The sequence below is a fragment of the Polistes fuscatus genome, unplaced genomic scaffold (genome assembly GCF_010416935.1).
Source record: "Polistes fuscatus isolate 324 unplaced genomic scaffold, CU_Pfus_HIC Scaffold25, whole genome shotgun sequence".
In the NCBI taxonomy this organism is placed as follows: Eukaryota; Metazoa; Arthropoda; class Insecta; order Hymenoptera; family Vespidae; genus Polistes; species Polistes fuscatus.
The window spans coordinates 2,004,370-2,292,727 of record NW_025113102.1 but is presented as its reverse complement, the minus strand read 5'-3'; the positions used below and the strand labels follow the sequence as shown (position 1 = coordinate 2,292,727).

The 288,358-nt window shown below is 34.6% G+C and overlaps 11 protein-coding genes and 3 long non-coding RNA genes across 24 annotated transcripts; 5 read left to right on the top strand and 9 right to left on the bottom strand.

Moving 5' to 3' along the window:
• Window positions 1–2,794: 2,794 nt before the first annotated feature.
• Window positions 2,795–54,535, bottom strand: LOC122518568 (gastrula zinc finger protein XlCGF46.1-like). Its single transcript, XM_043637574.1, has 11 exons — window positions 54,413–54,535; window positions 12,681–12,960; window positions 11,629–11,798; window positions 11,060–11,273; window positions 5,607–5,805; window positions 5,244–5,521; window positions 4,227–4,330; window positions 3,896–4,137; window positions 3,698–3,770; window positions 3,268–3,628; window positions 2,795–3,177 (listed from the first exon to the last, which is right to left on the bottom strand). Exons 6-11 carry the CDS (start codon window positions 5,338–5,340, stop codon window positions 2,855–2,857), a joined length of 1,200 nt encoding a protein of 399 aa, XP_043493509.1. The 5' UTR covers window positions 5,341–5,521; window positions 5,607–5,805; window positions 11,060–11,273; window positions 11,629–11,798; window positions 12,681–12,960; window positions 54,413–54,535; the 3' UTR covers window positions 2,795–2,854.
• On the top strand, window positions 44,292–45,164 carry LOC122518639 (mitochondrial pyruvate carrier 1-like). The gene is made up of 3 exons (XM_043637686.1): window positions 44,292–44,350; window positions 44,701–44,801; window positions 45,001–45,164. The coding sequence occupies exons 1-3, from the start codon at window positions 44,292–44,294 to the stop codon at window positions 45,162–45,164; spliced, it is 324 nt and encodes a 107-aa protein (XP_043493621.1).
• Window positions 54,536–67,751: 13,216 nt separating the features above from the next.
• LOC122518470 (KRR1 small subunit processome component homolog) lies at window positions 67,752–69,211 on the top strand. Its single transcript, XM_043637410.1, has one exon. The coding sequence runs from the start codon at window positions 68,070–68,072 to the stop codon at window positions 69,090–69,092; it is 1,023 nt and encodes a 340-aa protein (XP_043493345.1). The 5' UTR covers window positions 67,752–68,069; the 3' UTR covers window positions 69,093–69,211.
• A 2,866-nt stretch (window positions 69,212–72,077) lies between these two features.
• Window positions 72,078–193,706, bottom strand: LOC122518465 (polypeptide N-acetylgalactosaminyltransferase 2). 3 transcript variants are annotated; one of them, XM_043637407.1, is made up of 10 exons: window positions 193,248–193,706; window positions 99,743–99,912; window positions 99,113–99,232; window positions 74,946–75,044; window positions 74,314–74,381; window positions 73,973–74,224; window positions 73,451–73,666; window positions 73,150–73,369; window positions 72,841–73,051; window positions 72,078–72,510 (listed from the first exon to the last, which is right to left on the bottom strand). In XM_043637407.1, exons 1-10 carry the CDS (start codon window positions 193,335–193,337, stop codon window positions 72,241–72,243), a joined length of 1,716 nt encoding a protein of 571 aa, XP_043493342.1. In that variant the 5' UTR covers window positions 193,338–193,706; the 3' UTR covers window positions 72,078–72,240. The 3 variants fall into 3 exon arrangements, with proteins under 3 accessions (XP_043493342.1, XP_043493344.1, XP_043493343.1); XM_043637409.1 differs by lacking the exon at window positions 193,248–193,706 and adding an exon at window positions 171,787–171,858; XM_043637408.1 differs by lacking the exon at window positions 193,248–193,706 and adding an exon at window positions 109,849–109,945.
• Window positions 98,167–99,101, bottom strand: LOC122518468. Its single transcript, XR_006304081.1, has 2 exons — window positions 98,589–99,101; window positions 98,167–98,357 (listed from the first exon to the last, which is right to left on the bottom strand). It is a non-coding gene; the product is annotated as an uncharacterized LOC122518468 (long non-coding RNA).
• On the bottom strand, window positions 113,149–113,817 carry LOC122518466. The gene is made up of 3 exons (XR_006304080.1): window positions 113,607–113,817; window positions 113,332–113,503; window positions 113,149–113,226 (listed from the first exon to the last, which is right to left on the bottom strand). It is a non-coding gene; the product is annotated as an uncharacterized LOC122518466 (long non-coding RNA).
• Window positions 114,250–114,507, bottom strand: LOC122518469. Its single transcript, XR_006304082.1, has 2 exons — window positions 114,430–114,507; window positions 114,250–114,328 (listed from the first exon to the last, which is right to left on the bottom strand). It is a non-coding gene; the product is annotated as an uncharacterized LOC122518469 (long non-coding RNA).
• A 716-nt stretch (window positions 193,707–194,422) lies between the features above and the next one.
• Window positions 194,423–211,722, top strand: LOC122518478 (cubilin-like). Its single transcript, XM_043637430.1, has 53 exons — window positions 194,423–194,534; window positions 194,613–194,742; window positions 194,820–194,993; window positions 195,075–195,119; window positions 195,204–195,344; window positions 195,424–195,527; window positions 195,589–195,736; window positions 195,805–196,047; window positions 196,266–196,578; window positions 196,729–197,051; window positions 197,137–197,493; window positions 197,560–197,713; window positions 197,809–197,999; window positions 198,074–198,584; window positions 198,670–198,895; window positions 198,988–199,305; window positions 199,403–199,563; window positions 199,660–199,992; window positions 200,526–201,016; window positions 201,087–201,479; window positions 201,556–201,823; window positions 201,906–202,178; window positions 202,257–202,768; window positions 202,837–203,038; window positions 203,103–203,474; window positions 203,569–203,765; window positions 203,822–203,979; window positions 204,058–204,246; window positions 204,322–204,503; window positions 204,592–204,814; window positions 204,899–205,038; window positions 205,108–205,183; window positions 205,260–205,365; window positions 205,466–205,625; window positions 205,728–205,931; window positions 205,997–206,070; window positions 206,158–206,402; window positions 206,477–206,680; window positions 206,767–206,902; window positions 207,024–207,357; window positions 207,509–207,706; window positions 207,800–207,956; window positions 208,050–208,227; window positions 208,669–208,905; window positions 208,978–209,140; window positions 209,212–209,429; window positions 209,532–209,612; window positions 209,850–209,914; window positions 210,046–210,289; window positions 210,367–210,529; window positions 210,726–210,970; window positions 211,082–211,193; window positions 211,567–211,722. Exons 1-53 carry the CDS (start codon window positions 194,464–194,466, stop codon window positions 211,593–211,595), a joined length of 11,172 nt encoding a protein of 3,723 aa, XP_043493365.1. The 5' UTR covers window positions 194,423–194,463; the 3' UTR covers window positions 211,596–211,722.
• On the bottom strand, window positions 211,031–214,105 carry LOC122518479 (uncharacterized protein DDB_G0283697-like). Its single transcript, XM_043637432.1, has 3 exons — window positions 213,072–214,105; window positions 212,798–212,947; window positions 211,031–212,713 (listed from the first exon to the last, which is right to left on the bottom strand). The coding sequence occupies exons 1-3, from the start codon at window positions 213,074–213,076 to the stop codon at window positions 211,855–211,857; spliced, it is 1,014 nt and encodes a 337-aa protein (XP_043493367.1). The 5' UTR covers window positions 213,077–214,105; the 3' UTR covers window positions 211,031–211,854.
• A 2,024-nt stretch (window positions 214,106–216,129) lies between these two features.
• On the bottom strand, window positions 216,130–230,152 carry LOC122518476 (vesicular glutamate transporter 2). 5 transcript variants are annotated; one of them, XM_043637426.1, is made up of 13 exons: window positions 229,323–230,152; window positions 223,655–224,001; window positions 222,191–222,277; window positions 221,983–222,041; window positions 221,094–221,323; window positions 220,322–220,558; window positions 219,732–219,816; window positions 218,154–218,377; window positions 217,929–218,078; window positions 217,712–217,844; window positions 217,447–217,602; window positions 217,284–217,369; window positions 216,130–217,179 (listed from the first exon to the last, which is right to left on the bottom strand). In XM_043637426.1, exons 3-13 carry the CDS (start codon window positions 222,205–222,207, stop codon window positions 216,955–216,957), a joined length of 1,602 nt encoding a protein of 533 aa, XP_043493361.1. In that variant the 5' UTR covers window positions 222,208–222,277; window positions 223,655–224,001; window positions 229,323–230,152; the 3' UTR covers window positions 216,130–216,954. The 5 variants fall into 5 exon arrangements, with proteins under 5 accessions (XP_043493361.1, XP_043493359.1, XP_043493362.1 ...); XM_043637424.1 differs by having other exon boundaries at window positions 229,327–230,152; XM_043637427.1 differs by lacking the exon at window positions 223,655–224,001.
• A 1,076-nt stretch (window positions 230,153–231,228) lies between these two features.
• Window positions 231,229–234,759, top strand: LOC122518477. Its single transcript, XM_043637429.1, has 13 exons — window positions 231,229–231,364; window positions 231,442–231,547; window positions 231,676–231,812; window positions 231,897–232,034; window positions 232,416–232,492; window positions 232,570–232,690; window positions 232,902–233,069; window positions 233,153–233,361; window positions 233,432–233,585; window positions 233,670–233,815; window positions 233,889–234,093; window positions 234,204–234,397; window positions 234,503–234,759. Exons 3-13 carry the CDS (start codon window positions 231,693–231,695, stop codon window positions 234,594–234,596), a joined length of 1,626 nt encoding a protein of 541 aa, XP_043493364.1. The 5' UTR covers window positions 231,229–231,364; window positions 231,442–231,547; window positions 231,676–231,692; the 3' UTR covers window positions 234,597–234,759.
• An 11,840-nt stretch (window positions 234,760–246,599) lies between these two features.
• LOC122518545 (ATPase WRNIP1-like) lies at window positions 246,600–248,618 on the bottom strand. 2 transcript variants are annotated; one of them, XM_043637535.1, is made up of 4 exons: window positions 248,227–248,618; window positions 247,355–248,138; window positions 246,860–247,087; window positions 246,600–246,772 (listed from the first exon to the last, which is right to left on the bottom strand). In XM_043637535.1, the coding sequence occupies exons 1-4, from the start codon at window positions 248,449–248,451 to the stop codon at window positions 246,672–246,674; spliced, it is 1,338 nt and encodes a 445-aa protein (XP_043493470.1). In that variant the 5' UTR covers window positions 248,452–248,618; the 3' UTR covers window positions 246,600–246,671. The 2 variants fall into 2 exon arrangements, with proteins under 2 accessions (XP_043493470.1, XP_043493471.1); XM_043637536.1 differs by having other exon boundaries at window positions 247,391–248,138.
• Window positions 248,619–248,653: 35 nt separating this feature from the next.
• Window positions 248,654–251,046, top strand: LOC122518544 (uncharacterized protein At4g17910). Its single transcript, XM_043637534.1, has 2 exons — window positions 248,654–248,920; window positions 248,982–251,046. The coding sequence occupies exon 2, from the start codon at window positions 249,018–249,020 to the stop codon at window positions 250,644–250,646; it is 1,629 nt and encodes a 542-aa protein (XP_043493469.1). The 5' UTR covers window positions 248,654–248,920; window positions 248,982–249,017; the 3' UTR covers window positions 250,647–251,046.
• LOC122518543 (EGF domain-specific O-linked N-acetylglucosamine transferase) lies at window positions 250,585–254,900 on the bottom strand. Of its 4 annotated transcripts, none has more exons than XM_043637531.1 (11): window positions 254,264–254,900; window positions 253,716–253,920; window positions 253,344–253,550; window positions 253,115–253,263; window positions 252,857–253,020; window positions 252,671–252,791; window positions 252,426–252,579; window positions 252,124–252,324; window positions 251,891–252,024; window positions 251,705–251,807; window positions 250,585–251,352 (listed from the first exon to the last, which is right to left on the bottom strand). In XM_043637531.1, exons 1-11 carry the CDS (start codon window positions 254,266–254,268, stop codon window positions 251,080–251,082), a joined length of 1,716 nt encoding a protein of 571 aa, XP_043493466.1. In that variant the 5' UTR covers window positions 254,269–254,900; the 3' UTR covers window positions 250,585–251,079. The 4 variants fall into 4 exon arrangements, with proteins under 4 accessions (XP_043493466.1, XP_043493464.1, XP_043493465.1 ...); XM_043637529.1 differs by having other exon boundaries at window positions 254,288–254,900; XM_043637530.1 differs by having other exon boundaries at window positions 252,671–252,788; window positions 254,288–254,900.
• Window positions 254,901–288,358: the final 33,458 nt, after the last annotated feature.

The following is a 288,358-nucleotide window of genomic DNA, read 5'->3' as shown; positions in this document are numbered from 1 at the left end:
TAATTTTTAATTTTAAAGTTTATTTGATTTTGATCTTAAATTTCATATTGTGTTATTATTCAATTAAATTGAACTCAAAATAATTTTTAATTTTAAGGTTTAACTGATTTTGATTTTAAATTTCATATTGTGTTATTATTCTATTAAATTGAACTCAAAATAATTTTTAATTTTAAGGTTTATTTGATTTTGATTTTAAATTTCATATTGTGTAATTATTCAATTAAATTAAACTCAAAATAATTTTTAATTTTAAGGTTTAATTGATTTTGATTTTAAATTGTATATTGTGTAATTATTCAATTAAATTAAACTCAAAATAATTTTTAATTTTAAGGTTTATTTGATTTTGATTTTAAATTGTATATTGTGTAATTATTCAATTAAATTAAACTCAAAATAATTTTTAATTTTAAGGTTTATTTGATTTTGATTTTAAATTGTGACTATCTGCTTGAATTTTGTTTTTTCTTTTTCTTTCTATTTCTCCTTCTCCCTTACTCGATGATACTCTCGTGATCATTTAGCGAAGTGACGAAAAAATGCGTCAACGCAGGAAGGAAGGAAGAATACATCGATAGGTTTAATAGTTACGTCATAAGAGCCGAACGCATCGGGAAGAGCATTATGCATCCAACGTAATTTCGAAAGTCGTGTCTTACGAGGAATCGCGTAATTGTGAATTGTAATTAGTAACCGGTACTACGAATGGCATCGCCGCTAGAATCTGTTCGAATCCATGTTAAAAAGGCATACCGAGCGTACTTACATATATATGTATGCCGTATATACGTAGGTGTGCTTAGCATGCCGGCGAATAGAGCAACGATACGGGCAAAATAATTAAATCGCTATGATTCTTATCTAAATAATTAGGACTTGTGGCGTGACTCTGCATACGGCGTTGCGAGGCCGTGTACGCGAGCTGTCAGATTGTAGATTCCACGGGCCGTAGGCATAATTAGGAGAGAAACGGAGAGAGAGAGAGAGAAAGAAAAAGATAAATATATATACATATATATTATAACGCGAAAGTTGTCTATTTAAATTGTAGTCTCAGGAAGCGATGTGTCAAAAGAAGCTCGAGCGAGAAGCGTACGACTTCCCTTCGTCTCCGTAGACGTCTCCGATCGATGGTTACATTAGATAGCACCGTTAACGAGCTTATATTTTATTCAAATTCACGCGACCGACGGATGTACTTGTTTCTTAGAAGAACCATACGTATATACGCGATTGACTCGATCAACCAACGGATAATTTATCGCGTAAAACAGGAAGCTTGAAAAAAAAGCGTTTATCAACTAATGTAATTCGTAGTTACGTGATTAATGTACAGAACGATTATTCATCCCGCTTTCCAACCTTTGCATACACCATTTCCGAATGATTTTGAAACGAAGATGCACCGCGCGTACGTACGTTTTTGCGCGTGGTTATGCAAGGTGAAAAAAAAACGTTTGTCGAAGAGCGCGCACGCAAAACTAATCCGAGTCGAGCGAATATGCGAATCATTCTCGCGAGAGTTAGATCGGATAAAATGCAAAAAAAGAAACAAACAAACAAACAAACAAACGGAAGGCAACCTATGGCGTTACATAAAATATTACCGGTCGCGAAATGTTCGCAAGTATTTACGCATCGCGAGATTGGAGATAAGGGGGAGGGGGGAGGGGGCACTCGAGCCGGCTCGCGCGCTACCGACCGAACTCCCCCCCTCCAACCCCCTCCCGCCCTCTCGACAATCATTTCTCTCGTTTCTTTCCGAAATCAAGATTGAAGTATCGCATAAAGACGACCGCCGCCGCCGGGCGCATTGCGTTTCTTCGCGAATTCGCGAAACTGCGATGGAATGGAAAAACGGGGCCAGAAGGCACATACGCGTCGGCATTGTCAAAGGGCCCGGACGACGGGAGGCACACGAATCAGAGATCTGATAAGAAAGAAGCTTCTCTACCTTCTCAGATTACTTTATACGAGAGCCCCTGCTGAGTCCACGCACCTTAAAGCGCAGTTCTCACGTCCGGCGACATAAGGAGGATCCACGTGCTCGAGATACAGCGACTACGGCCGCTGAAGAAGCACTTTGTCGATTGTCAAGGACGATTTACTCGAAATTTCGTTAAAATCATTCGTTCGTGCACTTGCAAAAAGAGACATCGATATCAGGTCTTTCAGCGAGCTTCAAAGTGCTCGAGCGAGTTTCAAAAATGTTTAATTAGACGAGCCTACATTCATTCCACGATTATTAACGATAAGAGGAATAGCTTCGTTACACCGCGGGCTTTCGGTCCTCGCTAGAAGTCACGTTCGTCCGATGCCAAATAAATACTATGATTATACGATACTTGGACGTTGATGACGAAGTCGAGCCCGACCTAGACCGTAACCTCTCGACTGCGGAGGCAGCAGTTCCAAGCCTGAAACCAATTCGAATCGAGACCGAGTGCACGGCCACCACACTCTGGTATTAATCGGACTTTTGTTCAGCGGCAGAGTGCTTATTAAGGCTCTGCCTTATTAAAGTCCACGGACATGCAAACTCCAACGAGATCATTCGTGTGGATTGATTCAACAGTCAGGATACAGAAGAGAGAGAGAGAGAGACAGCGGTATTCTGCCGTCTCTGATTAATGGGAACCTTATTAAAAACTAACAGCTAAGGAATACGAGTAACCGTTCTTTTTTCCTTTTTTTTTTTATCCGTTCCGAGAATTATTAATCTTGGAAGGATGGAAACACGGGAGTGGACGTTTCTTTGTCGCAAATACATCAACTTCATTAAAACTAACAATGTCAGGCCAAGCTTTTTTACTCCTTAATCAGGGTAGATACCTAAATAATAATGTAATTGTTATAAAACAAGCAAGATCTTCCCATTAGATCGATCAGGTGCATTGAGTTTACATCTCGAAAAAGTATCCAAGTTCATGGGACATTTATGACTCTTAAGAAGATATTTTTCATCGTATTGACGTGCGCAAAGCTCGCACTTGTACGGTTTTTCTCCCGTATGTTGATAGATGTGCTTCGCCAGTTTCGTCTTGATACTGAAACGATCCTTGCAGAGATCGCACTCGAACCGCTTCACTCCTGTGTGTCGATACATGTGAACCTTTAGGCCCCAGGATCTTCTATAACGTTTGCCACAATCTTTACACTTGTATGGTCTTACGCCTGTAACTTGAAATCAATTGTTCGTTAAAAAAGAAACAAAGTTTTGTGAGATTATTTCGTAAATAAGATTGTCATCAAAACAACTCTCACCGTAATGCGCGAGTATGTGATGTTTTAATGCACCTTTCAAATGAAAACGGTGCTTACAAATATCGCACTCGAATCTTCTGATGTCCGTATGCGTTAATTTGTGCGTCTTTAAAACGGAAGATCTTTTAAATTTAGCCGGACAGAGATCACACTTGTATGGAGAATCAGCGGTATGGACGATCGAGTGAGCTCGAAGACCGCTGCGTCTCAAGAAGTTCTTCTTGCAAATCGAGCACTCGAACGACTTTTTCTTCGCGTAACTCGCTTTGCGATCGCGCGAACATTTCTTTTGATAGATTCCGCATTCGAAGCACCGTTCTTCCTTCGGTAATCTTCCACGAATTCGTACGGTACTTTCGTCCTAAAAAAGTCAAACAAACACGTACATGGTAATATAATACACGTTAAAGTTCGTTTCAAATGTATATACCTGAAATTTGATTGGCTGATAATTGCGATCAATGTCAACGCAAGCTCGCGAACGATTTCCCAAATTGGGTGATCTGAAAGAAAAAATATGCGGAAGAGGATAAATCGTTCGATTCGATGCCATATGCCGAAATCGAAATCGAAATCGAAAATACGTAAATATAATTTATCGTAATAAAATAAGAGATGAAAATCTAACCTTGGTAATAGCTGAGAAGATATGGTGCATCGGTAAAGTTCACAGCGAGTGTGTAGGATCATGTGGCTTCTGAATTTATCTTCATTTGGAAAATCGATTCTGCAAATGGTACATGCGAGGTCTTTTCTGGTCGTAAGACCGATTATGCGCTTCTCAAAAGGATTCTCGTCTTCAACGACGACGAGTTCGTCGTTTGCTGAGAAATCTTCGATCTCGTCCAATATCTCTGTCTTGATCTTTATCTACGTTTACAAAGAAGTAAGAAAACGAATTGGCTTTCTAGATAGAAAGTTTTGATATAACCTTAAAGATAGATTTCGTTCTTACTTACGTCTTCGCATATTTTCCAAACTCGATTAGTTTCTATTATTTTCACATCATCCTCGTCGGATATTTTCAAATGTTCTCGATCGTTGTTGCCATTGAATACGCTTTCTACCATGATGATACCTATGTTAGATTTTTCAATAAATCATTAATCGGCGAATAGAGAAAAACATTTCAACGATAACTGTGTCTCCTCGATGCAAAACGAGACAATCGCGTATCGCATATTTATAAACTTATAAGAACATCGACGATATATCTCGTACATTTATATAATTTAACAAGATAAATATTTCTAAACACGTATTCCCGGATCATCCGATGTCTCGGATCAACGGATTCTTACTTGTATAATTTAATTAATCGCATGGATTCAAAAAACTGCATCCCGATAGCTTTCCCAAGGCGTAAGGGCAAAAAAGTTGAGAGGGAAGAAAGCGTAATGCGACGGGTTTCCTTTCCTTGCAGATTAAATTAAAAGTGAATTGTACGTACGACTACGGATAGAGAATAATCATAAAATCGGTACTTTGCCCGTCTAATCGAATACGGTAATCACGCGTGAAAAATATACTTCTTTTTTAACAAAGACGAAATAATGCGCTGGAGTCATGAAAATTAAACAGCTCGATAGGAAAAAGGAAAAATTCTAAGTCAAATCGTTGGAATAGTTAATTTCTAGTTTCTTGCATGAGATTCGGTTGTGGGTTTTATCTATCGAAAGTGAACGAGAAATTCAGTGGAAACTCCTCGGAGACGGTCAACGCGTGGTTCACACGCTCATTGAAAGGAACAAGCATTTTGCTCGGTAAACGCGATTTGACGACGTAACGAAGCAAAAATTCCTTTAGAAGAACACACGCGTTCGTAATCAATTCTGCATGTTTCTCGTTTTATTAAATACTCACGTGTTGGATTTAAACGACGGAGTTTGCCATGTCAAATGATGCATAATGTATAAAGAATATGAATTTATTAGGAACGTATGCATACATATATATATATATAGATTTCTACTTACTTCCTATGTGTAATAACTTTTGAGTATAAGAAAATAATTCGTTGTTCGATAGGAATAGATTTTTTCGAGATTTCCCACGACAAGGTTTCGCCACCATGGCGAACTTTGGTTTGCATCTTTCGCGATCGACAAAAAATAGAATCCATTCTCGGCTCCTCGTTCGATCGACGTGCAAATAAATCGGCGGCTCGGTGCGTCCTTCTTTTCTCTTTCCTCTCGACTACTATGTTTCTCCTTCTCTCTCCGTCTCTCTCGCCGTGATGCATGATTTCATGGAACTGTAAGGCCGCGACCGTAGTAGCTCTCCGCGAGCAGCGTGTGGGAAACTCGCCGGATGCATTATGTATTTATTGCTTTACTTACTTAGTTGGGAATTACTTTGCTACTGTAATGACTTTCAGGTAGAGCACTATCTTAGGAATGCCATAGCCCTGATTTATCGTTAGTTTGCCGTTTTTCTCTCCCTAGTTTGTAGTTATCCTTTATACTTGTGTCTTACGTCCTGAGCACCGAGCAGCACCGCCGCCATGGCGTCGTCCTGCCTGCCATCCTCCTCGTTGACCTGAAAAAATATCCAGCGTAGTATTCAAGTGTAATCCCGCATTAGTATATATTTAAGGACGAGACGGCAAATTTATACCACGAGGGCCGTATTTCATAACCAACTTTAGACTTTGTATATTAAATCGTATATCATTGCGATCGTCGATAAGTAACGCCAAGAATATAATCGAGAAATCTGAATACAAGAAGAAGCCGTTTAGCATTAATGAAGTAATTATCGTGGCTCCGTGCTCGTAGCGAGACGACGCGCGAGACGAACCTTAGTATACTCGGTAACGCGTTTAAGACATAGCATTTCGCTAATTGCCGAGCCGGCGAGCATGAGAAGGAGCAATAAATATTCCTGATTAATTGCTTGCTAGGATATATGCAAACTTCGTATAAGAACCTACGCATAAATGAAATAATGCGTTCGGGTTGCGATCCTTTTAATTGGATGAGTCACCTCGAATAAAACCTGATACAAGAATAGTTTTGTTTGGTACTAAGTTGCGTTTGTCTCCTTTACATTTTCAATTTACGATAATTGTAGTTTCTTCTAACGGTGCACTCTGTTGTCGTCAAATTTAATTACCGAGAAAACTTTATTTAAACTTTTTCTACGATAGGTAAGTACAATGTTCTCTCGATTGTTTTTCGATCGAAAGATTTAGTATTAAATACGTTGTTGTTGTAAAGAGAATAAAAGTAAAAAAGATAGACTAAGAGATGAATTTTCCTCTCTAGATCTTTTCCAAGCAGCGAGATCGCCGGATGTGTCGCGCGTGCTCGTCTTTTGCGATCAAAAGAAATGTTCGTCGTCGTCGTCGTTCTCCTCCTCCTCTTCCTCTTCTTGTTTCTGATCAATATTCAACGTGCATATTAAGGAACATTTAATACTCGCGCCGCTGGACGTTCAGGCTCGACCGGCTCTGATATATCCTCGCGCATTCGCGGCATGCCGATGAGATCTCTGTTTTTCAAAGGGTTTTGTAATATCTCCCTTCCGGCGCGCCGTCGTTGAGGGACGAACAAACGAACAGCTCATTCTTATGCAGAGTACGTCGTCGCAATGGAGCTTATATGTAACACAGTAATGACATACCCTGTGTCATGCTACCAAACGCTTTTCTCGGTTCACTCATTGTCCTTTAAACGATCGACAAAGCTGATTCTGATTTATCGTCGACAGCAACTGAATTCCATTTCGATAGGTTTTAAACTTTGGACTTTGCTATATTTCTAATATTTATTTTCCACTCATACGAGTGAACGAAAGAAACTAACATTGGTGCAATTTTGATTCCCAAGCTAGAAACGCGTCTCGCGAAGAATTTCACATGAAATTAAATAGATTGATGGAATTAGATTTCTTTCTTTTTTTTTCTTTTTTTTCCTTGTATCTCTCTCAGACCCAATACCTATTTATAGTAGCTGAGAAAAATGAAATGAAAAAGAAAATAATACAATTATATAAAATCTTCTATTTATCCAATCCTCTAATCGGAATGGAATTATTACGAAATAAAATTATTCTCCTTCACATATAGTTATACGATTGACATTTTTCTCTTGTATTATCTATCTTTATCGAATATCAGTAATTGCGATTCGCCGAAGTGTAAACAAGGATAAAGAAGAGAAGAGATTTGTACCTTGAAACTTTCTTATTCATTTCAAACGAACGTTACCGATAAGCTCGTAGATAAGCCATTCGCGTTTTCCCTTTTTTTATTTTATCTCTCGCCTTTTTCGATATCACACCTGCACAAGAAGTGCGATAATCAAACCAAGAGTCGAGAAGGAGTTTCCGGGAATATAGAATACTTTTTACTACATTAACGTCTGCGACTACGTCGTTTATCTAACAAGTACTGCGGTATTAATAATCCAATTAACTCGATCGTAGAAGATAGATAAGAAAAGTTATTACTCCATTTTCGCTTATAGCTACAAGTCGATCGTATAATATTATCGGTTAAGATTTTTCCGCACGGTTTGTTTCATAATTTAATTACCTTTTTGCCTTCCTCGTTAATTAGTTTAAATGAGACCCAGTCAATGCGTTGTTATATGCAAATCATTATTTCTATATATATATATATATATGTGTATATATATCTATTTCTATTAAAAAACAAACGTAATAGTCTCTACTCAATTAGCCGTTGTTCGTCATAAAACGAGAAATTAATTAAAAATAGAGATAAACTATAATAAAATCGATTACACGGAGAATTTCGATGATATACTTACGTACTTTAGAATTCAATTAACGTTCATAAATAAGATTGCCTCGATCGGACTTGATTTTTTAATTCCTTTTGTAAAAAAAAAAAATGTGGATAAATTGAGAGAAAAAACAGTTTTCACATAAGAGGATGTCGAAGAAGCAGAGCGTGAATTTCCTTAATTCGTCGTCGTACTTTGCGAGTAATACGAGAGAAAGAAAGCCTGCATATGCAAGGAGGAAACAATGGTGCGCTCGCGTACAAGTGGAAATGAAATAAGGAAGAGAAGAAGACTACTGACAATGAGAAAAGGAATGAATGAAAGAAAGAGAGAGAGAGAGAACGCGAAACCAATCCGAGCTCACCGCCTTACGCACTCTCTTGACGATGAAAAAATGCCATGGAGCTGATCATAAATCCAACTCTCTCGGCTGCATTCACAGGCGTGAAATTAAAAAACCGATTGCGATGCCGAGAGATGAAGTTGAAGCACGAGTATTCGAACCGTGCACCACCGCAGTTCCTTCGCATAAACGTTTCGTATTCTCATATTTTTCCCCCTTTTTATTTACCTAATTACGAGAGAATGAATTAGTCATTGTAAAACTATGAAATCCGATCTCGTGTTGCGAACGGATCGAGAAATATTAATAATTATGAAAATGAAATTTAATCTAAGATAACGAGCCCTACGCATATCATTCAGAATTTAAATAAGAAAAATATGATTTCTTTAAAAATTAGGGGGTTATTGATTTTCCTCGCAAAGTAAATAAGATTGAGAATCGACTAGCGATCGTCTTCGATTGCACCGTTACGTCGTTATCTTCGCGTTACCACGACGAACGAACGAGAAGAATAGTCCGAGAAGAAAGCGATGAAGGGTTTATCTTAATCCACGGTTCACCGAGCAGACGAGGTGGTCGGCAATTCTGCCGACCACCCCGTCGACCATCCCATCGTTTCTGTGCCCACCTACGTCCGTAGAACTTGCTATAACCGATCACATTTGCTTTCATCGATTTATTCTACTCTTTTCCTCGTAAAAATCACCTAAACTATCTTACACCTATATATGTACCTGTATATGCGAGTAAATGTGTATTACACGCGTATCGATCGATTCAAATTGGAAATATTTTCAAGAAGTAGCTTTCGATTTTAACGCGAAACTTTGGATACGTCGACGAGCATTATTTCCAAGTAAAAAAACAGGTTTCTCTTTGGTCTACACTTTGTTCTGGGGAATGCATGGGAGAAGAATTTTGAAATAAAACGGAAAGAAGGAAGAAAAACAACACGTTGATTTATCGATTTCTTAACTGACAAGATATAAGCACGGATATAAACGGAGATATAAACGGCACACGGAATCTTGGGGATGGGCAAACACCTGTAATGTCGTGTTCAAGGCGTCACGTGCCCGGGCGTGGCCGTGACGGAAGTCTTTCAGCAACAAAAAGCCGATCAGTCCGTGCGCCTCAAAAACCTGCCGTGTATCCCTCTCGCTCTCTTGGATTCTCAGATTCATTAAACCACAAATTCGCCGTTTCGATTCGCAATCGATATAATCCGTCGTCAAAATCATGCGAAACTAATCGAAAGAGATAGAATATCGACGAGCTAGCTAGTTCTAACAATTCATTTTCTATTTAATTTGACGATAAGTTTTCTTGTCATTTAAAACAAAATACAAAATTAGGAATGACGAAATACTTTGTAGCAACTCGTATGAGCATTTTTTGAAATGACTTACAACACCTCTACTGTTGGCGTGCGACGAGCTAGCTAGTTCTAACAATTCATTTTCTATTTAATTTGACGATAAGTTTTTGTCATTTAAAACAAAATACAAAATTAGGAATGACGAAATACTTTGTAGCAACTCGTATGAGCATTTTTTGAAATGACTTACAACACTTCTACTGTTGGCGTGCGACGAGCTAGCTAGTTCTAACAATTCATTTTTTATTTAATTTAACGATAAGTTTTGTTGTCATTTAAAACAAAATACAAAATTAGGAATGACGAAATACTTTGTAGCAACTCGTATGAGCATTTTTTGAAATGACTTACAACACCTCTACTGTTGGCGTGCGAAGAGCTAACTAGTTCTAACAATTCATTTTCTATTTAATTTGACGATAAGTTTTTGCCATTTAAAACAAAATACAAAATTAGGAATGACGAAATACTTTGTAGCAATTCGTATGAGCATTTTTTGAAATGACTTACAACACCTCTACTGTTGGCGTGCGACGAGCTAGCTAGTTCTAACAATTCATTTTCTATTTAATTTGACGATAAGTTTTTTTGTCATTTAAAACAAAATACAAAATCAGGAATGACGAAATACTTTGTAGCAACTCGTATGAGCATTTTTTGAAATGACTTACAACACCTCTACTGTTGGCGTGCGAAGAGCTAGCTAGTTCTAACAATTCATTTTCTATTTAATTTGACGATAAGTTTTTTTGTCATTTAAAACAAAATACAAAATTAGGAATGACGAAATACTTTGTAGCAACTCGTATGAGCATTTTTTGAAATGACTTACAACACCTCTACTGTTGGCGTGCGACGAGCTAACTAGTTCTAACAATTCATTTTCTATTTAATTTGACGATAAGTTTTTGTCATTTAAAACAAAATACAAAATTAGGAATGACGAAATACTTTGTAGCAACTCGTATGAGCATTTTTTGAAATGACTTACAACACCTCTACTGTTGGCGTGCGACGAGCAAACTAGTTCTAACAATTCATTTTCTATTTAATTTGACGATAAGTTTTTTTGTCATTTAAAACAAAATACAAAATTAGGAATGACGAAATACTTTGTAGCAACTCGTATGAGCATTTTTTGAAATGACTTACAACACCTCTACTGTTGGCGTGCGACGAGCTAGCTTGTTCTAACAATTCATTTTCTATTTAATTTGACGATAAGTTTTTGTCATTTAAAACAAAATACATAATTAGGAATGACGAAATACTTTGTAACAGCAGCTGTATGTTTGAGCATTTTTTGAAATGACTTACAACACCTCTACTGTTGTTGGCGTGTTAAAGCGAACAAGAAGCCGGAAAACCACGAAGGTTGGTGGTTGTCATTGATCTCCTTTTAGAATCGAATCACTTGGATGTAACAAGATAAATAGTCAGCGGGATGTCGTTGATGGTGAAGGGTAAAGATTGCCAGTCATGCTGACTATCTGTCCAATTCGAAGCACGATATTTATTCGTGTACGTATTCCTATATAACCAAGAAGTTATTTAGTTATTCTTAGGTTCACACTTGCGACTCTTTCTTTGAATTAAAATCACGATCAGGAGAGAAAGAGAGAGGAACAGGAGTTGATCAAAAATTGTTCCAATTTGAAATCACTCGTTGATCGAAGTCGTGAACAAGGATATTCGATTAATCGATAACCGACAAAGAATCGGTCATACGCGATGACTCGAATAATATCATAGGGCAATGAATCGATAATACAGGAAGGAGGAATGGCTATATAACGTGCAAGTAGATAGTTAAAAAGAACGAGGAGTCATGTATTATCTAATAATTGCGTTCGATAGTCAAGCCACAAATATTTATTGCTACTTACGTCGACTGCAAACATTTCGAGCGCTTCCTCTAATGGAGGATACCTAATTTCGTTTTATATATTTGTTCACAATGTTTTCTCTCTCTATCTTTCTCTCTTTCTCTCTCTTTTCATCCGTCCCTCGCGTTATTAATTTCTTCATTAGCGTGCCCCTCGAAATGCGTGACTGTCTGTAACACGAAACAAGTAAATTATAGTTTGAACGTCGGTAAATTATCGTCATTTGGAGATTATTGTTTTCTAATATATTACAAGGCACGAGAGATCGACGCAATGTTTATCCGTTTTATTAAATGCCAAGGAAAATAGACAAGATAGAATCTTAGCTGACATCTCCGTGATCGGAGGATATATTTGTCGATGTAGTTACTCTATATCCTTGCGCCGTTAATTAAGCCAATGCCAAAGAAAAGCGTATAACGTGTGCGTTAGTAGAATACGAGCCAATTCTGAAAGAAAATGCGAGGGTCAAGCAATAACGGCAGCCGGAACGCGACGTCAACTCGTCAGGATCGCCGAAACGACGTGAGATGTTTGATCAGTTCGCTAATGTAATATTGTTTGTTCGGCTAGTATCGTGTGTATTATCTTTATACACAAACAGAATGCTTAAAAAGCCTCGACTTTTAGAAATTCACGTGTCACCGGCATACATACCCTTATAACGTATACGAAATATCCGAAAATATATTATGAAAAAAAATAATAAAAAGTGAATAGACACGAAAGAAAATATCGTAAGGGGAAAAAAAATGACGAAATTTGTTTCCTCTGGCATGACCAACCAACGCTGCAACCATCTCCGCCCACGCTATTACTTACTCGTGGTCAGCAAGCGTTTAATTTTCACGGATGCGATATGTTCCGATTAATAACAGGCTGCTAGTTCTATCGGTGTTAATTAACTTATCTTTCGCGCCTGCAGGAGAAATCCTACTACGCTTACGAACCAGTCCTTTCGTCTATGTCACCATTTTTTTATTAACTTTGAACAACAGTGTTTTCCAAATGTTCAATAATTTCATTTATCTAATGAAATGAAATTTCTTTACCTTTTAGTTAGAACAGGAAAACATAGAGTCGATTCTTGTCCCTTATCGAGTACGAGTCTCTTCCCTTTTCTCCCCACAGCTTCTTCTTCTTCTTCTTCTTCTTTTTCTTTTTCCATCGGGTAGATCGCTAACGGGCATCGTTTTTCTATGGGAATACGTCGATGCTTTCCGCGGAACGTTTAGTCGCGCTGTAACTCGTGCCGATCCGCATCCCATTTGCGTGACCGTAGCATAAAACGCGTGACACAATGGAAGCCTCTAAGATTTTCTCTTTTGATCCCTGCGAACAAGAAACTTGTCATTTCAACCTGTATACCTTTAAGCTAATTAAGAAAAAAAAATGCTAAATAAAATAAATCATTTGAATTCTTTACAAATGTATATTCTCGTAAACCAAAAAAAAATAAAAAACGTTAGACGTTTCATTTAATTAATAAAATAAAAATCTCTCGTTAAATATATCGAGTGAAAATAAATATAACACTTAACTATAATACTTTTGTTCTCTCGTGTAAAAATGGACTAAGAAAAATTGGCGAAACGATCTCGACGGCTTAATCGCGTACCACGATTATAGTGATTTTACGAAGAAAAAGACGACGAGCTATTTGCTCGGTTATTTAGGCTCGGTAGGCTCGGCGAAGCGTGAAAAAAAAAAAAAGGAGCTTACCTCCCACCGGAGTCGTTGACCGTTAAAAATTGAATTACGACGTATTTTAATCTCGTCCGTCAATCGATTGGTCACGAGCATAGATCAATGGCCGCCCACGCGGAGCCGAGTAGACTATAAATACAATTCGTACGTCTATTCTCGATTGGTGCGTGTCTGTTAACTTCGCGATCGCTATAATTCATGTTCTTGACATGACTTAGATGCCGAGAATCTTCTCGATTATAATGTAGTCGTTTGTCGCATATAAAGAAAAAACTGGTGTCTGTACTTATGTACGCACGTAAGAAGTTATACTTCTTTACTGTACCGAAACGAATATAACCTCAATAACCTCAAAAATAACTTCAAAAAAAAACTTCGAAGAAAACAAATAACTTAAAAAAAAAACAAATCTGGTTTGAATAACCTATAAAAAATTAGTGTGTGTACTTATGTACGCACGTAAGAAGTTATACTTCTTTGGCGTACCAAAACGAATATAACCTCAATAACCTTAAAAATAACTTAAAAAATAATAATAATAATATTATATTAAATATATAATATATATATATATAATAAAGAATAAAAAAATATCAAAATATGGATATTAGTGCACCCTAAATATAAGAGAGATATATCGAATTATTTTATGCGTCAACGGCCATGGCGCTGTGGTAGCATTAGTTCCCGCTCGATCATTTAAGTAAAGCAGCGCTGAATACGATAAGTACTTGGATGGGTGACCCGCTTGAGAAAAAAAGGGGAAGAAGACGCGCCAAATATAACTTCAAAAGGAAGGAACTCTCATGGGACAACCCAATAACGTGGTTCATTATTAATGATACTTCAAATTACACTTACGAATTTGGGCATGTTTTTTCGGTAGGTTCGAGGCAAATTCAAAAATAAAAACAAGAAAAAAAGGAAGATAAATTAATAGATTTTTCATATTCTCAGCTTCTTATTCTTAACTTGAAATTAGAAAAGAAACATAATTAACGTGAGAATGTCTTATCGAGCGATTATCTATCGGTCTTGCAACTATCTTACATGACTCGTATGTTTCATCGTGTTTAATACATTTCAATATTACCTGAAGAGAGAAAAAAAAATTTTGTTTTTAATTGTTCGTTCGCATGACTGCGCGAATAATTATTTCCTCGATGTAGGCAAGCAGCTCGTTGCAACTTTCTATCAACGAGGTTACTCCAGCCGAAAGAACGAACGAAAGAACGAACGAACGAACGAACGAACGCGAGGGTGATCTTAATCGGTGTAACACAATAGAAAGTTCTGTTTATTTAGCATCGTCGTGAGGCGACGTAAAGTCGACTTCGTCGTTAACGAAGCCACGTATCTTCCCGAACATGATTTCTCTTAGCAATTATTCAGATGACTGCGTAAATAATCGCCATTCGGTCGCTTCACCCCGATAAATGAATCGGACGATCGTTATCTTAATTGGACGTAGCTTTGATTAACCACTGACTATTCAATTAACCAAAGAATATTTTCTTACGGTTGACCGATCTTTCAAAACGCGTACCGATCGATCTAATCTCAATTGCACCGTTCGTCTATTATCGATAACGAATAATAAAAGAGTCTATACCTCGTTATAATAATTTGAAGATTTTGACCACGTCATTCGAGAGAGAACTCATTTACTACGTTTTAATCTCTCATCGTGTTAATTATTCTATCTGAAAGATCTGTTACATAAATTAGCTTGAAAATGAAAGGCGTGCAAACAATAGAACTTTATTGTTCTTAGATAAAATCATAAATATCAAGAAGAAGAACGTCTCGAAAGATTTTTTCAAAGCAGTCTGACGAAACGAAAGATATTTTCTATTTAACGTTATCGTCGATTTTCTCGAGGAAGGACACGGAGTTCCACGTCGTTAAATTCGAAGGAGATCCCATGGTGGTCCTCCAGAAACACAGGTGGGTAGAGTTACCCTACCATCGATGGTAGCTAATTAAATCATGAAAAAGTCGGCAAAGGTGCGTCCCACGGTTTTTACGATAAAGCGATAAATTGAAATCGTCAGTGGTTCTCCTGATGATATTACGTGAAAATAGTGCAACCAATCGAACGAAACATTTAGTCATTTAATCGGAATTACAAACTATTCGAGAAGTCTGTCGTCCGAATGAAAAAGTTATGGAAAAATAATGGCAAAAAGCCGTATAGTAAAAAAGCAATGATCGATGTTCGATCTTGAAGAAATGTTCGACGGGAGGGGAGGATAGATAGGAGTTTATTCGGGTTGCATCCCTGTGGTGGTAGTCGAACCAACGCGAGTTCCATCATCACACCAAGAAGCAAGCAGCACGGTCGAGGTCCTCCCCAGGTCGAACGCGAGATGGGAATAAAATGTGAAACTGTAAATTGTGCGTGGGAAGAATCGGTCCCTGGGTGGTCGTGTAGCAGTTTTCTCAGCTGTCCTTCTCCGCCAAGAGGAGGGTTGAAAGCGAGAAAAAGATCAAAAAGAGAGAAAAGGTAAAGGATATTGGTTATAAGAAGGAAGAGGAAGAGGAGGAGGAGGAGGAGGAGGAGGAGATTCGAAGCCTCGAGGATTTAAATGTGCGCTCGAACGAACAAAAAGGAGGAGGAGGAGGAGGGAGAAACGTGGTGCCCTTCGCGTGGTTGCCCTTCGAGGAGCTTGGAAATTTGTTACGTTATGTCGGACTATCGCTCCCCAGTGTATATGAAGAAAGAATTTTTCGCGGTTTTACCGCGCGCGAGGTTGGTTGGCTGCGTAAAGGGGAAGGTGAAAAAGGAGAGGGAGGGAGCTTCGAAGTTCTTTCGGACCCTCGGAGAAGAGCATGTTTGGTAGAAAGAAAAAAAATATGAAGGAGGGAAGGTAGAGCTTTTGCGAAGGATGTTCGTAAAGCGAGGCGCCGACGTCCAAGAAGAAAGAGGGGGATGGAACACGGTGGTGCCAGGAATATAAAGCGAGGGATAAAAGAGACGGCGGCGGTCACATATGCGACTCGTAAAAGCTCTTGTGAAAAGCTGCATCCGTCCTGCCACCAGCATCACCAGAGTGACTACTACCACCACCACCACCACCACCAGTAAACGCCCCACCACCTGCTACGTGCACCAAACTAACTTCCTACATTTCAATGACGACGTCTCTGCTTTGCCCTCTAGTTTTTTGCAACGATGCCATAGGAAAGCAGTGCTTTTAACGTTGCCGAAGGTGCCAACTCGTTCAACGAATCCGTGTTTCGAGCTTATCGTTTCAGATCACGCTTCAAATCTTGCTATAAACTACGAACTGTAACAATCTTTGCGATCGTTTCTACCTTCGTTTTTATCGTAAACTCGCGTTTACTCGGCGAGGAAACTTCATGGATTCTTCAAATTCATTTCTCGACGATTCCTAGCTATTCGAAAATCCGGAGACCATCGTATTATGTTCTAAAGAATATTGGCAGAGAACACGCGTTATCGCGGCTCCTCGATGGACGAGTATACTTCTATGGTGACATTGGTTTCTATGGTAACGTAAGAAAAGCACGTCGAAAGAGGGACCTCTCGATATCGGCGAATATTAAGAAATAGCTTTCGGCGAGGCATTTTCGTACATTTGCGGTCGGAAAATGAGCCATTCGTCTGTTGGGTACAACGAACCACTGTCTATGCATGGCACGATCGTACCAACGTCCGAGTATTCCCATAAATAATATTACTCTCCCTTCCTATACTTTTGTCGCCCTTTCCGTCGCCCTTCCTCGTTCCGTCGTTCATTCTCATTCTTTAGAAAGAATTCCATGTTTTACGAATATTCTTGACTACAATAAGTACTTCATCTGGTATATCGAATATAGTTTGGTGTATTAGAAAAAAAGAGGAATAAACGCGTTAAAGCATTTTCTAAGACATAAGGGGAACGGAGGGAGGAACGTCGTCCATTCTTTCGATTCCTCGCGGGATCGTCCAACGCTTAATCGTCCGTTTCCACTTGTCACTCGTTGTCGATGGACGAACAAAGACGCATCGTAGGAGACGAAAGAAGAATCTTGAGCCATTCGGGGTCGCTAACGTGTGGGACGAGGGTAAAGAATCGAACAGAAGCTCGACGAGAAGACAAAAAAAAACTTGCTCGATGTTCCAACAGGATTATGAAGAAGCCCGGTGCTTCGCTAAATAAAAATCATTTCCGTGTTGAGAAAGAAACGGAAAAAAACACCTAGACGACTGCTTTGCCAACAATAAACGTGCTCGTCTTAGCGTGTATCTTTCAGAGAAAAAAAAAAGTATGTCGGCTAAACCCTACGTTACAACTATGTTTTTTTTATGCTTCCTTAAACCCATTCTCTTTAACTGTTTTCTTTCTTTTCTTCCATATTTAAAATCACATTTTATCTAGTTGATTTTAATCTTTTACAACGGCCGTAATCTTTCCAACACGCAAACATACAAATCTGTATTTATTCATCGATCGAAGAAGGTTTTTTCCCTATCCATGGTAAATGTCGACATCGTTTGAACTGTTCCTCCCATTCCCATTCCCTCATCCCTTCGCGCAATACCCGTTAGCTCCTTGCGATTCCCCAAAACTCCCCCGAACTCGGTCTCGGTCTCTTCCACGCCACGTCTTAGGATAGAAAATCCCTCGCGGCGTTCACTCAATCACACGTTATTTGTGCCGGAGTCCCCTGACACGCGCACGCATACACGCACACGCGTCCACGCATCAAAGTACGACAGACAGCACGACAATGGAAATGGAGAGAAAAAATGACGGTATTTCATTCGGATATAACATACTAGCTATTCCTTTTTACAAATAATTACATTTTTTTTGTTAGAATTCACGATTGGATGGTTAAATAGTCCATAATAGTAATTCAATTATTTTCCCTAGGAGCGGATGACGTGTCTAAGACGTCAAACCAAAAATTCAACTTTTAGGTAGATTTGACATCTTTGACACCATTTCGTATGGCAGAGAAAAATTAGGCACACTTTCCCGAGAACATTCCGCCAACTAAGTCCAAGCAACACCCTGGAAAAAGGTGCCGTGTTTGTTGTAAGCATAATATTAGGAAAGAGACTACGTGACAGTGCAAACGATGCAAAGTAGCATTGCATTTACCTACTTGTTTTGAAAAATACCACACTCTGCTTAATTATTAGTAATTGGTTTTTGTTTTATAGCTTCAATTTGTTTCATTTAGTTTTATTCTGTTGTTATTAATTTATTTTTGTTTTGCAATTCTAATTACTCGAAGACATCTGGTGATATATGTAGTATGTCAGCAATATTTTAGAAATAAATACATTCTTACCCAAAATCTACTGCCTTTACATACTACTCCAAGCAACCAAAAATGATTTTCGTTCCGCATGCAAATATTTTCTCAAATAAATCCGTACCCAAGGGGTTAATTCGAAAAAGAATTGAAATAATAAATGGAAAGAGAGAAAAACTGACGGTATTTCATTCGGATATAACATACTAGCTATTCCTTTTTACAAATAATTACATTTTTTTGTTAGAATTCACGATTGGATGGTTAAATAGTCCATAATAGTAATTCACTTTTTTCCCCTAGGAGCGGATGACGTGTCTAAGACGTCAAACCAAAAATTCAACTTTTAGGTACATTTGACATCTTTGACACCATTTCGTATGGCAGAGAAAAATTAGGCACACTTTCCCGAGAACATTCCGTCAATTAAGTCCAAGCATCACCCTGGTAAAAGGTGCCATGTTTGTTATAAGCATAATATTAGGGAAGAGACTACGTGGCAGTGCAAAACAATGCAAAGTACCATTGCATTTACCTACTTGTTTTGAAAAATATCACACTCTGCATAATTATTAGTAATTGGTTTTTATTTTATAGCTTGAATTTGTTTTATTCTGTTGTTATTAATTTATTTTTGTTTTGCAATTCTAATTACTCGAAGACATCTGGTGACATATGTAGTATGTCAACAATATTTTAGAAATAAATACATTCTTACCCAAAATGTACTGCCTTTACATACTACTCCAAGCAACCAAAAATTATTTTCGTTCCGCATGCAAATATTTTCTCAAATAAATCCGTACCCAAGGGGTTAATTCGAAAAAGAATTGAAATAATAAATGGAAAGAGAGAAAAAGTGACGGTATTTCATTCGTATATGAGATACTAGCTATTCCTTTTTACAAATAATTACATTTTTTTTTGTTAGAATTCACGATTGGATGGTTAAATAGTCCATAATAATAATTCACTATTTTTCCCTAGGAGCGGATGACGTGTCTAAGACGTCAAACCAAAAATTCAACTTTTAGATACATTTGACATCTTTGACACCATTTCGTATGGCAGAGAAAAATTAGGCACACTTCCCCGAGAACATTCCGTCAACTAAGTCCAAGCAACATCCTGAAAAAAGATGCCGTGTTTGTTATAAGCATAATATTAGGAAAGAGACTACGTGGCAGTGCAAACAATGCAAAGTAGCATTGCATTTACCTACTTGTTTTGAAAAATATCACACTTTGCATAATTATTAGTAATTGGTTTTTGTTTTATAGCTTCAATTTGTTTCATTTAGTTTTATTCTGTTGTTATTAATTTATTTTTGTTTTGCAATTCTAATTACTCGAAGACATCTGGTGACATATGTAGTATGTCAGCAATATTTTAGAAATAAATACATTCTTACCCAAAATGTATTGCCTTTACATACTACTCCAAACAACCAAAAATTATTTTCGTTCCGCATGCAAATATTTTCTCAAATAAATCCGTACCCAAGGGGTTAATTCGAAAAAGAATTGAAATAATAAATGGAAAGAGAGAAAAACTGACGGTATTTCATTCGGATATAACATACTAGCTATTCCTTTTTTACAAATAATTACATTTTTTTTGTTAGAATTCACGATTGGATGGTTAAATAGTCCATAATAGTAATTCACTTTTTTTCCCCTAGGAGCGGATGACGTGTCTAAGACGTCAAACCAAAAATTCAACTTTTAGGTAGATTTGACATCTTTGACACCATTTCGTATGGCAGAGAAAAATTAGGCACACTTTCCCGAGAACATTCCGCCAACTAAGTCCAAGCAACATCCTGAAAAAAGGTGCCGTGTTTGTTGTAAGCATAATATTAGGAAAGAGACTACGTGACAGTGCAAACAATGCAAAGTAGCATTGCATTTACCTACTTGTTTTGAAAAATACCACACTCTGCTTAATTATTAGTAATTGGTTTTTGTTTTATAGCTTCAATTTGTTTCATTTAGTTTTATTCTGTTGTTATTAATTTATTTTTGTTTTGCAATTCTAATTACTCGAAGACATCTGGTGATATATGTAGTATGTCAGCAATATTTTAGAAATAAATACATTCTTACCCAAAATCTACTGCCTTTACATACTACTCCAAGCAACCAAAAATGATTTTCGTTCCGCATGCAAATATTTTCTCAAATAAATCCGTACCCAAGGGGTTAATTCGAAAAAGAATTGAAATAATAAATGGAAAGAGAGAAAAACTGACGGTATTTCATTCGGATATAACATACTAGCTATTCCTTTTTACAAATAATTACATTTTTTTGTTAGAATTCACGATTGGATGGTTAAATAGTCCATAATAGTAATTCACTTTTTTCCCCTAGGAGCGGATGACGTGTCTAAGACGTCAAACCAAAAATTCAACTTTTAGGTACATTTGACATCTTTGACACCATTTCGTATGGCAGAGAAAAATTAGGCACACTTTCCCGAGAACATTCCGTCAATTAAGTCCAAGCATCACCCTGGTAAAAGGTGCCATGTTTGTTATAAGCATAATATTAGGGAAGAGACTACGTGGCAGTGCAAAACAATGCAAAGTACCATTGCATTTACCTACTTGTTTTGAAAAATATCACACTCTGCATAATTATTAGTAATTGGTTTTTATTTTATAGCTTGAATTTGTTTTATTCTGTTGTTATTAATTTATTTTTGTTTTGCAATTCTAATTACTCGAAGACATCTGGTGACATATGTAGTATGTCAACAATATTTTAGAAATAAATACATTCTTACCCAAAATGTACTGCCTTTACATACTACTCCAAGCAACCAAAAATTATTTTCGTTCCGCATGCAAATATTTTCTCAAATAAATCCGTACCCAAGGGGTTAATTCGAAAAAGAATTGAAATAATAAATGGAAAGAGAGAAAAAGTGACGGTATTTCATTCGTATATGAGATACTAGCTATTCCTTTTTACAAATAATTACATTTTTTTTTGTTAGAATTCACGATTGGATGGTTAAATAGTCCATAATAATAATTCACTATTTTTCCCTAGGAGCGGATGACGTGTCTAAGACGTCAAACCAAAAATTCAACTTTTAGATACATTTGACATCTTTGACACCATTTCGTATGGCAGAGAAAAATTAGGCACACTTCCCCGAGAACATTCCGTCAACTAAGTCCAAGCAACATCCTGAAAAAAGATGCCGTGTTTGTTATAAGCATAATATTAGGAAAGAGACTACGTGACAGTGCAAACAATGCAAAGTACCATTGCATTTACCTACTTGTTTTGAAAAATATCACACTTTGCATAATTATTAGTAATTGGTTTTTGTTTTATAGCTTCAATTTGTTTCATTTAGTTTTATTCTGTTGTTATTAATTTATTTTTGTTTTGCAATTCTAATTACTCGAAGACATCTGGTGACATATGTAGTATGTCAGCAATATTTTAGAAATAAATACATTCTTACCCAAAATGTATTGCCTTTACATACTACTCCAAACAACCAAAAATTATTTTCGTTCCGCATGCAAATATTTTCTCAAATAAATCCGTACCCAAGGGGTTAATTCGAAAAAGAATTGAAATAATAAATGGAAAGAGAGAAAAACTGACGGTATTTCATTCGTATATAACATACTAGCTATTCCTTTTTACAAATAATTACATTTTTTTGTTAGAATTCACGATTGGATGGTTAAATAGTCCATAATAGTAATTCACTTTTTTTCCCCTAGGAGCGGATGACGTGTCTAAGACGTCAAACCAAAAATTCAACTTTTAGGTAGATTTGACATCTTTGACACCATTTCGTATGGCAGAGAAAAATTAGGCACACTTTCCCGAGAACATTCCGTCAATTAAGTCCAAGCATCACCCTGGTAAAAGGTGCCATGTTTGTTATAAGCATAATATTAGGGAAGAGACTACGTGGCAGTGCAAAACAATGCAAAGTACCATTGCATTTACCTACTTGTTTTGAAAAATATCACACTCTGCATAATTATTAGTAATTGGTTTTTGTTTTATAGCTTCAATTTATTTCATTTAGTTTTATTCTGTTGTTATTAATTTATTTTTGTTTTGCAATTCTAATTACTCGAAGACATTTGGTGACATGTGTAGTATGTCAACAATATTTTAGAAATAAATACATTCTTACCCAAAATATACTGCCTTTACATACTACTCCAAACAACCAAAAATTATTTTCGTTTCACATGCAAATATTTTCTCAAGTAAATCCGTACCTAAGGGGTTAATTCGAAAAAGAATTGAAATAATAAATGGAAAGAGAGAAAAACTGACGGTATTTCATTCGTATATAACATACTAGCTATTCCTTTTTACAAATAATTACATTTTTTTGTTAGAATTCACGATTGGATGGTTAAATAGTCCATAATAGTAATTCACTATTTTTCCCTAGGAGCGGATGACGTGTCTAAGATGTCAAACCAAAAATTCAACTTTTAGATACATTTGAAGTCTTTGACACCATTTCGTATGGCAGAGAAAAATTAGGCACACTTTCCCGAGAACATTCCGTCAATTAAGTCCAAGCAACACCCTGGAAAAAGGTGCCGTGTTTGTTATAAGCATAATATTAGGAAAGAGACTACGTGGCAGTGCAAACAATGCAAAGTACCATTGCATTTACCTACTTGTTTTGAGAAATATCACACTCTGCATAATTATTAGTAATTGGTTTTGTTTTATAACTTCAATTTGTTTCATTTAGTTATATTCTGTTGTTATTAATTTATTTTTGTTTTGCAATTCTAATTACTCGAAGACATCTGGTGACATATGTAGTATGTCAGCAATATTTTAGAAATAAATACATTCTTACCCAAAATGTATTGCCTTTACATACTACTCCAAACAACCAAAAATTATTTTCGTTCCGCATGCAAATATTTTCTCAAATAAATCCGTACCCAAGGGGTTAATTCGAAAAAGAATTGAAATAATAAATGGAAAGAGAGAAAAACTGACGGTATTTCATTCGGATATAACATACTAGCTATTCCTTTTTACAAATAATTACATTTTTTTTGTTAGAATTCACGATTGGATGGTTAAATAGTCCATAATAGTAATTCACTTTTTTTCCCCTAGGAGCGGATGACGTGTCTAAGACGTCAAACCAAAAATTCAACTTTTAGGTAGATTTGACATCTTTGACACCATTTCGTATGGCAGAGAAAAATTAGGCACACTTCCCCGAGAACATTCCGTCAACTAAGTTCAAGCAACACCCTGGAAAAAGGTGCCGTGTTTGTTGTAAGCATAACATTAGGAAAGAGACTACGTGACAGTGCAAACAATGCAAAGTAGCATTGCATTTACCTACTTGTTTTGAAAAATATCACACTCTCCATAATTATTAGTAATTGGTTTTTTTTTATTGCTTCAATTTATTTCATTTAGTTTTATTCCGTTGTTATTAATTTATTTTTGTTTTGCAATTCTAATTACTCGAAGACATCTGGTGACATATGTAGTATGTCAGCAATATTTTAGAAATAAATACATTCTTACCCAAAATCTACTGCCTTTAGATGCTACTCCAAACAACCAAAAATTACTTTCGTTTCACATGCAAATATTTTCTCAAATAAATCCGTACCCAAGGGGTTAATTCGAAAAAGAATTGAAATAAAAAAAAACTTATATATAATGGAGAAAATATCGAAATAGCTGCCTCGGCGAGATACGTATCCGATCGAATTTACCATCTAAGTAAACACGCACAAAACGAGAAAATGACGTTTCATCCATATTTTATCTGCTTCGACCCAGAATCCTTCGAGCGACGTTTTTCTCTTTCTCTCTTTTTCTCTCTTTTTCTCTCCGTCCTCTTTCGATCGAGGTAAACGAAATCATCGATAGTCCGAGGGGGTCGATCAACTATACGTAACCCCTGAACCAACTCTCCTTCACTTTCTCTCTTTCTTTCTCTCTCTTATTTTGCTTCGTTCTTTCGATCCGTTTGCCTATCTTTCTCCGACTCGTAGGAAAGGATAGAGTGGGGTGGTGGTCCAAGAGGGAAGTCAGTTTATCCGACTGGCGTTTCCGCCATCGTATCGCGGTTCTATCGTACCGATATGACGGCCGTGAGGGTCGCCCGAAGTAAAATCATTAGTAATGCGATTGTGCCGTCTCTTTCGTCTCTCCTCCCTCCCTACCTCTTACTTCTTTCCTACGGGACAACGCATACTACCCTGGATGCGTTTTGTGGCTTTCATAAAAACCAAAAGGAGGGGATTCGATAAATAAAAACTTTCCTTTCTCCTTCTTCTTCTTCTTCTTCTTTTTCTCGTCGTAATATTTTTCTAAAATCTAAATATTAAAACTGACGGTGCAATAAGAGATTGTAAAAAACTGGTGTGTGTACTTATATACGCACGTAAGAAGTTATACTTCTTTGCCGTACCAAAACGAACATAACCTCAATAATCTCAAAAATAACTTAATCCAAAAAAAATTTATTATTATTATTATTATTATTTAAAAAAAAAAGGAAGGAAACATATTTTCAATCGATCGATATATTATATATATTAGAAAGAATAATAAAATATCATAATATAAATATCAGTCCATAATGTAAGAGAGATATATCGAATTACTTTATTCGTCAACGGCTATGGCGCTGTGATAGCATTGGTTCCCGCTCGATCATTTAAGTAAAGCAGCGCTGAGTACGATTAGTACTTGGATGGGTGACCCACTTGAGAAAAAAAAAAGAGGAAGAAGAAGAGAAAAGACAACTTCACGCCGTAAATTTGAAATACCGACAAACTTCGTGGTGTCGTTCGGAAAAAAATCACACTCCCATCAAATTTTTCCAAACGCGCCAAAAGAAGTGTATAACTCTTCAAAAATGCCATTCCAAAGTTCATGGGAAGGAATAAGAAAAAAGAGAGAATGGGAGAGAGAAAAATAAATGATAAATAAGCGTGAGATAGACTGGTTGGTTTTTGAAAAGGTATAACAGACGTAGATACAGTTGTATATATATATATATATATAGAAGAAGCAGGGTAGAAATATATCTAAAACGTTTCGAACGGAAAGTTTTCACTTTGATTTCAGTATTTATCGTCGCTCGTTACGATCACTGTAATCGACATGCAATTAGCTCGGCCAAATTAATACCACTCGAACGCTGGTAATAGGTACGTTGCCGATGTGGAGGACGAAGAATGGAAGAATGTTTCTACGCACACGAAAGCAACGCAGCTGCCCGTTATGATCGAACTCATAACATCTTAGCGGGGGAAGATAAAGAGGAGAAGTAAAAGCGAGATTCGATGATCGTTCGCTTCGCCGAGAGGATTCGCTCTGCTCTTTTCTCTTAAGTCCAATCACCATTTCAGGATGCGCCTTCTTCGACTCTGGACTGTTGTTTCTCAATGAATCTTTACGTCTTGGGTATTTTCTTAAAAACAAGTTATAGGGGGTACTTTCTCTTTACGCAACTATTGTTTCATGAATCCGTGAAATAGTTTCATAACTACTACTAAATATTATTATATTTGTAAATGGAAATGTATCTTATAAAAATATTAAATATTCTCATTTATATTATAAAGAATACGGGTCGATGTTAAATATCGTAATCTGGCGAATAAATTAGAAAAAATAAATTAGAAAATAAAATGTATCGAGATCGGAGCGGAAAATAAACAATTGGAACTCTTTTGCAGGAGGAAGCTACGTCTCTTTCTCCCTCTTACGAAATGGACTTCTGGTCAAGGCCCAGTTACCTTTGACGCGATTAAATACCAAGCTGGAAAAGTACATATCTTTGGGCTCAACGGAGCAAAAAAAGTTTCCACTAACCGCGGAAACGTGCTCGATAAATATTTAACGAGTAATTTGTTACCTTCGAATACGTATATATTCGACTAAGCAAGTAAGACAATGTAAAGAAGTTTCACGAGTTCTTTTTTATACTCATTGTTAGAAACTTAAATGGTACATAAAGTGTGTATCGCGTATAGTATATTTATTTCAATATGTGTTCCCGCAAATTGCCGAGAAAAAAAGTACAAACATTTATTTATAAAAGGGGGGCACAATGACCGAGAACGAGTCGTTGTCGTCGTCGATCGTGGAAGGAAGCCAGAACGATTATCTTTTAGCATTGAGCAATTAAATCAATTTCATTCGGCTCAAATCCGTAACAAAAAGCAATCGCAGAACGGCGGCCATCATCGCGATAATTGAGGAACGAGAACGAAGGGAAGCGAAAAGGAAGGAAGAGGCAGGGGAAGGGTGGGAGGGAGGGAGGGGGGCGGTCTGTAAAGAAGAAAAGGAATCGTTCGTGAGATCGATCGAAACCGGCCTTAACGGGAGTAGCGAGTGTATCGTTCGTTAACCATCGATGCTAATCCTAAAATAAAGAATCGTTGAAGATTTTCTAAATTTGTAAAAGTTATCAAATAAAATAATAGCAGGGACTAGGGGAGCTTAGTTATATGATAGATTTTCGTAGGGTCAAAGTAGAAAAAGATAAACTGGAATAAAAGAAAAATGAAGAAAAGTAAAGGATAGGACGAGCATTCCCCGATATTTCGCGGGATGTACCTACCTAATATAGATAGATAGATGTACGTGGTGGTTCTGTATATGAGAGATACATCGATAGGACGAATCGATGCGATGGAGACGAGTTTTGCGGAGTAAAGAAAAGAGGATAGAGATAGAAAGGGAGAGAGGGAGAGAAAGACAAGAATATGATGCAGTCTATCCAGATACGTGAACGACGAGGATACCAACATACAGGTAGTATCTGGTAGGTAGCTCTGTAGGTAGGACAGCACCGGGATTCTGTCATGGACGTCTCCCTTACGATAAGATACGCCGTCGACTGCTCAGAATCTCCCCGGTTTTGCGGAAAATTCGCGGACCTTCCTTTATCGACTTTCCCGATAATGTTCCCTCCCCCTCTCTCTTTTCCCTTTCCTCCTATCTTCTCGCAAAAAAAGAAGGAAATTAAAGTCCCATCTAAAGGTGGATATCGATGTTCGTTCTCGCATAAGCCAACAACGCACGGGAACAGGAGGAGGAGGGGAGAGGGATGTGTCTTCGCACGAACTTAGAGATAAAAAGTGGACAAATTTGAGAAACTTTTGTCTTTCTTTGAAAGGTAAAAATCTTTGGAGGACTTTTAGTCTCCGATGGAGGACACTCGATTCGTAAGGTGCGCAGTAACGGTGAACAAAACGGCAATCGATAAGGACGGGGTTAGAAGCCGTACGCTGGATTCCTTCAATCAAATTAGGGACATCAAAGTACCCAGTGAAGGCGAAGGAAAGAAAAAGAAAGGAAGAAAGAGAGACGATAGTGGCAGGACTCGACATTCCTCGAGGGGTAGAAACTGGGAATTAGCCTCTATCTGTAGAATCCGAGCCCTCGAGACAAAGAAATACCCCTCCCGATTCTCCTCTCCGTCATTTTCCGAGACTTCGAGTATCAAGTCGTTTCTTTTCGGCCTTCCCAATGCGAACGCGGTTAAAGAATCGTCCTGGGCGTGGCCTCGATTGTCGTCCAATCCCTGCTACCAGAATACTAAACTGTCTTTGCAAAAAAAAAAAAATAGAGAGATAAAGAAAACATTTAACTAACCAACTTATTTTAGCATTGCAGTTTTTAATCGTAAATAGAGCGCTCGCAATTAAATACAGAAAGATAGATAAATTATAGAACGATCGGCATGACGTATTCGAGTTCAATGGGATGCATTTTTTTATTATTTGTAATACATATGTAGGTAGGTAGAAGCAAAATACAATGCACTCGCGTAGGCATACCATTCCATAGTTTACGAGCGTCCGTATTATACTGCACTTAAATCGAGAAGATGCATATCTTTATTATACAATGGAAAGGTTGTTCCGAATCTTTTCTTCCGTATACTTACACCGTGCTTACCCGATATAAGGTGGGGGCGGTTTCTCGTTCTCACCTTACTCGTTAACGGTAACATCTAAATGAGACAAAGATAATGACGTTTCTTTGAAATTTAGTGAAATCTCAATTACTAACTGAAATAATATTCAAACCAAATAGTTTGCGCGCATAATTTTTATTCGTTGAAAAGTTTCAATTATTTTTCTTCCTAAAGGTTTATTTAATATATTGTATTTTACAATAATAATTGTACGAGAAAACTAGTTGCTCGAGTGATTTAAAAACAGACAATAAAAAACTTCAGACAAAATGAAGTGCTAATCAAATCAAATTACTCTCTTAGCACACGCGCGTACGCTCGATGATGCCATAAATATAAAAATGTCTTTAATTCGGCGCGAACGCGAAAAGTTCATGCTGAACGATAAACAGCATTGCGTGCGATATATCTGATAACGTGTATCAAGATTAATTATTGAAATATTTATAGCGATTTTAAGTCGCTATTTCACAGACACCGAGCTCGTATCGTCGAATCTCGTCTACTATCCTTTGAAAATATTTCTCATTTTCGTTTGTATCGTGAAATATTCTATTTGGTAAAAATGTAGAAACGAAAGAAATCGCGTTAATGTTTTGGAGCATTATCAGGCTCGTTCTCGGTTAAGCAGGAAGAGTTTCTCCGCGAGGAGGGGTTGAGATTTGACGCGTAGACAATGGCCGTTGCATCTCGAGCTCGAAGCCGTTGGGAACACGGTGCTCTCGAGGGGAGGAAGGAGAAGGAAAAAGTTCGATGAAGGCGCAAGCGCCAGCAGGAAAGTGGCGGCATAAGCGTTCGTGCCGGGAGAAGAAACTCTACCCTCGATGGAAACGAAGAGGGAGGAACAGAGAGAGAGAAATCGCGTGGGAGGGAGCACGCTGCTATCTAAGGGAGAGGAGCGAGGGCCAGAGGGGGATGTAAATGCCCCCGTGATGTATCGGATCGATGCGGCAGCATCCAGACACCCCCCTTCCTTCCCGCTTCTTACTACGCAACCTAAAAACGTTCTCCGTTGCAGTGCTCTCTGAATTACGATCGTCCTTTTCCTTTCGTTTTCCAATTTTTGAATTTCCATCGAACGATCTACGACGCTTTCTTCTATGGGATCGATGAATTTCGAGTAAAAGCCCAATCGGGAACGTCCTAGTACACACTCGTTTCGAAGTATCATGAAATCTAACGAATTCTTAAGAGATATCTTCTATCGTTTGTATACAAAAATAATTAAAAAAGTATCATTCAGGTATCCCAAGTATTAAGTTTACCTAATACTTTTCTTATACTTTAGAGATATTTTCTTGTAGGAGAGACAACACTTTAGCGAGAAGAAGTAACGCTTACGAAAAAGATAGATCTTCCTTGTGCCAAAAACGAAGTACAACGAAAGACGGCAGCAAAGTTACTCGGAATTGTGGGAAGAACGCGACGCGGTTGTGTCCGTGTGCTCTTACTTTGCCGGTAACTTTTCTAAAACCGAAAAGAGAGACGATTGCCACGTTTCCTGCGAAGAAAAGCACCATGTTCTATTAATGTACACGTGCGAGCTCCCATCTTGCACTTTCTCTTTCTCACATCTCTCCTCCTCGCAACACCATCTCTCTATCCGCCCCCCCGCACACATCCTTTCTTCTCGCGGTCGTGCTATTTTTCTTGCCGATTTTCTATCTCGAATCTCGCTTTGTCTCCTCGGAAATTGTGGACTTTTTCGTCTTACGTTGCTAAGCGATTCTTTCCTAAAACGATACAGCAGCGGCTCGCGATGCTTTCAAAGAAAAATATCAAAAATATGATGTTTTTTCGTGTCATGTTTCCCGGCACAAAAATAAGAATAATTCCGTAAGTAAGTATTATTAAAACTATCGATGCGTCGCGTGAAGTATCACTGGCTAAATATTTTCCTTTCTCCTAAGTCAAACGATTTCGCGATTATCGATAAGAAATTGACGATAAGCGTAATAAAACAGGCAGTAATTACCGGTGCAAACTCGTGTTTACATCCACTCATTAGTACTACCGACGCGGCGCCTCCTAATTAGCAAAACCGAAGAGTAGAGAAGAGTATAGTAATAGACTACCCTATGTCGGCGCACGTTCCGTAGAAAAAATTAGTATGAATGCTTTCGAGCGGTTGCTAATGTTTGATTATAACTTTGTATGCGCATTTTTTATATATTCGCCGGCTGTGACGCGGCGCAAACCACGGGAGTCTACTCCGGCAACTCGGAAATAAAGAATAATTCGATAGCGGCGAGGCTCGAATGAGACGGAGTCGAGAAAAAAAAAAGAAAAAAAAGAAAAAAAAGAAAAAAAAAGGAAAAAAAAAAACGCGAGCTCATCCATTCCGTTCATGTTTATTAATGGGACACTACCGGAAAATAAGCCGTCATGATTTTTATCTGATCTCACTTTAGTTTTATCGTTTTATTCACGCGAGCTCTAATCGAGATACGTTTCCTTTCTTAAATCGATAGTCAATTGTTCATTAAAATAGAAAATAATACGAAATTGTACGAATACAACATCACAGAGTTGCATGTTGGTCCCCGATGATCAGATATACCCTCGAAAGATCTTATTTATGCAGCAGCACGATCTCGGCTAGCCCTTGACGATGAGAAGAAGCCTCCTGTGCGTACGCACGCGATATTTCGCTTACCAACGGCACCCCTGGTGTTCTTCGAAATCGACGAACCACCCCGTGGAAGCACGCGAAGCTTGCTATTGCTTGGTCGATTTGTTCGCACGATAAACGTAAACGAAAAGATCCATTTTTAACATCCTAAGGGTACAAAGAGAGAAAAAGAGAATGAAAGGCGGTACGCTTTTAAGATCATAACCTTGTTTCCGCACTACCACCGTAACGCGCAATACAAAGTTCAATGTAAACGTTTTTCCAACAAAGAGACATCCCATTTTCTCGTCGATGCAAACCATCTAACGAACCGTCTCTCCTTCGCTTTCTCACTCCCATAGCAGCATTCATCGTAAACGGATTTGGCTTCATTAACCACCCCTACGGTTTACTCCCCAGTACGATCCTCGCGATACTCTCCTGCACATAGTACTACTCGTCGTTCCCTCACGGTAACTATAGCAACAGTGGCAAAGGCAATCAGGAACAGCGTGGAATTAACTGTTCGACCATGCGAAATCGTCGTGTCAAAAAATTCACGTTGTTGTTAGAAGAACGTGCTAAGATTTATGTTTCTAACATTTCAAATAATTTCATTAGATATTTCATTGCGAGTGTATTGACACGTTACCACGAAACAATGATGTTTTAAATTTGAAGATGAAAAGGTCGGAGGCAGTCCTTAAAAAGGGTTGTCCGTACACATGCGCGATAAAACGTAGGGTTGCGCGTCGACCAATAGCGCGTTGAAAATTGTTTTATCATCCCAGCCCTCGTCAAAGACTCCTCCGTTCGTCATGCTTCCCTAATGTTAATATAAATTAATATTTGCAATAGGTCGATAAAAGTTATATCCTATAGAATAATTATAACGCTAGAAATAATGAAGTACGATATATACGGATTTGTAAATCTTTTTGCGAATGGATAATTGGGAGCATAAATTCATAGAGAAACAGTCGAGATAAACGCGAGTCCATCGTAGAAACGCGATTGGTTACCATAGAATTATATTAGTACAGCCCTTCATATTTACATCCCCACAGGGGGAAGGACTACCTATCGTAAAAGGGTAGAAGAGAAGGGCTAAAAAATAGTCGAAGCCTTATAAAAGGGCTCGCACATGCGCGCCTCTTATGCAAAACGCGTAACCCAACCCGCCGACCAATGTCGAGGCTTTAAAATCGATTCAAAGTCCCTCCCTCGGATCGGTAAGGGCGAACGATTTTTTTACGAGACGAAAGAGGGTGAGGGCGTCCCCTTATCGAGAGGGTGCAGGCAACGGGACTTAAAAAATGATCCATTGCTACCACCAATCACACCGTAGGTGGTAGACGGTCCTACTCTGATTGAGACGAGCTTCCAGCGTGTCTCGAAAATGATACGGCCGTGGATTCGCAAGGAGAAAAGTGTTAGCCATAAAGCTCGATGCGATATATCATGAAACAAAACGAGAACCCGGCTACAATTTCATCTCTACTCTCTTCCTAATCGAACTTTCCCAGCTACCAACTTTAACCGTCAAACTCGTCCTTCTTTCCTTTTCGTTTTTCTTCGTCCTTATCATTTTTCCTCGTAGTCAATGAGCGATTAGATTCGAATTTTGAAAAGAAGAAAAACACTTATTTTACATTTTGTTCGTACAAATTACAATCGGCATCTATAAAAGAAGAAATTTATCGCGAGAAGGGAGAACGCGCGTTACAAGACAAACAATGCGGTTTCGACAAGAGGTTTTACCATCGAAGCTGCCGATAAACCAATACTTTGCGGCTACACGAGGTCCGACATAAAAACCAAAGGTGGTTTCTACATGATATATACCATCGAAGAACGATCGGTTCTTCGATGAAACACACATAACACTATCGCGTCGCGATAAATACTTATAAAACCGAACAAGTTGACAGTTTTCTAAAGAACTATAAAACCTAGGACAACAAACCAATAGCCGAAATGATTTTATTATCGAAGATATGAAATCATTCTAATTATTGTACGACTTTATCTCTAATCTTTTGTTTTTCTTCTTACAAATATTCTTAATTTCGGATTACGTAGAACATGTATTTTCGAGCATTAAGACGATATTGTTCGCGTCGATCAAAAGCGGAAGGTTAAGCAAGCGATAAAATAAAAGAAAAGCTTGAACGGCGTTATAGACATTCCGAAGGTTCCACTACGGGCGTCAGGAGGGAAAGAAAGAGAGAAAAAGAGAGTTGGAAGCGTGCTCGGTACGAGCTAGTCGCCGATCGTTTCTTCTTTCTTTTAATCTTACTTCTCCCGCAAACGGGCAGCCAGGCGTTAATTCAACGGCATTGATTGCCGCACGAAAGCCCCACCAGTTCGTTCGGGGAAAGGAAACCACCACCTCCGTCGTCCCTTCGCCCACCCTCCGCCCACCCTCCGTCTCCACTCATCCCGTTGGCTACCCAACCACCACCTCGTGTCTCGCAGATGGCGAGCTTCTGGATCCGTCGACGTTTTCCCCTATCATCGATCGCGTCTTCGACCCTATATCCTACCTCGCCTTTCTTTCTTTCTTTCTTTCTTCGGATACATTTTCTCACTCTTTCGACCTTACTTTTCCTGCCTTTAACCTCATGCCAAGAATACTTATTTTTCTCGAGGAATACACATAAAGTAAGCAGCTCTGAATGATAAGAAAGACAGAAAATGGTTCGATTGTTCATGGCCGAGTTTCTCGTTCGATGCAAACGATCGAGATAAATGGTCCAAGGGGTGTGGTGTCGAGATGACCGAGTATCCACCGTGTGAGCACACCGAAAAGCAAAGAGGGTGATCAACTTTCGGAGAGAAATTTTCGGGGGGTCAATCTATAATAAAGCTCCCGTTATCTCGAGCGGCTAGCGCGATGAAGAACGTTGGGATCTCGTAAAATAAAAGAAAATTGTACGATTAACGTTTGTCCCTGTATACTTTCTTCAATTATTTTTTGTCATTTCAAACTAAAATTATCATTGCTATATATATTGTTAAAGGTATTGTTCACGAGAATGTTTAAGGTAATGTTCTGGGTATTGTTCAGGGTAATTATGAGGGTAATGTTCAGAGTATTGTTCAAAGTAATGTTCAAGGTATTGTTCAGGGTTATTATCAGAGTATTGTTCAGGGTAATGTTCAGGGTAATGCTAATATTCATATATATTGTACAGGGTAATTATAATAGTAATTGTCAGAGTAATGTTCAGTGTATTGATCAAGGTAATATCTTTTCTTCATAGGCAAACGCAGAAAGGAATTAATAAACGATGAGGACAAAATAATCTCGCTAAAAATCGCTCTTTTTTTTTGTTCCCACGCGACATAGGAAAAAATAGTCATCAGGAGTGATTCGTAGACGTAGAGCTTCTTTCGGCGAAGTCAAGGCGGTCATCGTTATTCCAAACGATTGAACGCAGTTGTTAGCAATCGGTGATTCGATCGTCGGAAGTCGTGAACAGCGAGGGAGGAAAAATCGTATGCGGTGGACGAAAGATATAATAATAATTCGTGTTCGTGAAAAATGTGTAAGAGACGAATGGTGATGGATGATTCTTCTTCTTCTTCTTCTTCTAGAGTTTATCACGTACAGTAGCTTTTGCAACGAATTACAATGGATAGACGGAAACGTAGTCGAGTTGCCGATGTCGAGTATACCTTTATTAATATGTAGTTACGAAATGGAAATTATACATTCGTTCTTCACCAACCCTTTGAATGTTGAAGGAAAGGGAAACTCTTAGGCTCTCAGCTAGACCATTATTACGTTACACGGTAGAATCACCTGTTCGTCTACCTGTTACACGCGCGTTGAGGCTCATAAAGCATGTTGTAGCACGCACGAAGTAATCCATTCTAACCCCTTTATGCTAATCGAGCAAGGGCGTAGGTACGTCACGCTAGGCTGATTTTTATCGTGAGCAACGTTTTAAAAGCCGCTCGTTTAATGGCCTGCGAAAGGGATCATTTTGTAATGTACCTGTAAACGTTCGATGAGTTTGCAGGAATCAAGAGATCAATTAAACAAAAATTAAATATAATTTAGCGTTCATCGAGAATTATATGTGAAACTTTTCTTGCCAGTATAACTTCCCGTATATAAATACGTAGGTACGTGTACTTCGTCAAACGATATCCGCCAGCCAGTGTTTCTTCCGGAATTCGTAATGGCTATTGGCTAGCGCAAACAATAGAAAAATTATGTTTACGAGACTATCCTATCGCGAGTTTCGCAATCTTTCCTCGTAGTTTGATCGTGCCACAGCCCAAGAGTTCGCGTCGTTTATTCAGAACACATGACGAGCATTCGGGAAAGTATATGTAGGTTAATACGTACACGAATTCGAGCACTAGTAGTAAGAAAAGAAGACGCATACACCACGGGCCACGAAAGTATAGGGAGAAAAGTTATGCGCCGGCAAAGTTTCTCGATTTAAGGATGATTTGCGGGGTCTACACGAACCTATTTCTTTTCACGAGAAATCTTACCTGTTTTATTTCTCTATTTCTATGTTTTACAACGATACTTGGATATTTTTAGTTCGTAATCCGAAAAGGTAATTCGAGAACAAAAATGAAATGAGACAAAATTCCTAAAGAAAATAGAAAAAGAAGGGAAAAGAAAAGGGAAGAAAAAAAAAGGAAAAAAAGAAGAAAAGTTCATATTACTTAATAATACCGAGTGTTCTTAGGCCTATCTAGCGAGCGCAGATGGATAGAAAGAACAGGCTAGGGGTAGTCTCGTCATAAAAGACGACTGTAACTCGAACATAAAGCGAATTCGAGCTTTCTCGCTCCGTCAAACGGGAGGTTTCTTTTAATTAAACTGCCCCTACCAGTGACTCTCTTTCTCTTTCTCTCCAATCCCGAAAGCGAGACTTTCGAGACATAACAAGCGCGTTATCAGCGTTCTCCAGCATTCCGACCCTCGACCTCTGCCATCTTCCAGCCCTCCGCTTTGCTTTTAGCACCGTTCCGAGCCACCCTTCTTTGCTCCTAGCCCAGCTTTTTCCTAAACTTATCGATACTTTGCGAGGATAAGAAGTCACGCGTTACGCCTCGTACGCTTTTCATGATCGGCAGAAAAATCCTCAAATAAATTATCATTGAGATAATGCCGAAAAAAAAAACAGACAAGTGGAGAATTTTCATTTTAGTTTACATTACAACACGCATGTTATTTTCTCTACTTTCTACAAAAAAAAAAAAAAAAAATGACTTTTAATATCCGTCCGAAGAGGTCAGTAGATAGCGGCGTTACAATCAACCTGCAATCCCTCGGAGAAAATGCCCTTTTTATTATCTATCAGAAGCAATCTACCGAACACTTTCCCTTATTTCTCCTCTTCTTTCTCATCTCGTTCTTATCTCGATATTTTCCCCTGTCAGAATTCTCTGTCAAATCGTACAGGCGTATTGAAAGGTCAAGTAATCGAAGTTAATTCTTATTAAAATTCGTTCCTTGCACGACACGTTCCTAGAATCCTCAAGAAGCGGATAAAGAAAAGAAGAAAGTTCTGTAGGTTCGAGTTGACTTCTTTTCAAACTCGCTAGGTATGCGTCGAACGTCTCGTGGCGTACAAACTGGTCGGCTAATTTAGACTGACTGTTCTGTAAAATTACGGGGCCCTGCAAGTAATGAGAGGGTGAATACGAGGGTTATCCGTCCCTTCGAACAGTACCCATCTAATCACGGCTGCTCGTTAGCGAATTCAATGCTTCTCTGATCGAATCGAAAACGCGTAAAGAAGCTTTTAATCAATTGAAGGTAAATACAAAGAAAAAAAAAAGGCATTAGTATCTTTTATTTGACGCTTAATTTAAATGATAAGTAGATGAGCGAAATGTTAAGCACGTCTTCGACGAGAACTCATTGGCCCCTTTTATTTAATTCTCTTCGTGGAATTATCATCGCTACGATACAATATAGTTTTTAGTGCATGCACGATCTCTCAACTCGACTACGCTCGTTAAAAAGGGATGCGTTTAGAATGCTTGTGCATTTCTTCTCGTACGAGCAACGGAATCTCAGGCGTAACTTCGTCCTACGTAATAAAAAAATAAATCGATTATAACATTTAAATTCTACGAGAAAGCAAATCGCTATACCTAATTGCATCGACGAACAAATACGTGGTTGGATTAGCGATAGAGCTCGATGACTCGATGTAGCAAGAAATAGTAATCGTTGGATCGTTCTTGGAACGAGTTCCTCGTCAACTCGAATGTATATACCATCTAGTCTTTGTCAGTAGTATGTCGTGTAAATGAGGGTTGCTTAGAAAAATCTTGATACTCGCTGAATTATTTATTCGCCTAGCTCGATCGACAAATTTTTCATTTTTTCACGTTCCGAGATGATCGGTTCTCGCAATAGTTCTGCTAATAAAATTGTATGTCCTTTCGTTCCGAGACTCTCTCTCTCTCTCTCTCTCTCCCTTGCATTCTTCGCGACGTATGCACGGGATGCCGATGGTGCTTCTTCGAGAAGAAATCAAAAGTCGCGAGAGTTTTTCTCGACAGATTCCAGAGTCGAGCTCGAGAGAACGGTCGTTCTCGTTCTCATCGGCTCTTTCTTTCTCTCTTTCTCAAACCATCCTATGAATATTCATCTTCGCGAGACTTATGCAGAACGTTTCCGACCGAAGCAGAGAGGATCTACGAGAGAGGGAGAAGGAAGGGAGGAGCGAGGAAGAAGGAAAAGGGTTGATGATTTCGATCGGCACGTTTTCTACGGGCTCGAAACAATCTCGATCGTCTTTTTCCCAATCACTGGACTTTCTTGTTCAAGGATCGATTCTCGGTATACTCTTTTCGCTCGTTCGCTCGAAGGTGTATAACTTCCTACGGATCTCCTTTAATTAACGAGGAATCAATCAATGGCGGGTACTTCGTGGAATTCCGAAGAAAAGCGACGATGGTGAAGAATAGAAGCAGTGAAATAGAGAGAAAGCTTCCAGCGAAAATCGACTCTTCTTACGTCTTTCTGATCCTCTCTCTCTCTCTCCCTCTCTCTCTTCCTCTCTTTCTTTCTGATTTTACAAAATGACTTATCGCTTCGACGTGGTACATTCGACGTAAAGAAAAACTATTTTTTTTTCCGTTGTCATCATGAAAAGCATCCTTATCTCGTCGTCTCGTTTGCTATCTTCCTTCCAATATCTCCCCCCTCAAAGAGAAAAAGAGAGAGAACGACTTTGATCCTCCAGAAAGGTCAATTTAAAGAATTAAACAATTTTCGAAGAAGGACGCAGAAGCAGAGAAAAAAGAGGGGAGGAGAGAAAAGAAAGAAAGAAAGAAAGAAAGAAAGAAGGAAGAGGAAAGAGTCATTTCCTAACTCGATCTCATCACGACGCAATCCAGACTTGATACAAAAGAGAGTTTCCATTCGAACCCCGGTTCTAGGAAGGTCAAACAGTAACGTTTAAAACGACGGATTCACTCCTCCCTCCTCCCACTTTTTCCTTCCGAAGGGTCACCGAAGACCTCGCCAAATATTTGCTTAGTCTTTGATGGGCTTCGAAAAGAGACAAGGAAGAGGCAACAACGGATGGAAAGGTAGGAGAAATCGAACGGGATCGAAAAGGAAAGAACTGGAGGAGGAGGAGGAGGAGGAGGAAGAGGAAAATAAGGAAGAGAAGAATGATGCGAAGGTGTGCAAGAGGAAAAGAGGACGCGTGCTGAGCTCTGTGAGCCTTCCGTGAGCCTCCCGTGAGCCGTTAGAAGCGGAGAATGTCGGGCATTTTTATTGGTTCCAGCTTTGCTTCTCTCCTTCTGTCTTCTCGAAAGTCGGCAAGCCGATCAGCCAGACAGGAGGATCGACGAATCTTTCCTCCTCTGTTACCTAACACATAGGTATTCCTTCTGATCGTTCGACCGTACCTAACTGAGGACCTTCTTCCTTCCTTCTTTCCTTTCTTTCCTTCCTTTCTTTCTTTTTTTTACTCCTACATGTTGTTACTTTTCTCCTTTCTACTTGCCAAAAGATATTTCAATGCCGATTATTAGTATCCTCTAGCAAGAACAGATCATATTCATTCTTTTAAACGATCTAAATGTTTTCTACCAGTTTCAGTAGCAAGAATTTTGACGTAATTGCGAAAAGACGACCCCTTGTGTCTCGTTTTACCGAACAAATTGCTTCGAGCAGAATCACCAAAATACCGGAGTCAAATTACTCGACTTTTTCGACCGATAGAACTTCCTTAATCTCAAGATATTGGATTCCTAAACGTCAACGTTTAAAAGTTCCGAGTATAATGGTAAAACTTGAACAACAAATTTCTGGTTAGTCTACTTTAATAATTTGCATGAAATTCTAACAATTGACTCGATCATTTCAACAAAGTATTATAATCAAACGTTAATCTATAAAAATATAATGTTTTATCTTATGGATAATATAACGTAGCCCTTCCCTGTATTTCCCTTGCTTCGTATTCGTGCTGATCCCCACCACCGTACAATAACATTCCTCTCCTTCCGCTTTTGTATTTTGTAAGTCAATTTGAAACATGAATCGTATAATAATTCAGCGAAGCTAAGGAAAATACGACGGATATTATTCGTCCCACCTAAACAGACTTACCCAGGAGCTTTCGTCCGCGCTCCATATTTATGCGAAAAGAAAGAGAAAAAGAGAAAATGAGAGAGAGAGAGAGATAGGTAGAAAGAGATTTCGAATTTTCCTACTTTTCTTTTACCCTTACGAACACAATTTTTTTTCAAACAAATCATTATTTATCTTTTCGTAAAATGATTGTTGCTCTCTCTTCCATATCTTTACATTATTGCGGGGGTGTAAATAAAAAGAAAACTCCGAGTAAAGTTAAGCTTTTGCGTAAAATTATACCGTCGGTGGGCGTGGAATAATGTATGTAGCTCGCCCTGAAATCGGGACTAGTTGCAATTCCAATGAGAGAACTGAGTGCTAGGTGAGCTTCGTATCTCGACGGATTTCTGTCTTCTGCCTTTCTCATACATATTGTGATTACATTCGAGAAAGTTAGGAGGATGGGGGAGTGAAAAGAAAAAGAGGAAAATGCAGCACGCGAGAAAAAACCTTTCGAGAGCTTATAAATATTAGAAACAAACAATAAAGATATTTTACTTTTCCGATGTATTTTAATATCCTATTTAAAATGTAGTATTGTGTGTGTGTGTATTGGCAAGGTGCGCGATGACAATGACATCTGATGGCCGCATTAAATCATGCTCGAAAGCCGTGGGAGAGGTGTAATATTATTAATAAAAATTTTTTATTTTTAGTAAATAAATATATATTAACCTGGTCAGCATTGTAAAAGTGAAATGCAATATAAATTAGTGAATAAATAATTTGAAAGCAAAGAAAGTAAGTATAAAAAGTGTCAGTAAGTAGTAATGTTTATTACTGAGGAATGAGGTTATCTGGTATAACCAATACAAATGACAGTTGGAATAACATTGCAACTATCATAATAAAAATAAAAAAAATAAATATATATAAAAAAAATTAAATACAAAAAAAAACAAAACAAAAAAAAAACAAAAATTACAAAATTATTTTCATTCATACACGTGAATTGGAGTAAACATATTATTAAGTTAGGTTATACACTACTTACTTTATTCTCTTAACTGCATTAATCCATTTTCTCCTTTGTTCTAACTTCCAAGTAGCACTTGGAAATGTATAAAATTTGCAGTTACTATTTCTGCCAGTATTCTTACATTCAACTACACAGCAACTATTATGGACCATTTTTAATTATATTATCTAATTGTTTACATTTAAATCAAGCATGATTTAACGAAAATTTGACCACCGCGATCGCTGCAATCGATTCAACTGTCCCCACCATACACTCCGCACCTTGCCAATATGTGTGTGTTTATACAATGGCATTTAATATTGATTCGTGTAATCGTTTGTAAATATATTTTGATAGGATTTACGGTTACTTTTCTTAACGTATTTCCCCTTTTTATTCTCTATCGATCGAAGCAAAAGAAGAATTTCAGCAGTAGTTGGATATCTTGACCAATGCTAAATAGTAGAAATATAATTCTGTGCGCACGCGTGGAAATCGCTTTATGGCGCGGAATAATGGCTCGCATTCACGGGTAGCCCTCATAACTCTCTCTTCCTTATATTGCGCTTTTCGGAGATTGCACGTGGCACTTCGTTCGTCGATACGCCCACGTTTCTGCTTCGACATACTTAACGCAATGCAACGCAAAACTGGAGTTTTCGTGTTAACGGAAAAAACGTCGTTAAAGAAAAAGAATTAAAAAAAAAACATATACTTAAAGAAACTACAAAATTCTCTCGAAAGAAATTCTCTCGGATTTTATCATACGGAGGATCTTTTAGCGAAGAGAAAATGTTTTACAACAAAATAAATGAATCTTTTAAAATATGACGTTGACTTATGAAAGTACAAATTAGCTCATAGTCGAATTGCTATGTTTCCTATCTTTACACCGAATAATTTATAATTTGTAAATCAAATTAACGAAGAAGAACAACATCCATGATACCTGCTTGCCGGCTGTCGTACTTTAGACTCAACTTCGGATAATTAAAAACATTATCCGAATACAGTAGGAAAGTTACATAGCAACGAAGCAAACAGAGAGGATGGTGTTCCGGTTATTTCTCTTTCTCTCTCTTGCCCATTGTTCGAGTCGAAATTCGATTAGCAATTATCCACACATTAAATTCGCTCATTAAGTCCGTCTCGCTACTAAGTACGAGAGTAATTAAGAACGCCTGCATAAACGCATAGGATACTGATAAGTGCGTGTAAATGGAAATTTGATTTTAATCTCGTTCAATGATACATCTAGTCAATTAAGTATGTTAACGGTACTCTCACTGCTCCTAATAAAATATTTGTTTTTTTTTTTTTTTTTCATATGAACACATACTTGTAAATAATTCTTCAAACGAGAAGACTTCGATCGTTAATTTGAACTAGTAATTAGAATCTTTGGTACGAAAAAGAAAGAAAGAAAGTGAACATGTTGATGGAAAGGGATTCGTGATTAGGCGACTTCGGTGAGGACATTGCGTTAGTTGGCGGCGGTACACATCAAGGGAGACTTCTTCTTTCGGGAAAGAAAGTCCCTTCGATGGAACAATTACTCCGAAGGCGAGTGCATAAATAACGAGAGAAAGGATGCCGCACAATGAGCCTGATTTACATTATCGCTGTGTGTAAGCTAAACGAAAATAAATAAAATTGCCGGCGCCAACGAGGATACGACAAGTTTTTCTACGAATCCCAGACAAATATTTCGGATGAAAATTTTCACGCAAAAATAATTCGTTGGATAATTTTAAATTTGTAAATAGACGTTTGTTCGCATAAAAAAATATGTTTGGCAAAGAAGAAAAAGTAGCGACATTCATAGTAGAAAAGAAAATAGTAGCAATACCGTTGAGTGGCTGGTATGGTGGCCGGTATGGTGGCCTAGGGGACCTCTGAATAAAGTTTTTCTTTTGGTGGGAGAAATCCTTGTGCTGATGGTACATGCGTGAATGCATATGCAGGGGAAGTAGAAGACGCAGGTGCGGCCACTTAAGACGCTTACCAACTTCTCCTTCCATTATTCTATCAGGAGGAGCTCTTACGCTTTCGTTGATCGTGTGAAAGCAAGAGAAAAATATATTCTAAGATAAGATAATATAACTACATTGAATTCCGAGCTTTGTTGGCATGCACTTTCCAACATATTGTTGCGAGAAAATGAAGAAGGAAAATATCATTTCTAGAAATAGAAATAAAATATACTTAAACAGTATTAAATAACTAATAATAAATATTAACAAATCTATACTTTATTATGTATAAAAAATGCTAATTTTGATTAATATAAAAAACATAATAGTTTTAATAATGACTTTAGGAAATAATGATGATTTGTTAGGCGCGAAGAGTAGTGGAATATTTGAATCGTCTATCGTACTCTAAAAATCATAGTACGGGGGTGCCAGGACCACCGGGTGGACACGTCGTTGAAGTTCGGAGGGTTCCGTAGACCGCCCCTTTCCAGATCAATAATACTGCATTGGCGCATGCGTTTTCGTACCAGTATCTCATCTTCTTCCCTCCAAGGTTCTAGCTGGTTTCCACCCCCTGCGAGCTATGCTCAGGACGACACGTACCCCTCCATGCAACATTCATAACGCCATCAATATTATACGCGCGAAATAATAACCTGTGCATTTATTATAAGGGAATAGGGGAAAGAAGTTTGCGTGAATCCAACGAACTAAGAGAAACGCATGCCGATAAAAAAGGAAAAAAATGAAAAGAAAAAAAAGAAGATAAATAAAAGCTGAGCGATCAATTGAACGATAAATTATGCGTGAAAAGAGGATTCACAAATCCGTCATGATGCTAGCAAAGGTCATTCAGCAAAATTTACCCTACATAATGTATTATATATTAGAAGAGGAATTTTTATAGTATATATATAATTATATGCTTGGAATATTTATTATTTAAGGTATAGCAATTAATAAACAACTCAGATCGAGATGTTTGTTAATATATAAAAAATAATAAAGAAATAAATTCGTTCTTTCTTTTTAACTTAATAACATACAAACGGTTAACAAACATACCAGCTTGGCAAAAAAATGTATTTCAACGCGTTATCTCTCTTTGAGCTTCATATCTTTCGTTATCTCTTTGACATTTCATTGTCAATGAAAGATCTCGAACTCGAGTTTTCTGGCAATATTGAGCCAGTAGCGTTTCAAACATCCTTTCGTTTCCTATGTTTCATTGTCAGTCATAAAAAAAAAGTGCGTTCGCTTTTCTTTGATATACTTATCGCTTTAATATCGTGCAATTGTTATCGTAATCAAGGCTATCATTTCTTTTTTCTTCCTTCGTGAAGCAGCACTCGAAGATAAGCTTCGACGAGTTTTCGTATGTTTCGATAAATCATCATTAGTTTCTCGAAGTAATTATATCGAAGTTTTGTATCGTCCTACTTCGCTTTTATGCTTTTTCATACTTTAATTTAGATTGTTGTATAAAAAGTACATCTTTGTATAGTAAATTCCTATATTCCGTTCATCATGGTCAGCAAAAGAAACAAATCATTGTTCAGCAAAGAGAACAGAGATTATTTAATGAGGTGGGTATATACTTTTTGAGACTTTAATTATTATAACCTTAAATAATTAAACGATTAAAGAGGAATACCAGATGTATATATATTTATCATATTGTGTTTGCGTAGTCAGTTAAAGAAGGATTTAATTCACGTGACCATGAACACGAATTAAATGCATTCTTGTGGAAAGTTTTCATTATGTCAGATCGCATGCTCGATCACCAACAGAAAATAATAACTTTGGTGTGCGTGTTTTCGTGCTAAAAATCAAAGTATAGATTTTGTAAAAACGAGAACGAACTCGTTCGTGCTAGTTTAGCCACGTTGCATTTATCGTTTCCTCGATCTTTATTATTGAACTACTCTTTAAGTACACACTTCTGGGGACCGGTATTCAACTGGATGATACCTATAGCAACTATAGCAGACACGCAAAAGCATCCAAGGATCATTAGCGGCAAGATGACTTTGGGTAAGTTCGAACACTAGCTCCTTATTTCGAAGAATTCTCTCGACTCTCGTAATAATCGCGACGAAGAAGTTTCGGATAACGACCGCGTTTCTAAAAATGACGAAGAAGAAGAAGAAAAAAAGAAATAAGAGAATGAGAAGGAAAAAGAATACGACCCTCTTTAATTTACCAGAAATACTTTTCTCTTATATTTTTTCAGCCCTTACGCTATACTCGATGATGTTCATGAGATTCGCCGTAATGGTAAAACCAAGGAACATGTTACTTTTCGCATGCCATGGCACTAATGTAGCGGCACAATTAATACAAGGATATCGATATCTTGATTATCACTACGGTTCGAAGCCACTGGAGGAAGAATAATATCGTTCGATTCGTAAATGTAAGATGGAAATACAATAAATATGTCTACAATTAGAAATAAAGTTAATAAATTCGCTTACTGTCGGAAAAAATAAATTCATAGAATGGACGAGAGGGTAGAGAAAATCTAAACATATCGACAAAGATGAACACACTAGCGAACGGTTCATAAAAAAGAAGAGCAAAAAAAGTAGCACTCTGGTTGGTCGAGTATAGAACATGGAACATCTAAAGAAAAAGAGAGCGAAAGCAAGCTTGGAGTACGTTCGAATGTGTTTTCTTTTTTTTGTAGCTCGTACACCCTGGTCGTTCGGTGTCTCCTTTTTCCAATCGAATCGAAAAGGGCACGAGTTTATTCGCCGGTGGCCCCAATTCCGCTACGCTATGTAGGAATATCTAAGGAGAGCAATAATTTTGCTAGGGTAGTCTCTCGTGCGATACTGCTGTTTCGAGGAGGGCTACTCGATCGTATGGATCGTGCTCAGGGTCATTTTATGGGATCTGGCACGGATCAGACGCACGAATCTATCCCTGTTTTTTCCAAATGCTAAGCCAACCAACGGCTCTCCTTCTCGCTCATCTGGTTGCTAGAGAAAAAAGGGAAAAGAACATAAAATCCACCCCCGCCTTTCCGAATAAATATATATGTCCTTATTAGCCCTTCTTGGACTCCGATCATGCGTTGCTCCCTCTCTAATTTCTCGCCTTCGTAATACTTCTTTGCATTCGTCAAAGTAAAATAATCCACGCGACACATTCATCCATTCCCGTTGTTTAAATCGAATTTTTAGAATAAAGCTCTGATCTTCGGGGATCTCAAAAGTGTCAGGTCTGGCGAAGGCGGAGGAGGAGAAGAACGAGAACGCTGAAAGAGGGAGGATTCCTTCGGGACTGATTTCACAAACAAATGCCGACGATTGAATCCTGGCATGTTGCAAGATGGATCGCTCTCTTTGAATCACAGATTACCCACTGCCTCTTCTCCTTCGCGCTCTCCAACTTTCTATCTCCCTCTCTCTCTCTTTCGTTGTCCTCCTCCTCCTCCTCCTCCTCCTACTCCTCCTCTTCCTCTCGTCCTCTATCTCCTTTCTCCTGCGAGTCCCCTCTAGAACGAAGAACGTTCAGCAATTTGCCACATGCCCGGAGAAGCCAGGATTCTCTTCTTCTTTTCCCCACTGCAGAGGCCGATTTCTCGTCGTAAGAGATCGAGCCAAATCGGCCAGAATTGAAAGGGCAAAGCAACGCGACTGAAGGATCCATCGATCGGCCACGATCTCAAACGCGATCTCCACCTTCCTGCTTCCTTCCACCTCGAAGAACAGGCCCGTCTAAAAAAGGGACGGATCTTTCCTTCGCGTTAAACTGACAAAGTGTAATCCACCTTTGCTTATCGATACGTCCATCGAGAATCGATACCGATTCGATCCCTCTTTTCTTTTCGGAAACACACATATTTTCTTTTACTTTAACTCGATAGAAAGGGAAAACGTTTTTAAAAAGCGAGGACACGCTAACTCCCTTCCCCCCCCACCCGTCTTCCTCCTCCCTTTCCTGAGTTGTCGAGCGAATAACTCAATCGAATGAAAACCACGCGAAAAGCCGCGAGTCACGTCGAGCGTGAAAAAGACGCGACCCTCCGATTGTAAAGTCCACCCTCGCTTATTCGATACATATACGAGTATATATGTATACTTATATGAAGTCGGTCCATAAAAAAAACGAGGACAAGAACATAAGGGAGTGATAGAAAAGAAAAAAAAAAGAAGAAAAAAGAAAAAACGAAAATGGACCTTCCTCCCTTTTTTTCATCGGAGACTTTTCGTCGTTCGACGATCTTTAAATGAAGTGCGTTAGCTTATAACGGCCATGTAAAGTCTTCCAGGGTGGATTCGCGCAACTACGAGCAAAATGCGTTTGACTTGAAAAAAATCATCCCCGGTGATACGCGTGGCGAATCCACCCTGCTGTAAGAGGTGGGCACCCTCAGGGGTGAAATGAATCAAACGCAACCCTCGCTCTATAAGAGACATACATTAAACCGAGACAGTTCTCGAGAGCATCCTGAGATATCGGAATATTCGACGAATTTCTTACGTACCTACTACGAAACTAAAAGCCCAAATTTCATTACTCCAATTCTTATTAAAAATATAATTAAAAACCTACTCGTAAAAATGTAATAGGTATATAGGTAAAAATTTCTTCTCGTTGTCAAAATGAAAGAGGAGGAAGGCAAGCCGTTTATTTTTCCATTCGACGACTCGATCGTGGATGAGATAAAACATTTTGCGAAAATTCTATCTTGCGTAGAAAACACATTTTCCAAGAGAATTCGATCACGAGGCAAAGTATTACAACGCCGGGATAACAACATAAGGTACATACTCGAGAGTCGAACGCTATGGGAAACATAGTTATTTCTGGTGGATTCATAAAAAAAAAAAAATGTTCTCGAATCAGCCCTCTAAAATAACATGGCACCCGAGACGAGTGGTGGTACGCCATAAGTCCGTGAAAACGGTTCACGGTTAAAAAATCATAAGGGTTGCAATGTTGCGTGTCATCCCCCTAAATACTTGCCAACATTGTGTATTTTTGTCAATTAAAAACCAAAAAGCAACTCCTCTGTTTGTTGGATATTGGAAAAAATGTATGGAAAAAAAATGATGTAGTAACTAAGAATAAAACGATTGAATTTTGGGATTGGAGATTCTATTACTTTGGAAGTGGACAAGAAAGAAGTAAACAAGTGTTATCGAAACGAATCGGAACCCCAGAGCGAGTAAGAAGGCAAAAGAAGACGCCGCGCGCTGAAAATAAGCGCGTGTTTCTTAGATGAGCGCAAGCGCGAGCTAGAAACCGATTTCAGAAAGCGAGGATGGTTTATGACCCGTAACGCTTCGAGCAAGACCCTTCCTGCGAAGCATCCATCCACCTTCTCTCTCTCTCTCTTTTGGCGCAACGTGACTCCATCCCTCCGTAAACTCGATCCAATATATTAGGGTTAGCTTCCAGGAAAGGAAGCTATCGATGGCACTGGTCGAAATCGATGTTTTCTCGACTTTTCGATTCGAAAACGCCGAATCGCCTTTTAATTTGAATTTTTGGTCTATAGAATTTCTTGAATATGGCGCCTATTTCATGTAAATGTCCAAAAAAGAGAGACCTTTTCGATTTCCCAATTCCTTAGAACTTGAAACTACCTTTCCACGATTGCTCGAGATAAGGGGTGGGTCTCGTCCGTTTGAAGATTGGGGTTGGCAACTTTGAAGGATATTTTTTATTCATGTGACGTATTCGAGGGCGCGGAAAAAAAAACACATTCTCCCGATCGGAGTGAAGATGGAGACCGACGTAAGAACTTTGATCCTTACATTCTGCAGGATGTTCAATTTTAAATTTTCTTCGACCAATGCCTATGTTTGTTCCCTGTCGCGAACGTACACGTTCACTCATGAATTTTCAATTTTCTTATATGGAATTATCGAATTGTTTGAAGTAAAACTTATTTCGGATGTAAAAATGATATGTCTGTACTACGCGAACACACTGAATTTATCTACACACGCGCACGCGCGCACACATATACCAATATATATATATATAAGTATATATATATATATGTATATAAATATGTTTTGCAAGCTATCTCGGGCAATATATTTTATTAAATTATCGGCAACGCTATAACATTAAATATAGTACTAGGAGAGCAAGAGGTCGAAAGAGCAGCAAACGTTTCGGTATCGCCTCTGGCCATTAAAGGTTTTATCGATTATTTATATGCAGCAACGTTACACAAACGAGGTGCGCGCGTAATTTCTCTGACACGATAGCACGTACGCTTTTTTGTTAATATCGCAAACGGCAAGTATGAAAAGCAAGGTGAGCTTGTTACATAAGTAATCGTAACGCGCCTATCTTACGACAAATAGTAAAGTGAAAAAAAAAGCTCTTTTACTAATTGCTCGTTCTAAATCGAAAAGGGTCAATGGGAAAAATTGTGGAAAAGTCTGTATTCCCATGGGATATCAACCAAATCCTGCAGATCGAAGCTTTTTCAAATATTTAACAGCAATATCCAATTTCGTCTTATGTATCCGTGTGCCTCCTCTTCATAGCTGATTCGACGAAATCGTCATTCGACTAAAAGCTATTCTTTCTATTACGATTCCACCTATTATATTCCACAAATCGATCTTACCCACGCTTATATTGAAGTCAAACTTCTTTCGGGAGGGTACCGAAAATTTTCAAGCGAAACGAAAAGTGAAAGGTTTTTAGAGGAACACTGAGTGGTAGGGAAGAAACGGGAAAATATCGATCGAGAAGAATTTGCGGAAGGCGGCAGTGGAAACACGAGACAACCACATAACGAATGCAAACAATTTCAAGCGCGAAACACAAAAAGTGCAACAGTCATTGATAAGAATGATTGAAAAAAAATGTTTTACTCGCGTGTAGGTTCCACGCGCTTTTTTCGTGTTGTTCTTTTTTTTTATTAGAATATCGATTGCACAGTATCGATTTCATAAATTGATCTCATTGTTCGAACTTTGACGTATCGAGAACGATAGAAAATGTTTTACTTGAAACGCAAGAAAACGATTTCCTTGACGTTGCCTTCGGCTTTATCGACGTTCATCGAAACCCTTTTCGTTCGTTAGCTTCGAACTTAGAGAGAGAGAGAGAGAGAGAGAGAGAAGTAGTAGAAGTAGTAAAGGCTATCAATGACACGACGATGTGGCTCGTCGGTTTTAATAGCGACAGCCCGGTCGGCTAGCTGAAAGCAGCAAAATGGAACTTCTAAATGGATAAGATATAAGAGTTACACTTGAACGAAAGGAAGAATTAGGTGTCCTGATGTATGAGACGCCGTCGCCTCTGCTCCGGCTTCCGGAGAAACATGCGCCGCGTAAACGAACGAGAAAATAGGATGGATCTCGAGAAAGGATGATCTTCCATTATTTTATGAAAAATACCTCTCGTATATAATTGATTATTAAATTATATGTAAGAGGAACCTTGAAAGAAAATCACCTCGTTAAAATGAATATTATATAGGAAAACATTATGGTCTCAATCTTGAAGATGCGATCTCACGAGAGAGAAAAAGGACCGGGGATGAAAGTCGTCGGTAGGACACTGGGTGATGCATGTGCCTTGTACGAAAGGAGTCGAGCTTGCTCGGAGGCGAACTTCGAGGCCGAGGAAACGAGAAGGTTGGGCTGAAAACGTGATCCTGTGACTGATCCGTGAAAGCGTGAAAGGGTTTCCACTCCTTTTTCCACCCCTTTATCCACTCTAGAAGTAAGACGGGGGTGTCGCGAGGCAACGATCAATCACTCCGTGTCACGAGCCCTGTGCTCGCCCTCCTCTTCTTTTCTTTCTCTCTCTCACCCTCCCTCCCTCTTTTTCTCCATCTCCTCGCATCTCGCAGTATTCACATAAAGGGTTTTCTACTGATATAGCCAAACGAAGGAAGTTTCTACGATAAATGACGTAAATGCGAGTATACTCTACCTCCAACACCCCCACTCCTCGTTGCTCTTTAACCCCGTTCCTCCTTTCCCGCGATCTATCAGTATCTACGTCTACCATCGTCAACGAGATCAAATTTAAAAGCGATATTATTGTTCAAGGTAGCAAGACTAATGGGGTTTATAGCGTTCGAAGTCGAGGCTATCGGGCGTCCTTCGATCTCTCGGCTGACGCTGCGAGATTACTGAAAAGCTTTCCATTCTCCTTCCCCAAAGCAAGCGGCTAGATGTTAGCATCGCGAGATCGGAGAATTATCGAACGAAGAAGAGGATATCGATCGTGAGAATGAGAAAGAAAAGAGAGGAAGGAAAGAGAGACAAAGAGAGAAGGAAGGTGGGAGAAAGGAACGGGGGGGATGAGAAGAGAGGAACATAAGTAAGACGGGAAGGGTCGAGATATCCAATGCCTCTTTTACGGTCCTCGTCCGTGTCGAGAGATAATAAAACTAATGTATTCATGAGATAATTATTTCTTGCATTCATTACGAAGTTGTAAAGTTTTTATTGGCCGGGTCTGGTCTCTGCGCAAAAGAGCCCACCCCGTACAAAGAGAGAAAACTCAAGGAATCTTTTAGCGACAAAGCAAGCCGAATGGTTCTCTCCTTTAGATACGCGTTACTCTAGAAAGAGTAAAAGGGATCGAATTGGATCATCCATCCTTTCCTACCATTAAATTCACGAATCGCGATTCTTGTGAAAACTCTTTTAGAATTTCTCTCTAGTCGAAGGAATGATTTTTTTCTTCGAAAAAAGTATTGATGGAGGACGACGATCTTGGAGGACATATGCAAGGGTGGAAAGGAAGGAAAAGCAAGAAAGAGAAATCGAGGGTGGCAAGGATGGAACGTCCCGAAAGGACGAAGGCGCCGCCGGAATATCAAGAAGCATGGACAGCACCCTGGACAAAGGCTTCTATTCCAACCGAGAACCAGATCCCAGAGAGGGAAAGATACATCAACTCCTGTGTCATATAAAAATGTGTTTATGCGCTGCACACGAGGAATGAAAAATATCGAACGAGAAGCATCTTCTGTATCCTAGAGCAAAAAAAAAGAGAGAGAGAGAGAGAAAGAGGTCAACTCTTCGGTCATTCCTTGTCGCTCATAAAACATTTTTCTTTCTTTTTTCTTTAGGAAAAATTCTCTGTTCCTGGTTACCCGCACAGAATCGACAGTATTTCTTGTCCTTACTCCACTGTTACTTATATTTTCGAATTGAACAAATTTCAACCGTCGAAATTCTGAATTTTTTATGAATCAACAAAATTTCTAAAAAATTTATTTTAATACTCCTCTTAATACTCAGATACATTGAGAACGTGAGCTTCGCCTAACTAGAATTTCTGAGCTTTTCGTTCACGTCTAGGACGTAAAAGAGGCAAGACATACGGAGCCAGACCGCGGAAGAATGGAGTTGACGGGGCAGAAATTGTGAAGACCGGAGACGGAAACGAAGCTCATCGTTATACCACCTAGCAACGTTACACACGAAGAAATCTCAATGAGAATTCGAATTTCTTTTTATATTCGTTCCTCGAACATATTCTCTTAATAATAATAATAATAATAATGGCAATAAGATAAGAATAATAATATGAAAATAATCGAATCGTCCGAACTGTGAATCTTAAACTGAATAAAATATAAGGCTGAGAATCTACCCCGAAAAATGACTACAATATTTTTCCCACTTACCGGTCCATGGTTCCTTAGCATCACAGAACAAGTTGAGATAAGCAAAGAAAGCGGTTGAAAAAGGATCGATGCAATGGGACTCTCAAAGATGTAGGGAGTTCTTGGGATAGTCACGCATGTTGCGGCTCCTGTCTACGCGATTCTTCTAATCCCAGGGTGAATTCACCCTCGCTTTCTCTCTCTTTTTCGTATTTTTGGCTCTATCTCTCTTTGAACCATGTCTGTCACTCGAGATTTCTTTTTCCCTATAGAAGGAAACGGAATTGAAATCGGCTTTTCGGAATTGCGCGCCAGAGACGATCTCCCTAAGGGAGAGAAATGCAAACACGCCTTTGGTTAGCGCGCAAACTTTATCGAAAACGACTCCAAGTTCTGAAACAGCGAACAAAGGTAAGCGGGCTTTTGGCGAAACGATTCCAGGGGTAGACAGAAAAATAGATTTATTCGCGTTTATCTCTACTGTCAGGATTTCAACCCTCTAAAACTATATCGAAAACATTTTCGCCTTTGATTTCGCCGAAAATTTTGTTTACGATAAGATATCTATTAAATTATTATTCTTTATAATTAATTTCTTAACAATACATGAATCTTTGAATTTGTACTTTTATTTGTTAAATTAATACTATAATTATTTTACTGTGTGTAAGTATTTACATACTTATATGCATCGCCAAAAAGGAATAAAATAAATAATATTTGTCATATTATTTATTAAGGCTTAAGATTTTCAAAGTATATTCTCAAAAAGTGATAATATTAAAAGCTAAGAAAAATTGATTTTTTTCAAAATTCTGACCAAGCATGACCCCGTAAAATATTAAATATTTTCTACCGCGACATCTTGCAGTATTTTTAGGAATTATCACGATACTGTGAGAAGTCAATAAGGAAGATCAACGATGCTCGCAATAATGTTATCATATGAGATTTTGAAAACATATGAAATTTTAAATTTCAATCATAATTACATATTTTATTATTTTTAATAAATTTATATTGAAAAATCATTAATCGTCATTTAAACGCAAACCCTCAAATATCTCAAAATACGAATAAATGGCTTTATCATTATTTACAAAAAAGAATAAAGACTTATATAACTTATAAAAGACAGCTTATATCTTTCATTTTACACATATCACAGTTTGTAATACTAAATATAACACAATCTCACTTTCACTTCAGCACATATATTCCTATCTATCTTTTTTAATACTTTGTACCTACATAAAAAGTATATTTGAAAGCTTACAAAAGTATTTATTTCATATACTATTAGATAATAGATGTGGTTTAAATGAGAATAACGATGCTGCCATTCAAGCAAAGTACCCTCTTTCAACTTCTACATAAGACTGCCTACCCTTTAGTTTCTTTTCATATCTGATGCAAAGTGGAAGGGAAAGTAAGCTCCACCCTTTATTATGTCTCTAGCATCAAATGAGAATAAAGCTCAATTTAATTCATGCTTTTTAACTCTAGCACATAGCCTTTTAAAGCAGAAGAATTTATTCATTCTCCATAATACAGATGTTTATAAAGAAAAATGATAATATTTTTGGGTCCAAATAAAACAGGTAAAATCTCTGGTGTTTCAAAAAGTAGTCTCCAAAAGTAGAAAAAAGATACCCTCAAAAAGGGATATCTTAAAAAAGGGGTGCCTAAAAAAGGGTTTACCTACAAAAAGGGTACCCAACAGAATTTTATATCAAAGGGGTGGAGAATTATTCTTCTGTAATGGATAGTAACATTCTTAATCTCATACTATATGTTAGAACTATGTTTATAAATGTTTATAGAAACTTTCATTGAAACGCGTAGTAATAATTAAACAGATAAAAATTAAAAATTAAAAATGTAAATATATATAGAAGTAATATTAGGAAAAAAAGTGAATAAAATAGATATACTATAAGAGATAAAATAAAAATTATTTGTTTAAATATATACTTTAGATAATAATAAAAATAATTTTATATGAAAACCATTAAACACCGATATAAATACTTACAAATCTTAAATCCATTAAAATTTGTATTATCTATAAGCACTTCAACAATACGTGCTCACTGATTGATGAAAAGATATACTACGATCTAAAGGCAACGACAGCCAACGGAGAACTGAGCAACCCCTTTTAAACAGCAGCGTAGCTGTTGGTAGACTACGTTACCCTGACCAATCATGGGAACCTATCTCCCTATCCCTGGGAGTAGATCCTCCGTCAAGAGTATAAGAGAGAGACGGTATCCTCTGCGGAAAGATCTGTATTGGCTATGAGACGGAGCATGCCCTGAACGAATATTCCAAATCCCACCGCTAAAGGGGTGTGGCTCGCTGAATTTTTACTACACGTAAGAAAAAATATTGCCCCGCAGTATTATCTAGAATAAATAATGTATTAAGAGTCTTATCTTAATAAACATATTTTTCAATTACAGCGAAACATAAAATGCAATAAAAAATAGACTATTACATCAGATACTTAATTATATATAATATAACAAAATATTTAGATATAATACATCTAGATAGATAGGCCTATACTTTTCCAGCTGCAACACCCTTTTTTAACAGCTACCCCTTTTTTATGTGTAAAGGGGTGATGCCCTTTACCCCTTTCAAAGGGGTTAAAATATAAAGGGGGACTAATAGTACATAAAAAAACATGTGTGACACTATACACTACAATCTGTGCAGTTCAAATACATTCAAAGAAAAAAAAAATGCATAAAGCCAAACATTTGTCGAGTATTCAATAAAAATACAACTAAACATAATATATTAAGGAGTACAATTGAGATTCTGTTGGAGAGAAAAGTTTTCCTGTAATAAAAGTAGAGTACATTAGTGCAATAAAATAATTGTTCATTACTCGAAAAGAATAAATATCCAAAACTGTCGATAAAACAGAGCTCGACTAATAAAAAATATCTGTATTCTTTAATTGTAAATAATAGTATATGATATATATTCATTGATAGTATATATTATAGTATAGTTAAACTGTAATATATTTTTAAATATTTATATTTAATTTTTAGTGTATAAACATGTGTGTGCCTTCAGAAATGCAATTATATAAATATTTTAAAATGAAGCAATTTAAGAGACAATCAAATAAAAAAGAATCCAGAAGGTTTGACGATAAATCCCACGATGGTCACCTGTAACAAGAAGAAAACTATATTAATCATACAATCAAGTGATACAATAGCCTGACATATAAGTGGTCCAATTCACAGATGCATTTTTCATTTGAATTCCCTATTTATTGTTATTCAATCTCTATTTACCGTTTGTAAAATAAAATAAAATTTAAACGCGTGATTTTACATTACAAAATATAATTAATTAAGAAACAGGAAAAGTACAAATATTATGATAAATTACTAATAAAAATAATATCCTATTAATTATTATAAAATACTTTTAAACAACGTTATATACAAAAGAAAAATTGCAAATTTAATAAAATACAATCAGAGTAAAAAGTCTTAAAAACGAAATAAGAGAAAAGAAATGACTGTAATATTTATTGAACGTTATTCAAACTTCAAAATTAAATAACACGAGAATTGTAATTTTTTTGAGTCTAACTAACTAAAAACTTGTGCACCTTTTAGACGATTTAGATACAGATTTGGTGTGCCAAGGAGATGGAATGGTCCTTCATCTCCAATTACAACTACAAATTATTGACGAGCAAGCAAGAAATATAATAAAATATAAAATATGACGAAAGAACTATTCTCGATAGGTTCGAACTTGCTGTTGAACCTTTGAAAATAGCTCAATAGTCTATGTAGTTGCCCTCTTCAGCCACAGTTAAGTGGGGGCCTCTTCGGCATTCGCCTCTTCGGCATTTAGCCTCTTCTTTCTTCATCCCTGAAAACTGCATTGGACATTTTCTACGTGAGAGAAGATAACTCGTATTATGTTACTATTCTAATTCTCAATTATTAAAAAATTAATATACATTCTCTGTTTATTAGTAAAGCTCGTGAACTATCAATGAACTTATAGTTGATTGATATATACACGAGCACAATTAAACGAATGTCCAAGCAGTCAATAATCGATGACCTAATAACACATCGCACTTTCAATGTCAAAAAATAAAATAGAATTGAAATATATAATGCAATAAATGTTATGCATTTTCTTGCAATATTTTTATTTCACATTCATTCGTTATATTGATTAATATTAAATATTTCTAATTGAGAAAATCGCGATTGTGCGAAGTGCTAATATTATAATACTTAAAACAAAGTATCAAATGGATCAAAGTATTTGCTTGTTTGTTCAACTCTATCTCCTTCGAGATAGAATCGAAATAGAAATAAATCTTTCAAATCGTTGCAAATTCCTTTGAATCTCATGATACGTAATAAAAACTACAGAAGAGTTACAAAATAAATTTACAAAGGAAACATAAGAGAATGAATAAAAAAAAAAAATTTTGGTAACAATTCTGTATAAACCAGGAGGCGAAATTTCCACTCCGGAGTGGAAACAAACCTCGTGCCTTTCCTGGATCCTATCTACTTAAAATTAAAGTTTTCACATTCGCTCAAAGAAGTATGCTACCTGCCATATTTAAAAAAAGCAAATACACATACGTACCCACCCACTCACTCCACGATTCTCTCACATACCACCAGGGTGCAAAAGCCTAAGCTAGAGAGCATGCCCCGGGGCACCTCCGACACCCTAGTTCAAACGCGTGTTTTCTAAACTTATAGGAGTACGTACCAATTGCTGTAATCGACTGCCAAGGCTAATGATTATTGCAAATATGACTAAATAAAAAATACTAGTACATACTAGTATATATGCATACTAGTATTATACGAGTATATCAAAGTTTCCACAAATACATGCGGTAACTCTACTATTCAAAACGATTTTATTACGAAAAAGAAAATTAGAAAAATTTAATATATTTAAATAGAAAAATACAACCATGTGTGTATTTTTTATATCACACCTAACTCTAGGTGTGCTATACTAAGTAGTACTCTAAGTATTAAATAATGCATTAATTAAAAACTAACACGAAACGATGTACAGTACACACTACCTAAACGCACATACAGGTGTAAAGTACATCGTGCAATCACTAGCACAATGACAGCCGCCAATAGGGGAAAAACTTAAAACTAAACCTATACTAACAGTTTCTCACCCATACGAGTAGCACCTGGGCACACGTATAGATGAGAACGCAAAAAGTATAGGGGGGAGAAACGGGAGATTAGTATATTAGAAACTGAAAATCCTGATCTAAAAAATATGATTAAATACACATAAATATATAACACATAAATACATTTCAATAAAAATTCATCTAAGCGACTAAGGACTCTACAATTTATTTGATAAATAATAAATTTAAAAATCTTTTAATATCTTTTAAAATATTTCAGAACCTAGGACGACTCCTTTCATTAAGTTGGCTGTTCTAATAAAAGAACTGGGCTTTGAGCCACCACTTAATTGCTGGAATCTATCCGTCGCGAATGGGTTTGTCTTCTTGCTCATTTATTTATAATATCGAAATATCGATACATCAAAATTAATCGCGATTAGATAAACTAAATACGAAGCAATGCATGTAAGACATTTATTTCATGCTTTTCTGGAGTACTTTAGACTCCAGTACTTTTTTAGAAAAAGAGTAAATTAATCCTCGATTTCGCCACTACTAGCCACGAACAAAACACGTAATAAAAAAAGAAGTGCATTAGTTAATTGTAATATTAATTAAGTGAATTTAACCGATGGGGCAAGAAAACCTATCCTGAACTAATATAAAATATACAATATAATACAATACAATATACAATTTTCATGAGTAATTCCAAAAGAAAAATTACTCATGTGCTCGTCAATAATTTATTGGAATAATTACAACCGGTAACTCGTGCCGATTAGTACCTTTCATCCTCGGCATGATTGAGCACCGGAGGGACTTTAAATTTTTTGACTTACTGCGTATGAAGTTCTACGATGGCTCCAAAACACTCCTACTTCGCAGCAAGTGTTGTAGTCCGACGATGGTAGAGTTCCTCGATTTGGTATTGAAGGCGATCCAACGAAGTTCCACCGAAGATCTACCGAAGATCCATCGAAGTACCATCGAAGATCCATCGAAGATCCATCGAAGTTCCATCGAAGAATCCATCGAAGAATCAACTCCATATTATTGAAAAGGAAAAAAATCCATCGTTTTATCTGTAACATAAAATAGAACATAACGATAAGTTATCTGCAATACAATCCAAAATCGTATAAAAAATAAATCAAGTAAAATGTAAATTAAAATGAATACTTACAATGCAATCCAATGAGATGAAATTCAATTGCACCATGGCGATGCACCTCGCGTGAATCTAAGAACGCGGTATAGACGAGAATAAGAAAATATAGATGAGTTTCTTATCGCGAAACCGAAATTTTATTATACGGCGAACAACACTGATTCTAATTCGCGTTTGATTTTAATATGTTTTACGCCCGATCACTGATTCTACAACTGCTTCCAAAGACTGCTTTGCACTCAGTCAATGCAAGTAAAGAAATCTTCATTGATGCACTGATTCTAATACGCGAACAGTCTGTGCGACTGATTAAAGATAAAAATACAACTTTTGTCGAACAAAATCTAATGCAATTACTGCTTTGGTCGCAGTTAATTTAATATGAAAAATTTCTAATACAATCGCGTAACACGAGCGAATTGAAATGAGCGAACGAACGTGCTTCTAATCCGTGATTTTAATTATATTTAATCGATTGCAACACTCCCGTATATTGCTTCGCGCACGATTGCAATCTGAAACAGAAATAAAAAAAAACACTATTAATATCATTACTATTACTGAAAACAATTAAAATGTTTGTGGAATTATGAGATACAAAAAAAAACTTACTTCGAATCTTCAACGATGAATGCACGATGGGTCTCCTACCCTTAGGATGACGATGACAATGCACTAACACTGATTCTAAAACTGCATTACATGCAGTTAATTCAATTAACACTAGATTAATGAACTAACAGTAAACCAATTTGACTCATATCAAATTTTCTTGCTACATATGCTACATATACATAAAATTTTAATATTATTTTTTCAAAATATACGTTGATTTTTAATACTATAATGAAATATATGTAAATATTAATTCCTCCTCTCTACCCATTTCTTCATACAAACAATTTTTGTAAGTTATTAAAAAATAGTAAATGAAACAATAATGAAAAAATCTAGTGTTAAACGAATTTCCAAATGAATTTAATTAATAAATTGTGACACTATTCCAACGATGATCTGAAACAAAAATAAAAACAAGATTATATAGACCATTGATATAAAAACATTATTATAATTATTGAGAAAATGTTTTATATAAAAATTGACTTACATTTATTCTTCAGTGATGAATGCACGATGGGTATCCTACCCTTAGGATGACGATGAGCACACGTTTAAACCGAATAAAAAAAACTTACGGAGTTTCTTAACCGAGCAAACGAAACTTTTACATAGGGCGTACAACACTGACTTTACTTTCCGATTCTTTTATATTTTATTTTATCGATGCAACACACGAGTACCTCATTGCCTACGCGCTCGATTGCAATGATGTTCTGAAACAGAAAAAGAAAAAGAACAATTAATATCATCGTTATAATAAAAATCCATTAAAGTTATCATAGAAGTGTTTGATAGAAAAATATACTTACTTTTAGTCTTCATTGATGACTGCAGGATGGGTATCCTACCTTTAGGATGACGATGAATAAAATAAAATTAAATAAAACTCTGAAAATCTGAAACATACTAAAAATTATATTACATACAATTAAATATTACAATATTTCCTGAAATCATTCCTGAAGGCATGGCACACTTTCAAAGATATTTTATCATAAAGAATCAATATAAATTCAAGCAATATTAATTGCCTTAATCTCATTACTTGTATAATATTACATACAAAGTATGTAATGTTATTTAAAATATTAATTGAAAATTTTTTAAGTTATAATTTATAACTCAATAAAGAGTAATCTAAAAAATAAAACTTTTTTATACTATTCTATCTAATGAGAAGCTTATTAAAGTATTTAATGTTAGAACGTTGAAGATTTTTATGTTAGATAACGTTAGAAATAAAATTGTTAAATAGTTTAATACAACACATTCGTTAGATCTTAACTCTTGAAAGGACGGAAGGGGAATGAAGATCTCTCTGCGTATATCTCGTAGAAGTGTCAAATGCTCAGTGCTCGACTGTTTACGTTTCGTTTCGACGGTTATTCTTCTGTTTTCACCTCGATAAATTCATACAAATATACATACACATTCATAGTTGCTTGTAGGTGAATGATTTGGTTTCTTTCTATCTCTCTCTCTCCTACTCTCGTTCTCACTCTTTCTATACATATCTTTATGTTACATAGCTTAAAAAAAGAAGAAAGCGTACCTCGATGAATATGAAAATAAAAAGGAGTAAACACAACTGTTAGACTGAGTATATGTATTCCTTTTGGACTCTTCCAATGTTCGGAAATCTAAAAAAGGAAAAAAAGATTACATTAGTATAATATAAAGAAAATGAAATATATGAGTGTATGTGTGTGTATGTGATAAAAATCCAATTTAACACGATATACGATCTTTGAATACGTAATTCTGAAAAATAATTAATTAAAGCATCATTAGAGATTGTAGTAAGTATCGATATTGTGAAAAAAGCTAGAAATTAAAAGAAATATTGTTAAGTAACATTGGTGAGATGTGGCTCGAAACCGACATACATCGATTAATATATTTTCACAGATATCATCCGAACTTTTTAATATTTCATTTTGAAAACACTCACGTATGAAAATCTTGTGTGTAGCTATCGTTTGATATATAATAGGAAGGTGTAAAATACTTTTCAATTACCTGGATTAAACGAAATTACGCAGTACGCTGGAACATGTACACTTTTCTCAGACTTCCAATATGGTGGCAGTGATGTATCACGAAGGGGTCAACCCGCAAGGAAACGTAGAAATCTGATGGCATCATCGCTGCTTGATATTTTTGCATTTTTTCCATCTATTATAGAAAAATATAGAATGGTTAAAAATAGGATATAGGAACATAACAATTATCGAAATATATACTTTATTAAGCGAAACACTAAAAATCGATCATTATAAGTCGATATCTATAGAAATGATGCCGTAAAACAAGACATGTATATATATATAATTACCTAGAAAAATGCATAGCAATGTACTTGGAATTTTTTCTACGCAAATACTTTTTATCCGCGACATTATCGTAATCTTTCGATTATATCATTTGGAAGTCATTTGCTAGAAGAATCTGTTAGTATATAGGAAAATTATTTACAACAAAATTATTTACACACAAGCTTGCCCCGTCACACGTACGTAACTCGGCTTTCTTCATGACCACGTTAGTCAAGCTAGATATGATAATTTATTTATTAAATAAATAAAAAATTTATTCTATTTTACTATATTTAATGTACACGTATCTTATTAATATTTAAAAAATAACGAAAAGGATAAAAATAATATGCACTATAAACGTTATCACACCGCACAGAAAAATGTACATAATTTATTTATTACATAAATTAAATATCAATTTTATTAATTATTATAATTATCTAATTATTAATCCAATTAATAATTATTATTATCTAATTTTTTTTCCTATTAGGTGTATACGTTCCTTGTTAATATTTAAAAAATAACGAGTAAAATAAAGACAATATAGACTAAAAACTTAATCACATTGCAACGTTCTGATTTAAACATTCCTTCCATTTTTATGTAATTGTTTAAACTAATATACATTTTTTTAACGTCCCTGTGCAATGATGACTTTGGATATAAAATAACATTATCATCTAGAAAAATAGTACATTAAAATTATTTTTTATTCCAAGTATGTTAATAAGTATGTAATGTTTGAACCAGTACATATGTGTTTAAACAATCTGAAATATAAGTAGAGTGCATTAGAATATTAAAATAATTGTTAATTAATCGATAGAAATGTCTATTGTTGTCTAAAAGCTAGGAATATATGACGTATGTACCGCCCCCTTCGAAATCCACCGTTGAAATGAGACGTTGTCCTCTATGAAAGTACTTTTATTAAATGTTGTTTATATGACTTTCCCAACGTTGGGCATGTGTATAAAGTGAATAATCCACCTAATCGATAAATTTAAGATTATAACGTCGAGCACTGAGCATTTGACACTTCTACGAGATATACGCAGAGAGATCTTCATTCCCCTTCAGTCCTTTCAAGAGTTAAAATCTAACGAATGTGTTGTATTAAACTATTTAATAATGTTATTTCTAACGTTATCTAACATAAAAATCTTCAATGTTCTAACATTAAATACTTTAATAAGTTTTTCATTAGATATAGAATAATATAAAAAGGTTTTATTTTTCACGTTATTCTTTATTGAGTTATATATTATCACTTTAAAAATTTTCAATTATTATTTTTACTAACATTATACATACTTTGTATATAATTTTATATATACAAGTAGTGAGGTTAAGACAATTAATATTGCTTGAATTTATATTGATTGTTTTTGATAAGATATCTTTAAAAGTGTGCAATGCCTTCAGGAATGATTCACAGAAGATATTATAATATAATTTTTAGTATGTTTCAGCTTTTCAGAGTTTTATTTAATTTTATTTTATTCATCGTCATCCTAAGGGTAGGATACCCATCCTGCAGTCATCAATGAAGACTAAAAGTAAGTATATTTTTCTATCAAACACTTCTATGATAATTTTAATGGATTTTTATTATAACAATGATATTGATTGTTCTTTTTCTTTTTCTGTTTCAGAACATCATTGCAATCGAGCGCGTAGGCAATGAAGTACTCGTGTGTTGCATCGTAAAAATAAAATACAAAAAATTGGAAAGTAAAGTCAGTGTTGATCGTCGTATGTTAAAATTTCGTTTGCTCGGTTAAGAAACTCGCAAGTGTAAAAGTTAAAAAGTTTAAAAAGTTTTATTCGTCGTCATCCTAAGGGTAGGAGACCCATCTTGCATTCATCGATGAATATTCGAAGTGAGTATATTTTTGTATTCAATAATTCTACAAACATTTTAATTGTTTCCAGTAATAGTAATGATATTAATAGTATTGTTTTTTATTTCTGTTTCAGATTGCAATCGTGCGCGAAGCAATATACGGGAGTGTTGCAATCGATTAAATATAATTAAAATCACGGATTAGAAGCACGTTCGTTCGCTCATTTCAATTCGCTCGTGTTACGCGATTGTATTAGAAATTTTTCATATTAAATTAACTGCGACCAAAGCAGTAATTGCATTAGATTGTGTTCGACAAAAGTTGTATTTTTATCTTTAATCAGTCGCACAGACTGTTCGCGTATTAGAATCAGTGCATCAATGAAGATATTTTTACTTGCATTGACTGTGTGCAAAGCAGTCTTTGGAAGCAGTTGTAGAATCAGTGATCGGGCGTAAAACATATTAAAATCAAACGCGAATTAGAATCAGTGTTGTTCGCCGTATAATAAAATTTCGGTTTCGCGATAAGAAACTCATCTATAGTTTCTTATTTTCGTTAACAACGCGTTATTAGATTCACGCGAGGTGCATCGCCATGGTGCAATTGAGCTTCATCTCATAGGAATGCATTGTAAGTATCCAGTTTTATTAACATTTTATTCGTTTTTGTTTGCTATGATTTTTGATCATATTATATATAACTTACCGTTTTGTTGTATTTTATTTTACAGATATGACGACAAACTTCCTACCTTATCAAAGATGTAGGATGAATTCTTCGATGGATCATCGATAGATATTCGGTGGATCTTCGATTGATCTTCGGTGGATTTTCTTCAATACCAAATCGAGGAACTCTTCGATCAGCAGACTACAAATACTTGCTGCAAAGTAGAAGTGTTTTGGAGCCATCGTAGAACTTCTTACGCAGTGAGTCAAAATATTTAAAGTCCCTCCGGTGCTCAATCATGTCGAGGATGAAAGGTCCTAATCGGCACGAGTTACTGGTTGTAATTATTTCAATAAATTATTGACGAGCACATGAGTAATTCTTCTTTTGGAATTACTCATGAAAATTGTATATTGTATTGTACTATATTGTATATTTTATATTAGTTTAGGATAGGTTTTCTTGCCTCATCGGTTAAATTCACTTAATTAATATTACAATTAACTAATGCACTTTCTTTTTTATTACGTGTTTTGTTCGTGGTTAGTAGTGGCGAAATCGAGCATTAATTTACTCGTTTTCGTTCATAAAAGCATGTAATAAATGTCTTACATGCATTGTTTCGTATTTAGTTTATCTAATCGCGATTAATTTTGATGTATCGATATTTCGATATTATAAATAAATGAGCAAGAAGACAAACCCATTCGCGACGGATAGATTCTAGCAATTAAGTGGTGGCTCAAAGCCCAGTTCTTTTATTAGAACAGCCAACTTAATGAAAGGAGTCGTCCGAGGTTCTGAAATATTTTAAAAGATATTAAAAGATTTTTAAAGTTATTATTTATCAAATAAATTGTAGAGTCCTTAGTCGCTTAGATGAATTTTTATTGAAATGTATTTATGTGTTATATATTTATGTGTATTTAATCATATTTTTTAGGTCAGGATTTTCAGCTTCTAATATACTAATCTCCCGTTTCTCCCACCTATACTTTCTGCGTTCTCATCTATACGTGTGACCAGGTGCTACTCGTATGGGTGAGAAACTGTTAGTATAGGTTTAGTTTTAAGTTTTTCCCCTATTGGCGGCTGTCATTGTGCTAGTGATTGCACGATGTACTTTACACCTGTATGTGCGTTTAGGTAGTGTGTACTGTACATCGTTTCGTGATAATTTCTAATTAATGCATTATTTACCACTTAGAATACTACTTAGTATAGCACACCTAGAGCTAGGTGTGATATAAAAAATACACATAGTTGTATTTTTCTATTTAAATATATTAAATTTTTCTAATTTTCTTTTTCGTAATAAAATCGTTTTGAATAGTAGAGTTACCGCATTTATTTGTGGAAACTTTGATATACTTGTATATTACTAGTATGCATATATACTAGTATGTACCAGTATTTTGTTTTAGTCTTTTATGCAATAATCATTAGCCTTGGCAGTCGATTACAGCATTGGTACGTACTCCCATAATTTTAGAAAACACGTGGTTGAACTAGGGTGTCGGAGGTGCCCCGGGGCATGCTCTCTAGTATAGGCTTTTGCACCCTGGTGGTATGTGAGAGAATCGTGGAGTGAGTGGGTGGGTACGTATGTGTATTTGCTCTTTTTAAATATGGGTAATTAGCAGGCAGGTAGCATACTTCTTTGAGCGAATGTGAAAACTTTAATTTTAAGTAGATAGGATCCATGAAAGGCACGAGGTTTGTGTCCACTCCGGAGTGGAAATTTCGCCTCCTGGTTTATACAGAATTGTTACCAAAATTTTTTTTTTTTATTAATTCTATTATGCTTCCTTTGTAAATTTATTTTGTAATTCTTTTGTAATTTTTATTATGTATCATGAGATTCAAAGGAATTTGCAACGATTTGAAAGACTTATTTCTATTTCGATTCTATCTCGAAGGAGATAGAGTCGAACAAACAAGCAAATACTTTGATCCATTTGATACTTAGTTTTAAGTATTATAATATTAGCACTTCGCACAATCGCGATTTTCTCAATCAGAAATATTTAATATTAATCAATATAACGAATGAATGTGAAATAAAAATATTGCAAAAAAATGCATAACATTTATTGCATTATTTATTTCAATTCTATTTTATTTTTTGACATTGAAAGTGCGATGTGTTATTAGGTCATCGATTATTGACTGCTTGTACATTCGTTTAATTGTGCTCGTGTATATATCAATCAACTATAATTTCATTGATAGTTCACGAGTTTTTCTAATAAACAGAGAATGTAAATTAATTTTTTAATAATTGAGAATTAGAATAGTAACATAATACGAGTTATCTTGTCGCACGTAGAAAATGTCCAATGCAGTTTTCAGGGATGAAGAAAGAAGAGGCTAAATGCCGAAGAGGCCCCCACTTAATTGTGGCTGAAGAGGGCAACTACATAGACTATTGAGCTATATTCAAAGGTTCAACAACAAGTTCGAACCTATTGAGAATAGTTCTCTAGTCATATTTTATATTTTGTTATATTACTTGCTTGCTCGTCAATAATTTGTAGTTGTAATTGGAGATGAAGGACCATTCCATCTCCTTGGCACACCAAATCTGTGTCAAAATCGTCCTAATGGTGCACAAGTTTTTAGTTAGTTAGACTCAAAAAAATTACAATTCTCGTGTTATTTAATTTTGAAGTTTGAATAACGTTCAATAAATATTACAGTCATTTCTTTTCTCTTATTTCGTCTTTATGAGATTTTTTACTCTGATTGTATTTTATTAAATTTACAATTTTTCTTTTGTATATAACGTTGTTTAAAAGTATTTTATAATAATTAATAGGATAATATTTGTATTAGTAACTTATTATAATATTTGTAGTTTTCCTGTTTCTTAATTAATTATATTTTTAATGTAAAATTATGCGTTTAAATTTAATTTTATTTTACAAACGGTAAATAGAGATTGAATAACAATAAATAGGGAATTCAAATGAAAAATGCATCTTTGAATTGGACCACTTATATGTCAGGCTATTGTATCACTTGATTGTATGATTAATATAGTTTTCTTCTTGTTACAGGTGACCATCGTGGGATTTATCGTTAAACCTTCTGGATTCTTTTTTATTTGATTGTCTCTTAAATTGCTTTATTTTAAAATATTCATATAATTGCATTTCTGAAGGCACACACATGTTTATACACTAAAAATTAAATATAATTATTTAAAAATATATTATAGTTTAACTATATATATATATACTATAATATTTACTATCAATGAATATATATCATATACTATTATTTACAATTAAAGAATACAGATATTTTTTATTAGTCGAGCTCTGTCTTATCGACAGTTTTGGTTATTTATTTTTTCTACTCATATGATAATTTATATTACATAAATTACAATAATATAATATATATTTAATATAAAGTAATCATGAATTTTTATTATATATTTACATGTATTAAATTTGACTATTTCTAAAAGTATAAAAATAGGTACATAAAATGTATGTTTTGTTTATGTATTATATTATGAATGATTTAATTCATATCGATAGTACGTAGTAGTAGGTAGTATTTCGTAGTAGTACGTCTATATCTCATGTGGACAGATAGCGCTCTTGAATTATCCATGCTTGTAAACGGGTGTGAATGTTCTCATGGCGTATTTTTGTGAAAACACGTGTTTAAAGCATTTTAATGAAAAAATATAAAACAATACAAAATAAAACATTATTTCATTGATAGTTTTGTTTACAATAGAAGCTTAGTGTATGCATAATTGAATATCAAAAAATATCAAGTATAACCTATAAAAATCTTGTTTGATTTCGATTAAAAGTAAAATATTTGGTGTAATATTGTAGTTATTATAAATTTTGTTATAAAAAATGAGTGATCAAGATTCAGAAGAAGCTCCGAAAGTCAGTGGTCCTGTGGATAATGCTTGGTCCTTAAAAATTCCAGCATTTAAGCCTAAAGATAATCCACATCGTCTTTTAGAGGAAAGTTCTTTTGCTACTTTGTTTCCAAAATACAGAGAACAGTATTTAAAAGGACATTGGCCTCTTATACAAAAAGCATTAGATGAATATGCAATCAAAGCAGAGTTAGATCTAGTGGAAGGTAGCATGACGGTTAAAACGACACGAAAGACTTGGGATCCTTATATTATTGTAAAAGCACGAGACATGATAAAGCTCATGTCTAGATCTGTACCCTTTGAACAGGCAGCGAGAGTATTACAAGACGATATTGGTTCTGATATTATAAAAATATCTTCGCTTGTAAGAAATAAGGAAAAATTTGTTAAGAGACGACAAAGATTGATCGGACCAAATGGATGTACATTAAAATCTATTGAATTGTTAACAGATTGCTACGTATTAGTTCAAGGACAAACGGTCTCTGCGTTAGGGCCTTATAAAGGTTTACAACAAGTTAGACGTATCGTTGAAGATACTATGAAAAATATTCATCCTATTTATAATATAAAAGCATTAATGATTAAAAAAGAATTAGCAAAAGATCCCAAATTGAAGAATGAAAACTGGGAAAGATTTTTACCTAAGTTTAATAGTAAAAATGTAAGTAAGAGGAAACAACCAAGAAAGAAGAGAGAGAAGAAACCGTATACTCCATTCCCACCGCCGCAACAAGAAAGCAAACTTGATAAACAGCTTGCATCTGGGGAATATTTCTTAAAGGAAGAACAAAAGAGAGCAAAGAAAATGAAAGAGCAAGAAGCTAAACACGAAGAGGCTAAAAAGAGAAGGATTGAACGTAGAGAGCAAGCATTCATTCCACCGGAGGAAAAACTTGCGGAGAAAAATGTAAAAAATACAGAAGTAAATATTGATGAATTAAAGAAAAAGATTAAAAAAGTAATGCAAAAAAGTAATGCAAAAAAGTAATGCAAAATCGTAGAAAAGAAGATGTATGACAAATGGGATTGAGGTTTTGTGCATATGCAAAATATGAACAAATTGTAAACTAAATCAATTTTAGAATAAATAAATATTTTTCAGCAGAAGTGTCCTATAATTTTATTAGAAAAACTTTGTCTAGAATTACTGTAATATTGTAATCTTATCTTATATTTATATGTATGTATACATTTATGCATATGTAATAATTATTATACATTTGCGAAATATAGGATGGAGGAGAATATAGATATTTATGCTTTGAAATAAAATCAATTTATATAAGACGAAAAGATGATATTAAAAAAAACAATTTCGCAATGTTAATTTAAACGGAATTATTCTTTTAACATATGTGACGTAAAATTATAAAATCAGTGTGATTTTATTTTACAATCCTAATCATCCTTAATATATTTTTGATTTATTTGAAATATATTCAATCACAATCACATTCTCTTAGCAAAATTGATTTTCCTAACGATTCAGAAGAAATGACAAATAAAAATACGTAAGGAATAGTTCGCTAATTAGCCTTCGTATTTTATTTGCGTTTCCTCGTCAATTACAAAGATATTTTATAGGATAAGAATGTTAACATTGACTGATTACTTACTATCTTAATTAAATCTCGAATTCTCTGTGTTATCATACAGTTTATAGATTTGGAAAGTACAATTTTCCATTCTTTCATCGATTTATATTTATATTTTCACTGTGGTAGGGTTTATTTACAAGTATCAGCATAATTAAGATAGAGAAACTTTGTAGTTTCAACTTTTTTATCATGCACGGAAGCAAAGAGAAAAAGTATCCATATTTATTATAGCAGTGAAGTAGTATTTCGAGAATTTAGGACGGGAGGAAGATAATAGAATATGTAAAATTATTTACAAGATTTTGTTCGTATAATTTTGTAAGGGAGTGAATACCTCCATTTTTAATAAAGTAGGAATTCGTGAGAAAGTTGTCTGGAAAGTGAAAGAATTTCGATGCAGAACACCGAAAGACCCAACTTTTATCACAAATCCTACATTTCTTGCACCTGGATGCGCGTCTACCACATTTTGACTTTGCGAGCTTATCTTAAATATGAAACAGACGTATAGAATTCGTCAACATTTATGTATGCATATAACAACCAACTTAGACGTAACATTACGATTCATTAATATTTCAATAATAATTTTATATAAAACAGGTATGTGTCCGATAAACGTGAATTTTATCGAATACAAATTTCAAAATAAGATCTATATCGATTCGGTTAATCTTGAAATTTGAATGATAATGTTACGAATACGCAGGCGTGTGTAACGCATTCACATTAATATCGTATTTTGTCATTCTCTAATTAATGTACAATATATTCGTTATTCAACGAATGTTCGTTTATAATATCTACACTAAGAAACATTATTGCCTATTTAAAGTATCAATATGTAAAAAAACAATCTCCCAACAAACATTTTTTCGACTACGGTTATCAACATTGACGACGACATTCGGATGGGCGCAATATCATACAAAAGCTCAATGCCAAGCGCGCGCAATATCGTACAATATTTCAAATTTCAATCTCCAGTAGATGCGAATCCTGGCGCAAAAACGGCGGCAGTTATAATCTTTATCGGCGGAAAGTCGAGGCATAAAAAAAGCCATCTCACATGCCGATCAGCCTAAATTTAAAGATCCACGTCATATATTGCTATGTAAGTCACCGTGTAATATATATTTATGTACTTTCGCCTTTTAGTTTAACGCGTTGCGGACGAGCTTATAATAATTAATTATACTAATCGTTTCTACGCTTCATCGAAGTGAGAGATCCGAACATAATTATATATATAATTATACTTAATCGATCGATCGGTCCGCAATGCGTTAAATAATTACACGATAAATCGTATCGCGATTCCCATCCGTTCGCACAACCAAGTAAATATATAATTTCTTACAAAAATAAATCTCTTTATCGAGAATCATAGAACGTGGAGTCGAAATAAGAGAAACGACTCGCTTCGTCTCATAATTCCACTCTTTTGGATCGGAGATAAAAAATCTCGATGTGACCGAAAACCCTAAAAAAAATCTATTAAAATTTGCTATACAAAAACAGAAGAAGAAAAAGAAAGAAAAGGAATAGACGTTGCGTAGATGAATTTTTCAGACTCGTATAGACGCGACTAAAAAAGCTTTTCTAATCGATCTTCGAGCTATCGTTGACCATCGATAATCGTCAAGTCGTAACAAATAATCTCTTTTCGTTCCTCTACACATACATCTTTTATAGATAACAATAAAAAATAAACACACTTGTGGAGAGTAGACATAACATCGTGAATGACTAGTAAAGAGTATATAAAAAAAAATACAAATAATCGAACCTAGGTTTATTTCGCATCAATACGTACACATTGTTCTATCGATTCTTTCTTCTCTATAAGGTATGTAGTACTTGTAAGATTATAATCTCAAATTAGTATTCACAAGCAAAATGCAAAATCTCTTGTCGAGTATCATCTAATATATTAAAAAATATCACTATAGCGAAAGTAATTTCGCCAAAAATCCGACTTAAAAAAAAGAAAAGAAAAAGTGAAGTACCTTGAATATAATGTAAATGTACAAGAAAAAAAAAAAACTAACCGCACGAACGATTGTATTCTGAGATCATTAGGTAAATGTTTTAAATATTCAAGTAAATCAAATCGCAATGGGAACATACGAAATCCTTATTCTTTTCTTTTTTTGTTTTTTTTTTTTTTTTTTTTTTCTGCACCCGTACGTAGTACATTTTATAATATAAAAAGAATTCTGAGTCATCGTATGATTGGTTAAAAATAACAAAACCGTAGTATGTATATGATTCGCGATAAGTTTCAAAAAGGATGATTTGTTCTAGGCCCAAACAAAGTGTGATGGATAAAGAAAGATAAGAAGAAAAAGATGGAGAAGGAAAAATCTTTCTTATTTTCTGCAATAAAGAATTCGTTTCGCACGTTCGGTTTTTCGAAACGATCGAAAGAACAAAAGAATCGATCCTTTAGAAAATTCGGCGAACTCTAGAGACGAAAGATGTATTATTACGCGGTCGAGTAAAGTGATCGTTCTTTTATCGAGAGGACGATGGAAGCTAGTGAGTGTGATTGTAGAGATGCCACCTCTGCGTTTCCGCGTTAGAGTCGCATTTCTCCGCGGTTATTCCACGTTGAGCGTGATATCTGGAATCCACGCAGACAGGAATCCTGGAGTGCCTTATGAGACCACCTTCCAAGTGTCGCCACTTCTGATTTTCGCTGCCATCGCAAATTTGCATGAGGAGCGTCGTGCCTTTCGCGTAAAGTGGTAACGTCAGGCAAAGATCGTGATGCTTTATCAGACCATCTTTGGTGAGGCCCCATTCCTGAAATCGTCAAATCGTCCATAATTTAGCTCTAAATTTATATCTCACCATTTTCCTCTCTTTTTATCTTCGTTCAAGACTTACTACTATTCATCGAATCTTTCTTTGCAGATTGTTCGAATTAGTTTAAAAAACAACCTAGTCTATTATAAATCTTAAGACCAAATCTAGTATCTCATTAAGAAGTATTTTTTTATGGTTGACAAATCTAACGAATAGAAAGAAGAGTAATTTATCAGCTGTTCAAACGTTTGGACAACGTGCGTTTTCCGAGAAAGTAATTGAAGAAAATGCTTCGTTACGTTCACTAAATGCATCACTGGTACGTACTTGATTGCCACCGGTATCGTGGCAAGGATATAAACCAACGTTTCCATCTAGCAAATGGCCCATGCTATCCAGACAAGCCGTGCCTTGTTTTAGAGATCCTCCTGGACCACCCTCACTTGTAGGGATCACCAATTCGGGGTAGACGTGTTTCAAATACCAACTAAAAGGCTTGCAGTGCAGTTTTCGTTTCAGTTCCATTCTGTCTTGAATACTATCGAAAAATAGGGAAAGGATTAGAAAAAATATCGGTGTAATATATAGATGAGTTTGAATCTTTTAATTAGATTAGTATAATAATAATAAACTTACTTTCCATAAGGAATGTTCCGTGCAAGAGGCACAGCATTATAATAAAATTGTTTATAATCATCCATCCATACTTCAGCAGCACGTCTCGTGTTCCGTGCAAAAACGTTCCCACTACCTCCAGGAAAAGAATAAGGATGACGTTTTCTAAAGACATGACCCACTCGAGAACACGGAATGATTTCCAAACTGCCACCACATTGCCATACTCGAAATGATATTTCTGAATAAATATATAATCGCCAAGTTCACAAATAGATATTTCTAAATGAAATGAACGTTGAGAATCGTTCAATTGTCTTACCAAGATTTTCACCACCCCAGACATCCATTTGAGTGTCGTATTTTCCAAGTTTCTCGAAATAAGCTTTATTGATGACAAACAATCCGCCAGCTATCATTGGCGTTCTGATTGCTTGCGTTGGATCCTTTTGTCGTGCTTGTCTTTCAGCTTGGCTTAAATACTCCCATTTAAAAACCAAACTCCAATCGAACCCTCCTCTCAAATCTGCCGATGCACCTGATATAGAAAATGGTATTGATCAAATTTTTTCGCTATAGATATAGGATTTGAAAATTTCTCGGACGATCGTTTTTCACGTTGCACGTACGTTTATTTAACAGGGTTTATTTAAAATTTAACGTTATTTAACATTTATATTAATGCTTTATAGATTTGTATTTAATTTACCATCGAACTCACACACACACAATTTAAAACTATAGTTTGATAATTTGTATTTTTGAATGAACGATACGTGTAGTCAATCCACTCGAACTTGAAGCGAGAGTAATTTTTCAATGACAATAGAGGAAAGCAAATTACCGATATATTGGAACGTATCCATGCTGATAACGTCGATTACAGGACAAACAACTCTCGTCGGATCTTCTGCTACTCTCTCTAAAAGGGGTTCCAACCAATCGGCGTTACACTCGCAGTGAGAGTCCAAAAACGTTAAAACGCTAGCAGTGGCTGCATCGGCTCCTCGAACTCTTGATCTCATTAAACCTTCTCTTTTTTCGTTTCTAATAACTCGTACTTTGTGAATCCTCGACAGTTCTTCGCCATCTTCAGCTAGAACGACGAATGACGATTTCGTTTGTAGAAAAAAATGTCTAATTCTAGTAGATCTACGTTAAATTGTTATTAAATATAATACTCACGATGATCGCTAAAATCGTCGACCAATATGATCTCCTTTATCAGATGCTCGGGACTTCTATTAAGTACGCTAGAAAAAAAGAAAATAGAAGAAGAAAAAGTAATTAAGAATTCTCGTTAAATTTGAACGATCAATTATATGGTCGCCTTAAATAAATTTAAGGCTCCGTTACGCCTCTTGCCTTAGCCTCCGCGAAAACTTGCCGACTCTTGACTACCGAAACTCTCCTTCATCTTTTTTTCCTTCCGGTCTCATAGATGGAAAAATGTTTTAATTAATACGAGACCGAGTTATGAGAAAAATCTCTGATTTATGCTCGATGCCAGAAACTCGTGAAACGAAAAGAAAGAAGGGGAGAAGAAAAGAGAGAAAGAGAGCTTGGTGTCTCGCCTACTTTGAACGCGTACTATACGCGTGACACGCGATAGCACGATGGAACGATGGAACGACGATTAGAAAATTCCATCGGTCGGCATTCTGAATTTCTTCACTTTTGTAGAACTCGTATATATATATATTGTAGTCACAACTTTCTTTTTCTTCCTCGTTTACTTTTGAAACCGATTATTAAATCTAAACGTTCGTTCGATATTATTTACATTGAAAAGTATAAACGATTAAGGTAAAACTTACCTTACTACGGTTCTTAACAACGTCGATCTGGCCTCGTTATGAAAGGTAATTATGACGGAAGTAGGTGGTAGATCTCTTCGCCATTGTTTCATACGACACCTGGAACAATAGGACGAAAGGGAATATTTGGTGAAGGATGCGAACGACTTATAAATAACTAGATTATAAAAGCAGAGGGTCGTACTTTCGAGGGTAGCACGATATCGTAATCGAATAATATTAAGTCAAGTAAAGTGGTTTTCTTGAAAGCAGTCGCATTATAATTCAGAGAAGAGACGGTAGAATAGGAAAGAGAAGAGTTGGACTTTCGTTTCGCTGAAGTAAGTCGACGCAGAGGGTACATAAACGTGGTTAGGTGACTAGCACGATCCCAATATGTCGGACCCCTCCTTCGTGAGATAAACTCATGGGACGTGTGTGGAATGTATTTATTTTCTACGCGCGCTCACAAGATGCATTTCCGATGGGAAAAAATTTCTCTCTCTCTCTCTCTCTTTCGTTTTTCTTTCTTTCTCTTTTGAAAAACTCGAGCAGACATTACGTCGCTATGCCATCAAGAATTATCAGCAGACTTCTGCAAGCTAATACGATTGTGGAGATATTTTCATGACATCGGGAAAGGTTCGATAAACGCTACTTCTCGATGAGAATTGAAGAAAGGGATGTTTCGAGTTATCTCAAAGGACCTCTAGACTAATTAAAATTCTGCATAACGTTCCTTAAGTGTATATTTCAAATTTTAGATCGATGAGAGTAATTTCGCAAGTGTTGGTATTTTTAGAAGATATTCCTTTTGTAGGATGAGGACCAAGGACTGTGGCAGATTAGTCCAAAGGATTTATACATTCACTCTAACCCCGTACGAGCCGGACGTGAACATATTTGCTAGCTACTAAAATTGCAAACGAGCTTCAGAGAAAGAGAGAGAAAGAGAAATAGCAAAGCCGCGTCCACGAGACGAGATGGATCATCCGGACGGTTTAATTCGAAACTTCAATTTGGTGTTGTGCTGTCCTAGCGCTTAAGTGGATAACGCGACTGGACTACCGATTTTATCGACTGTTCGAAATTCGCGTACGCATCGGACGAGCAATGTATGCGTAGGACATACATACGTATTTTAACACTGCTACAAATCGGATCGATCGTGCGAAAGCGAACGCACGACAACGCAAATTCGTTTGGGTATTTCACAAATTTTCATAAACACTCTTCTCTCTCTCTCTCTCTTTCCATATTATCATATTTGAAATGAATAATGATTAAACAATAATGTAATGAAGAATGCAACACCATTAATCGATTCACATATTAATAATGAAAATAAATTCTACCGGCAAAATCAGGAATATATTTCAAATGGAATTTAATAATAACAATTTTGTATTTCTAGATTCAACAAATTGTGTAGATTCTTTAAGATCGATGCATCGGGAAGAGTTTTCGATCAAACGAATTTGGAATAATCCTTTCTCGCATGGTCTTTCGATAATCAAATTAAGAATAAGGGAACTTTCGAGCTTAATTCTGGGGGAAAGCATCGGGCAAAGCTCAGATTGAAATGTACTCGTATATTCTGCGAGCTACTTTTGCGAAGAGGACGCTAGTAATACTCGTCGGGAAAAATAAGGGTAGTGTAGGAATAAAAAAGGATTCGGCCGAGTTGGACGCGAGATAAAATTAGGACGAGCGTTCAGTGCCACTTGGAAAATAAAGTTTTTCGCTTGTATGATTCCGAGCAATCTAGTCTTCGGACATCGCCAATGAAAGGGTTGGTAGTTGCTCTGCTGAATATTGAATTTTTAATTTAACTTCACTCTTGTCGCATCTCTCTACCATGGAAAATCAGAATTATAGAACAAAGTAGGTATAATATGTAAATTGGGCTCTAGGCTATGTTCACTTTTACTTTTCTTCCAATGTTCTTCTTTTTCTCTCAATATTTTGAGATCTTACGACGATCATATAGATGGGTAAATAAATAAGTAGATAGATAAATAGAGAGAGATATATATATATAGATAGATAGATAATTTATAAATAGTTACTTAGCTAAGAATAAATTTCGTTTGCGCAAACGTGAGCGTATTTCGAAACATTCGGAATTTCCATTAATATTTAAATACGCAGGATATTTGGATAATGACGATCGACATATGTAAATGAAATCTCGTCTATGCTTGTTGGTTGTGTGAGTTATGAATACAGAGGACAATATATATTCTTGATAATGTTCCAAACAGATTAGTACCGTAACACTGATTTTTATAGCTTATATATATATTTTGCTTACGAAACGTTTATTTTAGGGTTCCGGATGTTTCATAGTTTTGGACAATTCCAAATCGGAATCGTTAATCTTTGAAATATTGTATAATATAACCAAATAATATCGTTGACTTATAAATTTATTGATTTATAGAATGGAGTATTATTAATAAATGACAAATTGAATCTTTAATTCTCAATATCGTATTATTCATCAAATTACTTCGTTTCACGAGTAAAGTAACCTTTTACTCGTTTCTTAGTTCTGGGAAGCGAAAAAGCTTTTCCGTGCTTGTTCGTGCTACGATCCTATACAGAATCGCTAGAGTGAATCGCGAAATTGAGGAGAGAACGAAAGTAAAAACTGCGTGTTACTTCAACGAAATTTGTTGCATAAAAAAGAGTACTTCAAGTTCCGCAGATCCGTAGATCTTAAAACGGTGCGGTTTCCGGCGACGCTTCGAGTTCCTTTCGGCTATATATTTCTCAAACTTTGAAACGAAGACGATTTATTTTTACGACTGGTTACCTTTAATTCCAACAAACTAAATAACTTATTTTTACCTCTTTTACGAAGTTGTAATTATTTCATTTTTTAGATAAGACAAACTTACTTTTTGAATTTTGAATTCTATCAAACGACATTTGATGAAAAACAATGATGCAACCCTTTCGTTATCCCTAGAATACCAATGATTAATGAGACGCTTTCGTTCGCCATTACGAGAATCCTCGTATATTGCTTGAACGGTTCAAAACGACCTTGTAGACAAATATTATTTTAACGTAGTTACGAGAAGGAGCAAACCCGAACATCGGTGATTGGTTCGTGCAGAAACTTCTATCGATTTTCTCATTTGAACTTGACTGACCGACAAAATTGAGACTAGATTTTTTTCCCATCCAATCATTTCTCTCCAATAAGTTATCAATTTTATAAATTATTCATTTGATTTTTATCGAATCACGAGGTCATACATATATACATAACTTTACATATTTAATTAATTTATTATAATGTAATAATATTCTTGACTATTTAGAGAATACTGGCAATACATTGATCCATTTAACGAAACATTGTTAGCGTTTTCGCGTCAATGCAAACGCGAGAGATGAATTTTAGACGTTTCATCGATCGATTAAACTCACGCCCACATACCATTTTGCAATGCGCGCACGATATCATGAAAGTGCATACAGTTGTCGACGAATAATAACTGTTTAATTAATTACCTCGACGAACCGTACGTACGTGCAAGCTCTCGATGTCGTTTTAAGAAGATCGATCGTATTCATCATAAATTTGGTGTACTCGTCGGGAATGCGAATCACGTGTCAGCGAAATTTATAGATTTTTGTATGATTAATAGCTTGTTTTTTTTTTATTCGTAAAAGCACTAATCGTAAAAAAAGATGAAAAGTGGAAAGGATGACACGTATTTTGATAGGTCAGTCAAAAACAACGTTTAATCGTAGCCTTTTTTCGGAGATTCTTTGTTTCTCGTTTGTCAAAAGTTTGCAGTCATATGAAACAACACTGGTTGAGAATCGTAGCGAATCGTAAATTTGGAGTACCGATGAATAGGAAAAAGTGAGAAAAAAGATCATAAAATCTCATCGAAGCTAGAACCCTGTTCGTTTTTATGGGACGTATAAATACGTGTACCTATATCTTCAAATCTGACGTGAAGGATCTCACGGAAGTACATATATCGTGTTCGAGAGTCGCTGGCATCGTGAATAAAAGATGCGCGAGTACCGGCATGCATCGTGAGCGTTTCTTAGTGTCTTACGTTATTTGAGATTCAAACCTGACCCCGAAGATTCAAAGTTCTTCGATTTTTTTACTCTTTATATTTAATAGAATCCGAAGAAATAACACCTAACGTTATTTACTGCACTGAACTAACTTCACTGTTTTATTTCATTATTAAGCTTTCCCAATTGGAATTAGCATCGTCGATTTGTGTGGAGTTCGCAATCGATTTCCCGAAAGCGTTCGGGCTGTAACACGCGACAATTTCAATTTACATCGATCGCTGCTAATTATTTCGTTAAAGTGCCGGACAAAACGTTGGGCGGATCCCAAATGCGAGCATAATTACGTTCGAAATTTCACAATCTATTGAAAGTTTTGATCGTTTGGGAAATGATCTTGAAAAAAATTTAATTACTATACTTAGATACTCGGGAAAGAAATTAAGTTTCCACGCCAATCTCGTCCATTCTAAAAATATATTTTTTTTCTTCTAGAGATTCGTTCTCTCGAAGAGTGGCAAGAGAAAAACGAATATAGAACTTGACTTGATGATAATAACATATTCAAACGAACGGAACGGTTCGTCAAGTTTCCAACGAGCAATTCGATATGGCTGAGTGGATATTTCGATGCCTTACTGGTAGCTTCATTAACCAATTTCTTCCAGTTCGAAATTGGTTCGTTAATTAGCCTGATTTGTGCCAATCTTGATGACGAGTATGTTTGTTTAAGTGCTAATTTTTGTTTCTCTCTCTCTTTTTTCTTCCTTCCTTTTGATCCAAATATATCGAATTATACGTAAAGTTATTAAGAATTTTCAATCGTACAAAATGATAGTGTATATGTAATCATACATTTGAACGTAATAAAAAAATAAATAATGGTCGTGACGGAGCACGTTTCCTCGGCTCCATGAGTTATCGTCGGTCGAATAAGAATTACGAGAATACGGAAGAACGCGCAACGATAAGTCCGACTGTCGATTTCTAGTCGTTATGATTTACGAGAACATTTTACGAGAAGTCAGAGGATGCTTTCGGCACTGTTCTCGCGAAAGAAAAAAGACAAATCGTTGGAACCGCCAATCGAACCACCAACCGTCACTTTTAAATTTGTCGCTTTCCTTTTGACTTTTTATCGAAATAATCGCGTTTATAAAATTGTTTACTTTCGTTCTTCAATAATATAAGTGAGTCGTTTATTTTGAAAGTGGCCTAACTCCATTTTTCAATTATTTTCGGTTACCCATGATTACATGTACAACTTCAAATTATCTATCAATAAAGCATTTAAGGTTACTTATATTCCGAGTAAATACGATAATTTTGGACACATAAGTTTTCAGAGTTAGATGAATAACTGAGCCGTTTATTTTGAAAGTGGCCTAAGTCCATTTACATTTAAATTAAGATATTTATCATTGATTTTTAATATCATGAGATTCGTTTTTACCAAATGATAGAGATTTTGGTGTGGTAGAAATGGCATTAAAAAAAAATAATTTACCGTTTGTCCCCCGAGATTATTACAATATTATCAAAAAGTATCGGAAAGATAATAACTTTTTTGTACATGAAATGAGACAAGAAGATTTTGTATGAACAAAATTATTAGAAGACGCAATTTTTAAAAGGGTAAAGGATTCTAATGGAGAACCAATAAACTGGTTAAAAATATGTTGGATGGGTTTTGTCAAAAATGAACCGTATCAAATTTTCTATAAGACATCAATGAATGAGAACGAAAATTTGAAAGTCCTGAATTTATTAGCACGTCGGGGTAGACCAAGAAAGTTCGAAAATATTGTATTGACACCACTGTATAAAAATATAAGACAAATTACAACTGCAAAATTTAAGGACATAATTGACTTATTACGAAATACATTACCGGAACATCATGATTTCTTTAAATCCCTTTCACATACACAAAATGTAGATGAGTAGAAAATTGTTTTGTAATTTATGTTTGTAGAAAATATTTTCAATCGCATAATTGATGTTTTTAAAGTGTTATAAAGGTATGTAAAATAAAACGAGTATTGTTTTTTCTCAATTTGAAGCATCTTAAATTATGTCGAATGGACTTCGGTTCCTTCAAATTTTATAACAAATCTGGTTGTTTATTTTGAAAGTGGCCTAAGTCCATTTACACTTAAATTAAGATATTTATCATTGATTTTTAATATCAGGACATTCGTTTTTACCAAATGATAGAGATTTTAGTGTGGTAGAAATGGCATTAAAAAAAAATAATTTACCGTTTGTCCCCCGAGATTATTACAATATTATCAAAAAGTATCGGAAAGATAATAACTTTTTTGTACATGAAATGAGACAAGAAGATTTTGTATGAACAAAATTATTAGAAGACGCAATTTTTAAAAGGGTAAAGGATTCTAATGGAGAACCAATAAACTGGTTAAAAATATGTTGGATGGGTTTTGTCAAAAATGAACCGTATCAAATTTTCTATAAGACATCAATGAATGAGAACGAAAATTTGAAAGTCCTGAATTTATTACCACGTCGGGGTAGACCAAGAAACTTCGAAAATATTGTATTGACACCACTGTATAAAAATATAAGACAAATTACAACCGCAAAATTTAAGGACATAATTGACTTATTACGATATATACCACCAGATCATCGTGATTTCTTTAAATCCCTTTCACATACACAAAATGTAGATGAGTATAAAATTGTTTTGTAATTTATGTTTGTAAAAAATATTTTCAATCGCATAATTGATGTTTTTAAAGTGTTATAAAGGTATGTAAAATAAAACGAGTACTGTTTCTTCTCAATTTGAAGCATCTTAAATTATGTTGAATGGACTTCGGTTCCTTCAAATTTTATAACAAATCTGGTTGTTAATTTTGAAAGTGGCCAAACTCTATTCTTGGTAAGAAAACGCATATTATTTACTTAATAATTGTCATTATTTTAATAGGAATTGTAAATTGAACACCTTTAGATACACTTAAGCAGCATAACTCATTGGTATTCTGTACGTATATTTTTAATTAGATTGAAACGCAAAGCCTTAAATATCTCCATTTAAGTGTAAATGGACTTAGGCCACTTTCAAAATAAACGGCTCAAATCAATGTTAAATGAAAGAGATTTTTATAGAAAGTACAAGTATAAATTTTGTATTAGCATAACTGCGAACGTATGATATATAAATATAAGACAAATTACAACTGCAAAATTTAAGGACATAATTGACTTATTACGATATATACCACCGGAACATCGTGATTTCTTTAAATCTCTTTCACATACACAAAATGTAGATGAGTAGAAAATTGTTTTATAATTTATGTTTGTAAAAAATATCTTCAATCGCATAATTGATGTTTTTAAAGTGTTATAAAGGTATGTAAAATAAAACGAGTATTATTTCTTCTCAATTTGAAACATCTTAAATTATGTTGAATGGACTTCGGTTCCTTCAAATTTTATAACAAATCTGGTTGTTAATTTTGAAAGTGGCCTAACTCCATTCTTGCTAAGAAGACGCATATTATTCATTTAATAATTGCCATTATTTTAATAAGAATTGTAAATTGAACACCTTTAGATACACTTAAGCAGCATAACTCATTGGTATTCTGTACGTATATTTTTAATTGCATTGAAACGCAAACCCTTAAATATCTCCATTTAAGTATAAATGGACTTAGGCCACTTTCAAAATAAACGGCTCAAGTATACTCTTTTTCTACAAATAAATAATCAGGAAAAAACGTTAGGAGAGAAAAAACATTGGGAAGATGAAAAATTTTGTATTTGTTTTATCCGATCCTTTTGTTTGCTTTGTTATTTACGTATAGATTTTCTTGAAATGTCGAATCGACGATAGAGAAAGATGCAACGTAAGCCTGTCGGTAAGCGGATCAGCTCTTCGTGCGCTTGTCGATCGTCGGTCGTCGACTTTGACGTTAGCTTCCAGCCTTACGACATTTCGACTTTCGATCGTTCTTGCAAAGTACTCGACACTTTGCAATCGTAGCTCTTGCGGCTTTTCTCAACGCGAAAATGCCTAGGAAACTTTTCCCTTCGTACCTTTTCTCACTCTTTCTCTTTCTCTCTCTCTCTCTCTCTTTTTCGTTTGCTGCACCAACAGCTGCAATCCACAGTCGCAAATGCACGGAACAGACAGAAAAACTTTTCTCTTAGCGGAATATACGTGCTCGACATGTGTATGCAGCATCCAACCAAAGCTTTTCCTTGAAAACGGACGCATACGTCGTCGTTTTCGTTGTCGTTCGTAACGTTAGAAAAAAAAGGAGGATGCCTCGAACAAATATCCGAGGACGAGTATTACTTTCTATAAATTCAATTAAAACTCGTATCTAACAATAAGAGCAGGTATTCAATTAGAATGAAAGTAATTCTTAATAAACTGTCTGATAAGTTTAGAACTCACTCTTGGAATTCTTACCTTTGTATTTAACGAATTATCCATTAATTTATTTCCAAAATGAGAGAATAATAATAATATATAGTACGTACTACGTTAATACGTAAATATATCGAGTTAGATAGAATTTGATCAGTCTATCTGTCAATGATAAGCAGATTGTTCCCGCTAGTGAAGTTATTAAGGATTATCCTCTATATTATGTATTTGCGACGTTATGCAAATTACTGAAGGCCCTCGGCAAACTCTAGTGCACGAACTTGGAGCTCTTCTGTCTTTCCTTCGCATGCATGCCTATATGATTCAACTCCTATACCGACTCGACTTTACTTAGTTAGTTTAACGTTCGTAACGTAAGTGCTAGAACGAGTAAAGTTGAGAAGTAAGATCTCGAATGCACTTTGTTAGCAGTATCATTGTTTTGATTCTACTTGCTCGAAAGAGCATAAGAGTCACGCTTGTTCTTACAAAATTGACTGTTCTTTTCATAACGATTTTAATGCAAGTATACTCATCAGCAATACACACGCATATTATTTATATAGTAACAAAACGCGCACAAAATATTCCCATGAACTATTAACTGAGATTAGAAAATATAGAAGTTATTTCACGTGGAGACATAACGCAAGGAAATAGATAATCCGAAGCCCAAATTATTGTGTTTTCGCGATAAAAATAAAATCTTTCTGATAATCCAAAAACCATAAACTTACCGAAAAATCCTAAAAACCAATAAAAAAAGAAACAAACAACCGGACTGAGCCATGCCGATACGATTTTCTGTACTAGGAATTATGCTTTTATCGCATCTATCCGCACATTCGAACGTGTTGCAAATATCTTTCTGTATTCTTTTGTATTCTTCTGTATTCGTTCGCACGTTCATCCACTCGTATACACACACTCACACACGCATGTACACTGATGTAGTTCTCGACATGTTCCACAATACCATCTACATAAATCCTCACCGAAAAACATCGGCTCTTTTCTATAAGAAACTATGGGGGTGACTTATCAGGTATTTTGATGGTCCTAAACTCCCACCTTCGTTAACCTCAGAGAAGGGATTATCTTTCGGAATGTCTCGCGTTTAAAATTCGCTTGAAGCTTTATTGATAAAATTTGTATGTTAAGAAATCTTTTAAGATTGGAATTTTAATCGATAGGAGACATACGAAGAGAAACAGAGTTCTCTCTTTTATGGACTTTGATCGCGGATATAATTTTTAGAAAGCTTCAACGTGTCTTCCTATAATAACGTTAAAATATTATCATCATTTTGCAGAGAGAGAGAGAGAAGAAAAAAAAACTAAGACGAATTACAAATTCCGAATAACACTTCGAAAAGACTATATTTCTCATTTGGATTAACAGCGAAGAGTCCTATTTAAATTTAAAACTGAATTTATGATGAACGACCTTGTTAGGAATGTCGTCGGACGACTCTGTCAAATTGTATTGGACGCGTTAAACGAACGGCCAACTGACCAGCGCAATTCGAAAATGCAAATTGATCATGGGAAGTTTCATTAAAAAGTCCTACATCCTTTGAAATTCCTTTTAACGCGTAATTTAATCAGAAATATTTCTCCAAAAACTATTACATATTATAATATCAATAGTTTCTAATATAGGATATATCTCACATACGAGATTTAAAAGTATACTTGTAAAATAATATGAAGTAGCAATGATTAAGGGGTTATACGCAGTTGCGTGGCTCAAAAAAGACGTCTTTTTATGAATTTTTTATAGAAAAAGTTTTAATTTATCAATTATAAGTGATGGTAATTCAAATAGAGCCAACTTTTGAGAATACGATAGCGCGTCGATTATGTAAAAATATTAATGTGCATCACTCCTGTAGATGATTTCCTGAACGTCCTCTAAAAATAGACGTTTGGCGGTGATCACCATTTTGCCGGTTTGAATTATTTGAAATTAAAAAATATGGTGGATTCTTTTAAAGGATAGATTAATGCAGGTATTAAATGGGAGGAATATTAAAAATTTTGACTTTTGACAAAATGGCGTCTATTTGAAAAAATGTTTCGTTTTTGACTGAAATTTTCGCACTAAATTGTTAAAAAAAAAATAGTAATAAATTTTTTAAAAATTATTCCTCCACTCAATACCTGAGGAATATATCTAAGAATATTGTGTAAAATATAAGACATATCGGTTGAAAATACCGTTTTGAGAAAAACGCGTTTAAAAGTTTCAAAGAGACGTTTACACATAGTTCAAAATTGTTGTTTGCAGCTTACACGAAGTGAAGAATATTTGCCGGATCAATTTGAAAATTTCAGAGAATATACCTAAATATATGTAAATTCCGAAAATGCAAAAAAAAAATCGATTTTTTGAAAATTCTAACTGCGTATAACCCCTTAACATACCACTGGAGACTTTGACCGTATATAACTGTATTAGTTTTTATATAGATTCCACTATTCATCTGACATTCTATCTGCTTTTGATACGTTTTATCGTTTTACTCTCTTACCATATTGTTCTTGTGGAATAACGCGAGACGTTCGCGTCAGCTTAATTATTCTCCACCTTTATTTGCATTATTCGAATAAAGCTCTATTCTTCTTCGCACGCGAGATTATATCGAACGTAGCTCGTAACGCGTGACTTATAACCCTATTCAGCCGACTGGGGCTTGCAATAAAAATACGAAGGCAGTACGCATAAATCTGTCTGAATTCAGCTATACTCGTACACCTATATACATATATATATATACATATATATATATACTACACGAATGTACCCTATCTCTCGGTACAATTTTCAGATTTTTACATTTATTTAGGTATGCTGGAATTGGCCAACCGGTAAACTCTGTGCGACCATTCTATGAAATAATTGAATTCGTCATAGTTTCATCATTTTTATATACGGGAGACGGGACAGATCCTGGCCGTTTCTCTCAATTTTAGCAAAATTATTATTTTTCTCGTATCTTGTTCCATTTTTAAGCTGCGTTCCATCCGAATCACCGTATTTTCTATTCTCATCAAGAAACAGATCGCATTGTTGAATCGATGAGCGTCGCACAATAGTCCCAACTCTCGATTGTCATTTAAAGATTTCGTATTTGTATGTTGAAATCAAAAAAATGTATGCGTATTTAAAGAGAACATCATTTTCGGGAGTGCAACGAGTCACAAATGCAATGCGTTTCAACTGATAATATACAGATGTGCATAAACATTTGTTTATAACAAATAGTTGATAAAGATTTTATTCCACGGGTTAAAAGTCCCAAAAAGAAGTTCTTTTTATCTCTCTCGCGGTTTCGGGATTTGGGACAAGTGTGCGACGAAAGTGCTGGATCCTTTGGCTTGTGTCGCTCGTTTACAAATTAATCTATCCTAGGACGGTCGTAGCAAAGCGAAGATGGTTCCTTAGGATGGCATTCAGCCGAAATGGTAAATGTTTGACTTGGCACGACTAACGTGCTAAGATGCTTGAATTTTTGTTTATACGGGACGATCCACTTGGCCTATTTTACTCTAAGGTAACTTGATGTTTATGTTTTACGTCTCTCCTTACGTATTTTCCATTATTCATTTAACCAGACTCAAAGAATATATACTTACCTACAACAGGTAAGATAATTGCATGAAAAGTAAGTTCTTTAAAATGAAATTTGATTCGTGTAAAATAATAGGATAAACTCTGTTACCTCTTGATCATTCAACTTTATGCCCTCATTCTAGAAATATTGGATTTGGTCGAAATCATAGTATGCAAATTTGTCCCCTGCTATTTCCCTCTTCCTATTTTGGTTTTTCTCTCATCCGCTCGTTGTCGGTACCGCGTGTGAATAGACACGACGATAGCGTGCACGACGATATTGAAATTCGGATCGCGATATCGATATTCTCGCGGAAGTCCGTTCATTTCGACGCGACCTTCGTAAAAAGGAAACATCGTGGAATTTCAATGAAATTATCTCCCAGCGCGAGAATCGTACCATCATCGATGTTACTTACACGAATTTCTATCTGTTTTCCTTGGTTTCGCGCAATCGCGTGAAAATAATGTTGTCTTGGTTTCATGGTTTTCAAGTACTTTATCGTTCCAACGTGCTCGATTAATTATGTAAATCAGATGGTAAACGACAGTAAGTCGTAAACCGGACGACAACACATTTACTTGTCTGTCTATTGATCGGCAGTTGATCGTCAGCTATTCACAAAAGCCTCTTATCCAACATTCAAAGAGAGGAGAAAGATAGAAAGAGAGAGAGAGAGAGAGGGAGAGTAATGGTCGGTACACTTCAGCGAGTTGAAAATGGAAAATTCATTTTTATTTCTTTTTTTGAGAATTCACCGGTCGTTCGGCTCGTCAACGTAAACCAATGGTGATTTTGTTCGAAATGGTAATCTCGTTAAGCCGGACTCGCGAATCGCAACGACGTAATTTTGGGAAATTGCACACGCCTTTCGAATTTGTTGCTTTTCCGAAAAAATAATGCAGCGAAGAGACGAAAAAAAAGAGAGAGAGAGAGGGTGAGCAAAATTTACGACAGTTTCTATCATACAACGACTAGACAAATTTCATTTGGGTTGTTCTCGAGATAAAACGAAGGTTGTTTTCATAAAACCGTTTGGCGTGATCACTCGTTCGAAGTTATGTCACGTTTACACGGAGCTATCAAAGCCAATATGCCTTTGGATCCCTCTGTCGAGACTGTTCAACGTATTACATTATACATGGATAGGATCGATTAATTCTACTCGTTGGAACGTCGAAGCTTCGATCGTAGAAGACATTAATATTAACGATATTCAACGCGTCTCCGAAAGTATGTACAGAGTAAGTAGGTCCCTTAATATCCAAAAACATAGCAAAACGTCACGATTTTTCTTCAGAGCTCGTATCTATCTTACGTATGTATATATGTGTATTAACATATATGTACGAAATGTATGTTCATTTATATGTACATACATACATACACATTATAAAACGACTTCGTCGCTCGTAAAGCTCGCGTTAGCGTTTCTCATTATTTTTACGCTCAAAGACGAAAATGCATCGTCGTCTTGAGGGAAACGAAGGTACGGAATCTCTCGAAAGATTTTTCTCTCTACATTTTCCTCCTTACACAAATAGAAAACCCTTCTTTCTTTCTTTCTTTCTTTCTGTTTGTCCTCCGCGTTACGTTGCAGTAACTTTCGAAAGAAAGAATCGTGACTACTTGCGTACACCCTGGCGTTTCTATTTTCTTGCAATTTAAAGGTCGCTTTGGAGAAGAGAATAAGGTAGAAAAGGGCAGAATTTAAAATCTAATTTCGTATAAGTTTTGAGAATGGCGTCGTTGCTTCGTCCCTATCATGCTTCTACCCATTTTCCCCTTCTCTTCCTCCCCTTCTTCCTCTCGAGTCTGTTCCTTTCTCTCTTCATTCAGATATTCCGTCGTTTCTCGTAATTTCTCCGAAGGTGGTGCAATAATGTTCTCCGACCTCTCTTGCAACTTCTCTCAGTCTTTCTCTTTCTTACCTCTCGTTCTCGCCCTTTCTCCATACCATTTTACATTTGCACTTTTGCGAGAGAGTAAAGCGACGTTTACCTGAACGCGACACAATCGCGAGTCGCGAAAGTAACGTTCCTTCGTGACTTTACTTTTCTATTCTTTCTATTCGAGAATGATGCTTCACATTTGTAAAATACGAAATGCAAAATGCGACGAAATAATCGTCGAATAATGTCGACTTATTCATCGACGAGAGAAAATGAGAAAATTAATGGGGAAAAATATAACTGGGAAACGTGCTGACGAGTAAAATATATTACATATTACCGGGTCTTACGTAACACAGACATCAAACCGCAACGTGTCAGGAAAAACGTTAGATAGAAAATATTATTCAATATCCAGGAAAATAAATTATTCTAATTTGAACGATACGAATAGCTCGGGAAACGTCGTTCATTTACTACTTCGATCGATTGCCTTCCCATCATCGTGCATAAAACGTCAGCTGTGCACTGCCGTCCTTCATCATCCTATTACCTGGAAGTTCGCTTTTTCCTGAATAAAACATAAAGGGGCTTTTTAAAATCAAAAACTTTCGGACCACCTTGTTACCCTTTTTTCGGCGTGAATACTTAAACGATAGCTCGTACCTAGGCGCAACTAACGTAACGATAACCTTTTTGGTAACTCCCAAGCCGAGTTCTCTCTCTCTCTCTCTCTCTCTCTCTCGTTTATACTTTTCTCTTACTTTTTTTCTTCATCCTTCTTTATTTTTCTTTTACATTTTTATCTACTTTTTCTCTTTTCTCGGAGACTAAACTAATTTCCCTAGCGTTTACGGCGGTAGCCGAGCACCTGACGCACGATATCGATGCCGAACGAAAAGAAAAAGGAAAAGAGAAAAGAAAAGAAAAGGAAAAAAAAAAGAGGTAGAAAGAGGATATCGCTGGCCAATTATTTTCTCCTTTGGATTTACGTCCCAGCTCGTAATCCTTGTATCCCTGGCCACCGACTATTATCGCTTTCCCGAACTCGAAGAAGAGTAGTACTTCATTTCTCGTTAAAGAATCCTCGACTGCTTCGTCTTTTCCGCGACTTTCTTGAATAAATTACAAGAAAATGGATCGTAAATTCGTTCGAAGTAAAAAAGAAAAAAAGATTCTTCTTTAATTTGACATTGCCGTTTATAGTTCTATTTCCACTTGTGGATACCAGTTATACAGGATAATGCACTTTTAAATGCGCGGAAATGAATTTTAAGAAGAGGAAAAGAAACAAGAAATAAAGGCAAATCAAAAATTTGTAGACGCGAGTAAAGTCTGGCCAATAAATATCTTGGAGGATAGGAAGAAGAAAGTTCTCCGGAAGAGATCGAGCAAAGTTGTTGTTTTTTACTCGAACGAGGAAGAGGAAAGGTCGTGATATTTGTAGCGATAATAACGTTGGCTCGGTTGGGTTTAGCAGGAGCACGTAAGTAAGTATATACTTAGGTATCTCTTCTCGATCAAGTCGAAACGATTTATATTCCTGAGAAAGTAGTCGGCCGTGCTCTTAATCCATGCTCGTCAGCATCCACGAAAGGCATTCCTTCTCGACTTCGTGGGATCGTCTACGCGTACGTGCGCCTACCGATCTTCTCTTTTGCCGGAATCGTTTCTCGTCTTTCAAGATAGGTACACGATCGAGAGTACTTTCGCCGAGACGAATCACTTCTTTCTCTCACCAATGAGTTCTCTTTCTCTTTCCCTCTGTTCGCTGGATTAATCGTGAGACCATTTTGCTACGTAATAATAATCGAACATTGTTAAAGTTCAAACAAAAGATTATATATATATATATTTTTTTTTAATTTGTACAAAGTGAAAGTGTTGTAAAAGTGTAGAAGATAATAAAAAAAAGATTTTTCTATTATATATTAAATTATATATAATATTATATAAATAAATATATATATATATATATTTTTATATAATATTATAATATTAAAATATAATATAATATTAAAATAAAATTTATATATATAATATATAAATTTATATATTAAATTAAAATTAATATTATAATATTAAATATAATATAGATATAATATTAAAATAAAATTTATATATATAATATATAAATTTTAATAATTTTTTTAAAAATATATATATATATAATATTATATAAATAATATATATATATTTATATAATATTATAATATTAAAATATAATATAATATTAAAATAAAATTTATATATATAATATATAAATTTATATATTAAATTAAGATTAATATTATAATATTAAATATAATATATATATAATATTAAAATAAAATTAAAATAATAGATATAATATTAAAATAAAATCAAGATATAGTTAAAAACTAGATTTATACTATGCCAGGTATAAGGAATAAGAGAAGCGTGAAACGTCTCCGTTGGTACTGATGCAAATAGAGGCGCAAACAACTTAAATGGAAAACAAACATAATTATTCGGTAGGGATGGCGAGGACGGAATGATGGAAGGAGGTTTAGTTTTCCAGGTGCAAACCATTGCATTTGCATACGCATCGTGTAGGATCCATCGAGCGTCCGCTTTTTGCATCATTTTTTATTTTCTACGTATAGATGAAAAGCATGGGGACATATCGTCGAAAAAGACTCTGGAAGTGCCTCTCTGTCTTTCTTTTTTTTTTTTCTCGTCTCTTTCCCTCTCGCGTTAAATAAAAAATACAGAGTATATTTTTCCCTCTGGCGAAAGGTTGAAAGATTTTTTGTTTGTAAATGCTCCTCCATTCGACGAAATGGCCGAATACGCTGTATTTCTTTTCCATTTTTTGTTTGCATTCATCCATTGAAGATACTCGACTTGTAGCATTTTTTAATCTCCCTCGAGCACATCTAAACAGAGACTCGATCCTTCTAGTATCTGAGAAAGGTGTGCCAGAGAGAAAAGAGAGTAAAGAAAAAGAAGAAAGAAAGGGGTCTACTCGTCAGGATCGTCTTTTCGTTTATCTTATCTCTCGACCGAGCTTTGTCCAAAGGAGGAAAGTTGTCGAGTGAACTTTCTATGTGAGTACTTCTCACGTTCCAAATGAACGCTACGGATCTTCTCTTCGATCTTACAAACATTACCGAACTCTCTCGCATTTATTTTTTTTCTTTCAATCGGAACTTTCGAAGGGAATTATTCACGGCAAGTTCCTAATTACTTATCATTTTCAATTAAAATCCTTTGAAACTGTATCCTTTAGTCTTTTGTACGCTCGGATTAGTTATTCGGCTTTCCCTCGCGGGATAATTCATTCGAATGGAATCCGTTGAACAATGAATACATATATTAAACATATAAATGTAGGATTCGTGAAAAAATTGGGCCGTTGGACCGGACTGGACCGGGACTCGAACACGGATCTTCCGCTTTCCGGGCGACTGCTCTTAACCATTGAGCTATCCAGCGGCCCACCGTCCAGTCTCCTCACGAACGCCTATTTAGGTTTGGCTTGGAGGTGCTCGCATCCCACATTCTACCCCCCCGCAACTACATTCGACCCCGAATGTCCGTCATTAGAAAACCTCTTCCTTGAACCATCTATCCTTCTTCGTACACGTCTTACGTCTTTAAATCCTGAACGCATTGGCTAGGTGTCTAAAGACCGTCTGCCTAGTTCCCCAGCCAACCGTTCACGTCGCCACTATACGTCTTACGTCGGCCTAACCTCTCTTTGATAGATGTTCAATTAATTATTTTTTCCCTAATTGTTGCCCGGTCGTAGAAGTGTGACACGAAGCAAGCCTCCATCCCGGACGAGCCCCCAAAATGTAGGATTCGTGAAAAAATTAGACCGTTGGACCGGGACTCGAACCCGGGTCTTCCGCTTTCCGGGCGACTGCTCTTAACCATTGAGCTATCCAGGGCTCACCGTCCAATCTCCTCACGAACGCCTATTTAAGTTTGGCTTGGAGGTGCTCGCATCCCACATAAATGAATGAAAGTATATATCGTAGATAGTTCGTCGATATAAATGAATATGATTCGTAAATTACGAATCGAACGAATGTAAAATTAAATTAAAGAGACTCTGGGAAAGGAGAAGCGAAACGTTTGTTTATTGTCAAAATGAGTAAAATTTGTAAAGCGATCTTAAAGAAAGAAGGATTTTAAGAAAAGTATTTCTAAGGTAAAGATAAAAAGAGCAAAATAGAAGAGAAAGAAATAACTGGCGGTAGTCTCTGAGTAAAAAAACTTGAGTTCGCGTCAGCAGGTTGAACGATAAAAAAAAGCCATAGAAACGAAGCAAAGCGAAGGACGGTCCGGAGCATAAAGAAGGAATTGTCCTTAACGGTAATAAACTTTATCTTCTTCGCCTCGAGGATCCATTATTCGTTGTCTCATTCGGAAGAAATCGCGGTTTTCTTTCGATTATTTTTATTAAAGTGCCTTCACGAAGAGAGGAATATCGATGGCGAGTTTCCGAGGACGAAAACTAATTGTAAGTCGACGGAAGGAACGGCTGCTACCTACATTAGATCAAATAAGTTTTTCCGTAGAGAGAATTCACTTTAAATAATTTATTATACACGAACTCTCGAAATGTGACAGAAATAAATAATTTGTTCTTTTAGATCTCGATGTATGAAAAAACTTATTTACGGTCCAGTGTACGCGTAAATATGCCGCGATTCGAGGAATCTTCGAGTTTAAAACGTTTGTTTCATTGGTAGAATTTATCGAAAGTTCGGTAAACTAAGAACGACGATCGATCGCTTGCTTGCTTGCTTGCTTACTCGGCTAATGAAGCGTTGCCCTATTTGAATTCGTTATAAAAGGAGCTACGAGAGCTTACGCTACGCTCAACTTAATTCAATTCGAAGTTACGTATTTAGCGAGGACGGCATAAAGGTTTGCATTCATCGGAATAAACCGAGAGAGAGAGAGAGAGAGTCAATGAAGAGGCACTTTTCGTCGTCTTTTCTAAGCTGTTCGTTTCGATATTTAGCTCTAGAATCGTCTTTCGTTATCCAACTTCCTTTCATTGTCCAACCAACCCATCAAAACCCCTCGTACCACTCGCATCCCCCCATCTCCGTTCTACTCGACAAAAGTTCGAATCTTCAGGAGCGAACTTGTTCATCGATTCTTTTTAAATTTCTCCATGGAAAGAGCAATATTAACCGATAAGGGCTAGACGAGCACCGTCCAATTATAGGGGGATATACAGTCTGAATGTGACAGAAACTGTGGAGGACAGTTTTCCGGTCGTCCCTTCGAGTTCGGCCATTGGAGATCGGTGATATTGTGAAGGCGGATCAACAGCGAACTAGAAAAGAGAAAAACTTGTTCTTCGCACAAAAAGAATTTACCGTTATACATCGATTCGATGCACTTTCGAAATGCTCTCTTGGAAAAATCCATAAAACTATTTCCCTGAACGAAAAAAAAGGCAGAGGAAAAGTGAGAAAAATGAATTCGATTAAAAGCTAAAACATCATCAAAAATACTCGTTAACAAAATATCGATAATAACATTGAGGGTTGTGTAATTTTTGTCCAGAATTCTCATCGTAACTCGTTAACGAAAAACAAAAGATTACGTATATTTATCTTCGAGTTAAAACCAGCGGCATTCGAGAGGAAAAGTGAGAAAAATGAATTCGATTAGAAGCTAAAACATTATCAAAAATACTCGTCAACAAAATATCGATAATAACATTGAGGGTTGTGTAATTTTTTGTCCAGAATTCTCATCGTAACTCGTTAACGAAAAACAAAAGATTACGTATATTTATCTTCGAGTTAAAACCAGCGGCATTCGAGAGGAAAAGTGAGAAAAATGAATTCGATTAGAAGCTAAAACATGATCAAAAATACTCGTCCACAAAATATTGATAATAACATTGAGGGTTGTGTAATTTTTTGTCCAGAATTCTCATCGTAACTCGTTAACGAAAAACCAAAGATTACGTATATTTATCTTCGAGTTAAAACCTGACGGCATTCGAGAGGAAAAGTGAGAAAAATGAATTCGATTAGAAGCTAAAACATCATAAAAAATACTCGTCATCAAAATATCGATAATAACATTGAGGGTTGTGTAATTTTTTGTCCAGAATTCTCATCGTAACTCGTTAACGAAAAACCAAAGATTACGTATATTTATCTTCGAGTTAAAACCTGACGGCATTCGAGAGGAAAAGTGAGAAAAATGAATTCGATTAGAAGCTAAAACATCATCAAAAATACTCGTCAACAAAATATCGATAATAACATTGAGGGTTGTGCAATTTTTGTCCAGAATTCTCATCGTAACTCGTTAACGAAAAACCAAAGATTACGTATATTTATCTTCGAGTTAAAACCTGACGGCATTCGAGAGGAAAAGTGAGAAAAATGAATTCGATTAGAAGCTAAAACATCATCAAAAATACTCGTTAACAAATATCGATAATAACATTGAGGGTTGTGCAATTTTTGTCCAGAATTCTCATCGTAACTCGTTAACGAAAAACCAAAGATTACGTATATTTATCTTCGAGTTAAAACCTGACGGCATTCGAGAGGAAAAGTGAGAAAAATGAATTCGATTAGAAGCTAAAACATCATCAAAAATACTCGTCAACAAAATATCGATAATAACATTGAGGGTTGTGCAATTTTTGTCCAGAATTCTCATCGTAACTCGTTAACGAAAAACCAAAGATTACGTATATTTATCTTCGAGTTAAAACCTGACGGCATTCGAGAGGAAAAGTGAGAAAAATGAATTCGATTAGAAGCTAAAACATCATCAAAAATACTCGTCAACAAAATATCGATAATAACATTGAGGGTTGTGTAATTTTTTGTCCAGAATTCTCATCGTAACTCGTTAACGAAAAACCAAAGATTACGTATATTTATCTTCGAGTTAAAACCTGACGGCATTCGAGAGGAAAAGTGAGAAAAATGAATTCGATTAGAAGCTAAAACATCATCAAAAATACTCGTCAACAAAATATCGATAATAACATTGAGGGTTGTGTAATTTTTGTCCAGAATTCTCATCGTAACTCGTTAACGAAAAACCAAAGATTACGTATATTTATCTTCGAGTTAAAACCTGACGGCATTCGAGAGGAAAAGTGAGAAAAATGAATTCGATTAGAAGCTAAAACATGATCAAAAATACTCGTCAACAAAATATCGATAATAACATTGAGGGTTGTGCAATTTTTGTCCAGAATTCTCATCGTAACTCGTTAATGAAAAACTGAAGATTACGTATATTTATCTTCAAGTTAAAACCTGACGGCATTCGAGAGGAAAAGTGAGAAAAATGAATTCGATTAGAAGCTAAAACATCATCAAAAATACTCGTCAACAAAATATCGATAATAACATTGGAGGTTGTGTAATTTTTGTTCAGAATTCTCATCGTAACTCGTTAACGAAAAACCAAAGATTACGTATATTTATCTTCGAGTTAAAACCTGACGGCATTCGAGAGGAAGTTTCATCTTAATGCAGTTCCACCCGATAATGCTACCTCGAAGTTTTAAAAGTACCTTCACAAATTTACGTTGGGGATTTTCGTCTCGGACTTATCTCTGGTAGCTCGAAACTTTGCTACAAAGCCGCCTCCTCGCCGATCTCCGCGAACACGTCATAAAAATATTGTTGTCACGAGTTGCCGAGTTAGAAAGAACCTCTTGACGTTTTGTCGTGGAAGAATAAGAATAGAAGGGAAAAGACGAAAAACTAGACGAAGAAGATAAGAAAGAAAAGAAAAGAAAAGAAATGAAAAAGAAAAAGAAAAGAAAACGGGGGAAGAGAAAAACGAGAAGAGAGAGATAAATAAAGAATAGAAAAAAAAAATACGTCCACTAAATGATCGAGATAAAGAATCGTTGGTCGTACGAGCCGGATACTGCTCTCTACCGAGTTTTATCTTGACAAGCTCGATATAGAAATAATGATGATAACACAAAGTTCTATCTCTCGACTCATATACGATATAGATTCTCGTGGTTCGACTTATGCTCAATTCCCTTGATATTTATTAACGTGTGTATAGGTGCACGCAATTCGCTTGCAACTCAATGCAAGTAGTACAGCTCGAGCTTTCATTGAACAACGACGATGTCGGAAGGTCCTATTGTATCGGTCCAAGTGTATTGCAGAAGATGTCACCTTTTGTCGCGGCCTCTAAAGACACCTACCAACCTCCTGACACGATTTTCGAATTTCTTTTATCGTAGGAAAGACGCTTGCATATGATGATTATACCGTTCGAAATGAGAATCGACATTTACGTTTCTAACTCGTTAAATCAATTATAGCGCGTTTCTAGTGATTTTCATAATACATTATTTCACTCAACTTCCTATAACATTTTGCAAATAATTATAAAAAGAGGAACTAAGTGTGGCATATTAAAAATCATCGTGATAGCTTTTATCATAAGTTTAAGAACGAAAGCAGAGAGTCTTTACTTGTTGATTGCCACAGCTTACGAGAAATAGTTTCGTTGAGAGAACGTGACAAGCGTGTAGGGCGACATCGGAAATTAGATCATGCTGGAGAAGACTGAAGAACCCTTATACACTTCGGTAGAGAAAGTCGAAGAAAATCGAGGACAAGGATTCCATTTGAATTCTCAAATACAAAGCGGAGTTGAAAATGACAAGGTAGTATCGATCGAAAGTCTCTTGGAAAGAATCAAAAAAACCTACGAAACGTTCCTACTTACATAATATATATATGTATACGCGTAAGTAATATGAGTTGAGCAAGTATTCCAAATTTTTTGCGTTATTTTAACTGCATTTTACACTTATGTGCATACACGCATACATATTTTTGCAGTAGTGTCATATACGAAAAGATTTTTACTGTACACTGCAATTTTGTTAACTAGAAATATTTTATAAAACGTGCACGTGTAACAAGATGCATATTGCTTTGTCGATTTTCAAATTTATTCCATGATTTCTCTCATTCTCTCTCCTTCCCTGTCTCTTTTACATAGTTTCAGCTTTCCGTAAATTTGTTTCCATAATTCGTCCAGACAAACAGAGGCAATAGTTTATTCAGAGCGTAGCATGTTCTCCTATATGACGTTGCACTTGTTGAATAATTGACTTATATGACTTTACCGCAAGTCTCGGGGGTTCGTTTATAATGAATGACATTATTCCACTTCTCCGGTAGTAAAATACAAAGGAAAACAGAAACATTGGGAAAAATCTATAAATTGAAGTGTATCCTTTCCGTTGATAACAAATTCAAGAGGAGATTATTCTTTCATTGTTTTATTAACTCGACGACATTTAATCACGAGATATTACACTGGATAAAATTTCATACAATAAGTTATTTTAGGACGTTTCGATTAAGAAAGGTATACAAAAGATATAAATAGTCTTCTTCAACGATCGGATCGATTTAGTTCTTTGATTCCATATCCGCAATAGCCTCAGGTATTTCCTATAGTTAATGGTTTAAATTCATAAATATTAAATTACGTGCAATCACAATCAGCAGACACAAACGCGCAACGAGTGAGTTAAAGTTAAATCGAAAGTAAATGATTTTATCCGCGTAAAGTATAAAATATAAAAAAGTTGAAATATAAAAGTAACTTATTTGAAAAATTATCGAGACAAATAAGACTAGTCAATCAATTTGATCAAAGTTCAATCATCCGAGAAAGCGTACTTTCTATCGGTTTCTTGAAGTATTACTGGGTCGGAGGTCGTTCGAAGCTATTTCTTACGAGCCATTGACGCTCTTCTTCGACGAAGCCATTGCTTTCTGGCGGCTTCGATGTACTGCTGTTTGGCACGGGGTTCCATGAATTTCCAACGATATGCCGCGATCTTGGCGATCACGGAAGAGGAATGCTGTTTTCCGCAGGATTCGCGAAGACTTTGATAATAGTGTATAAAAGGATTGATAGATCGACATTTAACGATTGATTTTCCCTTAGAACTTTTATCCTTCATTATCAACGTCCCCTTTTTTTTCTTGTTCGTTGAATCCTGTTGTTGATTAGCGATAGATTTCTCGTTACCTTCGATCAATTGCATTATTATTCACGATATAATTTGATACTTTTGTTGGATATTTTAATGTGACAGATTTTCAATCAAACTGAACTTGACCTCGATTAATCGATCGTCAAATAAATGACGTAAGGATTTCGATAAACTCGATTTAATTTACGAGTTAGTATTACTCACATTGCACTACGAGTATCAGGAATATCTCGATTGCTTGGAAGACCATCCGAGGCTTCTTGATTGAATTTATTTCTTGCGTATGGATCCTCGCCAGCTCGCAAACCACCCCTCGAAACGTACCTGCAATAAAAACCCAATATTATAATTTATCCTCGCGAAACGCGTATCAGATATACATATGTGTATTTACATAAGTATGTATTGCGAGACCAGAGATATAATTCATAGTTACGATTGTGGATTAAACTTGCCGTTAAATGTTCTTTTTTGTAAACGTTGTATTAAATACCGCGCGCAAAAGCCGTACGCGTTTGTAGTATACAGTAACGTGGTCGATGAATTTAGTTGCGAAAATAATTTCGAGAGTTGCGACAGGTTTTGTTTATGCTAGTATTTTACCCCGAATGTTATCTAGGTTAAATTTATTTCATTTGGAGAACGAGAGAGAGATATATAGATTTTATATTTTATATTATATTAATTATTTAACTTATCCATTTAATCGTTGACCATATGATTTACTCACTCGAATTTGTACATTTAGTTTGAATTTTCTGATCACGAAAATACTGTAATTCTTTCCTCGTAAACATAGGTTTGACATATATCAGAGGAAAACTGAAATCTTACCCTTGCTCGTCGAAATAATTCCACGTAACTCTTGGATCGGGTGTAGGAGCAGGTAGTAGTTCGGACGACATCACAATGGCGGTACCATCTGGGTCCATGTAACCACCGGAATTTCCGGCGGAGAGGGCCAAGGATGCGGGTTCCTTCAGTCGCAATGCTCTGTTTTCGTTCTATAATAAAATAAAATGGTACGTCAGAACGTATCGAACTAATGCGATAGTAGCTCGCGTTTTCGATAATACGATAGATGATGAAAAGCTAAAGCAAACTCGCGGCAACTCTTCAGACTCGAGGGTGACGTTAGTGTATCGATATCTATGATCGGTAGCTGCTAAGTCAATACGGGAGAGCGAACATTCCATAGCGGAGAATAGCATTGTGCGGAAAATGGATGTTAGAGTATATATAGGTCATTGAATTTCGTATATCGGGATTCCCTTGAGACGTGTTCTCTGTTTGTCTTCGAGAACACCTACGATATCTATAGTTATACATATATATATATAAGGGTACGTACATATACTATATTTGTAGTATGTCTGATACAAAATGAATCTACGTCTTGACTTATTCTCGTTGGATAATTCATTTGACAAGAAAATTCCTCTCTCAAAAATTTCCTCTTAACGTTTCGTATGGAAATGTTAACAAAATTATCAATACGATTACGAATTCTTTTCTTCGATTTCACCTTCTTTCGAGATCATCCAAAATGTGAATAAAAAGAGAGATATGCACACACATATATATATGTATATTGAGATAAAGAGGACGAACGAAGTGTGAAATAACTTGGCAAGAGAGTGATGAAATATTTATTCACGGCCCAGGAATCGTATTAAATCGGAAACGCAGCCGGTTCGACCGTGCGCAGCAAGCTGTTGCATCCGGTTCCACGTGACGTTCGGAATCAGAGTGCGCTCCGTTGGATAAAACTGGATAAACTTCGAGACCCAACGAAACTTCGAACGAGCCGATGATTCTTCTTCGTCTCGCTCGTCGAATAAAAACTCTGAATCATATGGCTTCTTAAAAGCTTTTCCGTTAGAACGAGAAAATTATACAAGCTCTGGATCGTAAAACTTTCCATCTTGTCGACGATAATCATCCCTACCGATGATAAAGAGACACAAAAGATTTTCCGTTACTTATCTCGATTAACATTATACAGAAAAATTGTAATGGTAAGAAAAAACGTAAAGGTAGTTTTAACGATTAAGGGGTTATACGCAGTTGCGTGGCTCAAAAAAGACGTCTTTTTATGAATTTTTTATAGAAAATGTTTTAACTTGTCAATAATAAGTGATAATAATTCAAATAGAGCCAACTTTTGAGAATACAATAGCACGTCGATTATGTAAAAATATTAATCTGAACCGCTCCTGTAGATGATTTCCTGAACGTCCTTTAAAAAAAGACGTTTGGCGGTGATCTCCAGTTCGGCCGTTTTGATTAACCGAAATAAAAAGAAATAGTGGATTCTTTTAAAGGATAGATTAATGCAGGTATTAAACGGAAGGAATATTAAAAATTTTGATTTTTGACAAAATGGCGTCTATCTGAAAAAAGTTTTTGTTTTTGACTAAAATTTTCGCTCTAAATTGTAAAAAAAAATTGTAATAAATTTTTTAAAAATTAATCCTTCTACTTAATACCTGAGGAATATATCTAAGAATATTGTGTAAAAATATAAGACAAATCGGTTGAAAATACCGTTTTGAGAAAAACGCGTTTAAAGTTTCAAAGAAACGTTTACACATAGTTAAAAGTTTTTGTTTGCAGCTTACATGAAGTGAAGAATATTTGCCGAATCGATTTGAAATTTTCAGAGAATATACTTAAATATATGTACATTCCGAAAATGCAAAAAAAAATAGATTTTTTTAAAATTCTAACTGCGTATAACCCCTTAAACGATTAACGTTTCTAGAGTTTTGGTTCATTAATGTTTCTAAAGATCATGTTGAAAGTAGTAATATTTATTAGTGAAGGCATAATGAAGCACACCCTCGTGCTTGCTAACGGAAAATAGTGTGTACGCTCGATTAAGTACACCGCGGTCTTGAACGTGCATTAATTCGTCATTGTCGCGCGACGACGCTTTCGTGTTTGCGCCTCGTTACAGCAGAGTGCAATTTGGTGCAGCTGGCTGTTGTCGGATTCGTCGGTTCGCGTCGGTCGGCTAACGACGTTAATTGAGATAATTCGACAACGTATCCGAGTGCTACGCGCATCGCCTTCCACGGTTATCGCTTATCGATCGACTAAACTTCGGCCTAGAACTTTCAGTAGCTTGATACACCGTCAGCCTGGTTACTTATCCCTTACGCGCTAATGATCATACGTTCGCAGTTATGCTAATACAAAATTTACACTTATACTTTCTATAAAAATCTCTTTCATTTAACTTTGATTTGAGCCGTTTATTTTGAAAGTGGCCTAAGACCATTTATACTTAAATTGAGATATTTAAGGGTTTGCGTTTCAATGCAATTAAAAATATACGTACAGAATACCAATGAGTTATGCTGCTTAAGTGTATCTAAAGGTGTTCAATTTACAATTCCTATTAAAATAATGGCAATTATTAAGTAAATAATATGTGTTTTCTTAGCAAGAATGGAGTTAGGCCACTTTCAAAATTAACAACCAGATTTGTTATAAAATTTGAAAGAACCGAAGTCCATTCAACATAATTTAAGATGCTTCAAATTGAGAAGAAACAATACTCGTTTTATTTTACATACCTTTGTAACACTTTAAAAACATAAATTATGCGATTGAAAATATTTTTTACAAAAATAAATTACAAAACAATTTTCTACTCATCTACATTTTGTGTATGTGAAAGAGATTTAAAGAAATCATGATGATCCGGTGGTATATCGTAATAAGTCAATTATGTCCTTGAATTTTGCGGTTGTAATTTGTCTTATATTTTTATACAATGGTGTCAATACAATATTTTCGAACTTTCTTGGTCTACCCCGACGTGGTAATAAATCCAGGACTTTCAAATTTTCGTTCTCATTCATTGATATCTTATAGAAAATTTGATACGGTTCATTTTTGACAAAACCCATCCAACATATTTTTAACCAGTTTATTGGTTCTCCATTAGAATCCTTTACCCTTTTAAAAATTGCGTCTTCTAATAATTTTGTTCATACAAAATCTTCTTATCTCATTTCACGTACAAAAAAGTTATTATCTTTCCGATACTTTTTGATAATATTGTAATAATCTCGGGGTACAAACGGTAAATTATTTTTTTTTAATGTCATTTCTACCACACCAAAATCTCTATCATTTGGTAAAAACGAATGTCCTGATATTAAAAATCAATGATAAATATCTTAATTTAAGTGTAAATGGACTTAGGCCACTTTCAAAATAAACAACCAGATTTGTTATAAAATTTGAAAGAACCGAAGTCCATTCAACATAATTTAAGATGCTTCAAATTGAGGAAAAACAATACTCATTTTATTTTACATACCTTTATAACACTTTAAAAACATCAATTATGCGATTGAAAATATTTTTTACAAACATAAATTACAAAACAATTTTCTACTCATCTACATTTTGTGTATGTGAAAGGGATTTAAAGAAATCACGATGTTCCGGTGGTATATATCGTAATAAGTCAATTATGTCCTTGAATTTTGCAGTTGTAATTTGTCTTATATTTTTATACAGTGGTGTCAATACAATATTTTCGAAGTTTCTTGGTCTACCCCGACGTAGTAATAAATTCAGGGCTTTCAAATTTTCGTTATCATTCATTGATGTCTTATAGAAAATTTGATACGGTTCATTTTTGACAAAACCCATCCAAAATATTTTTAACCAGTTTATTGGTCCTCCATTAGAATCCTTTACCCTTTTAAAAATTGCGTCTTCTAATAATTTTGTTGATACAAAATCTTCTTGTCTCATTTCACGTACAAAAAAGTTATTATCTTTCCGATACTTTTTGATAATATTGTAATAATCTCGGGGGACAAACGGTAAATTATTTTTTTTTAATGCCATTTTTACCACACCAAAATCTCTATCATTTGGTAAAAACGAATTTCCTGATATTAAAAATCAATGATAAATATCTTAACTTAAGTGTAAATGGACTTAGGCCACTTTCAAAATAAACGGCTCAGTTATTCAACTAACTCTGAAAACTTATGTGTCCGGAATGACCGTATTTACTCGGAATATAAGTAACCTTAAATGCTTTATTGATAGATAATTTAAAGTTGTACATGTAATCATGGGTAACCGGAAATAATTTTCAAATGGAGTTAGGCCACTTTCAAAATAAACGGCTCATTTATATCTCAATAATGTTCTAGTCACTAAGTGTTCATTATTTCTGATTTATTTCTACTTGATTTTTCTGTTATTATTGAAATTATACAAACGACAAGAATAATTAGTTAATTTGTCAATTATTTGGATTCCTTTTCGTTTATTCGACTGGTCCAAGAGAGCAGAGTGCCCTTTCTAGATCCCCTTTATCATTCGGTTGATCAATGTCCCCATTATCTTGGTTTGAACGAATGAACGTTGACGAAGATAATGGGTGAAAGGGTTCGATTGTGAAACTAAATCGCTCGCTCATGCGAAAGCAATTAGCTAAAGGACCCTAACTCTAGCTCCAGAGTGACCAGTCAATCCCTGTATACAGAGGATTCTTGCGGTTAACGGGCAGCTTGTCCTCCGTCACTCTCTTTACGGTTTGCCGCAATTACATACCAGGAGCATCAGAATGCTTCGTTACTGATTTAATATTTATCTTCAATTTGTTTTAGCTTTATTTAAACTATTAGATAAAAAAGATACGTCAAATTATCGATACTTATGTTAGATAAAAACACAGAGTGAACCTTCCTTCCATCGAGATTAGTTGAACAAAGAATAAATGGAGAAAGAGAAACATAGGGTAAATAGATAAAATAAAGGAAGTCGGTATTAGAGTAGAGAAGAAAGAAGTTTGGAGTAGGGATTATAAGAAGAGGTAGCTCCTTAATCTTTCAGCAATTCCCTTAATTAACCGACAACAATAGCGAAGTGCTCGTTCGATCCTGCAGAGAATCCGCAATGCCAACGATGCCGAGCTTCGCATTTACTTCCATTGCCAGAGAGATTCTACACCGCTCAAATCTATCCTTAGAGATCGTTTGCTTTTGAATGATGTCTTGAATTTCTACCTATCTATCGAACGTTCAATAATATTTTATGATCAATTTTTTCTTCAAAGAATTTCTATTCCAAAGATATATTTTTCAGAGTTCTACAGAGTTTTGTATTTTCTTCATAATTCAAGTTGAAAGATCTAATACGTGTTGCTTTTTGAATCTTTTTATTTATAGACTATTGTCTAAGCATTGTCTATTGTTTTAAACATTTCCGCGTGAGAATATTATTTCCATAAAATTTCTTGTTAATCTAGGAGTGTAGGTATCAATCCATAATTATAAATTAAATTGCAATTATTAATATTAATTAATATTTTTAAATTAATAAATTATTATTAATAAATTATATATTAATATTTATTAATAATAATTATTATTATTATTATATTATATATTATATTTATTATTATTATATGATTTATATTATATTATTATATATTATATTATTATAATAATTAATAAATTACATATTAATATTTATTAATAATAATAATAAATTAATTAATAAATATATATTGCATATATTGTATACATGTATATATATATAAGGCTCTTTGCCAGGCTCTTCCTGCATAACTTGAGTTCTTCTTCCGAATCGAGAAACGTAGTCTATTTGATATCGGGGACATCGATGTCTGATAAGGCATCTTGGACGGGATCGTAGCTATTTCTTCTTTGAAAAAGCCAAGTTGAATCATTCGCTCCGTATTCTTCTGCCAACGTCAATCGCGATTCTGGCTGGCATCGACCTGGCCGATAAAATAGGAATTTCGTCGAGTGGATCGGTTCGAATCGTTTCTTGTTAGGAGAAGTCTATTTTCTTTTCATTTGCAGGAGATAAAGTTTCGAACGATATTTACTTGAATAATGTTAAAGAAACAAATTCAATGGGGGTAGGATAAAAAGGTTGAAACTAAGTGATCTTTTTCGTGTTTCCTTCGTGGTTCAAACTAATGTAAATTTAGCACCGAAACACCGTTCTCTTTCCAATGTTTCTTCTTTCTTTACGCTTGCGATGTATCGAACTTTTCTTCGAACGTAGTAATAATACTTTTTTTCTTACTTACATTTGTCAGGAAACGTGAGGAAAGTTTATACTAGGGGACCGTTTTCCCCTAGTTTTTACTAGGGGACCGTGGAATCCTCTATTCCGATTGTTCCTACTCTCGTCAAAAGACGATACTCTTTCTAAACTCGTGTCTTCGTTCGTTACTCGGATCACAAGTAAGTCTAACAAATCTCTTTCACTCGATCGAATTGAGCGGGCTCGAGCTAAATGTTCCTCTAGACGAAAAAGAAAAGGATCTCTCCTACTTCGGGAAGATAATTTCTAAGTTGCGTCTGCTGTGGACGTCTTCGTCAAGTTGGATCCGAACGAAAGGTTACTCTCTCTCTCTCCCTCTTTTCGATAGAAGATTCATCAGAAAGGATTATCGAGGATCCTTCTGGGAGAATAGCGAAGCATCAACTCGGAATCCTCTTGGAAACGATCTCGTTGCACTCGGAGCTTTGAGGTAACGTTAATGACGAAGCTTTTCTTGAAAATAAATGGGATGAACGATAGCGTTACTCTTAGAATCAGTTGCCGGAAGAACATTTCTTTCCTTCCTTCTTTCTTTATTTTTCTTTCTTTCTTTCTTTCCTTCCTTCCTTCCTTCCTTCCTTCCTTCGAGTCATCGAAGGATCGAATGGCATCTCTTATCGAGCCAGAGTATTCGTTCTTAAGTGCGCTCGAAGGATAGATTGATTTTGATGGATGGAGATTACTCCCAAAGACTAAGCCCGAGAGGGACGATTTTAATCTTTAAGAGATGAGAAATTGTTGCATTTTTCTCTCTTTTTCTTTTTTCCAAAAGACTAAATGAATGATTTCCTACGAATATAATACTAGCTCGTATATTTAACGCGCTATTAACATTTTTACGCGAAGTATTATTTATTTTATTTTATTTATTTTATTTATTTTAATTATTTATTTATTTTTTTATTTATATTATATTTATTTATTATATATTTTTTATTTATATTTTATTATAATATTTTATTGACCCTAGAGCCTAGGCTCCCTAAAGGCCATTAATTACAGTGTAGTACAATGTAATGTATAGATAAAACAAAACGGAAATGAAAATTATGTAATTATTATTAAACTTATCATTATATTAGTAGTAACGCACAGTAAGTAGATAAATGTAAAAAGAAAATAGTAAATAATAAATAAAAGTATAATGGTTCTATAATAGTAGTATAGTAGTATTGGTTCAAAGCAATAAACATATGGTTAAAAAAAAACAAAACAAAAATTAAATTCAATTCAATCGTAAGTCACAAAACACGCTGAATATCTCTATCAATAAAGTAGGTATAACATCTTAACCTGAATTCTTTATAGTCACTTAGAGCTACGATATATTCCGGTAGTTGATTCCAAGTACGAACAGCCGTAACCAAAAATGATCTGTCATAAGTCCTGGTTCTTGCATAAGGTAAACATAATACATCCAACTGTCTGACAGCACGACCACGAACAGAAGTAAGAATACTAAAGTTCGTTCTTAATATTTTGTCGTGCTGAAGACGCAACATTTTGTATATTATGCAAGCCATTAAGAAATCACGTCGATCTTGTAAAGTCAACCATCCTAAAACTCTTCTAAACGGAGTAGTATGCTGATATCGTTGCAAACGAAAGATAAAGCGAATACAAGCGTTAAACTTTCTTTGTAATTTAGTTTGTAATGTTCCTGAGATGTTTGTATAAGCTGCTGAACAATAATCAAAGATTGGTAATATTAAGGTGGCAACTAATCTTTTACGCATAGTCGTATTAAACAAATGATTGTTCATTTTCAATCGGGACAAGCAACTCATTGCTTGATTACTAATCAACATGACTTGTTGATGCCAAGACAAAGTATCATCCAAAATAAATCCTAAGTATTTAATTGATCGGACGTAATCAATAACTACTTGATCTACATTGATTTTCTGAGCATTAATAAATACAGAGTTGTTAACATGTTGAAGACTTCCAAAAATTATAGTCTTTGTTTTATAAGCATTTAGTTTAAGGGAATTCCTCGTAATTATGACAGTGAATTATGTCAACGAATTAAACAACACATTATTTTATATCTTTTTTAATTGCTATTACATTATTATATGTTACTACTATATCAAGAATTTTTCAGCTTTTTTTAAAACGTAAACGATCGGCTTGTGAATTGTGAATTGTCCGGGTTGAGATGATATCTGCTAGAATATTCCTCACAAATATAAGCATGGAAAACCTAGAACGACCACCATTGAGACGAGATAATAAAAAAAGACAAAAGGAGAGGAAGAAAGAAAGAAAGGAAGGAAGGAAAGAAGGAAGGAAGGAAGGGAAGAAGGGAAGATGAATATCGCACGTATCGAAAATCGAAGACTCGTTTCGGTTTTAGATCTTCCCGTACGATCCTTCTTGCACTAGCAATGCTTTCAATCAGGAATTTCGACAGTTTTGGCGATGAAACTGAATAGTAAAGCGTCTTCGTCGTGTCAGACAATATCACGGTTCGTTCCTTTTCTATGGGAAAACGAAATTGTTCTCATAAACATTATAGAAATTTTTTTACCATAGTACTTCATGATTGTTTATTTACTTAAATAATCTTCTTACACTCTGTTACAAGGCAATTCTTTCCAATTGACAATTTCATCCCCTTTTTTCGTCGTAGGATGACATAAAAGGGAAAGTTTGAAAAAAATTTCGCGTAGAAAAAAGTCGGCGTTTAAAGTACAGGGAAATTCGCTTTCCCATTCGCAAATAGGAGGAACAAAAATGTTCTTCGCGAATCGAGAGAACGCCCGAAGCGATGCTTCTTTTCCGCGAGAACCGTAGAAACGTTTTCGAGTAGGTAACTACTGAAACGCGAACGTTTCTCTCCTCTTTTCTGAAAAGTCTATAACGCGGAAAAAAGCTTCCCGCCACGTTCCGCTCAATTCTGTACTGCAAAATGGACTTAAACCTTTCAATTTTGTTTTATTCTTCTTCTTCTTCTACTTTTCTTTTATTTTTCCCGAAATTCGCATTACTCGGAGAAAAATATACTTAAATAAGTAAACAGACCGTCCTAGGGAATTCTTGCAATTGCAACAGTCGTGTTTGAGTTGATTGAAAGTATGTTGGGCAGAATGCCAGATTCTTTTGATATCCTAGAAATGTTTCATCCGTTTTTCGCATCGAGAAATTTCCAGCTCGTGTACTCGGATAGAGAAAGGGGGAGGAGATTTGGTAGAATCGGTGCTCCTCCAATCATAACCAACGATAACGAACCACGGAGAACATTAGACGATAACTCTACGTTCATTAGAGATCCTTGCGAAATACGTGGCCCGATAGGAATAGGTACATAGGTACAAGGGTCTATAGATTTGCGTTGCGCAAACAGTACTCGGTTGTCTATCGAAGGTGCAGAGACTACGTAGAAAGCTTCTCTTCGAATGTCCCAGGTGCAGTCGAACGTGTATCGTCGAATCGATCATATGCAGTGTCTATACCACCTCCTTCTCTATCTTGCCCTTCGATTTGATTTGCATTCGACCCCTTCAAATGCATTCTATACAATCTATTATTTCCTCTTTCTCTCGCTAATGTTTCATTTTAGTTAAGAGAAAAGTTAAATACTAAGTCGTACATTAATTAGAAAATAATTAACCTCGGCAATTTCCCGCGTCCTTAATTAGTGAAAGAAGCAATTAAAGAATGAATTAGAGAAGAAGTAGTAGTAGTAGTAGAAGAACGAGAAGAAAACGGAGCTTTCGTTATCGAACTTTATATCAGGTGTAAATTTGGACGAGAAGGAAACACACACACACACATAGAGAGAGAGAGAGAGGGGGGGTATACTTGGCCGGTATACTTGCAGTAGTTATGCGGACTCGAGCTAGAGCCCGGATCCGGTAACTTTCCATCTGATATCAAGTCAACTGGCGCTTCCTCGGACGTCCTTGATTCTGGTATGATTATCACACTCTCCCTGTTCTTATGCACCGCCCAACATTCTCGTTAATGGCATTTGCCTAGGCAAGAGAAAGACAGAGATAGATAAATAAAGAAGAGGAGAATTCGCAATGCTCGATAATCGGCTCGTTTATCGGATACTTTTTTAATGACTCGAACCGATAACGAGAAATACATAATTCCAGTGGGTTTCGCACAGTTTTGTTGATCTTTCTCAATCGATCGAGTGTAAAGTAAAATAAACATTGTTAATGGGATTCAAAAGTATAACAGAATCGAAGGTACAACGTTCGAGCTTATTTCGAGCTTTTGGTGTATTGCTATACCATGGATATGATTTAAATGTTGGTAATAAGATCAAATTACACTTTGGTAAACTGAAGGCAATATTCAGTTGAATCAAATCTTTTCTATCTGGCATGAAAGACACATGCATGCATTTGTTATATACGAGATACTTTTGAATATTTTGCAAGATGAATTTAATCGAAGTTTTCTAGCGTTAAATCGTTGGAGAATTTTTGCGGAAAACGCAAACTAGTAACAGTTCAAAACACGAAGGAGATACTTTTCTTTCGTTGCAACAACAAAGTTAAATTTTATATTTGTTTTGTCTTTTTTAAGAGTACCCCATACTCCGTAAAAAATAAAAGCGTATAATACTTTTGTAAAAACTCTTCAGTAAAATCCCCTTTGTAAATTGTACATGGCTGGTAGCACGGAATGCAAACGATGAAAAATGTAAGTAACTCTTCTCAACGTGGTACTTAATAATTCTACCTTGAATTTCTTAATTGTACAACGGGTTTGCTTTAATATCAACGAGAAACGAGGATATCATCGAGGGATATTTTGGTTTGTTTATAAATTCGCGTCTGAAACACGAAGTTTCTCTCCTTTGAAGGATTCACTTGTGTTAGTTAGAAATAAACTCAACTCATCCATAATGTATCGCGTACTTTCTCTATCCGTGCTGCTATGCGCAGTAACGCATTTCATGCATTTTCTTCATAATTTTCTAGCTGTGAATTAAACCTGTAAAATGTCTCCGGCGTATTTGTAACTGCAAACTCGAAAAAAAAAACAGAAAAAATATACTTGAAGTTTCCAGGTTGTAACGAACCCTTCCTTCCACCAAGAGAAAGAAGAAAACTTTGCGACTTATTTTTCTTTTTTTCGTCAACTCGTAGAAGATGATACGAGGGGAAGTTCCAAGGAGAACTTCAAAATCGTCCAAGTGCAAAACTATCCTCTCTCGAACTCCTATAAAATGTTATTTCTCTCCTCTACGAGCTATGGAAGCTATTGACGTTATTTTTATGATAATTGTTCCCACATCCTACATCTCTATTTCATTATCGTCGTTATACCGTGTCGCGAGTACTTACGCACACTCACACACGCACACATACAACATAATTCGTATTCGCGTATAGGACTTTTGTGCTCATTAATTGCAAAAGTTAAGAAAGTTTAGAACCTTTTGGCTTTCGTATATACCCTATAGAATATATTCGCGAACGAATAAATGATCATACTTTAAACGTTTGCGAGTTTCTCGACAAAAAAGAGAAACAAAAAAAAATACATTGTTTATTAACAACGAAACTCCAGTTTTCAACACATTTAAAAGGACATTCGTTTCGTTCGAATACGAAAAGAAAAAAAAAAGGCATTCGGCATCTCTTTTATCGGATGAATAAACCGCTGCCCTTCTCGAGTACGTCACTAGAGAATGAATGGTCGTTTGGGAACGAGTAAGCGCCTAACCGAGGGAGTATATCGTTGGAAAAGGCTGAAAACTTGATTGAGAATTATTATCAGAGAAGCATCGAATCTCTCTTGCACCGTTAATATCAGTTACCCTAAAGAATACTGTAAAATAAACTTTATTGATATCAGTTGTTTTTCATTATATTCAATTTTCTTGAAATATAATACTAATTCAATTGATTTTTTCATTACTGACAAATTTCTGTCGCAGATCTTTCTTTTATATATATGTAATGAAATAAATTTCATTAATTCAAATTTGGTATAAATTGTCTGTAACGCATAGGGGGGATTCACGCGTGATTGAATAGCGGATTGTTGTATTTTATTGTGATAAAAACTAAATAAAAAGATAGTAAGGAATATAATTGAGGAAGCGATATTAATAAACCTTAAATGTCGTTTCTTTGTATTTGCAGGTGGGATATTAATTGTAATCGTTTTATTATTAGGTATCATAGATATAATTGTAAATAATACTTCAAATAAAATAAACTTAGTATTTGCAGAGAAACAATTTGCGGTTTACCTTAAAACTCCTCAATAATATATATAAAACGACATTTAAGGTTTATTAATATCGCTTCCTAATAAGATAATTGAATTATAAAATAAAATGTGTGATTAGGTTAGTAGTAACTCGTCGTATAATATTTTTCTATCGAATATCGAGATCTAAGAAGATTCTTTATAGAAAATCGATCGGTTGCAACGTCGATTTCGAAGTGCAACGCGATCTGTAATGCTCGTCACGTATATCCTAGGTATTGATAGCACCGACACGAATTTACTCTCGTACAACGATACGTAGCACACTTCCTGTATCGCAGGATGCTATCAAATATTCAACGACCAACGTAGGTCAGCCACGAGGTCTCCTCGGCTTTTCGATGGATTTTAAGCGTATCCATTCGACCGCTGAAGCGAGAATACAAATTTCAGAACATTTCACGCTTGGACAAACACCGAAATGCATTTGAGCGTACCACTAATTGTAAGCTAATTATGTTGGTAATGAGGAGAATAAATTCTACCCTCAATATGCTTCGTTAACCTGGATCCATCTTTAAGACGAATAGCAGCATACGCCTGGGATCGTTTTCTTTTACACGGTACGTTCATTAATTTTCCAGTTTTAATCGTTTTGCTCTAGAGCTCGACGGTTAATCGTGTCACCGACACTCGATTTTTTATTTACGTTTCGTCAAGAGTCTTATTTTCGGCTTTTAGTATCTCTGGAATAAGAAAGAAGTGTAAAATATATATACCTAACGTCAAATTTAAAGTACAAATTTTCTTTTTATCCTTTAATTGAAAATATAATAGAAAATAAAATACTTCTTCCATTGACGTATACAGTTGAACAAGTTGATAATAAATTATCGCAATATAACGCATTATTAAGCAACTCGTCCTATCTTTTTATTAAACTTTGCAAAAACTTGCTCAAAAATAAGTTCCATTTAGGATTCTTTAGAGTCAAGAGTATTTTTCGGCTTTTAGTATCTCTGGAATAAGAAAGAAGTGTAAAATATATATATACCTAACATCAAATTTAAAGTACAGATTTTCTTTTTATCCATTAATTGAAAATATAATTGAAAATAAAATACTTCTTCCATTGACGTATCCAGTTGAACAAGTTGATAATAAATTATCGCAATATAACGCATTATTAAGCAACTCGTCCTATCTTTTTATTAAACTTTGCAAAAACTTGCTCAAAAATAAGTTCCATTTAGGATTCTTTAGAGTCAAGAGTCTTTTTTTCGGCTTTTAGTATCTCTGGAATAAGAAAGAAGTGTAAAATATATATACCTAACATCAAATTTAAAGTACAGATTTTTTTTTTATCCATTAATTGAAAATATAATTGAAAATAAAATACTTCTTCCATTGACGTATCCAGTTGAACAAGTTGATAATAAATTATCGCAATATAACGCATTATTAAGCAACTCGTCCTATCTTTTTATTAAACTTTGCAAAAACTTGCTCAAAAATAAGTTCCATTTAGGATTCTTTAGAGTCAAGAGTATTTTTTTCGGCTTTTAGTATCTCTGGAATAAGAAAGAAGTGTAAAATATATATACCTAACATCAAATTTAAAGTACAGATTTTTTTTTTATCCTTTAATTGAAAATATAATAGAAAATAAAATACTTCTTCCATTGACGTATCCAGTTGAACAAGTTGATAATAAATTATCGCGAAATAACGCATTATTAAGCAACTCGTCCCATCTTTTTATTAAACTTTGCAAAAACTTGCTCAAAAATAAGTTCCATTTAGGATTCTTTAGAGTCAAGAGTCTTTTTTCGGCTTTTAGTATCTCTGGAATAAGAAAGAAGTGTAAAATATATATATACCTAACATCAAATTTAAAGTACAAATTTTTTTTTATCCTTTAATTGAAAATATAATAGAAAATAAAATACTTCTTCCATTGACGTATCCAGTTGAACAAGTTGATAATAAATTATCGCAATATAACGCATTATTAAGCAACTCATTCCATCTTTTTATTAAACTTTGCAAAAACTTGCTCAAAAATAAGTTCCATTTAGGATTCTTTAGAGTCAAGAGTCTTTTTTTCGGCTTTTAGTATCTCTGGAATAAGAAAGAAGTGTAAAATATATACCTAACATCAAATTTAAAGTACAGATTTTCTTTTTATCCATTAATTGAAAATATAATTGAAAATAAAATACTTCTTCCATTGACGTATCCAGTTGAACAAGTTGATAATAAATTATCGCAATATAACGCATTATTAAGCAACTCGTCCTATCATTTTATTAAACTTTGCAAAAACTTGCTCAAAAATAAGTTCCATTTAGGATTCTTTAGAGTCAAAAGTATTTTTTGGCTTTTAGTATCTCTGGAATAAGAAATAAGTGTAAAATATATATATACCTAACATCAAATTTAAAGTACAGATTTTTTTTTTATCCATTAATTGAAAATATAATTGAAAATAAAATACTTCTTCCATTGACGTATCCAGTTGAACAAGTTGATAATAAATTATCGCAATATAACGCATTATTACGCAACTCGTCCTATCTTTTTATTAAATTTTGCAAAAACTAGCTCAAAAATAAGTTCCATTTAGGATTTTTTAGAGTCAAGAGAATTTTTTTCGGCTTTTAGTATCTCTGGAATAAGAAAGAAGTGTAAAATATATACCTAACATCAAATTTAAAGTACAAATTTTTTTTTATCCTTTAATTGAAAATATAATAGAAAATAAAATACTCCTTCCATTGACGTATCCAGTTGAACAAGTTGATAATAAATTATCGCAATATAACTCATTATTAAGCAACTCGTCCCATCTTTTTATTAAACTTTGCAAAAACTTGCTCAAAAATAAGTTCCATTTAGGATTCTTTAGATACTTCGTGCTCGACGATGAGACGATATTTCATCGCTTTCTCTGGTCGATGTAATATTGTTGTCCTTCGAGGTACTAAAGGGTATGCTTTTATATATATATATAATCTATGCTCGAAATTTTCATCACTTCGTTTTAGACTTGTCGGATTGTTGAGTTTATATTAACTTCACTGACAGCGCATTAAAGTGAATTTTTCTTTCGTTGAGAATATTTCTTGCCTTTTTTTTTCCTTTCCACATTTTCTTTCTCTCCCGAGTTGATGTCACGATACCTTTTCTAATTTCCTCGGGGAAGATAAATTTAGTTTATTCGTAAAATGAAACTCGTATTGCGTATGTACTTATATAACGAATACATTCCAGCAAGTATTATCTTTTCTATTCATTTTCATATTTCGGATAAGTCATTTTTTTATATTAACGAAAAGTATTACTGTAAGGATTTTATTGAGCAAGCTCTTTAAAACGATATTTCTTCTATCATTGTATGATTTTCCGTTTTTCAGATACACGTTTTTAAGATACACGTTTTTAAGATACACGTTTTTAAGATACACGTCCGTGCTTTCCGAGCTCCTGTCAAGATCTCTCGATCAACAATTCGTTGCCTGGAAACGGCCTCACGTCCTTTTTCCAGGGACGGCTCAAAACAGGGTCGTAACAATATATTTGCAATTGACAATTAATAATTTTCAAAAAACACGTGTTATTTACAACAATTTCCGTACGCAAGTGGCCATATGAAGTATAATATAATATAAATAAGTGTCCTCGAGATCTAAGAATTTATGTAGGTCACTGTGTCAATATCCTTGTCTCAAAGAAATTATATGGGTCAGTGGATCAATGTAAACAACTATTATTTATATAGGAGTATCTGCGAAACTAAAAATCGCATAGAAGTTTCCAATAATATTTATTTTCAAGAGAATATTTTTGTTCTATTTTTATAATGCATTAATAACAATTAATGAACATCTAATCAATGTAAACAACCATTATTTATATAGGAGTATCTGCGAAACTAAAAATCGCATAGAAGTTTCCAATAATATTTATTTTCAAGAGAATATTTTTGTTCTATTTTAATAATGCATTAATAACAATTAATGAGCATGTAAATGTATGGATGTAGATGAAGGTACGTAGCTACCTTGGAATAATATCATGGAGTGAGTATAACTAAAGAAAATATTATTTTCCGTAGATCATTTGAAAAAAGTCATAAACCTTTTAATAAATTGTAGGATCTCGTTTGTGATTTACGTTAGAAATAAAAGTAGAAACGTGAAATAGGAAAAATAAAGCAAGGAAGGAAGAAAGAAAGAAATAGAAATTCATTCGTCTCCCTTTCGTTTTTCCACTTGTTTTCTACTTTTCGAGGATCTTTCTATGGGAGCTCTGGCGCACACAGAATCCAAGGTAGTCGAGTAAAGGAGGAGGAGAAGGAGGAGGAGGAGGAGGAGGAAGATCGTTTTCGATTCATGGTCCGCACACTCTGGTATTTTCTTAATACACAACCGACACCTGAAGTATTGCAGGGGTGGAAATAATTGAAACTGTGGGTAGATGGAGTAGAGGAGTCGCCGGGTAAAAGAATATACTTTTCAAGAGAATATATTGGATTTCACAGGAGTCGCAACGCGAGAGGCACGTTACACGGAATAAATTACCGACATGCGATTTTATTTCCTTTTTTTCTTTTTTTTTTTTGTTCTTTTTTTTTTTTCTTTCCCAGTAGTAGTCATGCTTTTATCTCAACGTCGAGGTTCTCCCGTTTCTCGGAATATCGGCAATGTAAATGCAAAATATACAGTTTCGAAATAACAGCTGCTCTAGCGTAATAAAATCGAACGCTTCCATTTCTAAATCTTTTTCGAAACGAGAAGAAATAAGGAAGAGTTTCTATATCCCATCGCATTGCTTTGCGAGGTAGTCATTAGAAATCACTTTAAAGGTCAAAGGAATGGACGTTGTCGAAAAGCAAGAAGCATCGAAGAGAGAGGGGCTTTTAGGCGACAGGAGGACACTTAAAAGCTTCGTCGAGAAATGATCTATAGACTTATCGAGGATCGATGGGCTATGATCCAGAATAGACGAGAAGCTTTTAGATCCAAAAACGAGAGATCTTCGTGTTCGACTGGGTAGAGTAAAGTGCTCTTTAAAATCTAGCCATTTATTTTAGCGAAGATACTTAAAGATAATTAAAACGAATGATCGATCAAGAACATTGAAGGGAACAAAGTTGGAAAGACTGATAGGGTAAGGCAAAGGACAGCAGTAACAAAGGGTAAGAACAAGACTAACATAAACGCCTTTACTTCTATGATTCGTATCCCTTGTATAGGCACGGGGTGACTATGTACTTCGTATTCTCCGTTCTACTATGAACGATCGTGAAATACCCTCCTTCCATTCTCAGAATCCTAGTACGGAGAGCTTCTGGACTGTCTGGAGAGTATAATGGAACTTCCTGACATTTCGAAAGCACGGTGTGTTCGGCCTTTGTTCCAGACGTAAGAGAATGTCATCCCTTATTGCGACTACCCTTCGGCATCGGCCATTTCCTCTCGCGAGAGAACATCGAGCAAATCTCTCTCTCTCTCTCTCTCTCTCCCTCTCTCTTCGATCGAATGCGACTTTGGCATGAGAAAGAGGGGAGGATTCCATCCCGAACGTTATCGGAATGCAAGAATTTATTCCCGAACATTTCATCGAGTGGTAGCCGGACATTTTCTCTCTTTAACCGAAATAGTCGGTCGCTTCTTAACGCTGACGACGCGACATGACGTCGTCTAATTTCTATTCCTCCTTCTCCTCGGATTGTCATTGTCATTGTCCCTCGTTGAGACGTTTAATCGAATTTAAGCTGTCAAGATTGTAGACACCTTCGAAAACGTATTTTTCACGAATTTCTACATTTTCCTCTTTAAAACGTATACGAGCGTCTGTTTTTCTTAATTAACAATATCGAATTCCATAGGATATTTGAGCCGTTTATTTTGAAAGTGGCCTAACTCCATTTTTCAATTATTTCCGGTTACCCATGATTACATGTAAAATTTCAAATTATCTATCAATAAAGCATTTAAAGTTACTTATATTCCGAGTAAATACGGTCATTCTGGACACATAAGTTTTCAGAGTTAGTTGAATAACTGAGCCGTTTATTTTGAAAGCGGCCTAACTCCATTTACACTTAAATTAAGATATTTATCATTGATTTTTAATATCAGGACATTCGTTTTTACCAAATGATAGAGATTTTGGTGTGGTAGAAATGGCATTAAAAAAAAATAATTTACCGTTTGTCCCCCGAGATTATTACAATATTATCAAAAAGTATCGGAAAGATAATAACTTTTTTGTACGTGAAATGAGACAAGAAGATTTTGTATTAACAAAATTATTAGAAGACGCAATTTTTAAAAGGGTAAAGGATTCTAATGGAGAACCAATAAACTGGTTAAAAATATGTTGGATGGGTTTTGTCAAAAATGAACCGTATCAAATTTTCTATAAGACATCAATGAATGAGAACGAAAATTTGAAAGTCCTGAATTTATTAGCACGTCGGGGTAGACCAAGAAAGTTCGAAAATATTGTATTGACACCACTGTATAAAAATATAAGACAAATTACAACCGCAAAATTTAAGGACATAATTGACTTATTACGATATATACCACCGGAACATCGTGATTTCTTTAAATCCCTTTCACATACACAAAATGTAGATGAGTAGAAAATTGTTTTGTAATTTATGTTTGTAAAAAATATTTTCAATCGCATAATTGATGTTTTTAAAGTGTTATAAAGGTATGTAAAATAAAACGAGTATTGTTTTTTCTCAATTTGAAGCATCTTAAATTATGTTGAATGGACTTCGGTTCCTTCAAATTTTATAACAAATCTGGTTGTTAATTTAGAAAATGACCTAACTTCATTCTTGGTAAGAAAACGCATATTATTTACTTAATAATTGCCATTATTTTAATAGGAATTGTAAATTGAACACCTTTAGATACACTTAAGCAGCATAACTCATTGGTATTCTGTACGTATATGTTTAATTGCATTGAAACGCAAACCCTTAAATATCTCAATTTAAGTATAAATGGTTTTAGGCCACTTTCAAAATAAACGGCTCAAATCAAAGTTAAATTAAAGAAATTTTTATAGAAAGTACAAGTATAAATTTTGTATTAGCATAACTGCGAACGTATGATATATAAATATAAGACAAATTACAACTGCAAAATTTAAGGACATAATTGACTTATTACGATATATACCACCGGAACATCATGATTTCTTTAAATCCCTTTCACATACACAAAATGTAGATGAGTAGAAAATTGTTTTGTAATTTATGTTTGTAAAAAATATTTTCAATCGCATAATTGATGTTTTTAAAGTGTTATAAAGGTATGTAAAATAAAACGAGTACTGTTTCTTCTCAATTTGAAGCATCTTAAATTATGTTGAATGGACTTCGGTTCCTTCAAATTTTATAACAAATCTGGTTGTTAATTTTGAAAGTGGCCTAACTCCATTCTTGGTAAGAAAACGCATATTATTTACTTAATAATTGCCATTATTTTAATAGGAATTGTAAATTGAACACCTTTAGATACACTTAAGCAGCATAACTCATTGGTATTCTGTACGTATATTTTGAATTGCATTGAAACGCAAACCCTTAAATATCTCAATTTAAGTATAAATGGTTTTAGGCCACTTTCAAAATAAACGGCTCAAATCAAAGTTAAATTAAAGAAATTTTTATAGATAGTACAAGTATAAATTTTGTATTAGCATAACTGCGAACGTATGATATATAAATATAAGACAAATTACAACTGCAAAATTTAAGGACATAATTGACTTATTACGATATATACCACCGGAACATCATGATTTCTTTAAGTCCCTTTCACATACACAAAATGTAGATGAGTAGAAAATTGTTTTGTAATTTACGTTTGTAAAAAATATTTTCAGTCGCATAATTTATGTTTTTAAAGTGTTATAAAGGTATGTAAAATAAAATGAGTATTGTTTTTTCTCAATTTGAAGCATCTTAAATTATGTTGAATGGACTTCGGTTCCTTCAAATTTTATAACAAATCTGGTTGTTAATTTTGAAAGTGGCCTAACTCCATTCTTGGTAAGAAAACGCATATTATTTACTTAATAATTGCCATTATTTTAATAGGAATTGTAAATTGAACACCTTTAGATACACTTAAGCAGCATAACTCATTGGTATTCTGTACGTATATGTTTAATTGCATTGAAACGCAAACCCTTAGATATCTCAATTTAAGTATAAATGATCTTAGGCCACTTTCAAAATAAACGGCTCATTTAATGAATGAAAGGAAATTAAAAAGAAAAAAGAGAAAGATGAATAAATCCTACTTATGGATTAGTAATTTGACGCTGCGAAGAGACTTATGCATTATCCAAACGCATTACAGTAATATAATCAAATCTAATCCTTTTTCCACATCTTTAACCATCTTATGGCATTTAAATAGATTTAAAGATTAATGTTACATGTTATTGAGTTCAAGGCTAACATCCACTTTATTCGCTACGAAATTTGCTCGTTAGTTTAAGCAACTTAGATTTAGAATATTTTCGAAACTATTAAATAACTATTATGCACAAGTGAAAATGTTACTTTAAGAATAAGTTTTGGAAAGATCTTTGAAACGTCGTTCCACTTTTCTCAACGTCAGGCTAGGTAATCAAAATCTAAAGGAGGAAGAGAAGATTCGGGGATGGAAAAGCTATCTCGCGAAATGACGATTCCAAGTGGCACGCGACTACGCGTCTGTACACATTGATATCCTCCAGGGATTAATTAAGCCGCGGTTGCTTCTCGCGAGGCACTCTTGCGAAATAATTCCTTCGGATGTATTAAAAAGCTTCTCTTGAGCCTGACGCGTCTTTGTCACGTCGTGAAATACTAATTCATTTGTACAAATTAATTGTACAGTCGGATGTGTGTCGGGTCTTTATCAATCTGTTGATTAATCGTTGAACAAATCACGTTTTATTAGATAAAAATAGAAGGAGGCTTTCTCGATAAGCACGTAGCATTAGGAAAAGAAATCCCACCCTTTTCTCTTCTGAGAACTTTCTACTTTCTTGCATGGAAATCGATAAAACGGCTACCAAAGAATGCGACTTCTTTTACACTCGGCTTAAGCCCTTCGACTTTTCTTCTTCTTTCTTTCTTTCTTTCTTCCTCTTTCTCTTACCCCCTTCTTATTTTTCATTGTCTCCTTTGTAAGAGAAAAAAGAAGCTAGAGAGAGATTCAAGACGCGCGACTTCTATGAATCCAAACGACGAAACTCGCGTTGCATACTCGTTTTATATTCTGCGATTCGAGTCTAACCTTCGATTCTTTTCAATCCTTTGTCCCTTCTCCTTGCAACCCTTCTTCTCGATCTAATATTGTTCGGAATGGTTGATTTAAAAAAGAACAAAAAATACGAACAAATATGTAGATGCAAAGAAAAAGTAAAAGGAAAGAAAGCGTAGTGGAAAGTGTTAAGATCAAAATCATAAACGAATCGTAAATAATGTAACATAGTAGAGTCGATGGTACGTTGTGATGGTTTTTCGCTTTTAATGGGATTTCGGGAATACCGATCGACGATCCTGTCCGCAATGTCGTTAAGCGGGTAGCGCGCTACTGCATCCGCGGTTGCTGATGCAAGGGGGTTGATAGGGGTCGATAGGGGTGAAACGATAGTGGGGGTCGTTCTCCGCTGGATGGCTGGAGAAACCTCGGCAGGGGTTGCGCCATTGTTCCGAAATAATCGGAGACAACGAGGTGAACTAGGAAGACTATGTGATTCTGAGTTCGAATGAAATGAAGCGAGTCACGAAAACGATATGTTGCTGTGAAAGAAAAGCAGATCTTTCACTAATTTATTTCTCGTCCCGGGGTATACAAAGCTCGCACGATTATCTTTCAATTGCAGTGATTAATCTTACTCTCTGTCTCTAAAATGCAGTGAAACGTAAAAAGTTCAACACGCATGATAATTATAATTAATGAAATTATGATATAAATTAACGATAACGTATAACTATAAACGCGACAAACGAGAAAAGAGCAACGAATGTGCAACCGTCGAATGGATTTGATTCGAAAAGCGATAGGAAAATAAAAAAGGGTAGATATTTTGTTGTATTCGCAGGAGGAGACGAGGTGCGCACGTGCACGAGCACGTTCGATTGTTTCGAAATAATCGGAGACAACGAAGCAACCGTTCGAAATGGAGCGCGTTCTGAAACGTACGGGGGCTACGATAACAACGTGTGCCTTTTATCCCATCGGAGCTGTTCGCGCAAAAGCTACGATATCCGGATAATCCGTTCGATGCATGCACGTTAGCCTCCCCCGGCTTCGGGGAGGGCTGCTGAATGGGAGAAAAAAAAAGATTCACATGAGAAACCGGTTGAAAATTTTCGCCTGGCTATGCGTGTTTCTCGCGAATAGAGCTACGTATCCGGTGAATAAGCACGAAAAGCGAATTGGTCTATCTTTCTATCTCGTTTCCGATGGAACACTGACTTTTGTCTTTTCTCGCCTCTCTTTCTCTTCTATTTTTGTATTATTTTGGCCAATCAACTTTTCATCCAGATTCGACGCTTTTCTCGATGTATATTTTAATTACGATACACGACGTAGTTTGTCCATTTATTCTGAATATTTATTCAAGGTAGATGCATCCAGATTTTTGTTATCGTTGACAAATAGAAAGTAAACAACAAACGTATCCTATATCTTTAGAGAATAAAATTGCAGATTTAGTAGAATTTTCTGTGTATCTGGGAGATGTTGTTCCGTTTTGAGCAAAGTTTAGATTCTCACCAATAGCACCTATATTGTACGAACCGTGCTGCAAATTTCTCTCAGTTCAGCCGATCGATCAAAATGATCTGTTTCGCTTCATCAAACTGTCGCTACGCATACAAGCTCGCGGCTTAATCTCTATGTGTATATCAAGCAACGTCAGACCTATTTGCCGATGTCAATGGCTTACAATCGGTTTTGCGTTCGCCGACATCGACGTAGCGAGAGGATTAAGAAGCTTTTCCAGATTAAATCGAATCGTTCCTTTATAATAATTCTTATTTCAATCCAATATATCCGTCGAATTTCATATCGCAATCCTCAATTGTAAACTGATCAAATTTAAATCTGGCAAATAATTTCTAAGTCCGGACGAACTTGAAATATTATTTGCGAATGGAAAAAAAAAAAAGAAGGAAAAAAAGAATCATCGTATCAAAAGTAGAAAAATTTCGCTATACATTTTTGTTACCGTATCTGTAACAATGGATAAAAAATAAATGGTGATCGATGTTTGACGGAGAAAAAATGACAGAATTAAAAAATATTCGAAGCAATCAAGTGTAAGCCATGAACGAGAATTGCATAACTTCGGCAGAATAAATCGTTTCAGTTCGAAAAGATCAAAGTACGATCCTTTTGAAAGGCAGCAAAACTTGTTTTTATTCGACTCTCTCTCTCTCTCTCTCTCTCTCTGATTTTTTTTTTTTTTTTTTTAATTGCAGTCGCATCGATTCGTTCGTTAAAAAATAGTCCGCGCAATTTTACAATAGCTGAATGTAGGATCGCGAGCAATTTAACGGACGGCAGGATATTCGTTCGCTTTTTTCACCTTGTGCATGTTCTTTTTCTCCCTCGAGGAAAATCGGCGGTTAGCTTAAGCCGTAACAGAGCCGCGTGAATGCGGCCATTGTCTATCGTTGAGCGTGAAGAGGAAAAACGAGACCGAGAACGAAAACCGGAGAGAAAGAGCCAAAGAAAGAGAAAGAGAGAGAGAGAGAAATGGATTGAAGATCTGTGTTACAAAACCAAGGACGTGTTACTTGAACCGTGCTTTCATGAAATAACTTCGTTAAAATAGTTTTCGATCTTCCTCGCTTCCGTTAACAACGTCGATGATTCCGAATGGCGAACAAACCGTGAAAATTCGAAACGAATGAACGAACGAACGAACAGACGGAATAAAATCGATCGATTGTCGGATATATTTGACATTTGATTTGTACCTAACTGATTTTTTTTTGTTTTTTTCCATTAATTTATCTTCCTTTTCTAACCAGGGGATATATAATTGCGTTATAAAGCTTAACGAAAAAAAAAAGAAATTGCAAACAATCATTTCCAACACAATCGTTGCATTGTTTTCCATAAATGCTTGTGCCAATTTGCGATTAGTAGCGGGATGCACCGGAGAGTATAAGCAAGAGTATGCGCGGAGCAATTTAGCTGAATGTACCGTTGAATGTTGTTCCAACTTGTGTTACATACCGCAGAATCGTGCACGTCGATCAATGTCTCTAACAATGAACGAACTAAAACCATCGATGCGCTGCAAATGGTTTGTATCGTTTAACAAAAAAAAACCTACAAGAAAATAGCAAGGAAAAATTAATTGTTCGGATAAATGCGCACTTTCAAGATATAATATTTTGCAACATTTATATTCTTGAGCAAGCAACGCGATTAAAAACACCAAACGATATCGCTTTAAAAACGAGGAAAATTCATGAAATGCAACTTGGCGCGGCGAGTCGATGAAAAACACGTGTTTTTAATAGATGCATCATGTAAGAGTAGGTGTATTCGTTGGCCTATATAAATTCTTTGAATTCTTCTCGACGTTCAACGCACTTTCGTATACATTCTTCATTTGTTAAAGTTGATGTAACAAAATAAAAATTCCATGAAAAATCACTGACATATAAGGTAAAAGCCCCCTCGGTTGGCCAGGCCCCCTCTATTGGCCACTTTATGCCACAACAGTGATTATAAATTATATGCTGATGTGCACATGGTGACAGTTTTTTAAAAAAAAATTCTAATTTTAAAATATCATTGAAAGTAATTCGGATTATTTTAAAAATATATTTAAAAACGAAAAAAAATAAAGTTGTGCAAGATTTCTGTTTTTGGATGGTTTCTTGTTAAGTAAGATAAGGATACTGTGATTTTTATTAACCTATATATTTCATTTTTGACAATAGCAACCAAAATATTTTTTTTTCTGCAATTAACATAGCTTAAAATTATTATAGAAATTGAAAATTAAGTGATTTTTAATTATTCTCCATTAAAAATATGGTGGCCAAGCATGGAGACAGTATTATTGCCTCTGTTTTTATCATTAGCCAACTTATGGCTATTCGCTTTGAGGTTATATATTTGTACATAAAGTATTCAACTAGTTTTTTTAATACTAATGAGTAATTAATTTCTTTGTACACGAGTTTTGAATTATTCAATTTTGATTTATTTAATAAATTAGTTATTAATTAATTATTTATTTTAAATAGGAAACATGGCCAAATGAGGGGACATGCGTGGCCAAAAGAGGGAGAAAGTTGGCTAAAAATAGGGACATTGCAAATCTATGTTTTTTTTTTAATTTATTATTAAAATATTTATGAATAATTTGTCTTTTCTTTATTTTTATTCAAAGCTGAAAGCTCAAGCTTACAGGTTAAACCATTAGTTTAGATGTAAGTTATTTTATTGAATGAATATAATTTTTCTAAAAAAGAAAACGGCTTAACTGGCCAACCGAGGGGGCTTTTACCTTATTTCTTTTCTAATTTATACAATCTTATAGCTGTTATACTTATTGGATGTATAAGTAAATAAGAAAATTATTTAAAAGATAAAAAATTCGATCGAGTATAACGTTGAAAAGAAAAATTTGGTATTATCGAGACGATTAGAGAGAGTTATTCGCGTATTTGCATCTCGAAAGGTACGTGTCAGTACTCGAGAGGAATTCTGTTAATTGAACGAACGGTCAAGCGGCTGCATCTATCGGACATTCGGATAATTCAGGATCCAATTTTAATCAAATTACAAGCTTGTGACTGGTCGTTTTAGTCCTGTGCAAGATCTCTCCTTTCGATCGCAAATGCCGAAAGTCGATCGATCGAGGTTTCTCAAAAGACTAGTTAACTTTTACGAGTCGATGACGGAGAAGAGAAAATGGGGGAAAAAGCGAAGGGGGAAACTCGTGGACTAATTAAAAATTCAAGCGTAACGAAGGGAAGGCAACTTACGAACGGAAGAAAATAAAAAGAAGAAGAAGAAAAAAATAAAAAAGGGCGCTTGAAAAGTATCGATTTTTAATTAGCGACTAATCGGCACGCCTTTCATCTTGCGAATAAACATATTGCGCTGGTCGCGCCTTCTACTTCAACGATTCCCTACCTTTTATGATCCTTTTTCGATGAATCAACATTTCCTAACGATACTTTGCGTTGCATTTATTACGATCCGAGTAAGTCAATTAATAAATTAATTAAATATCTCTGGAAATGTGCGCGAATCTTCGTCGGAAAATGTTTGTTCTTTTTTTTTTTTAAATGTACTCCTTCTTTAAATGCTACCTCGAAATGCTTGCGATTCAAGCGGCAAACTTAAAAAAAGTAACCGACGAAAAAGATAACACCGTGAAGCAACTTTAGAGACGTGCTCGAATTTACAAAATGTTCGAGTGGCGATCGTAAAAGAAGACGTAAAAAGACGACGAAAATAAAATGAACAAAAAAAATATATATATATATATATATATATATATATATATAAATTTTGTATTATTTTCTTTTTGCCATTTCAAGGCAAAGAAAACACTGCAAAGTAAAACGAAAAGGGGAGAAAAATAAAAGTAATTAGGTGAGGGGCTACCTTTCGCCAAACTACTTTTTTTTTTTCTTTTTTTTTTTTAACCAAGAAAACGAGAAAATTAAAATTACAAAGGGTTAAAGTTTTGTAGGAGCTATTATGTCGTAATTTATAGTACGTTTAGGAGGAAAAAATTTTAATAAAATAGAGTAAATCCATCAACTGCTTCGAATTTTAAATTTCGTACTAATCTCTCTTTAAATTTATTGCTTTAGTCGGTGAAAAATGTATACCCAAAAAACTAACCTAACGTAGAAATTTTGTCAAGATTATCGCGTAAATATTATTTGATCAGATACAAAATCTCCTCTTTGCAGGGATAGGATCGTTAAAGAAACTCTTTCGGTCCTTAATTAAAAAACTTTCAAAAAAATAAAGCAAGAAAAATAAGGTAGAAAAATGAGAATAAAAAAAGGAAGAAAAAAATATAGTTACGTCAAATGTTACTTTGATGGCGTTTGGCATTGAACGAGTAATCGTTCAAATAGTTATAAGACGTTCATAAAAGTTGACGTGCATCGAGGACTCGATGAATAATTCTCAAAGTGATGCTTATCGAAATCTCCCCCTTCTCTTTTTCCCTAAAAAAGAGAACAATTAATAATTCTTTCTTGACGCGATCAAAGTTACGATCTAAAATTACAACAAAGTAAGTAAGCATTCACAACACGAAAGGTAGATTAGCTCATTGTCGAGATTCATCGTTCAAAGAAAATGGAAAGTCACGGAAGATCATTAGGGTAAGATTACATGCAAGATAGCGAGTTTCTTTCGGTGCCTTATAAATAAGTGTCGAGCGTAACTTTCTATAAAATCCCGTGAATTCATAGTCGAAGAAGAACGAGAGTAGAATGTTTAGAAGAGAAGAAGACATTTTATATTAAATTATCTTTCTTAGCGTTCACGGACGAGCGCAATAAAGCTTTGCTTTCTACGAAAGAATGCGAGCCATTGGAATCCTTGTATGTAAGGTAGGAACGTAATTATCTTCTTCCACGTGCGTTTATGTTAAACAGAAGTAAGTATAAGAAACGTCGTGCATACTAATCTCGACTATCGGATCGTTTTCGTTCGAATATGTCGAATTAGAATGTTCCCCTATGGTGAAACATAAAGTAGATATGGTAAAAATAGCGAACCCGCCTCGACGACCACTATTATCGTACGTCTTTCCACGTATTCCCGCCCCCCCCCTCGTTTCTCGTCTCGCATAAATTACTGTCAATAGAGAGTCGATTTCAGCTAGTTTCTGATGAATCTTTTTCAAATTGCTCGATGGAATCCTTCGAAGCAATTTACGAACAAATTAAGCAAATGAAGTTACGCGTGTTACGTAGGAAAACGTAATGAATAATAATGAGAACAAAAAAGAAAAAAAAAACATAGATACGGATAGATAGAGTGAAATAGAACGAGAGAAAGCAACAACGGGTTAATGAAATTTTCGATATCGATTCGTATCTTTTAAAAGTGGAAAACAGAGTGTGGAAAATGGAAAAATAAAAAAGAAGAAGGAAAGATAGTCACGTAATGTTTCTTATCGAAATGAAATGAAATTTTTGACTGTCTCTCCCCCCAAATTTCCTCTTCGAATTTTTCGTGGACGAGATGGACATTTTGAAAAATTCCACGTGACAATTCTAAACGATAACCGACGATGACGACGATACCAGCAAGTTCTTTTCTCAAAAACTCCTCTGAACTCTCCACCGAGGCCATGATTTATGTGTTCCGGCACGTTCACCAACGAACGAGGGACTCTTCGCGTAATTTAGAATTCCCGTTCCTCTTCTCGAAGTAGTACCTACCTCCTCCTTACCCTCCTCCTCCTCCTCCTTACCCTCCTCCGCGAAATCGATCGCGAACCAGCTTCATCCCTTCCACCAATATGCCAAACTTCCCCTTCGTTATTTCGGCTAAGTAATTGCGACGCTGTTACGAGCATTACCGAGGTAAATAACGAGACCGTAGAATCGCAAGGCATTTGCGATTTATCATATTCCATGGGACACCCTTCTTCTCTTCTTCACTTTCCTCGACGTTAATTACCCTTCTCATAATCAAATATATGTGTACGTATATTTTTTTACCCTATACTTCATGAGAAATGATTGCTAAGCGTGAAATTATCTTTCAAGTTATTAAAAATCATTGAAAAAAAAAATAGATTTTATAATTTATTTTAATATATACAATTAAAATCCATTGTCATATATCGGCACCATCATGTCATTTATTTCAATTTGATTTATCTATTTAAGGTATAATTAATTATTACCTCATTTAATTAATGTTTACAAATAAAAATGAATGAGCTTGTCAAAGGGTTAATAGGAAAGATCATTTTTCAGATGAATATTTAAAGTACTGTCAAGGGAGAGATCGTTGCGAAATTACTAATCGAGACGAGTTGTTTTGGTGATCTATAGCATCCTTTCACTGCCTATTAACCTCGTCTGACATAAGCGAACAAGTATGCGTTTATATCGAAACGGTCCAGTTCTCATTGTTGGATTAAAAGGATTCCGTCGCGTACTCTTTCGTTCCTTTCACTACGTTTATAGATCGAACGATGGATTATCGTTCCACTTTTCCATTGCTCGATCCATCCTGGATCTCAACGAGAAACGAGATCGTTCCTTGGAATTATATCTGTCTGCTCTTTTTTTTTCTTCTTTTTTTTCCTTTTTTTCTTTTTTTTTTTTAATCTTTCAAATACACATTCTACTTTCCTACGTCATATTTTACGTTGCTTTATTATCATCCGCGTATATATACGTACGCGTATTATATTATATACATATTCGTAGATCGTAAAAAAATTCACTCATCTACCGAGGCTACATTTTTTCGAAATCGACACAACGACAACGTTGCAAAATATTGCGAATCTCGTGTACGTCACTTTAATTACCCCATTTTTACGTATTAGTATTATATATTTTATTGCGCGACGTTATAACATTCTGTATGTAGTTTGAAAGAAAATGGGTTAAAATTATTTTACGAAAACAAAATTCTTTTCATTTTACGAAATATTGTACACGCGATCAAATGAAAAAGGTTACATTTCATATCGTTGGAATTAAAATTGTTTGGGGAACAAAAAATAATAATAAATTCGAATAATATTCGACGCGATATGAATGTTCTTTTTTTTTTTCTAGTTTTTTTTTGTTTCTTTCTTTCTAGTACTCACGTATTTATTCGATTTTATTTCTATCGCGAGAAGATAAATTGTCGTAAAATAAATTTTCAACGTAACGTTTCCTCATCGGACCGTTTAAACGGCTTATCTTCCGTACATTTTCAGTAAGCGAAGCACGTTTTGTTCCTCTTTCTTTTTTACAATTTAGTAAGGAAAATTTGATGATGTCACTAAAATTTCGTCTAACGAGGAACATTTCTCACGGTCTATTATGTATCATGAAAATTCTGTCCGAATATAAAACGGCGATTCAAGCAACGATAAGATTTCCAGTCCCTCTTCCTGCTCGTTGTTTTTTCTTTTTCGTCCGCTTTTTCATTTTTTTTAAAACTATAGAACTACCGAAGAATCACCATGGTATTCGGGAGATCAAACTTCGTCATCTTCCCACGAACGATCGAAATTAGAACACATTTAAAAAGAAATGATATATTCGTTAATAAAAATAATTAACATACATTCAAAGTAATCCCACACGTACATAGTAAACCTCCTACGTTCTAAATAAAGATTACGTTACAAGACGTTCTCTCTGGAAGCTTATAAATACTTTCAACAGATATAAGCGCAGGTGTAAAAGATAGAAGAACGAAGGTCGAAATTTAATTAGTCGACTAGCTATGCTTATGAAATATAAAACCTAATGTGATTGAATGTTCAAAAAAACCAAGAAATAATAGAGAGGGAATAAAAAGTGATGATAAAAATGTAAATTAAAAGAAAAAAAAACCGAAATACTGTGACTCACACATTTTATACGTTTATCTCCTTATGGAATAAGGCTTGAACGTATGTAAATATGTAAAATAACATATAAAAAAAATTGGTGTGTGTACTTATCTACGCACGTAAGACACAAAACGAATATAACCTCAATAATCTCAAAAATAACCTCAAAAAAAACTTGAAAGAAAAAAAATAACTTAAAAAAAAAACTGGTGTGTGTACTTATGTACACAGGTAAGAAGTTATACTTCTTTTGCGTACCAAAACGAATATAACCTCAATAACCTCAAAAATAACTTCAAAGAAAAAAACTAACCTAAAAAAAAATTTATTATTATTATTATTATTATTATTATTATTATTATTATTATTATTATTATAAATTTTCTTTTTACATAGAATATAGTTGATAAAGAAACCTCTTCCCCCCTCCTTGCTTGATGATCGATAATATTCACTAATGTAAGCCGATTATTTTTCTTTTATTATTATATTTTTATTCATTTATTTATTTATTTAATTTATAAATATATATATATAGCGTGACCAAGTAAAAAGTGGAAGGATTGGAAGTATGAGAAGATAAGCTACTAATTATTATTATTTATTTATTTAATAAAAAAAGAAAGGAAACATATTTTCAATCAATCGATATATTACATATATAAGAAAGAATACAAAACAAAAAAAAACAAAAATATCAAAATATAGATATCAGTCCACACTAAATATAAGAGAGATATATCGAATTACTTCCCGCGTCAATAGTCATGGCGCGGTTACAGCATTAGTTCTCGTTCGATCATTTAAGTAAAGCAGCGCTGCGTACGATTAGTACTTGGATGGGTGACCCGCTCGAGAAAAAAAGGGGAAGAAGAAGAGAAGACAACTTCATGCCGTATACTTGAAATCGCTTTGCCGCGCGTAGTAAATACTGACAAACTTCATGGTGTCGTTTTTCCAGACGCTCGGAATAAAATCACTCCCCATTAAATTTTCCCCAACGCGCCAAAAGAAGTATAACTTCAATAATTGTCGTTTAACTTACGTAATATTCTATTGATAAGTTTCTATATAGTTCGGATATGATAACAATAGATATTTCTAAAGTAGGGTGCGAGAATGAAATTTGATTAGCGAGTGAACGTAAATATGGAGCAGCGTAGCCTTTACAGAAGGTACAGATATCGCAAAGCAAAGGAAATAGGCGAAGGAACGTAGAAGGAGGATACGAGTAAGCTTAGGACGTGCAGTTATTAACACCGTGCCACGAGCGTTTATGGGAACGTAATGCCGTGCAGTTTCTATTAGTCCCGAGAGCCTCGTCTTCGGCAAGATACCGTGGACGCGTAAGGTAACCTTGCACCATTTCCACCGGCCGCTTCTCGTCTTCCTACAAGAGGAGATTAAATTTTAATTGCCAGCAGAATTAAAGCCGTACTAGAACTGTGAGCGTAACTCACCGATGATACTAACAAAAGACATAACGGGACAATAGGCTAACGAATTTAAACTAGAGATTTTGACGAACGAAAACCCGAATTAAACTCGTTACGTATAAAGATTTTTCATTTATTTTTAATGAATACAATTAAATATAATATTGATTTCGTAGACCACCATTACTTTCGAATATTACGATCGAACTTTATTATTAATCCGAAAGATACATTTAATACGTTTCATTTAGCATTATATCGAGTAACTTTCTAATTCTCGAGTAGGATTCTTGGATTGCAATAAACTCCTCATACATGGGTAATTGCATCCCCTCGAGGCATTGTAACTTCGTGAAAGGAGCCCCGGATGACACGCGTCGTTCTCTTTTCGAATTGCTTAACGATATGGAACTTGTTTCGATATGTTCTACACGCTCTCTAGTCTTTATAGAAATAGATCCATTTGTGCTGGGAGATCCTTTCTATCGATTTTTTTGAAATAACATCAAAAGAAATAAAAGGAAAAAAAAAACGATATTACGCGGAGATTGAGAGATAGTGATATTAAGCAAGAAGAAGCTCAAGAATGAGAAAGATATAACTTCTATATTCATGAGTATTTCTTATTCCGTGCCAAGAAGCTTTCGCGCGAGGAAACTTTAACGAACGAACTCTAGTTTCAGAAACTTTCATTAAGATAAATATTTCAAAACACAATGATCAAGAATGAGAATGAGCGTGTATTTAAATACGAAATTCATATAAGTTTAAGATAATATTAAATCTATAAGATTTTTGAAGTTATACTTCTTTTGGCGCGTTGGGGAAAATCTAATGGGAGTGATTTTGTTCCGAGCGTCTTGAAAAACGACACCATGAAGTTTGTCGGTATTTACGACGCGCGGCAAAGCGATTTCAAGTATACGGCATGAAGTTGTCTTCTTTTCTTCTTCCCCCCTTTTTTTCGCAAGCGGGTCACCCATCCAAATACTAATCGTACTCAGCGCTGCTTTACTTAAATGATCGAGCGGGAACTAATACTATACTGATATCTATATTATGATATTTTATTATTCTTTCTAATATATATAATATATCGATCGATTGAAAATATGTTTCTTTCCTTTCTTTTTTTAAATAATAATAATAATAATAATAATAATAATAAATTTTTTTGTTTGTTAAGTTATTTTTTGAAGTTATTTTTGAGGTTATTGAGGTTATGTTTGTTTTGGTACGGCAAAGAAGTATAACTTCTTACGTGCGTACATAAGTACACACACCATTTTTTCTCTCTCTCTCTCTCTTCCTTTCTCAATGAGATTTTTCAATTGATTATTTTTATAATTTCTATTACTCTTTTTAATGGCTATGTTATTCAACCTTGTAATTGACAATCTTCCTTCATCGAGTGTAACGTAACGCTCGATGAAAACAGCAGTAAAAGAAATTCGATGTAACTCAGATATGTTTGTACCTTCACCGTGTTCGGTGAGAACGAAGATTGGTGAAAGGACCATATTGAAAATGTAAGTTACGCGATCGATCGAAAGCTTCGTTTCTATGGAGCTTAAACGATTCAGGTGAAAGGTAATCTGATGTAACACTGTGGTTCTTCTCACACTACACTTTACCACTCTCTTTTCAACATTCGATTTATTTTATCTTGACTCATGATGGTATCGATAATGTTCTTGCACTGAATACCAACTAAATTCAAAGATGATAGAACATTTTATTTATTTGAACAATCACGAATCTATCGAATAACAAATTTTCTACATTTATCTAGATAAATTCGTTAATGAAACTAAAGGTATAGGTACGTGATTTTTGCTGCAATATAATATGAATATATATAATACGAATAATTGTAATATAAAATAATTCATAATATATTAACTTTTGCAATTTATCGATAATGTTCTTGCACTGAATACCAACTAAATTCAAAGATGATAGAACATTTTATTTATTTGAACAATCACGAATCTATCGAATAACAAATTTTCTACATTTATCTAGATAAATTCGTTAATGAAACTAAAGGTATAGGTACATGATTTTTGCTGCAATATAATATGAATATATATAATACTAATAATTGTAATATAAAATAATTCATAATATATTAACTTTTGCAATTTATCGATAATGTTCTTGCACTGAATACCAACTAAATTCAAAGATGATAGAACATTTTATTTATTTGAACAATCACGAATCTATCGAATAACAAATTTTCTACATTTATCTAGATAAATTTGTTAATGAAACTAAAGGTATAAGTACGTGATTTTTGCTGCAATATAATATGAATATATATAATACTAATAATTGTAATATAAAATAATTCATAATATATTAAATTTTGCAATTTGTTGACTTATTGTTAGTCCACTATTGTTTCAGAGGGGGACTTGGTATTATATATACACATACTCGTACAAAATATATATATATATATATATATCGAAGCAGCGCACATGGCGTACGCGAAATTGATTTTTAAACGAGAGACTCTAACCGATGGCTCCGAACGAAGGACATAAATTGCATAGAAAACTGTACTTAAAGCTGTGGCGGAACGTCGATTAACTTCCACACCGATATTTATTACCGCGTGTCGTTTCGGCTCCGTTGCTTCAACGATAGAGACTTACGAGCTGGCATGTCCCACGATTTTCGTTTTGAAAGCACCAAATAGATTAGGTCTTGCACATTTTATCTCTAGATTCTCTTCTTCTTCTTATTCAAGATTATCTTTCTAAAGATATTCGTTCGTAAGTTTGAACAACAAGTTTTCTTCCATGAGAAATGTTACCTAAGTTTGTAAATAGAAAATAGAAAGAAGAAAAAAAATTGATACATATTATACAAGAAAAAGTAGAAAATAGAACAATTTCTTACGTAAAATTAGAATTATTATCCTCGTTATAGCATTATTGAAACATTATTTGATCTGCAATCTACGTAACGCTTTCACCATTATTCATTATAGATCGAAAGCTTTACAAATTGCCATGATTAGAAGGAGTTTAATTGGCAATTATTATTTTGCGTAATAAACGAGGATAGAGAAACACGAAAGCGAATTATTAACTTTGTAGTTGGCGCATGCATCACGGCAAAATGCATAGTCAACGCGCGTTGATTATTATTGAAAATGATGAAGGAATAAACAATGAGTTCTTTTTCGATAGACATTTCCGTTTGTCCGAAGTAATTAACTAATAAATCTGAATTGACATTCCGTTGTATGAAATCCAAAGATGAATCGTGCGGAATGAGACGTTCACTAACGATAAGACGGTGAAAGGATGCTCTTTGTAGGAAGTGGAAAGGTACTCTGCCTTTTAATCGTATGCTGGACGATGGAATTAAAGTCGTTTTATTTTCGAACAACATAGAAGCGAAAGGGATGATGCTTTTGCGTGGGAAGATGAACAATACCGATAATGATATAATATTCTTCAAAGGATGAATTATCGACAAATCGGAATCAAATACAATTACATAAAGTAAAAACCTCGTAGCGAGGTTGTAGTACAAGTATTAGTTCGTAAGTGCATTCAATTTTGATTATCCCTTAAAATGATATTCAAACATCTAGATAATTAGACGCGAAAAATATTTCGATTGGACTAGGTTTAAATTGTTTTGTTTCTTTTTCTTTTTCTTTTTCGTAGACACACTCGTAAGATATTTCTCGTTCTCTTTAAAAGAATTTTCTTGAAATAGAGAAGAGTCCGTGGACAATTTTCTTTGCTTGGGTGGACAAAAATCGACTCGTTATATCGATAAGGAAGCTTGCTAGCTATTCTTTTCAGACAATATTGTTTCGATATCGATAATATCCTAGAAAAGCAATCGATTGTTAAAGTCACGTTTGAAGTAAGTACTTTGAAACGCGTACGGTTTAAAATAGAAAAGAAAAAAAAAAGGAATAAAAATATCTGTGTTCGTGGATAGGTTGAAAAGTAGATCTAAGAAAAATACGTATTTCGTAGAGAGTGAGAATAACGAAGAGTAAGGCTAGCTTAGGGGATCGAGGAAAGAATTAGAACGATTAGGAGATTTAATGTGTCCGAGAAAATTGCTCGATTCATGCAAATAACTATAGTGTGCGCAATCGCGTGACACGCATACTTGGCATGGTCGCGCGCGTGTCACGCACGCACGATTGAAATTTAATTAAAGCCCATCTCGGGAGCAGCGTTGGTGTACCTTCTCCTATCCATTGCTAGGATCTCTCTCCACACCTTTCGCTTCAGCCACTGGCAGTCCTGCAATTTTCCTCCACGTTAATTGAAATCACGCTTGATTAATCCGAATGAAATCTGGCCGGAATCTAATCGAGTCGATCTCCAATTCCAAGTGTACGACCTCTCCAGTCAGTCGACGGATCGCTCGAAGAAGAAACTCTTTTCTTCTTTTCCGATCGAATCTCTTTTTCCCTTTTCTTTTTTCTTTATCAGCCTTTATTTTTGAAGTTATACTTCTTTTGGCTGGGTTTGGGAAAATGTGATGGGAGTGTGTGATTTTTTCCGATCGACACCACGAAGTTTGTCGGTATTTGCGATTTCAAATTTACGGCATGAAGTTGTCTTTCTTCTTCCCCTTTTTTTTTCAAGCGGGTCACCCATCCAAGTACTAATCGTACTCAGCGCTGCTTGACTTAAATGATTGAGCGGGAACCAGTGCTACCACAGCGCCATGATTGTTAACGCATAAAGTAATTCGATATATTTCTGATATATTTAGGGTGGACTGATATCCATATTTTTATATTTTTTTATTCTTATATATATATAAGATATGTCGATATATTATATATTTAATATAATATTATTATTATTTTTTTTGAAGTTATTTTTGAGGTTATTGAAGTTATATTCGTTTTGGTACGCCAAAGAAGTACAACTTCTTATGTGCGTACATAAGTACACACACTAATTTTTTATAGGTTATTTAAACCAGATTTGTTTTCTTTTTTAGGTTATTTTTTGAAGTTATTTTTGAGGTTATTGAGGTTATATTCGTTTTGGTACGCCAAAGAAGTATAACTTCTTATGTGCGTACATAAGTACACACACTAATTTTTTATAGGTTATTCAAACCAGATTTGTTTTTTTTTTTAAGTTTTCTTTTTTCTTTGAAGTTATTTTTTGAAGTTATTTTTGAGGTTATTGAGGTTATATTCGTTTTGGTACGCCAAAGAAGTATAACTTTTTACGTACGTACATAAGTACACACACCAGTTTTTTCTCTCTCTCTCTCTTTACTTTCTTCTCTTATCGAAAAGTGTTTTTTTATCGAGAACCAATGAGTCCGCGACGACAAAAGAGATCTTACCTGGTAGTTCGTTTAAAAAAAAGAAGAAAGTTGGCGGCAAGATTAACGAAAAGAAGTCAGAAAAGGAGTCAGTAAAAATAGGTAAAAATAGTTAAAGAAATGCGAGCGGCTCGTTAACGAAGCCCATGAATCAGAGAATATATTATACTTACCGGTCGCAGTTGTTGCGACCGTAAATTACTAATTTCGTAGCCATTCCATAATTTATAGCTCGGCCGGCCACGAATTTCAATCGTAATGCACATCTACGGGTGGAAAGTTGCCGGTTGTACGCGCGTGCGTGGCCGAGTTTTGAGAATGTAAGAAAAAGAGAGGAAACGGAGAAAAGACCCGAAACTCTCGTAACTGAAGAAGAAGAAGAAGAAGAAGAAAAAAGTAAAAAAAAAAAGAAACGAAGAATACGTGGCGCGAGTAAAAGGATCGTTACGCGGGGAAAAAAATGCGGGCGCCTTCGAAAGCGGTCCCAACTCGATCCGCATCGTAAGTTATTTTCAACGAGAAAGTTAAGTGCCGCGCGGCCTTAATTCGCGCAATAAGTTCGTGCAGAAGGTTCGAACGAAAGTACACAAGTCGCTTATTTTTATCGACGTGAGTCAAAGTACGTTTAACGTAGCAAATGTGTTAAAAGGAATTCCAAACTTAATATTTACTTATTTTACGACTAAAAATGAAAAGCTAGAAAAATAATAATAAAAATAAATAAATATATATTATTATTATTATTATTTGTTGTACTCGTTTAATCTAATTTATTCTCCATAATTGTATAGAGAATTAAACAAAGTTTAGAACATTAATAATTTGATGAAGTATATTTACGAGGGTAAACGTTATTATATAACTTTACACCTATCCGTCAAATGAACTGTAAACCTTTTAGGGCTAAAGTTACTCTTCTTGTTTCCTCCGAGGATGGAAACATTTTTTAAACAGTTTTCTACAATTTTTAAAACGTTTCATATATTTTATTTCTTTTTCTTTCTCTATTTCCTGCATGCACACCTTTGCTCGGCTCGCATGTAGTTACGATAAGCAATATAATTTACGTACATGCGTGCTTTTCTAGAGTTTTAAGGAAGGAGCGAACGAGCAAAACGCTGCATTGCGGCTTTATTCAAATATTCCATCTCTTAGTTGAGCAATAAATCTAGATTTATATTTGTAAAAAGGTGATTCGGATCGGGTTTTTAACTTGGTAAAAAAAGTTAATGGTGTACGCAATTAGGAATTTTTTCGTGTACCTTTTTCCATGGACACGATTTTCCATCAATGAAAAGCGTATTATCGAAAGGATATTTGTTGTGTAGCAACGATCGAAAATGCAGAAAATGATTTGCTTTCGTTAAACCATCTGGGAAATTCGCAAGCATGTTTTTCTATGAACAACCGTACAACAAGCGAGCCTTCCAAAAAGGATTTCCTATACGTGATTACACGATTTCCATAATTTTACCCCGTGGAGTAATTTCGAGGGAACGCAACGATAATTTCGTTAACCGCAAAAGTTGAACGATTTACGAGTAGTTTATTCCGGAATATAAAATATATTTTTTGCTTGGAGAAAAATGACCTTTAAATCCGATTGCTTTTCGCGTAAATCCATTGTTCCGATTCATACGAATCGAAAAGGAACGTTGTAAATATTTCTATCGAAACGTATAACGCATAGTCAACGTTAATAATTATTAGAAGTATTGCTATGCTTATCCGCACTCGGGAAAGCATAACTTCCGGCTATGCGGAGAAATAGGAAGGGTGGCACGATGCTTTTACGGATACGTCACCGCAATACGAAATATTGGAATTATACACGCTATCCCGAATCGGTCACCGTGCGTATTCCAATTAATTTCCGGTTCTGTTGTAATCGCAGGACGTTGTTAAATTTAACGAGCAACGTATTCGAAAGAGACATTCGTAACGCGCCATGAGATCAAAAGGAAATTAAATGACCAAAAATCAACTTTCTTCCTTCCTTCGCACCTTTTACGTTTGTTTACAAATCTTCTGATGATTTTCGAAAAGAAAATAAATAAATAAATCACTTTGATTTGAATGGAGGCAAACAAACGGCTGCTAGGCGGCAGCTAGATTGAGTAGCCTAAATGCGAACATTTTCCAACGAAAGATTCATTTTTATTTCTCTCAGTTGCAAATTAATGAATTTTCACAAGCGAGTTCGCGTTAATGCACGTCCACTCCTGCCGTGAGAAATTTACCAGGCTCCGATGAAACCAGACGAAAGGTCCGAGAGTTCAACTCTAATTAGCAGCATGGAAATGCACGTATGGAGTTTATGAAAGCGAGGGTACACGATGGTTACTTACTCGTCGACGTGCCTCCTCTTTTAATTCTCCTTTACCGAATACCCTTTTTTCCCCCTATTTATTCGTCGTTCGAGTATATAACTATATGATATATAAAAATATATAAGCGTACATGAAAGTTGGTTATAAGATATCCTTATAATAATTTAATGGGGATTCGAATGTCCGATTTTAATGACGATTCGTAGCCAATCGAATGCGAAGTAAAACAACGTAACTGAGACTTTCTTTATCAGTTTCTCCCTTCCCAGAGGGAAGAGAGATCGTTCCCTTCTTTCTCTTTTTCTACGAGAAGATCAGAGTTACGTGCAAAAGCCATAACAGTCGTTTGGTAAGAAGTATCGTATCTCGTTAGCAATTAAACGTATACTTCCGAAAAGGCACGAGAAGCTACTGCACTTTCACCCATTATTGCGATTGGCAACCTTTTAAAAGTCTTGCGAATGCTTGCCAAATCTATTGCAATTATTGTCATAGAAATGATAATTACTTTCAAGTGTTTTTATTTATTTTGGTTGTTTTCTTCTTACGTTAAGAGTTGAAAGTTGAGCGTTTAAACTGTTATGAGCAATGGGATAATACTGTTATTCCATTAATGCGTTTAATTAATTCATTTCAAGAGCAATGTTCCCTTGCGAACTTTACATTCGTGGCAGGAAATAGTCAGAGTACATTCGCCTGAGTAATTTACAAACACGAAGATTCTACATATATATATATATGGAAGCTTCTCGATGTAGAATTTAACATCAACGTTAATCGCGGAGGAACGATTGATAATACCACTTAGATGCTACGCTTACGTGCTTGTACAACGTGTTCTCGAGAATTGCCTTTTGTTGAAGGAATTGCTGAAAATGAAGTTAACGCGGTAGGTGCACTCGACGAAGCCAGCTTCCACGAAGCAATACCAAGGAAGATAATCGCAAGAGAGACACCATAATGGCTTGTGCGTCAGTCTAATCACCATTGTACGTGTACCATAAACGTAAACAAACACGCACAAATTGTCCGTTCGCTCGCACCGTTATTATCGAGAAGCGCACTCTTGGAAAATTGTGAACGATCGATATTTCTTAATTCATTTAATATAATTAGATAGTCGATAATAGTACGGACGAACGCGTACTAATTGAAACGTATTCCATTGAACTTTAAATTAAAACGAATGTCGTTAATGTATGATATAAAATAAAACGTTTAATGTTCTCAAAAGAGAATCTAGATAGAGGTTCTATCAAACTCGTAATTCCCATAGAAAAGATTGTTAATGTAATTTTACCACGGGTTTTTAATTTTACCTCGTATATATTAATGCTCTTTCGAACAAAGCTTTTAATAATCTCGTAACATTAATTCGACACGCGACTTGTCAATAATTTTAATCGTTCGACGATTCGTAATAATACGACAAAGGTAAAAGCTTACTTTATGGAATAGGAAGATCTATTAAAAGATAGAAAGAGAGAACTTCACGACATTAGACAGAGTCGTTGACGAAGATAATGAGCTCGCGCTGAAAGTGGTTATATAAATGAATTAATTGCGAAGTCAACGATGCAGCTCGTTCAATTCTACGCAACGCGAAGAGATATTTGTCGAACAACGTTGTATGGATTTATTAATTACGATAAAGATCTTTAAAAAATAAATAAATGGTGTGTGTACTTATGTACGCACGTAAGAGTTTATACTTCTTTTGCGTACCAAAACGAATATAACCTCAATAATCTCAAAAATAACTTCAAAAAATAACTTCAAAGAAAAAAAATAACCTAAAAAAAGAAAACAAATCTGGTTTGAATAACCTATAAAAAATTAGTGTGTGTACTTATGTACGCACATAAGAAGTTATACTTCTTTGGCGTACCAAAACGAATATAACTGAGGTTATATGAGGTTATTGAGATAACCTCAAAAATAACTTGAAAAAAAATAATAATAATATTATATCTATATATATAATATATCGATATATCTATATATATATATAATAAAGAATAAAAAAATATCAAAATATGGATATCATTCCACACTAAATATAAGAGAGATATATTGAATTACTTCACGCGTCAACAGCTATGGCGCTGCGATAGCATTGGTTCCCGCTTCGATCATTTAAGTAAATCAGCGCTGAGTACAATTAGTACTTGGATGGGTGACCCGCTTAAGAAAAAAGGGGGGAAGAAGAAAAGAAGACAATTTCATGCCGTATACTTGAAATCGTTTTGCCGCGCGTCATAAATACCGACAAACTTCATGGTGTGGTTCGAAAAAAATTCACACTCCGATCACATTTTCCCAAACGCGCCGAAAGAAGTATAACTTCAAAGAAAAAAAAAAACGATTGCACGATCTAATAGTCAATAGGAAATAATTCTTGTTTTTTCCGTTCTTATTTTTATATAATTTCTTTCCTAGATTTCCGAAAGAATGTCGTTGAGTATTCACAACAGTCGTCTACCGCAAAGATTGCTCAAGATTTGACGGATACGTGCAACGCGAAAGACTAGAAAGATGAAAGTTTCGGTCGTCAAAATCGTCTCACGAATTTCAGACTCTTGTAAGACGGAAAGACAGAGAGACAGAGAGAGAGAGAGAGAGAGAGAGAGAATTGAGGTAAGACGAGAGATCATAATGAAGCGCTAATTGCACTGCAATTATTCTGAGCACGATAATTTATATTTTACCACAAGGAAAAGGAGAATTGAAAGCGAAAGAGGACGATTACGTCGACTACTAACGTGTAACAAACTGTAAGGAAAAATTTCATACACGTAGCGCAATCAAAAATGAAATGCAATATTAATAATACAACGCGCAAGATATTGTTTCCCCCTTTTTCTTCTGTCTTATTCTTTTTTTTTTTTGTATACAATGGAAGAATCTTGAAAAATGTTTGAAAACTTTTTAATAAAAAACTTTGGGCGAACTTTGCAGACTTAACGCGACGCTTGAAATTCATCGTTTCGCGAGGATAAACACTCGTGGATGTTAAGGCGACAAACCGTACGGATATCTTTGAAGATAAAAATGATGCGGGGAGGAGTTGGAAGGAGAGAAAGAAGCAATAAATATGAAATCGCTCGAAGGCTTTTCGTTTTCCATTAACTCACTCTCTCACTTCCTCTCTCTCTCTCTCTCTCTCTCTCTTTCTTTGCCCCCCTCTCTTTCCCTTATTTATCTTCCCATTCTCTTTTCCTTCTTCTTATCTCTGCTCTCATCTCCGTCCCTTTTCGTTCCCTGTTCTTCCCTTCGAGCGGTCGAAACTCGTTTTATTTCAAGTTGTAAGCCATAACTACCGGTGGATAGGAAAAGAAATCCTAGCAAGGATTTTCGCGGGATTATTGTTTCAGGAGGTCGCCGTATTACCAGTGGCTCAACTACACCCACACTAGTTCTTTCGTTTTCATGTTTGAAGAAGAGGAAAACTTAATCCGTAGAGGTTGCATCGCGTATCTTCCTTGACGGACACCAATTTCATCTTTTTTCTCATTCGAATTACTTTTATACAGGATCGTACAAAATAATCATTTCTACGTTTCATTCATTTTTTCGTAATAGAGCATTTTCGTGCCCAGAAGCATTTTCGTGCCCGGAAGCATTTTCGTGTCTAATTAATAAAATAAAAGTTGAAACTGTTTATAGATCTCATTACCGTTATCATTATCCAGTTAATTTAATGAACATTTTCCAATTCGTTTATGAAACATACATCAACGGAGAATAAGAGAAAATTATTCTTGGTATTGATAATTCTCGACAGTTTGCAGATATTTCAAATAATTTGTCGCTCAATCATTTTACGTTATCCTTTGTGTATAAATAATGACAACTGCAATTTTTATAATTGTTTGAATTCAATCTTCGCTATATTCCACAATAATTTGCAATCATTCAAATTGAATAACAGAAATCGTTATTTCATATCGTATTATTTTGAATCCTATATTCTATTACGAAAAAATATTGAATTTCATGCTCTGATTGATCGCACATCTGAAAATTAGAAATAATTATGCTGAACCATCATCGTGTATATCGAAGAAACGTAATTTTGATTATGAAAAAGACTAATGTAAGAAAGCGAAATACGGAAATCAAACGTATCCACGATGGTAGTAGGTAACTAAATAATTCAACTTACGTAAACGATTAAAATTACGGTCGATCCCTTTCACATATATTAACAAAACGAACAGCCTTTCCCAACATTGCTTTTTCAACATTTACTTTCGTAAGATGTAATCGTGAAAGCAAATTCTCAAATGTGAACACGATCATTTTATAGAATTTCACGAAATCATTTATAGAATTTTACAATTAGACTTATTGCTAAATTTGAAGTTATAAAGCCTTCTATATTACGATAGACTATTAATATTCTGATCTTTGAGAATATATTCTCCCTCTCTCTCTTTTTCAGTCTCGCATCTTTCTTTGTTGTTAGAGAAAGAGATAGGCGAGGTGAAAAATAGTGAATGGACGAAAGGAGGAGAAAAATGGAGAGCGTAATTGCCTGCACGGAACAAAAGCCGGAAGCCCCGGACGAAAAAGCCACGCGGAATGGAAAAACTGGCACGTCTCCAATTCGCTAGCGCCGATACACACCACCCTTTCTATCCCCGAGCAGCCTTTCCTCCATCCTCTTCCTTTTCCTAGTCAACTCGTCGTCCTTGTTGGCTCGCAACGAGCCACGGACGGCTTTGTGCGGCCACACGCCGGAAAATTGACATTTTCGGCTGCAATGATCGTGCTCGAAGCTTCCAATTCGTTCCTTCCTGAGTTTGCCTCATTTTTCTCTTTCGCGTCAGAAGCTCACGTTTCATCTGATTTTTCCTGATCACAAAGAAACCTTTCGATACGAGCTACCTCGAAGAGCAAACACGTTTCTTCTTTTTTTATTTCGGGCGCAGAGCTTTTACTTAACGTGCGATATACTCGTAACGAGGAATCATTTTACTTTTATAAATAAGTATACGCACATTTGACGTATATCTTTTTGAAGTTATACACTTCTTTTGGCGCGTTTGGGAAAATGTGATGGGAGTGATTTTTTTCCGATCGAAACCACGAAGTTTTTCGGTATTTACGATGCGCGACAAAGCGATTTCAAATTTACGGCATGAAGTTGTACTTTCTTCTTCTTCCTCTTTTTTTTTTTTTTTCTTAAGCGGGTCACCCATCCAAGTACTAATCGTACTCAGCGCTGCTTGACTTAAATAATCGAGCGGGAACCAATGCTATCGCAGCGCCATGGCCGTTGACGCATAAATTAATTCGATATATCTCCCTTATATTTAGGGTGGACTGATATCCATATTTTGATATTGTTTTTTCTTTTTCTTTTTTTTTATTCTTCCTTATATATATAAAATTAATATATTAAATTGATATATAAAAATTAAATTTTAATTAAATAAATTTAAAAAAATTAAAAAGAAAAATTATTAATGATAATAATAAAAATTATTATTATTTTTTTTTTTAAGTTATTTTTGAGGTAATTGAGGTTATATTCGTTTTGGTACGCCAAAAAAGTATAATTTCTTACGTGCGTACATAAGTACACACACCAGTTTTTTTTATTATTAGTGGTGGTTGTTAAATAATATTTAATTTTTTTATCTTTTTTTATCATTTAACTTATTCTTATAAGACATTTGTTAAATTTGTCAGAAGAAAAAAAAACTAATACCTATCCGTATTCCTAATAAATATGTTCCGAGCCATTAAACAAATAAATATATAAATAAATAATATAGGGGGAGACCCGATTAAGTGAGTAATTCGAAAGGAAAAGGCGTTAAACGCATCGATGCGCGTAAAGAGCCACGTAATAGGAAAATACGCGGGCCTTCGTCGTGTTCGTCGTAGGAGACGAATCGCGTTCGATCGAGCGAGGAAATTCCATAGACCGTCCTGGTAGGATGGGTAAGGAAGTACTCCCCTTACCAAGTCGAGATAGGGAAAGGACGTAGATCCTCCTTGACGGCCTCACCGATCGAGACGTCTCGTTTCTCCCTGAATCCATCGATAAACCGACTCTAATCCACTCATCTCGAGCAACCTGCACAGGGCGTTGTCCTTTCTACGAACGAACCCTTCTTTTCTTCCTTCCTTCCTTCGACACCTACGTTTTCCATTTCATTTCTTTGCCTATGCTGGATGACATTTCACGTAATGTCATTACTTTAATGGAACTCCTCTACCCCACGATGCGCAAATACGAATAAATGCATCTCTGCCAATGTTCGATTAAAATAAACTAAATGAAAGAACGATAGCAGAGATTAGAAATTCTATTTGCAGAATTACAATTAGTATACCTATAGATACTTTGTTAAATTATCTCACGTGTAATGTCACGCTTGAGATACATCATCAATTAGGCTCGTATATCTTAAGGCTTCGATCTCTCGATACATCATACGATACAAGTTGACGAAATCAAAAATAGTTTGATTCTCGAAGAGCCCCATAAGATGACTCAGTAAGGGCCAAGGAAGGAAATAGAGGGGTTTCTTACACGTAATTTCCTTCGGAAATTCTTCTCTAGGCTTCGATGATGAGGTAAGACCGAACACGACGAGGCTTAAAATCTGAAAGTCCAAAGGGGGTTGATTAAAGTGCCCCGTCAAAACGGTGAAGATCGTGGGGGAGAGAATGGGTGGTGGTGGTGGGTGATATTCGATGCCAGTCTGGCGAGTACATTCATGCCACGTCAAAGACATATTAAGTGGCTGTAGCAAAGTGCCGCGACTGAAACTAATTTCGTGGACTGCGTTTCGAATTCTGAACGAGTCAAGTAGACCTGGTATATACCTAACTACGTCACAGGGATTTTCGGCTCAAAGAGAAATTACTTCGCCATTATTTCGCGTTGCCAACTTCAAAGGAGTACCCAACCACGTGTCCTTTTCAAAGATCTCAACTAGAATTTCAACGTTGCCCTTGGTAAATGGAATAATAAAACCGCGAGAGAGAGAGAGAGATTAACATTTTCTTATAGGGAAAAAAAAACATAGAATTAGTTCGAGTACTCGTAATAATAATTAAAAGTTAATTAAAATCATTCATCCGGAGACACGTTATTTCGTTATCGATTATAACGATAAAAGAAGTTTAAATCGAGCTTTTGGATCATTGAACGCGAACCGCGAGAAAAACCGACTCCTACGTTCCCTCCCCCCCCCCCGTCCCGTTTTTCGAAAATCCTCCGAGCGAGTTCATCGTGCGAAAAATAAGCGAAGAAATGGTGGTATAGGGGGAAAGAGAGAAGAGACGGACTTTGCGATAGTTAAGCCACGGAAAATTGAGTGGCCACCCTTTACTGAACACGAGAAAAAGAAATAGGAATATTCTTCGCTCTCTCGCCACATCTTCTTTTATTATATATATATATATATAGATATAGAATAGAGAAAAGAGTCGTGGAAAAAGTTTCGGACGCGGTCTCGTATTACGGATAAGCCGTCCAATCTAGATTAGATTCCGTTTAAATGGCCGAATATTCCTCTCGAACGAACCTGAAGCTTTCGGATGTGACGTTTATATTCGAGATACGCACGTTAATGTATTCACAGGGAGAGGTGCTTGCTAATTATTCAGCAATCCAGCACGTTCCTACTCGTAGGTACGTGCAAGCGCGAGCATCGAGGCACGAATAAGAGCGAAAAACGAGAAAGAAACACGAACGGGTAACCTCTCTTTCCCTTTTTCCTTCTTTTACGAAGACGACGTTCCACAAAGAGTTTCCAAATAAAAATAAGAGTTAGTCAGTTATCTCTTTTTCACAATGAGACGACCTAACGACGTTGACTGCTTTCCTGTTAATTCACTTTGCCAATGGCGAAACTCATTCGAGGTTTTTCTTCGGTATTGCACACGAAAAGGAAAAGAACCTTTGTAAGTTTTCCATCAAAGAATGTAATCCGATAGTTTTCAAAGGATGAACAGAAGAATTGCCAGAGATGATGTACTTCACGTTAGTTTGCCAAGTTAGATGTTTATTTGAAATCAAATTCCGATATTACGAAAAGAAGAAAATGTATTATTTTTCTGATTATATTTATTTGTTACTATGTTCATAGAGTCTAAAGATGAAAGATATACTTTTGGAAAGTGAAATTCTACGTGAAAAGTTCATTGAATCGTACTATTAAGGTCGCATTGCACGTGATCGGCCCACTTACCTTCTCTCCAATGGTCGAAGAGAAATCGATATATCTATCTGTACGAATCGCGTACATCAAGATACAGATACGAAGCACACGGTGATTCCTAAAACTTGCAAGAAAGATTCGATCCATTTCCATTCGAGAAGATTTTGTACTTTTACGAAAGAATTGAAATTTTCAGGAAAAGATTCTTTTCTCGAATAGAGAATATGGAGAATAAAGCAATAATAATGAAACTATGTAATCCAGGGTTTTCTTTCCGAAACTAGTTGGTAAATGGCAGAAGGAAATGGAAAAGAGAAGTATAAGGGAAGGAAAATGGGAAGACATCGAGTCCGTTAATCGGAAAGTACCGTCTTTCCAAATACTCTCAGGAGTCGATTAAAATCGTTTAGCCTGAAAACGACGTGGTTCACGAGAGCAGTTCATTGTCGTGGATACGATTATGGCTAATGATAAGAATTAGTATAAAGAGTTCTCTAGAAGGATTCTTTCTCTTTCTCCCCTCTCGATTCTTCTCTTTTAAAAATAACTTCAAAAAAATCCTCAATCGTTTCAGCACACTTTTTAAACTCGTAAGAAAAATTGACGAGAGAGAGAGAGAGTGTCACCCTTTCGTGGGAGAAAAAAGGCATTGAATTTCAATGGACCTCTGCTCTACCAGCTTCTATCGATGCATTAATATTTATCTCTTGGAACGGAAAAAAAATCCTAACTTTCGTTTTAGGGAGCAATATCGTATAGGTGGTAGCGCTTATTTTATGAAAGAAACAGAATAAAAAAGATAAAAAATAAAGGAAAGATAGGGGAAGGAAAGAAAGGGATGGTATGCATAACGTTTCCTTAGGGTGACTCGGTTTACTTCGATGTAAATGCGAGATGAACGTGCAGGAAAGAAAGCAGAGAGAGAGAGAGAGTGAGGGAGAGAGGAGGACTCCTTCGAGCTCTCTCGTTATTGCCTCTCGGATACACAGCCTCCGGAAACCCGATGGGTTCCTTCGTAATCGTTCGTGTCTCGAATCTCTGGTGAGCCTTCGGGAAAATCACTGGGGTAACAAGATTCAACGTCTCGCTCGACCGGAACCCAACTTTCTTTCGTATCCGCGCCTATAAACCCATACGAATCGATCGTTCGACTCTTCTACGTGCCAGCTGATTGAAAGTAGACGCTCGGTCTCCTCATTTTCCGATTCCACTAGCACCACCACCACCACCACCACCACCACCATCACCACCCCCCACCCTTTCTTCCTTCTATTCATCCTTCTTCTACCCATCCTCGCATTTCTCCTTCACCGATATCCACCGAATAGAAAACCTCATCCATCAGCTGGTTTCTTCCTGTAACGAACTCTCTTCCTCCCTCGTATCTCGACACCTGTCCAAAAGAAAAAAGAGAATTCCTCCCTTCTTTCCTTCTCGTCAACCCTGCACGTAGTGACACATTGCGTACAGAGTCCTACACCTACGTATAAGTATACAGAAAACGAGTACATACGTGCGATTCAAATTTGTATTCAATTTCAAATCGAGAATCCTTATTTTTTTGAAGTTATACTTCTTTTGGAAAATGTAATGGGGAGTGAATTTTGTTCCGAGCGTCTGGAAAAACGACACCATGAAGTTTGTCGGTATTTACGACGCGCGACAAAGCGATTTCAAGTATACGGCATGAAGTTGTCTTCTTTTCTTCTTCCCCCCTTTTTTTCTCGAGCGGGTCACCCATCCAAGTACTAATCGTACTCAGCGCTGCTTTACTTAAATGATCGAAACGAGAACTAATGCTGTAACCGCGCCATTGCTGTTGACGCGTGAAGTAATTCGATATATCTCTCTTATATTTAGTGTGGACTGCTATCTATATATTGATATTTTCTTTTTCTTTTTTTATTCTTTCTTATATATAAAAATAATTATCTTTTTTTAAAGTTATTTTTTTTCTTTGAAGTTATTTTTTGAAGTTATTTTTGAGGTTATTGAGGTTATGTTCGTTTTGGTACGGCAAAGAAGTATAACTTCTTACGTGCGTACATAAGTACACACACCAGTTTAATGTAGAAATTAATTTAAAGAACAAAAAATTCTTCTTCTTTCTTCATGCCAGGCTTATCAATATTCCGGAAAAGAATTTTCAGTAGGTGATAATCAAAAGTATGGAGAGGGTACCAATTGTCCAATCAGATCATACGATGTTTATACGATTTACGTGATAGTTAAAGGAGAAAATATCACGCCTTTATTATCTTTAACAATCAATCTTTCTAAAAATATAGCCCATTCATTAACATGTATGAATAATATAATATTATATAATTATATTATTTATATAATTATATTTTTTTAAGTTATTTTTTTTCTTTGAAGTTTTTTTTTTTAATTATTTTTGAGGTTATTGAGGTTATGTTCGTTTTGGTACGGCAAAGAAGTATAACTTCTTACGTACACACCAGTTTTTTGTATATGATTTAATATTAAATTAGAGAAAATAATGTTGAATATTTAGATGAAAATTTAGTTAATCTTAGACGACGATTATACGCGATGTCGATTAGAAAATATCGAAAAGTACGATCGTTGTTATAAAAGTCGAGGATATCTGATAAGTCTTTCTTTTTGTCTCACAGCTCACCGCGCAGCTGCTCGTGGAAACACTAAAAGAGGTCGAGGACCCTTTCCGTATCTCAACCATTCGAGATGAGGGATCGAGGAGTTCGTGTTCCGACGAAGAGATTCGATGTTCTCCAAGTTCGCTCCTTCCGAAGATTTCCTATCGAGTACTTGTCTTTGAATTCGCTTTGAACGTAGGACTTCTACTTCCATGCGAAACTTCGCTAACGCCAGATACTCCTATTTTATATGCATTATATATATTTACATATAGATAACAGTACAATGTAAAGTATATGATCGTGGATCGTTACATTTGTTTACGCGTGAAACAGATTCTTTATGGTGTTTTAATTCTTACAAATTTGTATCGTAAACGTTTTCGATTCCCGAATTCAGAATTCTGACGAGTACACTTTGCGAAATAGTCAATCATTTTTCTGCAAGGGTTGGAGATACGAGTAACGTTGAATTTTATTTGAAAAAAAAAAAGAAAAAAAAGAACTGGTGGGTGTACTTATGTACGCACGTAAGAAGTTATACTTCCTTGGCGTACCATAACCTCAATAACCTCAAAAATAACTTCAAAAAATAACTTAAAAATAACTTAAAAATAACTTTTCTTATAACTTTTTAATTGTCCTTGTTTATTTTTTAATTAATGTTATTATTGTTATATTATTATTATTATTATTATTATTATTATTATTATTATAAATTTTCTTTTTACATAGAATATAGTTGATAGAGACCTGTTCCCCCCTCCCTGCTTGATTATCGATAATATTCGCTAATGTAAGCCGATTATTTTTCTTTTATTATTATATTTGTATTCATTTATTTATTTATTTAATTTTATAAATATATATATATAGCGTGACCAGAGAGGTAAAAAGGGGGAGGATTGGAAGTATAACAAGATAAGTAACTAATTATTATTATTTATTTATTTAACAAAAAAAATAAAGGAAACATATTTTCAATCGATCGATATATTTTATATATAAAATATCAAAATATGGATATCAGTCCACACTAAATATAAGGGAAATATATCGAATTACTTTATGCATCAACGGTCATGGCGCTGTGATAGCATTGGTTCCCACTCGATTATTTAAGTCAAGCAGCGCTGAGTACAATTAGTACTTGGATGGGTGACCCGTTTGAGAAAAAAAAAAAAAAGAGGAAGAAGAAGAGAAGAAGAGACAACTTCATGCCGTAAATTTAAAATCGCAAATACCGACAAACTTCGTGGTGTCGCTCGGAAAGAAATCACACTCCCATCACATTTTCCCAAACGCGTCAAAAGAAGTATAAGTTGAAAAAAAAAAAGAAAACAGAACTATTTAAGAAAAAGTTGCAAGGCACGATATCGAACGATCGAAAGTATCGTTAGAGTACTCGTACGAAAATAAAGTTCGCTTTAAGTTCGATACCGAAGCTCTGTAAAGAATGAGAAGTACCCACTGAAACGAGCTCTCACCCATCTCGCTATCTCCCGAAAATAGCGTCCGCATCGCACGATAGCGATTCTCTTCGGTGACGGAAGAAGATCGTTACGTGAAGCAAAGTCGAATCTAGAGTAGAGTACGTTCAAGAGAAATATACAGAGGGTGGGAGAGAAAGAAGGGAAGAAAGAAAGAAAGGAGGAAAGAAAAAGATAGTAAATATAAAGTCGGTCAAGCGTAAAGACGAATAGCCGAAGACAAGAAAAGAAGGATGGACTAGTTTTTCTTTTTTTTTACATTCTTTTTTCTTCTATCTCTTTCTCTTTGAACAACTGCTACATCTTTTTCTTCGCAACGTTAGCAACGATAAATAGTTAAACATATGTAAGCCGAACAAAGGGATGAGCATCCAGGCAAAACGATCCGTGTCTAAGGGAAAAAATATATACGTTACGTTTGTTTCTTTCATTAGTATCATTAATACTTGCAATTAGAACGCTTTTGAACACTGTGAGTTACCGTTGACTCCAGGAGTGGTCTTTATGGTCTAGGGTCTTAGATCTTCATGGATTCTTTCATTAGTTACAATGCAAAAGGGAATACAAAGAAATTTCTAAAGATACATTACAAAGTGCTGTCCTTATGCACGAATGCAAGCTCAACAACGATTAACAATAGAGAAATTAATAACACAATATAGTTCGCTGGAATTAACCTGAATTTCAACTACTGCGTTTTTAATTCTCCCCGCACTAGTTTCTTTCTCGTATGAAGTATTTTTTGTGGCATGAACCTTTTGTCTGTGAACTTTTAAACAAATAAAAATCATAATTCTGTAAAAAAGTCTTTCCTGATAAACTTTGTTGCATAAATTTTGTTCAGTAATAAATAATAACTTTGTTCGAATAAAAATAACAATAAAATATTATATATTATTTAACAACCACCAATAATAATAAAAAAAAAACTGGTGTGTGTACTTATGTACGCACGTAAGAAATTATACTTTTTTGGCGTACCAAAACGAATATAACCTCAATTACCTCAAAAATAAATTCAAAAAAAAATAATTTTTATTATTATCATTAATAATTTTTCTTTTTAATTTTTTTAAATTTATTTAATTAAAATTTAATTTTTATATATTAATTTAATATATTAATTTTATATATATTTAATTTTATATATATAAAAATTAATTAATTTTAAAAATAATTAATTTAATTTTATATATATAAGGGAGAATAAAAAAAAAGAAAAAGAAAAAAAAATATCAAAATATGGATATCAGTCCACCCTAAATATAAGGGAGATATATCGAATTACTTTATGCGTCAACGACCATGGCGCAGTGGTAGCATTGGTTCCCGCTCAATCATTTAAGTCAAGCAGCGCTGAGTACGATTAGTACTTGGATGGGTGACCCGCTTGAAAAAAAAAGGGGAAGAAGAAGACAACTTCATGCCGTAAATTTGAAATACTGACAAACTTCATGGTGTCGCTCGGAAAAAAATCACACTCCCATCACATTTTCCCAAACGCGCCAAAAGAAGGTATAACTTCAATAATAAATGAAAACATATACCTTGTATTTCTCCAGAGAATTGATTAGGAGAATAGTTTTCATAGCCCATGATTATGGCCACGAGAAAATTGATCGTTAATGCCGATTACAAACATTTGTTTCTTTTATCGCATTTCGATAATCCAAACCTAATGATCCATGCATTAACTTTATCAGGTTCTCTCTACGCGTTCGAATTTCGATCGATACGAAACATTTTGGCCGATTGTGCGTCACGATTTCCGAAGAGATCGAAAATGTGAGAGGTACGTTTGAAGCTCGGTGAGCCGCAAGATAGATGAAACGTTAGTGTCGGCCAGACACGGAACTGCGGCTTAGTTAGGGCAAACTTTCGAAGGCTTTACCATACATCCATTATCCCTCGGGGAATATCTCAGCTTCTATCTATCCACCTACGTTTTCTCTTTCCATCCCAAGTCGAGCCGGTTCGCAACATTCATGGCTTCTCTCTCTCTCTCTCTCTATTTCTATCTCTTTCCTTCTCTTTGGATTTCTCGTTCGTAGTGCTAATGGCCTTTCCTCTTTACAACCTCGTTAGCCCTATGCGAAACATTAGGTGAGCCACGATCAATTTCGTCACGTTACCGATTTCCACGAGCCGTCTACCTTACCCAAACGAAAAAGGGACAAAATACAGACAGAGAGAGAGAAAGATTGATGGCGATTTTCAACTGTATTTTACAAACATTTACAGCGAGATGTAAATTCGTACGTGTATTTATGCATATACGTACATATATATATACCTACGAAAGTATTATAATTGTTTTGAAGATAACTTATCAGATTTGTTCTGCTTCATATAAACTATAATATTTGTTTTTTACAAATGAAAAGAGAAATAATTTAATGCGAAATAATAATTATTTCTCAATGATATCGTCTTCTCTCTCTTTTTTGGCACAACTCGCTAGAAAAGTGGAGTACGTAATACCGAAATTCTACTTTAAATATTCGCACGTATGTGTCGTTGATAAACGTTGATAAATTAAATGAAAATGTTATTAGAAATAATAACGTTGAATTAAATAAGTGTATATCGAGTTTAATATGTCGGAAAAGTATTTGGAATATCTCGTTGATCGTTAGTCGAATTTTCTAACATTTCGTTGGGCAAACGAGCACGCAAATCGCATTCATATCGTGTCCACGTATGTATATATACATAAATATAATTGTGAAAGTACGCGTATATACGTGCCGCGTGAAAATGAACCGTATACCGGTTTGATTGAAAATTTTGTCATATTCCATGAAAATAAATCGACGCGTTGTCGACCGCAAACAAACGAAACGCAATGACTCGGTTTGCTTTAAATTCCGAGCGAGGGGGAGCGAGCGTTAACTGCACAAACAAAACTTGGTCTCGATAAAAATTATCGGCTAATTTGGGCGATCTCGTAAAATTTGTTTCACCGGGTGCGGTGGGGGGGGTGCGATGCGGGGGCACGGTGTAGCCAATTGGACGGACACGTTCGCGTAATTAACGAACAAACAAGGGATAGAATGGTCGGTAAACGAGAGAGGGAGAGACAAATTCTTTCGAATGAGGAAAGTTCGTACGAATGAATCATATTATATTCTGACGTAAAAAGGGAAAAAAGAAAAAACAAAATAAACAAAATTCATGGGGCAGGTGTAGTAGGTGTATATCAAGTTACTCGAGCCCCGTCCCAGGTGCAATTAACGAACAATGGGACACGAATGTCACACTAGAAATTGACAACCCGTATCGAACGAGTGCAACGTCCGAGTATTTGATCAAACCGACTTTGTACTATTTAACATTTTATTATCGTTTCTATTACAATATAATTCATGGGAGATATTCCGCGTAAAAAAAATTAATAAATCAAATAAATTGTAATTAATGAAGGAAAAAGATTCCCATTCTTATCGAGATATCGATGACGAGCCATTAAACGAGATGGGAAAAAAAAAGACCAGTCGGTCGGAGCTTTGTTCAAAGTCCCGATCTCTTTCCTCATAGAAATTGTGACGAGTTTGGTTCGTCGTCTTAATTGGTTCGTTAGGGAACGTCAGCACAAAGGTGCCCATTTCCGGTGTTCTCGCGAAGGAAGAAGAATGACGAATATCGCAGCTTGGAATCTCATTCGGTCGTCCTTGCGAGTGAAGAAAAAGGAAAGTGATGGGAGGATTGTAGAGGTAAGGGGAAATGGAGGGGAAATGAAGAGGAAAATAAGTCGTTCCGACGAGAAAGTGAGTGAGAGAGAGAGAGAGAGAGAGAAAGGAAGAAGAGAAAATTCGACCGACGCGAAACTCGAGATAAATTATTTATCGATCAGCTGGTTTTTTTTTCTTTAGTTCGCGCCGAACGACTCTCGATAAATTATTTATCGTTTACGAACTGGCACCACCATCCAATGCGTAAGAAAATGCATTTTCTTTCGGAAGAAATACCCCATTAGATTTTCGTTAGTACGAGATAGTTCTCGATTAGCTTACAAACGAGGAACAAAAGATGATCTTTACGACTGCGGAAGATCCCATCGATCTTCTTGATTACCCCTTTGATGGATCCATGATGAAAGTAAACAAAAGAAAGTATGATTCAACTAGACTTTCAACGCGGTGGAAGTAACTCTAACGAGTTACGTCAAAAAACCGATCGGTCTAACGTTTCAAAGCATCGATACTCATCTCTGTACTTACTTTCCAACGGAAAATCTCGTTGCAAAGGTGTATATACATATATATATATATATATAGCTGTGTTGGAATGATTTATCGTTCGCACATTGCATCAAGTTTACGCATAAACAACAAGCAGGGATCGTTCGAATGATGAGCTTACTTACGATTAGGTATCTAATCGTATCACGTTCAACATTTTCCTCTATCACCTTAAACCAGTTTAATGGATGCCAGACCAAAATCAGAGTCAACTGGAACGATCAAAGTATCGATCTATATCTGGTTCGATGATTATTAACGTTTAAAACGAGTTAAACGTGGCTAATGTATTAAACGACATCGCAGAAGCGCAACAGATGTCGATTGCACGTGTACATATGCAATTAATACGTAAACGTAAAAAGAGAAAGCATCGCGATTGGTTCGATACCCAAGAACATAATATTCTTCTTATACGTGAAAAAAAAAAAAAAAGATAATAAAATTGATCGAGATAAATTCTAGGTGTATCGTTTAGATAATAAAACATCGTAGAGAATTCTCGGAGGAGGAGAATGAATTTATCGTTAATTAATTTCAATTTTCTGATATCGCGTGGTTGTTACGCGTAACTTCATAAATCCGTGCAGCGGAGCTTTAACTAGAAAATATTGTTTCTATCGGTGACGGGCAATGAAAGGATAGGAAACGGAAAAGGGATGGATGGGTAGGGGAAATAAAAAAATAAAAAAAAAAAGGCAAGTGCCTATTTTCTCGTCGTTCAACGAGTAAAACCAATTATTAATGTTTTACTTCTCGCGTCCGAGTCTCTCTCAGTTGAGTTTTACGAAAAACAGCCACCCGTTGCACCACAATCGATTCTATGGGTAGGACGCGCACACGCAAACACAGGAGGAAACTGAAGCTTTATGTGCGGTCGAGCGTGTTTGTCACCGGTTTGGAAATGAAATTCCCAATGTAAAAATAATAAATCATCGGCACGCGTCCACACGTTTTCGACGAGTAAAAAAGAGAGGAGAGAGAGAGAGAGAGAGAGAGAGAGAAAGAGAGAGTATGCGTTCGTGTTTGTGTTTGTGTTTGTGTGTGTATGTTTGTGCGAGAAAGACTCAATGGAAGTTTTTATCGACTATTCATTACAGCCTGTTACACTGTCTCGCGGCTCGCGGATAAAATTTGTTCCCGAAATCGAGCTTCAATCGATAGGTAGTATATGTATCTCGATAAAACTTTACGCTCGTTTGTCGAGCAACGAATCAAACGATGTTTTTTCATTTAATATAAAATCAAGCAAATGAATTTATCATGTTTGATCTTAAAAAAGGTTACAAATGACATACGGTAATATTAAAGGTACATTATTGAATTACAGATTTGGCAGATGGCAGGAAGAGCATAGTTTTCTTTACACATCCTCTCTTCTCGCTTCAACTACCAGGATCTACTCCGGAAAAGATCGCACCGTCAACGTTGACAATAAAACACCTTCTGACGAGCGTTGTTACTAGCTAACCTTGCTACCGACAGCTATAATAAATTTCACCGTAGGAACGCAGACTATCAACGGTGCTTCCCTGTCTCCTAATATACATACATATGTATATATATATATATATATATATATGGCTACAAAAATGTTCTGAGAATTTCTCTAAGTCGACTCATATTTCTCCTAAGATCTTTATTTTTTATTTTTTTTTTTTTTTTTTTTAATTTTTTTTTTTAATATTTTTTTTTTAATATTATTATTTCGTTTTTATAATTATAATTTTATATAATTATAATTTTTAATAATTTAATTTTTTTTTTAATATTTAGGCAAAGTGAAAAAGATAACATCCTAATATACATACATATGTATATATATATATGGCTACAAAAATGTTCTGAGAATTTCTCTAAGTCGACTCATATTTCTCCTAAGATATTTATTTTTTATTTTTTTTTTAATTTTTTTTTAATATTATTATTTCTTTTTTATAATTATAATTTTTTATAATTATAATTTTAAATAATTATAATTTTTAATAATTTAATTTTTCTTTTTAATATTTAGGCAAAGTGAAAAGGATAAAACATAGAATGGTATATCTTTGCTGAAATACTATTTGCAACGCGCTTGATCAAAATAATTCAGGTAAATCACTTTAAGCTATTAAGAGATTTAAAGTATAAAATATCATGGTCGTATAATACAAGGTACGAATTATACGGTAATAAAATGATCTTCGTCTTTTGTTCCGTGGAAGCTGTATTTTGCCGCTATTCAATGTTCAGCTTAATTCGAGCGTGCTTTAGAAAATAGCAATTGGAAATTTTCGATTTTAATTCTTGCATATAAGCGTTCGATTAACATATATTATTATTATTTTTTTTTATACACATATATATATGCATAAGAAAAAAGATTTGTAGAATTGAAAATAGAAAAGAAAGGTAAGAATTGTCTGTGTGTAACGTTTGAAATTGAAACTTTTTTAGTGGCTACGGTTAATATGAAAAATGCTCACAGAAAAGCAAATAAAATAATCGTGGCTAAATTGATCCGTAGGGCGGACTTTAAACACCATTACAAACTCGTTCCTTCTGGTAAACGCTAAAAGACAAAGGCTGGAATGCAAGGAAAATGGCTAGAGAAGAGAAGAAACTTCTTGGCCGAGCAGCACAGTCCTTTTCACAGAGGAAACTTTTCGAAAGTTTCACGGTCGACAATCACGAGTCATTCATTCCATTCCATTTTCACGCTCAGGTCAGAGATCCAACTAATTTAATTTTTTATTATTACGCTCTCCGCGATATCTGTGTGTGTGCCCACGAATGTTAAAGAAAACGGGAAATGAAAAATGAAAATGAAAAAGATAATAATTCAAACGAATAATTCATTCGAGCTAATTGTAAATCTAAAACCAAGTGTCTCTATCGAAAGTCATCATAAAATATTACAATATCGATTATATACGAACGGATAGTAATAGGTAGATAATTTGAGCGTGAATACGAACGCACGTTGAAACCACTAATTATAGTTTATTGCTACTGAACTCGGTTTATCATCCGGGTTTGTAATTTATGCGCGAGGATTATAAAACGATCGATGCGTCGTCGTCGTAGTCGTCGTCGTCGTCGGGGACATTTTAAGTATGCAAAGTGATTCAGAATGAAAAATTCCAAGCCTCCTCGAGGACGTCTCCGCTAAAAAGGACTTTAAGAAATGCTTGCTCGTGGAAACGAGAACATCCTGCGAACGATTAAAACGTTTCACGAGATAGAAGAAGATAAAGAAGGAAGAAAAAGAACAAGTTTCTCGATCTACGACGAGTTCGGGAGGGCGGGTGGGAGGGAGTTGTACGATGAAAAAATTAAAGAACGTTCCCGGATAATCTCGGTGTAATTTGAAATATCTCTCTCTAATTCAGTATTTAGGAAAATTTTCTCGCAACTGCGACAAACGACGCGTAAGGTCGTTATAAAGGTACCTTTTATACCTTGTCCAAATGCAAACCTAGAGAGAACAACGTGCTAAAACTCGTAGAAACTATCTCTAACGAGCTACCGCGAAAAATAATCCGGCTTACATGCGGCCTGAAAAAAAAAGCAAAGGAAAACTTTGCCTTATTTTCCATCCACGTACGATTATAAACGAGAAACGCTGTGATGCGTGACCTTTCATTCGGATCGTTCGATGATCGAAGTTATATCAAAAAAATCTGATCTCTCGATAAAAAACATCAAACATCGTTTCTTACAAAGGTTGTCAACGAATTTTTTTCTACCCAACGAATAACATCACATACATACGCACAAATCACAACACGTGGATGCAACCTCATGTTTTTTGCAAAAGCAACGTCTCATGTTTTTCATGTTTTTATATTACTATTTAAGCGAGAACGTAGTCTGACATAAACGCATTTAACATACACAACGAGACACGGACTCGAGATATGAAGCAGCCAGCACGATTTGCACCAACAGTATGGAAATAAGCAAGTTGACACGAACGCTTTTCTATGATAAATTATTATTTATTATCTTAAAATTGGCGTTATTGTTAACATCGAAATAACGTTTGAGAAATTTTCTACTAAAAGCATGCATAGAATAAATAGATGGGAAAGATAATAATTTTCATTGATAATTTGATTTGATCATTATACCATGAAAATTTGTCTTAGGAAAGTTTGACTTTCGACAAGGAAATCCCTTTAACGAAGCAAAGCGAAGTCAAAAACTCGTTAAACGTGGTCGTGTTTAATCGGAAATGCTTGGAAGAACGTCTAAGCGCGTCTAAGCACGCTTACTTGGCCGTACCAAGTTGTTTCTAAGCATGACTCTATAGAGGGAAGTTCCTTGATGATTCGCATAACATCCGGTGATTGTTCTCAGAAGAGAGGAAACGAGAGAGAAAGAAAGAGAAAGAGGGGGAGACTTGAAAGTGTATACCAAGAGAGGAGACTTCCGGCAAACGGAAGCTTCCATTCTCCTGCTCGCTGGAACTTAAGCTCGCACTTGGACACTTTTGCCTTTCCATCACATTAAACCGCACTACTTTCTGTTACAGTTTCGAAACTGGTACAATGTCATAGATCTTTCAGGTTACTGCGAGTACTGCATTTTCTTCCGAGCCAATTGTCATTGAAACTACGAGATTAGATTTATCGCGATCTAACTTTCAAGTATAAGTTTTTCTTGGTTTTTTATTTTTTCATTTTTATTTTTATTTTGATATTATATCAAAAACTGTATTTACAACATACGCGTATATTTCGAATATAACAAAACATTCAGGAATCGTCATTGAAAATGTGTTACACGAATGCGATAAATCTGCGATGAAATTAGTTTGAATCGTGTTGGGAGATATTTACGATAGGATAATCGAATTGGAATTGATAATCGGTTAACACTCGGCTCGTTAATATCGTTGGAAAGTTTTCAAGAGATTCTCGTGCTCGTCGAAGTTTTACGCTAATTGATGGTGGTAGTCGGTTGGCGCCGATAGAAATTCGTGACGTATTTCGACATCATACGACTCGTTTGTCAAACGACGAATCGAATTTAGGGGGGGAGGGGCTGGCGAATGGAAGAAGCGAGGGGAAGTCAAACGAAGAACGAATAGGAGAACTAATAGCCACGGACGCCAGAGATGACCGATTCCACGAGCAAGCCGTTTATTCAGGATCCACTTTCCTCGTCACGAAGGTAAAAGTAATCCGTCTTCTTAACGACGCCACTGGTTTTACTTACTGGCTCCGCTTACTTGCTCGAAGAAAGAAGACGGAGAAGATTTCTCGAAGAAAACTACTTGGAAGTTCGCGCGGCTGTAAAAGCAAATTCGTTTAATCAATTAGTAAGAGGATAGGGAACGTTCAAGATCGGATCGTTAAAAAATCATTAAGACCGGACGTGTTACTTTTGTTCTCATTATGAAAGTACCTTACGTGAGCCTGTTTCCTTTCAATTTGAATTCATTCATTCGCGTCCGTTCGGCAATTGTTGTTAGCATCGAAAGAAAATTCTATAAGTAATTTTATATGAGCCGTTTATTTTGAAAGTGGCCTAACTCCATTTGTCAATTATTTCCGGTTACTCATGATTACATGTACAACTTTAAATTATCTATCAATAAAGCATTTAAGATTTCTTATATTCCGAGTAAATACGGTAATTCTGGACACATATTATTCACTTAATAATTGCCATTATTTAATAGGAATTGTAAATTGAACACCTTTAGATACACTTAAGCAACATAACTCATTGTTATTCTTTACGTATATTTTGAATTGCATTGAAACGCAAACCTTTAAATATCTCAATTTAAGGTTAAACGGAGTAAGGCCACTTTTCAAATAAACGGCTCAATATATATCAAAAAAATACAGTAAAAATATACATATACATATATATATGGGTTTTAGGGTACCTGGGCTCTAGGGTCAACAAAATATTATTAAATAAATAAATAAATAAATATATATAATATATAAAAAAATATATAAACTTATATTATTCATTTAATAATTGCCATTATTTTAATAAGAATTGTAAATTGAACACCTTTAGATACACTTAAGCAGCATAACTCATTGGTATTCTGTACGTATATGTTTAATTGCATTGAAACGCAAACCCTTAAATATCTCAATTTAAGTATAAATGGTCTTAGGCCGCTTTCAAAATAAACGGCTCAAATAATCTCTAACTATCTAAAATAAAATTAGAAAAAAAAGATTTGAAAACTACGAAATACTTGTAATATTTCTCTTAATCGTTCGACAAAAAAAATAATAGACAGATTTCGTGTATACCAGTCGAAACATTTATTCGTAAAGAAATCGAGAAGAGAGAAGAAGCGCTATGAAAAAGCCAATAAGGTCGCAGAAAATGCTAAAGGATAACGGCATTACCCTATATCCGTTGAACCGAGTCTAGAATTTATCAAGTTTTATCGGCTTTCGTTCGATGATCCACTTCCCCGTTTGAACATCTCGCTTTCGTAATCCCGTTATTTTGGCATGGTTAAAACAGGGGAAAACTTTGATACGATTTCCAACCGTCGTGATAAGTTTCTAAACGGAAGGAAAAGAGAGAAAGAGAGAGAGAGAGAGAGAGAGACTTAGACGTTAGCATGTTACCGTTTTAAAGTACACCGATGAGAATAACGTAAGTTGCATGGCATCTAATTAAAAGTTATCTCGCTTGTATGGCTTTAAACCAATTCAAAACGAGCTCGAATACTAAATTCAACTAAAACTCGCCTAAATCGATCCAATGAATAAACTTGTCGATCTTATTTACCGATATCATTTATTTTGTATCAACGTTACGAAACATCAGGAAATACGTTTACTTTATCATACACATTTCGAGGAAGTTCGATTATGGTCTATTGAAAGAGTCGTTGTTATTTCAACTATTATTACCGTAACGGTCATTAAACCAGTTACAATCCCTGCAACAAAGTCGAAGCCCTCGCGTGACTTATGCTTCATACAGTTGTTTCCACGTGGCGTACGATGGCCGTCAGGTTGTTTTAACGTACAACGTTACCGATGTCACACTGTCTCGTTACAACTGGATTTATTACTTATTCCGTTACTTCAATGTCCTCAACTACCTACTTCCATAATAAATCAATCGAGATTTCTAGTTTAATGTAAGACAAAAATTGATCGAAATTTTCGAAACAATTCACTTTTCTCCCTTTAATTTGCATGAAATTGTTAAATACAATAATCAGAGCTTATTTTATGATAACTAGAAGATATAATATATCGAATGCGATAACGCATAAATGTATCGCAAATCTACCGAAAGGAATAAATTATCTGGCATTAATAATTCGAATAAAATTATAATATATCCAATAAAAATGATAATATAATAAATTTATTATATTATTTTATATAATAATTATAATATTAATATAAATAATAATATATATTTATTATATAATATTATATAATTATTATAATATATCGAATCAAATTATAATATAATAAATTTATAATCAAAACTCGTCTATACGAGTACCAATATTTTTCGAATTTCTTTTCTTAACACGTTTTATCTCGCGCTCAATGTTCCAGTCTCTCTACTGAAAAATCAAAATCTAAAATAGTGGATCGATAATGCAATATAAAAAGTGGTTAGGGGTCGTAAAAGAGTCCGTCGATTTCATTGGTGTAAAAAGAGAGAGAGAGAGAGAGAGAAAGTGACGAGAGAGAAAGAGGAAGGAAGGAAGGAAGGAAGGAAGGTGGGGTGGGTGATTGTGGTTGGGGGGGAGTTTACGCTCTTGGAGCTGTACGTGAAGCTTATCGTAAGTCTATATCCCTCTCGTTTCAACGTTCGTGTATGTACATAACCTTATCGAGGGGTGGAAGGTGCGGAGAAGGGTAGTACAAGGTGGTGCAGGGTGGTGCAGGGTAGTGCAAGGCAATGCAGGACGGTTAGCACAGTGGCAGAGCAGTAAACACCCATTACCCAGTAACTCACTCAATATTGCAGTTTACCAAGATCCTTTACTGCCAAAGCCATAGCCTTCGCACTAGACACGTGTCCCAACAGGTATATTAGTCTCTTCAAATTATGCGCACTCACATTATCGTATCCATATCGCGCATCTATAACGGCGAACTTTCTGAATTAGAAATTATTATGTATATATATATATATATATTACTTTACAACCAATTAATTATTCGCTTGGTAATAAATTCAAAGGAATTAATACGGTGGAAAGTTTGTGAAAAATATTTTCATAACGATATTATCTCGAAATTTTCAAGAGCGTATCCTTACTCTTTGTCTCACTATTTCTCTTCTCTTCTCTTCTCTTCTCTTCTCTTCTCTCTCTCTCTCTCGTTGAGTATATTAGTTTGGGTAATTACGTTACTACGAAAGTTTCTTCTCATTCTTTGCCACAGCCGCTCCTCTCTAAACGACTTTCTCAGTATTAGACTATGAATATAAACGATTAGCAAGAGCCATTCATTAGGTATCACGTATATCTATAATATAGTGATATAAGAACAAAGAAATAGAATAGCTTCTCTTGAAAGTTCGCCGAGAAATCGATATTTGGGTGAGAATAACGGTAAACCGTGCTGCCGAGTGCATGTAATATTTTTTAATGACATTTAAATCGTGCGTGACCTTCTCGTAAGAATTTCAATCAGAACAATTGCGAGATCTCTTTGTTTTAGAAAAAAATAAAATAAAGTATTGTACTAGCATTTTTTTTCTCCTCGCAGTAAAATGAAACGAGCAATTTTTATATCGATACAAAAATACATATACTTAACTGTTTGTATCAAATAAATGAAAATGTTGCAATAAAACTTATTCTCTAAATTGAAACGGTTAAAGGCAAGGTTTTTTTATATACTCGTAATAAAATCATCTTTCAATTTAGTAGAAACTAGAGTGCATGTAATATTTTTTAATAATATTTAAATCGTGCGTGACCTTCTCGTAAGAATTTCAATGAGAACAATTGCGAGATCTCTTTGTTTTAGAAAAAAATAAAATAAAGTATTGTACTCGCATTTTTTTTCTCCTCGCAGTAAAATGAAACGAGCAATTTTAATATCGATACAAGAATACACATACTTAACTGTTTGTATAAAATTATTGAAAATGTTGCAATAAAACTTGTTCTCTAAATTGAAACGGTTAAAGGTAAGGTTTTTTTATATACTCGTAATAGAATCATCTTCCAATTTAGTAGAAACTAGAGTGCATGTAATATTTTTTAATGACATTTAAATCGTGCGTGACCTCCTCGTAAGAATTTCAATGAGAACAATTGCGAGATCTCTTTGTTTTAGAAAAAAAAATAAAATGAAGTATTGTACTCGCATTTTTTTTCTCGTCGCAGTAAAATGAAACGAGCAATTTTAATATCGATACAAGAATAGACATATTTAACTGTTTATATAAAATTATTGAAAATGTTGCAATAAAACTTGTTCTCTAAATTCAAACGGTTAAAGGTAAGGTTTTTTTATATACTCGTAATAGAATCATCTTCCAATTTAGTAGAAACTAGAGTGCATGTAATATTTTTTAATGACATTTAAATCGTGCGTGACCTTCTCGTAAGAATTTCAATGAGAACAATTGCGAGATCTCTTTGTTTTAGAAACAAAATAAAATGAAGTATTGTACTCGCATTTTTTTCTCCTCGCAGTAAAATGAAACGAGCAATTTTTATATCGATACAAAAATACATATACTTAACTGTTTGTATCAAATAATTGAAAATGTTGCAATAAAACTTGTTCTCTAAATTGAAACGGTTAAAGGTAAGGTTTTTTTATATACTCGTAATAGAATCATCTTCCAATTTAGTAGAAACTAGAGTGCATGTAATATTTTTTAATGACATTTAAATCCTGTGTGACTTTCTCGTAAGAATTTCAATGAGAGCAATTGCAAGATTTCTTTGTTTTAGAAACAAAATAAAATAAAGTATTGTACTCGCATTTTTTTTCTCCTCGCGGTAAAATGAAACGAGCAATTTTTATATCGATACAAGAATACGCATACTTAACTGTTTGTATCAAATTATTAAAAATGTTGCAATAAAACTTGTTCTTTAAATTCAAACGGTTAAAGGTAAGGTTTTTTTTATATACTCGTAATAGAATCATCTTCCAATTAAGTAGAAACTAGAGTGCATGTAATATTTTTTAATGACATTTAAATCGTGTGTGACCTCCTCGTAAGAATTTCAATGAGAACAATCGCGAGATCTCTTTGTTTTAGAAAAAAAATAAAATGAAGTATTGTACTCGCATTTTTTTCTCTTCGCAGTAAAATGAAACGAGCAATTTTAATATCGATACAAGAATAGACATATTTAACTGTTTATATAAAATTATTGAAAATGTTGCAATAAAACTTGTTCTCTAAATTCAAACGGTTAAAGGTAAGGTTTTTTTATATACTCGTAATAGAATCATCTTCCAATTTAGTAGAAACTAAAGTGTATGTAATATTTTTTAATGACATTTAAATCGTGCGTGACCTTCTCGTAAGAATTTCAATGAGAACAATTGCGAGATCTCTTTGTTTTAGAAACAAAATAAAATGAAGTATTGTACTCGCATTTTTTCTCTTCGCAGTAAAATGAAACGAGCAATTTTAATATCGATACAAAAATACATATACTTAACTGTTTGTATCAAATAATTGAAAATGTTGCAATAAAACTTGTTCTCTAAATTGAAACGGTTAAAGGTAAGGTTTTTTTTATATACTCGTAATAGAATCATCTTCCAATTTAGTAGAAACTAGAGTGCATGTAATATTTTTTAATGACATTTAAATCCTGTGTGACTTTCTCGTAAGAATTTCAATGAGAGCAATTGCAAGATTTCTTTGTTTTAGAAAAAAATAAAATAAAGTATTGTACTCGCATTTTTTTTCTCCTCGCGGTAAAATGAAACGAGCAATTTTTATATCGATACAAGAATACGCATACTTAACTGTTTGTATCAAATTATTAAAAATGTTGCAATAAAACTTGTTCTTTAAATTCAAACGGTTAAAGGTAAGGTTTTTTTATATGCTCGTAATAGAATCATCTTCCAATTAAGTAGAAACTAGAGTGCATATAATATTTTTTAATGACATTTAAATCGTGCGTGACCGTCTCGTAAGAATTTCAATGAGAACAATTGCAAGATCTGTTTGTTTTAGAAAAAAAAAAAAATAAAGTATCGTACTCGCATTTTTTTCTCGTAGCAGTAAAATGAAACGAGCAATTTTAATATCGATACAAGAATACATATACTTAACTGTTTATATAAAATTATTGAAAATGTTGCAATAAAACTTGTTCTCTAAATTCAAACGGTTAAAGGTAAGGTTTTTTTATATACTCGTAATAGAATCATCTTCCCATTTAGTAGAAACTAGAGTGCATGTAATATTTTTTAATGACATTTAAATCGTGCGTGACCTTCTCGTAAGAATTTCAATGAGAACAATTGCGAGATCTCTTTGTTTTCTAAAAAAATAAAATGAAGTATTGTACTCGCATTTTTTCTCTTCGCAGTAAAATGAAACGAGCAATTTTAATATCGATACAAGAATACATATATTTAACTGTTTATATAAAATTATTGAAAATGTTGCAATAAAACTTGTTCTCTAAATTGAAACGGTTAAAGGCAAGGTTTTTTTTATATGCTCTTAATAGAATCATCTTCCAATTTAGTAGAAACTATTATAAACCGGAATTTCTCGGTTGCTTGCTCACTTCTAACCAAAGTACTGTCGAGTAGACAGATGAGACACTGACCTGCCAGTGCTCCACCTTTCGCATAATCGCTACATTCAATGTAAGCGACTACCTACGAAATAACGTGTATCTAACGCATCGAGCTATTACGCTAAGTGCTAAGTACATAATTAAACGATTATGTCAGAAGACATAAGTAAACAGTACGTTTGCAAAGACTATAGAGAAAAAACACGGGTGTGTGTATTTATGTACGCACGTAAGAAGTTATACTTCGTTACAAGAAAATAATTACAAGAAAAATAGATTTTTCTTATCCGACAATCATTTAACCAAGAAACAAGGAACGTATGAAATTGATGAAAAAATAAAAGATCTAGGAATAGTATTTCTACTCGTTTTTAAATAAATGTGAAAATTCGCAAAATAATTTTCTCTTTTTCCCTGATGGAAAATCGTGATTTGTGGAAAATGTAATAATCACTATTTCACTTTCTAGTAATTGGAATTTTCTAAAATTATCCTAGTATTCGAATATTTTGACGACCGAATGTAATTACAAACGAACGGGATCTCGTTCTTCTTCGTCGGGATATTTTCATTAAATTCGCGCAGCGAATTCGTATCGAATGAACATTTTTCATGCCGCGAAAGAAGTAATCCGCCAACGAAGCTCTCGATCGGGAGGGTCTCGTTCGTGACGTTCGTCGTTTATCACGAATCAATCTCGCGTACCTGGAGCGTAAAATGAATTTCCTGGCCGATCGTTAAATCCCTTCAGGATTACCGCGTTCTTCGACCAGTTGTTAACCCCCCAATCCCCATTCCATCTCCCACTTCTTCTCTGGAGAAGCTTTCTCGGATCAACGTCGGAGTCCTTCTCGTTGGTCTTTTCGATTTTCGATCAGTGTATACATCTACAGTTCAAAAATACCAATCGATACTAACGATAAATAAGACAAACGAAAAGAAACCAACAATCTTTTTCTATTCTTTTTATTTTTCTATTTCTCTTCCATAGTCTCCAGTTCTTTTTGTTTTGTGTTTCTTCCATATTCTTCACAAAGACAATTCGTCACATTCCAATTTGTTCATCTCTCTTTTCCTAGTTGTATATTCCCCTTTTATTTTCGTCGATTTTCCACGCATAATATTACTCGTTCCTTCCCTTCATCACAGCTTCTTGACTACACGATTGATTTACGATCGTTCGCGCATGTTATTAAATTTGTATCCCTTTCTCGTGTTCTTTTCCTTCTATTTTTCTACTCTTCGAAATTTAACAAAAATGTTCACGTATATTAGAAAGAAAATGTTCCAATAATATTTGACGCACACATACCTAGATAGATAGTTGACCAAAATGAAAAGCTCTCCGAGTATTCAATTTCACCTCACGTTAAATGAATCTTTTTCTCTCTATATGTTCATAAAGAGAGATGATCAAATATTTTGTTGGAACTTTTAATAAAATGACATTTCTTGTTTCTCTTTTATTTTTTACGAAAACTGTCGATAATCAAATTTAAAAAAGAAAAGAAGATAGAAAGAAGAAGAAGAGGGGAAAAAGAATAAGAAAAAGGAGGAGGGAGCTCGTTAAGGTTCTTTAAAAGAAGGAAGCAACGCCCGAAGAAAACTTTGCAGACTTCTCGAGCAACGATCCGAAGCGTCGACGGTCCACCGAGCTGGCCTCGTCTAGGAGCTCGTTATGATATTATGAGAAAAACGCGTCAAGCGTAGAGAGAAAAAAGGGAAAAGCAAAGAGAAGAAAAGAAAAGAAAAGAAAAGAAAAGGAAAGAAAAGAAAAGAAAAAAAAAGAAAGGAAAAGAAATAGAGAAGAGCCCTCTCGACCGTGAGCCGTACAATTTAAATGGCGGCTCTGTGTACGAGAACCGCGTGAAATAAAGATTTTTACGCGGATTCAGCCGTCGAACTTTAAAGGGAGTCCGTAATAGCGCGTAATTCGACTAAAAGCCACCGCGGCCCGATCGTTATGGCATTTTTATTCGGCGTCATCAATATGACCGAGACGTATAATATATCTACTTTTCTTTTTTTTTGAAGTTATACTTCTTTTGGCGCGTTGGGGATAATGTAATGGGGAGTGATTTTGTTCCGAGAGTCTGGAAAAACGACACCATGAAGTTTGTCGGTATTTACGACGCGCGGCAAAGCGATTTCAAGTATACGGCGTGAAGTTGTCTTCTTTTCTTCTTCCCCCCTTTTTTTCTCAAGCGGGTCACCCATCCAAGTACTAATCGTACTCAGCGCTGCTTTATTTAAATGATCGAAACGAGAACTAATGCTGTAACCGCGCCATGGCTGTTGATGCATAAAGTAATTCGATATATTCCCTTATATTTAGTGTGGACTGATATCCATATTTTGATATTCTGATATATATATATATATATATATATATATATATATATATATAATATCGATCGATTGAAAATATGTTTCCTTTATTTTTTTTGTTAAATAAATAAATAATAGTAATTAGTTACTTATCTTGTTATACTTCCAATCCTCCCCCTTTTTACCTGGTCACGCTATATATATTTATAAAATTAAATAAATAAATAAATGAATACAAATATAATGATAAAAGAAAAATAATCGGCTTACATTAGCGAATATTATCGATAATCAAGCAGGGAGGGGGGAACAGGTCTCTTTATCAACTATATTCTATGTAAAAGAAAATTTATAATAATAATAATAACATTAATTAAAAAAAACAAGGACAATTAAAAAGTTATAAGAAAAATTAATAATGATAATAATTATAATAATAATAATAATAATAATAATAATAATAATACATTCTTTTTTTTAAGTTATTTTTTGAAGTTATTCTTGAGGTTATTGAGGTTATGTTCGTGTTGGTACGGCAAAGAAGTATAACTTCTTACGTGCATACATAAGTACACACACTAGTTTTGTTTTTATTCTTTCTTATATATATAATAATAATTATTTATTTTTTTAAATTATTTTTTTTCTTTGAAGTTTTTTTTTTGAAGTTATTTTTGAGGTTATTGAGGTTATATTCGTTTTGGTACGGCAAAGAAGTATAACTTCTTACGTGCGTACATAAGTACACACACCAATTTTGTTTTTATTCTTTCTTATATATAATAATAATAATTATTTATTTTTTTAAGTTATTTTTTTTCTTTGAAGTTTCTTTTGAAGTTATTTTTCAGGTTATTGAGGTTATGTTCGTTTTGGTACGGCAAATAAGTATAACTTCTTACTTTCCTACATAAATACACACACCAGTTTTTTTTTACATCTAGAAGGATTGACAAGAAATGAGAATGAGGAAAAAAGATAATATTCTCGCGAAAGATCTAGCATTCGCGATTCCAGAGAAGGAAAAATAATCTACAAGAATTTGTTAGCAGTAGCCGTCTACTGTTAGGAATGATTATTATCTGTTACGTTATTCACGATGCCGGGGAATTTGTCGATGTTTTGCAAAATCAATCGATAGTTTGAAACGTCGATTCATCATCCGTGTTATCGTAATAAATGTATGTAGAATCGTATAACTATCGTCACGTTCTATAAATATTTACAATGAGTAGATATACCGACTAAAAAGTTTCACATCACTTACTGGATTTCCGTAAAAATCGAATACACAGTGGTGCCTTGGATAACAACTGCCTCGTATTACGATGTACTTGGTTAACGACGAGTTACTGTAAGAAAAAAATCTCTTATTTAACGATACAGATTTTGATTAACGACTCTTGATTATGCGAACCTCTATCTGATCTATACAAAAAAAAAAAAATAAGACCGGTATTTCGCGCGATAAGACATTGTCGAATCACGGCTTTGATAACGACACGTTCAAATATATTCTTTTAAATATAACAAACCTCGGTTATTTGACTAAAGAATATTCTGTCACGCGTTCTGAAAAATATTCTGTTTCTCCGAGCATACGTAGCGATCCCTAAAACTGATGTTCACTACTCTCGTAAATAAAATAATTAATGAATTAAAAAATTCAAAGGGGAGATAAAATAAATAATAAATAGGTAGATCAAATTTGTAGGTAGAAAATTGTTCGTCGTTTCTTAGCAGGTAGGAAATATCGTGTGTAAAGTATCGCGATATCCGTAGAACTTCCTTTATCTTTCATGCTTCGAAGTTACGCTCGACTATAGCTCGGATAGCGAAGAAGGGGAAATATGCAGGTTGATGCGCGATGCGAAGTACCCAGGCTACCCTAGTATTACCTAGCTACGTTCAACAAGGTGTGTAGACTTCTCTTTGATATCTAGGAGCACGGAAGGATGACTGGCGATGATGCTGCAACGTAGCCATGCAAATGCATCCCTATCTCGAGCACTGCTGCTGGCGTACATCGCGTGCCTCGATGCACACTGCGCGTTATAGGAACGTATATGTATATGTATACGTGTTCTCTCTTTACCTCCCCCCACCCAACCCCTCTTTCCTACTCTCTCTATGTCTACGTACCTCCACCTACATTCTATCCTATCTACGAACAGGAAGAGATATACCAACCCATCGAGAGTTACGATCGAGTAACGAGAAATGATATTAAATCTGGTTAAACTTTTTTTATGCTTTTGTGGAGAAAAAAAAATAAAATCAAAGAAAATAGAGAAAAGAACGAAAAAAAAAGAAAATAATAATAATAATAATAATAAAAGAAAAGAGAGGGGAAAAAAAAACCTATCTTCTTCTCTCACTGCACTCGACTAAATTCGTATAAACTGCCAAGTGGAAATCTGTTCCATTTGCTTTTTTTTTTTCCATCCCCCTATCTATCCTGTACGAGAATAAAATTGTGGTACTTTGGATCTATAGAGTTTCTACCTATTTCTTTCTTTTTCTCTTTTTTTTTTTTTTTTTTCTTTTTTCTTTTCCATTTCCTTTTTTATCAGGCAGAGTAATGCAAGCATCTCTCGTTGATCGATCGCTTCGAGATAGATCTAGTTCGGAAGAAAAAGTTTTACGTACTTTTGGGAATCGCGATAAAGTTAAGGAAGCCACGATAAGAAAGAAAGTTTTTTTACATTTCGGAAGTCATATGAGAACGAACGGTGACGAGAACGGTGACGAGAACGGATCAACGACCAACTCGGAATTCCGCGATCGAATTTTCGGATTATTAACTTGTTCGGCTTCCAATACTTTTAGTATCGATGTCGTTGCGACCTATTCGATATCAAAATAAAATACTTAATAGAGATTCACGTAAGATTCTTATTCGTAATTCATTAGATTCAATATTTCTATTTCTGAGAGGTATATAAATTCAAAAGTATCATTCATATTCGTCAAATTGATTTTTTACGATCGTTACATTTACTGAGACACCGTATATATATAAATAGTTATTTTAAATCTATAAAAAGTAGCATTAATTTGTGTATAGAACTCACGACATCGATAAGATCTTGAAAAATTGTCTTACATTAGATTTCAAATAGCACACAAAATGTGCTCCTAAACACGGAAATATTTCAAGGAAAAAAAATCTAGATTACTCGTAGAGGATTGGCATACCCTTAAAAGATTATTTGTCTGCACCGACCATCAAGAAGGTTATGAATACCCGATAGACTTCTTAAACCTGGATATAGAACCATGAATAAAATTTGAATATAAAAGGAAACGATTGATTTGCCTTTTCGAAGAAGGTGAATCGATTTTCACTCGTTGTCCCTTAAATTCTCACCAGACGTTGCTTTTATATTTTTACTGGATATAGATCTGAATATCATCTAAATTATTTTAATAAAAGCGTAAGGGAAGAAGTCCTTTAAAAGGGAGAACATTTTCTGCAAAGGAAACATTTAATTTGCAAAAAGTTCATGAAAATGAAATGAAATTAATTCAGGAATGTGAATAGTTTAGCGATACCAAGTACCCCTTATATAACGCTTTATCATTATAACCTTCCTAATGATTGCATAAAACTTGAACTTTGTATTATTTTCGTAGACGTTCAAAATTATTATCTTACAAGTGCTATCATAGAATCAAAAAATAAAAATAAGAAATATAAAAATAAATGGAAGATAGAAGTAAAGGAATCCATCGAAGAGAAAATAATTTGATTTGATTGTGAGATAGAATTCACGTTGAACAGCTGAAAGAAATAGGAGAAGATCGAGAAAATTGAAGAAAGATGATAGGTCACGTAAAGACGAGGCTAGTAACGTCAATGTCTTGACATGATCAATCGTCAGCTCGTTTCGTTAAACGAGAACGTGATCTAGAAACAATATCGCACCGTTGTTTTCCAACGGCTCGACGATTTTCTCCGGCAGACAAAATGAGATTCCTTTTGAAAAATCGCTACTTGAACTTAACCGGTCAAACGCAGCCGCGAACTCGCGTTAAACTTTTGTCGACACGCCGGCACAGCCCCGTTCTCTAGCCGCAAACTTTATTGATACGAAGTTTTCAATTCAACTGTCGCAATCGTTAGTCCCAAATGCATTAAATGAGTTTTGTGTGTTTGACATTTTTCTCGTTATTTGTGGAGTTTCATAATTTTCATAGTTCTCGTATTTCTAGTAGTTCTATTCTTTCTTTTTCTTTTTCAAATTATACTTCTTTTGGCGCGTTTGGGAAAATGTAATGGGGAGTGATTTTTTTCCGAGCGCATGGTAACAATCGACACCACGAAGTTTGTCGGCAAAGCGATTTCAAGTTTACGGCGTGAAGTTGTCTTTTCTCCCCCTCCCCCTTTTTTTTCTCAAGCGGGTCACCCATCCAAGTACTAATTGTACTCAGCGCTGCTTTACTTAAATGATTGAGCGGGAACTAATACTATACTGATATCTATATTATGATATTTTATTATTCTTTCTAATATATATAATATATCGATCGATTGAAAATATGTTCCTTTCCTCTTTTTTTTAAATAAAAATAATAATAATAATAAATTTTTTTTTTATTAAGTTATTTTTTGAAGTTATTTTTGAGGTTATTGAGGTTATGTTCGTTTTGGTACGGCAAAGAAGTATAACTTCTTACGTGCGTACATAAGTACACACACCAGCTTTTTTTTTCTTTTTTTATTCTTTCTTATATATATTTATATATATATAATTATTATTATTTTTTTTTTAAGTTATTTGTTTTCTTTGAAGTTATTTTTTGAAGTTATTTTTGAGGTTATTGAGGTTATGTTCGTTTTGGTACGGCAAAGAAGTATAACTTCTTACGTGCGTACATAAGTAAACACACCAGCTTTTTTTTCTTTTTTTTATTCTTTCTTATATATATTTATATATATAATTATTATTATTATTTTTTTTTAAGTTATTTGTTTTCTTTGAAGTTATTTTTTGAAGTTATTTTTGAGGTTATTGAGGTTATGTTCGTTTTGGTACGCCAAAGAAGTATAACTTCTTACGTGGATACATAAGTACACATACCAGTTTTTTTTTTTTTAACAAATAATAGATTCTACAATTAGAATAAAATAACAAAGTAGAGAGTAAGAGGTAGATATTCGTAGGAATGTTCGATTCTATTCTCTCGGATGACAGGTACAACGTAGCAGTCTAAATCCCGTTTCGAAGTCAAAATCCATCTCGCTTGGTCTCCCGTGAGATTTGAGAAGTCACCGAGAAGCTACCGACGACGCTATCACTCGATTATGCATTCAACGTCTCGTCAGTGGCAACCCACCTGACAACGTTCGATCCCTATTCTCCTTCTACACCCGTTACATACATACATACACTTGGTACGTCGACACACGCGTACATATAATCATTTAGCACTAACCAACGAGCCCCATGTTCGACCGCCCTGTGTACATACAAGAATATATTGGTTATCAATCATGCCAGCCTGGATACGTCAGAGCATTAAAATATAATTTGTCTGTAGTGGTGGGGAAGAAGCAGAAAGCACCCTCTCACAAAAGGGCTAGACATGTTTGCTTTTTAAAAGCTGTCGATCGATTGTACTTCGGATGATTTATAAAAGATTATCTAAGATTTGATATCGATACAAATCTTAAAACATTATGAACGAACCAGTGTGTCATATTTGCAATTAACGCGTTGAGCAGACTGTACCAGATGATCACTTCTCTAAAATTTGTTTCCGCTTGTTATCTATGATTCATACTTCCGTTGAACCGTTGAGGCTTAAATAGGAAATCAAAATTCGTGAAAAATATTCGAAGAACAAATAACAAAAGATAATGAGCTAAATCATTTGACATAAACGAGTAGCAAAAGTTACGAACCTGCGACGACGAGAGAGAAACTGTCTGGGTGTAGGTGTTATTATTGATCGGAGATGTTCGCGAACAGAAGGTATCTCTCCTTCGGTTTCGAGTACCGTCTGGCAAAAAGAGAGTTGAAGAGGGGGGCGGGCAGGCACGTTGGCCGAGGCATGACGAGTTTTAAATTTCCCCTGTCGTTTCGCGGTCGGGTGGTATCAGAGCAATAGCGGTGATGGTGATGGTGTTAGTGCTGATAGTGGTGGGTAGTAGTGGGTAGTGGTGACTCGTAATGTCGGCAAAAATCCAATATCGTAGACGTATTCAATAAGTCGTTCCATGGACCAAGATTCGAGCCCTGCGGACGGTCGAGCCTTACGGCTTTTACCACGTGGATACTGATCTCCGAATCCACGACTATTTCCGACAAGGGCTGATATACTTCAACGATTTCTCCTCTTCGATCATTTTTTTCTTCATCTTTCTCTCTCTCTCTCTCATTCTCTCGCTTCCTATTTTCCTCTTTGCAAAAATCTACCAGTATTTCTTTCTCTCTTTATCGACTTCCACTCGATCGTCCAGTGCTTCGGAACGTTATCGTCGAATTTTCTATCGAACCTTTGGTTAGTTTCTCACACGTCGGTTTTCATTGCCTAATAAAAAGACTGAGAGAGAGAGAGAGAGGAAGAAAGTTGAGATAAATCGCTTGCGATAGATTCATGTTTTTTCGATGATTATTTCCCCCCCTTTTTTATTTTGTCCACTCTCTTCTCTTGCACCTATGTATATGGAACAAGGTGTGAACGGTTTGCGACGAGAATCAACAAAAAATATATCGGAATCGGTTAGCCGTGATTCGTTGCTGCGAACGAACATCCGAACGAATTTACGACGAGGTGGATCAACCGGTCGTAAACTGAATGTACACGCACGTCGTTTGCACGTTAGCTCCCGTCCATTATGAACTTTAAAGACCCCATTCACGATAGTGCCACACCGTAATAGAGCACCGAAACGAAAGCCGCGTATTGCACGGTGATTGGTGGCTAACCACCATTCACAAACTCTCCTATGCAAATCACAGCTTTCTCCGCTCATCCGTGATTACCCTAATTGCTATAATATTGCTCGCGCGTGACTTAACGAGCAAAGCTTTCGCGAAAGACTATTAACGTGACCGCGAAACTAGATACGCCCGGTGTCTCATTTTAAATGATATGCTCTGGTATCTCCGATATTCTGTTGATTTTTGAGGTTATACTTCTTTTGGCGCGTTGGGGAAAATGTAATGGGGAGTGATATTGTTCCGAGCGTCTGGAAAAACGACACCATGAAGTTTGTCGGTATTTACGACGCGCGGCAAAGCAATTTCAAATTTACGGTGTGAAGTTGTCTTCTTTTCCTTCTTCCCCCCTTTTTTTCTCGAGCGGGTCACCCATCCAAATACTAATCGTACGCAGCGCCACTTTACTTAAATGATCGAAGTGGGAACTAATACTATTTATTATTTTATTATTCTTTCTAATATATATAATATATCGATCGATTGAAAATATGTTTCTTTCCTTTTTTTTTAAATAATAATAATAATAATAATAATAATAATAATAATAATAATAATAATAATAATAATAATAATAAATTTTTCTTTTTTGTTAAGTTATTTTTTAAAGTTATTTTTGAAGTTATTGAGGTTATGTTCGTTTTGGTACGGTAAAGAAGTATAACTTCTTACGTGCGTACATAAGTACACACACCAGTGTTTGTTTTTTTTTAAATAAATATTTCTAATTAAATTTTCTAAGCTTTTTCTCTCTCTCTAGAGTCAATTACATGATGCAGTTACATGATACATGTTTCAATTACAATTACAGTTCCTGTGTCTCATGTTCATGCACTGTATCGGATAAAAAAATATAACGAACGTAAAACAAAGGGATCATAATGTACGATTAACGTATCACAGATGTGACTTAACGAGTGATTATAAGATTCATTGAATCAAATATGAACATTAAACATTCATTAATGGCTTCAATTGGAAATTGTTCGCAATTCAAAGCGATCGCTTGCAAGTTAAATTCTAATCGGCTTACGATATTAACGCACCCTGCATCGAACAAACCCATATCAACGTAAAATTATATTACACTTGGTTGCAATTTCTTCTAATAATATTCCAATTCCAATGATCTAATATAAGATACAAGCAAAACGTAGATATTAGTTTTAATAGACAATCGTTTCATCAATTTATCAAAGTTTATATGAATAAGGAATTGTTCTATTAATTAGTCGAGTCAATTACAAATCTTTTAACAACTATGCTACACTTTGTCACATTCGTTTCAATTAAAATAAATAATAAATTTAAAAAACATACTTAATAGATCGCAATAGTTTTCATATATTTACTTTATTCAACGAGAGATTTCGATAAGCATTTACATATACGAAAAACGTGTATCGGTGAACAGTTAAGCAAACGAAATGACACGTGTGTATTAAATACACTGTTTAAAAGACACATGCAAACCTGATTACGGTTTTCGAGTATGTTGCATTAAAGTTCAAAGTTAAGTTCAAAGAACATATAAAAATAGTGGAGGATATATCGATGAATAAATATTCAAACGAGCTAAAATTTGCTCGATCGTTGCATTTGCTATTTAAAATTAACGAGCACGCAAACACGGTCTCTTCCTCTCTCTCTCTCTCTCTCTCTTTCTATCCGTCCATCTATCTTTCGATAGTTATTCTCAAATAAAATTCTGATTCATCATTTGAAAAGCAAATGAAGGAACACGAAAAGGGAAAAATCTTTAAAAGAACGTTTCTCGACAAAAAATAGCCAGGAAATATAACTTTCTTCTTCTTCTTCTTCTTTCAATTTTATGATACGTTGAAAATACATTCAAATGTCTTTATGGTGAACGAGTTCTCGAAGCATTGCTGTAAAAAATATTAGAATATCGGGGATCCCTCTCGAGGAATCTTGTGTCTTATGGCACCATATGCTACGTTCCGAATGAGAGAGAGAGAGAGAGAGAGAGAAAAGAGAGACGAGGCCCTTGGAAAAAGCAACGAGTTTTCGACGCTTTCACGTCGACTTCGGTTTCGAATCGCTTTCGAAAGGAGAAAGGGAGGTAATGGACGACAGGTGGTGAAGTGGGTGGCCCATACTCGAAATAAGCCGATCACTATGCATTCAACGCACGAAAACGTATTCTACGAACGAAGCCCTTTGGAGCGTACGTAGCAATAATAGAATCCCAAGGGTACCCAAAATTTCTTTCTTTTTTTTCCTGTTTTTTTTTATATTTTTTTTCTTTATTTTACCACTGCGAGGAATTTCGAGCAATTTTTTTGTTGAAAATTTCTCGAGAGATCGAGATTTCTTTTTTAAACGGAACATTTCATTTTTTCTTTATCATTTTGTTTCTCTCTTGACAAGTGAATTTGAAAATTGATTAAATTGATCTGAACGATCTGATATTAATAAATTATTAATTATTACAACAATGACTGGTTTTGATAAATTCTTGCGAAAAAACTCGTTTCGTTTCATTTATATTTTCTCTTATTTTCTGTTATTTCTATCTTGATGATCTTCGACGTTTGCAAATAGAAGAATATGAGATATATAGTTACACGTTGGAGTCTCGAGGTAACCCAGTGACCGTGAAGTGGGTCGTACCCGACCCTGAACCGGAACCGACAACGAAAGTGATCCGTCGTTTGAGCCTTAAGCTCGTTTCACGCTCACCTTACGCAATCGTAATCGCCAGAACATGCCGATCAAACCTGCTTAACTATCTCTTTATCGAGATACACAATCGTTAGAATTCGATAGATCGAAATAATGTTATTTTACGAGGAGTACAAAATTCCGTGAAATAAAATTAGATAAAACAAATTGAAGAAAAAAGGAATAATTTCCTATATGTTATGTAATAAAAATATAATTTTTAAATTATATTAAATTAAATTTAATATAAATAAATTAAATTAAATTAAATTAAATATAAATAAATGAAATTAAATTAAATTTAATATAATAAAAAATATATGTTATATAATATATAATATGTTATATAATAATTGCAACAAACACACGTTCGATATATATATTTAATTTTGAGAAAAAAATAAAAAGAAAGGTAGAGAGAAATTCGGAAAGTAGGAGATTTGTAAAGTACAAAGTTAATGAAAGGAACAACGTAGTTGGCACGAATTTAATCGTCGATGCCAACGTGTTTCGCCATCCCAGGAAGTCTTTCTCCATGTATATTATACCAAAGGAGTAAGAAGGTAAATCGTTGTCGCGTGAAACAGAAAAGTACACGGTTCTTCCGGGCACGTCCCAACGAATTTCACGGGAAATAAAGCGCTGTATAATGCTAAGGTAATAGAGAAAAAGATCGGACGGTGTTCGTCGTGGGAATCCTCAAGTCTCATCTCGTTACATCTTATTCAAAACAAGCAAAATACTTGAGTATTCTTTATACGTTCTTTATATCCGAATAATAATATAGAATCCCTGTTTTTCCTCTAACTCGTGCAGAACAATAACGTTTTGTTAGATGATTTTTTTTTTTCCCGAACTATCTTTACACTCACGCACACATCTCAATTAAAAGGAAACAAAGTAGGTGAATAGTTAGGTGTGAGCAATTTTCAAACGATGTAGAAAATTCGTCTTGGCGTTGAAATGTTAAGAGATGGAAGAAAAAGAAGAAAACAATCTAATGAAATTGGACGAGAGAATATGAACGGAAGACACAGAGAAGTTTAGTGGGTTAACCGAAACGACTCTTCGCAACGGTGCATTCGTAGAATTTCCCAAAAAAATAAATAAAGAGCAAAACTTGGCTAAGGTTCGACGAGAAGGATGTTTCACGATAAAGCTAGACACATTTCTAGTCTCTCTCTCTTCTCCGGTTGTTCTCTTTATTTCGAGTATCGTGCCAGGAGTAATGGTCGTCACGACGCGACGAACTATACTCGACGTGTACTATACGCAACGTGTACTATACGAAAAGTACTATAACGCGACGTGATTGCAAACGGCGTTCCGGTACTCGCCGCTACGAAATAAAATCCTTCCGTTTGTTTTTTTTTCCCACCCCTTTTCTCTTACTTTTCTTCCTCACGAAGGAACATTGCCAGTTATCGAAACGATGTCTTCTTCTTCTTCTCTTTGCTTTCGAGTTCGAAAGCAAACGAATAAAATAAAAAAGAAGAGAAAATAGAATAGACAGAGAGAAAGAAAGAAAAAAAAAGGATGGAAAATCTACCAAAAATTAATCGCACGCTATATCACTGAACGTAATTAGCAATTTCGTTCTAATTAAAGAAGATTCACTTCTTCTTCCCTTTTACGAAGTATAGTAAAAGAAAAAAATAAGGCAGATCTTGGAATTGTATTCGAGAGGAACAGGAACCAGCCGGTTCTTTCCTTTCGTTTCGTCTCGTTTCGTTTCGTTTCGTTTCGTTGCGAAAATAAAAGGAAGAAAATATAACGACTGTAATTAGTTCCCGATCCGGGAACCTTCCTTTCATATTTCTCCTCTCTCAATTCTACTCTTTTCTTTTTGGAAACGTTCGAAAATCATTTCGACGAAGAAACAAGACGCGCCTGAGGTAAGATTAAGAAAGAAGAAGGACAATATGAATTTATTTTTACGTTAAAAATGATAAACATTTAAATTTTACGCTTATAAAAATCGATGACTCGAAATTACCGATTAATTTATAATTTAATTTATATATTATATTTATATATTAATTTATATATATATTAATTTAAATATTATTTAATATATTTATTATATAATAATTATTTATTTATAATTTTATTTATATATTATATATTAATTTATATATTAAGTTTAATTTATAAACAAAAAAAATTCTACTCGTGTCAACGTTCCTAGTTATTTACAAACTATGTAATGTTTCCTGTATATATTTAAAATATATATATACGTACATCATATGAGCATTATACAGTAGGTTCGAACTCACACTTAGGTTTCTTGTCGCCCAAAGGTAACTGAGCTACGCTTGATCAACGCAATCGTTGAAAAGGGCAGGTGTGGTCTCGCGATGAATTTTAATTAGGCATTCCTTCGGACATGACCTTAATTCCAATCTTATATTTTCGCATGCGTAGTTCACATTATCCAGAAACAACGAGAGAGAGAGAGAGATGAAGAAAATAAAATTCAAAGATTTATTTAAAAATATCTATTTAAAAAAAGATCTACTCTTCTAGTCATATAAAATAATTAACGTATTGGTTAATTCGAGACGTTAGAATCTTTACAACTACGATAAAATAAAGAACGCAATTTATTTTTATTGCGTTGTTGCTATTTATGGTAAGTTTTACTACTCTTTTATCCCGACTGTATATATAAAAACTGGCACGATAAATCTCCTCGCCTACGAGAAAGGTTAAAAATTAACTCAACCCGTGGCACCGTCATTTATCACGATCTATGCATCCACGGTTCATTGTTCAAGACAAATCTCTCAGGAAGGAGGAAGATCGTCGCGTGAAACGCACGAGAAAGACTCCAATTTCACTGAAATTATTGCGGTTCTTCCTTAACCGTATGTAATATACTTTCTTTTTCTAGTCGTTCGCTAGTCGGCCATTTATAAAACACACAGAAGAGAAAAAAAAACGACGCCAAAGTATTAAAGTTTCTTTATCGTATTTCTCTTAGATGATCACTTTCTACTATAAAATTTCGCGATCTCTTAAACTAGTTTTCTAATCCATTTGCAATGAAAATTTTCAAATGAAGAAGTACCTTTCACGATGAGAGAAATGAAATTTAGAAGATCTCCGTTTTAATAAATGTCTAATAACGCGAGCGAATTTCGTAAAGCATTTAAAGGTTTTTCACTTCTCTACGAATTTCAGTTGGGAGATGAAATCTCCTCTCCTATCGAAATGAAAAGCTCCCACTACAATTATTCTGGATTCCCTGAGAGTATTCTCTAGCTGTTTAGATTATTGCAACGAGGAATTAAAACGTGCATACGTTACCCTTCTCTCATCGAAACTAAATTATCCACACCTCTTTCCGTACGTATTCACTAGTTTCTTACCTGAAACATAAAAAAGAAAAAATTACAGTTGCGTGGACAAATTGGAGTAGACATTTGTTTTAATGAAACTTCGATATTTGAGGTCTTCGAAATTCGTAAATGAAAGGTACACAAAAAAAGGGAGTCTTTTTTATTAGATACGACCGCAAGAAAAAGAAGATCCTATTTAATTGTGATTCACGAACGTGAGAACGGTTGGAGGTGAAGAGAATAAAATTAAAAGGAATAAATAGTGCGCAGTGCGGTATTCGGTGCATTCCCGGAGGTGCTTACACATACACACAGATATATATATGTATGTAGATATACTAGACGTACGCACGAGAGCGCATCCCTCGTTTTTACACTGCTTTCAACTACTACTACGACCCACCCACCACCACCACCAGCACCACAACCTTAGTACTCTGTCCTTTTCCCTTTCACAAACAGCACACAGTTAAACGGAAAGACCCTCGATGCAAGAAACTTTCGCGCAGATATCACGCAGGTATTTCACCGGGAAAAATATTTTCCTACCAAAGTTTCATCCCCTCGATCCCATGACTCCTTATAATCCTCCTCTCCTTCCTTTTCCTTTAAATACGAGAAACAATGCTTGCATAAATCTACCAACGAAAAACTTCATTTCGACGACTCACAAACCGACTGACTTTTTATCCTTTTCCTTTTCCTTTTCTTTCTTTCTTTCTTTCTTTTTCTTTTCATATTTATAGAAAACGCCTTCCCAGAACTACGTTACGTGGATTCCAACATCAATGTATTTTCGAATACGAGAATAAGAAGAAAAATTCACAAACGTATCCTATATATATACACCTACCTATCTTTCTTGACGTAGATAGAAAATATTTCTTCCCTTGAAAATCTTGACTCGTTCGACGAAACTTTTCTTATTTATTCCGAAAAAAAAAAAAGAAAAGAAACAAACCACGGGCGTATCTTCGTAATTCTTTACGACGAATTTCATACGTTTATAAATAAATAAAATTAGCATAAAATATTGCTACATGTGATATCCTGTGCAATATTTAAATATAAAAACGTCAGAACCGAACGAGAATATTCTAAAAAGGAAAGATTACTACTAGGTCTTGATGTTGCCAAAAATAAAAGAGAAAAAAAAGAAGACCTGTTACTATTTAAATCTACCCCCTCCTCCCCCCCATACTGGTTACTACTATAATACTTCTCTAGCATTTGGTTACATGGTAAAACTGACGAAAAATTTGTGCGATACGTGACCGCAAATGTGACCGACTCATTACATTCTCGCTAACGCCATACCGTCGCGTACGATATAATCGTGCATGCTGTATCCATGGGAAACGAGAAAACGTTTGCTCACTAACAAATCTCGTCCGGAGGTAATCAGACCAATTACGTCGAAATGTTAGCATACGTTACGCCTCCCTACAAAATGTAAATATGTGTACCTTGTGTATATGCAAGCGTTAATTTGTTAAATCCGTTGATTCGTGAAATAACTGAACTTAACTGTTGAAATATGAAATAAGACAAAATGATATACTAACTTATGTACTTACATAGAAATTTACAGATTAGTTAAAATATGAAATAACTGAATTTAACAGTTGAAATATGAAATAACTGAACTTAACAGTTGAAATATGAAATAACTGAACTTAACCGTTGAAATATGAAATAACTGAACTTAACAGTTGAAATATGAAATAACTGAACTTAACAGTTGAAATATGAAATAAGACAAAATGATATACTACTTATGTACTTACATATAAATTTACAGATTAGTTAAAATATGAAATAACTGAACTTAACAGTTGAAATATGAAATAACTGAACTTAACAGTTGAAATATGAAATAACTGAACTTAACAGTTGAAATATGAAATAAGACAAAATGATATACTAACTTATATACTTACATAGAAATTTACAAGTGACGATTAGTTAAAGTATGAAATAAAAATTTGATTCGTAGATTCGATCCGATAGAAACAGGAAATTTAAATATAAATAAGAAAAACTCTATCGCGAGATTAGATAATCTTCGTTTGAAAAGCCTTAAAACGAAGAGAAACATATTTTCTGTTCAACAAAAATAGATATCCTTAGAAAGATGGAGAAGAAAGGAGAAAGAAAGAGGAAGAAAGAGAGAAAGAGAGAGAGAGAGAGCTTGAAACACAACCGAGTTACATAGTTAATAATGCTTTCAAACTTTCCAAGATCTCAAAAATATCTACTTTTCGAGTAACATTAATTATTAAAGACACACCGCCTACTCTTATTCGCTTTTACCAGTAACTTTTATCGTTTCTATCATTTACTATTCGCTTCGTTCCAAGTTTTACTTTCCTCCTCTACTTGTTTCGCTCTATAAATTGAAGAATATTTTTAAAGTTACAAACAAATTCTTATTTGTTATAAATCCAACGAGGTTGACGAGATAAAACTTGAATTTTTAATTCGAAACTGTGTTCAAAGTTAAAAGAAGGACCATAACATTTGCTGTCACCATTTTATGTCGAATCAAAGTTAGAAATGAAATCGTGTTTTAATATAAAGTAAAATTTATGAAAAATCTTATATTATCCGCGAATAAGTTCGGGTAAAGCTCTCAAGACAGATACCTGGTAGAAAATCGATAATGCTTAACTACCAGCATGTAAATTAAGTAAATGAGCTTTCTGTGGGCTCCTTTTAGTCTCCTACCCCAAGTACTGGCACCGACTCTGAACATATTCCACGATACAACTACGCTCTTCTATTAATCTTCTGTCATTCATCCCTACCTTTAAACAAAGCGATGCCATTACAATGCCGAGTAGAATTTCAAAGTGCTCGCTGGATGGGAAAGCGGGATTTGTATCGATCTCCTCTTGTACTAGGATATTAATAAACGTAGTAGCGCAATTTCAATTGAATTTCGTTTGTCCAGTTGAGATAAATTATTTTCTTTTACTTTCTTTTTTTTTTCTTTTTTTTTTTTTTTTTAAATTACATTTCTCTTCGCGAGTAAAAAAAATACAAGTAATTCGCGACGTAAATAAAAAAATGGGATCGCGTGATAAAGGAAGGGATTAAAAGACGAATAATTAGCAAATATTCTTGGACACAAATCAAAAGACGGTTAAAAGGATATCAATTTTTATGGAGAGAGGAAAAAGGGGGAAAAGAAGAAAATAGGAAATGGTAGAAAATACTACGATTAAACCGTTTGCCAACGGTTTGCGTTAATTAGTCCGGATTTCTCTCGGTCCGCGAAGAATTGTACCTTTGTCTTTCTATATCCTCGATAAAATGGTCCGTCCTGTGCTGCTAGTTACATGCTGTACGTACGTCTACAAGAGATATACAGAAAGTAAGAGAGAAAGATAGAGAATCTCTTTTATCTTTTTGTTCAAACATTTCGAATTTCAGTTTCCCACCGCGATTCCAAGCTAATTCTTCCGCGTTTGTCTCGGCAAATGTAGGAAATGAGGAAAGACCGAAAGATAGAAATAAAATAGAAAAACCAGTTTAAAATCATCCTGTCAAACTTTAAGCCAAAGAAAAATCAAGGAAAAATTAGTGTCATTTCTTATTCCTTATTCCAATTTCCTTTATCGCTGGTCGCACGTCCGTTGGTGGTCCCTCGAATTTATCAAGGGTCAAGAAGAACGCATACATGGCTTGAGTTTACATACGTTTTTATAGATATATCTATAAACAACACGTACGTGAAAGAAAGAACACATAAAAAGAAACGTTTTGAAGAAGAAACATCTTTTCCCTTAAATTTATATAACATACCATTTTCCACGAGAAAATATCCTTTCATTTTCATATATATATGAGCCGTTTATTTTGAAAGTGGCCTAAGACCATTTATACTTAAATTGAGATATTTAAGGGTTTGCGTTTCAATGCAATTAAAAATATACGTACAGAATACCAATGAGTTATACTGCTTAAGTGTATCTAAAGGTGTTCAATTTACAATTCCTATTAAAATAATGGCAATTATTAAGTAAATAATATGCGTTTTCTTACCAAGAATGGAGTTAGGCCACTTTCAAAATTAACAACCAGATTTGTTATAAAATTTGAAGGAACCGAAGTCCATTCGACATAATTTAAGATGCTTCCAATTGAGAAAAAACAATACTCATTTTATTTTACATACCTTTATAACACTTTAAAAACATCAATTATGCGATTGAAAATATTTTTTACAAACATAAATTACAAAACAATTTTCTACTCATCTACATTTTGCGTATGTGAAAGGGATTTAGAGAAATCATGATGTTCCGGTGGTATATATCGTAATAAGTCAATTATGTCCTTAAATTTTGCGCTTGTAATTTGTCTTATATTTATATATCATACGTTCGCAGTTATGCTAATACAAAATTTATACTTGTACTTTCTATAAAAATCTCTTTCATTTAACTTTGATTTGAGCCGTTTATTTTGAAAGTGGCCTAAGACCATTTATACTTAAATTGAGATATTTAAGGGTTTGCGTTTCAATGCAATTAAACATATACGTACAGAATATCAATGAGTTATGCTGCTTAAGTGTATCTAAAGGTGTTCAATTTACAATTCCTATTAAAATAATGGCAATTATTAAGTAAATAATATGCGTTTTCTTAGCAAGAATGGAGTTAGGCCACTTTCAAAATTGACAACCAGATTTGTTATAAAATTTGAAGGAACCGAAGTCCATTCAACATAATTTAAGATGCTTCAAATTGAGAAAAAACAATACTCGTTTTATTTGACATACCTTTATAACACTTTAAAAACATAAATTATGCGATTGAAAATATTTTTTACAAACATAAATTACAAAACAATTTTCTACTCATCTACATTTTGTGTATGTGAAAGGGATTTAAAGAAATCACGATGTTCCGGTGGTATATATCGTAATAAGTCAATTATGTCCTTAAATTTTGCGGTTGTAATTTGTCTTATATTTTTATACAGTGGTGTCAATACAATATTTTCGAAGTTTCTTGGTCCTCCGACGTGCTAATAAATTCAGGACTTTCAAATTTTCGTTCTCATTCATTGATGTCTTATAGAAAATTTGATACGGTTCATTTTTGACAAAACCCATCCAACATATTTTTAAGCAGTTTATTGGTTCTCCATTAGAATCCTTTACCCTTTTAAAAATTGCGTCTTCTAATAATTTGTTGATACAAAATCTTCTTGTCTCATTTCACGTACAAAAAGTTATTATCTTTCCGATACTTTTTGATAATATTGTAATAATCTCGGGGGACAAACGGTAAATTATTATTTTTTAATGCCATTTCTACCACACCAAAATCTCTATCATTTGGTAAAAACGAATGTCCTGATATTAAAAATCAATGATAAATATCTTAATTTAAGTGTAAATAGACTTAGGCCACTTTCAAAATAAACGGATTAGTTATTCAACTAACTCTGAAAACTTATGCGTCCAGAATTACCGTATTTACTCGGAATATAAGTAACCTCAAATGCTTTATTGATAGATAATTTGAAGTTGTACATGTAATCATGGGTAACCGGAAATAATTGACAAATGGAGTTAGGCCACTTTCAAAATAAACGGCTCATATATATGAAAAAGATTTGCAAACTTGTGTATACGTGTAATACTTCCTACTAATAATCTTGATCGCAATCTTACCAAATAGAGGCCTGATACGAATCGGGTCACTGGAATGATGCTCGTTTGAAACCGGTTCTGGAACGGTTCATCCCTAATTTCCGAAAGAGGCAAACAACCGCGAAGCTAGCTGCAGGGATAAAGAAGTCGACTTTACAATTATCCGACTTTGTTCGTTTTTGGCTATGTCGTCAAACGAGAAGTATAGAAAGAGAAATAGTAATAATGGATTCAAGTTTGTTTTCTTTTTCTATAAGGAACGTTAATTACTCACTAAATGTAAAGTAAAGTTAATTGTTTACTATTACGGTTGTTATACATTGTCGGTAGTCTGCAAGCTAATAAGTTAGTACAATAAATCTTTAAAGTGTATTTATATGTATAGTATATATATATATATATAAATAAAATTTATAAATTATTAAATTATATAAATATAATTATATATAAATAAAATTTATATATTATATATATATATAATAATTATTATATATAATTTATAAATGAATAAAAATTCATGTATCATATATTAAAATATAATATTATAATAATTATATATAATAAATATTATAGTAATATATAAGTATATTATATAGTATGTAAAAAATATGGAATAAAAATTCATGTAAAATCGAGTTTAACGTTGAGTGTAAATGTGTAATTCTGTAAACGTCAACGATGTAATCGTCATCGAAGTAGAAGCAATGAGTGAGAGCAACGTCGATTGTGGCTTTCGGGTTTAATGGCCAAATCGTATTCGGCACGTTAACGCGATTAGTTCGCTCCATTAGCGCGTCAACGCTTAAAACGTTGCACCAACGTCGTACAACGCTTCTCTACGATAGAAAGTTGTACGCGATACCAGAAATTGCTTCGAAATTGTGTTAGAGTAGGTTTGCGATGATGAAACAATTGATGATTCGAATCGAATGATTTTATCAGACGTAACAATTATCATTTGGATCGTTTATTTTGAAACTGGTGTGTAATTTTCCATGTACACATTTTTAGAATTTTAATCGTACCATTTCGTGTTTGACGAGTATACACAGTCATTGTGCTTCATTTCCGTGACTAAATTTAGGTACACACTTTTCGAATAGATCGATTAGATGAGATAGCTAATTGGTTAATTATTTATACAATTAATTACGTTTATCTATAATTAAAAAAGATGTATCGTTAAAAGAAATAAAGTTGTATTCTGACGGATGTATTAAATTGAGAATATAATTATATTACGTAATAGTTCAAATATCTTTTCTTTTTTATTTTTCCTTTGCAAATGAATGTAAAAGAAATATTTTCTAATCCATAGTATCCACCGAAGGATAGTTCCCGAAGAAGAATAACTTTCACCTCGGTTCTAAGGTGCGATTAAATCGGATTCATGGCACACGTAAGTACAAGGTATTCCATTGGATCTCCTAGTTCTCGAAACGGTCTTATGTTTATGTATACATACACATGTATATATATGTATACGTATATCTTCTATATGTTATTTAAGGTAAATCCTATTTTCGTGTGACGTCAAGAACGATTTCTGATACGCCGAAAGACCGTTACGAGTTAGACGAAATAGGAAATTAGTCTTCGGTCAAATTTACTTCGTGATTTATCCTCTTACACAGGTATTTTCTAATCTTCTTTATTTATCTTTCATGTAATCGCTTAGATTTCTTTTTTTCTTCGAATTATGTGACTTCTATATTGCAAAAGATAAAATTTATATATAAAATCAAATTCGAATAAATTATTTGAACAAGAATATCGAATATTTTGTATATATATATATAAAACATTTCATAATTTTTGTATTTAACTGTAAAATCGTTTATTCTATAAGACTGCTTCTTACCTGAAATAAAGACAAAGAGAATAGAAGTACATTGAAACGACAGAGAGATAAACACGCGATCATTTGCACGCAAAGCAAGAACTCGTCGTGTGGAACTGGTTCGTTTCATCGAACTCTCCTACCGGATCTTTGTTCGACCGAATTTCATCTTCGAAGAATTTTTCGCTCGATTACGGTAAAAATGTATATATATATATATGTTAGCATTAAAAAAGTATGAGATTTTATTTAATAAAATAACTTGAAATAATTATACCGACAAATTCCAATGTAAAATAAGATAGAATTACATTCTTCAAATATAAGTATTATAAGAATTCACGAGGGGCGAATAGTATGCAATTGAAATTTGATTCGTAGATTAGTTTCAATAGAACGCCACGATTAACGGAACATTGGTTCGCAAAGTATAGGATAAGATAACAATGGATAACTATAAAAGCATTGCTGTGGAAAGAAAAACAAACCTTGAAGATGGATCCAATTTTAATTTCATACTTTAATTACTCGCCTCTCTTATGAATTCATATAAATTCATATAAATATAACATCGTGATGTTTTCTAAACTTATTAGTTTGAAGATATAATCAATTTTTGTATATATGATTTTCCTTAAACGTTTAGTTGTTTCATGAATTAATTGAATTATATTCCTTTACGGTAACATATATATATATATATATATATATATATATATATATATATATATATATATATATATATATATATATATATATGTTTTTATTATAATTATTATTATTATATAATTTTATTATATAATATTATTATATATTTATTTATTATTTATATATATATTTATTTGTTATATATTATATATTTTATTTGTTATTAATTATAATCAACGGTCATTGAATAATTTTTATTCTGAAAATAAAATCGAACATATTAACGTAATTATTAATAATTTTATATCAATTTCTCAACTGGATATTTGCAAAGGTAGGTACATTGAGATTAAATTAAAATCTCTTTCCATTATTATTGCAATAATTGACACACTAGCTCGTACGCGATTTTAAATTCGATTGAACGTGATATAATCCGTCGAGATTGTATTTAAAAAAAGTGTAGAATTAAAATGAAAAACAAGCAAGAGAGACGAACAAACAAACAAATCAATAGTAATTGTATTCAACGTGAAATATTTTAATAAAGTTATCTCGTTAAAAAATTTGGAAAAAAGGGTAATCCAATCATTTCGAACAAACGAAATTTCCAATACTTTGGATATAATATCGATAAGTCTTTTATCGTATACAAAAATGTTACAAAAGAATTAAGCTCGTTATAATGCCCGACTTTTCTCGGCTAATTATAACAGTACGCGGCAATTAATTAATTAATCAACAAGTTACTTTTCGCTTTGATGCAAATTATTCCGCCCTGGGGATAATCGAATCGCACGAAAAATCCTTATAATCGAATTATTTATTATAAATAAAATACCATTGTTTCCATTGTAAATTTATTCACTCGGGAAAATAAAAGAAACTAATTATAGGATTGGAGAGTAAATCATCTAATAAATATTTCTACGTCAAAAAATACTTTCGTACGATATAATGATAGTTTAGGTTGTTTGAAAAGTAGAAGATTGCAAGTTGCATCCAAGATATGATGAGTACTTACACTCTGAAAGAGATAGAATTAAATAAAATAACCACGAATTTGAGCATCGATCGGAAACCGATGCGAATTGAGAAAGTAAAAGCACGTGTCACGTACACCGACGAGTTCCCATGCGTTATTCGAAAACATGAGAAGAAGAGGGTGACTCGACGAATATCATTGTTAAATAAAATTCGAAAAATTCGAAAAATTCCGATAAATATCTTTTAAACAAAGACGATGTTACCGTTCCTTTTTGGAGAGATGACACGCATGGAAAGCAAAGTAGTGTCTCTTTAATAATCGATACACCCTCGAATTCCAGGAATCGAAAGGAGAGGCTAAAAGAATAATTAAAAACTACAGGAAAAATACAAATACAAAATATAACTACGAACAATTATATACGAAGATATAATATAATATGTATCATATAACGTATGTAAAAGTAATTGAATAAATAAATTGAATAAATAATAAAAAAAGATCAACGAATTTCAAAGTTATTACCATTGCAATATTCGTTAGAATTTATACAAAAAAAAAATCCATTAAACACATTTAACAATAAATATCTACATTTATATTTTTACCTTGGTATCTCTGGACGTGTGATAGTAGTAAACAAAAGCGAACATCCAGGCGCATGACAGAAGGAGCACTATTTTCACGTTTCGCCGCATGTCCAAGGGTGGTTGTGTCTCTCTATCTTTATTGTGTGTATGTGTGTGTCTCTCTCTCTCTCTCTCCCTTCGCACGAATGCCCTTTTTTTATCACGATTCGATTTTTTTCTCCGATGACCGTTTCGAAGAGTCTTCTTCCTTTTCTCTCTTTCTATCTGTCAGAAAATGTAAACTCAGGAGAAGACGCACACCCGCGGCCGAGTACGCGGCGCGTCACCAAGAAAAAACATGAAGAACGCGAACCCGCCGGCAGCCAAAGCCATACTGGCATACTGCTGTATATTGCCGTATATTGCCGTGTATTGCCGGCGCAGCGCGCATCACTGATGCCTCACCTCGTCGCGCCGAGTTAAAAACTTTCCGTGTTACACGGTTGGCGCCGCCACCGTCGCCACTAACCACGCCCCCTACCGACAACCAATAGCGACATCCACTTAATGCGCTAAATTCAAATTGCTTTCTATTCACATTTTTATCTATAAATTGACAAATACTTTGAAATTTTCATTTCTAAAAGCAAAGTATATATTATATATATTCCTATATATATGTAGACCTGCTGATATTCATCGATATGCATATAAGAGGCGTAAATATGCGCCTGTTCATATTATCAATATATATATGAGAGGCGTATATCTTTATAAATTAGATCATATTTATAGAAAATTTGTATATTATATATATGGTCATTTTTTATATTTATCGATATATATGAAAGTATTTACGTGAACATCGATATATATATATGCAAATATTATATTTGCTGATATTAATTTGATGATTATAAGTTGGCGCGGTCTCGTTATATGATTAATAATACTAAATCAATTTTCCAAATTCGTATAAAGATAATTTCAATCTCATTTCTATTTAGATATATTTTGATTTGTGTATTACAATTGACGCTTCCAAATGAATGTAATTCGATATTGGGAGGAGCTCGATAAATATCTTCTAAAACGCCCACTCGACTGGAACGAAGATGATAGTAATAATTGCTTTGAATACCGTGCTTCAATCTGGCACAGTCTATCAAAAACGATTTTCAAGGAAGGATCTTCGAAAAACCAAGAGACGAAATGTTCAAATAAATATTAGTTACTTTTTTTTCGACTATTCGAAATGGCTTCGTTTGAAATATTGTTCAGCTTATTGCTGTATTTGGGATTGACTTTAGCGTGGATGAATGAAAGGTAAATTCTTTCTTTTTACAATTTTTTAATTAAGAGATTATTTTAACGTACTTTAACGTATAATTTTGTTTTCCTTAGGCCAGTTCTCGAGGCACAAGATGGTAATTTGATTATATCCAGCGCAAAGGATAGAAATATTACTCTTAAAGTATTAGGGAGCGGTTATATCAACGTTAATGAAATTAATTTACTTCACGTCGCATTGGCTGTGAGCTCTTATACATTTTCTCGTAAAAGCACAAAGACAGATATGAGATTTCAGATTAAAGATTTCCTTTTCTTCAGGCTCAAGATGCGACACGTCTGTTTGAAAGATTGAGAGCTGGGTATCTCGTTCAAGTGGAGGATAATCTTGTAAGGCTAAGCAATCTCGTTGAAGGTCCTGGAGGTTTGCAAAGAAGGATTGCTATGTTGGAAGGTACTGGTGGGAACAGCTCGCGTTTACCGAGCAAGCAATGGGTAATTCGATCAACTATTATTTGCAAACTTAATTATATAACTATTTGTTAGACAATTATTTTACATATAAATTGTTTACAGGATGACAATTTCACGAGAAACGGTTTACGTCGTACCAATGAAAGAGTAAGTATGAAATTTCATTAATAAACAAGAGAGTAAAATAAAAAAAAAAAAAACAATTATTTTATAATTTGTTAAAAAATGAAGTTACGAAGATTAGAAGAGACGGTGCAAAATATCGAGAAAAAGTTAAAAGAAAACGCTTGTCAAAGTAATCCTTGCGGAAATGGTGGTACCTGTCAAGATCTTTACGAGGGATACCAATGCCTATGCCTTTCTAGTTGGGAGGTAAAACGGTTTGCTACGATAGGTCTTACGACCTATTTTCAATCTAATTATTACATCGTAATTATGTAATTTCGTTTAGGGACCTAATTGCATGACGGATGTAAATGAGTGTGCTAGACTTCTTGGCACAGATCTGGGATGTCAAAACGGAGCAACCTGTATTAATTTACCTGGATCTTATCGGTACGTAATACCAATTTCCTCTCTTTTTATTACTATCATATAAAAATTTCTCATCGTTTAGATGTGATTGTCAAACTGGATGGTATGGCCTACATTGCACAAAAAGAGTCGCCATATGTAGTAGGCAGAACTCTGAAGAACTTTGTGGACACGGTGTATGTGTCCCCAAACCTGGAACCATCATTGGTTACACCTGTCTTTGCGATCAAGTATGTTAAAAAGTTATAAGAAATTCTATTAATAATTTATACTTTGATAAAACACTATTTGTCTTGAGGGATGGGAAACCGATGGTACGAATCCAGCTTGCACAAAGGACGTAGACGAATGTGCGGCGAAACATCCACCATGTTCCGTAAACCCACTTGTCATGTGTTTCAACGCACCTGGTACATTTTTCTGCGGCGCCTGTCCACGAGGTTATACCGGAAATGGTTATTACTGTACTGACATCGACGAATGTATGGAAGATAATGGGGGATGTAGTACCGCACCTCGAGTACAGTGCATTAATACTATGGTAAGAATTGATTTATATATATTCAATTATTATTTCAATCGAATTAATTCTCAACTTAACGAATTCGTCGTTAGTTCAAGAAAACTCTACAAGTTAATTAATTCTAACAAATTCGCGGAGCTAATGAAGCGAAATCTTTTCGTAAGAGAAATCCTTCGGAATCCCTTTTAAACCGAAAGCTTAAATGGAAGAATGTAAAGTCAATTATCGTTACGCAGGGATCAAGGGTCTGCGGTCCGTGTCCTCCAGGATACCACGGCGATGGAGTTTCCTGTATCTATGTTGGTCCTTGTAAGATTAATAACGGTGGTTGTCACCCTTTAGCAAGCTGCATCGAAAATCCTGCGCTTACCAGCTCTTACGTGCAATGCCGGTGTCCAACAGGATACCAAGGCGACGGACTCGGTCCGAACGGGTGTCGGCCTGCAACTGAAATATCGAATAATTCATGCGCTAATCGTCCTTGCGTTCACGGCACGTGCATCTCGACTTACGAAGGATTTCTCTGTAGATGCGATATCGGATACACAGGTATAATTGTTCTTCGTATGAATTAAATATTTTTATCCGAACGCTTGAAACTCTGCAATCAACGTCTAACTGTCAGGATTCGATCAAATATTTTATTTCGATAAATTACAAACGATAAAATGATCTCTTACTCATCAATATAATATACAGGAACAACGTGCAATACCCAAATCGATCTCTGCGCGCCTAATCCTTGCAAGAACAACGGAGTTTGCATTGTCTCCAATGGTGCAGTGACCTGCGATTGTCCTAACTCTTACACAGGCAGCAGATGTGAAACGCAACGACAAACTTGCGGTGGTGTATCTCGAAACCCTGTCGGTCACTTAGAGTTTCCTATTGGTGGAACCACTTACCAACATGGGCTTAGTTGTGCCTGGGTTTTAGTGACCAATTCTACTCAAGTATTGAATGTCACTTTTACGAGTTTCAACTTGGAAAACTCCGTCGATTGTAAATTTGACTTTCTTCAGGTAAAAAAAGATATCGATGATCGATCCTAGAGTAAATAGAAAATAATACTATCCATAATAACGAAATATGCACATCTATTTCTAGATACACGATGGTAGAAATGCTGGTAGTCATATGATAGGCAGATTTTGTGGTAACACTTTACCAAATAAGAATGGAAACATCATTTCATCTCACAACTCATTGTATTTCTGGTTCCACTCGGACAGCAGCGTAGCACACGACGGATTCGTTTTACATTGGAATACGATCCAGCCGATCTGTGGTAGGGTTTTTGAAGAGGATTATGGTACAATAACGTCACCTGGTTATCCGGGAAGATATCCTCCTAACAGAGATTGTTATTGGCATATATTGGTAAAAGAGGGAAAAAGAATACAATTACATTTCGGACAGCTGATGCTCGAAGAACACCCAACATGCGAATACGATTTTGTCCTAGTTCGTATCTATCGATTTCAAATTGTAATCGTTCGTAAATAGCATGCTAATACTGTTATATTACAGATCACAGCGAACAACGATGAACCTCTTGGCCGTTATTGTAATCACAGCCGGCCAGGACCTCTAACTGCACCTGGAAACGAAGTTACTCTTTATTTCCACTCCGACGTCACTGGTCAAGATGCTGGTTTCCAAATTCATTATTCAACAGTAGAAGGTGAGCGTTTAAATATATAATAGGCATAAAATATACATAGACAAAATATGAAATTGATGAGACGCCTATATTTGGAATATAAATCTTCTATTCAGGTATACCTGGTTGCGGTGGTGTTTTTACTTCGAATACTGGCTCGATACATTCTCCTGGTTCTCTGTCGTCTTATCGAGCAAACATGAATTGCGAATGGAAAATACAATTACCACCGGGCGAAAAAATCAAAATCACTTGGCAAAAGTTCAATCTCGAGGATTCTACTAGCTGTCTTTTCGATGCGGTCGAGGTAATCCTTAGAATTAATATATCATACGAAATCAAGAAAATTAGGGTTACAACGAAGAGATCTAAATGTTTCAGATTTACGATGGAGATAGTACGAATTCGCCATTGATCGGTAGATATTGCGGGAGTAACATGCCACCGGCTATTAAATCAAATTCTAACAATGTAATAATAGTTTTCACGAGTGATTGGTCCTTCGAAATGGAAGGATTTTCCTTGTATTACGAAGTCTTATGTGGCGGTGAATTTACCGAATTAACTGATATCATTACCTCTCCCATGTACCCAAATTCTTATCATGCCTCCAGAACTTGCACCTATGAAATTATATTACCACCAGGCAAAGCTATCGTTCTTACTATTCTCGATCTGGACATAGAAGGAATGTCTAGCGATTGTTATTTTGACTCTCTACAAATTTTCGACGGTGATAGCGAAAATTCCACTAATCTCGTCACTCTCTGTGGTACAAACGTACCCTCCGAACCATTCTATTCCACGCACAATTTCATGTACCTCCAATTTACAAGCGATAGTACCATTCATGGTCGTGGTTTCAAAGCTAATTACACGTCCATAGATCGCAGTAAGTTAAATCAATATTTATTGACGTTTGTATAAAAAATTATAATTCGAAAAGAATTTTGAAATGAACATATTTGTGTCTTAAGGATGCGGAGGATTGTACAGAAGTTCTACTGGAATAATTCAATCGCCCACTGAAGACGGTACGTACGAAAATAACGAAGAATGTACTTGGATTATTCAGGCACCTCCAGGATACTTGGTACAACTCACTTGGTTGCTATTCGAACTCGAACATCAAACACGTTGTAGAAATGATTATGTTAGCGTTTATGAAAATATTTCTAAATCGCAAGACAGTCATATGGGAACGTTAGTCGATTTTTAAATATTTTTTATTCATTTATTATAGATTAATTAGATAGAATGATTTATTATCAAGAATATTGAAATGATTGTTTTAGTTATTGCGGCAATAATAAACCACCCACGCTCACTTCGCGTGACAGAACGATGGTGATATACTTTGAGACCGACTCGAGTATTACATTAAACGGATTTATGGCTAACTATGTCTTTGTCGATGCTTCCAAATTTTGCGGTGGTTACTACATACAGCAAAGTGGTGTTATCCGATCTCCCAACTATCCAGGAAACTATCCGCGTTCGAGGGAATGCGTATGGGTACTCGAAGCACCCAATAGACATAAAGTTACCCTTAAATTCAATAATTTCCAACTCGAAAGTCATCCAAACTGCATGTTCGATTATTTGGAAATAAGGTAGAATGCAATGAAAAGAATTTTATTTTCTTTTTTTTTTTCTTCAACAATATCCTATCTTTTCATGAAATTAAAATAAACTGTCAATATATTTTAGAAACGGTGGTTACGATAGTTCACCTTTGATCGGACGATACTGCGGTGAGGAGACACCAAATCAAATAGTCAGTCAAACGAACAAGTTATTTGCCAAATTCGTATCTGACGAATCAAATACGGCTGCAGGTTTTAGCATTGATTGGGATTACACAGTGGAAGGTAAGTTGTAACATTAGATATGTAAAAGAACGATAGATTATTTCGTCAATATTACTTTACTCAGAAGTTTTGAAATAAAAATGAGATTTCTTTTAGGATGCGGTGGAATATTAAAGTCTTCCAGAGGTGATATTATATCACCGAATTATCCCCAACCATACGGCCATAATGCTGAATGTATTTGGAGAATCATCGTTTCCGCAGGCAGTACAGTACAACTTGTTATAGTTGATCTCGATTTGGAACATCATGTAAAATGCAGATACGATTACGTGGAGATATCCGAAGGCACCGCTCGTACACGGAATGTCCAACGATATTGCTCTACTTATCCACAGATCATAAATTCAACGTCTAATATACTGACCATTCGTTTCCGTAGCGACTTTACTACATCCTCTCGTGGTTTCCACATTCAATATGACACTAGTACGTTACATCTCTACTTTTATAATAATAATATATAAATTTAAAAAAAATATTATATATTATATAATATATAAATTAAAAAAAAAATATTATATATTATATAATATATAAATTAAAAAAAAATATTATATATTATATAATATATAAATTAAAAAAAAATTATATAATATATTATATATATAATTAAAAAAAAATTATATATTATAATATAAAATTAAAAAAAATTATATAATATTATATAATATATAAATTAAAAAAAAATATTATATGTTATATAATATATAAATTAAAAAAAATATATATATATAATATATAAATTAAAAAAAAATTTTATATATTATATAATATATAAATTAAAAAACAAATTTTAAATATTATATATTATATATATTAAAAAGAAATATTATATATTATATAATATATAAATTAAAAGAAAATTATATAATATATTTTATAATATATATATATATATTATTATTACACATAATTACTGTCATTGAATATTTCTAATTACATTTCCATTATTTTCTCAGAATGTCACAACACGTTAAACGGTTTCCGAGGTGTCATAGAATCACCTAACTTCCCGAACGAATACGACAACTCGAAGAATTGCAGTTGGATAATCACGGCACCGATCGGTAACAAAATTAACTTGACTTTTTCTCACTTTGACGTGGAAGGATCAAGTAGAAACAGCTGCGATTATGATTATCTCGAGATCAAAGAGGGCACCAATAATTTGGCTAATAGCGAACTTGGCAAATTTTGTGGCTCGGCTAATCTTCCTCCGAAAATTCACTCCTCGGAAAATCAAATTTTTATCAATTTCTTTACCGACCTTTATACCACCCACAATGGTTTTCGATTGGAATGGATGGTCGATGGTTGTGGTGGACACCTGACTAAGCCTTCGGACACGTTTACCTCTCCCGGTTATCCTTCGGGAAATAAGAACAAACTCAGATGCGAATGGCTGATCGAAGTTGATTACACGCATAGCGTTGAACTCACGTTGCTCGATGTAAGTCTAATAACACGAAATCGAAGCTTAAATTGTTTCAATCTTTATTCGAATCTTTTCTTATTATCAGGTAAACATCGAAAATCAAGTGACTTGTACTTTCAAGTCGTTAAAAATCTACGGAGGGGAAGATGAAAATGCACCGAAATTGGTCGAATTATGTTATTCCAATAAACCGGTTGTTTACACAAGTTCCGGTAACAAACTATTCATCACGTTCGACACGAATTCATTTTTCGTACTTCGCGGATTTAAGGCAAGCTACAAAAGTATTCCTCTGCAATGTGGTGGAAGATTTACAGTTGATTCCGGTGTCATTCATACAACCAATTATCCTCTCAATTATCCTCACAATCAAAACTGCGAATGGTTATTACAAGTTGACAAAAATCACGTGGTAAACGTTACGTTCGAGGACTTCGATATCGAGGACAGTAAAAATTGTACCGACGATTATGTAAAGGTAAGATTACAAGAAAAAGAATCTCTACTTTGAAAGGAATTCATTTTGATTAAACATCTATCTATATTTTCTTTAGATATTCGATGGACCAAGCAGAGACAGCTACTTGATGGGCACTCACTGTCGAAATCAGCTTCCTCCCTCGTACGTATCGACCAGTAACGAAATGTTAATAGTCATGAGAAGTGACAGTATAATATCTGCAAAAGGATTCAAAGCCTCGTATAAAACAGCATGCGGTGCTCGCATAATAATCAAGGATCAAGGATTTATCTCAGGATCCAGCGACAATATGGAAATGAATGTACTAAACTGCACTTGGATTCTCGTAGCAGAAGATCCTGGTGAGTTGACACGTAGAAGAAAAATAAGAAAATGTTCTTTAACTGTAATTATCGAGCATATATATTCGAATTTTGCTTTTAGCCGATCACGTGACGTTAACATTCACGCACCTGCATATCAACCCGATACGCCTAGTAGGTATAGGTGATAACACTTTGATAGATCCAGGGTGTACGATGGAATACGTGCAGGTAATCGAAGGGGAAGACGTGGATGGACCTGTTCTTGGAAAATGGTGCAGTAACAAAATTCCTCCTCCCATCATCAGTACCGGAAGTGCTCTTACTATTCGCCTATACATGTCAATCAAATTCCATAGCGATTTCTCCGCTACTTACAGCGTATTGAATTCTGGTGAGATAGATCAACGTTTTTTTTTTCAAATGTCTCCGACTCGTTAACACCGATGAAAATTGTTTTTTATTTTTCTAGCTTGCGGAGGAAATTATACATCTGAACACGGAACTATCGCATCGCCGAATTATCCTAACTCTTATCCCCTCAATTCCGAGTGCATATGGATTTTAAATACTTCACCAGGAAACAGGATAAGTATAACTTTCAACGAGTTTAATATCCAACAAAGCGAAAATTGTGACCTGGACTATCTTGAAATTCGCGAGGAGAATGGAATCGGTAAACTGTTAGGAGTTTTTTGTGGGGAAGAAATCAATCAGATCACATCCTCGAGTATACTTTGGATCAAATTTAAAAGCGATGCGGAAAGTGCAGCTCAAGGATTTCTAGCAGATTATAGTTTCTTACCAGGAAACGAACTTTATGGGCCAACCGGTAGAATCACCTCGCCCTTATATCCTCTCTTTTATAAAAATGCAGGCACTTTTTGGTGGCGGATCACCGTCGAAGTCGGATTTGTCATTCAATTCGAATTCAAAGAAGTATACATGCAGAACATAAAATCCTCGTGTTCTAGTTCATTGAAGGTAATTACCTAGAAAAGTTTCATGACCAATGATGTTAGAACGATACGATAATGAACGATTTTATTCAGATCTACGATGGTTACAATGATGAAGCAACCGTATTGTTGGAACACTGTTCTTACACGACTCCTGCATCATTGGTCACTTCGAGTAACATGGCTTACATCGTCATGGAAGCTTTTTCCATTTTATCTGGAGATAAATTTGATCTTAACTGGTTACAAATACCAAAAGATGTCATCGAGGAACAGGAATTACGAAAAACTAAATGTAAGTCGATCGGTTTATCAAATTTATTTTACATATAATTAAACTTACGAAATTTCATTCATAGTATCGAAGTGTACCGAAGAAGTGCCTTTGATGAGCAGCACGAACAATAGTTATTCGTTCTGGTCTCCTGGTTGGCCAAATGGTTACGAAGAAAATCTTGAGTGTACTTGGATTTTCACTTCTCCTCCGGGAACTCATCTCGTTATTAGAATAAACATGCTCGACTTAGAAGAGAGTAATGAATGCGTTTTTGATTACGTAGCCATTTATTCAGGATATGCATTGACTTCAGAAGAGAATAGTGTCCTCGAACAAAAATTGTGTCTTTCCAATGCCACTTGGAGTACGATAAAAACAAAAAATGTTATGACGGTTAAATTTGTTTCGGATTCTTTTTTGAACAAAACGGGCTTCTCTGCTCGAGTTTACAGAGGTGAGCAAAATTCATCGTTTTATTTACGCAAGTTTGAAAGACCATGATAAGTTAATTATGTGGTAAGCTAATATTTCATATTGTTTAACAATAGAATGCGGTGGAGACTTATCGGGACCAAATGGTGTGATCGAAATCAGCAATAAAACTAACATACGTGGAATAAGAAGTTGGCGTTTCTCTTGCGAATGGTTCGTCACTGTGAAGCCTGGGAAAACTATAGAAGTTAAAATTGATTATTTGTCCACAGTAGAAACGACAAATAAGGCGTGCGATGTAAATTATCTTATGGTAAGGACGATTTACATTAAAATAAAATATGTATTTTAATATTGTCAAGTTTACAGTTGAAAAATGGAGGGGATGTTTCATCTCCCTTACTCGGAGATGGTAAATATTGCACAGCAATATCAGATACGTCTACTTCTTTAGAAACCATTGGAAACAAACTTTACGTTCGTGCTGTTGGTGTCGGTACAAATCTAATGTTTAAATTACAATATAGGTACAAAATTAATCCATTATCATTTTTATCTTGATAAGTGATTATTGCAATGTCTTTAAATGATAACAAATTTTCCAGTGAAAAGGGTATGAATTGCGGTGGCGAATTCGTATTGTCTGACGAAAACAAAGAACTAGAAATAAATAGTCCGAATTATCCAAATATTCCACATCCCTATACCGAATGTGTTTGGAAGATCATGGCAACTAACGGTGAAAGAATTGCGATTCATTTCTTAGAAAGATTTGATTTGGCTTCTAGTATAAAGTAAGTTTCATCTCGTTACAGTATAACAATTGTAATACAATAATCTAACAAAAAAAAATTGTTTAAATTATCTAGTTGCGAAAAGGAATATGTTGAAATAAGAGATGGTGGAATGGACAATTCACTATCGATGGGAAGATTTTGTAAGGACGTGGCACCAAGTACTATGACAACGAAAGGGAACATGATGTATATCAAATTTTATACCGACATACCTGAACCAAATAATGGTTTTAAAGCTCTTATTACAGTTGGAGGTAAATCTCGCGTTTAAACGTTTTTCCTAATATAATATATTTATAATAAAACATACAAATATTTAATATAAATCAATTAATGTGACAGATGCATGTGGTGGTATTCTGAGAGGTAGGCAAGGTTTTCTTAGTTCGCCAGGTTATCCTCACTCCTACCCTAAAAATCAAAACTGTGGATGGTGGATAATTGGTCCAGTAGACCACACTTTGAAGATTCAATTCCGTGATTTGCATCTTCCAACTCGTCGTAATTGTAGATCAGCTGATTACGTAGATATAACCGAAAAAGTTCCTGGCAATGCAACAGGTAGATTGATACTAGCAATTAAATCATTTTCAAAATGAAATCAATCATTTTCTGCATTTTTAAATTGAATCGTTAAAGGGTTCGAAACTCTCGGAATATTTTGCGGAACTCAACTGCCAAACATCATCGAGACTACCTATAACGAGGCCTTCGTCTCTTTATATAGCGATAATCGTGATTATATCCCTTTCAGAGGCTTCAGTTTAAACTTTACATCCAGCCAAGAAGGTAAGAGATATTTCTAAACAAACTTTTAATTACTAATTCATTGCTAACCTTTTTTCGGATCATTTACAGTTTGTGGTGGTGTACTTACTGCTATGTCCGGTATAATAAAAACACCTGGATATCCAAATTTAAGAACACATTCCAGGTAAATACAATTTGCAAAATAAATAATGCATACAAAATATTAGTCTTACAATATAAATTTATTATTATTTTTATAGATATTGCGATTGGAAAATCCGATTACCGTTAGGCTTTCAAGTTATAGTGGATATTTTAGATCTCGATTCCGTTGATAAATCATTCAGAGCGAGCTATTCGTTATCGGTAATTAAAACTTTCTGTCGGTACTTTCTTGTCGATAAGAAAACAAACAACAACAAAAATACAAAAATAATAATACGAAAAAATGGATATTTCTTTGTAGTTCTACAATGACTTCATTATGAAATCAAGGATTAAAACCTTAATGAGTAATACAGACGTACCGCAAATTAGAAGTAGCGGTAACACAATGTTGATCGGTTATTGGGCTCCAGTTGGTTATAGAGGCTTTAAACTTCGATATTCGGCTGCTGCACCTGCGCGTACGTTTTAAATTATGAAAAAAAAAAATGAAGAGGGAGAGAGAAAGAGAGAATGAGTTCTTTTTGTTTTTTTATTCTGTGTTAATAATTGAATCATTTTAGCTTGCGGTGGAATACTAACCAATTTTGGAGGTGAAATCAAAGCTCCACCTGCTCCCTACAATACAACTTCATTCTTATGCGAATGGATGATCAAACCACCGGATCTATTAATCAATTCTGCCAATGAGACAGGATTAACACTGACCCTAAAAGCTACTGGCTTTATTGGCGAATGTTACACTTACAATTCTATTGCTATACAAGGTAAATGCGAAGAAATTTCATGAATAAAATTCTTAATATTCTAATCTAAATATTTCTTTTTTCAGGCATTGGTAAAATTTGTGGCAACTCAACGAAACCGAAATATCTTAGAAGTCCATTGATCGAGAATAAATTGACGGTAATTATTTGTCTATTTCAAATATTTCAATTAATTAGAATTAGATTAATTTAGAAGATTTAACGAGTTTACATTAACAATTAACAGATATTAAATAGCAGTGCTACGTCTTCGAAAAAAATGAACTTCGATCTAACATATAAATGGACACCTTGTGGTGGTATTCTCCGAGGCCCATCTCATACAATAACCCAACCAAAGAATTGGACTAATTCACAACCTATAAGTTGTGCCTGGCATGTCAAATATGCGGATAACGGTGAAATGATCAATCTTACCTTCACCAAACTCAACTTGGTTAAAAGATGCGAAACCGTTTACATTATAGTCAGGTATGTGTTACCTCGTTGTATCGAAGAATATGCACAAACTGTTCCTGTTGTTATTTAAAAATAAATATTTTTAGAAATGGTGGACCAACTTCACCAGAAGTCGGTACTTTTTGTGGAGATATAAAACCATCAGACATCCTTAGCACTTCAAACGAATTATGGATCGAATATTACGCAGAAGAACCAGGATCGAGCGAATTCGAGATCAATCTACAATTAGCGAGTCACGGTTGCGGTGGTGCTCTACGAGGATTCAGCAAAGAAATTGCTTCGCCTAAGTAATGCTTTTCATTCTTACATTGATGTATTTTTATCATAGAAAAGAAAAATCTATGACATATTTATATATTTATTATTATTCTAGATTCCCGAAACAATATCCAAACAATGCGGAATGCACGTGGGAAATAATGGCGCAAAATGGTTTTCATATAGGTTTGATCTTCGTTGATCGATTCAATTTGGAGACCAGTACTAATTGCGATAACGATTACGTACAGGTACGTTTTAGTGATCTAATCCAAATGTTAGAATATTTACAACTTCGAAATCGATTCAGTTCAGACTTGTATAGATACAAAGGTAGGTTTCAAATAAGTTGATAAGTCAATAATGTTATAGGTATTCGATTGGAAACTAAAACATAATAATATTCATGGAAATTGGACCGAATTGGGTAAAGTTTGTGGAAGAAATATACCAAAGGCATTCAATTCTACGAGCAATCGAATGAAAGTTATCTTTCGTTCGAACGAAGCCATACAAGGCGATGGTTTTCGTGCACTTTGGAACGAAAATTGTGGTGGTGTCTTCAAAGTAACAGAACAACAAAAAATCATCACATCACCAGGATATCCGAAATATTATCGGCGTGACTTGAATTGCAATTATACTTTCATTGCTGATGACGACAAGGATATCGTAATCAAATTTCTTGATTTTAACCTCGAACAGGGTAAGTATATTACGAATTATTATAAGTTAATATAAAGTTAATATAAAATTATAAGTTAATAGTAAAATAAAGTTATAAGTTAAATAGTTATAAGTTAATATAAAGTTCTTAAATAAGAAACTTACTTATTATAAGTTTCATTTATTTTAAGCATCAGGTCAAAGAGGTTGTCGTTTCGATAATTTGACGATCATCAAATCCGATGCAATATATTTCGATCCTGAGGAAAGTGTTTGGTGTGGTAATAACTCGCCAGGTTTGCAAAGATCAGTATCTCGGATGGAGATCATTTTCAAAACTGATTCATTTATTCAAAGAAATGGATTCCAATTCGAGTACCTAACGAGTAGTAAGTTAAATTGTGTTAATCATGAAAACTTTGGACAGTTATACATAATTATTAATAAAATCAAATTTATTTATTTATTAATAATAAAAATAGATTGTGGTGGAATAATAACCAAACCAACGGAAATAAAACCTCTGATGTATCAGGACAAATATTTTGGTCGTATGAATTGCACTTGGGTAATTAAAGCTCCAAAGGATAAAAGCGTGATAATTCGATTTGAAAAATTCATTTTGGAATATAACAATGAGTAAGGGACATTTTTTTATTCATGTTTCTTTTTTCTTTTCTTCTTCTTTTTTTTTTTCATACAACATTAGTCAAAAAATTCGTTTTGTTTAAGGTGCTACTTCGATTACGTAGCCGTTTATGAAAGCGATATAATCGATTCGGAAAAAGTAATGGGAAAAGTTTGTGGTAATCTAACAAATAATTTACCCGTCTTCAAAACCGATTCTGATAACATGGTAGTGAATTTCATGTCTGATTATACGTCACAGCATGAGGGTTTCGTTGCAAAGGTAATAATTCATAGTTACCTTTGTAAAATCATTAAAAACGAATCAGATAGATAATCAATAGATTTTCAATAATTTTTATTTGTTTATTATTTAATAAAATAAAAATTAATCATTTTTACAAATTAAATAACATATCAATAATAAATATAAAATGAATAATTCCATCAATCATTTTGAATTTATTAATTATTAGAGTCTTACCACCATTTCTTACATTTTTTATTAAAATTAAAATATTAAATATTATAATTATCAATTCTAATAATTTAATGGGTTTAACATTATTAATTTTATCAATTTCAACATTAATTTTTTACATAAATATATTAATTAAAATTAAATTAACATATTCATTAAAAAATAAATTCTGAATTTCATCCAATCCACAAATTAAAGATTCATTTAAACATTAACTAAACGTTCTTAACAACAAATTTTCAGATCATTTTCGGTAGTAGTCCTGCAGCTGGCTGCGGTGGTATTCTCAATTTAACCGATATCACATCAATGACTTTTAGAACTCAGAAAGGTGCAACGTACGATTCATTAGAAGATTGTCATTGGACAGTTTTAACTGAAGAAGGAAAAAATATTAAACTAACGATCACTAGTATGGATATTAGAACCAATCCAAGAAACTATACTGTTTCTAAACCATGTCCTGACGATTACCTGGAAGTAAGATACAATGAACTCCTGTATAACATGCTAACATTGTCAACATTTTCGATAATTTATTAATATTTTAAGATTCACGATGGGGGAGGACAATTCGCGGAATTATTGAACAAAATCTGTGGAACATTACCACCTTCGGTAATATTGTCAAGTTCAAATAAGTTATGGATAAGATTCTTTAGCGATGGTACCAATGAAGGATCCGGAGTAATCGGAACTTTGGAAGTTGTAGACTGTAAGAGGTTTCTCGAATTTATCGAGTCGACCAAACGAAATAACGTTTTACAAACTGATACAATTTTCCAGCACCCTGCGGAGTGGCCTATCGGATGGTTGAAAATACCAAAAATTATATAACATCTCCTGGATATCCCAATCCATATGGGCCTGGTATTCACTGTCGTTGGATTCTAAAGAATCCTAAAGAATATAGTAATATAATAATGCGAGTCAGATTATTGGAATTTAATATGACAAATTCGAAAGATTGCAAAGACGAGTATCTGGCAATCGTAGATTCCGAGGTAACCGAATTAGAAACTAATTATAATCAATTTGAATAAATAATCGAAATATTTTGTCTCTCTCTTCCTTATAATAATACAAATTACATTTTTTTCTTACAGAGTCATACGTACATCGATCATGGGTTCGGTGAGGAATTCATCTTTTCCGGCACGATTAAATATCCAATAGATGTCGAAACGGTACGGTTAATCGATACTTACGTTTCACAAGAAAACATTATGAAAATAAGCATTTAACAATGAAACGAAATTGAACCAACGAATTAACAATTAAAAAATTTAATATTCAATTGAATAGGGCTACGTTATCAACATTTGACTACAGATTTTGATCTGACGTGTAGAATTTATCGTAAGAATTTATAAATAGATCTGACGTCATCGATATTAATCTGAAGAATTTGATATTGTTTACAGGGAAGCCGTTATCCCACTTCGCTATACAAATTTTGTGGCGAAGAAAAACCCTTCGACTTTTACAGGTAAATCATTTTTTATTTCCTAACTTCTACTTATCTTTCTATGACGCAAATGTTTCGATTGGATCAATTTGATAATGATCATCGATCATTTGAAACAGTTTAATCTAAAAAAAATGATCTTCGCGTTATAGCGACAGCGAATACTTTAAAGTCTTCTTTAAAACATCCTCACAAGGAAAAGGTTTTAAATTAGAATACAGCATGTCTAATTGTGATCGAAATTACACGGCAAGTGAAACTCAAGGAAGAATCGTTCATCAAGGACATATAAATTGCTGGATAACGATCACCACCCTGCCCAATCGTACGATCTCCTTATATTTCAATAATTTCAGACTATACGACGATGAAAAGTGTACGCGTAATGCTCTACAGGTGAAAACAATTATCCTGTATTTTTGATTTACTACAACCATAAGAATTCTAATAATCTTATGATACTTTTATTGTAGATTCGCGAAGGAGATTTTAGCGGTAATGTTTTAGCAATACTTTGCGGTATGACAACTCCAACTCCAATTTTCAGTATTGGCAATCAGCTCAGTCTACGTTCTTGGTCAGAAAATGCTAATTCTTATGATGGTTATGATATCACTTATGTTACAACAGAAGCAGGTAATTGTATTAGATTGTCCCATAAGTTCTTTCCAACAAATATCTAAACAACAAATATCGTCTATTAAAGTAGCATCAAAAAAAGAGGAAGGAACTTATGGGACAATTTAATAATACAACAATTAATTGTAATAATATAAAAATGAATATTGAAATTTAATTGATGCGAGTTTCCTTTGACTTTTTTATCTCACAGGACGAGGTTGTGGTGGTACTATATTTAATTATGGGGGATCTTTCACTTCGCCGATGTACCCAGACATATATCGAAATAATACAGTGTGTACTTGGGACGTGAGCGTTCCTCGAGGTTTTAAAATCATTCTCAAATTCACATTCTTCGATATTGGAACCAAACAAACTTGCGAGCATAACAACGTGAAAATTTATGATTACGGTCAAGACGGAGTACACCCGCTAAGAAATGTTTACTGTGGAGGGGTAGGTTTTTTTCTTTCTTTCTCTTTGACTATCGGATAGTAGATAATAATATAAAGACTCTTTTTAAATTCAAAAATTATCTTGTTTTATTTTTTATTATTATTTTTCTAGGACGATCCAGCAAGATTCGAAGCAGAAGGAAATAGAATTATCGTTGAATATACTTCGACAGTGAATAACATTGGTACTGGTTGGATAGCAGTTTTCATGGCTCAATCCACTTGTAAGTATAAAATATTACATATGAAATTTCGAAATAACATACGTCTAGACAATGAAAATATTTCGTAGAAATTAGCTACATTTAAAACTTTATTATAGTTAATTATTATTTATTTTAAAAATTTATAACACCTGAAGACAGACAATGCTTTATACTTGGTCGATAATGATGATTATGATATTGTCGCTTGAATATGTTACTTAACGTTAACAATTAAAAAAAAAAAGTCTTACTCACAACAGTGTCGTTATAAGCCGTAATTATCGACAAGACGTTGAAAATGATCTATTACCAGGCATCGTATTTGAATAAATAATAAAAACCGGAAATATAAATACAATAAATATTATCTTTTTTCTGTTTTATGTTACAGCACATCCAGTTGAGATAAATGAGTTGTAAGAAGTTATTCCGGACAACTGTTAAGACTAGAAATTCGACGATGTAAATAGCAACTCGAGTAGATGTATATCTTGAACTTGGTATAACATTATGTAAATAGATTAAAATAAATATAAATATCATTAAGTATTTATCGTTTCCTTGAGTGTATCAGGCACATTTGAATCTATTTCTAACGGTTAACAATGAAACTGTTCAAGAAATCTTTCTTTATATCTTCCATTTTCTCTGATCACGACAAAAATCAACCTTACAAATTTTAAGCGTCAGTTTTTTCTTCATCAACGTCTTCTTCGTCGTGATTCCCTTCGCTCGCATAACAATTATCCTCTTTATCAGCATTCATATTTTCTTCGTAATCGATTTCGTTTTCCGACGAAGACACTAATTTTTCCTTCTCTTCATCATTATCCTCATTCTCATTATCTTCCACTGGTGCTTCATTTCGTTCACGAGATAATTTCTTCTTCCATTTTTTATCTGTCTTGCTATCTACGCTACGTTTCTTTTTCTTTTTCGTTATCTTACCTGTTTCTTCTTCTACATTATTTAAAACTTTTGATTCCTCTCCTACATTTTCCTCATTACAATCCTTACACTTGTTCTTTTTTAGCCGATTTTTACGATCTGAATTTGATTTATTGTCGATCGTCAAATCGATTTCTTCAACGATATTCTTTGACCTGTGTTTTTTACGAAGTCTATTATTTTCAATAACAACATCGAGATCCGGATTATCTGATTTCTTATTATCTGACCCTACTTTTCCCTTCACCTCATTAATATGTTTTAAATCCTTCTTTTCCCTTTTATTATGCTTTTTATTACTCTTTGCCTGTTCGTTAATACCTTTATTCTTGTACTTTTCCTTCTCGTGTCTTACTTTCTGGCCAATAGTATTTTGGCTTTCTAATTTGTCCCATTGTTTTCTTTGCTTGTTATTATGCTTGTCGGATTGATTCAACTTTTGAGACTTCCGTGACTTTTTCGATCCCCTTGATCCAACCGAATTACTAATTTCAGGATTTACCTCGATGGAAGGAGGTGAAGCGTTTTTCTTTTTTTTCGATTTATTCTGCTCCCGCAAGTGCTTGTCCTCCTTTCCCGAAACTTCTTTCCTAAAACGATTTATCGAAATTGTCAAGAATTGTTACGTTGAAAGAAATAAGATACAAATACGAAAAGTTTAACATATAACTTACTTCGACTCGGATTTAATTGTTTCTTTTTTATTGTTGTCTAAATTGTGACCTCCATTTGTAATTTCATTCGTCTCAGACTTTGACTCCTTTCCGAATACTTCTGTAGTCAGTATACTGACTATCAAAAGCGTAGTTACCAAAACCCAAATTCTAGAGAAAAATATAAACTAACTTAGCTTACAATGTGAATACTAATAATAATAATAAAAAAAAGATACATTTATATTTATATATATATATATAATTGATAAAATACGAAAACATAATCACTTACCGCATCTTTCCAAATTTTCAAATATTACTTTCCCTTTTCAAAATCGATGTTAACGAATATAAATTGATTATAACAACTGGCTACGTCGTATTCTAGGTGCCCTTTATATCTTACGCTGTCTGCAGATATCTCGATAAATACATAAACGATGGTTCGTTCCTTCTCCCCACCCCCTTCTCACTCACCCACTCTTTTCTCTCTCTCTCTCTCTCTTTCCCTCTCTCTCTCTCTTATTTCAGCTGTTATCGTTCTGACGCTATCCGAGAAACAGATCTACGTAACGCAATGTATACGAGAAATCAACGCGTTCGATGAAAAGAAGAGGGGAGAAAGTCCTCGAGAAAAACATTCATAGTGCGAAGTTCAAACAAGAAAATCGATTTCCGATCGACCTTGAAATAAAAGGGTTCACATTTTGTTCTAATAAATGTTTTTCTCGCATCCCTCGCAATTTATTACTTTTTGTAATTGTTCATTTTTTAAAAACAAAGTCAATAGAAACTTATCCGATCGATTGATAATCATCAAGCGATACTAATCGTTTCTGACGTAAATCGATTCTGACGCAACTCGATGACACTCGAAAAATTCGGAAAAAAATAAAAAAAAAAACCTAGTATTTGTTCTTTTTTAAAATTCGAAACTTCTTACTTGTAAATCATTTTCTTCTGAACAAAATTCATCTTATCGATTTTATTTTATCATTTCTACCAGGTCATTCGCACCTGTCGTTCTTATCAATCTATTTTTTTAAACGACCTCATTTAAAGTTTTCCGTTGAAAATTTATAATGAACGGATAAAAGCATTTTCTTTTGCATCAACGTTCATTCACAAACTTGTTTGTAATAATTTCTTATCAAGAGGATGCTAATAACGTTTATCTTTGAATTTTTCAACCCTCTTCTTCTTCTCGACAATCTCTCTGCATTAGATTCTCGCAATCGAGAATGTGAAAGTACAAGGCCTAAAGATTTATTGTTTTTGAAATATTCTAAAAAGGCTATATATGTATATATAATATTTAATATATTATATATTGTATCATAGATTATCTTATATTAGATTGTATATTAAATTATATATTATATATATTTAAGTTCATATATATATATATATATATATGTATACGCAATGTTTAATAAAATTATATATATATATATATATATACATTTATTTCGTATTAAGTTTTACACATAATTTTCATTTAAATAGGATCAATGCCATTTTCTTTGGCAATTAGCCCGTTGAATGTCTTTTAGAATGTCGACATTCGATTCGAGGATTTCTTTAAACGCGATGATCGTCTATCGCTATATGTCGCGAACAGCAAACAATAAGCATCATTGTAAACGGTAGAAAACGCGACACTCCAGATTTGTCTAATACACACAATGTGAAAATGCTCTTTTACAAATACGCTTTTTAGAATATAATTCTTAATTTCGAAATTACGATCATGGCTGTAGTACATGGCACATGAAAGTTTCAAGACATTACTCATAATGAAATTTTGTTTACTATAAACTATGTTATACGTTAATTTAATATAATTTGTTTGAATTTTCGATCATAATATCTTCTATCTCGAATTTTTAATCGATCATTTAAAGAATTAATCGCAATAACTGTAAATATATATATATATATATGCGACATTTATTTAAAACTGGATATAATTTTACTTTTTGTCAAATGCAGTGTAACATTAATATTAAGTGTCTTTCACACGTGATGTTTAATGGCCGTTCTGTATGCGACACATCATCATTATCATATCTGTAATGATGCGAATAGAATGAAGATAACAATATTATTATAAAAATGTTTTAACAAAGAATCAAATAAAAATCGAATATATCATGGTTCATATATATCGATAAATATGCAAACAATTATTCGACGATATAAATCTTCTAATAGAGACAAAATAAAATACAAAAATGTTACAATTATAATACTTCTAAGCGAACACGCTTCAATAATTTGTGTTAACTTATTAAAAAGGAATTCTTATGAACGCTTATGTTATATAATTTTATCAACTTAACTGCAAAAATAATTATCCTATTATATTTTTTTTTTCTTATTCGTTAAAAATAAAAAATAATAAAACATTTAATAATATAATAATTAGTGCATCGAAGTTTGTTGAAAATTCGTGAAGATTACATAAATATTGTTGAAAAAATTATTGTTTTATCCCATTAGTTCGATAAAGAGATTCGAATCGTGACAAACTCCGACTAGACACTTCGAAAATCAAATATATCGTAAAGGTACACATAGTATTAAGATTCTTTGAAGATGTGACAAGGAGTTTACTAAGTTAATAAATGAAATGTACCTACATCAAGGCACTGATTAGTACAGAATATAGTTTCTGTCATTTATGTAATATATATTCTATCGTCCATTATCTATTCTGTTCTTGTAATTCTACTTTATGTACCTTAAAGTGTTGTCAATTTTAGGATATATTTTTCTTTTTTTAACCAACAACTATGTCAAATACTATACCTGCTTTTACGATTTAATAAATTCAAGCAAAATGCGAATTAGAACAAATGATTAGCATTGTTTTTATTCTTCTATCGTGTCTTTTTTTTTTAATTATCGTTCTTCCTATCCTGTTTTCTTTCTACTTCTCGGCATCCGTTCTACCATAATACCACCCAATTATCATTCTTAAGTTTAAGTAATTAAACACGCGCGATATCTTTACGAGATCTTTTTGTACGTGATATACTAACTAAGAAGAGTAATTATTTTCATAAGAATAAAAATAAAAGAAGTAGTTAAAGCAAAATAAAATAAAATAAAAGAAGATTCGATCACAGAAAATGTATAAAAGGAAATAATAAAGTAATATAATTACTTTATTAAAAAACGATGTTATATAAATTGTTAATTATTATTTCACTTGAGTCTTTGTGCTCTTTTATCTTTAATCTAAACATCGAATTCAAATAATATTTTTAATCCTTTCTTTTGTTTCCTGAGATAAAACTACCTCATAAAAATATTCTCTTAGCATTATTTAATATACAATACCCTGATTTCTATGTGAATAACTTTTGTATTATAGCAATAACTATAATTCTTATTTACAGACATACGACGACAACATTGAAAATAAGTACTTTCTTGTGGAATAACCAATCGAAGAGAGCTTTTTATGCTCAAAAATAATTTTGTCTCACTAATATGCAATAATATTATAATTAACTGAAATTCTGATGTCTGATTAATGTAAAGAAAAAGAAGAAGATAATATTTCGAGATCTTCTTAATAATATAAACTAATTGTAAGTGAGGAAATATTATACTCTAACTAGTGAAATTCGAACTTTGTTCCCTATTATATCATATTTTAAACATTATAAATAAAATGATTGGTAGTGTGCGAAACTTATTATAAGATAAAAATACCAAATATATCCTAAGAATCTCATATCGGTCATAATTAAGTTTTCTTACGTATAATTTCATAACAAAATTATGTACCGATAAGATCTTACTTGATAAAATGAGACGTCAGACAACAGAAAAACAGTACAGACGATAAGGCGATAGTTTCCTATCTCTGTTTATACTTTTTCCTTTTTTTTAAATGCATGTATGTATAAACATATACAGTAGATTCTCTTATAACGCGAGTAATTTTTATAACAATTTTATAATAATTTGTGACCACTATTTTATCAAGAATACTTTTCGTAAATGAATTTACTCAACATTCATATTTCATTCTCAACATGCATATATCCTAATGTAAAAAACTTTGAAATTATTTCAGGTAAAATAAATTACGGTATTTTTTATAACACGAGTTTATACAACGCGTTATTCGGGAATCTACTGTACACATATACATATACGCATTATGCTTCTTCAACCATATTGTCCCGATTCGAAACTATCTTTCCGTTCTTGCTAGGTGACTCGTTAAGAGGTTGAGAATCTTCTTGAACGGATTGTGGATACTTTTGATCAGGATAATTCCATTCTTGAATTTCGGCAGTGCCAAAGATTTGATATACGATATACGTACTACAAGCTACACACGTAGTTACTCCGAACACTTTTCTCCAAGCGTCGAGTGCTTGCTGTTGAGTAAATTATTCGATAAAAAATTATTCATAGAATCACAGAGCTAATGTAAAAGAAATATGACATAAAAATATGTAATATAAAGAAAAAATATATTTACGCTTTCTTGAGTGAGCAGACCAGCTGCTATAGGTGACAGAAAACTAGCTGTCATGTGAATTGTTTGTGCGAATGCTAATACAGGACCTAAAATAAACATACAATAAAAAAAAAAACAATTAAATCTCTAACTCTGAATGTAAGTACAAACAATGAAAACTTACCGGCAAAATTTGGCGCTATGTCAACGATATTAGCCATTGCACCAGCATAGGCAGCAGTTATAAGTATAACAGCTATGAACCAAACGATTGCTACAAGAATTATATTACATCCCAAATATCCGATAAGAAGCACGAGAATTCCAGGAATCACTTGAGCTAAATAAATCGCAACGAAATATTACAAAGAAAAGGAAAATATATATACATATAATAAAATTATTAATTAGTACCTACAATAATATGCTTGAATGAAAAGAGAACTTACATGACATCGTGAAAACTTTGCGAACATTCGTCAAAGATAAGATTTGTCGATTGACCAAAACATCGGCGACATAACAAAATACTACGGAACTCAGATAACTACAGATAAATGGCAATCCTGACAAAATGCCATTCTGAAAGAAGAATATGTCTTTATGTGATACAAATTCAATGTTTAAAAATATTTGATACGCTATTGAAGCTTCCAAAACACCTACAGCCTGAATGCTAAATCCCAGGACGGTTTTTATGTACATCGGACCAGAAATAATAAAAACATAATGGACCCATATTCTTCCAAAGGTTGTAATACCGATGGCCCAAGCTGGCCACGACATAAGAATCGATTTCCATGGTACGGTCATTCCCTTGAAAAAATTGAAATATTTGTAAAAAAAGAAAATAACGTTTCCTTTTACTTAAGATCAGTATCTTAAATCTACCTCACTCGTTCCCAAAACTTGATTGCCGATGCTTCCACGTATGTAACGTAGCTCCTGCTGAGAGATCCTTGGATGAGCGGCTGGTGTGTCAAAAGCAAAGAAGTACCAGAAGAGACACCATGTTAATCCGATGGTACCGGTCGTGTAGAAAACCACTTTCCATCCAAAATGAGCGATGATGAATCCGCACAACGGATAGGTCAATCCAATCCCAAAGCTGAACCCTGAATATAGATAATCTAGATGTTAGGAATGGCTCACCCCACGACCAGGAAGGAAGCTGAAACATGAGGCTTGTCGAATGACCTCGGGGCCCGGGCTCGTTTCACGATTTGCACGCACGCGCCGTCGATGATCTCTCCTGGATGATGGTGAGCATGAATCAACCCTGTAAAGCGATTCAACTAGAGACTTAATACGAAGGGACGAGGTGTGATGAATGATGAGGCTGTACAGTGGGACAATGAAACTTCTATACCTGAAAACAGTTCGAGCATTTACTAGCTCTCACCGCTAAATGAGTAAACACTCGTCTTACGCAGAGACGCAACCCTGACGCAACCCTAACGCTACTAATCGTATCTATGTTTTACGTTATGAAATATGTCAACATATTATATGAACGTTTAAATCGTATGTAGAGTAAAAATGTAGAAACAAAAACGATAGATAACATTCTACGTAAAAGGTATGTACAGTACGTGACGATAGAATACAGAGCAATCAAAAGAGATCGATATAAGGTAATATCGTCTTTTAATTTTTCTTCTTCTTAAATAAAGTATAATCTAAGAAAAAAAAACAAATTGATATATCTATTCGGTCTGTGGTCAGTCTCTGAGAAAGTTTGAGTGAGAAGAATGATTAGAAACACGTGTCGAACGAATGTAGATTTTGGAAAGACAGAACTGACATGTAAGATAATGAGCGAATAACATTATACAACGTGTGCACGTAGAGTCCGGCTGATTCTACCAGCTGGAAGTATACTCGGCCTTTCTCATGCTGTTGAGTGGTCGCTGATGAGTATACCCCTCGGTCCGGCGAATGCAACCAACGTGTGGAGCTAAACCAATCAAAAAGATCAATATCAACGATCGTGACCATTGTCACAAAATTATCGTGTCTATCTATAATAATAAGACAGCATCGCAATCATTTACATATGCACATAATATATAAAATTTATCAATTTCTTGATCCGGACTTGAATTTTGACAGTAAATATAGTTTGCTGTTGCGAATAGCTTCTCATTCGAACTTCCGTACATTCCAGTCTGAAAGAAGTGTGCATTAGTATATCACGAGGGATTATAATCGTCAACAGAGATCAATATAAGCAACGTACTATTGTTCTCCGCATATTATAAATGATTTGGGAAACATGATAAATCATATATATATACATATATTTATATACATACTTATATATAAATAAATATATAAATAAATATATAAATATATATATATATATAAATCATAATAGTATTATATAATAATATGATTCGATACGTATCGAAGTTTCACTGTAACACACAAAAGAACTTGTATTAGAGTGTCAGCTATCTGAACACTTACCTTGAAAGGAAGACATGAAACGAGATCGTTCTAACGGTGGAATCCAATGTCCAACAATGGCATACATAGCTGGCCAAGTTAATCCCTAGAAAAATATATCCTATGTTTTAGAATGTTGCCATCATTTTTCTATACAAGAAACATTCAAAATGTTGAACCTTTTCGCTACGACACCCCTACTAGCAAATGCACTATCACGATACGGGTTAATACCTACACGGACGTATTTAACCCTTTCAATAGGATTACGTCGAGAATATACGGCTCATGAGTTATAGCTTCTACTATACGAATACTCGCATTGTGAATAAAGTTCTACTGTATAAATGATAGATAAATAAATAGATAGGATATTAAAATATATAATGCATTTAAAAAATTGTAAACTGTGACATATCAATAGGCAACTATAGTTAGCAGTAGAAGATAGTGAATACATGACGTTTGGATGACTATAGTCACTGGTCGTATACTGCAAGCATTAGACATTGAGTGACTATAATCATTGTGAATACATAGCCATTGTCAGATATTGACTGGTTATAGTCACTGTTAGCAGCGAAAAGGTTGATTACAATGATTCAACATACACTAGCGATTCCTTGTATACTTCGAAGACCTATCATAGCACCGTAATGAATTTCAGCAGCACTGGGCATAAGTAAACTGCAAATTGCAGTCAAAAGTTGAGATCCACCGAAGACGGTCTTTGTACCAAAATATTGAGTTAAAACGCCGCCCACTACTTGCGATAAGATGTAACACCAATAAAAGGAGCCAAGAATGGCAGACTGAATGGCTGGACTCCAGTCAAACTCACCCTCTTCCTGCAAATAATAAATTGTGGCGTATACGATCGATAAAACCATTTCTTTTTCTCTCTCTTACATTAGAGAATATAAGATTATATAAAATTTTAAACGACTCCTATCGAAGAATTTAAACTGTTATATATCATAGCACATAGACAAATTTATAAATCTTTTCCTTTCTTATAAGAATTATACGTATACTTCGTTATATGCATGACTTGTCACATATTTTGTTCGTTTTTCTTACAAAAAGAAATCTACTATACACCCGATCGTATTAAAATTAACAAAGTAAAGAAAAAGCGTGATTTTATTGCGTGAATAATTTACATAAAACATTTTAAATACGCAATACTAAATGATCTCAACTTACGTAAGTACTACGAAGTATACGTCAACCTAGTCAATAGTATTACGTGACAATTCGTAAAGTATACGATCGAATTAGATATCACGATAGGAAGTAGATTCCTAGGTCTATTCCAAAATAAAAATTTGACGAAGTTGACTATATACTAAAGATAATAATCGAAATAGGATTATTCTATACCTCCAGTCTAACAACGTTACTGCTGTTGCTGCTGTTGTTATTTTCCACGTGCGATACGTTCGCCGATTTGTAACAATAATGAGACGTATCTGTGGTGACCGTGGCATTCGAGATCATAGTTGGTTTTGCCATAGCCACCATTGTAAGATTAATGTCAGTCCTCATCATAAAGGAAACAAGAAACCCGGAAAAAGAAAGCATATAGAGAACAACTCGTGCTGGCACCATGTCTGAAACGTAAACACAAATGAAATGCGTTATAGGATCGTTCAAATTCTTTATTGAAGCAATTAAGAGAACAACGATTGACAGTATTTATACACGATTCAATTGAGTGCGAATCAATCAATCAAGAGAATGGCAATAAGTAAGTTAATATATAAGTAGTACATGAGTAAACTAAATTTCCAATGAATATTTCATTTTTATCTCTCTCCCGACAATGTATGACTCCACTGTTCAGCTATTTGTCTTTTGACTAACTATATACGGTAACAATATTTTATAGTAAAATCAACATTAATTATTCATACTAATGTTTATCGAAAAACTTTCTCAGGTGTTGCTTAAATGACTATAGTATCTGCTTACATCGATGATATCGTTATACGAACAAATCGATACCAACTATTTACGTCCGGTATGTACTATTCAACGAATAAGAAGAATATTCTTTAGTACGAATTATCGATCGTTATACTAAGAAGAATAACAGTATTATGAAAAAGTAGTTTGCATTAAAGTGACGACGATAGTTCAAGTTAATTATACATATGAATATTTTCACACTTCTTTGTATTTAGGAAAATATAAAAAGATAATAATAATAATAGTTCGCGGTATTAAAAAAAAGAAAAGTAAAATATTATCACTATTATTATTATCTTACCTCCTAATCTCCGTAAACTACAAGGTGATCGTTTTTTATACATGCCGGGATCCTCGTATCTATGAAAGGAATACATTTATATTTTGAAATATTCTTATATTTATACAAACACTTCTAAATATTGAAAAGACGTTACGTATATAACGATATAGATAATTTTTTTATCACAGTACATGGAATTTTTGTTACGATTACATGTAATATTTACCTCGGTGAGTCTTCCATTTTTGTGGAGGAGTAAGTACAAATGGAATTTATCCCTTCTTAATTGAAAAAATAAGGATCTTCTTGGATTCTAAGAACAGAGAAAAAAAGGAGAAGAAAAAATACAAATGAGATAATTATTTGATTATCTTATTCTTATGATTTAGTAATTACGAACAATGAAGAAATAAATCGTAAATGATTCTTTTCGTCAAATTAACAAATCAAGGAAAACAAAAGAATCGTTTTGCGAAATATTGAAATTAAATAAGACACGTTCTGTTGTGTTTTCGTAAAGCGACTGGCGTAAATTGGTGCAACATAGCGTTCTATAGATATATAATTACTAATCATACATGCAGAATCTGTTCCTCTTTATGTAACTTCCGCCACAAAGCTTGAATGTCAACGATATCGTACGTGTTAACAATAGAAACTTCGTCATTATAATGAAAAAAATTTATATATTATAAAATAAATATCTATATTTTCAACATAAATGAAATATTTATGTAAAGATAACATATCAAGCCATTAATTCAAGGTTTCATTTAATTTTTAACTATCGAAAAATAAAATTTAAAAGCAAAAATTATTAATGAATTATCACCTAGATAAAAATATAAATTTCATATAAAATATAACTTATTATTATCAATATTTTGTTATATGTGCGAACAATATTTTTTTCCTGTTTTTATAATTACCAGATGTTGCCTGCCTTAAAACATTAATTATTTAAACTCTTGATTACTATTCAATGCAATTTTTTTATTTGATAAACAAAATTAAAAAATACGATGCCAACAATGCATTTTATTAATGTCATTGTTATTCACTGACCTTAAGATCAATAAGGCAACGTGTATATCCCAGAATTTCATATCGACCTAACGACTTAAGAATTCCAACAATCTATTCGTACCCACGATCCTTAAGTTCCCCAACGAAAAAGAATGCGAACTTATTGTATTTCACCTGAGATCTATTAAAATTCACTCTATAATATATGAAAAGAAATACAAAGAAAAAAACAAATTAAAATTAAATTAACGAAATGTAAAACAAATAATAATTCAACAAAAATATCGAATCAATTTCTTAGATTATCTATAATAATATTTTTCAAATTAATTTAAATCTAAACTCGTTATGGTCACGCTTGTTCCTAGTATTTATGTAAATGCTAGGGACAACACCTGTTGCTAATCCTATGAAATATTATTAAAAGATCGATCAGTCAATTAAAATGAATTCAAATCAACATGACTCTTATAATAATATCTTTAAACACAAATAAATTTTATATTCGTTATAAATAAGGAATATGTATATCGACACTCACATTCAAAAATGCATGAATATAAATACAATTATTTGTACGCGTATGTGCGATGACAAACATTTTTTCTTTGCGTATGTAAATCATTTTTTTTTTATTATTTCTAATATTTAAATATTTCCTTACCAATGTGATCACAGATTCGTCCGTACACAAAATATCGAAAAAGAAGGATTTAAAAAAAATAAGAAAGGAAAAACTATCCCGAAATAATGAAAATAAACGACGTCACAATTGTCCCGAATCAAAGTCCCATGGTCTTCTAGCTGGATGACGAACCGCTTTTTTTTAACAAGATCAACGACATGGTATACACCCTCGATGGAAGAAAAATTCGATGCACTCTCGTTGCATGTCGGTACTGAATGTCGATTGAACACCGGCGAGATGCCTTCTTCTTCTTCTTCTTCTTCTTCTTCTTCTTCTGTCTTTCCAACCCCACCGCCACCGTCTTCTTACGAGTCGCCGACCGCCTTACGGAATAATATAATGATAGACAGTGGAAGAAAAAAATAACTGAGAGAGTAAGAGAGAAAGGAAATATTAAAACACGATAATCAAAGTCAGACTCGTTGAAAATTTCATTTAAGTTGAAGAAATCGAAACACAAGTTCATACGTTAACTACTGTATATATGTATATATTGTAATTTTTATAAAAAAAAAAAAAATTAGCATAATTACTTATTATATATTATAATACATATTATAATTTATTATTAATTTATTATTATTTAATTTATTATTATTAATTATATATTAATTACATATTATATATTATAATATGTATATAATACGTAATGGTTTCAATCACACCTATAAATAATTTCAAATAATCTACGATCTGAAATTCTATGTTCCGCGAAGTTTTCTTGGTATGAGTTTATTCTTGTTACGGCGACTATGACGGTGCATAAATATATCATATATTTACATTATTTTATCTATTTTAGAGAAAACTATACTAATTACTGCTAGCACTATTCACGAAAATAAGGCGCTTATTACATAAAATTATTTAAGTTTCATGTCGACACACATTACTTGCAAACATTAAAATATCACAATAATATACAATTTCAAAATAAGAAATTCCTTTTACTTTTTTTCATTCATATAAAAACTATTGACACATTTCAAATTGTTGTATTAAAAATAATAAATGAAAAATTAATTGTTTCACAAGTTATTTCCTTCGCATTCTTGTCTTAATGGGATCAAACAATTCTTATCTGAAAGAATTGAAAAGAAGAGGAAAAGAAAAGTCATCTATATAGATAATAGGAAGCAAGTTAATTAAACGATACGCAACATATAGTTAGAAATAAAAATATAGTTCAATTAGAAAAATTTACAAAACAATTAAGATTCCATAGATTATGATCGATTTTCTTCAATATTTTTTTTTAAATGTTTCTTAGAACGACAATATATAATTCTTTCATTAAATAACTTATTATCAGAAGTCAGAGAAACACGTACCTTTATTTTTCGATTAATTTTTAAAAGGTAATTCTATCTTCCAAGAAACTTTACTTGCATGATTTGCAATTTCTTTTTTTGCAGAATACTAAGTATATTTTAATGAAAGTATATTCGCTACTATGTCCAAATTTCATGAAATAAACATAATACATATTATTCATTCGTTCAATAAGCTAGCAATATTAAAATTCATTATTAAATGATACGATTATTTTGTATAAATTTTCGATCAATTTTTTACCTAAATAAGATTTAATTAATTTCTGGCATATGAAGAATGACTATTATTTTTCGACCTTTATGATTACATAAGATCATGATTATGTGTCGATTATACATCAACTAAACATTAGTATGCTAAGCTGTTGAAAATTAACATCTTTTTACAATTTCAAATTATAACAAACTAGTAAATTTTTCAATTCATTACGTTTTACGTAAATACAACAGATTATACATTTGATACGCATATATATGCATATATGTATATACATGTATTTATATTTATTTCTATACTTGATGTATACTGCTAATGATGTAATCAGAAGCGATAAGTATTAATTCGAATACAAAAAAAATGACGACATTTCTGAGTGCTTCGGTTTATTTCAATCTTGCGATAGGTTTCGAAAACCTAATCTTCGTATAATACGATTATTACAAAATTTTCATAATGATAATTCTATTTGCGACTTCTTATTTGTGCGAGGTTGTTTCAACATTAATTTTCGGCAATTGTTATGATCAAATTTAAATATCGCGCGAAAATCAATACGAAGAAGGAAATGAGGGTGGATATGTTCATTTAAATTTCTATTATCTATCACATTAATTATTATAATAAGTTGGATTTTTTCCATTAGATCTTTTGGTGATCTAAAATGTCTTTTATTTACTGTTACCTAATCCTTGCAAACAATTATTAATTATTTCGTCTTTGAGAATAGAAAAAGTTTGGGAACCACTAATCTAAATTTTAGCTTGTAAATTATGTAATCAATTGACAAATAATATCAAATTGAACATAGTAATGGTTTCGGTGATATGAGCGGTCAAAGTTTAAATACGTAAGCAATTTGAAAATCCCCAAAACGAAACAGTTAAAAAGTTACGTAAATAAAAGTAACACGTATCCTTCGAAAAATGATTAAAAACAAAAACAAATTAAACGAAGAAACAAACCGCTTTGCGAATTAGTACTTTGACGTGTATAATTAAAAATAAATTACAATATTATAACTAAATTTAATTCTTTTTTTCACTCCTAAAAACACCTTGTAAGGTTGATATTGGATTAAAATTGAAAGCTTAGTATTTGTTATTTAATTCAGAGTTAATGTACGCTTAGAATTTACGTTTTTGTAAATTTATCGTGCATCGCGAGATTTTCTTGCTGATTTTAACAATTTCGAATTTTAATATCTCTCTAACTACTCCTACGTTCAACTTGAAATTTTTCTAAATTAATATATCATCGTTAAGCTAAAATTCGATTCAATTCGTAAAAACAGTCAAACGAGCAAATTTTTAGCGTATATTCTTTCTTTTTATGTTCCATCTTTTTTTATCAAAACACCTGTCAAGGTAAATTAATTTCAAAAATTTGATTATATTTAATGATATACTTTAAATGGTCAAATAACTAGATAAATTATGATTAGATATGAATATTAATACAAATAAATTTATAACGAAAATTCAAAAATCCTTATGATTATAAATAACATATATATTAGACATTACCGCGAAAAAAAAAAAGATAATAGTTCTTGAAATGATAACATCTATTATTTCGTAAGATAAAGAATTCGTAAGCTTGTTGAGGAAAATGACGTGGCACCTAATAATTATATACTACGTAGTTGATAAAAAATATAATAAATCGCATATTGAATTTCAAATTATTGTAAAATAAGTATTAATTACAAATTCTCATGTTTGTTTCTCTATTTTTTTTTTCCCCTTATTATAAATGGTGCAAATCGAGCGTAAGATAATCATGCAAAGTATCGATACGTCGACACTAGACAATTAAAAGATGAACGCATACTTTTTTTACTTATTTATTTATCGTTATCTATCTCTATCTATTTATTCGTTTGAAATAATGAAGAAAAATCAAAGATAAAAAAGACGGAAAAAAGGACAGGAAACAAGAAAGAAATATGATCAAGGAAAAACTCGAAATAATTTACTTCGAAATTAACTTCAACTTGATAGCAAATAACTTATTTGATAATAAGAATTGAAAAAAGAAAATTCATTGTAAAATTCTTCATTTCCAAATGCATTATAATTATTAAAAGTACACGGATGATGATCATATGAATTTTCTAATGTGTTTAAACAACTTTTTATCAGTAAACTTCTCGATTTCAGTTAAGAAAAAAATTTTACGGTTAACTTTAATTATTCCGTAGTTGAACTTATAAAAACCGCCATCAAGATGATCACACGACTTAACTAATGGAATCATACCCTGTGAGTCAGCACAAAACTGAACACGTGATTGTCCAGCACACGTATGAATGTTTTATTTATGGATTGTATATTCTATATGTATTATATAATATATATATGTATATTATATAATCTATCTGATGAACTAATAACTATTATATTACCACCTTAAATATGTAATGACAAGTGCACTAAAAAAAATTAATTTTATAATTTGTCTTACGATATAAATAATATCAATAGAAAAGAAATCATAGTATCAATATATTTTAATTTTTTCATAGTCAATCGACCATAATTATCGGTACAAATATCTCCATTATTTTTCGTTTTACAGAAGAACTGCTAAATGAAATCCTATAAATTTTCGTTTTTGTATAAATAAACTTCACCTGACATTCTTGATAAAAAGAAGATATCAACATACGAGGACAAAAAACTATTAGTTCGCAAGATAGCTATGACACAAAAATGTTTAGTAATTAACGTAATAGAAACGAGTATGTAATATATTTATTTATTTTGTAAAGCTAGAAAACAATGTCAAAGAAAAAGATAATTAGTGCAAAGTAAACTTTTTAACGATAATAATTTTTTTTCATGCGCTTGCATTTTTCTTCTGTAAAAAAAAAAAAATAATGAAAATATTTGAAGTTGGAATAGTTTGAAAAGCACTTCAAATATTTGTGCACGCGTATATTAGAGATATATAGATTCCTTCGTTAAACGTGTAGAACTTCACGTGAGAACGAAGCAATGCAAATTGAAATGAAATAAATTGAATAATGTCGTTCGTTAAGCTGTTTACGTTGTTTATATAACGGTAATAATCTAACGAAAAAAGGAAAAAAGAAATACAAATTGTTTTTTTATGTAACTACAGTCCCTTTTTTTATTTTCAAAGAATAAGATAATAAGACTGTATACTACTTGAAGACTTTTAATCGCCATTATGAAGGAACGTGAAAGGGCTGAGCACGAATACAATCACCGACAGTCGGCTAGAGTCATTGATTTAAAGCAAGGTCAATATTTTGCAACAAGATTCAAAGCAGACCTTGCGAAGTTAGCTCCGAACGATTTTCTAGCCAGGAATTTCTACGAAGCGAAATGGCCAAAGAATGAGAGATCGCATTGCGTCATCGCAAAATATCTCGAGTTGTCATCGTCTCTCTCTCTCTCTCTTTCTTTCTTGAGAGAGAGAAATAAATTACTTGCTCCCTTTCCGCTCAAAGATTCGCGACACGACGAATGGAGGATTAAAGATGGACGATCAAAAAGGGCGAGTGCCAACGATTCGACCTTTTCGACTCTAATTTGTACTTTTTATGCCGATAGAAACGTTCGTTACAATCTCAACATATATTCACAAAATTGATCTTTTATTCAATGAAATAAACAACAAAACACGTATTAACAAGCAAATGCTCGCAAAGAACAAAGTATATTTGTGAGTTGAGAAAATCTACTATCTAAACATATTAAAAACAAAATGATATTTAACGATACTATGTTAAGAGGGTGCAGTACATAAAAACAATAGTTTCTTTTTTTAAATATCGTCATCGACAATACTAACTGTTCACAGAAAACGTTACGTATCACATATTCATTCTAGACACTAACTTCTATATCTAAATGAACTATTTGTAAGTTTTCTGATATGAACATTTATTCATTTCAATATACACAAATGTTTATATGTATTGCAATAACTACCTGGTAAGTGGAATAACTGAAAGATACTGTGTGAGATGTATTGCTTAATGATACAGAATATGCAGGTATGTTAAGAAAATATTTAAAAGGAAAGAGGTACGTAATAATATAAGAAAACAAATGAAACTCACTCACTTTCGAAGAGTTGTTCCAGCGTTGGACCGAGAGTTCGGACGATATGTTCGACCTCTTCCGCGACGACATTTTCGTCCGTTTCGTTCGTTCACGGCTGGTATGTACGTGGCGAGAAGAGAGCGGAGGGGGCACACGTGTGTACACTCGCTCGCACGCGGAACATGACTCTCGTGCCGGTTCCCCCACTACTCCGCGTGCCCTTCCCACCTTCGATCGCAAGCGCAGTGCGAGGTGGCGCTGCGATTGCACTTTTAGAACGTATCTTGAAAAAGCGGTGCCCCGTGCTAAACTAATTTATTCATATTTCAAATTGTACGAATCTTTTTAAATACTTTCAAGATCGTATTGCTGTCCGTATTAGTATTAAATATGCACTTGAATGCTTTTTGACTGATCTGACCTTAGATACGCGCGACATATTTGTACGATATAATAAGTTTTCGTAAATAAAAAATAACGAATTGATTTAAAAAAAAAAAAAATATAATGTATTAATACAAATGTGTTGTATTGGTCAATTTGATATTGGCTTTATTCTTATACGAAATATCAAAAACAATTTGATGATGCAGCTGATCACGTGGGCTCCACAAATATTCTTCAGTATATGATTTTTTTTTTCTTATCCACTCTTGACCATATTGCTATCTTTCACTGTCGTGTTTTACTTATACACAAGCATTTCTTTTTGCACACAAACGATATCAAAACACACTGAATACACTGAGAAATGTGGTTACGATTAGTGAAACACGATGCAGAGATTTCATTATAATCGATCGTAGGATACTGCGTCGTCTCACAGTTTAAACAGTAACGTATCTAACATTTATAGTACCCGTTCTTTTACACTAATCAATTGATAACATGCACCAAAGATTCTCAATTTTTAATATTTGTCTATATATAAAAAAATAGTTAAGAATCTCGTCGATAAAGATATCGTAATGAATGAATTTTGGTTATTTATTAATCTAGAAATATCCAGCTTTCTTTGTCTTTCAAAAATAACCTCTCTTAGGGATCTCATTCAATTGCATGAAAAGCTATTTTTAGTTGAATATCGATAACATCGCTTGATACATACATAACTCGCCAATAAACTTTCACGAATCTTATCATATGAAAATTATTATTTCTAGGAAAATCATTTTTATATATATGTTGCGTATAAATGAAATGAAAAAATTTCTTTATATTTATTATGTGTAACACTTATAAACATATATCGTATGCTTTATACATCTGTACAGTCATATCTTATATGGGTCAAAGACGATCAGATTGTACAATACACATACATATATAATATAGACGATATACTTTTACTTTTCGTAATTCAGTTACACGAGATATGTAAAAAAGATTTGAAATCCGATTCAATTAATTGTATGTATCTAAAATCTAAATAAACAAAATGAAACTGCATTTTTTGTTTATATATTATACATTCCATGCATATATTTACATATATCGAACGCAGACTGTCATCGATTTTCATGAATCCATTTAATTCTCTTTACATTTAGAGCCTATTTCAAATATTATCACTGACAAACGTTACTTTTGGATAACCTTAAAAAAATTATTAACGTAAATATTATCGAATTCACTGATGAACGAGATCTTACGTAGGATGAGTCAGCCGGCAGATTCAACAGAAAATTCAAAAAAGAAACATCAATCTGTTACATCGCGTAACAGCAAACACAAGTATTTTTGTTTCATATTTTTGTATTTGTTTTATAAACATACGTTATATAATAAATATTCTGGTAAAAAGAAAAAAATAAAGAACGGAAAAGAATAATATCTTCAAATTGTTATCGTTTACATAAAAGAAAATGTTCTTTTAACACGCAAAATACAAAATTAATTGAAATTCAATTTCTTCAGATTAAAAAACGTACCATCTAACTCATCATACATATCTAATGCTACTGATAATGGGAGATTAGATACTAAAAATATCGATAAATCGGAAAAATCTAAAATTGTTTCTAATCCTGGCACCTCGTGGGCAGATACGAATAAAACAGTACGAATGATTTTATTTACTCTAAAGATAATATACATACTTAGGTGATATAATTCAAACATTTCTGGTATTCACAGAATTCAGGAACGTGTTTTAGTGGTAGACGATTATGGACAAGTAGCAATAAATATGATGAAAAATCTTCGAACGTTCCATTACATGTAAATAACATCATTGAAGAAGGTACTGTATGAATTATCGTTAAAAAAAAAATATCTTTGGTACTTTTTTCTAATAAATTATATCTAAAAATAACGATGGATAAAATTATCGAAGAAACTATGAAAAAGTGAATATTCAATGATTTATAGAAAGCGAATTCATAAGCATGGTGACGAAACAATTGTACCGGGCTGAGTCACAGATGCAAAAGATGCAAAATCTTCTTTCAAAGGCGGAGGAACGATTGCAAAACAAAGATCAAGAAATCGAAAGATTGAAACGGAAGGTTCTTTAGCCGTGCTTTAGCCGTCTAAGAATAAATACACATCTAACCGTGGGATAATGTTCGACGTCACATAATTTGGCTCAGGTGAAGGACTTGGAGATCAAATGCAAGAATCAAGAGACCTTTAGGAAGAAGGAACAACAACGAACAGAACAAATCAACAATTCGGAGTACCTTTACAAGCGATGCATCCTACTCGAACACAAAATCTTTGAAATGGAGGTTCGATATGATTTACTTCAATTTTTTATAGATACAGTTTTTAAAACTAAAATTATTTCGAAACAACCCGGGGGACGTAACAATATACTTTCATAAAAAAAAAACAGAATGATCTTACACAATTCATCGATATTAAATTTTGAAGATCATTTCTTGCTTCTGAGTACTGTTTGCTAATTGTCCAATATTTTAGATACAAAATTTTAAAAATTAGAATACTTGACCTGATCTAAGAAAATATATTTTGTCGATTAGAAATAACATAAAAATATTTTCTTTATTTATTATACCACTTTCAAGACGAGTTAACTAATTTATTAATATATCCAGTCCAAAATATATTGCATATGTTTATAAAAAACAATCGGGTTGATTTTGTAGAAGTTCTTAGCCGATTATGGATTGATTTGGGTTGGAGATAACGACACTTCAACATTAAATAGAGAAAATGCTATTGAGTAAGTCCATTAATAAGTAGACTGTCTATGACACAAATAACCCTTCAAATTAATCAACAACTATCAACGAGTTTCAGTAATTACATAGAGACTTATTATGAACAACTTATCGCTAACATCGATCAATTAAACGTAGCCGCAGGAAAAGGAGAGGTTTACGTACATCATAATGAAAAAGGTAGTGGAGCAAGTTTCAAGGTAAATGAATCATCGATTTGTCATTCGAAAACTTTCAATCCAAAGTTTTCTTCTTATTTATTTTCTTTTCGATTAATATTATACGAAAAAAAAAAAAACTTTGATCTTATTTCGTAACTCAAAAGAAATGAATTGATTGAAATGAGCATGTAAACAAATAAAACAAATAAATAATAATAATTAATTAATTTAAATATATTTATCTTTTAAGACGCAATCCTGCGTGTCCTTGAAATTTTACAAGAACGGAATGATCGTCCAAGGTGGTCCTCTACGTCTTTACAACGACCCACAAACAACTTCCTTCATCTGTGATATCCTCGATGGTTATTTCCCATCCGAGCTACAGGAAGCCTATCCAAACGGTGTCCCTTTCAAAGTAATTTATTTTTTTCCGTATTATCGGTAATTTTATTTTTTATTTGTGCTCAAAATATTTGTACTAAATATTAAATTATTCAGGTCGAAAATCATATAGCAGAAGTTTATACAAACGACGTTAATATTTTTCCTGGCCATGGCTATCGATTAGGAAAGCAAACGTCGAAGGATGGATCATCGTCGATTCACCTTCGTAATTCGAAAATTTTATCGAATCCTTCTCGTCAATGTAGTCCAAGGAAAAAAGATAATCCATGCCAAATTGAATTTGCTCCGTCTTTCACCACGAGGTTTTACAATTTTCTTTTATAAATAATTCATCGTTAAAATGACAAATAATAATCGATGTTTAATTTATAGATCATTGAAATCCAAAAATTCTACGGAGTCTCAATCGATCGATATCGTTTCATTGAGATCACAAATTTTAGCTTCGCACAACAATATCTGTTCGGATTCACATCTTCAATCTCACATTAATGCTGAATTAGCTTTGAGTAGTCGTAGAGAAAAAGTACAAAATAATTATTATTATACGTATAATATAATCAAATTGTAATCCTCGTCTCATTTTAATCCTTGATTTCTTTTTTTACAGCGAGATTTCGCAACTAAAAATAACGAATACGATCTATCGGTAAGAGAAAGGAATTCTAAATCGACAAATATTTTAAGATTTCCAAATAGTAGACGAAATAATCAACGTTCTTCCACCGATAGATCTTCTTCAAAATTATCACCAATGTAAAGAACACTTCCTATATTAAATTACAGGTCATTAATTAAATCAAAAAATAATAAATATGATATTTTGTAGTCGTTTGGAAAAGAACAACGATCGATCTCGAATTCGATCAAGATCGGCAAGTATATCGAATCGTCGAGTTAGTGGATCGAGTGTTTATAAATCATCAAAAGCATTATCCGAAGATGAAGCTAGAATGTCTGTTAAATCTTCCGAATCGGAATCCCCGAGAAATCCTCGAATTACTAAATCAGCAACGCATGCTAGGAAGTCAGCTGTAAGATATTTTTTTCTTCTAATCAACAATTTCATTTTATGATTATTAGATCGTATCGTCTTACGTGTTTATATGAAATCAATATTAATGAGATTGTCGTTACATTTCAGCCTCCTATCTTATATCAAATTAACGAGCCCAGTGGAAAATCTGGGGAGCTTCGTTTGAAGGTAAGATCATTAAATGGCGGCACTGTTTATCTCGTTCACTTATCTGCAGACGATTCCGTCGCTAGACTTTACGAATTGTTGAATGAGGCTTTACCCGTAACTTGGCACAAAGGATACAAGATCCTCGTTAGTGGGTACGATATATTTTTTATTAAAATACCTTAATTACTTTTTTATTCAACTTTAGAATTCAAATACCTTTTACAATGTTTTATTTCTTTCCCTTTTTTTCTCGATAGGTATTCACCAAAACGATTAGAAGAATTAGGTTCCTCCTTAAAAGAAAGTGGAATTACACGTGACAGCGTGCTTCATTTGGTTAATATTAGATAAATAATATTTCATTTTTTTTACACGATTATTAATATTGTTATCAAGTGTAATCTTATTTCTTAAGAAAAACAGGTAGTATGATTATCTAATTGTACGACTTTATTAATCGTTTGACTCTTTATGTAAGTGGTTATATAAAAGTTTAAAGAGGGAAAGAAACAAACATACTGCGAAGATATATTCGTCATTTATTTCCAACAAGAAAAAAAAAAAGAAAAAATATCTTTATATTTTTAATCTAAATTACGTTGCAGATGTCAATAATAATGATCCTGGAGTAGATAAAAAAATAAACAAAAATATTTTTATAATTTATTATATAATATAAATAATTGTAATGTAAAATAAGTCATAAAATCAATTCGTTTAATTTTTGTTGCTTTATCTACTGCTATAATTATCGACATATTTATTTTTCTTCGTTAGATTGATACAATACATAATTTTTGCAGTCATATTTAAATACTTACAAACTGAGACTAGCTTTAAATATTATTCTAATCGACCCAATAAAATACTTAAACAAGTTTAATGTCTATGAAGCAAGAACTCGTTAAAAGAGGTAAAAAGTGAAAGGTGCTCTGTTATATAAATTAATTCTATTTGTAATATTTTTCTCGATAATTTGCATTAACAAAGATCATTCCGCGTTAAACACTAATCTACAATCTAAACGATCAATGTACTCAAATTAATTGCCATCTAGCGATCAATCTTTGTCTTTCGTATTTGTCGATATTACAGAAAATAACCTGATCCCAACGAATACAGAAGAGCATAGAAACTCACAAGTCCATTTCACTTAAATAAAATCATCTGACTTAGAAACCTGACCACCAGTGGACGAGGGTAGGTACTTAACGTGATGACGGTACAATACAATTAATAAATACAGGATTCTTTGATAGAATATATAGAATAGTTATATCATAATAGATATTTAAATAATTGTATTTAATTTTTAGAATAAAACTATTTTATTTCCTTTTCTGCGTATCTGAAATATTAATTTAAATTTGATAATTATTTTGTTAAAAACAATATGCCAAATCTTTGGTACATTTTCACAAATGTTTAGATCTATATTTGTTATAAAATTCCAAATAAAAATGTATATGTCATATTTAGTTTTTGTGTGTGCCTTCAGAAATGCGTATTAATATAATATACATTTTAAAAAGTAGTCATAGCGCTCAAAAAGAAAAATATCTCCATGATTTGTTGTTAAGTCCAACGATGATCACCTGTAACAAGAAGAAAACTATATATTAATCATAGAATCAAATCATACAATAGCCTAACATATAAGTGGTCCAATTCAAAGATGCACTTTTCATTTGTATTCCCTATTTATTTTTATCCGATCTTTATTTACCGTTTGTAAAGTAAAATTAAATTTAAACACGTGATTTTACATTAAAAAATGTAATTGATTAAAAAACAGGAAAAGTACAAATATTATGATAAATTACTAATAAAAATAATATCCTATTATATTATTATAAAATACTTTCAAACAAAGTTATATACAAAAAAAAATTGCAAATTTAATAAAATAAAATCAGATAAAAAAATCTTAAAGACGAAATAAGAGAAAAGAAATGACTGTAATATTTATTGAACGTTATTCAAACTTCAAAATTTAATAACACGAGAATTGTAATTTTTGTGACTCTAACTGACTAAAAACTTCTGCACCTTTTGGACAATTTAGACACAGATTTGGTCTAAATTTGGTGTGAAAAACTTAAAACTAAACCTATACTAACAGTTTATCACCCATACGAGTAGCACCTGGGCACACGTATAGATGAGAACGCAGAAAGTATAGGGGGGATAAACGGGAGATTAGTATATTAGAAGCTGAAAATCCTGATCTAAGAAATATGATTAAAGACACATAAATACACACACATAAATACATTTCAATAAAAATTCATCTAAGCGACTAAGGACTATACAATTTATTTGATAAATAATAACTTTAAAAATCTTTTAATATCTTTTAAAATATTTCAAAACCTCGGACGACTCCTTTCATTAAGTTGGCTGTTCTAATAAAAGAACTGGGCTTTGAGCCACCACTTAATTGCTGGAATCTATCCGTCGCGAATGAGTTTGTCTTCTTGCCCATTTATTTATAATATCGAAGTATCGATATATTCAAATTAATCGCGATTAGATAAACTAAGTACGAAGCAATACATGTAAGACATTTATTACATGCTTTTCTGGACGAAAACGAGTAAATTAATGCTCGATTTCACCACTACTAATCACGGACAAAAGACGTATTAAAAAAGAAAGTGCATTAATTAATTGCAGTATTAATTAAGTGAATTTAACCGATGAGGCAAGAAAACCTATCCTGAACTAATATAAAATATACAATACAATACAATACAATATACAATTTTCATGAGTAATTCCAAAAGAAGAATTATTCATGTGCTCGTCAATAATTTATTGAAATAATTACAACCAGTGACTCGTGCCGATAAGGACCTTTCATCCTCGACATGATTGAGCACCGGAGGGACTTTAAATTTTTTGACTCACTGCGTAAGAAGTTCTACGATGGCTCCAAAACTCTCCTACTTCGCAGCAAGTATTGTAGACTGCTGATCGAAGATCCATCGAAGATCCATCGATGATCCATCGAAGAATTCATTCCACATCTTTGATAAGGTAGAAAGTCTGTCGTCATATCTGTAAAATAAAATAGAAAAAAATGATAAGTTATATGTAATATGATCAAAATCATAGCAAACAAAAACGAATAAAATGTAAATAAAAATAGATACTTACAATGTATTCCAATGGGATGAAATTCAATTGCACCATGGCGATGCACCTCGCGTGAATCTAATAACGCGTTATTAACGAAAATAAGAAACTATAGATGAGTTTCTTATCGCGAAACCGAAATTTTATTATACGGCGAACAACACTGATTCTAATTCGCGTTTGATTTTAATATGTTTTACGCCCGATCACTGATTCTACAACTGCTTCCAAAGACTGCTTTGCACACAGTCAATGAAAGTAAAAAAATCTTCATTGATGCACTGATTCTAATACGCGAACAGTCTGTGTAACTGATTAAAGATAAAAATACAACTTTTGTCGAACAAAGTCTAATGCAATTACTGCTTTGGTCGCAGTCAATTTAATATAAAAAATTTCTAATACAATCGCGTAACACGAGCGAATTGATATGAGCGAACGAACGTGCTTCTAATCCGTGATTTTAATTATATTTAATCGATTGCAACACTCCCGTATATTGCTTCGCGCACGATTGCAATCTGAAACAGAAATAAAAAACAATACTATTAATATTATTACTATTACTGAAAACAATTAAAATGTTTGTGGAATTATTGAATACAAAAATATACTCACTTTGTATCTCCATCGATGAATGCACGATGGGTCTCCTACCCTTAGGATGACGATGACAATGCACCAACACTGATTCTACAACTGCATTACATGCAGTTAATTCAATTAAAACTAGATTAATGAACTAACAATAAACCAATTTGACTCATATCAAATTTCTTTGCTACATATGCTACATATACATAAAATTTTATTATTATTTTTCAAAATATACGTTGATTTTTAATACCATAATGAAATATATGTAAATATTAATTCCTCCCCTCTACCCATTTCTTCATGCAAACAATTTTTGTAAGTTTTTAAAAAATAGTAAATGAAACAATAATGAAAAAATCTAGTGTTAAACGAATTTCCAAATGAATTTAATTAATAAATTGTAACACTATTCCAACGATGATCTGAAACAAAAATAAAAACAAGATTATATAGACCATTGATATAAAAACATTATTATAATTATTGAGAAAATGTTTTATATAAAAATTGACTTACATTTATTCTTCAGTGATGAATGCACGATGGGTATCCTACCCTTAGGATGACGATGAGCACACGTTTAAACCGAATGAAAGAAACTTACGGAGTTTCTTTACCCGAAAAAACGACACTTTTACATACGGCGTACAACACTGACTTTACTTTCCGATTCTTTTGTATTTTATTTTATCGATGCAACACACGAGTACTTCATTGCCTACGCGCTCGATTGCAATGATGTTCTGAAACAGAAAAAAAAAAAGAACAATTAATATCATCGTTATAATAAAAATCCATTAAAGTTGTCATAGAAGTGTTTGATAGAAAAATATACTTACTTTTAGTCTTCATTGATGACTACAGGATGGGTATCCTACCCTTAGGATGACGATGAATAAAATAAAATTAAATAAAACTCTGAAAAGCTGAAACATACTAAAGATTATATTATAGTACAATATTCCCTGTGAATCATTCCTGAAGGCATAGCACACTTTAAAAAATATATATATATTCTATATAAAAGTATTCTAATATAAAGAATCAATGTTAGATATAAAAAGTTGTCTGTCTAATCAGCAGTTGTCGAATGTTGTAATTAGAAAACGTTAGAAATAAAATCAATAAATAGTTTAATACGTCACGTTCGTTAGATCTTTACTCGTTGAAGGACGGAAGGGGAATGGAGATCTCTCTGTGTATATCTCGTAGAAGTATCGAATGCTCGGTGCTCGACTGTTTACGTTTCGTTTTCGGCGGTTATTCTGTTTTCACCTCGAGAAATTCCTACAAATATACATACACATTCATAGTTGCTTGTAGGTGAATGTTTTGTTTTCTTTCTCTGTCTCACTCTCTCACTTTCATTCTCACATTTTCTATACATTTCTATATGTCACATAGCTTAAAAAAAGAAGAACGCTTACCTCGATGAATATGAAGATAAAAAAGAGTAAACACAATTGCTTGAATGAGTATATGTATTTCTGCTGGACTCTTCCAATGCTCCGAAATCTAAAAAAGTATATAAAAGAAAATAAAATTACATTAGTACAATATAAAGAAAATCAAATATATGTGTGTATGTGTACGAGTGGTTAACCTATACTTATGTATATATGCCTCTATGTGTATGTGTATTAATTTAATACGAAATACGATCTTTGAATGCATAATTATGAAAAATAATTAATTAGAGCATCATTAGAGATGGTAGTAATTATCGATACCATGAAAAAAGCTGGAAATTAGAAGAAATATTGTTAAGTAACATTGGTAAAAAACTGGCGCGAAACCGACATGCACCAATGATTATATTTTCACAGATATCATTCGAACTTTTTAATATTTCGTTTTGAAAACACTCACGTATGAAAATCTTGTGTGTAGCTATCGTTTGGTATATAATAGAAAGGTGTAAAATACTTTTTAATTACCTGAATTAAACGAGATAACGCAGTACGCTGGAACATATACACTTGACAGATTTTAAATATGGCGTCATTTTTTATGCGGAGTAATACATTAGCGTAGCTCTGATGACATCATGGCTGCTTGATAGCTTTACATTTCGGATATCGACTTATAATTTTCTATTTTTATTGTTTGGATTAATAAAGTATATATTTCGACAATTGTTATATTCCTATATCCTATTTTTAACTATTCGATATTTTTCTATAATAGATGGAAAAAATGGAAAATCTCAAGTAGCCATTGCTCGCAGCGGATGTCGCTACTTTCGATTCTTTGCGGAGCTACTACACAAAGCGGCGTCCACCATTTTGTATACCTATCAACTGTATATGTTCCAGCGTATTGCATCATCCCTTTTAATTTAGGTAATTGAAAAGTATTTTACACCTTCCTATTATATATCCAACGATAGCTACACACAAGATTTTCATACGTGAGTGTTTTCAAAACGAAATATTGAAAAGTTCGATAGATATCTGTGAGAATATAACATCGATATATCTCGGCGTCCCGCCAATCTTACCAATGTTACTTAACAATATTTCTTCTAATTTCTAACTTTTTTCATGGTATCGACAATTACTACCATCTCTAATGATGCTCTAATTAATTATTTTTCATAATTATGTATTCAAAGATCGTATTTCGTATTAAATTCGATTCCTGTCACATACACACACATACAGGCATATATACATAAGTATAGGTTAACCGCACGTACACATACACACATATATTTGATTTTCTTTATATTGTACTAATGTAATTTGATTTTCTTTTATATACTTTTTTAGATTTCGGAGCATTGGAAGAGTCCAGCAGAAATACATATACTCATTCAAGCAATTGTGTTTACTCTTTTTATCTTCATATTTATCGAGGTAAGCGTTTTTTTTTTTTAAGCTATGTGACATATAGAAATGTATAGAAAAAGTGAGAATGAGAGTGAGAGAGTGAGACAGAGAAAGAAAACAAAACATTCACCTACAAGCAACTATGAATGTGTATGTATATATGTAGGAATTTCTCGAGGTGAAAACAGAATAACCGCCGAAAACGAAACGTAAACAGTCGAGCACCGAGCATTCGATACTTCTACGAGATATACACAGAGAGATCTCCATTCCCCTTCCGTCCTTCAACGAGTAAAGATCTAACGAACGTGACGTATTAAACTATTTATTGATTTTATTTCTAACGTTTTCTAATTACAACATTCGACAACTGCTGATTAGACAGACAACTTTTTATATCTAACATTGATTCTTTATATTAGAATACTTTTATATAGAATATATATATATATATATATTTTTTAAAGTGTGCTATGCCTTCAGGAATGATTCACAGGGAATATTGTACTATAATATAATCTTTAGTATGTTTCAGCTTTTCAGAGTTTTATTTAATTTTATTTTATTCATCGTCATCCTAAGGGTAGGATACCCATCCTGTAGTCATCAATGAAGACTAAAAGTAAGTATATTTTTCTATCAAACACATCTATGATAACTTTAATGGATTTTTATTATAACAATGATATTAATTGTTCTTTTTCTTTTTCTGTTTCAGAACATCATTGCAATCGAGCGCGTAGGCAATGAAGTACTCGTGTGTTGCATCGATAAAATAAAATATAAAAGAATCGGAAAGTAAAGTCAGTGTTGTACGCCGTATATAAAAGTTTCGTTTGCTCGGTTAAGAAACTCCGTAAGTTTCTTTTATTCGGTTTAAACGTGTGCTCGTCGTCATCCTAAGGGTAGGATACCCATCGTGCATTCATCACTGAAGAATAAATGTAAGTCAATTTTTATATAAAACATTTTCTCAATAATTATAATAATGTTTTTATATCAATGGTCTATATAATCTTGTTTTTATTTTTTTTCAGATCATCGTTGGAATAGTGTTACAATTTATTAATTAAATTCATTTGGAAATTCGTTTAACACTAGATTTTTTCATTATTGTTTCATTTACTATTTTTTAAAAACTTACAAAAATTGTTTGCATGAAGAAATGGGTAGAGGGGAGGAATTAATATTTACATATATTTCATTATGGTATTAAAAATCAACGTATATTTTGAAAAAATAATAATAAAATTTTATGTATATGTAGCATATGTAGCAAAGAAATTTGATATGAGTCAAATTGGTTTATTGTTAGTTCATTAATCTAGTGTTAATTGAATTAACTGCATGTAATGCAGTTGTAGAATCAGTGTTGGTGCATTGTCATCGTCATCCTAAGGGTAGGAGACCCATCGTGCATTCATCGATGGAGATACAAAGTGAGTATATTTTTGTATTCAATAATTCCACAAACATTTTAATTGTTTTCAGTAATAGTAATGATATTAATAGTATTGTTTTTTATTTCTGTTTCAGATTGCAATCGTGCGCGAAGCAATATACGGGAATGTTGCAATCGATTAAATATAATTAAAATCACGGATTAGAAGCACGTTCGTTCGCTCATATCAATTCGCTCGTGTTACGCGATTGTATTAGAAATTTTTCATATTAAATTAACTGCGACCAAAGCAGTAATTTCATTAGATTGTGTTCGACAAAAGTTGTATTTTTATCTTTAATCAGTCGCACAGACTGTTCGCGTATTAGAATCAGTGCATCAATGAAGATTTTTTTACTTGCATGGACTGTGTGCAAAGCAGTCTTTGGAAGCAGTTGTAGAATCAGTGATCGGGCGTAAAACATATTAAAATCAAACGCGAATTAGAATCAGTGTTGTTCGCCGTATAATAAAATTTCGGTTTCGCGATAAGAAACTCATCTATAGTTTCTTATTTTCGTTAACAACGCGTTATTAGATTCACGCGAGGTACATCGCCATGGTGCAATTGAATTTCATCCCATTGGAATACATTGTAAGTATCTATTTTTATTTACATTTTATTCGATTTTATTTTATATGATTTTGGATAATATTGCAGATAACTAATCATTATGTTCTATTTTATGTTACAGATAAGACGATAAATTTCCTTACTTTTCAAAGATGTGGAATGAATTCTTCGATGGATCTTCGGTGGATCTTCGATGGATTTTTGGTGGATCTTCGGTGGATCTTCGGTGGATCTCTTTCAATACCAAATCGAGGAACACTTCCATCGTCGGACTACAACACTTGCTGCGAAATAGGAGTGTTTTGGAGCCATCGTAGAACTTCTTACGCAGTGAGTCAAAAAATTAGAGTCCCTCCGGTGCTCAATCATGTCGAGGATGAAAGGTCCTTATCGGCACGAGTCACTGGTTGTAATTATTCCAATAAATTATTGACGAGCACATGAGTAATTCTTCTTTTGGAATTACTCGTGAAAATTGTATATTGTATTGTATTGTATTGTATATTTTATTAGTTCAGGATAGGTTTTCTTACCTCATCGGTTAAATTCACTTAATTAATACTGCAATTAATTATTGCACTTTCTTTTTTAATACGTCTTTTGTCCGTGATTATTAGTGGTGAAATCGAGCAATAATTTACTCGTTTTCGTCCAGAAAAGCATGTAATAAATGTCTTACATGCATTGCTTCGTACTTAGTTTATCTAATCCTGATTAATTTTAATATATCGATACTTCGATAATATAAATAAATGAGTAAGAAGACAAACCCATTCGCGACGGATAGATTCCAGCAATTAAGTGGTGGCTCAAAGCCCAGTTCTTTTATTAGATCAGCCAACTTAATGAAAGGAGTCGTCCGAGGTTTTGAAATATTTTAAAAGATATTAAAAGATTTTTAAAGTTATTATTTATCAAATAAATTGTAGATTCCTTAGTCTCTTAGATGAATTATTATCGAAATGTATTTATGTGTTATATATTTATGTGTCTTTAATCATATTTCTTAGATCAGGATTTTCAGCTTCTAATATACTAATCTCCCGTTTCTCCCACCTATACTTTCTGCGTTCTCATCTATAAGTGTGCCCAGGTGCTAATCGCATGGGTGAGAAACTGTTAGTATAGGTTTGGTTTTAAGTTTCTCCTCCCCTATTGGCGGCTGTCATTGTGCTAGTGGTTGCACGATGTACTTTACACCTGTATGTGCGTGTACTGTACATCGTTTCGTGATAATTTTTAATTAATTCATTATTTACCACTTAGAATACTACTTAGTATAGCACACCTAGAGCTAGATGTGATATGAAAACTACACATGGTTGTATTTTTCTATTTATATTAAATTTTTCTAATTTTTTTTTTCTTTATAAAATCGTTTTGCATAGTAGAGTTTACCGCATTTATTTGTGGAAACTTTGATATACTCGTATAATACTAGTATGCATATATACTAGTATGTACTAGTATTTTTGATTTAGTCATATTTGCCATAATCATTAGCCTTGGCAGACGATTATAGCAATTGGTACGTACCCCCATGAGTTTAGAAATCACGCGTTTGAACTAGGGTGTCGGAGGTGCCCCGGGGCATGCTCTCTAGTTTAGGCTTTTGCACCCTGGTGGTATGTGAGAGAATCGTGGAGTGGGTGGGTGGGTACGTATGTGTATTTGCTCTTTTTAAATATGGGTAATTGGCAGGCAGGTAGCATACTTCTTTGAGCGAATGTGAAAACTTTAATTTTAAGTAGGTAGGATCCAGGAAAGGCACGAGGTTTGCTTCCACTCCGGAGTGGAAATTTCGCCTCCTGGTTTATACAGAATTGTTACAAACATTTTTTTTTTTATTCATTCTATTATGCTTCCTTTGTAAATTTATTTTGTAACTCTTCTGTAATTTTTATTATGTATCATGAGATTCAAAGGAATTTGCAATGATTTGAAAGATTTATTTATATTTCGATTCTATCTCCAAGGAGATAGAGTCGAACAAACAAGCAAATACTTTGATCCATTTGATACTTAGTTTTAAGTAATATAATATTAGCACTTCGCACAATCGCGATTTTCTCAATTAGAAATATTTAATATTATTCAAAATAACGAATGAATGTGAAATGGAAATATTGCAAGAAAATGCATAACATTTATTGCATTATTTATTTCAATTCTATTTTATTTTTTGACATTAAAAGTGCGACGTGTTATTAGGTCATCGATAATTATCTGCTTGGACATTCGTTTAATTGTGCTCGTTTATATATCAATGAACTCTAAGTTCATTGATAGTTCACGAGTTTTTCTAATGAACAGAAAATGTAAATTAATTTTTTAATGATTGAGAATTAGAATTGTAACAAAATACGAGTTAATTTGCAAAAGTAGTATGAAAGATCTTATCTCTCTCGCACGTAGAAAATGTCCAATGCTGTTTTCAGGGAATGAAGAAAGAAGAGGCTAAATGCCGAAGAGGCTAATGCCGAAGAGGCCCCCACTTAATTGTGGCTGAAGAGGGCAACTACATTGACTATTGAGCTATTTTCAAAGGTTCAACAACAAGTTCGAACCTATCGAGAATAGTTCTCTAGTCATATTATATATTTTATTATATTACTTGCTTGCTCGTCATTAATTTGTAGTTGTAATTGGAGATGATGGACCATTCCATCTCCTTGGCACACCAAATCTGTGTCTAAATCGTCTAAAAGGTGCACAAGTTTTTAGTTAGTTAGAGTCAAAAATATTAAAATTCTCGTATTATTAAATTTTGAAGTTTGAGTAACGTTCAGTAAATATTACAGTTATTTCTCTTTTCTTATTTCGTCTTTAAAATTTTTCATATTGATCATATTTTATTTAATTTGCAATATTTTTTTTCTATATAACGTAGTTTAAAAGTATTTTATAATAATTATTAGAATATTATTTTTATTAGTAGCTTATTATAATATTTGTACTTTTCCTGTTTCTTAATTAATTCTATTTTTTAATGTAAAATCACGCGTTTAAATTTAATTTTTTTTTTACAAAACGGTAAATAGAGATTGGATAAAAATAAATAAGGAATTCAAATGAGAAAAGTGCATCTGTGAATTGGACCACTTATATGTTAGGCTATTTCATGACTTGATTCTATGATTAATATAGTTTTCTTCTTGTTACAGGTGATCATCGTTGGACTTAACAACAAATCATGGAGATATTTTTCTTTTTGAGCGCTATGACTACTTTTTAAAATGTATATTATATTAATACGCATTTCTGAAGGCACACACAAAAACTAAATATGACATATACATTTTTATTTGGAATTCTATAACAAATATAGATCTAAACATTTGTTAAAATGTACCAAAGATTTGTCATATTGTTTTTAACAAAATAATTATCAAATTTAAATTAATATTTCAAATACCCAGAAAAGGAAACTGTTCACGATTTTTTAAAACAGTTTCACAGTCTATCATTGTTTCTTCTAATTATCTATTGATTTTTTTCTTTCTCGTTTCCTGTCGTTGAGTTTAAGTTTGAATTTTTTCTGGTACTCAATCATACCAAGGATGAAAGGTCTATTTCATGTACAACGCATACTTACTCATACAGAAATCCTTCATTTGTAACAATTTTAATCCACATTAATCTGGTTATTGCATAGGGTTGTTATTTTGTATTTTGTACAAATAAAACTTAAATCTTGGGTAAAAATGCTTTTTAAAAGACATTATATGTTTACAAGTACTAGTTATTTAGAAGATAATAAAAACCAGTGTGGATTAGAAATATAGAAAATAATATTTATTTTTTTCTAATATAGTACAGAAAAATTAGCATAGCATATAAAATGATTATCGCAAATCTTCATGGAAAAAGTTAATATGTTGTAGACTCTTTGGTAGATGATTTTTTTTAGTATTTAGATTCCTTGATAAATTATATTTATTTGATCCTATAAAAAAATAATTTAAACATGATACAATTATTATCATTATAAACATGAAGTAAACAAAAAAAAGATTATAATGAAAGATTTTACCAATGCTAAATTCAAGCTTTTCTTCTTCTGATATACATTGAATGTGTTGCTGAACATCTGGCTGCGGTTCTTTACTATTGTTAATAAATTTTTGAGTCTTTTTAAAAGCATTATAAATCACACGAGATTTGGGTGCTTTAGTTAAATAAATTACGCATTGTCCTAATAGAACATCACTTTCAGGCATACCTATCATTTGACAGGCATTTAATGTATGAACTGCTAAACCTATAATGAAAAATTATTTTTATAATATATTATAATATGCTCCTGTAATTATAATAATAAGTACAATAATTCCTTCATTTGTAGTTTCACTTTAATATATTTGAGCTCCCAGAGCCCAGTAGTCTCAATAATGTATGTTAAAACACAAATGCTATTTTAAATTACTTTTTAAAATTTCATTTATGCACTGTTTTCGTAGAGCCAATTACCTGTGTAAATGAAAAAAAAAAAAAGGTACTATTGTATTAAAGTTTATTGAAATATTACCTAAAGCATCTGGATCTGATAGACCAATATCTTCACCTGATATTCTAATTAAACGTCTAGCAATATCCACAGGATCTTCTTTAGCAGCCATTATTCTAGCTAACCAATATAAAGCAGCATTTAGTTTACCTGCAAAAATTGATTTGTGCAAAGCGGAATACAAGTGATGCGTCTGTTCACTTTTATTGTCTGCAATCTTGCTCATATGTATTAAACCGTGTTTGATATCTTCAAGATTTATAATAGATCTTTTATCATGCAATATATTTTTGCTACGAATTGCTAATTCTAAGCCACTTAATGCAGTGCGTGCATCTCCATCGCATACTTCGGCTAACCACTTCAATGTGTCGTTATGAATTACAAACTTTGAAGCATCATTACAATTTAGTGAATTTTGAATTCTACCACCTATGCAATGTATGCATTTTGTAAGTATTTCAATAATGTCTTCTACTGATAATTTATTTAATGAAAATATACGACATCGACTAAGCAATGCTGGATTCAAACTGTAAGAAGGATTTTCTATTGTCGCTCCAATGAGAATAAATGTTCCAGCTTCGACGTGTGGTAAGAAAATATCTTGTTGAAGTTTATTGAAGCGATGGATTTCATCCATAACGACAATTGTTCTATGATCAGATTTAAGTACATTTTTTGCTGTTTCTACAGCTGTTTTAATATCCCCAACACCACAAGCTGTTGCAACTAATTTTACAATATGTATTTCATCTTTGAATTTTTCTTTGGTTAATTGTATTATAACATTGATTAAAGATTTCTGAAACATATATTATATTAGGCTTATTTAAAGCAGAAATCAAAAAAGGTATTATTTTAAAATTGGATATTTTAGAGCATCAAAGTACCTTACCACAACCAGGTGGTCCCCACAATATCATACTAGGAATTTCTCCTATTTCCAAAAAATTATGTAATATTGTATTAGATCCAATTACATGTCTTTGACCTATATAAGAAGTAAAGTTTGTTGGTTTCATTCTCTCAGCTAGAGAAACATGATCTGTAACAGTCATCTCATCTTGTCTAGAATTTCGTGATTTTTCCAAAGATGCATAATTTTGTTTCAACATAATGATTAACCATTTAATTAATATTTCACTTATATTAAAATAATATGTCTTGAGTTTTTTCAAAGGAATAATTTTTCTCTTAGTTTACATATGAAATTCCATTAATAATATCTTATGAATATCGTTTTCAATTAAATCAAATTATAATTAGAAATAATATTTATTTTTTAAACACTACATATAATTAATTTTATTTCACATTTTCTATCTTCATATCATAAGATGTATATACATATATACATATACATATGTAAATGTTTATTACACATTACTAGAATTTTTTGTCATATCACTTTATTACATTTATTCCACGGTTAATATTTTATCAATGCCACTACCGCCACCTTACGTTAGGTAATAGAAATATGTGTTTGTTTATGTATTATCTCATCGAATTATTCTATCTATTTTTCTGAATTTTCTTCTATATCATGCTGTCCAGGAGAATGAAAAAGTTTTATCCTAAATTGTAAGTTCTAATTTATAAAATAATCATTAATATCATTTTTATATATGGTGAACTTGTTTAGAAATTTGGGTACAAAGAAATCAATGATTTTATAAACATGGAATCTTCGCGAGATAAGGAGCGCTACCGGTTGGAACAAGAAGCGTTTGTTTCAAACCATGGAGGGACAACGTCACAAGAGGTTGTCCACGTTATTTTACCTAACGTATGCGGTGTTCTTTTAACAATAACTACTTTAGGCCTTTATGGAAAATACTTGCATAGAAATGTTAAAATTGTCATAGAATTCGTTTTAATTGTCATACCATGTATTTTATGTTGTACAGTATTATCAGAACACGTTAGTAGTATATGCGTGGTAATGATTATTCTTTCTTTTATAAATATTATGTTAATGAGAATAAAAGTACATGCATTGACAAATTGCATATTAAGGCCGGTAAAAGGTAAAAGGCCATTTGTAACAAATTTTCGAGCTCTTTCAAATATTATTACAACGGTATGTATATTAGCTGTTGACTTTCGTATATTTCCACGAAAGTTTGCCAAAACAGAAGTATTTGGTTATAGTTTAATGGATACTGGTGTTGGTATATTTATATTAGCAAATGCATTGGTTGCACCAGAGGCTCGAGATTTCTGTAGCCCACCAAAAGTAGGTTTCTTTGGTACATTATCAAGGAATCTTAAAAATCCTTTAAAGAGTTCTTTACCATTATTATTGTTAGGATTAGGACGATTTGTAGCTATTGAATTTTTTGGTTATCAAAGACATATTACTGAATATGGAGTTCATTGGAATTTTTTTATAACTTTAGCATTTGTCAAATTATTTACTAGAACAATAACGAGCACAATAAGTTCAAGGTATTCCTTACTTTCTGGTATATGGATTTTAGCTATGCACGAGTATATCTTAACTAATAATGGTTTGAAAGAGTGGATTTTAAGTAATGAACCAAGAATTGATTTTATCACAGCTAATAGGGAGGGTCTCATGTCTATACCAGGCTACGTAGGATTATATCTTATCGGAGTTGCGGTTGGAAGATTAATTCATTCTACTTATTTAAATTTAAACTCGAGTGCTACTTTACATCCCAGAAAAAATGTTCATATTAAGATATTTGGATACGATTTAGATGCAAGTTACAATGAGTCGATGATACTATGTGTAAAATTATCATTGATAGCAGCCCAGGCTTGCGCTGCAACATTGTTTTGCGATAAATACTTTAGGGTATCTAGAAGATTAGCTAATGCAGGTTACTGCGCATGGATACTTACATTATCCACTATGATGCTTACGCTTTTATTACTTATCGAAGTAGTAACAGATATATTAATTTATGCAACATCGGACTATAAAATCATAGATAATAAAAATGACAAGATAATAGAAAAAATGAATGAAGTAAAACATAGAAAACATAAAGTTGGTTTTAAAACTAAACGAGAAAATAAGCAGGATGCAAAACAAGAGAATTTGCAAGAGTTACCCATTGAAAGTCCAATTAAAAGGACTTTAGAAATATTTGAGGCTGTGAATTATAATGGACTCATTTTTTTCTTATCATGTAATTTGTTAACAGGTGTTATTAATTTACTTATATCAACGCTATACATAGGGAAAAATACATCTCTTCAAATAATAATCTTATACATGGGTGTAAATGTACTTTTCATTTTAATATTATACAGATGGCAAGTTCAAGTCAAACTGTAAAATAAGTATACAAAGTTAATGAAATGAAATTTGTGTATGACATGCGTTAAATGTACAATGGAGCAAAGAATGTATGCCATGTATTAATACCATTGATGCTCGTTGAGCATAATATCTTCTATAATCTAATAGCAGAAAATTAACTTACGTAACATATAGTTACTTACAATCAATGATTCAATATAATAGTCAATAAATTAGTTAAAGAAAATAAACACTGCCACGTGCAACGCATAGACATATCGAGAAACATCTCATATTTATTTTTTTTTTATCAAAAGAAATATGTATGTACATCAGTATAAAAATAAGAAAAATAGTTTAACTGGTAACAAAGTATTTGTTCTGTATAATTGTAATTGTAACAGAGTATTTGACACGATAAACCCGTTGTGCAGTATTTTTCTTTGTTAAATTTATTATTCTAAATTCGTCATAATTCATCCTTTAATTGAGTATTACTTTGACGTTGTACTTTAGATATTTTTTCTTTATTAGACGTTTTATTCAACGTTTTATTACTATTTATATTCTTCGTTTTACTACGTACTTTATCCTTTTGAATCATATTTTTACTTAAAAAATCTTTAAAAGCGTTATGGTTTTTCACGTGAGTACTAGCTAAGGAAACAATACGTAGAAATTCCTTAACTTCGAAATTATAATTCGTAAATTTGGCATGAGCACCACCGTCGGGATGTGTACCCTATAAGAAATCAAATTTTAGTTTAATTGTTATTACATTTTTTATTAATTAACTCTCTATAGTCCCGTATAATTTTGAAATCACATACCAATATATTAATATTTTTTCTTTAATCTTATTTTTTTTATCTCAATATAGCGTACACATAATTAATAATCTCTATTTTATAACTAATAAAAGATTCTTTATAGCGATTATCAGTACTAGTTTGAAATATTAGATTTAATTTAGTATCTTTGCAAATTTTGTATTCATCATTAATTTGTATTTAGAGATTAATGTTTGTTGATTCCAAGTGGAAAAAATTCGGATTATAGAGAGTTAAAGAATAAAGAAGATTCTAATCGCTTACAGGGTCCTGTTGAATTAATTTAGAATTGTCTTGCCACGTATAATATTTAATACCTCGTAATCTTGCAAGATCTTTGTAACAGCTAGGGTCCTCGCAATTATATCTACGAAAGAAAAATATAATTAAAACACGATATATTAATAGTTATCAAATATTGTTTTGATTTATGAAAGATATTGTTTTTACATTTCAAAAACAGCGGCCCAATCAGGTAAAAACAAGAGATGCGTCAATCCCGCTCCGTGTATACCGATGAATATATCGGTATTTCTTGTGATTTGAAGTTGTTTTTTGAAAGATACGTTCTTGTTATAAATTACCTAATAAAAAAATGAATTTAATATAATATTATACATTTAATTTTAGACTTATGTAGATTTTTAATTTCATATACAGATTTTTTATTATAAATTCTATACCTTTCGAACTTCATATTCTTTATTTTCTTTCAAAGCTCGTACTAATTCTTCTTCATTTAATATTTTTCTGTATTGAGTATCTCTGCTTAGTAAAGTTACGCGTATCTTATCATTTTTTCTTTCAAGTAGAGGTATCTTAAGTCTATGTAATACGTGATCTCCAAAGGCTTTAAACAAACCACTCTTTTCGCATCCATAAATCTGAAAAAGAACAAAAAATACGAGATATGTACATGGTCATTAAATAGACCGTTTGACATTAATTTTAATCTTTGAATAGGAAAGTTGTAGTACACGCGTACGAGAGGTGTGTTATAATAAAGTCCAAAGATCATTCGTGGTAGTAACGGAAATACAAGATTCCGGAAGCAAACTTTTTCACCGCGAAACGTTTTTAGATCCCACAGCGGATTGCTTGTGAAAGCTTCGAACGTATCTTGAAATGCCGATCGATAACTGAAAGTAAAAAGAGAGATATGTATATATATATATATATACGTATTCTACGAACTCCTCTTGTTTTTTGTTTTATACCGATGTCAATTACCTGTAACTTTCCCAAATCATTATATGATTATCCGTACTGAAGGCGCTCGAATGCGAAAGATTTACGTGCAACGACGCATACAGATTGAAGAAATCGCAAAAATGATGATACATGTTTACTACTAAAACAATTTATCTTTCGTAAAACTTTAAAAAGAATCAAAATAAAAAAAATTCATTTACTTACTGGCATCTATTTTCATTATGTACGTAGGTTTTTCTATAACGATATCACAATCGCCTTCTACGATCGGACGTCGATGAAATCTACGAAAGTTTCGTAACTCTGGTCCCCAGGATTGTAGCGGACTGATGTGATCTGCGTTGTCTTGAAATTTCTTTTCGTTCAGCCTAAATTTGACAGAACGATGTTTTGGCGATCCTGTTAAATGCTTCGTTAAATCAAATGAATTTTTATTTTAGAAACGCTTAACATTTCCCTTACGTGCAATAACCACCGATTTGTCCTTCTTTCAAAACATCCATTTTGTATCTTATGGGTTCCTTTCTATGTAAAAGATCCGTGAAATTTAATAGAACGTTTCTAGCTCTACAGAATCTCATATGTTCGGAGCATTCCAATGATGAGTCGTCCTTTGACAAATGTTACAATTAAATTTTTGTCGAAAATCTATTTTTTAGAATTTTTTTTTCTTTATAAATGAAATACTTACGGCAAAAAGAGGCTCGCACAGCATCATCATTTCTCTTCTTTGATCTCGTACGTAGCCAAAATCTCCTTGCGCATAAAACGTGTCTAATTGTGCTTTTTTCGTAGCGACCCATCCTTTGTGATCACCAGGACAATAGGGTACGGAAAATGAATTTTCTTCTTTACATTCTGTCTCGTAGCCCCAACATGCTTTGGTATTTAAACTGTCCTGTGATGAAAAGTTTTAAATATACCTCTTATTTCTTTAAATACATATAAATACACATGCGCGCTAAATTAGCGAATGTTCAAAGTTTAAATATATCGATGAAAGAGAAGGTGCAGAAGATAAAAAAGACAAAAGTCAAATAAAATAAGAAAAATAAATGCTTACCTTATACGGACAGGACGTATCGTTTCGGCACTTTTCGGCTACCGTGGGAAAAGAATGAAAGTAATACTTCATATGACTCGCCGGTAAATTAATATCAGTGTAATTTGCATGTGTTAGAGCAACGAGGAATAGAAAAACGATCAATTTTTTACAGGATGAAAATAATATATACGTCGTTGGCGTCATCGTGTGGCACCTACTACTGCTGTAAGCAAGAAGGAAATCCTTCCAAGAGGTCTTTTCTATACTACCGTCTTTGCACGAAGCCGCGCGGTGTGAATGAAAAAGGAAGCCACCTGTGTAAGTGGGTGTCCGGCGAGTTCACCCACAGCATTCAGTCACTATAGACACACACACACACACACTCATATATACATACATACATAAACGCACGTGCGCGCGTTCACATTCACGCTGCATGCACGACATACGACACGACACGACACGACAATAACACAACGAAAAAGACGAAGCCAACTTTAAAGAAGCAGAAGACGCGTTGAGATTTCTAATGGCTAGAGAAGAAAGACAAAAGGTTGCGGGCTTACATCATCCGTTACAGAATACGATACCGGTTATCCTTGAAAATTTCTTGAGAAGAAGGCATACAGTAGGAAGAAACCTTTTCCTTTTATTTTTCGAACAAGTGAATTTCTCCGACTAACGTTACCATGCATTTCTCACGAGCTCGGTTGATAACATGGAACTATGCGTCAAGTGTATATCCGGTACGGGAATACGTCGAGAAATAAGAGGAAATCGTCTATGAAATTTAAACTCAGTAATTCGTTCGAATTCAATCTATTTGGTTACGAACTTTCGTTTCTCACAATAATGACAAGAGACGCTTTGATGCATCTGATTTTTCTTGCCTTGCACACGATCAGCTGTCTCCAGTATCGTTCCTTCACGAATATGGCACCTTGTACATTACAAGTGTATTCCGATCGATTTAAAATAATTCTTTTTTATGTTTTATTTCTTCTCAATATTTTTCTTAGATTTACTTAAAGATTCTTTAATTTGTAGAAATTTGATTAGTTTAGAAAATAACTAATAATAGGCTTCGCGGCAAATAGATTCTCACAGTTTCGTTACAACTCGTTTGAATTGTCGATCCGTGACACTACTCTCTTTGTGTATCCAGACGAGAAACCTACTTGTCTCAAGGGGTCGTTCCCTTTCTAAACTCTAGAAAGATCCCTCTGTGAAGTTCACATGGGTCTTTCTTGAAAGTTATCTTTGCATCGTAATGTGGTATAGTCCTCGTAGATATTTAGAAGAACACTTTTTACCGTTGGTATTCCAGAGATTTGTTTTATCGATATGTTGGTATTATAGAACTCCGATAAAAGTTATCGACGATTCGTAACAGCGTTTCTGGCGGGAAAGGAATTTAAATGATTAGTTTGTATCTTCCTGAGAATCATCAAGAGAGGGTAGCAACTTTGCTATTATTAACGTATTTCATCATATTTTTCTTAATAAGTAAATTATTATATATTATTATTTTCTTAGTTAGGCCACCAAACATTATCTAATTTCGTAAAAATGATGCTTGCAATATTTCTTAGTTTACGTAGCCTTTAGTTAAAGTGCTTTACCGGTTTGACGCGTCTCTTCCTTTAGTGGAAGAAGCTCTCGTGGAAGGGAATTTGTGCGTATGGAAATTCAATAGGGACATGGGAGAAGCAAGGTAGTCGGTAAGGAATCATCCTGCCACACAGTGGCTATTGTCTAACGTCAATGTCGAGTGATGGCTTCCGTTATGCGCTGCTGTACTCTTACGTAAAGTAAACTTAAGTCTCTTGAGTCTCGATAAAGCTTACAGGACGCACCCTATGCTAATACACTTGGAATACGTCAAAAATGATTTGGTCGTATACGGTAGAGGAGGTTCGATCGTCTTTCGAGGCGTGGTCGATGCAGATCCTATCTTCGCAGTTTATACGATTTTACACGTTGAGGAAGAAGAAAGAAAGAAAGAAAGATAGATAGAGAAAAGAACGATTTCAATCTAAGGGTCTCCACGTTTGTTGCTCGGAGAACACGTCGAGTCCCACACTCGGTTAAGCATGAGTCGCATTGCGTAATCTGGAAGACTCGTGTATCAGCTGCAACGCGCTCGTTCGTTCATTCGTTGCAGGTGTCTTTCTCAGAGTTAGAGAGATATCGTTCTCGATACAATTAAGAATACCTTTGGAGGAGATACACATTGTACATTGTTCGAAAGACAACTGTTATTTCTCGGTTATGCAAAAGATTTTCTACTTGCGCGAGATTGCTTATCTCTATTTCAGGTGCAACGATCGAGAAAGGATAGAACGTGTGCATCGGTATCGCTGCTGGTTCATCCCGCGGGCTAATCACGATGATCCACAAATCAATGCTAATCGATACGAGAGAATCGAGATATCGGACACGAGCGACAATGGTTCATGGATACCTTCGGACACAACCTGCCGTGGCGTGACCCGGAAACAGATCTCACCGAACTAGCTCGGTGTTACATTCACATAAACGTATAGTATTGGCAAGAAAGTGTGCGTGTTCGTTTATAAGAACGGTATCGATGGAGGACACGACGGTGAGCTTGACCACGGATTGCTGCGGATAGATCGAGAAAACGATCTACATCGATCACGATCACGTCACCCTCGGCCCGACCCTCAACCTGGCCCGATCGCAACGGTACTCCTCTTTCATGCTATTTATATCGACATCCCGAACTTGGATATTTCTTATTGCGAACGTTTTGTCGCCGTGGTTCGTTAGGCTGCTCATTGCTCTTCTATATCGTTTTTTCTTTTATCATTCCGAGACGAAATGAAACGAAACGAGACGAGACGAGACGAGTTAGTTGGATTCTATGAAGGAAAACGTTACGTGCTCAATAGTTCGCTAGATTCATGCGTAGGTATTTACATACGTGCATGTCAGGTATACGTATACCTACTCTTAGAAACCGAATATCGTAAAGAGAGAGACGGATAAATAAATATCCGTTATTGCGTCTCCGATATATATTTACCATCAAAAGTTCTAGCGATAAATTTGGTCGCGAGTCGAGTCGTAAAGAAAAGGTGGACGCGTCGGTGGAGGATTTCAAGGATTTTTCGACGAAAACTATGCGTTATTCCGGAAACGACGGAGTTCAGTTACTCGGGTTTGCTCTCCTAGCTGTCTCATGAGAATTGGTCAATCTCGATCACCGTGACGAGAGAGAGAGAGAAAGGGATAAGAAAAAATCAAGAGTCCGCGACATGTAAGATTAAATGTAAGTTCTGGAGATCGGCGTAACGTGCGACGTCCCGCCGTGGTGGCGCCTCGTGTCACACACTGCAAAACGTGGGGCCAACCTACGCGAAAATCAACGCTATAATATTCCCTTTTGCCATACGTTAGATCTACGTACAATACGTGGAAAGAGTTCTCCATCTAGTCTCAGTGTCTAACGTCTCTTAGAAAAGATAGGAGAAAATTGTGGAGGCGTTGTTCGTGAGCTCTGGCGTGCGCGCGTATACAAACGCGTGCCACCGTAGCGGACATCTTGCAAAACGAGAAACGTGCTCGTGGCACCCACGCTCTATCGAAAAAAGCCCTCAACCTTTTTCCTCTTCCGCTTTGCCATTCTTTCACTTCTCCCGTATCCCGTAAAAGTATGAAAAGAACGAGACTACCGGCGGCCACCACCTTCGAATAGTTTGGTCCTGGTATTATCAACCTGCAAGCCGCAAAAACCGAGTCGTTGTATATTCCACTGGATCTACCTGCATCTTTTCTTTTTCTCTCTTCCATTCTTTCATTCTTTCTTTCTTACTCTCTTCCTCCTTCTCTCTTTTCCTCTCTCTCTCTCTGCCCACGCGGTACATTTGAATACGTACAAAGATGTAAATTATAGCGATTCTCGTCCTTTCCTGGTAGATAAAACGCCGTGCTATCGAGTCAAAGGAAAAAGAAAGAGAAGGAGAGACAATGCGCGTGCTTCATAGATCTCTGTGACACAAAGGCTTCTCTTCGAATCGAAACGTTGCGAAAGTAATAATTAAATCTGGAAAGTTTTGCGGTAGCAGATAAACGTGGAGAGATTAGATGGTAGGAATGAACGAATGAACAAACGAAAGAATGAAGTAGCTAAAGTAGAAAGAGAGAGAATTATATTCAAAGAGTATAAATATTAACTTCTTCGTCGCAATAGCAATCAACGTTCTCTATTGGCTATAGGTAAAATCCGATCGAGACACCAGCAGGAAAATTGCCTATGGGCGTTAGAAGAGTTTGCTAAAGAAATACCATCTCACACGCTAGCCTCTCGTTAGCGACGCTGGACTAATCGCTTAATTAATAGATGATAGATGCTTGCAATTCCATGGATCAGGCCAACGGATTCCCGCACGCAGCTACCTCGTTACCTACCTCGTACTAGATTAATTACAAAGCTCCACCGATTAAATGCAAATTGCATTGGGTGATTTGTCGTGTTATTGAACGCATGAACGATCATCGTTGATGTGGTCAAACGAGTAAACGTTATGTTTTTCGATACGTTTTTAAAGGATTGCATAGGGTTTTGTTTCAATAAGCATCTACAGGAAACACAATTCCATTCCTTTCCGAATTTATTCTCGTTCCTCGTTGTCGTCCAGGTCAAAGAGTTACGATTTCTGATGGCGAACGAGAGTTCAGGAGAGAAACTGCAAAGTTTAAAATATCGCACGGAGGCTCGCGAAGTGGGTTTAAGGTTTCCTCGACGTACGATCCAAGTACTAACATTGAGAAATCTTTAAACTCAAGAATCTTTCTTTATCCACTTCTTTCTGTCTCTTTATTTATCTACTACTTTCGAAAATTGTTGAATAAGTTTCGATAAAAAATTCGTTCGGTTCGATGTGCGTACGCGAGTATAACGAAGTCACCTATGGAATTATATTCCGCTTTGTGTATATCTCGTCTAACACATATTCGTTTTCATATTCATCGTCAGGGTGACGTAAGGATTCAAGATTCAATGGCATCGTAACGCGCACGACGTTCATTTCTCGCTAGGAACGGCAAAAACAAGTCATTAATCGCGACGGGCCACACGTTCGAGATGAATTACGCGAGAAGGCGCGAAACGTGCAAAGCGTAGGTACTACGTAGGCATATATATGTATATATACAAGTAACTAAAGTACATATATATGCATATTTACATATGTATGTATAAGTATATAAGTATATAGAGATGTAGGAATATACGGATTCGTGGATCGTTTATAGAATTAAATGACAGGTATAGTTGACATTAGAGGCGAAGCATACTATTACTTGTCTCGCATCACGTGTATTAGCATTTGCGGAGCATATGTAGATACATAGAATCGAGAGAGAAAGAGAGAAAGAGAGAGAGATCAAGAGCAACGTATTAGAACTAATTTTCCATCGTAACGATGCGTTTACAGCTGACATTTACTCGTGCTCACGCTCTCTCTCTCCCAAGTGAATTCTTAACGACCTGTCACTTTCATTGCCGGACATTTAACATAAATATGGACGCGAAACGTCGACTGAGACTCGCATTCAGTAAAAGTAAACGTATTGTGACGTTTCTATCGTTGAAAGAGAGAGAAAGAAAGAAAGAAAGAGAAAGGGAGGGATAGGAGAGAGTCTCGTAAAGGTAATAATAATATCGTGAGGTCGAGGTGCAAAACCGCAAAAGTCTTCGAATCTACCGGACGAATTCTTGGCTCGTGTTGCAATGAAAATTTGACAGAAAATAAAAAAAACTGGTGTGTGTACTTATGTACGCACGTAAGAAGTTATACTTCTTTTGCGTACCAAAACGAACATAACCTCAATAACCTCAAAAATAACTTCAAAACTAAACTTCAAAGAAAAAAATAACTTAAAAAAAAACAAATCTGGTTTGAATAACCTACAAAAAATTAGTGTGTGTACTTATGTACGCACGTAAGAAGTTATACTTCTTTTGCGTACCAAAACAAACATAACCTCAATAACCTCAAAAATAACTTCAATACAAAACTTCAAAGAAAAAAAATAACTTAAAAAAAAAACAAATCTGGTTTGAATAACCTATAAAAAATTAGTGTGTGTACTTATGTACGCACGTAAGAAGTTATACTTCTTTTGCGTACCAAAACGAATATAACCTCAATAACCTCAAAAATAACTTAAAAAAAAATAATAATAATATTATATATATATAATATATCGATATATCTATACATATATATAAGAAAGAATAAAAAAATATCAAAATATGGATATCAGTCCGCACTAAATATAACAGAGATATATCGAATTACTTCACGCGTCAACAATCATGGCGCTGTGGTAGCATTGGTTCCCGCTCAATTGTTTAAGTAAAGCAGCGCTAAGTACGATTAGTACTTGGATGGGTGACCCGCTTGCGAAAAGAAGGGGAAGAAGAAAAGAAGACAACTTCACACCGTATACTTGAAATCGCATTGCCGCGCGTCGTAAATACCGACAAACTTCATGTTGTTTTTACAGACGCTCGGAACAAAATCACTCCCCATTACATTTTCTCAACGCGCCAAAAGAAGTATAACTTCAAAAAAATAAAGAGTGGGGGGGGGCGACCGATAACCGTTTCATCGCGATAAATCCGAGCGGTGGAATTTCGACAGGAACGCGGATTACCAACGCGAGCTCGATGTTCTCTGTAAAGAAGAAGAAGAAGAAGAGAAAGAGGAGGAAGATCAGGATGACAAAGCTGCCGCCTGTTAAACTCGTATTCCTTTACCCGTGCATCTCTCTGCACATACAGATACGTTTACCCACACTCGAGTCTGTTGCGATCGTAAATGCAAGGTAGTAATTGAAATATTAATGAGATGCCACGCAACACGGTAGCTACGGATATGTATAAAACGTGTAAGCTCTATAAACCGAAAGAGAAGATACTTGCCCGCATAAAACGTCTCTTCTCTTCTCTTTTTCTTTCTCGTGTAAAAGATCGAGAAGGAAAGACAATATGCGAACGACCAATTGCCATGGTAGAAACTCTTCGCGAAGTAACCGTTAACGAATTATTGTCACCTCTCTCACGCCAATTATGGTCATACCCATAAGTCAAGACTTTGTCGTATCTAGTATCTCGCAGTCGAGCGTTTATATCACCGTAGTACATAACAAGCGCATTAAAAGGCTCCCGCGTGAAAGCAGCTTAACTTCTGATACCAAAGTAATGAACGAAGGATACTTTCTAAAGAGGATATTTTAATCGTTAAGATTGTATTTGAATGCTTCTTGACCGGTTGGGATCGTCAACGTTTATTTAGATCTCTCTTTTTGTTTGTTGATCGTTAAAATGTATTTTGAAAAAAAAAGATAGGGTAGATAGAATCGATTTTAATCGTGAAACTTGCGATTTCGTTGAAGTTCATTTTTCAACAGCGACTTTGACAACGACGACAACGACGACGACAACGACAACTTGTCCTGCGGTGTTCACGATTCGACCTGGGCTGCGACCTCGGCGTCGTAAATTCCGCGTCATAGTGCTTGTCACCGGTTTACCTTTTTACGAGCTACGCTACGCTCGTATTCACGGTCCACCCGAGATATACCCGACTGTCGTGGCCCCTTGGTCCACGAACGCAAGTTAAAAGGACTTCTTCGAGGACAGGACAGCGTGACAGCGAGCATCTTCCACGGCTCCGATCCTATTCTTGGACTTTGAAGGATACTTGCGAGAACGTCATACGAAACTAGTCTTAGAAACTTACTTTGTATTTCGAAACTTCTGGGGGGAGGGGGAAAAAAACACTCGTACTTTATAGTTTCGTCGTTATTTTTGAATGTTCGAGTCTATTCCCCTAGCTCTTAATAATTTCAACTCGTTTCGGAATATGTATTTTCTATTCTAAGCATCAATTTCATCGACATTTTTAAACGTTCCATTTAATTTCGAAGTTTGTGCTTATAATTTTGATAGTTATCTCGTAAAGATACTTTTAGATTCGTAATCATATTGGAATTCGCGTTCTAGGATATACAATAAAGTATTTATTTGACGTTAAGGAAAAGTTTTCCGTGTTGGGTATTTACGGTGAAGTACGACGATGACGACAAGTAAGGAGAACGCTCAATAAAGTAGAGAAAAATCTGAGATATAAGACGCGCAGGTAGGAGGGCCTTCTAGAAATTCTAACGTCTCTATAATCTATTGAGCCTCCTCGTAAAATGGATCTCGACACGTGGCCTAGCCTGGCCCGTCGCGATCTTCGCTTCGACCAATGCTGAATGTAAGACTTCCAGCAAGGAGACTTTTTCCGTGGGTGTAGACTAGCGTTGCACGTTATATGCTTATTCTACGAAACTCTATTGCCACCGCTATTGTCGTTCTCCGAGAAGCGTGACCATAAAATCACGGAATGGAAAGTAAAGGTAAAAAAAAACTAGAGTAGATTTTACATTTTTTATTATTTCTTTTTTGTTTAAATATGAATACGGGAAGAGGGGGGGAACAGCCCCTGAAGAATGACGACCGTTCGTTCGGTTACGTTCGAAGGACCACCATCCGATCGGTGCTATCTTTTTAAAAAATCCTCAAAATTGCATTCGCATAAATATCTTCTAGAATGTCTGAGCGATCGTGAAATCACGAGAGCGTAAAGCATGATACTACGTAAAAAAAAAAAATATAATCGATGCGTTCGCATTCGATTTCTCAAGAACGACGTGGCCGGTCTCTCTAAGGCGATCTCAGAAGCAACATTTTAGGTTAGCATACGAATGTATAAATGTTTAATCACGAGCTCGGCGATAGGAGAACTCGCAGAACGATCTAAGAGGAATCGCGCAGGTGCGGTCTGACTCGCGAACCGTATGAGAATTCGCGTTTCTCCCTACCCCTGGCCCCTTCCTACCTCCCTCGGTTTCTATCCTCCACTCTCTCACAGTTTCTCCGGCAGCTAGGAAGGCAAAGTACCGATTCGCACACTTCTCGCGTTTCCATAAAGAGACGAAGAAAGTGGCGTGCATTCCTTGCTCGGTGTGGTTGGTCGCTATTGCGCGCGCGCGCGCGCGCACTCGCGAGAAAGAGAAAAACATTTCTTGATAGGGTTTCTTTAAGAAGGAGGAGGTGGAGGAGGAGGAGAAGAAGAAAAAGAGAGATGAAAAAAAAAAAGAAAGAAGGGGAAGGACACACCTGTGAGGCAAGTTCTGGCGTGGGCGTTAACCCGATAGCAAATGTCACCGTTGTATATCCTTCGAGGACATTTCCTTTGCAGATTCGATCATCCGGGGATCGGTCGTCGCCCTTCTCTCCATCGGAGAGACTAGCTTGAAACGCTTCTTTCCTTTCGAACCTGACTCGAACCTGACTCGAACCTGACTCGAACCCTGACTCGACAAAAGTCCTCGAAGGTCTTCTTCGTTCGAGTGAACGTCCATTTCGACGAATATACTTATATACGTGTGTATATATATATATATAGGTCTCCTCGTTTCGTTTTGCATCTTATTTAAAATCGCGTTGATTTTTTCTCCACCGGTCTTATCTCGTCGTAGAAAAAAAAAATAGGAATATCATCGTAATAAATATAGGACAGTCGGCGGTATGGTACAGAAAAGGTTGGGAAAAATAAAAAAAAGTGAGAGAGAGAGAGAGAGAAAGGCGTTGCTCGCGACACGAAACGGATCTCGCGAAACGAGCCGATAAAAGCTCGCGTCTGGTGCGAAAAAGGTACGATGACGGGACTTTAACTCGACTATAAATTTAGCCGTTACATCTTCGGCGATAATAAAATTATTAAGGTATCGAATTTATACGATATTCCTCTTGTTGGGCGTTTTGGGTTACACGTTAAATGAGTATGTATATACGCGAATACAAATATAATATCTACGATATACATCCTCGATGAAACATAGTTTTATTAAAGTCGTTATACTCCGAAATAGTTTTGTTATTTCGTTCGAGGTTATGCCGTTTCGATGTGAATACCGCTTTAACTCGTGACCACTCGTAAAACGAAGAAAGACCGTTCGTCGTTGTCGTACGTACACACATACATACATACATATATATATATGTACAGGTATGTACGGAGAAGTATAGGGTTAAGGGTCGAAGAATTCGACGACCCAGCAGGTCGTCTCGCTGGAAGTACGCACGACATTCTCGGAGCCGCGATCGAAAACCCTCGAGATTTTTAAGAAGTCGATATCGAATGCGATTCCGTCGAAAACTACTACAAGAAACGATTTCTCTGTATGCACGTTCGGTTATCGGTTACGATCGTGGAGAATGGACATAATCGTGGATCAACTTTCGATTGTGATTTCTTATAACCCCAGAGATATATTTGTATTTATTTCATTATTTTCCTACCTACCCATTTGTCTTTACTTCGTCTCTAAAATAAGAATCTTTTGAAGTTATACTTTTTTTGGCGCGTTTGGGAAAATATGATGAGAGTGATTTTTTTCCGATCGACACCACGAAGTTTGTCGGTATTTGCGATTTCAAGTTTACGGCGTGAAGTTATCTTCTCTTCTTCTTCCCCTTTTTTTCTCAAGCGGGTCACCCATCCAAGTACTAATTATACTCAGCGCTGCTTGACTTAAATGATCGAGCGGGAACCAATGCTATCGCAGCGCCATGACCGTTGATGCATAAAGTAATTAAATATATCTCCCTAATATTTAGTGTGGACTGATATCTACATTTTGATATTTTCTTTTTCTTTTTTTTTATTCTTTCTTATATATATAATAATAATTATTTTTTTCTTTGTTATTTTTTTTCTTTGAAGTTTTGTTTTGAAGTTATTTTTGAGGTTATTGAGGTTATATTCGTTTTGGTACGGCAAAGAAGTATAACTTCTTATGTGCGTACATAAGTACACACACTAATTTATTATAGGTTATTCAAACCAGATTTGTTTTCTTTTTTAGGTTATTTTCTTTTTTAAGTTATTTTTTGAAATTATTTTTGAGGTTATTGAGGTTATGTTCGTTTTGGTAGGCCAAATAAGTATAACTTCTTACGTATTTACATAAGTACACACACCAGATTTTCTTTTTAATTCAACAAGTTTCGAAGAAAATTCCCCAAAGGAAGAAGTTTTCCCATTGATGCGATATTATGGCGTCTTAAAGCGCCGTGAATGTCATACCAGTTATCGGCGAGTAATTTTACTTGGAATAAAAAGTACGAGGGTACCCTTGTCAGGAAACTGGTTCTGGATTAGAATTACCGGTCGTCTTGATACCACGAGCCGCAGTCACAGGTAGTAGGTATAACGATGCCTCCTACGATCTACATTAGCCAGCCGTTCTTCCTCTTTTCTTTCTTTTATTTCTCTTTTACTTTTGGATTTTTCGTAGTCCGTAGGAGGAAGGGAAGGAAAGTTTATCGGTGCTTATTAGATCGTTATATAATTTTATTACAACGTTTAATGCCGCATCATCGCATTATCGCATTATCGCATCATTTCGCTTTTCTGCGTGAAGGAATACGTTAGTAAAGTACTTCCACATTCGAATTATTTCATTCGCGAGCGAATAATCTGTTTTTTCTTTTTTTTTTTTTTTATATTAATTAACAATTTTAAATATTTATAAATTCTCGTGCAGGATGTTAATTCGTTGGAGAAAACTCGTCGTATAACCGGATTTTTATCGAGTATCAAACGGGATATCGTTTAAAACAAAACTTTGTCAGCTTATCGACTTGTTTTGATTCGATATTTTTGATTGACCCAAAGCATATAAGAAAGTGTCGATAGTAATTAGACGAGTGGATGCTCGGTGGTGGTATCTTAAGTATCTCAGCCCGTAGATAAAGGTGCATTTGATGTTGCCTTTAACGGCCCTTAGAACGTAGGGATTATATCGCTTAATTAGCTCGGCCCTCGGCTGTTATCTCTTTTATGAAATCGTTAAGCCTTCCGCTCGCGCGTGCTCCTTATCGGATATTTTAACCGAGTTGTCTCTTTCTCTCTTTCTCTCTTCCTCGCTCACCTCTCTTACCTTATCTATCCGGCCGATTGCTACTTACTTAGATACTTTTCTATCCGTACCTATGTATATTTAGCTCCATCGAGAACGGCACCATCTTCGGCTCTTGAAACTTTTATTACCTGGAATTGTAAAAAGACTATCGATATCCGTACGATCAACGTAAATGGCAAAGAACGACCCGGAATCCATTAGCGAGCCTACTAATGCTCGTCTCCTAATTTCCAGTAAAATCTACGAACAAATCGATACAGATAATGGATACCTTAGGTTATTTAAATTGTATAGAACCCCCTCCCCCCATCATCGCACCATCGTCTCGCAGTGCAGTGCCACAATTCCGTTTCCTTACGTTATTAAAGGTATCCACGTATATGCATTTGTGCGATTTCATTTCCAACCATACCGTTGGATTAGTTAGATCTTTCTCACGATGCGTGAGTTTAATGGAGATTCTATTCCTTAACCGTTAATCGCCATATAAATTTGAACGGTTCGATCGTGGTTCTTTTAGAATGACGATTACGATTTCAATTAGACGTTTCTTAATTGCAACAAGAGTGCGTGCCACCGTTCGTAAACTGCCACGCATCTCGTTTCATTGCAATTTCTAATGAGTATCCTTATATTCTTCTTTATTTTTTTTTCAATCTAATCTCACGACATTTATCCTTACGTGATTGCATAATTATGCGGAGCCGAGAAAGTACGGAAAGGAGGACATAATCGTCGTCTCGCGTTGCTTTCGCGCGCGTTCCATCAGCCTTGATATTTTCTCCCTCTTCTCAACGATCTACGATGACCAGGCTGATTTTCGCGTCAACATCAAATACGATGCGAGCCTAAGACGAGGTTGCTGTCACCTAAGAATAGGAACGGTTCTTGTCCGTACCTCTGTACATATACATCGTCTCGTCATAGGGAGGGCCGTGACGAATTTTCCTCGCGTAAATACCATCGTCATCCCTCGTTTGCTGGATCGTTGATCTTAAGGACATATCAAGCAACGTTTCTGCGCAGTTAAGTCGACGAATGCTTTATAACAATGAGTACTCTATCGTATCGGTTCAATAAACTTCCCCGCTTGCTTAACTTGCTAGTAACACGAATTAGTATTTAAATATTGTATTAGAAGTATATATATGTAGGATTCGTGAAAAAATTGGGCCGTTGGACTGACTGGACCGGGACTCGAACCCGGATCTTCCGCTTTCCGGGCAACTGTTCTTTAACCAATTGAGCTATCCAGGGCCCACCGTCCAATCTCCTCACGAACGCCTACTTAAGTGTTTGGCTTGGAGGTGCTCGTATCCCACATTCTACCCCCCCGCAACTACATTCGACCCCGAATGTTCGTCATTTCGACATCTTATAAATCTTTTCAACAAACCGACAAACCAAAAACTGTGTCCAACCTCGATCTTTAATACTGTATAACTTACACGAGGGTGCTACACACTATTTCGCGCGACACGAAAATTGTCAAAATATTCCCAACCTCGATCTTTTAATACAGGCTTAACCAATGCTGTATAACTTACACGAGGATGGAAAACCTCTTTCCTGAACCATCTATCCTTCTTCGTCGTAGACCTCTTACTACACGTCTTACGTCTTTAGTCCTGAACGCATTGCTGTCTAAAGGCCGTCTTGCCTAGTTCCCCAGCCAATCGTTCACGTCGCCACTATACGTAAGATGTCGGCCTAACCTCCCTTTTGATAGATGTTCAATTAATTATTTGTCCCTAATTATTGCCCGGCCGTAGAAGTGTGACACGAAGCAAACTTCCACACCCGGCTGAGCCCTCAAAATGTAGGATTCGTGAAAAAATTGGGCCGTTGGACTGACTGGACCGGGACTCGAACCCGGATCTTCCGCTTTCCGGGCGACTGCTCTTTAACCAATTGAGCTATCCAGGGCCTACCGTCCAATTTTTTCACGAATCCTACATATATTTAATTGGGATTTGCAATTTTGATGAAAATAGTGAAAATGAAGATCGAGGATGGTCCTTCCAAGAGATCGACCCATATGCGCCGAGTAAACATTAATTTGTTCCCCGTCGAAGGCGATCGGATGGCGGGGGAGTTTAACCGAGTATGGCAGCCTGTCGTGTCGCAGTTAGTCAACGGTGAAGTCGAGACCACCCCGATTTACTCGGGTTGCTCTCTTTGCCGTTTCTCTCTTCTTTGCCTTCCTCTCTTCCACGGTGCACCGACCTCTTCACCGCCTTGTCTTTCTTCCCTCCTCCCCCTTCTTCTTCACTCGCATACATCCACCCATCCTCTATTCCCCTTTTGTACTCCCTCTTTCTCTCTATTATGTCTCTCCATGATTCATAGACTCGTTGGAAAGGATCTATACGCGCCCGTGTACGTGTAGATCCCGCGTGGATCAGCACGAAACCGATGCTCGTGTGGCCTATATCTATATACCTGATTCTTTCGTGTCACGCTGAGATCGGCTCACGGGGAAAGTCAAAGACCAACTTTTATTTCGCATTCATTCGCAACAGTTATTAAACTCTAACATATAAGATAGGATATATATTCTTAAATAGAACGATCAATGGTAGAGAATCAATCGATGAAACGTATATACAATTCTTAAACTCCTCTCCTATAATTACAGATCTCTTTTTATCTTTCTCTCTCTCTCTTTCTCTCTCTCTCTCTCCCCACCTTAGCAATATATTATCTTTCGCTCTAGAAAATCCTTGTCGCGGAAATGAAGCACGTACGATCTCTGACTATACTTATATTCGACGACGCGATTAATCGACACGATTTGTTTCCATCGACTTAATGCACACGTTGCAACGATCATTCTTTTCTATTTCCTCCCTTCTCCCTTCCCTTCTTCTCCCTCTTGTTCACTCCGGTTCCCGTTCTATCGTTTATCCGGACTTTCCTACGCGAAACTATCGACGTATTATCGATCTTTCTCGTTCTTTCTCTTTCTCTTTCTCTTACTCTTACTCTTACTCTTTCTCTTTATCTTTTTCTTTCTCTTTATCTCTTTCTATTTCTATTTCTATTTCTTTTTCTCGAGGCGACAGACAGAGCTTAGGTCGCTAACGCTAAAGGTAGACTCTCGCCAACGTTGCTTGCTTGCTTGCTTTCGTTAGGCCTGGCGCAATAATTACGATCGGCCGATACTTTTCCACGATGATCGGATAAGATCCAGTGCAGAGGTCGCGCAGAGACACAATCTATAATTACATCGGTGCACCTACGTAAGTCGAAACTCTTTTGTGTATTTGTGTGCGAGTATAGTATAAATACATGGTGTTGCTCGTTGACGCGCGCGCGTACACGCATTCGCACGCTCTGGTATGTTGTCCGTTCGGAATTACACGCAGCCACGGATAACAACGAGGAACGATCGGAGGGGGGAACCGTTTGCAAAACATTTTCTCGCGGAATCATTTTTGTTCTTGAGAAACTTCGAATGTATCTCATTAATCGCACGAAGTATCAAGAAAATTGATAAACGTTTAAACCCTTTTTTGAAGTTATACTTCAGACTAGCGTCTGGAAAAACGACACCATGAAGTTTGTCGGTATTTACGATGCGCGGCAAAGCGATTTCAAGTATACGGCATGAAGTTGTCTTCTTTTCTTCTTCCCCCCTTTTTTTCTCAAGCGGGTCACCCATCCAAGTACTAATCGTACTCAGCGCCGCTTTACTTAAATGATCGAAGCGAGAACTAATGCTGTTGGCTGTTGACGCGTGAAGTAATTCGATATATCTCTGTTATATTTAGTGTGGACTGATATCTATATTTTCATTTTTTCTGTTTTCTATTCTTTCTTATATATATATAATAATAATTATTTTTTTTTAAGTTATTTTTTTTCTTTGAAGTTATTTTTTAGGTTATTGAGGTTATGTTTGTTTCGGTACGGCAAAGAAGTATAACTTCTTACATGCGTACATCAGTACACACACCAGTTTTTTTGTGTGTAAAATACAGCTCTAAATACGCAACTGATTTCAGAAATTGGATGGAAATGTTCGTAAGGGTATTGGTAATAAGTGACAATCATCATTGAGTAGATTATTCCATTTAAGGATACAAGAGTTAAGTATAGATCGTATGTCAGATGAATTTGAAAATGATGATCGAATGATTTTTTTTATTCTTTCTTATATATATATAATAATTATTATTTTTTTTTAAGTTATTTTTTTTCTTTGAAGTTATTTTTGAGGTTATTGAGGTTATGTTCGTTTTGGTACGGCAAAGAAGTATAACTTCTTACGTGCGTACATAAGTACACACACCAGTTCTTTTTTTTTGTGCAATACAGCTCAAAATACTCAACTGATTTCAGAAATTGGATGGAAATGTTCGTAAGGGTATTGGTAATAAGTGACAATCATCATTGAGTAGATTATTCCATTTAAGGATGCAACAAAAGTTAAGTATAGATCGTATGTCAGATGAATTTGAAAATGATGATCGAATGATTTTCGATTGGTCGGTTGGGGTGATAGCGATGACATCTCAGGTCGGCAATTTTACTCGCTAGAATTACCTGTTTCCCCACCTCCTCCTTCTTTTTCTTCTCATCCTGGTGGACGATCCTTGTCTAATCAAGTTGATCCGACGAAGCGGCGGAAGTGCCGCTGCCGGCGGCGCTTGGACGAGACACGAAGAGAAACATTCGCGGTCGGCTTCTCCAAAGAGAAGGGTCCGTACTTACGTCGTTTAGATAAGAACCACGATGGCCGATATGCATAATATGTTGGCCCATATTGGGACAGGCAAGTATATACCGTGTGGTTCTCGCGGGATGCGAGACAAGGGATAGAGAAAAGGTAGGAGAAGAACAAGAAGAAAAAGAAATAGAAGAAGAAGAAGAAGAAGAAGAAGAGAAAGGGCACCGCCAACGACCACGACGAGCCCTGGAAAGTAGTGGAACATCATCGCGCCACGGATCGCCCTGTTATTTGGCTGTCAGTAATTCAGTAGTAGTCCTCTTACCTTTTCTTCTTTAGCTTCTCTTTAAAAGAAGCTCTTAAACTGTCCGTCGGATCGATCGAGACCTACCGAGAACATCGGCCCTTTCTAATCTTCATGCTCGATTAGTCTTTGAATTACGATCCAAGACTACCGTCAATTTTTAAAACGAATCTTCTTAAAGGTAACCTTCCAAATTTGAATTTAAAAGATGATCAAATTTTCTATGTAATTAATTATACTCGGTTTATCGAGTCGATAGGATTCAAACTAATAGAAAAGATTCGACCAATTAGATGCGTTGCATTAATTTACCGTACGACGTGAACTTTGATTCGGTTAAATTAACTATACCTGTGTTGTATTAGGTTGTCATAGCCAGCGGCCGCACCTCTCACTAGGTTCCTGTTAAAATAAACACCCTCGCTCAGCTGCCAACCCAATGTTACTATTTCTAGGAAGAAAAAAAGAAGAGAGGGGATTGAGCATGCGCAAGCTCACTTACTAAGGCATATTTACTTCCTGCGTTGTTATCGCGGTAGCTACGTTACCAGAAGACCGGTCATAAACCAACGACGATAATTATTTGCATTTGTCGAGTGATTCCATGCCAAGGAGTAAGATGTAGCCGCCGTAAGTCCTAACCTAAGATACTTTCCTTTACCAACAGAATTTCCCCTTGTAGCTGTTAACTCTGAATCTGTAAAATCGAGTCGATAGGATTCAAACTAATGAGAAAGATTTGACCAATTAGATGCGTTGCATTAATTTACCATATGACGTGGACTTTGATTCGGTTAAATTAACTATACCTGTGTTGTATTAGGTTGTCATAGCCAGCGGCCGCACCTCTCACTAGGTTCCTGTTAAAATAAACACCCTCGCTCAGTTGCCAACCCAATGTTACTATTGCTAGGAAGAAAAAAAAGAAAAGAGGGGATTGAGCATGCGCATAAGCTCACTTACCAAGGCATATTTACTTCCTGCGTTGTTATCACGGTAGCTACGTTACCAGAAGACCGGTCATAAACCAACGACGATAATTATTTGCATTTGTCGAGTGATTCCATGCCAAGGAGTAAGATGTAGCCGCCGTAAGTCCTAACCTAAGATACTTTCCTTTACCAACAGAATTTCCCCTTGTAGCTGTTAACTCTGAGTCTGTAAAATCGAGTCGATAGGATTCAAACTAATGGGAAAGATTCGACCAATTAGATGCGTTGCATTAATTTACCGTACGACGTGGATTTTGATTCGGTTAAATTAACTATACCTGTGTTGTATTAGTTGTCATAGCCAGCGGCCGCACCTCTCACTAGGTTTCTGTTAAAATAAACACCCTCGCTCAGTTGCCAACCCAATGTTACTATTGCTAGGAAGAAAAAAAAGAAAAGAGGGGATTGAGCATGCGCATAAGCTCACTTGCTAAGGCATATTTACTTCCTGCGTTGTTATCGCGGTAGCTACGTTACCAGAAGACCGGTCATAAACCAACGACGATAATTATTTGCATTTGTCGAGTGATTCCATGCCAAGGAGTAAGATGTAGCCGCCGTAAGTCCTAACCTAAGATACTTTCCTTTACCAACAGAATTTCCCCTTGTAGCTGTTAACTCTGAGTCTATAAAATCGAGTATCCTGCTAAAACGGAATCCTCCTCCGAGGAGTCAGGAATCTTTCCTCTACGCGAAGAAAACGATATGGCCTAGAGGCCATCGACGATACACGCTACACCGCCAGGTGCAAATTCTTCTGACATCATCTGACATCGATGTAGGTATATACACGATCCAAGTATCTTGCACTTGTGCTAGTAGGTATAACCGAGTCTATAGGTACGTGTAATCGTTTGCGAGCTCTTTGCGAATAAGTGTAGGTGGGAATGCGTGGCGCCACCGTGGCGGCGTCCAGCCGAGTTCAAAAGAAAGAGAAAGAGAGATAGATAGATAGACGAGTCGAGAGGGTTGCTCTTTCTTGAATGGGTGGAAGAGAAAGGAGATAAGGAAGCTGGAAGAGACGCGGGAAGATATCTCCAGACGTACCCTGCAACACCGTCCACTTATTAAATCACTGTTAAATCGTATTACCGCTCTTCGTTTCGCGAGACACGTCGCAATAATTTCTACACTCTTACGAGTCCCTTTCCTTCGAGCGTGTCTTTGTGAAACCTAGTTTTCTTTTACGTTCGTATTATTTTTCATTTACATTTTCCTTTTCTTTTTTTTCATCTAACTAATAACATCTTTTCTTTTTATTCCAACAGACACAGGAGTTGAAAAGTGGCTCTTAACGATATCAAAACCTAGTAGAATTTCCAGAGTCGTATATCAAAGTTGGGATAAATTGTCGATAGAGCTGGAAACTTTGTTGTCTGTCCGATAGTAATTAACTCAACGTTCTACGTACGATTGTTTAATGATCGCACCAGGGGATTGGTGAGGAGATTCTTGGAATGTGGGTAGCAGCAATGATACCTACTTACGATCCATCGAGGATATTGTGTTAGGGAAATAGCGAACGACGATAAAACCTTTCGTGCCTCGTGCTTCGATCGTGGTGCGCTTTTACATGGAACGGACGTGTACATGGTCCGTTACTAAAGAAAGACAGAGACAGAGAGAAAGATATAAGATCGGCTTTGTTATTTCCTGTAATTAAACGCGGTTAGGTCTTGCATTGCTTTTTAAGCCATTGCTCTACGTTTACTTTCGTCTCTTTTACGATACCGCAAACAATTAGTCCGTTTAATTATACTTTCTTTTTAAGAGAGATAATTCATTACCAAAGTTATTGAGAACGTGTTACTTGAAAGTTATATAAAGCATACTTTTTATGAGGTATACCGATTTTGGTAGCTTATTTTACATTCGATCGTTAAGAACGGGAGCATATTTGGGGTCGATTTAAAGTGGCAAAACGACACCGGTTCTGTCGGATTACCCAATTCTTTATGTAATCCCTCATCAAGAGCGTACCATCCAATCGGTATTCTTGGCATGGACCGTTAGTTGCGATAACAGTCTCATGAATGATTCACTTCTATCGAACGATTCGATGTGGGAGTAAAGACGATTTTCGTTGTGAACACTTTTTTTTTCATTTTCAAGGGAATAATATAATATTTTGTGCTTAGTTCTCGTTAGCGAGAATCTACATTAATATTTCTTCGCGATCGGAAATATTCGTTTTTGACGTTTGTTACGGAATTCGTGGAAACGTTGTTGGCGTAGTAGAGGTACCCGTTCGATGTTTGTAATTTTACGAGTCGCTCGTCTTACATCGTAAGACGTAAGAAGCGGCCCCGAAGGAGTCTACCGATGAGCGTAGCCACACCCGCTGATTTTATTGACGTACGAGCAACCAAGATGGGTGTGCACGCGGAATATACCCTCAGTGTGTGTGTGTGTGTGTGTTTCAAGCCGACTGAAATCGTTTTACCTTGCGCAGCCGCGAAAAGATTTCACCTTTGGTTTATCGTCGCGCCGCGCGGATATACCGGCCCACGTGGCACGTGCAACACGACTTCCACCGTGCACCGGCACCTTGTTAAATAATGTTCACTGCTTTCGGCCACGAATCGAGTCTGACTCGTTTCCAAAGGTGGATATTAAAATACCCTCTACACAAGCTCTCGGTCCCGGTCCAACGTTAAAAGTATTTTTTTCTTTGGCGCGCCGTGCGAAAGCGACGTTTCGATTTTAAGCGGCTTTAAAACCCTCGCCTGGCTCACCTTACTTAACTTATTTGCAAAGAACGGAATCGCGATTAAATTGCTTCTCGAAAGGGTTAATCGCGTGACTCCCGCACCGATACACGTTTATCGTCATCATCATCATCGTCATCTTTTTTATATCTTTTATTTATCTCGTTGAAATTCTAACACAACACTTTCATGATACGACTATTGTATCAATTTTCAAGTAGCTGATTTCCTACAAGGACGCGCGAGGGGGGCGGTGCTTTAATTTATGTATAAATACGTATAAAGTATGTAATACAATAATCGTTATACATGCATGCGTAATTTATTATACTTTGTATGCAATTTGTTTGCCTATATACATAAGTAGAAAAGAGTACGGAGAAGCTCGAGCGTTGTTTATTAAATCATCCGTCAAGGAAAACGTGTAATTCGCGATCGGTAAAAAAAGGCTACGCTCGGGTGGCCAAGTAAAAGCAACTTAATAATACGGGAGAGAGAGAGAGAGAGAGAAGGACGCGTTAAGTTTATATTCCTCGGGAATGATCGAAGCGCGAGTAGATACATTTCTTCGATAGAAACGGATACATATTTCTGGATACAATCGAGCGCGACGTATATAACACGTACGCTGGTAGTCTCGGGACGAAACGCTTCGTTGCTCGCCATAGCCAATCTGTCCTATGCTAAATGATCATTGAAAGATCGTGCTCGAGTACAAATATCGCGTCGGTGTATTAATAGTTGCCGTGATTACCATTCCATTACCGTACAACGTCATTATGCTGAACAGTACAAGGGAGCAAGATATTCGTCGAGACGGCACTATATCAATCCGCCGTAATATCGGCCGTTGCAGCAGGTTGAAGCACCTTATCGCTAATATCTCCGAGGAGAGCGTGCACGCGCGTACATGCTTCCTTCCTTCGACGATATCTTTCTTGCCTTCTCCAGAGAATTACTAAATTACGGAACGGTTCTCTTCTCCACGCTCTCTCTCTCCCTACTATCTCGCCATCCTCATCTTTTATTTTATTTTCTTTGACATTTTATTACCGGCCACGAAATTAGGTTCGCTTCTACCGTATTTGATCATCCCATAAATATATTATATATATAATATGTTTGTAATTCTTAATTTGTTGAGAGTAAGAAACACGATTAGATTCGTCTAAAAATAAGAGTAATTTATTAAAACATAATACATTAGATTAATAATTTTTTTACAATATTTACACGTGGTCAACTGACCTAACAATTAGAGAATCAACAATTAAATATTCATGCTCCCATTTCTCTATTTATCGTTTATTTTCTTTGACATTTTATTACCGGTCACGAAATTAGGTTCGCTTCTACCGTATTTGATCATCCCATAAATATATTATATATATAATATGTTTGTAATTCTTAATTTGTTGAGAGTAAGAAACACAATTAGATTCGTCTAAAAATAAGAGTAATTTATTAAAACATAATACATTAGATTAATAATTTTACAATATTTACACGTGGTCAATTGACCTAACAATTAGAGAATCAACAATTAAATGTTCATGCTCCCATTTCTCTATTAATCGATGCCAATTTTAATTAAATTTTAATTTTTTTAATTAAATTTATTTAATTTATATTTATTTTATATTTATATTTATTTTATATTTATATTTAATTTATATTTAATTTATATTTATATTTATATTGTATTTATTTATATTTAATTTATATTATATTTATTTATATTTAATTTATATTTATATTTATTTATTTTAATTTATATTATATTTATTTAATTTATAATTTTAATTAAATTTAATTTATATTTATATTTATTTATATTTATTTATATATATTTAATTTATATTTATATTTATATAATTTATAATTTTAATTAAATTTAATTTATATTTATATTTATTTATATTTAATTTATATTTATATTTATTTAATTTATAATTTTAATTAAATTTAATTTACAAGATTTTCCCACTAAACTTCTGAAACGCTCTTGCAAGATTTAAAGATTGTCACTCCTGCAAAATTTAAACACCAACTGTCACTCCCTTCCTATCTCTCTAATGGTTTTGTTTCTCCGATGTATAGCGCCACATCCAAACAGCTAATCACTCAATACACAGGCACATGTATACAAAGCTTACATATATATGTATACATATTTCTTTTTCTTGTTGTTTTTGTTTTTGTTTTACAAATTACGTACCCGTGTTAACAAATCTTTCAATAAAATTTCGCGAATTTGTCTTCGATCCTGAAAATAAAGGTTGGCTTGATGAAAGATGCGAAGGAGGAGAGAAAAAATCTGGAAGAAAAAGCAACCCGAACGGGGGGGGGGCCCCTAAGCGTTACGAGTCAACCCCGACAGGGAGCGCTGATCGAGCGAGATCGGGAGGCGGTATCGTAAATCATGTAACCCAATTCAATAAAGCACGGTGCCCTTTCCCTCTAACCGGTGCCAGCAGGTACAACCTGAAGAAATCCCGAATGTGTCCATAACTCAGCGGGCTCTCCGTCGGTCCTCTTATTCTGCTTCCTCCACGTTCCTCTCTCTCTCTTTCTCTCTCTCTCTCTCTCTCTTTCGTTCTCGCAAGTATAAAAAACCTATACCCGTGGCCCTTTTTAGCCCTTTTTTTTTTGCCTCCACGATCTCTTTCCGTTCGCCTTTTTCAAACGGCGTGTACATAGCATTCGACGACACAACCACGACAACGACGACCCACGTTTTCTGTTGATCGTTCGCGAGAGTTGTCGGATTTGTAGAACAATATTATCGAAGGTACGTGCTGCTCGCACCGCGATTCGGTGCGTGTTGCCACGGTGCGAATTGTAAATTCCACGCGCCTCCGCGTTTTCTTCTCTCTTTCTCTCTTTCTCTCTTTCTTTCTTTTTCTCTCTTTTTCTCTTTCCCCGTATCCTTTTTTTTTCTCTCTCTCAGGTCTCTCGGAAAGTCTTGCGAGATATCACGAGATATAGCTTAAATCGCGTTCGAGAGATCGCAGAAACGATATTTTCCGTTCGACGTAACGTCTCCTCGTGGGCCGGGATCAAAGTTCGACCGGAGTCTTTAATAAGGCATTGTTGGCTACGTTTTTATCGATCGATCGTTTAAAAAAATCCGTCGGCACTCTTGGCGACTCGCATTATTGAAGAAAATCTTGTGTTTCTCAGATAAGAAAGACGAATAAAAGGCCGAGAAAACGGCTTCGGTTTATTTGAATATACGAGGAAAGATAAACGTCGTTGAGAATATTGTAAGTAAGTAACACTTGATTTTTTACAATTAAAATTTGTCTTATCTCTCTTTCTCTCTCTCTCTCTCGCGTATGTGTGTGTGTGTGTGTGTGTGTGTGTGCAAGAAAGAAGAAAAAGAGTACGAAAAGCCCGTTGGAAAGTCTCCCGAAATTTCTCTTCTTCTCGGTTTGGCCTTTAAATCGAGTCAATCGATTTACGAGATGTAAACGCACGCGCTGCTAGCGTGTGTCACGCTTTACACGCTCGAGCGTTACGAACTTTACGAGTTACACGATAATAGAGAAAGAAAAGGCTCGCGTGGTTGTTTCCGATCGGGAACTTTAAAGCGATTCGAGAAAGACACAACAGAGAAAGAGAGAGAAAGAAGAAGAAGAAGACTTCTACGTCTCTCGTACGCGTGGAAGCGGGACGTCCCCGGTTGTATGGGCCTGACAGCAGGAGTCTAACTCTCGGGGACTTAAATCATTGACTAACAACGACGATATCTACGACGGTGACGATCGACGAGACCGTACGACTCGGATCTTAACATCGATCAATCGTAGAGAAGCAAGTAACATGAACTTCATGAAGAAGACCCGTTTAGAAAGAACCACTCTCTCTCTCTCTCTCTCTTTTCCCGTTTGCCGAAAAATGCTCTTTAAAGAAAATTCATTTGAAATTCGTGTCGATCGGATGCATTATGTTTAACCCTATATCTATCGATATTTTATTGAAGTTATACTTCTTTTGGCGCGTTGATGAAAATGTAATGGGGGAGTGATTTTGTTCCGAGCGTCTGGAAAAACGACACCATGAAGTTTGTCGGTATTTAACGACGCGCGGCAAAGCAAGCGATTTCAAGTATACGGCATGAAGTTGTCTTCTTTTCTTCTTCCCCCCTTTTTCTCAAGCGGGTCACCCATCCAAGTACTAATCGTACTCAGCGCCGCTTTACTTAAATGATCGAAGCGAGAACTAATGCTGTAACCGCGCCATGACTGTTGACGCGTGAAGTAATTCGATATATCTCTCTTATATTAGTGTGGACTGATATCAATATTTTCATATTTTCTTTTTCTTTCTTATATATATATAATAATAATTATATTTCTTTTTAAGTTATTTTTTTTCTTTGAAGTTTTGTTTTGAAGTTATTTTTGAGGTTAGAGGTTATGTTTGTTTTGGTACGGCAAAGAAGTATAACTTCTTACGTAAGTACATAAGTACACACACCAGTTTTTTAAAGAAAATTCATTTGAAATTCGTGTCGATCGGATGGATTATGTTTAACCCTATATCCATCGATATTTTATTCATATTTGTACGATAGGATCATGGTAGAAACGAATCGGGTTGGATGAATGAGAGTGAGTCGATGAAGCGGTTGAGAGGAAAGACGAAAAAAGTTCAGACGGAGATAGATAGAGAAAAGAGAGGGCAGAGGTTCTCAAAGATGCGACTATGGTGATCGCGATCAGCGCCAATAAATAAACGGCGAGTAGGTAGGAAGGAAGGAAGGAAGGAAGGAAGGAAGGAAGGTAGGTGAGCAATTAAGAAAGACATCAGGCGACTAATGAGGTTACGCCGCGACGAGTTCCTCCTCGGTACCCAGCGCTAACATAGAGTAAAACAGAGAGAAAGAGAGAGAGAGGAGAGATAAGAAGGAGGAGGCGAGAGAATCAAGTTGGTCACGCGTAGAAACGAGTCGACTGTTCGGTTGCTCGAATCTCGATACACCGTGCAAGCGCAATATCGAGAGTTGGTGATCCCGAGGAAGGTGCTGGAAGAAGGAGAAGAAGAAGAAGAGTGGGAAAAGGGAAGCAAAGGGAAGGGAAGGGAAAGGGACGTAAGTAGTATAGAGTATAGAAACGGACGGATTCGAACGGTCGAGAGCTGTAGGAGGACCGTTGCCACGAGGCAGAAGACAATGCCGCATAAATCACGAACGGCAGCGGGACGCCAGTCGGCGTGCCGATCGTTCGATACACCCCGATACAGGCTCGTCCAACTAATTGCCCCTTGTGTCTATGGGAGGGCAGAAATCGCGCTCTGATTGCCACGAGAATTGAGGAAGGAAGTCGTGTGCCTCCGCGATACCTTAGAGATCCTACCTACGATGATCGAGGAACGGCTAAGGAACAGGCGGATCGATCTTAAAGCAACAAGATTGAGTTCTATCTCTATTCCACCAAGAGAGAAAGAAAGAGAGAATGAGAGAGTTACAGAGTTAGAGTTAGAGTTAGAGAGAAAGATAAAGGAGGAGGGAGAGAGAAATGGAGCTTTGATTGTTCAGGCGAGATATATGTATAATGGGATGCTCGATTTAAGTCTCGACAGTTCATATTACTCGATTTATGTCTTAAGATAAAATACAACTAAATTATATCCTATCTTGTAAAGGACAAATGATTTCTTTTACTTTCTTTTTTTTTTTTTTTAATGAAGTAAAGAAGATAATGCATAAAAATAAATTTAACGTTTCGTTGACGTATGCAAGTATGTATCCGAGTATTAACGTAAGAGAAGCGTTCGAGTTCAGCCACGTAGTAGTAGTAGTAGTAGTAGTACTAGTAGTAGTAGTTGGAGAAGCTTGAAAGGTGCGCGCGATCGAAAACATTTCCGGGTAGAAAGAAGGATCCACCGGCGTGGTTAGCACGATGCCCCAAAGCGGCTTGACCTCGACGAGGAGAGGAGAGCTCCGATCGTAGCCAAGAACCGTCGTCCCTCTAATCTCGCTCGATTCTCTATGGGTGTGTGTGTGTATGTTTCTGTGCATGTGTCTGTTTACGTGCGGGCTTCTTCCTCTGCTGCCGCCGCCGCCGCCGCCGACGAGGACGACGAGGACGACGACGTTGCTTTGCAGACAAGAAAGAGGAAGAGAGAAAGGAGCATCTAGATCGCAGCGAAACGTCGTCGTTCTCTTCTCTTTCTTTCTTTCTTTCTTTCTTTCTTTCTCCTTCGAACAAGGAGGACTCGAAAAATGGCCTCGGGTCGGTTTCCGGGTCACGCGTTCGTCGGGACGCGCTCTCGAGTATCAGGTGTCATTACCATTGGCTCTCTACTCCGTCCTTTTTTTTTTCTTTTTTTTTCTTTTTTTTTTTCTCTCTTTATGTCCGTGTCTCGGGGATGTTGCTTGGCTGAGCCTTGTGAAAACGACGAGGAGTACCGTACGACGTGTTTCGACGAGACCGGCCACTGGGGCAACCGAGTTGCGACGAGAACTCGTAGTAGTAGATGTAGAGCGGTTCGTTTCTTTCCAGTCACGCCCTCCCGTGCCCTCCTCGTGCTTTCGGATCGCATCGGAAAGTTTCACGACGCATACGGTATGTCCTTCTTCGCGACGATGATCCTTGGCCCCCGCTGAACAGCAGGATCCTTTTCTACGGTAACCTAGAGATTTCTCTCGTTAGGTTAATTAAACGTGGGATATCCATTATTTCTGTTCAAGCAAATGGTTCAAATTTTCATGATCGATCGTGGCAAGGTGTTAATGAACATTTGTTTCCTTCAGTCTCGTCCAAATATCATAATTATAATAATAAACGTTGGAAATATACACTTTTCTAAAATTTACGATAACTTTTCAGACCATTAATACGAGTAATAACATAATTATTAATTTTATATAAATAATTAATATATATAATAATATAAAATATATATATATATAAAACTGGTGTGTGTTCTTATGTACGCACGTAAGAAGTTATACTTCTTTGCCGTACCAAAACGAACATAACCTCTATAACCTCAAAATAACTTCAAAACAAAACTTCAAAGAAAAAAACTAACTTAAAAAGAAATATAATTATATATATATATAAGAAAGAAAAAGAAAATATGAAATATAGATATCAGTCCACACTAAATATAACAGAGATATATCGCATTACTTCACGCGTCAACAGCCATGGCGCGGTTACAGCATTAGTTCTCGCTTCGATCATTTAAGTAAAGCGGCGCTGAGTACGATTAGTACTAGGATGGGTGACCCGCTTGAGAAAAAAAGGGGGGAAGAAGAAAAGAAGACAACTTCATGCCGTATACTTGAAATCGCTTTGCCGCGCGTCGTAAATACCGACAAACTTCACGGTGTCGTTTTTCCAGACGCTCGTAACAAAATCACTCCCCATTACATTTTCCCCAACGCGCCAAAAGAAGTATAACTTCAATAAATAATAATAATAATAATAATAATAATAATAATGAGAACCCGTTTATCAATGTAATCGTTGCTTCGTCAACGAGGAACACGCTCGGGAAGACAACCAATACGATAAGAAGCGTTTCGCTCGTCACTTTGCGTTCCAAGAATTGCCGAGGCATGAGAACAATGAACGGCCGAGGATGGAGGAGCTACGCGGAATCGCGGAGGTTAAATCCGATGTCGGATCGTCCGATGACCGATCACGGGGTCACGTCATTCCGTCGAGAGATCGAAGAGATGTCATTGGTGGTCCGTTATTCTTGAATGACCCGAGAACTCTTTCCTCTTTGCGGATCAAAGCACCACCTGCAGAAAACGTATATATCCCGGCGATCTCGTCTCTTAACCTTTTCCGATCCGATTTCGCTCATCACGATTCGCTCCCACAACAACGGTTATTGCTCCTCCTCGAACGACGTAATTCTAGGCACTGCGATTTAAAGCCGAGCACGTGATCGGGCTCTTTCAAACGGACTGTTTTATACACATGCACAGGATTGATTTTTTAAAATCTTTTATATACATTCTAAAGATATTTCTTTTTAATTATAATAAGTTTGAATATAGAAAATAATACTATTTATGTTATTTAATTAAGATACTACTCGATACTTGGTACTTAACGTACTCTATTGATATTAAATTTTGATATACGCTAGCTTGCCATGTGTGAAAATTTTCATGGGATAGGCCGATGAACTTTCGATAGCACGAACAAGTTCAGATACTTTTTCTATTTATAAAATTCACACGCAAGAGGATGGCAAGAGTATGTTTTGGGAAACGACGAGGAAAATGAAAATTGAAAAATCTAAATGGAATCACGTCGGGTGGTTCGCGTGACACGTTCATTCATCGGCTACATAAAAGGTCACTTTATAAGTTCCACCTACTTTATAAAATCCTTTGTATCTCGGAGATTTAGGCGGCACGCTCGAGTGCCCAGGGACGAAAACAGGACCACGGCTGTTGAGATTTATTATGAAGGACTCTCGAGTATGGTTGCGCGTCTACGAAACACCGTGTACCCCGGCTACGCTTCTGTGTGCGTGGTTCCTCTTTCTCTCTCTCTTCCTATCTTTCTTTTTTCTCCTTTTTTCTTCTTCTTTTTTTGGTTACTCCCATTTTTAGAATCGGTCTATTCATCATCTGCCACGGGGTGGATCTAGTCTTCGGATTTTCGACGTTTCTCTTGAATTCTGAAGTACATTTTTCTTTGCCGACGTTAGTATATACATATATATATTTCTTTAGATAAGTTTTTCTAAAACATTCTTTCCTTGTATGAGAAAATTATTATTTCTAATAAAAAAATGTGGGTTCTCTCTTTCTTTGTTCACCGCGCGTCGAGTATATTTTGATTTCTTCAATTAAATATAGATGTTCGTATTCGTTAAAAAAAATGTCTCATTCGTAGGGTAGAGTGTATTATGGAAATGAATATTTGGTAGATTGATGACTTTCTTTTTTCGAAAGATTAATAGAGCTACGTGACATCGTACATACAGATCACGTCGGATCGTACACGGAAAGAAGAGAAAAGAACATGTCTTCGGAGTCGGAAAGGAAAGAAGATCGTTCAGGTAACACAGACTAAGCACGAGGAAGAAGGTACTTCGAGAAACTCCATAAAGTAATCCGACTTCGGGAACGCTTCGTATAGTACATGGTGGCATCCACAAGCCTGCGGGCGTAAGAAGCGAATAATGGGTTCCATTCATCGAAGAAACGAAAACCCTGGCAGTTCAACAACCATTCTCGGTTAGGTGGATACCTACCGACAATTATAATTATATAAATAAAAAAACTGCTGTGTGTGTACTTATGTACGCACGTAAGAAGTTATACTTTTTTGGCGTACCAAAACGAACATAACCTCAATAACATCAAAAATAACTTCAAAAAAATAACTTAAATAATAATTATAATTTTTATTATTAATAATAAATTAATAATTATAATAAATATATATATATATAAATTAATAATAAATTAATAATAAAAAAATTAATAATTTTTCTTGTTACTTTTTAATTTTCCTTGTTTATTTTTTAATTAATGTTATTATTATTATATTATTATTATTATTATTAATTTTCTTTTTACATAAAATGTAGTTTATAAAGAAATCTGGTCCCCCCTTTCTGCTTGACGATCGATAATATTGGCTAATGTAAGCCGTTTATTTTTCTTTTATTATTATATTTTTATTCATTTATTTATTTATTTAATTATATACGTAAGGAAGAATAAAAGAAAATATCAAAATATAAATATCAGTCCACACTAAATATAAGGGAGATATATCGAATTACTTTATTCGTCAACAGCCATGGCGCAGTGATAGAACTACTTCCCGCTCGATCATTTAAGTCAAGCAGCGCTGAGTACGATTAGTACTTGGATGGGTGACCCGCTTGAGAAAAAAAAAGAGGAATTAGAAGAGAAAGACGACTACTTCATGCTGTAAATCTGAAATCTCTTTGCCGCGCATCGTAAATACCGACAAACTTCGTGGTGTCGCTTCCATCACATTTTCCTAAACGCGCCAAAAGAAATATAACCTCAAAAATATATATAATCAGAGATAATATTTGGATGAAAGAGTTTTCGAATCTGGAGAAGGTATTTTTGATCTAAGAGCTGACACAGGGTGCTCGTTTAATGTAAGAATCATTAACCGGTGAATTTGGAGTCTCTCGAGACTTCGTTACCAGAACATAATTCACGAACAATGTTCATGGAACACGGATCTCGAGTGGAACGTTAGTATTTTCGGATCGCCGTGAGGCAATTCGGGGACGAGCGAATTAACGAATTGCGATTTATGAAAGTCTGGCGAATCGATAATTGGCATCAAGGACGGGAGGGGTCCCCTGAAGGCGTGGGTGCATCGTTCTTCGTCGTCGTAGTCGTCGTCGTCGACGGTGGCGGCGACGAAGAAAAGTTTGCCGGTCGATAGAGGTACCTATACCGAGCCCAACTCCATAAATCACTTGGGATTCTTCGCATTCTCGGCATTGTGGGCCGGTACACTTGTTCCAGGTTCCCATTCTTTCGTCCATTCATGCGCGCGCGACAATAACCCTGCTGCACCTTGCGTTTTCCATAGAAACCCCCGACACATATATATACTCACACGCTTACATTTATATACTTTTGAGATGTTTTACATACATACATGGATGAAAGAACTAATACATATGTGTTTTCATAGAGAGAGAGAGAGACATATCTCACTATCGACCGTTCTGATTCGTTCATTCGTTCGTTCGAATATCCTCTTTCATTGATGAATAGAATAAGAGCCTAAGAATGGATAGAAAAATTCTTAGCTTACGATTTTTGATCGTGTCGTTATGGTATCGAGAATTATCTCTGTCTTCTTCTTCTTCTTTCTTCTTTCTTCTTTCTTCTTTTACTCCTCTCGGATTTTTTACCTTGTTGATTTTATCATGTTTACATTTCGAGGAAGTTCTTCTCTCGTCTCCTTCCCTCTTCCACATCTTGTACATACTTATATGGTGCCTTTCTTTCTTTCTTTCTTTCTTTCTTTCTTCCTTTCTTCCTTCCTTTCTTTCTTTCTTTCTTTCTTTTTAACGCAGAGAATACTTCTCTTACATTTTAAGTTCTTTTCGAAAAGACGCCCTAGTACAGTAGAACGCGTCGAAAGAACGTTACGATCTCCTTTTCTATTCGTCGTTTGTCAACCGGATCGAATAATAGACTTTGAGTTTCTTTTTTCGGAAAATTCCTTCCACAGACATCTCTTTTTATCCTTTTTCTTTTTCTTTTCCTTTTTTTTTTTCTTTTTTTCTCTTCCCATCGTTATTACAGCTTTACAAGGTGTTTACCTTTTTTAGCACCGCGAGAAAAGAAACGATAGAATAACGCTGTGGTGTACATAGAAAATACATTAGCGCTTAATCGCTAAATAGATAAATACTTTGATGGTAAGCGAATAAAAAAATAGAAAAATAGAAAAATAGAAAAATAAAAGCAACCTAAGGGGATAGCAGCAGGGGGGTGGGAGGTGGATAAAGGAAGAAGGTAACAAAATAATTTGAAAAAATTCTACCAAATAAATAATTAGGTATAAGTGTATAATAGTAAAAATAGAAAAATAGAAAAATAAAAGCAACCTAAGAGGACAACATCAGGGGGGGGGTGTGGACAAAGGAAGAAGGCATAAAATATAAAAAAATAATTTAAAACAATTCTACCAAATAGATAATTAGGAATAAGTGTATAATAGTAAAAATAGAAAAATAGAAAAATAAAAGCAACGTAGGGGGACAACAGCAGGGGGGGAGGTGGATAAAGGAAGAAGGCAACAAAATAATTTGAAAAAATTCTACCAAATAAATAATTAGGTATAAGTGTATAATAGAAAAATAGAAAAATAGAAAAATAAAAGCAACGTAGGGGGACAACAGCAGGGGGGGGAGGTGGATAAAGGAAGAAGGCAACAAAATAATTTTAAAAAATTCTACCAAATAAATAATTAGGTATAAGTGTATAATAGAAAAATAGAAAAATAAAAGCAACCTAAGGGGACAACAGCAGGAGGGGAGGTGGATAAAGGAAAAAGGCAACAAAATAATTTGAAAAAATTCTACCAAATAAATAATTAGGTATAATTGTATAATTTAGTATTACAGTATTGTGGTTTTGTTCACGTGAATTCGTCAACAAATTCGAGTGGAGTCTCTCGCTTGGACATATTTAAGGTAGAAACGTCTCGCATTCCTGGCAAAGAGGTCCTCGGTAGCCAGGCACATTATTCCGCCAGTGGACCGCTTTTTATCGGGTTGGACCGGCTGCTAATCTCTCTTGGACTCTCTTTTACTTTTTCCTCTCGTCTCTCCTCGTTGTTGACAAGTTTTTTTTTCCGGCTTGCACGCATCGCGAAACGGCAGAAAGGGGGACGCGTAACGCCGAGGAGGGAAGCCGCAGGGGGTGGGGGAGGGCAGAAGATTCTCTTCCTCGCAGATTCGGATGCGCGAGGAGGACGAGTCCTCTTTCCTCCGCCATGTAAGAGGATGAATACTCTTCCTTCTCTTTCTTTCTTTCTCTGTCTTTCCTAAAGTTTCTCTGAAGTTTTGCCGCCTCCGCTGTCTATCGTGCGCGACAAGTTCGCTTTTACGCGGATACGTGGACGACGACGAGGATGAGGACGAGGACGAGGACGAGGACGGACCCTTTGTCGTCTCGTTCCTTGACAACGCTGCGACACCTATGCGCGCGTCGGATAAAACGTAAAGGGACCGCCGGCCACACCTGATTTCGTAAAGGTCTTTCTCTATTTCTCTCTTTTTTTTCTCCTCCTCCTCTCTCTCTCTCTCGTTCTATTTCTTTCTTTATTTCGCTTTATCATCGGTGAATTCTTAACGGTGAATTTGAAATCGACAGAAACGTTTAGCAAACTATCTTAGAGAAAAGGGATTGAGAAGAAAAGGTTGCACACAAGGAGAAGAAGAAGAAGAAGAAGAAGAAGGGTATTTTACGATCTGTGTGCGGCTTTTAAAAAGAAGTTAGAAGAAGCTGCTAACTCGAGTCACGCTCGGGTGGAGATCATTCTTGATTGATCTTTCTAAGGAGGATTTTTTTTCTTTTACCCCATGGCGTTTATTATAATTATTATCCAATTATTAAACATCTACTATATCATTTTGATTTATCGTTTCTTTCTTTTTTGAAGTTATACTTCTTTTGGCGCGTTGGGGGAAATGTAATGGGGGAGTGATTTTGTTCCGAGCGTCTGGAAAAACGACACCATGAAGTTTGTCGGTATTTACGACGCGCGGCAAAGTGATTTCAAGTATACGGCATGAAGTTGTCTTCTTTTCTTCTTCCCCCCTTTTTTTCTCAAGCGGGTCACCCATCCAAGTACTAATCGTACTCAGCGCTGCTTTACTTAAATGATTGAGCGGGAACTAGTGCTACCACAGCGCCATGACAGTTGACGCATAAAATATTTCGATATATCTCCCTTATATTTAGTGTAGACCGATTGAAAAGATGTTTCCTTTCTTTTTTTTGTTAAATAAATAAATAATAATAATTAGTTGCTTATGTTCTCATACTTCTAATCCAATATTTTTTTGAAGTTATTTTTGAGGTTATATTCGTTTCGGTACTACAAAGAAATATAACTTCTTACGTGCGTACATAAGTACACACACTAATTTTTTATAGGTTATTCAAACCAGATTTGTTTTCTTTTCTAGGTTATTTTTTTTCTTTGAATTTTTTTTTGAAGTTATTTTTGAGGTTATTGAGGTTATGTTCGTTTTGGTACGTCAAAAAAGTATAACTTCTTACGTGCGTACATAAGTACACACACCAATTTTTATTTATTTATTTTCTTTTGTTACGTTACTTTAGTTTAAAGTGTACAATGAAATAATATTGTATAAAATATACGCGTGTCTGTTCTATCTCTTAAGTATATTCTTCGTGTTTATAGTGTTTGAATCGTGCTATTCTCGTGTTGGCAGGTACCGTGAAATCTGTTTCT

Bases quoted from the DNA above. Each gene is read 5' to 3' on its own strand.
- LOC122518568 (XM_043637574.1), bottom strand. From the start codon at position 5,340: ATGGTGGCGAAACCTTGTCGTGGGAAATCTCGAAAAAATCTATTCCTA. The intron at 4,138-4,226 runs GTAAGTAAGAAC...TTGTAAACGTAG, and splicing joins TTTGGAAAATATGCGAAGAC to ATAAAGATCAAGACAGAGAT. The intron at 3,629-3,697 runs GTATATACATTT...TGACTTTTTTAG, and splicing joins ATCAGCCAATCAAATTTCAG to GACGAAAGTACCGTACGAAT.
- LOC122518639 (XM_043637686.1), top strand. From the start codon at position 44,292: ATGGTCAGCAAAAGAAACAAATCATTGTTCAGCAAAGAGAACAGAGAT. The intron at 44,351-44,700 runs GTGGGTATATAC...CTACTCTTTAAG, and splicing joins AACAGAGATTATTTAATGAG to TACACACTTCTGGGGACCGG. The intron at 44,802-45,000 runs GTAAGTTCGAAC...ATATTTTTTCAG, and splicing joins TAGCGGCAAGATGACTTTGG to CCCTTACGCTATACTCGATG.
- LOC122518470 (XM_043637410.1), top strand. From the start codon at position 68,070: ATGAGTGATCAAGATTCAGAAGAAGCTCCGAAAGTCAGTGGTCCTGTG.
- LOC122518465 (XM_043637407.1), bottom strand. From the start codon at position 193,337: ATGCGGCGAAACGTGAAAATAGTGCTCCTTCTGTCATGCGCCTGGATG. The intron at 99,913-193,247 runs GTAAAAATATAA...ATTTTATTATAG, and splicing joins ACACGTCCAGAGATACCAAG to AACGAAAACAGAGCATTGCG. The intron at 73,052-73,149 runs GTAAGTTTATTA...ATTTTTCGATAG, and splicing joins CGGAACATTCCTTATGGAAA to TATTCAAGACAGAATGGAAC.
- LOC122518478 (XM_043637430.1), top strand. From the start codon at position 194,464: ATGGCTTCGTTTGAAATATTGTTCAGCTTATTGCTGTATTTGGGATTG. The intron at 202,179-202,256 runs GTGAGATAGATC...TTATTTTTCTAG, and splicing joins TTACAGCGTATTGAATTCTG to CTTGCGGAGGAAATTATACA. The intron at 203,766-203,821 runs GTAAGGACGATT...TCAAGTTTACAG, and splicing joins GCGATGTAAATTATCTTATG to TTGAAAAATGGAGGGGATGT.
- LOC122518479 (XM_043637432.1), bottom strand. The intron at 212,714-212,797 runs GTAAGTTATATG...AAATCGTTTTAG, and splicing joins ACAATTAAATCCGAGTCGAA to GAAAGAAGTTTCGGGAAAGG.
- LOC122518476 (XM_043637426.1), bottom strand. The intron at 218,378-219,731 runs GTAAGTGTTCAG...ATCTATATTCAG, and splicing joins TTTCATGTCTTCCTTTCAAG to GGTTCAGCTTTGGGATTGGA. The intron at 217,845-217,928 runs GTAGGTGTTTTG...TTCTTCTTTCAG, and splicing joins TGGGATTTAGCATTCAGGCT to AATGGCATTTTGTCAGGATT.
- LOC122518477 (XM_043637429.1), top strand. From the start codon at position 231,693: ATGGTGACGAAACAATTGTACCGGGCTGAGTCACAGATGCAAAAGATG. The intron at 231,813-231,896 runs GTTCTTTAGCCG...AATTTGGCTCAG, and splicing joins TCGAAAGATTGAAACGGAAG to GTGAAGGACTTGGAGATCAA. The intron at 233,816-233,888 runs GTAAAGAACACT...GATATTTTGTAG, and splicing joins TCTTCAAAATTATCACCAAT to TCGTTTGGAAAAGAACAACG.
- LOC122518545 (XM_043637535.1), bottom strand. From the start codon at position 248,451: ATGTTGAAACAAAATTATGCATCTTTGGAAAAATCACGAAATTCTAGA. The intron at 248,139-248,226 runs GTACTTTGATGC...TATATGTTTCAG, and splicing joins GACCACCTGGTTGTGGTAAG to AAATCTTTAATCAATGTTAT. The intron at 247,088-247,354 runs GTAATATTTCAA...TTTTCATTATAG, and splicing joins ATCAGATCCAGATGCTTTAG to GTTTAGCAGTTCATACATTA.
- LOC122518544 (XM_043637534.1), top strand. From the start codon at position 249,018: ATGGAATCTTCGCGAGATAAGGAGCGCTACCGGTTGGAACAAGAAGCG.
- LOC122518543 (XM_043637529.1), bottom strand. From the start codon at position 254,322: ATGCCTTCTTCTCAAGAAATTTTCAAGGATAACCG. The intron at 253,921-254,287 runs GTATCGTATTCT...TCTTGCTTACAG, and splicing joins GAAATTTTCAAGGATAACCG to CAGTAGTAGGTGCCACACGA. The intron at 252,792-252,856 runs GTAAGTAAATGA...AAATTGTTTTAG, and splicing joins CATAATGAAAATAGATGCCA to TAGTAAACATGTATCATCAT.